At 44.3% G+C, this 258181-nt stretch overlaps 3 protein-coding genes and 1 pseudogene across 13 annotated transcripts; 2 read left to right on the top strand and 2 right to left on the bottom strand.

Annotated features, from left to right (window-relative positions):
• Positions 1-33409: 33409 nt before the first annotated feature.
• On the bottom strand, positions 33410-103437 carry Slc49a4 (solute carrier family 49 member 4). The gene is made up of 9 exons (XM_075965273.1): positions 102795-103437; positions 83909-84002; positions 65381-65646; positions 63414-63543; positions 60312-60420; positions 55924-55991; positions 53988-54115; positions 40674-40856; positions 33410-33783 (listed from the first exon to the last, which is right to left on the bottom strand). The coding sequence occupies exons 1-9, from the start codon at positions 103135-103137 to the stop codon at positions 33668-33670; spliced, it is 1437 nt and encodes a 478-aa protein (XP_075821388.1). The 5' UTR covers positions 103138-103437; the 3' UTR covers positions 33410-33667.
• Positions 73899-73999, top strand: LOC142842784 (U6 spliceosomal RNA; annotated as a pseudogene).
• An 864-nt stretch (positions 103438-104301) lies between the features above and the next one.
• On the top strand, positions 104302-158283 carry Hspbap1 (HSPB1 associated protein 1). 3 transcript variants are annotated; one of them, XM_075965250.1, is made up of 8 exons: positions 104302-104453; positions 123444-123629; positions 136823-137004; positions 148140-148276; positions 151425-151596; positions 153298-153354; positions 157484-157594; positions 157711-158283. In XM_075965250.1, the coding sequence occupies exons 1-8, from the start codon at positions 104390-104392 to the stop codon at positions 158218-158220; spliced, it is 1419 nt and encodes a 472-aa protein (XP_075821365.1). In that variant the 5' UTR covers positions 104302-104389; the 3' UTR covers positions 158221-158283. The 3 variants fall into 3 exon arrangements, with proteins under 3 accessions (XP_075821365.1, XP_075821374.1, XP_075821355.1); XM_075965240.1 differs by having other exon boundaries at positions 104303-104453; positions 153298-153381; positions 157711-158281; XM_075965259.1 differs by lacking the exon at positions 153298-153354.
• A 3113-nt stretch (positions 158284-161396) lies between these two features.
• LOC142845792 (protein mono-ADP-ribosyltransferase PARP14-like) lies at positions 161397-255444 on the bottom strand. 9 transcript variants are annotated; one of them, XM_075965158.1, is made up of 18 exons: positions 255196-255444; positions 249184-249314; positions 248144-248177; positions 243591-243776; positions 242121-242354; positions 239824-240060; positions 233031-235279; positions 174488-174727; positions 173721-173942; positions 169772-169826; positions 169057-169206; positions 168735-168797; positions 168213-168377; positions 166506-166712; positions 165819-166418; positions 164029-164162; positions 162829-163003; positions 161397-162542 (listed from the first exon to the last, which is right to left on the bottom strand). In XM_075965158.1, exons 1-18 carry the CDS (start codon positions 255380-255382, stop codon positions 162253-162255), a joined length of 5559 nt encoding a protein of 1852 aa, XP_075821273.1. In that variant the 5' UTR covers positions 255383-255444; the 3' UTR covers positions 161397-162252. The 9 variants fall into 9 exon arrangements, with proteins under 9 accessions (XP_075821273.1, XP_075821265.1, XP_075821333.1 ...); XM_075965150.1 differs by lacking the exons at positions 233031-235279; positions 239824-240060; positions 242121-242354; ... (2 more) ...; positions 249184-249314; positions 255196-255444 and adding exons at positions 178075-180323; positions 185063-185299; positions 187367-187600; ... (2 more) ...; positions 198059-198189; positions 203888-204140; XM_075965218.1 differs by lacking the exons at positions 233031-235279; positions 239824-240060; positions 242121-242354; ... (2 more) ...; positions 249184-249314; positions 255196-255444 and adding exons at positions 178075-180323; positions 185063-185299; positions 187367-187600; ... (2 more) ...; positions 198059-198189; positions 203719-203845.
• Positions 255445-258181: the final 2737 nt, after the last annotated feature.

The following is a 258181-nucleotide window of genomic DNA, read 5'->3' as shown; positions in this document are numbered from 1 at the left end:
GAACCTGGTAGTGCTAATTAACGAAAATCGAAAAGTGTTCCAGGGCCAGTGTGTCTGCCTCACCAGTGTCACTCACCTGTGACCAGGTGAGGGACAGCTCTGTGGGCAGTGGTCAAGGAGACCTGCCAGATAAAGTGCGCCTCTGTTGATTGGAATGACGTCCCTGGGAGGGTACACCCTCGGGGACTGCAGCACACACAACTGGATTCTCTTATTAGAGCATGCATGTGGAGGCTAATCTCAGGATGCACGGAAGGCACCACGCTGCATGCATGCAGAGGAGCTGGCATGCTTAGCAAAGGCTGTTTAGCGAATACCCCCAGCTCGGAGCAAAGGGCCCTAAAAGTCACCCTCTCATGTGCCCTGATGAGGAGGTGTTCTCTGGCAGGTGTCAGGAGGCTGAAGTATTAAAGGAAAGTGGGCTTTCTCCACCCAGCTGGCTCAGTGAGAGTGAGGAAGAGGCAGGAGTAGGTGCTTCTGGCTTTCTTGGGCGGCCCTTTTATGTTTCACTCTGTGTGTAAGCCCACTTTCTTAAAGCCAGACATATTCATTGCAGAACATTTAGAGGCTATGTGAAACAAAAAAAATTTTTTTTTGCAATGATTATACTAAAAACCAAGACAGGGATCTAAACATTTTAATGTTATGTGAATACAGTTCTTCCTCTCGCTCAGAATCAGCCCCCAAAGCAAAGGGAATAAAAAACAGAAGCCCTGGCACCATTTTCAATAAAACTAGGATGTAGTTCTAATCCCAACTCATAATACAGTCTTCCGTCTGTATTCTTGGGGCACTGGTTCCAAGGCACTGCTCCCTGTGGATGCCAAACCTGCGGATGCTCATGGTCCCTCATGCAAAATGGAATGACATTTGCGTGTAGGTGGGGCACACCCTCCTGAACCTTCTCTGGATTATTTCTGATACCTGACGCGATGTGACTGCATTATGAATCACTGTTCCATATTGCTGAGGGAATAATGATGAGAAGAAAAGTTTGGGTGAGCAGTGCAGTATGGATGTGATCTTTTTCCCCAAACGTCTTTCACCTGTGCTTGGCTAATGGCTATGCTATGTGGATAGGGAAGCTATAGAGGAGGTCCTGTCTGTCTACAGCGACAGAAAGCAGGGGAAGTGAGAACGGGATGGGCTTGACATCCAAAAGATGTCGGAAAAAGATCAGAAATGGGGGGAAGGTGAGAAAGAAACTACAAAGAGGGGGTGCTATGAATCAAATCAGCGTGCAAACGTTAGCTAGATCCTCAGGTTTTTATTTATGTTGCATGGTTAAAAACTTTTTTTAAAAAAAAAATAAGGCAGGTACAGAAAAGCGAGGCAAAGCAATAGTATAGCTTAGTAATGGGGCAAGATCTGTACAACAAGGACTCAGATCAAGAAGCAAACTGATGGCAACTGTCTCCGGACCCCTTTTCTTTCATCCTCCTGCCTCACAAATGAGATAGTTATCAGCCCCAGGAAACAGGTAAAAGCACAGGTAAAGAAACGCAACTGCTGCCCACCGTGCGGCTAGACCAGAGCTCCCCCCGTAATGGTGGCCACGGAGACACCATGTGGGCTCACGTATGCCTTTGTCATGTGGCTACTGCAATTTTTTTTCCCTATTACAATGTTTTGGTCGTAGGAGAGGCGGTATTAAAGGGACAAGTCCCTGAGCTCCTGATGCTGACTGAATATAGGGATGAATGTTAGAAGAGAAAGACATGAAAACCTCTTTTATTCTTCCCACCATTACTGTGGTGTGTGTTCCTTAAAGAAAATTTGAGGTCAGAAATACCCACCTGCTCCTAGCCACAGCATATTGCATTTAAGATGGGCCTTTGCTCTGTGCTGTGCTGTTTGAACCTTGTACTTCCAAGATCGTGAGCCTTTGTTTCGAAGTTAAAAGGAAGGAAGGTAATTTGAGGAGGGGATGGGATGTAGCTCGGCTGATAGAGTGCATGCCTTGTATCTGTGAGGCCCTGGGTTTGACTCCCCAAAAATAAACAGTAATCCACTGGGGCTGAGGGTGCTGCTCGGTTGGCAGAATGCTTGCCAAGTGTGCACAGAGACCTGGGCTCAAAACCAACACAGAATAAACTGGGCCTGGTAGCACACGCATGTAACTCCAACCTCTGAAAGATGGAAACGGAAGAATTCTGATGATACAGTGAATTTGAAGCCAGCCTGAGATAAAAGGGACTCTGTCTCAAAAAAGAAAAGTAATTTTGAAATACAAAAAAATTAATAAAATACCAATATCCTACAGAGGCAATCATCAATATCTTAATATGTATTTTCTACATGTTTCTCTGTGGTTCTATGTGTGTTTGGTGGCATTTTAGATATACTAAGTGTGTGAGTTTTATTCTGATTTTTAACACATAACATTATGTCATAATTTTCTTATATTGTTAGAAATTCTTCTGCAAGCCTCAGGGTCCCTTGCAGCCCCTGTCCTGGCAGTGAGGAGGGAGAGGAGAGAGGGCTTTGCTTGCAGAGTCCCACGAGTGTTAAGTCCCCCATTCTACCACTTCAATTAGAGGAAAATCCATTTTTTACACATTTCATTATACCACAGTATACTTTCAAGTGTTTGCATAACAGTTGAAAAATCTGAAACATTCTATCACATGAATTTCATTTTCATTACCTAAATTTGCTCTCCCCACTATATAAATTTATCATTTACTATATAAATTTATCATAATTTGCATTAGCCACACTTCTTTGTTTCACATTTTCCTTTGGCAAAGATTGCTATTCTAGGTCTCCTTGCGCATTTTTCCTACATGCCCCTAGCATACATTCCCAGAAGTGGAGGAAGGTAGGGAATGAGCTTGTCATGTGGCCTTGTGCGTTAGTCATGGTCAAGGGGGAGACAGTGCTGGTCAGGGTGTAACTGGTGGTCAGCCCTTGAAGAAGATGTTGGTCACAGAAGTAGCTGTGTTGCTCAAGGCTATCAACCAGGACAATCAAGCACATTGAGTCCATTGTCCTCGCACTGGAACCTGGGAAAATGTTGTCGTCTCCTTTAAAAAATATTTATTTTATGTGTGTGGTGTTTGGATTATATATATATATGTATATATATATATATATATCTGTATACCACATATGTGCCTGGTGTCTGTGGAGCTCATAGGAGGACATCAGATCCATTGGAACAGGGTTACATATGGTTCTGAGCCACCATTTGGATGCTGAGAACAGAACCTTGGTCTTCTGCAAGAGGAACAAGTGCTCTTTACTGCTGATCCATCTTCCCAGCCCCAAAATCTGTTGCGAGATATTTGATTGCACTGTCTAAAGATATATCACTGTTATTGGTTTAATAAAAAGCTAAACGGTCAGTATCTAGGTGGGGAATATAGCCAGGACTTCTGGCCAGAGAGAGCTCTGCGAAGAAAAAAGGGAGTTGCCAGCTGGACACAAAGGGAGCAAGATATGCAGGAGGAGTGGTAAAAGCCACGAGCTATATGTCAGCGTGTAGATGAATAGGAATGGGTTAATTTAAATTATAAGAGCTAGTTAGAAACAAGCCTAAGCTATAGGCCGAGCTTTCATAATTAATAGTAAGTCTCCGTGTCATTTTTTTTGTGTGTTTGAGCTGGAGGCAGAAAGAAAAAGCCTGCTACAAAAATCTCTGTGTCTGTCTGTCTGTCTCTGTCTCACACACGCACACATTTACCTGTTTATTGTGTGTATTTGGGGGGTACCTGCCATGTGGGAGCCAGAGAATAACTTTGCAGAGTCAATGCACTCCTTCCACCTTATGGGGGTTCTGGAAACTGAACTCAGATCTCTGGGGTTTTACTTCCTGAGCTGCCTCACTGGTCCCAAAAATGCCTTTTTGAGCCAACTAAACAGCTATTGTCTCTCCAAACTGCAGCTCTCTGAGAGGGGAGATCCAGGTGAAAAGATATGCCTTGTGAACAGTACCAGTCAGCCGGTACCGCTGTGCTCTCTGCCTTGACCATCAGCACGACTGTGTCCAGGAGTGCCTAGAGACCTAGACAGACCTCTGCTTGTGCCTGTGATGGCATAGTCAGAGACAATTAAATCATGGGGACAATGACACAATGTATTAATCATTTGATGGATTTACAATACAATGGCTGTGGTGGTGTGAATAGGTATGGCCCTCATAGACTCACGTGCTTGAATGCTTGGACGTAGGGAGTGGCACTGTTAGGAGGTGTGGCCTTGTTGGAGGAAGTGTGTCACTGTGGAGGTCATACATGCTTGAGCTATGCTCAGTGTTACAGACTCCTTTGGTTGCCTGTTGATCAAGATGTAGAACTCTCAGCTCCTTCTTCAACATCATGTCTGCCTGCACACCGCCATGCCCCACCATGATCATAATGGACTAAACCTCTGAACTGTAAGCCAGTACCAATTATATGCTTTCCAAATGAGTTGCATGGTCATGGTGTCTCTTAGAAAGCCTAAGACAATGGTTATTTGGAAAGGTGAAAGTTTGTTGGAGGCAGTGCGGCACTAAGAATGTGTCTCTGGGTGGTGTATCATAGCCTGGCCTCTTCCTATATGCTCCCCCTTCTGTTCTACTGTGAAGAAGGTCTTCCACAATATACTCTTGTCACAATGTTCTGCCTAGTGCATGAGGCCAAGGGATCATGTACCAAACCTCCTCGAACTGTGAGCCAAACCAAATCACTCCTTGGTTAGGTAGTTGGTATAAGATGTTTAGCCATAGCCATTAACAGGAGCTCTAGCACACTCCCCGTGGTCCCAAGCGATCGGCACTCCTGAGTCCTAGTGTAATTCTGAGGAAATGGAAGAGCAACCAGACCATTGCTTTCTGTCCCTGGGCCTCCTCACAGGACTCTGTCTCTTCTACCCTAGCCTGGTCCTCACATCAGATGCCTCTAGCTTCACAGCTACGTTACCTCCGAAGAGGCTCTGCAGAGCTGCACCGCAGCGGGCCCTCCAGTAAAACCTTTCTCCTTGTTGCAAGCTTCCAAATGAGTTACTGTCAGTTCTCAGAGGATGCACTGACTATGATGACTGGATGGGACTGCCCTCTGAAATTGACTAGAAAAGTCATCTGTGACCAGAGGTACTTCCAAATACCACCAAAGGGATCTGGTTTCTCTAGGCTTCGATTTCTCCCAGTACTGAACATTCTCAAACACAAAAATCCACTTTCCCACTGGGTAACTCCCCCTGAGGAGACTCCAGGGCCGTAGGGTTCCTGGGAGCTGCCTGTGGAGATAGGATCTAAGCCTCATTGGGCAGTCTGCAGCCTTGAACACTGCTTTCTTTGAACAACTTTGGTTCCACTCATATTGTTTTAATAATCTATTAAGTGATAATGGCTGATATTGAAAAGAGATAAACTACTGGGATCTCTCCAGTGAGCTGGAGAGATGGCTCAGTGGTTAAGAGTATTTACTGTGCTTGCAGAGGACCAGAGTTCAGTGTCCAGCCACATGATGCCTGTCAACTGCTTCTTACTCCAGTTCCTGGGGTTCTGCTGTCCTCTTCTGGCCTCTGTGGTCATGGCATGCACATGGTATATATAAACTCACGTAACCCCCCCCCCTCATACACACACACACATAAACAAAAATAAATGAATAAATCTTAAGCCTAGGCACAGTGGCACACACCTTTTAATCCCACTACTTGGGGAAGGCAGAGGTTGGCAGATCTCTGTGAATTCAATATGTTTGTCTATATATCCAGTTTCGGGCCAACCAGGGCTGTAAAGTGAGACCCTGTGGGGGGGAGGGGGCAATCAAACAAGGGACAGGCTAAGGTGGTGAAGACACTTGTTGCCAAGGCTGACCACTTGAGTTCAATCCCTGGGACCCACATGGTAGAAGGAGAGAATTGATGTCCATAGACTGCCCTCTGACCTCTATTATGTGTGCGGTGGCAAAGACAGGAGGATCATTGCAAATATAAGGCCAGCACAGTCAATGTGGTGAGTTCTAGGCAGCCAGGGCTACATAATGAGATTTTGTCCCCCTAAACAACAAATGAAACAACACAAAACCCAAAAACAGTACACGGTGAAAGTAAGTCTTTTAAAACTCATTTTAACCGATAACATGAGAAGGTATAGAGTTATAAGTATTACATAATGTTTTGCTGCACATGTATACAATGCTTAAATCAGGATAAGCAGATCCACCTCCCTACTATGGTCAGTGTTAATTCTCATAACACTGTGACATAATCGAGACCCTCCTGGGAAGTGGATGAGTCTCTAGCATACTTGTGAAGGATTTATCTTGATTGCTCTATAGTGGCAAGACCTGCCTTCTGTGGAGGGCACCATTCTCTGGCGGGGATCCTGGGCTGTGTAAGTGGAGAAATGGAACTGGACAGCCACTGCATTTAGCCCTCCTGCTCCTGGTTAGGGATGAGATGTGACCAGTTGCTTCCAGCTACTGCCTTGACTTCTCAGTCATGTCGGACCATCGGACCCTTTATCTGTGAGTTCAGATCAACCCTTCCTTCGTGGTGCGTTGCTTTTGTCCAAGTGTTTGTCACAGCAATAGAAAAAAGAAAACAAGATACTCCTTAAACATGCCATTTCTTTATGGTATAAACACTCCAAATCTTTTAGCTTTTTAATTGCCATTATATAATATTTTACCCTTATACATGTCTCCCAGTCTTAATTCTTAGGCCCCAGGGTTCTCATCCCTGAGAAAGCTGGGATTATAGAAATACATAAATGCTTAGGTTCATGTACGAAGATGCTTCCCCATTTATGAAGGACAGTGTGCCTATAAACCTAAGGTCGCCTGAACATATAAGTCAAAATGCAGCTAAGATGCCCGACGCATCAAACATCACAGCTTACTTTGGCCTATGTCAAACATGCTTGGAACAGCCACATTAACCTGCATTTGGGGAAAAAAAATCAACTAACACAAAACGTGCTTTCTAATGAAGCCCTGAACATAGCACAGGGCTGTGTGGTGGCTCACTGACGCTGTCTAGTATTTTGAGAGTATGGTGCCATATATTGCCAGAAAGGGAAAACAACAAAATTAAAATTGTGAAGTGTGGTTTTAACTGCTTTCTTATTGCTTCCATACAATCTGAAAAGCAGAAAGTGGATGCCATATATGGGAGACTGTCTGCATTTACGCATGAGCTTATCCAAGTTGCCCTGGGAGTCTGGCCCCAGATCTGCAAACCGCCCCTTTGGGAGCTGAGCTTGATGGACAGTTGTGGCTGCAGGAGGTCATGGCTGAGTCTGACCAGCACGTCTGCGGTAGTGACACGCACAAGGCTTGCCTTTGCGTTTATTAATAGAAAACACTGTAAATGTCTAGTCAGATCTCCAGTGAAGATCTCTCTCCTGCTTCCCGTGTGAACGCTCTATTAGTCAGTTAAGCTACGTGTGTGCACGTAGGATTGCAAGATGAAAATGCCATGATAATTAATGCTGATTACAAAAGCAATTAATTTATGTTTGAAAGCAACTCTGCACTTGGAAATAGCAAGTGAATTGGGTAGAATACTGAGAGTTTAGAAGAATATTAGTCAGATAAATTCAAGAAGAACATTATTATAATCTTCCCAAGCCAATATATGTCGAATAGTTTTCAATGATCTAAGGCCGACTAATACAGATTTGATGAAATCATGAGTCTAATATTTGTCAACTGGCTTGATGGCAGTCTCAGATTCATTACATCAAATAAAATTACTTTTAAAAATTATGTTAATTTTGGCTATTTAATCCCATTTAGGTTATGAGTCTTTCAAAAATAAATGTATTTGGGAATTCATCTTACAAAAATTTAATTTAAAAAATAATGTCCGTTTTTCTACTTCGACACTTCATAAGCAGAAAAAAATACTAATATGTCTAATATTCGTAACTAAATCACCTTTGATCCAGAATATGAAGGGATAGAGAGAGACATGAGAAAAGGAAGTGATATTGCACAATGTAATAATACGCAGAAAGCGAAAGGCTTTTGAGCTGGCGCCATGCTTAGCTAACCTGCAATAAGCCCTGTGGTCAAGCCTCAGCATAGAGGAAATCAGGAGGTGATGGCTCACGTCTGTCATCCCAGTACTCAGGGGGTGGAGGAGGGAGGATCAGAACTTGGAGGTCATCTTTGGCTACAGAGCAAGGTTAAAGACAGCCTTGGCTACGTGAGACTCTACTTTTCACTACTGTTTCCAGAGACATCTGTCTCTGATGATGCAGCTGTACTGAAGTGACCGCTGGAGCCACACACCAACTGAGAGCCCTGAGCCATTACTGTTGCTACACCGTAACGCCCAGATAAAAAGCTGACCCTTGCGGATGTTAATCACACAGATGTAAGGAGAATTTCTTACTTCAGAGGGATTTTTAGGATTCATTCTTACATCCCAGAAAGCTTCATTCTGAGATGGCGCATTTGGCTTCAGCCCCAATTGGAACCGCTGGCTGGTTTTTAACATTTGCCCAGGTGTGTGTTCTGAGCCACACGCTTGTATCCATCTGCGAAGCTGCTTGGAGCTTTTCCCATACCGAGCCATCCTCAGGATCTGTCTGTCTCTTCCATGACAACTGGCCTACTGCTTATTTAAACAACCCCCCAACGGAAGACAGATGTCTTCAAACTTTTATTACGGGTATCGAGGTAAAGGCTGTGACAGCAGAATGAATTCTGAACTAGACAGCTGCTCAGAGTGTATGAACTTTAAGTTTTGGTTGACTTGCCCACTTCATGGTTCTTGTTTTGTTCACCTTCTGTGATGTCACGGCATGTCTTGTAGTTTATTCCTACCTGTTCCTCTTGAAGTAAATTTATTACATTTGTGTGTATATGTTTTCTCTCTCTCTCTCATCTCTAATTCACCAGGTACCTACTTTCATAGTTAACCCCCCCCCCCGAAGGACCTCACCACATCTCTGATCCCAATCAAATCTTGTTTTGGTGCCCTACATTTCTTGGGTCTCCGGTTTTTGTTTGTTTGTTTGTTTGTTTTTTTAAGTACTGATTAGATAGCCAGAGTCTGGCTAAGGCATGACTGACTGGCAAGATTTTATTTACTAAAGGCTTCAAGAGCCAGTCCTGAGGAGGTGAGTAGTGGCGTAGTCTTCCAGAATGTAGTGTGGCGGGTGAACCCACATTCTGGACAGGATTCCCAGAGCTCTGGCATGGAAGCTGCCTAGGTTATTACAGAACTTCCCGATCTCAATCCACAGTTCTCCCCATTCCTGCCTACCTCCCCTGACCCTGAACTGCCAGCGCTCTTGGCCTGGGCAAGGAGTCCCTCTCCCCAGCTTAGTCATCATTTTGTCTGTAGAAAATCTCTTTACTTCCTAGAGCTTCACGTTAATGTCCATCTGGGAACATGGTCCCAAAATGGTAAGGGAAAAATTGTACTTCCTCTTGATCTATGGGAGGACCATGAGACAAGAAGAAGGGGGATGGCCACCATTCTGTTAAGGCCGTCATTGCCTCTGCTCAGTTTCAGCACCGCTACTAATCAGGTCCTCTTCTGTTTCAGTCACTTTTCTACTGCTGTGATAAAACACCACACCCAAGGCAGCTTGTAAAAAGAAAGCATTCGGTTTAGCTTACTGATTCAGAGAGCTGGAGTCCATGAAGGAACAGGCGAGATCTCACATTCCCATCAACAACCACTAGGCAGAAAGCACTGGGAATAGCAAACTTTTGAAACCTCAAAGCCCATTCCCAGTGACACGCCTCCTTCATCAAGGCCATACCTCCTAGTCCTTCCCAAGCAGTTCCATCGACTTGGGACCAGGTCTTCAAATGTACAAGCCTGTGAGGTCCATTCTCATTTAAATCATCAGTTTAAAAAGAAGGAATAAATCTATCCAGGTACGCTGAAGAACTCTCTTCCAAAGCCTAGGCTGAAGAATGGAGAGAAGGTGAGGGTGGGGGAGTGAGGGGTGGGGAGGTGGGGGAGCAGGGGTGGAAGAAGAACCTGCATGCCTCCAGCCCATGTGCCAGTCTTCATTCACCTTCATAAAGATGGCTGACATGGTTCCGATCCCTGCAGTCCCAGGAGCACACTGTTTCAAGGATATCTACCCAACCCCATGGCTCAGAATTCACTCTCTGGTCCCTTCTTCCTCCACTCAAATAGCTACTCAGGAGAATCTTTAACCAGAACAGGTAAAATTGGCTCTGCTTAGGATTCTGATGGAGGAGGGTCATCTGTCTATGTGTTACTTTCATTGGTTAATAAAGAAACTGCCTTGGCCCTTTGATAGGACAGAAAATTAGGTAGGCAGTGTAGATAGAACAGAATGCTGGGAAGAAGGCAATGAGGCAGATGCTATAGCTCTCCTCTCCAAGATGGACGCAGGTTAAGATCCTTCCCTGTAAGCCACCACCTCATGGTGCTACACTCATTAATAGAAATGGGTTAATCAAGATGTGAGAGTTAGCCAGTAAGAGGCTAGAGCTAATGGGCCATGCAGTGTTTAAAAGAATACAATTTGTGTTGTTGTTTCAGGGCATAACCTAGCAAGGCAGAGGGAAGCAGCCTGCAGCAACTTCTACAGGATTCTAACCTTCGAACTCCCCTTCAGAGGACAGAGGAAGCTGGCACTCCTCCTGCCTGGCCCCATTTGGAAGGAAGCAGTCCCTGGGGCAGAGGCAGAGCCACTGCCCAAGCACCTCACCTCCCTGCTCAGAAGTGACTGTCAGCTTCCAGGCAGCATCACGCCAACTCCTGCTCTGTCCTTCACGGAAACGCAGTAGAGTTGAGCAAAGGGTGTCTCTTTATTATTGTTATTTTACCCACACATTTTCTGAAATGACTGAAAAAGATTCAGTTACACTTGCTACGGTTTCTCAGTTGACATGTAGAATTTGAAATCACAGTTTAAACGCAATTTCTGGGGCATTGTAAACACTGACATTTTAAAAGCAAAACTATTCTTTTAAATGTAGCCAACAGAATCTTAAAAGGCACAGCAATAAGGAAACACTGGAAGAATTATCAACAACTGCGAGTTTACAGCGCTCCTTCTACTCTCCCAGCTAATATATCATACTTCTTCTCCCACACAATTTTACATAAAATAATATGTTTTTAAGCTTGAATATCTTGTACAATATTTTCTGCCATAGAATATATATATATGAATTATAATGTAAAATTTAAAAATTTCCCATGGCTGTAAGATTTAAATTAAACATTTATGATTACTGATAACAAACATTGTATGGGCATTTGAGCTTGTTAACTAAAAAGGCAAATTTTAGAGAGTAGGTATTTAAGTTAATGAGGTCAGGAGAGAGAGAGGAGAAATATCATTGAAACGCTCAAACACCTTTAGGTTCGGGATTTAAAAGAGCCCCTGGTAACTGTTGCTAACTGAACAGAAGGATTTGCAGTGCTGTTGGTAAGAGCATTGACATTGAAGTCTGAGTCAGAGGTCTGTTTTTAATAGAGAAGTTGGCAATGAAAATGAGACTAGGGACTGAGTTCAGTGGTAGAGCGCTTGCACCACGCTTGTGAAGACCTGGGTTCAACCCTCAGCACTCCAAAACAAGCAACCTAAAGAATGAGAAGACAAGTTCAAGTAAAAGCATCTATAGTGTTCAACCACTTGGCAGACGTTCATAAAAATGAGGAAACTAGAAAAAAACGTAGACGAGGAAGAGGAAAAAGAGGGAAGAAGAAAGCAAAATCTTTAAGACCTTGGGTTAGGCAAAGACCTAATGTGATAACCAATGTGCAATTCCATATTGACAAATAGATGCAAACAAGGTTACTGCTTTTAAAAGACATACTGTTGGTAAATAAGATAGTCCGGCTGCTATGGGGCACTTACTACATGAGCCTGAGGATCCCGAAATCTTGGTCAACGTGGATGAGCAGACCCTGCTCCACAAGCTGTGCTCTGACCTCCTTATGTGTGCACAAGTGCCTGCACACATCCATGTGCACTTTAAAAGAGATCCTGAAAATAGCAAACAGAGGTAATCCATGAGCTAGAAGAAAATAATGGCAAAGCCAGACTACATAACCATTAATGTCTAAGGGGAGCTGGAGAGACGACTCAGTGGTTAAGAGCACTGGCTGCTCTTCTAGAGGTCTTGAGTTCAATTCCCAGCAACCACACGGTGACTCACAACCATCTATAATGAGATCTGATGCCCTCTTCTGGCAAGAAGGCATCCATGCAGTCAGAACACTGTATACGTAATAAAAAAATCTAAAAAAAATCTAACAACAAGATCTAAATTGAAAACAAGGAACATAATAAGACACAAGGAGAAGATCTGAAGAGACCTATTTTAATTAAAAATCTCTTTACAATGTTTTCATCCTATTCTTTCCCTTACCCCCGCTCCACCTGTTTCTCTCCACCTCCCTAACCATCCAACACTTCATGTTCTCTCTCTCAAAAGAGACACAGCCTCCCCAAATGAAAATCAAAACAAAAGACGGTAACAACAACAAAAACCAGTAATGCAAAAACAAAACAAAAGCTGAAACCAAAAACTTAAACCAAGACGAAAGACGAGCCCTTTCTCTGAGGAGATTGGAGGACAGTGAGTAACCTGCGAAGAGACGGTTATTGCTCATGAAGAAGCAAACCCATACAAGATGCTGCAGCTTCTAGTCAACATGGCTACGAGGCAAAGGGCTGGGCTGAGTGTGGAGAGGATCCCCAATGCTGCAGAAACAAAAACAACTCCTCATGGTGAGCATAGTGAGGATGGAGATGTGACTCTCTCACACCGCTGGTGAAAATGACATTATTATGGGGTCTTAAGGCAAAGGTCTCAGCTCCAGGGCTCCCAAAGGATTAGGTTCTTCCAACTGTCCTAAGATACCAATCCAAAGAGACCCAGCCAAGCCAAATGATACATAGTGGAGAAGACAGAAAAGAAGCTTTTATCTGTACAGCTGTGTGGAAAGACAAGGACACCAGCATCTCCAGCCGTGTCTGCAGGGACTTGGGGCTCAAAGATTAAACAGAATAAGAGGGAGGGCAGAACCAAGAGTGTGCACAGGCAAGCAGCCTTGGTCAAACTGTGGTCTGACTGGTTGTTACCATTAGTCTGGCTTTGTGAGGTGGCTCCTCAGTCATCATTGCTTATAGCAGACAATCTGGTTTCCACCATGAAATAATTCCTCCAGTCTCTGTTGGTATCATTGGATGGTCAATCCCCTTTGGAAGGTAGGCTCAGCATGGGTCGGTCATTGTTTTTGAAGGTTCTGGGCCATTTCTAGCACCGCTTCTAGGGTCTGGAACAGGCTGTTGCAAAAGATGACAGTTGACAATGTTGATTATAACGTCCCTGTAAATCTTTAAATCATCCTGGCTCTTCCCTTGGCATCTTCAACCCTTGAGGGAGAGAGGAGAGCCTAGGCAGATATAGGGCTCATCAGCCTTGTGGAATCCATTTGCTGACACACTTCTTAGGTGACCAACTTGCCTATTGTTCATAGCCAAACAGGAATCCAACACAGGGTAGGGTAATTAAGGGACAAACACAAAGTGAAGGCAAAGATGACAAGTTTTATTATGTTTTTAATTCCCCACTGGGCATTAAAAGCCCAGTGTAAAAGCAAGTGCTTCCAGCAAAGCAACCTGGGACCCCCCATTACAGGAGGAAGCAACCACCCTGGGAGGCACCATAGCAGTTGCTGGACAGACAGCCATTCCACTTGTGGGCCAGATGTAAAGCATGAGACTCAGAGGAGGGCTGGGTAGAGAAGCTCACATCTGAGCAAAACAAAGGAGTGTCCTTTCCCGTAAAGAGATCGCGGCTCTGCAGAAAGGGGTCCATCAGATGGGAAAGGTTGTATACATATTCTCTGGCTGTTTATAAACGTGGATTTCCTTTTTAGATATACATTTCTCTAAAAGGAGATTTTCAGAATGGTCCTTTTGATATATGACAAAGAAATATACTTTGGAGGTAGAATATTTTGGGGTCTCACAGCATCTACCCAAGAGGGGAAAAAAGCATAGTATGTACACAAATGTTCAAAATGGTTTCCTTTGTAAGAGTAAAAAACTATTCATGGGCCAAATATTCATCAGCAGATGACTGGAAACACAAATTGTGGTACATCCATACATTGTAATGACACAGAAGTCAGTAATAAAAAAGAGTGAGCCACCAATACATGCATTATAGATATGAAAACACTTACATTGAGTGAAAGAAATCAGACAAAATTAAATACTAATAGTATATATAATAAGATTCCATTTTTATATGATCCCAGAAAAATGGAGCCTACAGTAATAGAAAGTAAATCATGATTGCCTGGATTGGAAGGTGGAGACAGAGAGAAGGGATGAAAGGAGGGTAGTGGGTACTTCATTATCTCAATGGTGATGATGGTTTCATGAGTATGCATGTATCAAAATTTACTTCGCTCCTTAAATATGCAAATTCATAATCATGTACTGTGGCACAGATCTGTAATTCCAGCACTGGGTAGGTGGAAGCAGGTAAACCAAAAGTTCAAGACCACCTCAGGCACCTAGTACTTAAGATAAGCTTACATGAGACTCTGTCTTAAAAGCAAAACATACTGCAACAGAGTTGTTAAGATATGTGGGCTAGTGTGTAAGAGAATGCTGACAACTACCTCACCTCCTAGTGCAAGTGTTCTCAACCTGTGGGTTGTGACCCCTTTTGGAATTGAAAGACCCTTTAACAGGGGTCGCATATCAGATATCCTACATGTCAGATACTTGCATTACAATTCAAAACAGTCTGTTCTAGTTGAGAATGGTCTGATCCAGTCTGGTCTGGTCTGGTCTTGTCTGGACTAGTCAATACAAGTCTGATCCTGTTTGTTCCAGTCAATACTGGTCTGGTCTGGTCAGCACTGGTCTGGTCTGGTAGAATCCTGTCAAGAGCAGTCTGCTCTGGTCTAGACCGGTCATGTCTGGTTTGTCCAGTCATGTCCAGTTTGGTCTGGTCTGATCTGGATGGGTCTGTACTAGTATATTCTCATCTGGTCCAGTCTGGTCCAGTCTGTTCCAGTTGAGACTGGTCTGGTCCAGTCTGTTCTGGTCTGGTCTGGACTGGATTGTTCTGGTCTGGTCTGATCAGAACTTGTCTTGTCAGGACAAGTCAAAACAAGTCTGGTCCTGTCTGTTTTAGTCTATACTGGTCTCATCGGGTCAAGATTGGTCTGGTCTGGTAGAATCCGGTCAAGAGCAGTTTGCTCTGGTCTACACCGGTTGGGTCAGGTCTGGTCCAGTCTTGTCCAGTCTGGTCTGGACCAGTCTGGACCAGTATATTCTTGTCTGGTCCAGTCTGTTCCGGTTGAGACCAGTCTGGTCCAGTTTAGACCAGTCTGTTCCAGTTGAGACTGGTCTGGTCCAGTTTGGACTGGTAGAGACCTGTCTGGAACTGGTCTGGTCTAGTTGAGACTGGTCTCATCTGGTCTGGACTAGTGGAGACCGATCTGGATCAGTCTGTTCCGGTCGATACTGCGCTAGTCCAGTCAAGACTGGTCTTGTCTGGGTTGGTAGAATCCAGTCAAGAGCAGTCTGCTCTGGTCTAGACCGGTCGAATCTGGTCTTGTCTGGTCATGTCCGGACTGGACTGGTCCCATCTGGTCTGGTCCGGTCTGGTCTTTTCTGGGCAAGTCAAAATAAGTCTGGTCCTGTCTGTTCCAGTCTTTACTGTTCTCATCCAACTAAGAGTGGATGCTGGTGACTGGGGGAGACCTGAGAGTGACAGAAAGAGGAAAGCAAACAGTTTCTGCTGGAGAACCACATTCCCCAGGGGCTTGATGCCCGCCACTCTACTCTGCCATCTCAAAACCCACGTGCCTGAACCTAAAGGACAAAGAGAAGTCTCCACAGAGCAGGAGCTCACTCAGCAATGAACACTGTGGTGGGGATGCACATGCCCTACGAACAGACTCAAGGAGGTTAAGGGAAGCGGAAGCATTTGAAGGTAAAATGAGGAAGACTGCATTAATTATTTTGGGAAAAATTATGCTGGCTGTGAGGATCAATAACAAGGGTGGCAACTATCCAAGGCTGAAGAGTTGGGTGCTAGATGATGTCCCCGCAGGAGTACTTTGTGTGCGTGTTTGGTTTTAGAGGCCTTTGTGCAAGGCTGTGACAGAGTGTGTATTTGTGTTTATATGTGTGTGTGTGTATGTATGTATATGTATGTGCGTGTGTATTTGTGTAAGTATATATGCATGTGTGTGTTACTGAGGATCCAGGCTAGGGCCTTGCAGGTTTGTACTTTTTCACTAGCCACCTTTCAGGCCCCTTACAGCCTTCTGATAGTTCTTGTTGTGGGACAATTGTACATGAAGACCCTCTTTTTGTGATTTTCCCTGCTGTTGGCCAAGATTTGACATCAGTGGTGCCATTTTGATTCCGACAATTCACACACATCTGAGGTCAACAAACCATTTTAATTATAATTTTTGGTGGATGAAGGCTAGTGAGCTCTGAAAACAGAAAGAAGGGACTCTCCCACTTCAGGGCTCACCGGTAGAGGAGGAGTTGGAGCTGGCTCGGCTCCTTCTACTTCTAACCCAAGCTTTTCCCACCAAATTTTGCTGCCTGGATGCTCAGAGAGCTTTGGCTCCACTTCTCCTGCCATTTGGAGTTTGATTAAAAACAAAATTCGCGGGCCATGTTATCACAAGTACTTTCAGTACACATTTATTGCAGATCCACAAGCAGACAGCCATAATGTCAACATGACCATATTTCCTAAGTGAGCAGGAAATCACCATCCTGAAGTGCATTTTCCTGAAGACACAGAGGCCCGTTTGCAAGCTTGGCTCGATGAGCGATGACTAGAACCCCTATTCTGAACTAGGCGTTCAAAACCATTAAACATTTAATTACCACTTTGGCAAAGCAATACACATTACCATCTCCACAGTGTAACAGCACAGGGGTTTTAAATGCACCCTTATTTTTCCGAATCTTCACTATTCACAATGTGTAAAACGAAGCAGCATTTTAGGGAAAACGCTCTGCCAAGGTGCAGTTCCTTAAAAAGTCTGATTGAAAGGAAGAAAAATTGCATGTGAACACTACTTATGAGTGCTTACAGTTGACATTAGCTATAGTTTTCTACAAAAATACTCAAGACATCAACATTCCCTTATAAAAGTATACTTGGCCAGAAAATGAAAAATCTAGCAATCCCCAAATATTATAATATATATATATATTATATATATATACAAAAAAAGATGTTTTTATTAAAATGTCATGCAGTCTTTTCAGGGTAGGAATATTTAAAAATACAGAACATTTCAAAGTTACACGCACTATCATGGGATTCATCACTAACACCCCATACTCTGCCACCACGCAGACCCGCCAGGCACCAGGGCTAGGGTCTCTGGATATGAAGCCTCCTCAGGGCGGGCCCTAAGCACCTTCCTTCCGTTACCCCATTTCTCACACTGACCCAGCAGTTTGCCCAGGCACACAGGGTGTTGCCATTTTAAATCAGGGCTGGGACCAATCTAGAGAGCTGATCCCCAAACCTCTGGAATAGTCTTGACCTTTCTCAGGTCCCCTAGGTAGGGAGTCTAATCCAGCTGCTGCATTCTGTGCACTGTTTCACATGGCAACAGCCTCTGCCAAAGCCCGCTCTCAGAATGGACCCAGGTCCCCAGTGGGAAAGGAGTCAGAGACTCCCAGGTGGCCAGGAGTAGGCAGGGAAGGGATGGACTCAAGTGAGGATTAAGGCCCAAGGGAGGCTCAAAGATGAGAGATATTTAGAGATGAGAACGAAGAAGGCTCCCAGGCCACCAGTGTGGAGGGAAGTGGCAGGAGGATGTCACAGGCTCCGTGGCGGTGGCAGCCTCCACTGCCTCTGTGACTACCACCATCCTTGCCCTATCGGTCCTGCCTGCTTCTGTCCTGACTATGATAAACCACTGAGCTATGAAAGCCTGGTAAAGGATGGCATACGATTAGTCCAAGTGCCCTAAGGTTTGAGGACAGAGGGAGAACAAAGTGCCTGGACTACAGGGGAGTGCTCCCTGGTCTACGGGGGAGTGCTCTCCACTAGGCCGGCTTCTTGTTTGCTTCTGAGGGTTTAACTGAGAGGGTGGGGGAGGTGGGAAAGTGTGACATTAGGAGATGGTAAGTCCACCCCTGGACTACGCAAGATCCCTTTCCATCCAAGAGTTGGCCTGAGAGCTAACTAGTGGAGTGCATGGAACACAACACAGAGAGGGAGGGAGGCCTTCGTCACAGGCCGTTCCTTGGCAGGGGGCCTTTTTGAGAATCACAGACCTTTGGAAAAGACGCAGTTCCTCCTAGGCAATGCACACCACCGTCCAGGTGTGGGTGTCTAATCCCTCCCACTGTAACAGCCGTGGGACCTGGAGCCCCCAGATGGTATTCCCACCTCTGAGAGTCCCACCATGCCTCGGTGCCAGCTACTCACACTTAAGGGTGGAAGATGTGTGAATATGGAGACAGGTCCCCACCTGCAGCCACCCTCTGCCCTGACCAAGCTCCTCTGGCACTGTTTGTTCACCCTCTCTCCCATTCTTTGAAGGTTCACACTTCCAGGAACAGCAGCAGATGCCAGAATGAGGCATAGGATCTCCATCAAGGGAGCCACACACGCCCAAGCAGGATGTGCTTGGAAGCAGGAGGCTGGGACAGATGATTCGGTGAAGGAAAAAAAAAGACAGATTTTGGCTCTGTTTCCAGAGCCTGCTTCTACCAGAGCACATGCCTCCAAATTTCCTCCCCAACTTGGGCTGGGTAGACGCCCTAGCAGACATGTCTACATGACTGGTTTATGGTATATTTCGCTAACTTGTGACGCTGTTGGGAATTGAACCCAGGTCCTATGCATGCTAAGCACATACTCCACCACCAAGCTCCTCCCTAACCCATGGGCCTGATTTCTAGCTCAATGACTTCCCCCTGGGGTTTAGGCTCATGGACCCCCTCACACAGTCTCTGCTTCCTCTTGCTAGAAGGCTCTTCTGGCCTTAATCCAATGCCCGAGTGCACACTGAGATCTCTGGAAGCTTTTTAGAATTCCCTCAAATCCTTCCACCTCTTTTCAAACCATGGAAGCAGATTTCTCTGCCTTTCCCTTCCAAAGCCACCCAGGGGCAGTTTTCACTCTATGAAGGTCACACACATTGATTAGTAACAAGCATGGGTTTTTAATGGCTTAAGAAAATGGGATTTAGAATATATTTCCCCAAGAGAGTAATATCTCCTACAGATACCAAGACAGCCAGCTGAGATGAGCCTCCAAGTTTCCAATAGTCCTTTGCAAGTGGCTGTTGGTTTTGAATTACAGTCTTGTTTTGCTTTTAATAGGTTTATTGAAATGAAAATCTCTGCAAGGGCCAGAACACCCCTTGGCTTGTTTGTGTATGCTCAGTGCCTAACCCAGTGGCCAGCATACAGCAGGACCCCAAAATACGCCAAAGTCCTGGATGCGAATTCCTCCATCCTCATGGTTTTCTTTCTTTACACGATCGGCTCCCTGAGCGTTTAACATCGGTGGTGATGAAATCCATGCTCAGCTTTAGAGTGTTCAGTTCTGTGTTATAAAGTAGAGAAAAAAAATCACAGTCTGCTTTAAGATAAAAGTAGTTTGTGTGAGAAACATTAAAAGTTTGAAATCAACAAGCATTGCAGGACCTGGATAACAAAGAACTCACCGGTGCAGGACTATTGATTAGCATATAAGCAAGAGATCCAGCAGCGGCTTCATTAGTGTAACCTTTCCCCCAATTACACAGAAGGACAGTTCCAGGTGACGGAAGGCAGCCCAGTTTCCTGTGGTTTGTGGGGAGGGTCATCTAAATTAAATCCTAGCAAACACGGCGAACGAGGAAGGATGTCTCTATTCTGAGACAGAAGATGATGTAAAGACCGAGACAATAGCTGATTTCCATTTTCTCCTTGAGAAGGGCAAGTGAAGTTACAAGAGTCGTGTTGGGTTTAGAGCTGGGGTTGGGGTCCTTCAGAGCACGGATTCAGGAGTGGATTGACCAAAGGCAGGAAGATATTCGGGAGAGGGACAGTCTGTTGGAGACTCTGTGTCCCTTTATTCTCAGCACTAACTCAGGAAGAGCAACGCGAATTAGCGAGCTCCCAGAAGTGCTGACCCATGCAGCATACCCAGCCAGCGTCAACTGGATTCACCTAGCTCTGACCAAGACAGGGAGGGGTCTTGCTGTGCCTCTCAAGGCTGCCCCCAGGCACTTCTCCAGTCACAGATGGAGACAGATGTTGGCAGTTTTGTATGTAGACTAACCGAGGGACTTGGCTGGGGACTTGTGGGTGTGTTTTAGGAGGGATGGTGACAGAATTTCCCTAATCAGCTACAAAAAGGATATACTTTGGGGAGGGGGGGTAAGCCTGGAATTGGGGATATCTGTGGTACATAATCCTCTGTGGGAACCAACATCTTTCTATCTATCTATCTATCTATCTATCTATCTATCTATCTATCTATCTATCAATCATCTTTTTCTCTATTTTTAAAACATTCTTTATTTTGGCAAAGGGGAAGGAGACGGGGACTTTGGCAGCCATGCATCATGGGTGGAAGGTTCTTTTCAAGGGATTCTGTGGTCTCAGCCCTTCCTATCTGGAGGTTGACATCCTAACCTCTATGGATTAAAACACTCCCTTTCAGTGTGGGCCTTTGTTAAAACTCAAATTCCCCTTAGACACTCCACAGCCATCAGAGCACCTGCTCTTAGTATGTCTGCAGTTAAGATCTGCGGGAACTTCCAGAGAGTGCCAGTAGCTTCCCAGCCTAAGAGTAGCACTGACGTTGAACATCTATAAGAACCTCAAATGGTTGTGAAGAGTTGGAATGTTACAGATCCAAAGCCGAGTTATCTTGGGCTATCTCAGTCACTATAGTCATTGATTAGCTACCTCATCACTTGACCTAACATCTGTCTATTGAGTAAATCCTTCTGGGATGTACTAACAAAGACCTTACTGACCTAAAGGCTAAGAATGTTATCAGATAGCATCTGAAAGTGATGGCTGGAATTTCCCCATGTTGCTCTATTTATAATCTGTCTATTTAATGCTTCCTCCAGTGTATTTAAGAAGTGTCTTGGGGGCTGGTGAGATGGCTCAACAGTGGGGAGCAGAGGAGCTGAGTTTAGCTCGCAACTGCCTGTGACTCCAGCTCCAGGGGATCCAACACGTTCTTCTGGCCTCCATGAACATCTTTTGTGGGAGGATGCCCAGCCCCTGGCCCACCCACACACAAAATTTTTTAATTAAAATATCTTTGAAGTATCTTGATACATGACTCCCTTAGTTACTAGAAAGTTTTGTAAACTCCTTGTACCTCTTTAGCCATGTCCTTCTTTAGGTTAGGAAAAATTTCCTTCTGTGATTTTGTTAAATATATTTTCTGGGTTTTTGAGTTGGGATTCTTCTTCTTTTATTCCTATTATTCTTAGGTTTGGTGTTTTCATAGTGTCTATATTTTCTGGATGTTTTGTGTTATGAGTTTTTTAGATTTAACATTTTCTTTGACCTGTGAATCTATTCCTTCTATTGTATCTTCAATACCTAGGATTCTCCCCTCCATTGCCTGTATTCTGTTGCTGATGCTTCAATACCTAGGATTCTCCCTCCATCTCCTGTATTCTGTTGCTGATGCTTCAATACCTAGGATTCTCCCTCCATCTCCTGTATTCTGTTGCTGATGCTTGCATCTCTAATTCCTGTTCTTTTACCCAGATTTTCCATTTCCAGATTTCCCTCAGGTTGTGTTTTCTTTATTGCTTCTATTTCCATTTTCAGGTCTTGAACAATTTCATTCACCTGCTTGTTTTTTCTTGACTTTTTGGCATTCTTTAAGGGATTTACTGATTTCCTCTAATCTTTTGTTTGTCTCTTCTTCGATTTTTTTAAGATTTTTTTTCATTTCCTCTTTAAAGACCTCTATCATCTTCATAAAACTGGTTTTAAGGTTGTTTTCTTGTGCTTCAGCTGCAGTAGAATACCCAGCGCTTGCTGTGGTGGGATAGCTGGGCTCTGGTGGTACCATGTTGCCCGGCTGTGGCTGATTGTATTCTTACACTACTTGGTTTAGCCATCTGGGTTTGGGATGAGTTTGTCTTTGCCGGATAGGTGTTTTGTTCCTTGTTTTCTCTGTCCTCTTTGGTCTTCTGGTCTTTGTGGTCTAGATTTCTTATGGCCAGAGTGACCTCTGTTCCAGTAGGGAGTCTCTGTCCAAGTTGGGGGCTGGACTGCTGGCAGCTAGCGTGGCCTTTGGTGCAGTAGGGGGAGCCTCTGCCTGGCTTGGGGGTGGGATATGGTGATGATGGGGTGAATGGGAGCTTTAGTGAGCTGAGGAGGTCTGCCTGTGATGGCTGCACCCTGGTCTCCGGTGCAGCAGGGAGTCTCTCCCTGCTTCACCTGGTTTTTTTTGCCTTGCTGAGGAAGTCAGAAATCTGCTGGAGTTGGGGGGTAGGGGCTCCACAGCAGGACGGGTGGTGAGGTGTGTGGGGGGCAGTGGAATGAGTCTTTGGGAACCAAATCTAGGGAGTAGGGCAGGTCAGCTAGCAGGTGGGTCACTCTTGTTACTATAAAGTTACCAAAAACATTTTCTGAAACTGTCATCATATTTTACAGTTTTTGTGGTAACCCAAATCTGTGCTCCTAGGCCAGTGGTTCTCAACTCGTGGGTTGCGACCTCTTTGGAGGTCACATATCAGATAATTACATTACAATTATTAACAGACAAACCAAATTACAGTTATGAAGTAGCAACAAAAGAATTTTATGGTTGGGGGTCACCACAACATGAGGAACTGTATTAAAGAGTCGCAGTATTAGGAAGGTTGAAAACCATTGTGAGGCCATGGTCACTCATGTATCTCCAGAATCAACTATCTCTTGTTTCTTTTTAGATGAGAGCTGAGGTTTTCATGTCCATAAAATTGACAAATTCAATTATGGTTGATAGCAGACAATATTTGGGCTTTGCTAGGCAGATTATGTATTTGGGAAACGCATTATTTTTTGCAATTGTTAGTGCAGGAGAGTAGATGCTTTTGTTTTTCCTTTTCTGTTCCTATTTTAGAGGTTTTGAGAAAGATTTATTTTTATTTCTTTAAGCCTTGTGTTAGCATATGAACTTGTGTATGAGTGAGTGTCTGCAGAGCCCAGAAGAGGGTGCCAGATGCCCTGCAGGTGGAGGATGGGCAGTTGTGAGCTGCCGGGCATGGGTGCTGCAAACTGAACATGGCTTCTCTGTGAGAAGAAGACAAGGCTCTAATTGATGACCTCTCCAGCCTTCTTTCTTTTCTTTGAAAAAAAAAATCTTAGCCGGGCGGTGGTGGCGCACGCCTTTAATCCCAGCACTCGGGAGGCAGAGACAGGCGGATCTCTGTGAGTTTGAGGCCAGCCTGGTCTACAAGAGCTAGTTCCAGGACACCCTCCAAAGCCACAGAGAAACCCTGTCTCAAAACACAACAACAAAAAAAACTTTTGGAAAGGGTCTGGGGTAGAACCATCTTTCCCATTCTCTACTGTCTTCTAGCTATTTACTGTATGCACAAACTCACTTTGTAGACAGAAGGAATAAAAGACCATGCAGACACGGTAACACACTGGTGTTAGCTTCTGGCATCTCTAACAGCCCACAGACAGGGTCTCAAAGGAGTGTTTGGTTTGTCTGAAAACGCAAAGTGCAAATTGGGGTAAAGAAACAAAGGTATCTCCATCGAGCCCGAACTAGGGCATCTATGTCACATGGCTCCGCCCAAACTCAGGGGTCTGTGTGGAAGAGGGGGCAGCGAGCCAGCAGGAGCCAGAGGTGGTGAATGACTTCAAGGAAGCAGATACAGATGCACATATGAATTCAGAGCGATTGCACAGGCCTCTTCAGGCTCAAGTCAGGCTGGAGAAGGGAGAGGGGCAGGAACTCCCAACTCTAGTCAAGGAGCTATTGGCGTTTGATTGCTGCTGGGACGGAAAGAGTCCGCTTTCTTCAACTGACGTGGCCTGTCAACCACACCCCATGTGGGCCCCACATACTGAGTAGTCAACCAGCACAAACTGGACTTGATGGGGGAGGGGAGGAGTTGGCCAGGAAGTTGATGGGTGGGGAGAGATTAGAGGAGGGGGATTAAATATAATCCAGACTAGGCATTATATGAAAGTCCCCAAGAATTAATAAAAACATTCTTTAAAAAGCTGTTAACCTCCAGTGCTTTTTACTTTCTGTGTGTGTGACTCACAGGTATGAACCAGAGGGTTCGACTCACTCTCCCATTCTAGAGGTTGAGAGAGCAGCAACTCAGAGGGAAGAGACCCACTTGTTAAAAGCCTCAAGCATGATAGGCACAAAAGACCTCTCACCTCTCAGCTCGTGAAGCTCAAGGGTCATCTTCAACTAGACTGGAGCCTGTCTGCGAGGGCATTTCCAGACAGGATTGGATAAGAAGAGAGGGCCCATCCTGAGTCCGGATGGTACCAGTGCGTATTGGCTGGGGTCCCAGTGTGAACGAAAAGTAAAAAGAGGCAGGCTGAGTACCAGCCTTCACCTCCCTCTGTGTCCTGACTGCAGGCGTCACGTGACCTTCCAGGCCCGGTGGGCTGCACCCTCAGACTCCAAGCCCACACTCACCCTTCCTTCAAGTCGCTTGTGCCAAGTGTTTTGTTATAGAATTGAGAAAAGTAAACAACACAGAACTTATCCTCCCCCCCCCCCCAGTCATCTTTTGGAAAAGTTCTGGAAGGCAGAAGCATCTTTTTTTTTCCCTACTTTTACTTTTCCCGGATATACACTGACTACCCCAAATTTGGGTTCATATCTGTCCCTGGCAACTAATGTGCCCACCTTAGAGTGGAAGCAGAGCTCCATTTGCTGACACCAGCCTATGGAGCACACCTCACTGTTGACTTGATTAGGAGATTGCAGCCTTTCAGAGGGGTTATCTCTGCCAAGCTCCTTACAGTGACTTGGTACCTGAACCCTAGAGACACATGTCCAGGGACCAGCCTTCCTGTCTGACCTGGCAGTTTGATTTCTGCAACTGGAAGCTCAGGCCATCTCACAATGAATCAAACCAAAGGACAGGAATCTGGCTTGGTCTGACTCCAGTGAGCAAATGCAATACTTCTTTCTACCTGTCTGCCGGAATGCTATCTCAACATCAAGCAGCAGGGTTTCTCTTATTGTGTTTGATAAATTTAATAAATCCTGCATTCATATATAAAGTCCTTTGGGAAGATAAACAGCACCTGAAGCTTATCTTCCACCGCAGACACCAGAAAGCCACCTCTTCTTACTGTAAGTGAAGACAGCACAGTATTTCATGTGTTCAGGGACACGGTACCGGGGGAGAGGGAGGGCGCTGCTTTGCAAATGAACATGAAAGCACCAGGAGGTTCTTTTGGCTACAGACCGAGGCTGCCTCAGTCATTTCCAACACGGCAATATGCATAGATTGGAATTTCTGAAGCGTAAGAAACCCCTGGGAACATCACTGCCTACCCCTCATTTTCGAGGTGTGCATAAACGAGGAATGGATTGCTCAAGGTCAGATAGCGGCAGTCACGAGGCCCCGGGGCCTGTGCCCTGTGTCCTCTCTAGTCTAGGCCATGAGGAAACAGCAAGGCCAGCTCTCTGCTGCTGGTCACCTAGTGTCACACATTTGCTGCCAAGCAGGGTCAGAAATAGTTTTTAAATGAACAGAAAGGAGTGAGCAGGATGGAAGGGAGAGAAAGTCACCCAAGTTGGGTGAATTCATACGAATGTCATCCCAGGAACTTAGAAAGCTGAGGCAGGGGGATTTCAAGTTCAAGGCCAGCTTGAGCAACTTGATGAGATGTTGTCTCAAGGAAAAGCTTAGTGCCACAGCCCTTGCCTAGCATGTGAAGTTCTCCATTTGGCCTGTAGACACACACACACACACACACACACACACACACACACACACACGGATGAAAGGACCAAGAACACTGAATTCTTGTTTTTCTACGGAGCAGGGGCCGCTTGTGCTTCAGGAGCTGGGTGGCTACGGACGGTAACAAGCCAACAGTAAGGATTATCAGAACTGCGGTGAGCTATTATTTTAAAAGCACAAGACACAACACACTTACTCTTTCAGCATCTTGTTCTTGTGCCTCCACAGAGACAGGGGAGCCAGGAAAGCCCCGTGTGGAAGACCAGTTTGGATTCAGGGTTCATTCTCTCTCTCTTGCAGTGTAGGATCTCAGTTGAGGGAGCAATGAACAGAAACGGTCTTCTCAGTAAGGAAACAGGAGCGTGCACATGAGAACTCACACTGCAATCTCAAGAAAGCTACAGCTGGCTGGTACCGAACCAGCCATGTTGAAAGGTCTGGAGAGAGAGGCCATGAGAAACAGTTCCGCAGATGACTGGATACTATGTCCCCGTAAGTATCTATGTAAATGCACCGACAGGGTCTCACTATGGATCCCTGGATGGTCTTCAACTTGCTCTGTAGACCAGGCTGGCCTCTAACTCACAGAGATCTACCTGCCTCTGCCTCCCAAGTACTGGGATCAAAGGTGTGTGCCCACCACACCCTGTTACAGAAATCTTTAAAAGACTGACCCAGATAACCAAACAGACATTATCAATCTATATCCATGTTGTTTGCAATATTTATGACAGGCATTAGTTTTAAGGATGCTCCCAATCTGATTGGTGTTTTCCGGTAAGTGATTATAACAGATTATTAAATTATTAAAAAATACATTATTCTGGGTCAGGGGTATGAAGGGAACATAACCAAAGCTTAAAGCTATGCATTAGCTTAGGTTGTAAAAGCTGATTGCTTAGAAAATCCAAGGCATAGTCAAGTTGGTTATGGTGTTCTCTTAGAGGCAGATTGAACTTAAAACAGGTTTTTACAGAGTAGGACAGCAGATTGAGTACATTGTCTTAAACAGTCTCAAGGCATATTACTAACCTGGTGGCAAGGTCTGCTAAAAATTTTGAGGGGTCAAGATACGTTTTCAGAAAAACATGCCTTGGGTATTTTATTTGTGTTTTCCTCCAAAACTTCAGAAGTGAGAGAAAATTTATTTTAAAAGATTATTTCCAGCCTGGTCTACGGAGTAAGTTCCGGGACACAGCAAAACCCTGTCTGAGGAAAAAAAATTACTTTTTAGACTCTGATCACTGGTGAAAAGAAGTCAGGCCCCGGAGCCCGGGGGTCTGTTAGAATCCATTCATGCCATCTCCCTCAAGAGGCTCTCTGCTTGCTTACTTGAATAAGATCACCGGTTTCATCCCAGAGTCCTCTGAGGAAAGGGAAAGGCAAGCCAAAGCAGACAGACCTCGATTAAAAATGGTAGTTGTTTCAAAGGAGTATTGCTTTCTAAGATTAAGGCAACCCAAAGGGGGCTGGAAGCCCATACACCTGACCATTTTGTCTAGCCAGCAGAAACCTTTATAAATGAGAGGATTTAGAGGGGCAGCTGGGGAGCACACAGCACTGGGGTTTTCTTGTACGCCCCAGCCTTGCAATGTGCCGAACCCACGTTTGGGGCTACACTGTTTTCATTTTTTACACTTGATCTGGTTAAACGGCTGAGAAATAATCATTCTGTTTTTGCATTAACATACACACACAGACACGCACATACATACACACACATACATGCACACTCACACACAGAGACATACACGCACACACACACATTAAGCCTTGTTTAATGGAAAGACCAATTGATGTGTGCTGTTGTTCTGGAAGTGGCTGAGATGGACAGCTGTTATTTGAGGTCTACCTGGTAGTAAGGCACATCCAAAGGACCAATCAAGCAATGAACTCACCGTTTAAACACACACAATGACCGTGAAGCCCCTTTGTAAACCCCCGAAACTCCCAGTTCATGGAGGTGGTCTAGTTTTTAAGACTCTTGCTGTAAATATTGATTTTTCCCTGGCATTCCTTAGGTTCTTCCTGGGTCAGTGTCCTTCTCAGAAGAGATAACAGTAAATGTTGCTTGTCTGCTCCTTAGAGAGGAGACTGCCCTTTCTCCTGAAAGGCTGTGGAAGGGCGTTGGTCAAGAAGTCACAGGAAGTCAGTGTAGGGAAGTGAGGCGTCTTGGGCACAAAGCCAAGGGCACAGTCATCCACGGTGCTGAAAGCTGGGGTACTTCAGGCAAGCCGAACAAGCTGGAACTCCAGGAATCTGTAGGATTTAGTGGAGCTAGGGCTAGCCTCTCTCACTCCCATCTCGCTCCCAGGGGCAGCAGCCTTTGGGTTCCCCCAGTGTCCTGGCACTTATTCCTGGAGCTGTCTCCTGAGTCTGAGATTCCACTTGAGCCAGGAGAGTACTGAGTGGGGATGAGGTCTCAGGATGGCCAAGATGCCTGTCCTGGCAGAGACCTCTGGTCCATGCTCTTGATGGTACAGCAAAACCCACTATAAACTTCTGTTCCAGAACCTCCCATTTTCCTGTACTATCTTTCCTAACAGACTAGCAAACTGCTGTCATAGATAAGATTTATCTCATCCCCTTCTATATGATTATAATAAATTGTATCTTTTTTGTATGTCTAAGCCTGCTCAAATGTTTTTACAGCTTTGCATTTTGACGTGACAGGGTTTTTGTTGTTTTGGTGCCGAGGACTGTACCCAGGGCCTTGTGTACCCTGGGCAAGCGCTCTACCACTGAGCCGCACCCCTAGCCTCATGCACACAGTTTTTACATGATCATAGTAATCCCTGTACTTAGTATTTGAAGAACAAATATGAAATTAATATGAGTTTTAGCATTAACCGAAAGAAAATCTGATATGTATTTTTATTTGATCTTGATTTTTAAAAAAAAAAAACACCTGGTATTTAGGCAGAATGCAAGATGAGTACTCAATTTTAGTAAAAATAAGAGTTTTTAAAAACCAATTAAAAGATAAGTAGATGGGGATTTCATCTCTTCAACTTCAAGTCCCTTAGCCTGGATCCCTCGTTAGACAGGCTTCATTAAAAACAAGCTGTAAACATTTTCAATAATTAAACATGAATATATGATCCAGGATAAGACCTGGCCCTTAGGCCATCCACATTTAAATATGCAAAATTACATGTGTACTCGATTCCCTCTTGTGAATTCCTTCTTCCAGGGAAGTGCGTCTGTGTAATTATCTTGTTCCTACATCTCTACCATGGATCATATTAAAAACACTTCTTCCCATGAACTGTGAAGTATTAATTGATAAGCCACAGGGAGCTTAGAAGGTAGCACATCCTCACCAATTAATAATGCTGTAGGCTCGCTTATGAAGCCTGAATTATTCATCAGAATCTTTGCATAAAGTCCCTGGCAGGAAGACAGGAGAGACGCAAGCACGCCTGTGACATGGCTTAAACTGTATGAAGAACCAGCTGATGCAGTTGCGACCCACAGAGTGGTAGTCAGTGCACTCTGCGGCCCCTCCTGTCTGGACACGTGAATCTTCGTGAATAACCTAAGCATTTTAAATTAAGCTGTAGTGCTGTGAAGTAGAAGGGAAAATGTGAGTTTGAGACTCAGAAAACACTTGGAAAAACCATAAAAATGTTTGTCACTATGGTGTCCCTTCCATGGAAAATACAGGTCTCCATGTGTGGTCACTACTGTGCCCTCTCCACGGAAAATACAGGTCTACATGTGTGGTCACTACTGTGCCCTCTCCACGGAAAATACAGGTCTACATGTGTGGTCACTACTGTGCCCTCTCCACGGAAAATACAGGTCTCCATGTGTGGTCACTACTGTGCCCTCCACGGAAAATACAGGTCTCCATGTGTGGTCACTACTGTGCCCTCCACGGAAAATACAGGTCTACATGTGTGGTCACTACTGTGCCCTCTCCACGGAAAATACAGGTCTATATGTGTGGTCACTACTGTGCCCTCTCCACGGAAAATACAGGTCCCCATGTGTGGTCACTACAGTGCCCTCTCCACGGAAAATACAGGTCTACATGTGTGGTCACTACGGTGTTCCCTCCACTGAAAATACAGGTCTCCATGTGTGGTCACTACGGTGTTCCCTCCACCGAAAATACAGGTCTACATGTGTGGTCACTACGGTGTTCCCTCCACCGAAAATACAGGTCTCCATGTGTGGTCACTACTGTGCCCTCCATGGAAAATACAGGTCTACATGTGTGGTCACTACGGTGTTCCCTCCACGGAAAATACAGGTCTACATGTGTGGTCACTACGGTGTTCCCTCCACCGAAAATACAGGTCTACATGTGTGGTCACTACGGTGTTCCCTCCACCGAAAATACAGGTCTACATGTGTGGTCACTACGGTGTTCCCTCCACCGAAAATACAGGTCTACATGTGTGGTCACTACGGTGTTCCCTCCACCGAAAATACAGGTCTACATGTGTGGTCACTACTGTGCCCTCCACTTCTGCATCTATGGACTCAACCCACCACAGATCTGAAATATTTGAAAGCAAACCCTGCAACTGAACCGAGCATGTCTAGACTTCTTACTTCCTACCAATACAGCATAGCTATTTACACAGATTGAACTAGACAGTTTGAGTATTCTAGAATATGGTTTCAAATACCTTGGAGGTGTCAGGGGGCAGCATGCAAATACTAACTCCTTTTCTAGAGAGGCCTTGAACATCCAAGGGCACCCTGGCATAGAGCCCTGCAGACGCCGGATGATTCTAGTCTTTTGTCAAGGTAATTTATCTTTCTAGGGTCGTTTCTATAAATTCTGCAGAGAGCTGGGACTGGCGGAGGGCTAAGACTTCTTCCAGTGTGAGACAAGGACGAAGCTCGTGTGTGCTGACTACTAGAAACAACAGGATTTGCAGCCCTCAGGTACATGACGTACTGCCCTTCCCTTCCCGCAACCTCACTGGCTGCCCCGTGAAGTTTTCATCACTCAGGAGAATTGGCCCATGAGAAGAGCAGCTGTTTGAGGGAGGCGGCTGGCCTCACCTCAGGCGTGCTGAAGAGAAGAGCTGTTGACCGGTAGGTACAATGCATCCCCTTGGAATGCCTTCAAGTGATTAGCTATTTTAGGCTCTATTCTTAAAGCGTTATTCTGTACTTCGTGTTAAAAGCAGAATTAACCACGAATTAAAATGTTCCTCATCAGAAGTCTTATTATAGCAGACTGGATATAGCACCAGCCAACACTTCACATTTCTTCCCTCTGCTTTCTCTAACCTCCATCAAAAGGAGGTCGCTATCCTGCATGGCCACGGTGACAAGCTTCCCGTCATCTTCACAGTTGTGTCTTCTCTCACACTTTAAGAAGGATGAGGACAAGTTAGTGGAGCTAAGCCTGGCTGAGTCGATTGCTTCTCTTAGCGGGTTCCTCCGTTCGTTCTCGCTGCTAAGGGAGCAGACCGGTTAATGCAGCCGTGACTGAAGGCAGGAGTGGAATCTGGGGGCTCTGCCTTTCTCCCCTCACAATTTAGGGCCTCAGAAGATACTGGGCAACCCCAGACCCCTCCTCCAAGGCCAAGGTAGTTAGTGCATAGTCTTCCACATGAATTTGCGGCGAGAGGATGCACCTGCAGGTGTGTGATGGTGCACAGGGCCGGAGGTGCAGCTGCAGATATGCGATGGTGCACAGGGCCGGAGGTGCAGCTGCAGGTGTGTGATGGTGCACAGGGCCGGAGGTGCAGCTGCAGGTGTGTGATGGTGCACAGGGCCGGAGGTGCAGCTGCAGGTGTGTGATGGTGCACAGGGCCGGAGGTGCAGCTGCAGGTGTGTGATGGTGCACAGGGCCGGAGGTGCAGCTGCAGGTGTGTGATGGCGCACAGGGCCGGAGGTGCAGCTGCAGGTGTGTGATGGTGCACAGGGCCGGAGGTGCAGCTGCAGGTGTGTGATGGTGCACAGGGCCGGAGGTGCGGCTGCAGGTGTGTGATGGTGCACAGGGCCGGAGGTGCGGCTGCAGGTGTGTGATGGTGCACAGGGCTGGAGGTGCAGCTGCAGGTGTGTGATGGTGCACAGGGCCGGAGGTGCGGCTGCAGGTGTGTGATGGTGCACAGGGCCGGAGGTGCGGCTGCAGGTGTGTGATGGTGCACAGGGCCGGAGGTGCACCTGCAGATGTGCAATGGTGCACAGGGCCGGAGGTGCGGCTGCAGGTGTGTGATGGTGCACAGGGCCGGAGGTGCAGCTGCAGGTGTGTGATGGCGCACAGGGCCGGAGGTGCGGCTGCAGGTGTGTGATGGTGCACAGGGCCGGAGGTGCAGCTGCAGGTGTGTGATGGTGCATAGGGCTGGCAGAAGTGAGTACTGCCCAGCCTTCCACCCGGGCTACTGGGAGCTGCCTTCCACCTGCACGGAGAAGGAGCTGTAAGCAGAGCTGGCTGGCAATGGAGCTGCTATTTCATGTGAGGAAAGGGGAAAGAGGAAGCAGACAGTGGAGGCTGCTGCTGCTCCGGAAGTTTGGGGAAGGCTTGCTTCTGTGTGAGAGGAGCTATGGATCCGTGAGCAGTCAGGTGTCACAGGCCCATCACAGAGATGTGTATGACCTCGTGAAAGACAGGTCCAAGAGCCATCCAGCGAGTATTTTTTTTTTTAAAATCCATTATTTATAGAAAGAAATAGGTATTGGGAAAATGCTGTCCAATCAAATACAATGACTTCATTTAGAATTGAGTATTATTACAAGCTAAATTAAAACACAAGGGTTAAATTCGGAAATCACGCACAGATCTGAAACCTTCAAGGTTTTACACTGTTCTTTCCAAATGGGGGTCATTTAAACACAATCTAACCTGGTAATAACAGTGGTTGCTCGACTTCACACTTGTGCTACCACACAGTGCTGCAGACACACATGCTTTGTGTGGCTCTCATTTCATCTTCAACAAAGTGCTAAATCACAATGGAATTACACTTTTCACACAACAGCTAGTGCAGCACTATCGGGCATTTAGTCACCTTGCTGCAGTGACAGACGCTGTATTCACAGAAACAAGGGCAAGTGGGGGTGAGGCAGTGCCTGTGCCCAGAGACAGCAAAAGGCTTCCAACCTGATTAAAAATAAGGAGAGTCATATAAGAAATGGCTTTATTAGAAAAACATGTAGTGTACATGTGGCCAACTTCTATCACTGCTATACGGAGTGGCTATTCTGTAATTAAAACCTGAAATATAGGGTTCAAACGTCTTTAGAAGTTAGTGGCCTTTCTCCTATTCTTCTGTCACGTGCCTGGGAGGAGTCATCTTCAGGGGACCAATACCCTTGCTTCTTCTCCTAATTCAGCTCCTTAGTCGGTTAGCACTGGAACAACACACACAGGGGTGGCCTACATGGGCAGTGCATCCCATGTGAGATGTCACACCTCTACTCCAGAAGCCAGCGCAGGTGTGCAGACAGCACAGGTGTGCCGCCAGCGCAGGTGTGCCGCCAGCGCAGGTGTGCCGTCAGCACAGGTGTGCCGCCAGCGCAGGTGTGCCGTCAGCACAGGTGTGCCGCCAGCGCAGGTGTGCCGCCAGCGCAGGTGTGCCGCCAGCGCAGGTGTGCCGCCAGCGCAGGTGTGCAGACAGCACAGGTGTGCCGCCAGCGCAGGTGTGCCGTCCACAGAGTTTTCAAATCCCCGCGACACTCAAGTCTGCCATTATTATTACCTAGTAGTCATTAAATTAATGTGAGACTCTGTAACCTAGCGAAACCTCGGAAAGAAGTTTCCTCTCCTTTCCTCCCGTGAGATGTGCAAGGCCGATGTCTCGTCCCTCTGTAGTCCTGCGAGTCTGTGGCATTACACAGAGACAACCACATCAAGGTAGAGTCTGTCATAGGATTCCCTGAAGCACAGAATGAGGAGAAGACTGAGCAGACACGACCCGGGAAGGCACCAGTTGAACCAAGACAACTCTGTAAGTTAAAAAAAAAAAAGGCAAGTTTTAAGTATCTTTGCATCCCTCAAGTCTGCTCTGCATTCCAAAGCGCATTTAACAAAGGCACCCAGAAGCCATTTCACTACACACTGACAGTCTGGAGGCTAAGTGATGTGTGTAATACATTACCTGACTTTCATGTGGAATATTTAATCGATGTTGCTAACAACTTTTCATCAGTTTAATATACCTAGACTTTGGTTGCAAAATCAATTTATTAGTTGAAAGGGGGAAAATTGATCACTTTAAGTGTTAGCTTGTTAATTATTTTTTAAGTGCCCTATAACACAGTCACTCTTGTGTCTGTTTAGAAACACCTGGTGAGTTTAGGTAAAGAGAAAATCACCTCATTTTCTTTATATGTACACATGCACATGTGCGCACACGCACACAGGTGTGCACACATCCAGAGGCCAGGAAGGGTTCAGTGGCCTTCTCTATCACACTCTGCCTTAATCCCTCGAGACAAGGTCTCTCACTGAACCTGGAGCTCATGAGGTTTTGTTTTACCAGCTGCACCTGTGGTCAGCAAACTTCAGCAATCCTCCTGTCTCCACCCCATCAGTGCTGGAGTTATAGAAGCATGTCACCATGCCATGCCAAGCTCTTCACATGGGTGCTGAGAATCAAAGTCAGGTCCTCATGTTTGCACAGCAACCCACGAACTGTCTCCCCACCGTCTCAATTGCCTTTTAAGATAACATTTTTGTATTTTTTGATGGAAATATGTACTTCTCAACAAAAATATTAAACAGTAACTACTGCAAAATGAATTAGAATATATGGAAAATAAGGTAAAACATTCACGTTTGAATCATTTCTACTCCTAGAGAGACCACTGTTTTTAACTTTTCACCCCCCACCCCGCATTACCATGGACAGTCATGGATTATGCCAACCATTAGGAAACCTGCAAAAGTGACTTGACTGCTCCCTTGGTTCAATGGCATCAAGAATCAGCTTTGAAAAATACTCCGGTGAACTAGGAGTAACAGGACATTCCCTAGCATTTGCTGTCACTCAGCGGTGCCTGCCCCAGCTGTCCTTCCCTCTGGCCTCACCAGTCCCCAGGCTTGGGAGAGATCAGCTTGTTGGCATGAAGAACTTGTCAGTGGTGGTTGGTGACAACTTCTCTGGTCTAATATCATCAGTTCCAGTGGAAAAAATGAGTATGGATTTTTCCTTCTTTCCTTTCCTTCCACTTTCCTCAAATCACTAATGCTGTCTCAGTCGCAGGGTCATTCTAGAATCCCCACACCACTGCTTACTTTACCCAGAGACCGAGAGCAACCCTGCAGGACGGCGTTGGGACACTGGCTGGTAAAGCAGGTGACCCAGAGACCGAGAGCAACCCTGCTGGACGGCGTCGGGACACTGGCTGGTAAAGCAGGTGACCCAGAGACCGACAGCAACCCTGCTGGACGGCGTCGGGACACTGGCTGGTAAAGCAAGTGACCCAGAGACCGAGAGCAACCCTGCAGGACGGCATCGGGACACTGGCTGGTAAAGCAGGTGACCCAGAGACCGAGAGCAACCCTGCTGGACGGCGTCGGGACACTGGCTGGTAAAGCAGGTGACCCAGAGACCGAGAGCAACCCTGCTGGACGGCGTCGGGACACTGGCTGGTAAAGCAGGTGACCCAGAGACCGAGAGCAACCCTGCTGGACGGCGTCGGGACACTGGCTGGTAAAGCAGGTGACCAAGAGACCGAGAGCAACCCTGCTGGATGGTGTCGGGACACTGGCTGGTAAAGCAGGTGACCCAGAGACCGAGAGCAACCCTGCTGGACGGCGTCGGGACACTGGCTGGTAAAGCAGGTGACCCAGAGACCGAGAGCAACCCTGCAGGACGGCGTGGGGACACTGGCTGGTAAAGCAGGTGCGGTGCCGACTTTCTATGCTGTGCTCACAAGGCACCTCCCTCCCTCTCAGCTCCTGTGGTCAAAGCCAGACTCGCCATCCCAGTGTAAACAGACATAACTCCACCCTCACTTTCTGCCAAGGCGCTCCTGCACTCTGCCTGGATTTCATGGACTCTAAACGCTGAGAGTAAAGCTCTGGTCCTGACCACCCTGCCTTCACTCTCACAGTCCCTGAAAGGACACTGGGGCATTTTCTGTTTTTCTGTTAAGCACAGCCTGGATCTCTGATGACAATATTACTAGGCAGGATGAAGCAGGGAGAGGAGGGACTGACCACGGAAGCACAGGCTGTGCTAACAGAGAGCACGCTGATGTGGAGACCACACTGTAAGCACCAGATAAAAAGAAGTCGATACATGACAACAGCTTCACAAGGGCATCTTCTAACTCTTAGTGACTTTAACTTATGGGAAGCCAAAGCAACACACGCCATGACTGACTTAACCTTGGCTCTCTGTCAGGCGAGGAGTCTGTTCAATATTGTCAAAGCTGAAGATTTATTTCATTAGAGGGTGAAATCATTCCTTCTGTCTAGGTTCGGATGTTTGTTTCATTACTGTGTCTCTCTGAAAAGTCAAATCCACTTTAAGGGATTTCTATTGGTCCAACAGACAGCAAGTAGCAAGTGTTCTTTAAAGAACTTCCCTTTTCAGAAAGTAAAAGGTCAAAGGCAGGGGAGTACCTGCATTTCCCCACTGAAGACTATTCATGGAAACCACAGCTGGGAGGCAGGACTAGGAGAGACCCCCTTAAACATTTAATCTAATTGCTGAGCCAACAAACCACTGACCTTCTGAGCTTGATGTTGCAGGATATAACTGAATAGTGTCCAATCCACCAAACATTTGCATTCTTTTTTTTTTTTTATATATATTTTTTTGGTTTTTCGAGACAGGGTTTCTCTGTGGTTTTGGAGCCTGTCCTGGAACTAGCTCTTGTAGACCAGGCTGGTCTCGAACTCACAGAGATCCGCCTGCCTCTGCCTCCCGAGTGCTGGGATTAAAGGCGTGCGCCACCACCGCCCGGCAAACATTTGCATTCTTAACTTTTTTTTTTTTTTTTTTTTTAAATCTTTTTGGCTTTTTCCTGCAATCGCTCCAGTTCTCCCACTGGAGAAAACAGAAAACTGAGCTGGAAGGCAGAACTACAAGACACCCCTGTAAGAGCTGCTTGCCAATGTCTACCACTCTGCAGCCTCACTGTCAGCCGATCTTCAGCTCTGCAAGGGCTCTGCACAGCACCTCTGCACCAGCCCCGTGCAGCACACCGACTGTGCACAGCACCTCTGCACTGGCCCCGTGCAGCACACCGACTGTGCACAGCACCTCTGCACCGGCCCCGTGCAGCACACCGACTGTGCACAGCACCTCTGCACCGGCCCCGTGCAGCACCTCTGAACTGTTTGCTCATCCTCTCTCCTTTCAGAAGTTGCTAACCTCTTCTCTCCTCTCTCAGTGTTGCCATGTTTACAGTTTGATCACCTCAGATACCATCACCAGGACCTCCAGAGCCCTCTAAACAAAACTGTCTCCATTCTCCTGATGAGCAGCCAAAATGCTGGATTAACGCCTGCTCCCTCCACCCCACAGGGGTTTTAGCACAGCACCTTCCTTAGGTATGACATCATTCCTCACCAGTCCACATCTGCTGAACCTCCCCTTCGTTCTCCCAGGAACGTGCCCACCTCAGCCAGGTCCCAAAACCTTCCTAGTGACTGCACCTTCAAATTCAGTCAGCCACTTCAAAATCTTTATGCATTTAGACGAAACTTACTGCTGAGCTTAGAACCAAAAACTAATAGAGAACACAAACTTCAGAATATAAGCAGAATGCATTTCAGAGTACATAGAAGATGGTAGCATCCCGACTGATCTTTCTGTGATGTTATCGAATAAGGCATCAATGAACTGTCACAACTCGCTGAGGGTCTCAAAGCAAGCGTCCCTTTATAGAAGGGAACAAGCGACTTCCTTCTTAGAAACTGACCTTGAAAACCCCATGTCAGAAGAATGTTAACCAATTCCTGATATGGTTCCACGTGAAAGATTCTGCGGCCCAGAGCTCGCATAAGCTAGTGGCCTTGACTAGTGGACGCAACCACAGGTGGAACCCATCCTTAGGCAAGGCATTCTGATCTGATGTATTCATGTGGGAGAGAGTTGTATAGCCTTGAAAAATTATTCGGCAGAGTCGCTAGACAGCTCAGTGTGGGCGGGAAAGAACCTTCTCAAGGAAGCGGTGTACTTCCTTGAGAGAAACGCTAAAAACCACAGCTCTTTACAGCTCAAAACCCAGGCTTCAGCCAGGCAAGGGGATGCATATCTGTCATTGTTGGTATTCGGGAGGGTGGCTGGGGCCCTGGAGTCTGAGACAAGTCTGGGCAATACAGTAAGACTGTCTCTCTTAAAAACAAAATGAATCAATGAATGAAATCCAGGCTTTCTTAAAGAAAAAAAAAGACAATAAACTCAGGACTTACAAGAGGACAATTAATAGTTGAACCTTCGCAACTATTTCTCAGATGATTTTTCATCTTCAAGTTGTGGAATTATGCCATTTCCACACTGGCTGTATGAAAGCGCATCAAGCCTATTATATAAACTGTTTAGGGCGCTGGGCTGCAGCACTAGGGGTGACCGAAGGAAACTGTTGCGTTGAATTTGTAGATTTCAGTTAATCCTCAAGTCCTAATGCACAGGGCAGTCTGCTACAGGATTTGCGGGGCAGTGTCGGCTAACTGTATGCGAAGGGATTTCAACGACGGTCAAACTAGTAACCTGTGCTCGTGGGCTTCACATACTGACAGGGCTCACTTCTCTAGGACAGAAGCCTGCTCATTCACACGGTAGCATCAGTGAGTCAACTACCAACAAGAACACACGCCTTTGGGGAGTGCACACTGTGCTCTCTCTCACCTACCCACACATCCACTACCCACATGCCAGCAGTTACTCTAAGTTTTCTGTCTGGAAATCATTTTGGTGGATTAAAATTATTTTTTACAAAGGTTTCATTTGTTCATGGCGGCCAAGAGGTTAGGCAGAAACCTTGCACTAGCTGTTCAAATATGCCAAAGACCATACCATCAGCAAGTGACTAACAAAAGGATGGTGCTCTCCTCCCAGCCACATAAAATCCCTGGTAAGGTAGGGATGAGCAGGTCCCACTAGGGCAGGGGTGAGCAGGTCCCACTAGGGCAGGGGTGAGCAGGTCCCACTAGGGCAGGGGTGAGCAGGTCCCACTGGGGCAGGGGTGAGCAGGTCCCACTAGGGTAGGGGTGAGCAGGTCCCACTGGGGCAGGGGTGAGCAGGTCCCACTGGGGCAGGGGTGAGCAGGTCCCACTGGGGCAGGGGTGAGCAGGTACCACTAGGGTAGGGATGAGCAGAAACAGTGCTCGGTGCTTTTCTGCTCACTGTGAATCTGAGGCATAAGCGTTCCGGCTAAGTCGAGCTAGGTGTTAATCTCTGCGGATCTATCAAAAGCTGCTGTAGGTGCTAGAAGAGCCATGGGCACTAAACACTCAGCAGTCTGCTGCAGTAAGGCAGTGCTGAGGTGTGAGAACATGGACTGAGCCTTCAGGGGCCGCAGTGTGCGTCGGGCCTTTGAGAGGTGGGGTCTAGTCCCTGTCAGGTCATCTCGCCCTGTGACCTCTCTCAGCATGCCCTGAGATCTTACCAGACTGATACAGCATCATGCATGGAACCTCCAGGACAATGAGCAAAATAAACCTTTTCTTAACAAAGTATCGAGACTCCAAAAGTACGGGGTAACTGAGTAAAGGAAGCCGTTTCTGGAGTGTCCCTGTCACCGGGCCTGCCCTGCTGTACACTGATCAATATGTATCTGTTATATACTAGAGACCAAGAGAAGAGACTCACGGGGGAATAACACCAGGCGCCATCAACTGCTGTTTTTAAACACCCGAGGAGAAACTCTATTTCTAGTTGACAAGAAAACCATGTTCTGCTAGGCTGCACAGACCACTTAGTAAACCTGGGCCCGTCAGCTGGAAAATTGTTTCTATCATGCTAGGGGAACAAGCTAGCTCTGATGCTTTGCCATGCAAAGAGGTGACAGCCCCTTAATTTCCACTGTGGCACAACTGAAGTGAATTAAAGCCATAACACAACAGTCGCAAGGCTCTGTGCAGAAAGCAAATGTCATTTCTACAGGTGTTTTTCTGACTGGAAATGGAAGAGAAAAGGCTATGACTACTCGGAGAGCCTCCCCTAGACGGTAAACTAAGCCCAAACCAGACGTAGTATGCCCACACCTTCGTGAGCAACACTACCTGACGGCAGCCATCTAGTTTGCTGGCAGCCACATTATGAGAATCATTTTCATGATTTTCTAGTTGAGAGAAGTTCAAGTTGTTACGATTTGCTCTGTTGCTTTGAAAGTTTTGAATTTTTTTTTTTTTTGGCCGTGGAGGTTAACACGGTTATTATTTCAATTATAGGCTTGTCAGGAAGTTCCCTATCAACAACGTGGCCTCTTGGACTATCCCATTTTAGAGAACAGCACAGCTTCTTGACTTCCTCTCATAGGTCTCCAGGGCTCTGAACCACATACACACCACCCCTGACACTAATTTACACTCTGTGCTCAGAGAGCAGAGTCTAGTGTATTTTATAAGTAGTAGTGCCAGTGATTTACTTCAGTGTGAACGTGAGTGCTGGGATCACCTGGCCACGGGGTGGGCTGGGAAGACAAGGAAACAATGACAACACTCCTGGGCCAGGTTAATTCAAGCATGCTAGGGCTCGGGGTGCCTGTGGGCACACTAAAAAAACCCCCACCTAACTGTAGTTATCGTTTTGTTGGTGGGTGAATGCTTACATAAATATACTTTAGTGAGAATTCGCCACGCAGGTTCCTATCCATCAGTTCCACAAACCTGTCCCATAACACACTTAGACAGCAAATAAAGAGAATCAAATGCTTACCTGTATGGTAAAATGTGAGAAAAAATAAAAGGACTCCCATGAACATATTACTCAAAAATGTGACAACTCCACAAGTAATTCCTTCTGGAACAGGGTAGACAGTTTCCACAAAAAGCTCAAAAAATATAGGAACGCTGCTGTTCAAGAACACTCCCAGGAGGATGCAGGAGGCGTACAATGTCACTGAAAGAAACACAAATATTTTAGCTCACGGAGGGCAGCAGCGACGAGTCAGGACAGATGCGGCTTCTGGATTTTCCCAAGCACCAGCTCTGGGGTTGCGTCGGTGGCTGATGGGAGTCTGACAGGACACCACACAGCTGTCATCTCCTCGCTCGCTCAGGGTGCTGCAGTAAGAGAGGTGTCACTGCTGAATGATTACCTGTTTATTTGCTTTTTCTTTCTGTTGGGCTATTCCAAAGCACAAAAGCAACTTAGCACGAGAGTTAAATGAAAAGCATTCTGGGCCAGCACGATGGCTCAGTGGTTGCACCTCATTATCTTAGGTCAATGCCCAGAACCCACACGGTGGGAGGAGAGGACAGACTCACACAAGCTGTCCTTTGACCTCTACCTGTGTGCTGTGGCACATGCCCCACACAATGGATACATTTAATAAAAAATAATAAAACTTCTGAGGAAAAGCGTTATAAAAACAAAAATATACTTTTCTGAGTCACAGGCAAATGAGGTGAGGGAATGAAATGCAGGAAGGTAATTAACAAATCTTGTTTCATTTCACAATTTTAAAGGGAACTTAAATAGCAGGAATAAATGTAAGACCCATTAAATGTTATTGAAAATCACTCATGCAGAGACTGGCTCACCTCTACTCAGAGTGAGTCACGTGTGTGCACTGGGGACGGGAAGCTACTGGTAGCTTTTATAGTGTATGCTGCTTCCAATGTCCAGTCATTTAACGACTGGTCAGTGGCAATCAGGGCAGAGGGGACCACCGACCCAAGAACACATCAGCTAGGGTTTAAAACAAAGTGTACTGAAACAAATGACAAAAAAATTCCAGCTCGTAGGGCCCAGCCACACAGGATCACACACTGATGGAACTGGATGTTTGAGGAAACACGGTTAGAGATAATCTTTCCACCTTACCATTCTGGCCCATATCTGTAAACCCAGACTCGTGTCTGTAACTCGGCACTCAGGAGGAGGGACAGAGGATTTGAGATCAAAGCCAGTCTGGACTTCACGGAGTCTCAAGACAGTTTGGGCTATGGCGAGACTGAGTTTTAAAACAGAACAAATCAATCCACGACAAGACAAGTCAAAGAATCCCCCTGACAAAAAATAAAAACCCTGTATTTATATTGAAAGAACTATATCCCTACATGAAATTATAACCAGGTAAATTAGAATGATTGAAACAATCATGATCAATTTAAGAGAACAGACATGGCAAATGAAATACACGGAGAAGTACATACTGGAAGGGACTGGGTACAGGGTCTTGAAAAGAGAGATTAGAGTCTATCGATTTTTACCGAGCTTGCTACACAGACACACCTGGGACACACTTGAAGCGTGGCGTTGGAAGAAGTGGGGCCTAGTTAAACACCCTCAAGCAGCTCTCTTGGCCCATGCTCAGGAGTCTCTAGAGAACTGTCACTTGGGAAAGGTCTAAGTTCTACTGTGGTTAAACACTGCTGCAGGGCCCCCAGCTCATCTTCTGCTGGGTGATTTGGAAGTATCTAGCTTAAACAAAATCTTTGTTTTAGCAGCTCCACTTCAGGGATTTTATGCTCTACCTGTGTGGTACACACACACACACACACACACACACACACACACACACACACACACACACGACAGTCACTGAGATGCTGTTTGTGGCACATGCAAAGATTAAAGACAAGTTACATGGGACCGGAAAGAAGATCAGAGATTAAGAACCTGTATTGTCCTTGCAAAGCACCCAAGCTTTGTTATCAGCACTCACACCTGTAATCCCAGCTCTAGGGATCAGACGCCCCCTTATGGACAACATAGGCACCTGCACTCACACATGCACAAATCCACGCCCACAAAATAAATACACATAAATTTTTTTTCAAAAAGTAAGCTGTATGTCATGTTTGGGGGTTGGCTGGTGAGAATTCTATTTAACAGCATTCAAATATAAAAACACTGGACATGGTGACATGTGCCTACAACCCCAGCACTTGGTGAAGCAGGAAGATTAGGAATTCAGGGTCATCCTGACCTACACGCAAGTTTAAGGCCAGCTGTCTCAACAAAACGAGACAAAAAACCCAACAATAAGCCACCGCTGACAAAAAAAGAACAACAAAAACAAACTAAACAATCCCCCAAGTTCTTGAAGCAAAGGTATGCTATATGGCCAATTAAAAACAGGGGAACTTGTATATATGAATATCGCTAGACACACACATGAAAAGCTGCTGAAAAAAAAGAGAGACACACACACACTGCAAATGTCAGAATTCCCCACAGCACAGAAGAAGCTCGTGACAGGGCCGTCTCTAGCACGGGAGACAGAGGCACAGAGTGGAAAGATGTCACTTTACTTTCTTTTTCTACTATTTAAATTTTAGGGGTCCTGTTTGTGCATTTATTTTACCATGCGCATATCTTAGCTACTGACCAAGAGGGAAATTTCATTATGAATGAACACTGACAGTTGAAACGACTCCGCCTCCCAGAGTCTTAGCTCCGTGACTCAGAAACCGTCAGCACCGTCTGTTGCCAGGCACCCAGTCAGGGTCCAGGATCCTTGGCATAAAGAGACCCGCTTCACTATGAGAGACCCCGTAAGATGCAGAACAGACGGGCTACGTTACGTGTGGAATAACTGGATGACACCGGTGAAAACACAGCTGTCTCAGGCTGTGTGTGTATGCACACGGGAATGTGTGCGCATGCGTGTAGACACGCAGTGTGAGTGCCTGAGGAGGCTAGAAGAGGATGCTGGGTCCCCTGGAGCTGGAGTTACAGGTGGTTGAGCGATGCCCCGTGTGGGTGCTGGAAATGGTACCCTGGGGTCTTCTGCAACAGCAGCAGGGGCTCTTACCACTGAGCCATCTCCTCAATCTCAATATCTGTTCCTTTCATTTCTATAAAAATGATGACTAAGAGGGCTTTAAAAACAGATGGATATGCTGAAATCATTTTCTGCTGCAGAAACTCAAGAATCACACAGTCTACACAGGGAAGAGTTAAGTGGCTGTCTTCCCAATCAGAGCGCGGGGAGAAGGCGGTGAGCACACTGATTCCATACATACATTCCTTAGCGTTCTGGGGCAGGCAGAGCATAGGAGCTGACTGCTAAAAGTCTAAATTTGGTTTCTACTTGAATTTTAGTTCAGTCTTGATATATTCAGTGAGTGAGTGTCATCTATTCAAAGTCAAACAGACAGGATAATTTCCTGCTCGTCACACAGGGTTCAAACTATATGATCATTAAATATTTCCATGACTTTTTATAATAGTGAGACAAAAATTATAATAAACTGCCTTTCAATTAAAACATCAGGGTAATTTAGCAGAACAAACACAAATGAAGCACTGACGCGGATTTTTTCAAAAAAGCTAATAAGATTTCATGGGTCTGCAGTTTAAGCTGCAAAAAAAAAAAATCCCATATAATACAAAGTCGAGTTAAAATGGATGAATGTTAGTCACATAAATTGGATCACAGCCTGGAAGTACTCATTCCCATGACAAACCAAATAACTAAACTTTAGAGGGAGAAAAATTACATATGAATACATTTCCATTAAGTAAAATACACAAACTCCAAGGTCAGTGGTTCTCAGCCTTCCTAATGCTATGATCCTTTAATACAGCTCCTCACATTGTGGTGACCCCAACCATAAAATTATTTTCGTTGCTACTTCATGACTATAATTTTGCTACTGTTATGAATCATAATGTTTTTTATTGTTTTTTTTGTTTATTTATTTATTTTTAGTTGTTGAAAAAAAAATTTCCGCCTCCTCCCCGTTTCCCATTTCCCTCCCCCTCCTCCCACACATCGCCCCTCCCCCCACTCCCTTTCTCCTCTCCCCCCCACACTCCATTCCCCCTCCCTCTAGAGAATGAAGAGCAGTCCAGATTCCCTGCCCTGCGGGAAGTCCAAGGTCCTCCCACTTCTATCCAGGACCAGGAAGGTGAGCATCCAAACAGGCTAGGCTTCCACAAAGCCAGTTCATGTATTAGGATCAAAACCTAGTGCCATTGTCCTTGGCTTCTCATCAGCCTTCATTGTCCGCCACGTTCAGAAAGTCCGGTTTCATCCCATGCTTATTCAGTCCCAGTCCCGCTGGCCTTGGTGAGCTCCCAATAGATCAGTTCCACTGTCACAGTGGGTGGGTGCACCCCTCGTGGTCCTGACATCCTTGCTCATGTTCTCCCTCCTTCTGCTCCTCATTTGGATCTTAATGAATCATAACGTAAATATCTGTGTTTTCCAACGGTCTGAGGTGACCCCTGAAAAAGTGCCATTCAGGCCAGGGGTCACAACCTGCAGGAGCAGAACCACTGCCCTGGGTGATCATCAGTTACTAAAGAAACTCCCGAGAAAGGACAAAGGCTGGGTGTAGCTCAGTAGTAGAGAGCTTGCCTGCCATGTGCACAGTCCTGGGTTTGACCCCAGCATGGCATAAGTTATGTGCAGCCATGCACAAGGTAGCCCAGAGTCTGGAGGTGGAGGCTGGAGGATCAGACTCAAGGTCACTCTTGGCTTTCTAGTGAGTTTGATACAAGTCAGGTCTATTTCGGACCCTTTCTACAAAGGACAAAATAAATTCCAAAATCAGTTAGGAACAGTTAAGAACTGCTGCAGTCAGCATCTAATGAGACTCTAGACAGGTGTGGGGCCACACACCATGAATCCCAGCACTTGGGTGGCGGGGGCAGGTGAATCTCTAAGCTCAAAGCCAACCTGGTCTACAGAACGAGTTCCAGGATAGTCTGGTTTATACAGACAAATGCTGTCTTGAAAAACAAAGAAGATATGGTCAGCCACAACTTTGTAACTTTGGACTTGGAAGATTTTATGGCACTCTGTGTTGGCATACGTCTGTTACCAAACTCGATCTTCTTACCAGCTCCCTGGGGCAAGGAAATTACATGTCTTAAACTGAAGTAGCTAAAAACCTGAAAGAAAACAACTAATCCCTCAACTTGTTTCAATACAAGTTAAATTCACAGTAAAGGGTTAGAAATGTAAAAGTCTCGGATGGGAAGTGATGACCTCCCTTGGTATTTATTACTTTGAGAGGATAGGGAACTGACCTGCTGATGGAATCTGCTACCCCGAAAGTTCCCTTCTCTGCCCTGTAAACCCCTGAGCCCCTCCTAGAGAGACAGCTGCCCTTCACTGTTCTGACTGAAGAACAATTCTGCTTCTGTAGAAGACGACCTCCGTTTACTTCCATGTCCCCTCCAGGAATCCCCATCTAATACTGTTGATAATAATACTGTCCAGGCCTACAGGCTGTAGCTTGTTTGCTACCAAGCCACTGTGTCGGATTGAAAGACACCATTCAATAGTACTGATACACATGGCTTGTGTCTCAAATCTGTATTCCATACCAAAGCTGGATGTGACTGCACAGAGACAGACTGACAGAAGCGAAGGCAGAGCATCCAAGGGTTATAAATGAAAAGAACTTTAATCACCTGTCTGCAGAGTGGGTAAAAAATTATTGCTTAAGTATCTTCAAGGGAAAACTTAGCTTGAGCCGTTCTTCAAACCCCTATGTCAGCAGCCTATTGCGTGCAGGCTGTGAGGCTACAACAGTAAACAGGCATTGAGATCACTCCTCTTCTGCTGTCTCCTGGCTTGGCAGCCATTTCTAGCACAGAGAGGATGGCAATTCCATGCCTGATCCTAAGCAGCCATTACCCCCTTGGTCTCTGGCTGTGAGCACACAGTTCCAGGACAGCCAGGGCTACAGAGAAACTCTGTCTCGGGTGGGAGGCAAACAAAAAACAAACAACAATGAAAAAGGAAATAAGATATAAACATGTAAAACAAAGACAATTTATTATGAATTACCTTAAAAGGGCTAGGTTTAGGACACAAATATAGTTTATAGGTAAGATTTCTTATGTTGCACACTGACAGAGCCTTTACTTCAGGAGAAAAGCTGGGAAGGATGGTTGGCAGTTATTAGACCAGACCATTACTAGAACTGCTTCCCTGCTTCCCTATTGAAAGTCAACTTAGAAATGAAAACACCTCCTTCAGAAATAAAGACACAGGTGAAAAGAAACAACAAGCAGTAAATAGAAATAGTCACGTGCTATCTACATACTCCTTCACACACACACACACACACACACACAGACACACACACACACACACACAGACAGACACACACAGATCTGGAGTAGGCTGAACATACAAAACAAAACACATCTACAGGGGCTGGAAGGATAGGTCAGTGCCTGAGAACACATACTGCTCTTGTGAGGGTCTGAATTCAGACCCCAAGACCCATGTAGGGTGGCTAACAACCATCGATGATTCCAGAACCCTCTGGTCTACAGGGACACGTGCACTCACATGCACATACCCTTATACACTTTAAAATAACTCCTGAAACCCAAAACAATATCACATCCAGACAGATAGACAGACACACTTTACAGCCGTTGAGCAATGGACTTACGACCTTCCTGCTCCGGCCTCCCAGGTAGCTGGGCTCCAGGCCTGGTTCTCAGATTCTCCCGTGCTGAGCTGTGACTCTGCTCACATCGTCACATTTTCTTCCTACAAAGTAGCTGCAGCAGCCCTCATAATCTACTGGAAATTTAGCATGTTGTCCGTGAAACGGGCCCAGATGAGGGTGGGAATATTGGGTGCGATGTCATTAGTGGCTGTGATTTCCTTCTGTGCTGCTAATTTGCAGGCCCCCTTGTTTAGCCTCTTTGCTGGCATACTTTAGGCCCATAAAAATGGACTGTTTGCTATGTTTACAGTTCTGTATGGCTGAAAGGCAAAGTAATTATCGTGCAGAAATGAAGCACAACAAATAATCCTCGAACGAGTGGGCCTGGAGACTGGCTGGGAAACGATACCAGTATGCAGGTTTATCAGACACTTTCCAGAGCCACCAATTATTTATGGTTCTGAAGAAGGCAGTGTACTATTAAATCATGAGCGCTGACTGACTGCCTTCCACCCGCCAGAAACACAATTCTGCCAAAGACTTATTTCTCTTGAACATTTCCACGAATAGATATTACATGATCTTCTTCAGTAGATCCTTTGGGCATTTTATTACATTAAGAAATCATTTTTAAAGCATCCTTTGTGGGCGCACGTTCGGGTGTCTGAGGCCAACGGAGGGGGTTAGTCCTCCGTTCCATCTTACTGGAGACAGGCATTGGCCAGGAGCTGGCCCGTGAGCTTCCAGGACGTTTCCTGTCTCTGCCTCTTCATCCCACTGTGGAGCACTGGGTTAGAAACCTGCACAGCTGCACCTGGTTTCTTTATGTGGGTTCTGGGTTTCAAATGTGGGTCTCACACACTGAGCCACCTTCCCAGCTCTTGTGACAGTTATACCCAGAAGTTTCACAAATCCATTCTCTTCTAATTTATATTCTGTTTTCCATTCTTGGGTGTGAGTAACAGCTATGAGTAGAGTCACTTTTAAGCAAGAAAACTGAAGAGTTACTCCTTTTTTATCTTATTTCCTGAAAGCTTCAAATCGCCTACTTTAAAAATGTTTAAGATCATATTCATCACTCTGTGAGGGGCCATGAGCATGATCTTAATTTTTGCATGCTATTAAAATGAGGAGAAGCTGAAGGGGACATAGGTACACTTTTACTTTTTGCAGGCTATTAGAATGGGAATAGTTATCTTAATAAAGGCAAAGGGCAAAGAATGAAGCAGTTTACTCCCTGGCCTACATGTCACATGTCTTTCAACAGCTGGGAATGCTTCCTTTCTTGAGGTGACACTGGAGGTAACCTGTGGTCAGCTATCACTTCAAGAGCGTTCAGTGCGACAGAGTCCTCCAGTCTCACCCTGGACTTGCCGGGCAGCGTCACACTCAGTCTAGTAGCTGAGATGAAATCAGATGAATAATGGCTCCCAAGGCAACTTCTGTCAAATAGTCAAATTGTATTGTTTCAGCAAACTCAACGCAAAAGTGCGAACATTTTTCAAAATGCCATTTTCCGAGCATTCATCTGATCAGTAAAAAATGACTGTGTGCGTTGTATCTAACGGGGCTCGACATCTCATTCTCAGGTCAGGTGAATAATGTGCTCGCAGCGCTCTGTTTATAGCAAAAGCCTCGAGATTTTGAAGCTCACGTTATCTAGTCATGAAGTTATTTATTTGTTCCATTGTAAATACTTCAGTTAATTAATAATGGAAGTTTTAAAGATTAAGTTTTCCTAAGAGGAAAAAAATGCATACTGCCGACAGCCTCCAAAAGGATGTATGTAAGCAAGTGCATATATCAAGCCCTTGTGCCTTCAGAGACAATGCCATGACCCAGTTTCTCTTCTGCAGGGATGGGCGGACTACACAAAGACTAATAGGGGTTGTCATAAGACAGCAGTGAGAGAAAACTTAACTAGCTCTTAGCTTGTTATGTCCAGTTATGCGTATACAGTAGCCACTGTTTAGTGATGAGGATGCTCTGGGAAACAAGCTATCCAGTCGCTACTGGAGCAGCGGATGCATGCACACAAAGACGGCTGAGATGCTGAACTAACAGTCTTAGGGGACAAATGCTACAGATGCTGCCCGTTTTGACCACAGCACTGCTTTGTGGCATGGCTGCTTTGCATACTTCTCACGGAGATTCTCCTGACGTAGAGACCCGGAAGAGAACCACACATTTCCTAACCAAGGATGACAACCAAAAAGAAACACGAATTTGCCAATACTGACTTTAAATATTGATCTCAATGTCTAGATCTGTCCATAATTAGATTTTGTAGTAAATTCCCCTTCATGGATCCTTTTTCACTTGAAAAGAATTAGGTCAGATTTTTACAAAGGCAGAGGGAGTATCTGTGATAGAGTTATTACAATTCCCCATTGTTCCATTACAATGTGCCCTTTTGCTTTCCCTGCAGCTTGGGATGAACGACAGAGTGACAGGGGTTGCTGGGTCCTGCAGGCAGGAAGTTCTGTCTACTGAGGCTCTGGAGGAGGCAACAGTCCCTCCCCATCTCCCTTCCCAGGTGCAAGGCTGGAGACAGAATTTATGAAACACAAATCCATGCTGCAGATTATCCTCCTGGTAAGGAGGGGCAGGATTCACTCAGAGAAGGCCAAGCTACTCAGTATGAAAGGAGAGGCCGTGGCAATGGAGAGCAGAGTCGGCACAAGCTAGTTCCTGACCCGGGGCTAAGACAGGAAAGACATTGGAAACTGACTTGCAATGGAAAACAACAGTAAAATTTAAATAAATATCATGGCATAAGTACAGTGGATTTTTTTTTGGTTGTTAAGATGGGTATATCAAACTCAACCCTTCAATCCGGCCCTGATTTAGTCTAGAAGTCTGCTTCACTTCCTGCCCAGCAGACCTCTTTCCAACCAGAGACTGGAAAATGTGGTCTTGATAAAGCCAATCATATAAGTGGAATATTAAAAAGATACACAGTTTCAAATATACTCTGCCCCTAACTATAAAGGACAGATAAGCTCGCTATACAGATCCAGACAAAAACAGGTGTAAACATTAAAGTCCCTGCTAAAGCTTCCACTCAGAGATGAAGCGGCACTTGAACCCGACAGCTGGACTGTCTTACAATAACCAACAGCTGTCACCAAGCACTCATTAAAGTCTCACAGACACTGACTTCTACATGGGATCGAGAAAAAAAATCTATATGCAATCCCATGGATGAAAGGAGCTATAAACTAAAATGGTCTCACCAGAGTGACGCCCAATTGCCAAACTATACCAGAATGAAGTAAAAAAAAAAAAAAAAACCTGGCCCAATGGGCTGAAGAGATGGCTCAGTACTTAAGAGCACAGGCTGCTCTTCCAGAGGATGTGGGTTTGATTCCCAGCACCAAATGGCAGTCACAACTGCCTGTAACTCTACTTCCAGGGAATCTGATGCCGTCTTCTGGCCTCCATGGGCACTGCATACATGTGGCGCACAGACACACAGCAAGCAAAACAGCCATACACATACAATTAAATAAGTTTAAAAAGAAATCTGACTGGGAATGCTTGCCTAATCGTTTGAAACCCCGCACAGGAACACGGGTATGTAAACAGTCACAGAATTTTAGTCACTGTCCAATTATTATGCTCGACAACTGGGCTTCACAGCTCGGAAGGGCTGAAGGAAGACAGCGGGAGCTAAAACTTCCCCGCATTTTCCCTCTTAGGAAAAAAAAACTTTTTTTAATCTAAAAATTACATTTATTTATTTAATGTATATGTATGTAAAAATTAGATTTTATTTACTTATTTAAAAAAGGTATGTAAGTGTGGGTTCGCATGTATAGAGACAACTCTCTGCTTCTCCATGTGGGTCCTGGAGCTTGAACTCAGGTTGTGAGGATAAGCAGCAAGCATGTTTCCCATGGAGCCATGTGGCAAGCCTATTGCCTCTATTCTTAATGCTCACTTAGTATGGTATCAACTTTTAATGGTGCTTCTAAGGCCAAAACAAATACCTAACAATTACAATACTCACACACTTAGGAGCAAACAATTCAGCGTATACATCCTGACAACTTAGTAGCCACTTAAAGAGTAGTATCCACAGTCAAAAGAAGGGCCACCATTACTACCGTGTGTGCATCTGGTGGGCAACTGGAGGGCTCCAATTTCCAGGCAGGGCAGTGGTGGCACATGCCTTTAATCTTAGAACTTAGGAGGCAGAGTCAGGTGGTTCTCTGTGAATCTGAGGCCAGACTGGTCTACAAAGTGAGTTCCAGGACAGTCAGGACTGTTTTACAGAGAAACTCTGTCTTGAAAAGGAAAGAAAGAAAGGAAGGAAGGAAGGAAGGAAGGAAGGAAGGAAGGAAGGAAGGAAGAAAAGAAAGAGCGAGCGAGCCCCAAGGTCCAAGTTTCCAACCGCACTGAATATTGCCACCATCATTTCCAGTTTCAAATCAGTTCTGTGAACATTTGCTGACTACTGCACCAACTGCTGAAAAACTAACTTCTCAAAGCTACGACATCATAAGAATGCACCTAGTCTAGTGACAGTGGGAATGTCCCTCCCTGCACTGGAGGCTCCAGTGGAGTCCAGCAGATGTCAAGGCCCAGCGAGGCCCCTGTGGATTTCTGGGAAAAGGAACCACTGGTGCTGGGCAAGTGGCCCCCCTGATGCCTTCAGATCTTCTTCACTCCTGCTCATCAAACGCTGGTCTGACATTAATCCCTCAAGGTACTGCACAACAGATAATCCCGTAATTGAGCACCTAAGCCATGGAGGCTAAAAATTACTGGTAAGATGAGTATGAAACCTGCATCTTAAGCAACTTAATAGAATAGAGGAAGAAGCCATCACGATCCCTTGCCTTCCTCAGTAAGTCATCATTAGGAAGCTGGACAAGACCCTGGGGCTGGCAGGAGGATTCCTCTTATTCCTGAAGACTGACGTTTCAGTCTCTGAAATTTATTGATGTGCTACCTTACAGGGCAATGAGGAATAAAGCCGAGAAAGAATTAAGGTTGCTCATAAATGGAGTCTGAAATTTGGAGATTATCCTGGATTGTCGGCGTCGGCCCAACATGAGATGTGGATCCCTGATGGGGAGCAGGAGGGCGCAGACACAGCTGTGAACAAAGTCAAGAAGCTGTAGCATGCTAGGAAGCTTTGGCCTCGGAGGTGGGGAAAGACATTCTTCCTGAGTCCCCATGATGCTCTTAGCCCAGACCCTACTGCAGGTGGCTTTCCATTCTCTGGGGATGTAAGACAGTACTTTGGGCTGCTGCTGAGCCACTACATTTATGCAACTTACTAGAGCAACAACAGAAAAACTCGGAACTTATATTAGTAATAACAACAAAAATAACAGCAACTACAAATATTTCTGGCCAATTACACAAACTAAATAAGCTGGTTTCAGTAGCGTCAAAAAGCTACTGAACAGATGATGTGATAATGTCATACAGAGAATTGTACTGAAGTATAGTTTAGATATAATCATGCCTTGCTTTTATTATACTGTTTAGTAACAATTATAAATAGGATAAAATATGTTTTGCCCTGGTGTGAATTTCACAGGAAAGCATTTTCACACTATATGAGATAATGTAAAGAGGACACTTCCCTATGCAAGATATTCAACTATTCCTTGGATTCTTTCTATCTGGGATGACAATATGATGATGGGACAAGGGCAGGCTCTTCGTTCCTATATCTATGTGTGTGGCATGCACACATGTGTGCAGTACATATGCATGTGGAGCCCTGACGTTGATTTTGGTGGTCTTTCCTTGACACCTTTCCACCTTATTTTCTAGCACAGGGTCTGTCACTGACCCTGAAGCCCCTTTGTTGGGACAGGCTGGACAGTCAATAAGCTACATGGATCCGCCTGTATCTGAGCCCCCAGTTTTCAACAAAAGTAAAAAACTAAATTGTGTGTACAGGCATGGGTGTGTGCACGTGCCCTTGGAGGCTAGGAGTGTTGGATCCTTGGAAGCCGGGTTACAGTGGTTGTGAGCCACATACCATGACTGTCAGGAAGTGAACACAAATCTTCTGTGAGAGCTGAGTCGTGACTCTAGCCCCTTGCTCTCACCATTTTATGTAGGTTATGGAAATCTGATCTCAGGTCCTGGTGCTTACCCATAGGCATTTTACCAGGGGGGCTGCTGTGGGACAATCGCCTGTACCCTGTCACTTATATTTTAAATAAATGCTGATTGGCCAACAGCCAGGCAGCAAATATAGGTGGGACAACCAGGCAGGAAGCAGAGGTGGAGCAATAAGAACAGAAGAATTCTGGGAAGAGAAAAGATTCAGTCTGCAGTCCTTACTCAGACACAGAAAAGGCCAGACTCACAGCAAGCAAGATGTGACTGCCTTGCTGAAAAAGGCACCAAGCCTCGTGGCTAACAAAGACAACAATTATGGGCTAATATACATTATAAGAGTTACTAAGAAGCCTGAGCTAATCACCCAGTCAGTTTGTAGTTAATGTAGACCTCTGTGTGATTTATTTGGGACTAAATGGATGTGGGCCCGGTGGGACAGAAACCTCAGTCAACAGGGAACCATTGCCAACGCCTGCCTCTTTATATACTGAACAAGGTCCTACTGCCAGAGCATGCATATTATTGTGAACCTAAAATATTGGTTCCAAGCTCAAAAATAACCTGCACTCACCTGTCGTCAAAGGCAAGTGGGTGATGCTGTTGAGACAGGTCAGGGTGAACCATGTGGAAGACAGGGTAGCCCCAGAAAACAAGAGGAGGAGAATTAGCTTCAGCATACCCCGGATGAAGTCTGCAAACCTGAAAAGAAACAACAGAACATTAATCCTAGCTAGGCTTTTCAGTATCGCTTAAATTAACAACATTCTTTAAGCAACTATTACTTGAGTTTTCTCTGCATAGTTTTAAAAGCCAGTTATAAAGATATATTTACTTCTTTCCTTGTCTTGAGGATGTTACTTATAATAACTTATTTTCCTCTTACAAATATACAGTTCACAGAATAGACTTTGAACTTTTAAACTGACTTTTATTTGTATACTTTTTAAACACTCTATAATGAGTACACTTTAGCCCAGTTTTAGAACTGACATTGATGTACCACACTCTAAGAATGTACACAAATGCCTCAGGAGATGCTGCAGTCACATGACCTGGCCCTGCTCTGCTCTCCTTTCCTCATTTCCAACTGGATGCTGTTTTCTGTTCTTATCCATGGTAAGGTTGGTTCCCACAGCAAGGTTTAGCTTTAGTACTTGCTTAGAGTTACCCGGATTCTCACACACTCATTACTGTTTACTCTTCCACTTACCCATCCTTTGCAATACTTCAATACTACCCTTTTTTTTTCCTTCTGCATTTATTTGATACGATGTGGGAGCTCCTGTTTACTTTCTGGACTAAGTGACTTTAGGCTGTGAGAGCTGCCGCCACCTAGTGGTGGGAAAAATGTGCTGCTTGGTTAGTGCCAGGGTTGCCCTCTTCACAGGAGAAATTTCTACAACTCCGGAATGATCCGGCAGCCTAATAAAAATGTCCTCAAGAAGATGTGTCCCCAGGGAGATTCCAGGTGCTTGGTCTGAATTCTAAGTTCACTGATTATCATTTATTATAGAAAAACTGTGTATGATTCTTGTCAGGACAATGTGTCTTATAATCAGTCAAGGGAATTCCTAGCCTAAACCTTTCTTTAGCTTTTGGATTTTATTCATCTACGCTTTTCAAACATCAAACAAATAAACAAACAAAACAAATAAAGTGACCTGGAAGTTATAAATTCAATTTATTCCTACATCATCCCAGAAACACTATGTAAAAACTGCAAGGTCTACATATATTATCCTGTGTCAATCATGTTTAAGGTTTTAGACACTGAGGAGATTTGTATATCTTCTTGATCTCCTCAAATATGTAATGAGATTCTTTCCTTCCTGGTGAAGTGATTGAATGCTGGTGTCTGTGATGCAATGGCTTGGAGGGTAAACAGCTCTCCTTCTTTCCACGTCACAGGAAGGAGTGACATTCGTTTTTCTAAGATTTCTGTTTTTAGAATAAATAAGAACCCTCTTTCTTCTTCTAACACATCCTAAAAGCTGTTGTCATAATGGGCTGGAAAAAAGAGAGTTTGAGGACACTGGAGACTCTGCAGACCCTTCCATCCAGGTGGGACACAGGGCAGGGGGTCTGCCGTTCCAGGAGCCCAGAGATGCTCTGGTGTATGGCTTCTTGCTAACTACTGCTTTACTATTGGTTAAAAATTCTATCACTTTTGGGGGTGGGCCTATTTGATGATGTTGCTCTCAACTATAGCAAAGAGAAGGAGCTTAATTACAATGGCAACATCTGTGGTCTTCAGAAACCATTTTGGGAAGGACGACTCCCAAGCAGGCTTCTTGTGGCCGGAATCCCTTCTGCTACATGAACATCCCTGGTAGCCTGAACAAGTGTCTCTTTCTGGCTTTTTCTTCTGCTCTTTTCTAAATTATGTTCACATTGGGACCCACTTCTCTTCTGACTCACCCCCTACCACTTACAAGTTTAATATAAAATATTGGGGAACCTATTTCTCTTCTGCTACACTTACAAGTTTTGATATGAAATATTCTCACCTTGCCATAGCTATCCCAACAACACAGCCTCCAACTATAGACCAAAATCCAATCCAGCCAGCATCTACCTGTTAAAGAAGCAGCAGACACATTAATGCAAATTAGACTAGCATAAATGAAATCCTCTATAATCAATATTAATAGCTAAATGGCAACAAATCTAGGAAAATTATTTAAGAAAATGGATAAAACAAAAGGAGATATGTCTAAATAAATACAAATTTGTCTTCATAATTATAACCTCCATTAATTTTATTGAAATGTTTAAAACAACAAAATAATCCCACTAAATATTTTTGGGCACGTGCTATACACTAGCATTGTCTAGTGCTGTCTAGTACTAAGAACTCCGACTAAGAAATGTTTTACAGTCTCTGACCTCAAGGAGTTTAAATCTAATCATCATATATAAAATTCCTAGAAAATTATTTGTTGCTAAGACATTTGGCCACACCTAAGACCACACCCAGTGATGAGGGATGGAGAGGAGGGAAGGGGAAAGGAGGGGAAAGGTTGGTATCATAGTTTAGATAAGATATGCATACCTAGGCCTCAGGTGACTCTGCTTAGCCCCCAGCTGGTGGCACTACTTGAGAGAGTGCCAGTACTTGGTGGTACTACAGAAGCTTCAGGAGGTAGGGCCTACCTGAAGGAGGGAGGCTACTTGGGGACACTTCGCTAGGGACTGTATCTTGTCCCGAACCCCTCAATGGGAAGGTGGACTGCTCTGTTCCCCCACCATGCTGTTCTGCCTCTCAGCCCCATAGCAATGGGCCAAGGCAACAGAGACTAGAATCTCTAAAACCGTTAGCCACAGTAGTGCCTTCCTCCTGTTAAGCTGCTCTGTCGGTGTCCTGTCACTTCGAAGTCTCACGAACACACGTAGATAGAAAGAGAAAAGCTGAACTCGGAAAATGTTTCTATTCCCGCTACAGACGAGCTCAGTGACCCTGGTCAATTACACCGCTTACCTACAAAACGATGAGTGGAACGGTCTGTGCCCAGGACTTAGCGCAGCAGACACACACAGCCCAGAGTCACTGAGCACTAGTGGCTACTCCCATCTCAGGATGCTTCTCCTGTCTTAGTTCTTCCCCACTTTCCAGTCACTTCTGAAGTGGCCCCTAGAAATCTGTTTTGTACACTTGTATACTTCCAGTCATTCTTCTGCTCAGAAAGAGTTGCTGGCTTTTCTAGAAGCTACACACAAAGTCCAACCACCTGGCACTTAAAAATCACTCAAGTTAATGTCTATCTTTTATTACCTTTTTTATTTTTTTGGAGTCACATTTTTTACTGTGATGAGGACTGACGGCCAAATGTCCCCTCCTTCCACCTGTGCACTCTGGCAGACTACACACCCACTCCCATTTGCTATGTGTGATCATGAAGTTCCATTCGGGGAGGCGAGGACCTGAAGACAGCTCTCTGCTGCTCCGTGCTTGCTCCTCTCTCTCTCTTTCCACCTCCTGCCCTCAGATCTGTACATCTATGTTTGCAATGTCAAGGTCTAGGGACAGAATCTGTACAAAGCAGAAGCAGTGCAAGTCTCTAGAACAGCGTGAAGAAAAGGAGTTGCCATGCTGTGGCCAAGTGTCCAGGGCCATTTACATGCTGTCCTGCACTGCTGTGGACAAGAAATTTCTCCTGCAGTCCTCAGAACGGGGAAAGTGGACTTCCCATAGTAACCTAGCCTACTCTAATTCAGTGAGTCTGATCGTATTTTCTACAAGAAGCACACAAAGGCTCTCTGGACAAGGAAGCGTCCTGACACTTACATGATCTCTAGTTTTCCACAACACTGGCACTGGGGACAAGAAGACTCAGTAATGCAGGGCTATCCTCTCCCTTTGGGCATCAGCTATCTGTCACTCAATGCTCACTTAACACCTAGGACTCTGCACATTACTTCCTCTTTTTGAAAAATCTGTGTAGTGTGCGAGCGCGTGCGCACATGAACACGCACATGATCACATGCCACCAATGCAGGTATGTTCATGTCATGCTGAACTGTAATGGACAACTTGTAAAAAAAAAAAAAAACCAAAAGGACAAGTTGTGTTAGTCCCACCTTGCCTTTTACTTTGAGAAGGCTAAGACGGCCTTCAAGCTTCAGCTGATCCCCTCTCTCTCTTCTCACTGCAGGAGCACCAGGACTGCAGATGCATGCCTCTGCCATTGGTTTCCGTGGGTTCTGATGAGCTAATCTCAGGTCCTCATGCTTGCGTGACAAGCCCTTTACCCACTGAGCCATCCACTCTCTAGCACAGCCCACACATTCTCATCCGCCCTGGGAGAGTGGCACTGTGTGTCTAGCTGTATTGATGCTGGTCTTTTCAAACCAGCGATGGTCTTTTCCCTTTGCTAAAGGGATTCACTTTATTTAATAAAATTCTACCCAATACCTTTCTTTACTAAATCTTATTGTTCTCATTTAATTTTAAACTATGCTTTAATACTTGGTGTGATCATGGACACTATCTCTCAGAGTTTATACATAGACAGATACCTGGAAGGGCTTCTCAGGGTTTGTAACACAAGGCACAGATACACAAAAATCAGCATCATTTAAATAGACTTGCACTTTCTCTTATTGGAACTGAACACACTCTGAATACCTGCCATCCAAAACATGGATCAGGAAACAGGAGTGGTCTCTTTATTTTTTAAAAAAGATTTATTTATGTATTTTATAGATATGAATACTCGATTTGTATGTATGCTTGCATAACAGAAAGGAACACATTGGATTGAAGAGGGCACCAGATCTCATTTATAGATGGTTGCTAGGAATTGAACTCAGGACCTCTGGAAGAGCAGCTAGTGCTCTTAACTGAGGAGCTATCTCTTCAGCTTGAGGAGAGGTCTTTCAATGACAAAGTCATTGGAGATCTGCCCTTATGAAAATTGGATTGGCTTTCTTTATAAAAGTAGAAGGGGTTAGCTGGGCGGTGGTAGTGCATGTCTTTAATCCCAGCACCCGGGAGGAGAGGCAAGTGGATATCTGTGAGTTCAAAGCTAGCCTGGTGTACAGAGTGAGTTCCAGGATGGCCAGAGCTGTTACATAGAGAAACCCTGTCTTTGAAAAAAAAAAGTAGAAGGGGCTGCCTCATCCTCTGCCATGTGAGTGTACAGAGACATGCATACAACACAGCCATTATCCTGTCTATAAAAAAGGCGGCTAATATTGCTGCATACGCAAGTGCCTCAGACAGGTTGCACATTGCCTGTCAAAGGAAGCATACATGAAAAACTAGTTCCATTCCTAGACATACAACCAAAAGAACTGTACAGGAGGAATATAAAGAGCCATGCATGAGAATGGTCACACAACCCTCCTGTGACAGCAAAAAATTGGAAACAATATAAACGTTCATTAAAAGCAGATGGCCAAACTGTTCATTCATAGAGCAATAACAGCATACCAGCATGTTGGATTTTTTTCTGTCTGCCATGCTAAACTTCACTCTGCCTCCTACCATACCTTCTGGAATCAGAAAGAATGAGGTAAAGATACCAAGCATGGTAAAAGGGTTTGGTTTCCTTGTTTTTGTTTTTTTGCATTTACATGTGCACATGCATGAATCTGTGTATGTATGTGCATGCATAAATGCAGATCAGATGACAACTTGTGGGAGTATGTGTGTGTGCACTCTCAAGTACGTGTGTGTACACCTGTGTATGTGTATGCATCCGATGTGTAGATCAGAGGACAACTTGCGGGAGTGTGTGGTGTGTGTGTACATGTGTGTACATGTGTGTATACAAGTGTGTACATTTCTGTATGGTGTATGTGTATGCATGCGCCATGTAGGTCAGAGAACAACTGTGGGAGTGTGTATGTACATTTGTGTGTACAAGTGTGTGCATCTCTGTATGGTGTGTGTGTAATGCATGCGCCATGTAGGTCAGAGGATAGCTGTGGGAATCAGATCTCTCCTTCTGCTGTCTTCTGTTATGTGGGCTCTGATGTGGGTCATCATGTGTAGCCCCAAATGCTTTTACCCATAGCCCTCTTGCCAGCCATGGTCATGTTTATAGAAGGAGATGTCCTAATTGTGAGACAAAAGAAAGTCCTTAGAACAGCAATTTATCAGGTGACAGGTTCATAATTTACCTCACCATGTATGAAACAAGGGTAAATGATGAGGTTAACCAAACTAAGAAGTTTTCCTCTTCTATTTCTCAGTATTAATAGCAGTCCAAGAAATGGGAATTCACAGCTGATATTAAAAATCGAGTTTTCATCTGTCCCATAGGAATCTTATTTGTAGTAATGATTGAGGCAACATTTTACCTACCCTTGAAGCTAAAACCAAAAACATATCACAATTATTTATGCTAAATGAACAAAAATTCCTACAACATATACAGACACAAGTACTCACTTGGCTGACATGCACTGGTGTTAAAATTAAGTCCAGAACTCCAGACCAGCCAGCAAACACACCAAGTGGTATCGCATACGCTAAAGCAATCATCAAAAACCTCAAATTGCTGCAAAAGAAAACATTATTACAAATTTAAAATGTAGAACTTAAACTATTGATGAAACTCTGAAGTCATTTTGAAACAACACAGAACTGAAATAGGAAATATGTGTCCATCTTTAAAGAAAATCAAGGTTCTTTAACCTGCTAATTTTTCATAAGAACCCAGCCCTAAATGGGATGATTTTAGCACAGCCCTGCACTCGCAGCTCAGCAGGTGGAAAGACTAAGTGTACGGTTGGCGGACGACTCCAGGGGAACGCCATTTTCCAGACATAACACGGCAGACACACATATGAACTCATAGTCCGTGTCAGCACACACAAGACCTACACAGGTTCAAACCAGACAAAATCCCAACATGGAGAAGGGGAATGGACACAAAGTCCCATCCCTAATCAAGAAGTCATTTGTAAGAGATGTCGGGAGAGGGAAAATCGGTTTTCTTTCATGGAGTGACAATGGTCAGCACCAATCAATTACACTCCAGGGCAGGCCCTGTACTCAGAAACAGTTGGCCAATCCAAAACGGACTCCGTGATTTTGTTTGTTTATTTACTTTCTTTTGTTTGTGTTTGGCTTTCTTCAGAGAGAAAATATGAACCTGGGTGGAAAAGAAAAGGGGCAAAAATCTGAGGAGAGCCGGAGGAGGGGAGAATGCGATCAATACATAGTCTAAAAATCACAAAACAAAAATCCAAGAAATCACCCCAAAAGTATCCTTTTCATTTATAATTTTTATTTTTTTTACTTATATTTTTTAAATTTCCAGTGTTTGCTGTGTTATGTTTTATGTGATATGTTGTATTTACAGGATGATTGGTTTGAATTTGGGGCAAGCTTGGGTTACAGAGTGAGTTCCAGAATAGCCTGGGTTATACATCCCATCTTAAAAATTCCAGCCAAAACAAAATAAAAGAAAAATCCATACAGCACCTAGGAATAAGCCAGGAAGGTCAGACACACGCACGCACACACACACACACACACACACACACACACACACACACACGGGGTAAGGGTGGGGGAGGGTGTGAAATTTTAAACCTAATTAAGAGAGCAGAGACAATCTAAGTAGACGAGCAGTCCACACTATCAGCCTACATTGATCTGTAAACTCACTGTGATCACAGCTAAAACAATACTTGTATTTTTCTTGGAAACTTAAGAAATATGAAAAATGAAATTCTTTAAAACGCTAAGTCACCCTTAAAAAAATAAAAAAGATTAACAGAGAAGCCCCTGTCCCGAGACAGTAAGATTAACTGCTTGGCTGAGCCAGTGAGAGTGTGGCACTGGCTCATGACAAAGAGGACTATGGGGAAACACAGACCAGGACACAGACACTGCACACAGTGAAACAGCACTGCCCACCAAGTGCCAAGCATGTCTCCAGATGTTGTTCCCAGACGAGGAAAAACACCGTCTATACCGCTGTCAACAGCATTTACTAAGGCGGACTAAAACTCGGATATGAAACGGAAAACCAAACAACTATTTAAAAAAAACAACAAAAACTCATGAGGCAATAGGAAATGTAAACACTTGGACTTGGAGAGGTGGCTCTGTGGTTAAGAACACTGGCTGCTCTTCCAGAGGACCTGGCTTCAATTCCCAGCACTCACATGGCAGCTCACAACTGTCTGTAATTTCAGTTCCAGAGAATCTGATACCTTATATAGATATACCTGCAGGCAAAACACCAATGCACATACATTTTTTAAAAAAAAATCATTTAAAAAAACTTTAAAAAAAGAAAATGTAAACTCTGACTTGTCAGGAAATTATTGCTAGGACCTCCTAAGGTATGATGACATTACACTTATTACAAGAGTTCTAAACAGTCAGGGGCTGATGCAGACGGTTCCAGAATTTGAGGGAAGCTTGAAGCTTGGGTAACATAGTGAGATCCCATCTCAGTTTTTTAAAGGTCTGTGTATTTAACATAAACTACACATACTGCAGCATTTCTGGGTGAAGTTGACTGTCCTTGGGTGAAGGGAGTGGGGCCGAGATAAACAAGGTGGCTGTGCCGGTCTGAGTTCTGGGGAGGGGCGTTTATATTATTTTACTTTGTACATCTTACAATGTTCTAAAACCGAAAGCTTAAAATGTGGTTCCTTTGGCACAGTGCTTGTGTAGCCTGCAGTTCCCAGCCCCACACACTGTAGCACATGTCTGTAACCCAGCACTCACGAAATGGAGACACAACATAGGTGGAGGCAGGAGGATCTGAAGTTCAAAGTCAGTCCTGACTACAGAGTGAATTTGAGGCCATCCTGATCAAAATGACACTCTGTCTCAAAACCAACCAACCAACCAACCAACAAAAACCAGTCAAACAGAATGGAGCACATAAACTGAGCACAGATAACAAAGATAAATTATATTAATTATATTTACAAAGGCAAAGAGGTGAAGAAGCTCACAAAGGCACCTGGGAAACGGGAGGGGGATGAAAATAAAATGAAGGGTAACAGTGTCTATGTGCTGCCAAGAGCAGGTTCGACTCTAAAATGCAAAATCAGCAGCCGTCACCAAACATGACACTGGCGTACAAAGGGGCAAAGGTCACATCAGGTCACACAGGCAAAAGCCTGGTAAAGCAGCAAACTGCATGGTGGGACCCTGGAGCGGAAATGCTGATGGGTTTGATGCCTCCAGATAATGAAATTACAGTTTTCAGAGCCAGCTTTTTAAAATTAAAATGTCTTTAAAAATCAAAAGAAGAAGTAAGGATTTCTGAAGTTCTTTGAAAAACCAGAGGAAATTATCCTGTAGGTTTGAGGTATTGGGCAAGACAGGCCCACAGAATCTCCCTGAGAGCCCAGAAGTATAGAAGGTCACCAGGCTAAATAACAAACCACAGCACAGATATAGACACAGGCATACAGACACAGAGACACACATACAAACGCACACAGGCACACACACACACACACACACACACGCATGCACACACAGTTACACTGACGGCAGCCACAGCCACAGTCTGCTCACCTTAGTAACCTACAAAAGCTGCGCCGATAACTCAGCCGCTGGCTGGCTGCAGCAACGCTGGGAGGAAGAGGAGGCCGGGGTGGAAAATAGGCAAGGGTGGCAGAGAATATTAGACAGGCAAATCCAAACTCTGAAAGAAAAATAAAAGTGAAGTGTTAACCAATGATACAAAAGTCAGTACTTACTTCTTTAATATCTAGCTCTACAAAGACAAGCAAAAACCCCACTCAGCCCAGAGCAGAGGCTGGGTGTGTGGAGACCTAAATTCCACAGGCCACCAATAGGGGGCGTGCTGTGAACAAAGATGCACAGTGGTGCCTGGTACACACCAGTGATCCAAAGGCCCAAACCCTGCAGCTGAGATTCCAAAGCAGGTCTAAGACAACTCTAATAAGCATGGTACTCAGGAAGAAGGGATACAGGAGGACACTAAAGAGGGTAGGATTCTGTCTCATGGAAGACAGGGCTTCTGATGCGCAGGTAAGATAGATTCAATTCACACACTGTGCAGGAAAGTTAAACAGGACAAAGAGGCATCTAAAAGTAAGAAACCAAGAGACTGAAAACGCAAACGGAATGCTCCCTTTTCTCCTCCGTCCCTGCTATGCCAAATCCTGAAATACAGATCTCCTCGTGTAACTTGGGGATGAATTCAGAGTGTGGCCTCAGCCCATGGAGGGGCCTGCTCTGGAAGCTTCCGTAGCCTGGCTTCCCTGGCTCTACGGAGCCTCACTAGATCTGAACTACTCTCTATGTTTCATCTGTCTGGCTGCCCAGACTCTCTCCCTTCACTGGGGTCTGGCTGTCCAGGCTCTCTCCCTTCACCGGGGTCTGGCTGCCCAGGCTCTCTCCCTTCATTGGGGTCTTCCCTGGTTCTCCCCTCATCTTCCCTTGCCCTGTGGGTTTTGCTGGCTCCTCCTCACCTCCGGGTTCTAGGTCAGAGGCTAATCTCTAAGGAGCTCCACTGCGCACTCAGTGGAGACAGGCATGCACTGCTGCCTCGGAGCTTCAGAGCCCGGGCATGGCCACCCAAGTGCCCAGGCAGGGGCAAGCATACAGGAGGAGTCCGATATTTAGCAAGCAAGTTAAGGCAAAATTCAGTATAACCTGGTCCCTTATCTTTCTTTATCAACTTCATTTTCTGCTATTTGCTACTGACACACAAATAGTCTCATGGGACCACTGGGACCATATCAAAATAGGGGGGGCCACACCCTAGATACTCTCATCCCTTCTCTGCCCTTCAGGGTCCCCTGCATGAAACACCCTCACCCATTTGAACATTTGGTGAACAGTTATGATATCTATATAACATGATAACTATATTAATTATTATAATTATTTTATCATAATATATTACACTATCCATATATTCTTACTTTAATTCATTATTATGTTCTTGGTAAAGCTTTCCTTAACACCTCAATTTCTCTCTAAACCCAGGCAAGTTTGGTTCCTCCACCTTGTATGTTCCTAGTTGTACTACAATGGTCTCAACACTGATCCTACCACCTCCCTGTGCTGAGCACTATGCTTAGATACAGCAAAGGTGTATAAAAAACACAAGGAGCAAGAAACACGCGTATGGGGGGGACATAAGAAAAAGCTATAAGGGTGGAGTATAGGGCTGGACTAGAGACAAGGGAATGGATGTGAGAGAACTCTTTAGAAAGGTCGCTGTCTCTGATTAATAAGACTAACATGCGTAGCCAAATCTATAAGACTATGGAATATGTTATAGAGTGCTTTACTGCAAATAGATTAAAAGTATAAAATTAACAAAGAATTTTCTATGTAGCAAGCACATGTTACGTTTAGTGACTTTCTAGGAAGGGTTGTTTCAAGCTGGTATCTCCATATAATACAATAAACGTACAGTCTGTGATATGATCTGGCACACCAGAACTAGAGAGCAGAGACTGGAACGGATACCAAAGAAAACCAGGAAGAAAAAGGCTCCACAGTACCTGCATACAGCACAGTCTCGATGCGGTCTTTGATATGAGCCCGGCTACTCTCCGCACCCAGAAGGGGCGATGTCCCATTGGGAGCTGGAACAACAAGGGGCCCGACAAGGAACGCACATGCTCCACCGAGGTAACTCAGCATTGATGCAATTGCTGTGGCTGTGGCTCGTTCATCTGCAGAGAACCATGTCGTAGAGAGGAACGGGGCTGCATTCATGACAGTTGGACCTGCCAGCCCGTTTAATATCTGTCCTCCGTGGATTAATCTGGAATTAGGAAAGTTATAAGGCAGGACGATATTTGAAACAAGCATTTTCTAAATCAAAAGGATATTGTTAAGCAAACAGCAGTTTAACCACGGTGATTAAAATGTATATGTAAAATAATGGCATTCTGAGAAGGTGAGCCACTCTCAATGGCACGGTGACTCTCTGGGAGGGATGCTAAGTGCACCTAGGTGCATTTACTCACTTCACAAATACTAAACTAAGATCCTGCTATAGCCTTAGCGTGGTGGCTTGAATAGGAATGGCCCCACGGTCTCTTAGATTTGAATGGTTGTTCAACAGGGAGTAGCACTATTAGGAGGTGTGGCCTTGTTGAAGTAGGTGAGGCCTTGTTGGAGGAAGTGCATCACTGGGGATGAGCTCTGGGGTTTCAAATGCTCAAGCCAGGCCCAGTGTCTCTTTCTCTGTCTCTACCTACAAATCCAGATGTAAAACCCTCGGTTCCTCTCCAACACCATGTCTGCCTGCATGCCACCGTGCTTCCCACTATGTTAACAGACTACATCTCTGAACTGTAAGCCAGCCCCAATTAAATGCTTTCCTTTATAAGAGTTGCCATGGTCATGGTGTCTCTTCACAGCAGAACACTGACTAAAACACCTGGTTCACTTACCCATTATTGTTTCAATTTGTTAAAATAGGAGAGCCTAGGCTTGGAAGAAACTTGCCAAGGTGCTAACAAAGCAAGTCAAAAATTAGATTAAAAATGCATTGTTTTTTCCTAGTAGATTACTTGCCATTCATTAACAGTCCTTAGAAATGATTCAGGTGAGCTCAATATTTCATGCCCACTCTATGCCAAGCTTTGAATGCTATCCATATACAAAATAGTCACCAAGACTCTTCTAATGCCAGAGAGAAGATGCTCTAGCCTGGGTGGAGACCCAGCATTTCAATTGGGCTGGTTCACTCACTTGATGCACCTAGAGACCAGCCCTGGGACAGTGGATGCACCTTAGGTGGTGCCTGAGAGACAGACAGGCAGAATCATTCATTCTTTAATGAGACAGGCAGAATCATTTGTTCTTTAACGAGATACTGAACTTTTCCTCCCCAGAATTTGTGCTCCAGAGCATCAGTTTAGAAGGCCGCAGCCATGTAGGTGGTAAGCCTGCCTGCTTTGCTGAATTATTAGAGTGAGGCTCTCTCTCCTTTCCATCTCTTTTCTAAGCACCAGTTGGCTCCCTGTCCACCCTGTGTCTGACCTCTATGCCAGAACAAATGGCAATGCTTTTCCCCTTCTCTTTCCCATCGTCTCCTCCAGGCAGCTGCTGAAGTTTTACAGCCTGCCTGCTCTGGAGATTTACAATAAAATGTTTTCCATTTCAGTCCATACTTGAATTCTTTTACTAAAGAGACTAAGAACCCCAGGGTGGGACCCTGATTCCCCCGCATCACTGTCTGGATCATGTGAGCAACTAGATGTCTGAATCGCCCTGGGCACTGAGACTCCACTCCTTGTACTTGACAAGAGGTAGATTTAGACTCCGTGTGCACTTCCTGGAACCTTCGGCTAATGAGAACTTTTAAAGGTATGTGTGTGTTTTGAGGACTGGACCCAGGGCCTCATGGCCCCACAGTTCCAACGCCCTCCCTTCTGACTTCAGTTGTACGGGTTAGTGAAGGACAGGCTCACTGTCCTCAACTGTTCTCTTGTTCACTTTTCCTAATCAGCTACCTAGCACTCTTACCTCTCGCTGCCAAACCCTCGGCCCCTTCAACACTCCTGCTCTCAACACTTCTGCTCACATCCCAGAGCGATCGGGTGTTTGCGGAAGTTTGGGCAAGAAAGGAAGGCAGGTTGGCGCCTCTGCTGTGGAGGGAGGGGCCAAGCAGGTGACCTCCTACCCGAGCTTTTTAAGTAGTGCATGCATTTTCAATTCTTTCTCTCTTTTTACTTTCTAGTAACTGGTATCTCAAGCCATTTAGAAAAAACATTTCCTGAATGCAGAAAGAAATAATAAACCAGCACAGAGGAGGAGGCAGGGGCCTATGCGGGAGCTAAGAAATGAAATATGCAAGCCAGGCCTGCTCTTCTCCCCATGAATGCTGGGTGGATTATCTGGAGGGAAAATGGCTCTAAATGCCATTAATATTCCTAGGTTCAAAGACGAAAAAAGTTAAGATCTCTTGTGTAAGGGAAATAATTTGCTAGGTAAAGAACTGAATTCAAAATGTTTATGTGATGAATTGGTTCCTCTAAAGTCAGCAGATCCCAAGATACCCACAGCAATTCTATCACGTGGAACCTTTTCCACTGTAGACCTGTTTAAGCACAATTAGCAAGCAACTAAACTGTTTAAAATCCTCAAGTCAGCAGGGTATGGTGGCGCACATCTCTGATCCCAGCGCTTAGGAGGCAAAGGCAGATGGATCTCTGTGAGTCTGAGGCCAGCCTGGTCTATTGAACATGCTCCAGGGCAACCAAGGCTACACAGAAAACCTGTCTCAAAACGAATAAAGAAAATAAACCCAAAATAACAAAATCCTCAAGTCACTCAAATACATACATGGGATCAATAAGTTTTTAGAGATTTCAATTTAGCAATACAAAAAAGCAAAATCAGGGCTGGCAAGATGGCTTCAGGTGCTTACTGCCCAGCTTGACGTCAGAGTTCAATCCTTGGGAACCACAAGTGAAAGAGAGTCAGGGCTCCCACAGGCTGTCCTCTGACCTCTATAACCATGCCATGACACACATGTACTGTCCCCACCACACTCCCCATACTAAGGGGGAAAAGAGGCCATTGTAAAGGTCAATATGCCGTACCGTCACAGCACGCTGGGCAGGGACAGGGCAGAAGATAAGACAAAGTTGTTTCTGGCCAGTAAGCCACGTGACACAGCAGGAATGGTTAGGCGCTGCCCTGGGCTATTCAAAGGGTGTAAAGCTTTCTTCCCAGAAACAGCACAAGGACGGGGTCTGTCCTCTGGGCCGTGCTGGTCTGTCAGCGCAGCTGGATTCCCTCTTTTCCTCCCAGCCTCCTCACCTCTGTCACCAACCTCAACTCCTCTGGCTTCCTTTCTCCCACCAATCTTCTCTTTTCTCCCACCACTGTAAGCCAGTGGAAAACGGATGAGACCTCATTTCTTAAGCATGGGATAAATTTAGGCTTTCCACAGCAAGCAGTGAGGAGAATAAGATGGAGGCCCCTCTGTACCCACAAACCTGGAAAGCAGCGACAAGAATGTGCACTGTCAAGGTTTGCTAGCAAGGCGCTGACCATGAGGGATCTGAATCCTACGACGGCCCTAGGCACCTCTGCCTTCAGTTAGGGCCCTGTACACAGAGAGGACAAGCCCTGGGGGACACGCAGAATGGCACTCACGTAAAGCTGCACTGCTTTTCATATTATTCAATATTAATAGATTTTCAAAAAAAAATGCCAACAGCTCAAGTTCAGTCCCAAGAGTTACACTCTGTGTTTTCTAAGTACCTGATGTTTCGGTTTGCATTTAATGATATTCTGCTATCTCATCCTTTAGCTTTCTGGCATCATGGAACAAACACCTACGATTTCTAAATGATTCCTATGCAGGATATATTTTATCATTTACATTTTTATGGCTAAAAGCGATTTCAGACCAAGAGGTGCACGGAGCCCAGCACATTTCCATCCTGAGTGCAACCCTACTTTACCAGCCCCCAGGGTATGACTTGCACTGCTGATGCCAGACACTGACATTTTTAAAAAAATAACAGATATTTCCTTGGGGTAAGCCAGTGTTCTTTACTTAAATTCTATTTTTAAATATGAAATATTTTAGAGTTCGTAAAAAATTACTTACCTCTTAGACTTAATACGCCAATAATTCAGAAACATTCTCCCAATTGCTAACCTCCCATCAACATAAACTCACTGGATACTGAAAACAGGAGAAGAGCTAGAAATAGCCTGCCTTCTTTGTAGCCCAAGAACGGTTCAGAACTAACTCTAGGAAAAGGGAAGTTAGGTGAGGACAAACAGAAACCCTGGGAAAGTCCCAAGCTTGGACACTTTGTTAGAGCTTCTATTTTTAAATGAAAACTTAACACACTTCCAAATCCTTAAACAACTTGGCCAATTAATGACTAAATTACAAACACCCCAAGTATCCGCAATGCTGAAGGCAGCTGCAGCCGTCACTGAAGAGAACATAAAGCTTGGGCCCTAAAGACTCTACATAGAAACGTCTCTAACACCAAGAGAAAGGGCAGGGAAATGGTAGCGAGAGACTCAGCCTCTGGGCTCTCCTGACTTCCTTAGCTGTACAATCTTTGCTGAACCACTCATTCACCTGTTTCAGTTTCCACAAAAGGCCCAATACAACAATCTTTTAGCAAGATACGGGAGGAAAATGGATTTAGTCCTGGTCTGAGAGAAGCCTGCATCCCCTCACACTGCCTCGCATCCTTTTTCTTCCAACTTTTATTTCATCTTCTTGACTAAAAGTATATGCACTCATAGCAGAAAAAATCAGAAAGAAATGCAGAGAAGAAAAACTTCATCCATAGACTGCACACATCACTTTGGTGGCTGTGACGACTATCTTTTTTTCCCAGTTGTTTTCTGGTCAACAATTAGGCGGGGCAATCACAGATATTATATTGAATATACAAGTTTTATGTAGTAAATTATTTTGACTTTTCGTACCTCAAAAGCATTTTCTCATTTCATTACTTTTATTATCATAATCAATCTTAAGATAGATGTATAAAAACATTTACCTAATGTCATTAAGTTTTTGATAACTTATCTTTTTAATAGTAATACTGTTGGTGGCAGTCATCATAAGTAAATATTAGCCATTATCCAAATTACCTCTCTGGAGCCAGTAAGGCAAAGGAACCACCCGAGGTTCTGCTGAGGAGTCTGCAGTCATTCACATTTCCATCAATGAAAGAGCCTCCTCAACCTGCCTTGCACGCCGACATTACACACTCATGCGCGTGCACACATGGACTCGTGCACACATATATTCATCCTCTCATACTAGTTTTCTACTGTTATTTTAATTAATTACCTCCTCTTTATTTTTACTGCATGCTTTGGAAAATCAGAAGCTTACCTTCGGTCTCAGGAAAATCAAGGTGTGGCAAGGCTGCTTTGGGGGAAGAATCTTTTTTTTTTTCCTTTTCCAGCTTCCAGCAGCTCCCCATTTTAAGACCTCCCTGCACTCCTCTTTGGGCTCTGTTAAAGAGTCTTGCGATTCCACAGGCCCTACCTGAACAAGCCGGGGTTCTCTCCCCGTTCTCAGGTCAGCTGATTAGCAAGCTGCATCACACTTTCTTTTCCTATAACAAATACCTCGTCTAGCCTACATATGAAGAAGGGGGGCACTTGCTTCAGAGTTTTGGGGGCTGACTCCCAAATTTCATCTTTTAGGCCCTGTATTGAACACGGCTGTCTGTGTGGCTGCCCCATCTCATGCAGACAACAGTGACGAAGCCTGCATGGGAGAACAGACAATAGTCAACCCATGAGGCACTGGAGACAGGAAGGCCTGGTCTTGCGCCTTCTACAAGAACATTCTCAGATTACCATCCAAAGGGTCATGGAGGAATAACATGTGCCCCAAACAAACTAAGGACGTGCCATTACACCCTACCTCCTTAAAAACATCGTATTATACAAGGCTACATAAGACCATTTGCATGCACGTATATAATGTACTTAGTACACACACACACACACACACACACACACACTATGCTCCACTACCCTCGTCTACCCCTCCCCCGTCTCACTGGTCCCCTTTGCTCTCTAGACACTTTCACTTCTGGTTCCTGTCATCTGTACACATGTGGCTTTGGGTCTCTATAACAACTGGGATCCACAAATGAGAGAAAACATATGGCATGTGTCTTTCTGGGAATGACTTCATTAGTTTACCATGGTTACATCCATTTTCTGACAAACAACTTTACTCCACTATTTTCTATGTCGGAAAAATCAGACTATGGATGTAAATCTCACTTGTCCATTCTTCTGTTGAAAGACACCCGGAGTGGATCCATAACTCAGCTCTTGTGAATGGTGCTGCAGCAAACACATGTGCCTGCACCTCTGCAAGGCAAACACCGCAGGAGGTATAGCTAGGTCACGTGGAAGTTCTATTTTCAGTGTTCTGAGAAACTTCCACACTGATTCCCAGAGTGGTTGGACTAGTTTTTACTCCCACCAGCAGCGGTGAAGTTCCCTCTGTCTGCATCTAGGGCAGAACTTGCAGTTACTTCTGTTCTGACTGGAGTGAGGCGGAATGCCAATGGAGCTTCAAATCTGCATCTCTGATGGCTCGTTATAGTGAAGGTTTTCCCCACGTTTACTGGCTATTCGTATTTCACTGTTTGAGAACTGTCCGCTCACTTCCTTGGCTCATTAATTGACTGGGTTGTTTGTTGGCATCTGGTGCTATGACTTCTCACACAAATCCTCTATCGCATATACAGTTAGCAGTACATTTCTCTCCACATGATCATTTCTTTTACTGTACAGAAACTCTTTGATTACATGAAATGCTATCTTGAAGCACTTTTGCGCTCTTTCCTCTGTTGGTCCTACTTCCTGTCAATACACAGTCACAATGGCCCTTCAGGATACACCTGGCCCATACCTACCAAAGCACAGGCGTCACGTCATTCAACCATAGTACGCCTTCATGATTAATATAGCAATCACAGGTTCAGATCACATGGATGTAGTCTACCACCTACCTGTAAGTCAAAAGTCCTTCCTTTTACTGCATTTCTTTTCGGTACTGTTGCTCTTTCTCTTGCTATGTTACAATTTTTCCTTGTTTGTGCAGAGGTGGATACCCTGTGCAGTGTTTGTAGCAGGAGGCACTGTGTGGATGTGGGTGTGCATGTGCATGTGTGCACAGACGGGGAGGCCAGAGGCCTGTGTCAGGTATCTTCTCTGACTGCTTCTGAGACACGGTCTCTCACTGAACTCAGTGCTCACTGATTGGCTAGAACGGCTGGCCCCCAGCTCCAGAGATTTGCCTGTCTCCACCCCTCACCCAGAACTGGTGTTGTAGATGCACACAGACCACACCTGGCTTCTTTGTGCAGGTGCTGAGACCTGGACTCAGGTAACTCCACTGACTGAGCCATCTCCTAGTCTGCTAATTTATTTTTGGAGCATAATAGTTAATAATTTGCAAACAGCCGCATCTGTCCATTTATCTCTTTATTATTTTCCTCAGAAAAGCACCCTCTGCAGTTAAGGGATAAACAGTCCCACATACTGTTTTGCTATTAAATATATAACTACTTCATCTGAATTTGTTTTGATACACCATATGAGGTGAGAATACAAAATATTCTCTTCTTCCCAAGAAAGAACAGACAATGAACCATTCACCCATCTGTGCAGGGTAAGACACTGTCTATCTTAATTTACACGTCCCCGCCGCTGCTTGCTATATCTAAGTTTGGGCTAATGACTTTATAGACTTTATATTGGAAGGACTTCAAGGTCATGTCCCAACAAGATGTCGTTTGAGCCAGTGTGTTCTGGGATCTACTTGCTACGAAAGGTTAACCTGCTCCCCTATTGAGAAATTAGCCAGGAACTGGGGAGCTGTACTCCCAAAGGCGCGTCATGGGTGGCACTACCCTCGGGGTTCGGCTGTAGGCCTCGAGAGCTGGCCACCTGTAAACTTAGAGCAAAGCTGTCACCTAAAATAACTAGGAGCCAGGTGGGGAAGCTGTGACATGCCTCTGAGTTCTGTGGTCTGGATCTGGATGGTGTCCCCAGATCCCAGTGACAGGCCTGGATGCCAACCTAGGGTGAAACTTTTGGGAGGTGGAAGCGGTTACTTCCTGCCTTGTAGTGCCTTTGACCTGAGGCACTGTCTTATACCACAGGCCCAAGAACAACTCTGAGGGCCAACTGACCTGGGAGTAAAACCTCTGAAGCCATAAGCCAGAATAAACCACACCTCCATTTAAGTTGGGCTTTTCTTCTCTTTTTGTTTATTTTTAATTTTGATTTTTTTGAGACAGGGTTTCTCTGTGAACCATGGGTGTCCTGCCTCCTGAGTGCTAGGATCAAAGATGAAGACACCCCACTTGACCTTTTTTTTTTTTTTTTTAAATCACTGTGGTAAACCAAACAGACACACTGATTTCAGGATGTCACCTGGGAGTAATACAGTCAGGAACAAGCTAGCTGGTGCACAGGCACTAATGTAAGGTACAAAAGCCTGCTGGACTTTCTTCCCCACTTGGGGCCTGCAACCTTAACTTAATGATTCCTGGAGCACAGATACTAAGACTGAAACAATACAGAGATCAGATTGGTCCCTGCACAAGGATAACATTCAAATTCGTGAAATATTCCATATTTTCGTGGGGGTCATGGGAGAGGGAAGAGGAGAGGGAAGGGAAGGAGGGAAGCAGAGAAAACTGTATAGCATAATAAAAACAAAAAATACATATAAAAACAGTAATAAAAATTGGAAAAAAATATACTCATCAAATTGGGGGAGTAGGAGCTGGAGAGATGGCTCCCTTCTGCATGGGAAGTGGAGAGTGTGTTTGATGACATGCATGGGACCTTCTGCATGGGAAGTGGAGAGTGTGTTTGATGACATGCATGGGACCTTCTGCATGGGAAGTGGAGAGTGTGTTTGATGACATGCATGGGACCTTCTGCATGGGAAGTGGAGAGTGTGTTTGATGACATGCATGGGACCTTCTGCATGGGAAGTGGAGAGTGTGTTTGATGACATGCATGGGACCTTCTGCATGGGAAGTGGAGAGTGTGTTTGATGACATGCGTGAGACCTTCTGCATGGGAAGTGGAGAGTGTGTTTGATGACATGTATGGGACCTTCTGCATGGGAAGTGGAGAGTGTGTTTGATGACATGCATGGGACCTTCTGCATGGGAAGTGGAGAGTGTGTTTGATGACATGCATGGGACCTTCTGCATGGGAAGTGGAGAGTGTGTTTGATGACATGCATGGGACCTTCTGCATGGGAAGTGGAGAGTGTGTTTGATGACATGCATGGGACCTTCTGCATGGGAAGTGGAGAGTGTGTTTGATGACATGCATGGGACCTTCTGCATGGGAAGTGGAGGCTGTGCTTGATGACATGCGTGAGACCTTCTGCATGGGAAGTGGAGGCTGTGCTTGATGACATGCGTGAGACCTTCTGCATGGGAAGTGGAGGCTGTGTTTGATGGCATGCGTGAGACCTTTTGCATGGGAAGTGGAGGCTGTGTCGATGACATGCATGGGACCTTCTGCATGGGAAGTGGAGGCTGTGCTTGATGACATGCGTGAGACCTTCTGCATGGGAAGTAGAGGCTGTGTTTGATGGCATGCATGGGACCTTCTGCATGGGAAGTGGAGGCTGTGTCGATGACACGCATGGGATTATCTGCATGGGAAGCGGAGAGTGTGTCTGATGACTGACGACAGTCTCCTTTCTCTCTTCTGTTGTAGCATCCTCAAGTTTTAACTGAATATCTGGCAGCTGAGCTATGCTTTACCCTCTCCTGCAGATGCCTGACCCCAAGGTAAGCCTGTACCAATGAGAGGGAGAGCAGAAATAATGCATACAGCCTTTAGTCATCTAAATATGCTGTGATACTCTATTCAGGGGCCAGCCCTAGTCACACAGCCAGGGTGATCATCTGAGGGGATGCTGGAACCGCCATTTCTCTTAAGTAGCTCACTACCTTTCAAACTGCATCTGAAACACCTCATAATACTAATATCTGGAAGAAAACTAAAATTTTACCGAAGTATATTTTTAGTCTCTTTGTTAGAGAGACCAGCCTCTACTTTATTAATACAAACAAAGGCTGTTAAGTAAATATGACTGAATTATGAATTTAAGTGACAGAATATGGAAATCAACATTTATTAAGTATGGCTACTATTTCCATTTTCATAAATATTTTTCCCATTTTTCTTTGATTTTTGAGATTATAATATTATTACATCATTTTCTCCTGCCTTTTCCTCTCTTTAAACCCTTGACATTTTTGTTTTAAACACTGTGATGGTTAATTTTCATTGTCAACTTGCACACCAGGGAAAAGGAAATCTCAATTGAAGAATTGCTTCCATCAAGTGACCTGTGGGCATGTCTGTGGGACATTTTCTTGATGGCTAGTTGACGCAGGACGGCTCACCCACCGGTGGTGATGCCATCCCTGGGCAGGTGGTCTAAACTCATAGGAAGGCTGTGAACAAGCCAGCCAAGCAGGAAGCACTGTTCCTCCCTGGTCTCTGCTTCAGTTTCTGCCTCAAACCCACACTCTGGTTTCTCCCAGTGAGGGATTTGAAAGAAGAAAGCCTTTCCTTCCCTATGCTGGCTTTGGTCAGTGTTTATCATGACCAAACTAGGACCAATCTTATTAATTTACAGGCTATCTAAAGCATTTCCAATATACACTCTCTCATTTTGCATTTTATGATTAATTTTGAAGCATAAAATTCAGGTGTTGATGTCAAAATATCAACTTACCCATCACCCTAATCCTAATCACAAGTGGTTGTTGCCCTCTGTGATTTCTGTACTGATTTCATGCTTAGGAAAAAAGTATTTGGAAACAGGATTTACTTTGCTTTCTTTTGTCTCATTTGAAATCCCAAATTTTCAAACTTGTCAGGCATGTGCTTTGATGCATGCTGCAGAGTAAGGACCCTGCTTTATTTCTAATAGCAACAATTTCAAGAACAGATACACTCTACTTGGAGTGACTCAACAAGCCCACTGACTTGGGTTTTTACTGTTATTACCCAAAACAGCTTTTAGCCTATTTGGTTCACAGCTTTTTGCTGTGGATAAAATAAAATTTTATTTGTTTCAATGGTATTATGAGAAAAATATTCAAGACAAACCTTATTTTGAAGGAAAAAATAAAAAGGCATTTTCAACAGCCTTTGAAATACTCTTAAAAATGTATTTTCTTCTTGGGGCAGAATGTGGATCCAGTGTAGAGTGCTTGCCAAGCAGGCAAGCTGGGGATGAATCCCTAGAACTACAGTAGCTAGGTGTGGCGGTGCACTTTGGAGGTTGAGTCCGGAGAATTAAACTCTAGGTCATACTCAGCTACATAGGGAACAGGAGGTCAGCCTGGGCTACACTATCCTTCCCAATCCCCCAGATCCCCCCTCCAAAAAGTCAGAGAAAAACATCTATTTTCCACTATTTATTTTGTGTATTGGGTGTATGTGTGTGCACATGTGCCATGGCGTGTACGTGGAGGTCAGAGGACAACTTGCTGCCATGTGGGTCCCAGGGATAGAACTCGTCATCAATTGTGGCAGCAAGCACCTTTACCTGCTCCGCCATCTTGTTGTCCCTGAAATAGTCTTAGTGACCCAACTCAAGCTATTCTGAACACCTTACCTGCATCTATGCTGTGATCCAACGGGAGGGAGCAGGGAAAGTGGATGGTCAGTTCTGTGCTGGCTTTGTAGAGTTCTGACCTGGGCGATGGGACCTGAGGATGTGCTTGATGATTCTTTTATTAATATATGTGTTTTATAGACTTTGGGGGTTGGTTTTGAGACAGGGTTTCTCTGTGTGACAGCCATAGCTGTTCTGGAACTTGCTTTGTAGACCAGGCTGTCCTCTAACTCACAGAGATCCACCTATCTCTGCCTCCTGAGTACTGGGATTAAAGGTGTGTGCCTCCATGCCTGGCTGTGTTTTATATAGTTACCTATATATGTATATGTTAAACAAGAAAAAATAATATTTCTGTGTGATACTGGGAGCCTGGGAACAATCTCAGATCAACATATCACAATGATAACCAAAGGGGGAAAGGACATATTGCCAAAGCTCTAATTTCACACCTTTCTCCCCGTTCCTACCGCCAGTCTTGAATCCCAGCACCATGCAGAAATACTTAAAATTGGCCCTAGAGCTTTAAGAATCAAATGGGGCAAATACTATGATTATTAAAAGAGTCTAACTCTTTAGATTTATTTTTGTTTTATGAGTGCTTGCTTGTGTGTATGCATGTGTACTGTGTGTGTGCCTGGTGCCCAAGGAGGCCAGGAGAGGGTGTCAGATCCCTAAGAACTGGAGTTACAGAAGGTTCTGAGCAGCTATGTGGGAACTGAATCCAGGTACTCCACAAACAGCAGCAGTACTCTTAATTGCTAAGCCTCTGCTGTCTAAACAGTAATCTGCCTAAAAGGCATTTATGTGATTGTATCACAGAACAGATTAGTGAGATACAATTTACTTAACTGATTGTAATTTGAAGTGAAGGTACTCTACACCTACGCATGTAGTTCTTAAATCTAAATAGAATGAGATTACCTAACAGACATTGTTAAAATTGTTGGCACTGGGGTGGGGACCATGGATCTAGAATACTAGTAAACAGGTAGTTTATGGAATTTATTTTTAAAGACACCGACATAGGGCAACATTAATTTTGCCCATTTTATAGAAAAGAATCTTAATGCTTAAATGTTCATATTGCTCATTTTTCTACCAAATGATTCATATTTCTACACTGGGAAAATTTATTCATAAACCTCCCTCTCATTATTCATAGTCCCCATGAACAAAATAAGGTGCTTGACCAACACAGGTAACTGAATAAAAAATCCTGGACAAAACCACCCCTTACACTGACCCTTGTACAAGACTGATTAATTAGAACCTCAAAGTTCAAAGTCAAATTACCTTCAGCCACCTTTAGGCCCCTTAACAGCCACTTAATTGCCACCCTCCGTATGTGACCACTAGGCAAATTCAAATGTTCCCATCAAGCAAAAGGCTAAGAATGCTGCCGTACTGCACCTGAGACCCAGGGTGAGCATGAAAAGTCTTGATTCACCATTTCTTTGTTCTGTACACAGTTTGTGGTAAGCGCGATCTACAGTCCCAACCTTGGCCATTCACTGGCTCGGGAAAATGTTCACTTATTCTTTTGAGGTAAGAGTTGTTTTTTCACTGACATTTAGTAACTACTTCAGTTTTACTTAATTAGTCAGAAAGGTAACACTTGGTGCCCTGCTTTTTTATTTTGTTTTGTCAGCTTGACACAAGCTAGAGCCATTTGGGAAGAGAAACCTCAATTTTAGATAAAATGCCTCCAATCAGATTGGCTACAAACAAGTATGTGGGACCTTTGCTTGATTAATGACTTACGTGGGAGGTCCCAGCCTATAGGGGTTGGTGCCATGCCTGGGCAGATGCCTGGATGCTATATGAAACCAGGCTGAGCAAACCATGGGGAGCAAGTCAGTAAGTGTTCCCCCTTGGCCTCTGCTTCAGCTCCGGCCGCCAGGACCTGCCTTGAGCACCTGCCCTGACTTCCCTCAGTAATGGACTGGAAGTTGTGAAATGAAACAAGCCCTTTCCTCCCCAGGCTGCTTTTGGGCATTTGTCTGTTACAGCAGCAGAAAGCAACCTAAGACATAGACACATGCGGTAGACTAGTCCCAATAGTAGGAAAGATCATAACACAGAAGTAAACGTTTCTTCTCTCCAGACCTGCAGTTCCTCAGCCCCTTCCCCACAGACAACCAACAGCAATGGCTTCTTAGAGGAACAGCCCTTGCCAAAGCTGCCATATCCACCTTTGCCTTTGTTTTCTAAGTAGAAGCATACTACACGTACTTTTCTAAACCAGACTTCTTTGCTCAGAAGCACATTTTTACAGCAGGCCACATCAGCACCTGCAAAACTGTTACCCTTTCCACAGCTGAAACAGTCCCACAGTCAGCTGCATGGTCCTTTGTGGCTGGGAATGGGGTGAGTGCAATCTTCCGCTTTCACAAGCAAAGCTGCACACGTGCACGTGCGCGCACACACACGTACACACACACACACACACACACGGTGGGCATGCCATTAGGCACAGATTTACAGGTGGGCTAATTTTCTATAAATGTACACAGTAAAGACCGTGAACATTTTAAACCAGATACAGTGCCCAAATGCCCTGCAAATGGGACATCCCAAACACCCCAACACCAGGAATGCCAGATAGGGAGCTAATTATTTTTTAACCTCCGCTTATTTAACCATGACAGAATGATGGCTTCTCTCTTTCGGTTTTGTCATTTGCATTTTCATTTCTATTACTGCTTGTCATATCCACTACCAATCTCCTACTGCGCTGCCCTGTCTTTGTTGACTTAAATAATTCCTTTCAACTGAAGAAATTGCCCATTTGTCTCATTTGTTGTACTTCCTACCTTTTAGCGTCTCTTTTGACTTTGTTTCACAGTGTGGCTAATCATGAAGACATTTTGAAGTTTATGTAGTCAAATCCCTTTCTTCGGTGGCTTTTAGTATTTGTGTCTTAGTTGGCAGGCCTTCCCTCAGCTTCTTTAAAACAACTGTTTTCTAAAGTCTTGTTTTTCATGCTTTGGTCTTTGATCCAACAGGAACTTACTAAAGCAGGAAGGCAAGAGTCTAGGTTTCTCCTCACTGCTTTTTAGATAGTTGTGTGGCTTCCAGAAGCCTTTGAGCAAACAACCGTTTTTTTTTTTTTTGTTTTTTTTTTTCTACCACAGCCATTCTAAAGGTAACTGCCAGCTGCAAAGCATTTCACAATGGAGACTATTTCTAGAAAAACCTATGCTTATCAGAGGCACACTCTTCAACTTTCTGACGTGTTAGTCATTTACTCTTTGCACAGACAAGAACGACCCTGAATGGAAAGAAAACAAACACAACACGTGTTATGGGATGACTGGTCCATCCGTGAACAAGGACAGAAATCACTGGCTGCAACTCTACTCTTAAGAAGCCTAGATTGTTCACGGAGCATGCCACAGAGCACCCCACACTATCGTGTAACCCCATTCACTGCTGCAGAACATTTGTATTTTCTTCTGGTTGCTGCTATATTTGGTATCAGAGCTTAGGAGAAATGTTTTGTAATTCACTATTTGAGCCTCCCTTTTTATCTGTGATGCTAACAAGTGGCAAGATATTTTTTCCTAGGTTTTCACCATAACATTCAGATAAAATATATTATATCCTATAGTCTCAGAAATCAAGAGCCAAGAAGTTGGGGTACAGGGCACTATTCTAACAGTTGGAACTCAAAAACTCCATATGAGATAGGCCCAGAAGACAGATTGCCAAATTCTTGTTTCAGTGATGTTTAAATACATATTGTATTATCTGTCATGCACAATGTCACATAAACTGAAAAGTAGCAATCTAGCACATTTATCAGTGCTAAAATATGGGCTCTAATTATAGTATTTTCATTTTGACAGCTGTATCGTGCACTGAGAATACTGCTTAAAAATACTGCATGAACACAAAGTATCGTATTCCTGGGGGAAACTTTTCTCTACAGATGAACACAAAAGTGAGAATTAAATTTATTTATACCATCTTCTTAAGAAAGTTTCGCTATCTCGGAGTTGTTTCTCCTTCCTGTCCATCCAACCTTTATCCACATTTCTTTTTTTTTTTAATGTGCTTTTTGGTGTTTTGCCTGCACGTATATTTGTTTGAGGGTGTTGGGTCAGCTAGAACCAAAGTTACAGACACTTGTGAGCTACCATGTGAATGCTGGCAACTGAACCAGATCATCTGGAAGAACAGCCAGTGCTCTCAACTGCTGAGCCATCTCTCCAGCCCAGCTATTCCCATTTCTGTATGAATTCTATTCTCTTTTGTTCTACTTTTCTGACCAAATGCACACTCAACTTTTTATTTCAGGAATCATAACTGGGAAGGATGGGAGGGGGGATGTAACAGCATAGGGAGCCCGGAGCAGGATAAAAGTTAAAGGCTGCTTGACATCTTCAGAGTGCATTGATGACATCACACTGAAGCTGTATTTTAACACTGTGGATGCTTAAAACCAAAACAAACAGACCAGTAATGTTTACAAAAGTTAAGATCATGTCAAACAAAATGCCAACCCAACTCAAGAAGGGTGGAAGTGACGGCCTTCCACAGGGCACATGGTCTTTGCTGGCTTCCTTTTACAATACAAAACATTTGTATCTTAAAAGAATATATTTTGAAAACCAAAAACTGAACATTTATTTCTGAACTGTAAAGTTTAAATGAAAGGCACCCTGTCACTGAGACCCACCTCCGCTCCTGTGTCCCCACCTCTGCTAGCCGTCAACAGCCATTCATCTACTCCGGGATGCCTCAGACCCGCCCTCGTCCTCGTCCTCGTCCACCTCTGCTAGCCCTCAACAGCCATCCATCTACTCCGGGATGCCTCACACCCGCCCTCGTCCTCGTCCACCTCTGCTAGCCATCAACAGCCATCCTTCTACTCCGGGATGCCTCAGACCCGCCCTCGTCCTCGTCCACCTCTGCTAGCCATCAACAGCCATCCTTCTACTCCGGGATGCCTCAGACCCGCCCTCGTCCTCGTCCACCTCTGCTAGCCGTCAACAGCCATCTTCTACTCCGGGATGCCTCACACCCGCCCTCGTCCACCTCTGTAAGCCGACAACAGCCATCCTTCTACTCCAGGATGCCTCACACCCGCCCTCGTCCTCGTCCTCGTCCACCTCTGCTAGCCCTCAACAGCCATCCATCTACTCCGGGATGCCTCACACCCGCCCTCGTCCTCGTCCACCTCTGCTAGCCATCAACAGCCATCCTTCTACTCCGGGATGCCTCACACCCGTCCCCGTCCTCGTCCTCGTCCACCTCTGTAAGCCGACAACAGCCATCCTTCTACTCCGGGATGCCTCACACCCGCCCTCGTCCTCGTCCTCGTCCACCTCTGCTAGCCCTCAACAGCCATCCATCTACTCCGGGATGCCTCACACCCGCCCTCGTCCTCGTCCACCTCTGCTAGCCATCAACAGCCATCCTTCTACTCCGGGATGCCTCACACCCGTCCCCGTCCTCGTCCTCGTCCACCTCTGCTAGCCGTCAACAGCCATCCTTCTACTCCGGGATGCCTCACACCCGTCCTCGTCCTCGTCCTCGTCCACCTCTGCTAGCCCTCAACAGCCATCTTCTACTCCGGGATGCCTCACACCCGCCCTCGTCCACCTCTGTAAGCCGACAACAGCCATCCTTCTACTCCAGGATGCCTCACACCCGTCCTCGTCCTCGTCCTCGTCCACCTCTGCTAGCCCTCAACAGCCATCCTTCTACTCCGGGATGCCTCACACCCGCCCTCGTCCACCTCTGCTAGCCGTCAACAGCCATCCTTCTACTCCGGGATGCCTCAGACCCACCCTCGTCCTCGCAACTGCTCCCATGCATGGCATCCTTCCCATCTGCACGACTCCTCGCAGTCAGGAGTTACCCCGGGCCTCTCTCCTGCCCACATTTGTCCTTCCAGTAGCAAGCTGACCAAAATATAAACAGAACTTCACGGCTTTGTCAGGTCAGTGCTAGCACAGCACCCGGCCACCATCCCAGCCGGTTTCCTCATTCTGCCTGTGACCTCCAGCTTCCCTACACCAATACAGCAGCCTGAAACCAGGGCACACCACGGCTTAAAACCTCCAGTGGTTTCCTGGCTCAGAAAAAGCCCTGGACCCTTACAGGATCTCACACAATCTTAAAGAATTCAGTCCACAATCGCACAGCACCTACCGCTGCTTGGACCTCAGGCCCTTTTTAGATCTCCCCACACTTCCTCACAAAGCCACTCCCCTGGTTCTAGCCATCTGAGCCTCCCTGCCTGGTGTGATCTTCCCTCCTCTACCATTTCCACCTCTCTGCATGACTAAAACTTCTTTATCCCGCAGGGTGAGTTTATATCTTCTCTATACCATTACCTCTGTTTTTAAAAATAATTTTAAGGATTTATTTGGCTTTGTAAGTATGAATGTTTTGCCTGCATGCAAATATGTGCACCATGTGCATACCGGTTGGATCCCTTTAACTGGAGTTACAGACACTTGTAAGCTGCTGCCATGTGGGTGCTGGGAACTGAACCCGAGCCCTCTGTAAAAGCAACCAGTGCTCTTAACCTTGAGCCATGTCTCTAGCCTCATTGCTTCTATTTTATGTATACATACACACATGTGTGTGTGACCTGTTAAACTTATTTGTGGAATACTATGTTTTCATTTCCTCATGGTTATTACAGTTCCTAGATAACAAGAAGATTCACCTGTTTGTATTTTTTCATTTCCACAACTAGTCCAGCATCTTCCATGTGACAGAAAACTAAGTTATCCATTACACAGAATAATAAGAATAAATGCTTCCACACCTGTGACCCTCTGAGATCACATTACCAGACACTTATAATCAAGCATAAATTATACACTTGTAAAAAAAGACTAAAATTGCAGAAATGTTGTACAGGACTTACCTTCTCCTAAGGGTTAAGTCAGATACAGGTAAGCACCTTAGACCAGTTCCCAAAACAACAAGAAAGGATGTCAGAAGCACGGTCACCCGCAAACCTAGGGAGGAGGAGAACATCCGGGTAAGTCTGTTTCCTTTATATGAGCTCAACATTAACTGAGATTCTTTTTTACATAATCAACCTAATATTACATTCTAACACAATAACTCTAGTTCCAGGGGAATCAATACCCTCTATGAGAAACAGGTTTAATGGCTGGCCTTAGGCCTGCTTCTCTTCTCTCCCCTCCTCCCTGTGAATGAACATTGCTCAAAAGAAGCTGTGTCTGGCTGTGAAAACTCCTGGAAGGAGTTTCCATGTCTGTAGAGACTGATGGACTGACTGGAACTTCAGTGCTGTGGAGAGACTGAAATTTAGCAGGGTCAAATGCCAATCACCTTATCAGGGGCTAGTTGTTAGCCCTCTGGGACAACTATTCCTCATCACCCTCTGCATCTGAACTAATGCCTCGTCATAACAAATAAAAAATCTCTTAGCATCTAGTGACTTAGCAGACCACAGGCTTCTATGAGCGCTACAGCTAAGAATGCCATCAGTCAGCGTCTAGCTCTAGAGAACAGCTCTCCCACCTTGGTGTACCTGCCTCTCAGGTGAGCCTTTTAAACTTGCCTCGATCCATCACTTTCTTTGTTCTGTGAACTATACAAACTTCATGGAACTGCTTTCACGTTAGAACCTGGAATCGAGAGTAACTTAAATCTGTGTCCCAGGCCATGGTCACTTAGAATGGCTCCAGAATAAACTATCTCTTATTCCTTAAGGTCGAGAGCTGCGGTTCCTATGTCAACATGCCCCTCAAGTCTCTGACTTTCCTTTTCCTTCCACTTCCCAAATCAGTCAGTTGAGAGTGGACTGAGAGGGTAAACCTTCCACAGTGAGGAACAGCCAAATGCCCTCTTGTGTCAGAGACAAAAGACACTGTGGTCATCTACGTTATGTGTGTTTGATGCACCTCTGTCCAAATAGAAATTGCATAGCCAGGTTACCTTCCCTTTGTTCTCATGTTTGTGTGACTCTGAGAGCAAGACCAACATTATTCATTTCTAATACCTTTTCTGTAGGCACCAGGCATGCATGCATACATACATATATATGTGTCCAAAACATTCATGCAATAAGACAAATATATATTAAATAACCATATATTAATACTATATATATTAAATATATATTTATAAAATAGACATATTTACTAAATGGATCCATTAAAAATTAAAATCAGAAGCAAGTAAGATGGCCCAGAGGTAAGCTCCTTGCTGTGCAAGCCTGAGAATCTGAGTTCAATCCCTGGAATTTCTAATATAGGAGAGAATGAACTCCAGAAAACTTGTCTAACTTCCCAACCCCCATCCTCTGTTGTAAGGCAGCTTGTACCTCCTTCCAACAAGATTCCATTCTTGGAAGGTGTCCTGTAGCCATGGCAACTAGAGCAAAACAATCCAATGGAAGCCAAGTCTTTGGTCATGGTAATGGAGCTCCAGTACAACCTGAAGTCAAGAAACCTTGCCTGGATTTAAACTACTGCCTCCCCCAGCTCTGGGTGCAAGTGATCGTGGCAGATGCTAAACTATTTAAGATATGTGTGTGTGTGTATGTATATGTATACATATGTATTTATTTATATATAAAACAAGGTGTCTGAGGTTTAACTGTCAACCTGACAGACTGGAGTCACCTGAGGGACTGTCCAGAATAGACTGTGGGACACTGTCTCGATTGTTAACTGATACAGGAGGATCCAGCATGCTGTGGTCCAGCCTTTTCCTGGGCAGATGGCCCTGGGCTGTATAAGGAAACAAGAGCCAAAGAATGAGCCATAAATAACCTGGCTCCAAAGTTTCTGCTTCAAGTTCCTGTCCTGACTTCTCTAACAATGGATGAACTGCTACCCAGAATTGTAAGCCAAATAAACCCTCTCCTCCCTTAAGACGCCTTTGGTCATGGTATTTGTCACAGCACAGAATGGAAGAGAACACTAGGGAACCAGAAACACACGTGGTAACTCAGTAAGACGCTCACTGTGAATGCATAATGGCACACCCGATGGAACTGCAGCTGCTTCTCTCGGAATGCTCTTCTTTTGTTCGCACTGAACTATGAGCCACCTCACACAGGTGACTCACACACGTCATGGTTCAGGTGGCCCCACATTCTTTCAAATGTCTCCCAAATCCAACATATGAAATTATGCCACAGAGAAAACAGAGCTAAACAATTGATGAAATTGTGGCTTTTTTTCCCCGAAAAAAATACTTAATAGAGGGTAGATGGCTAAATGTTTCATTTTCCAATTTCTTCTCTGCTTGAACAAAACTGAAAGTCAACAAAATGATGATTATGCAGAACAAACATCACGGGGAAAATATTTAAGATCCAGATCTGGCACATAAACGCCACACTGAGAATACTTTGTGGTATGAATGGGGCAAACTTTATAACATTCTTACATAATCTGAGTATGATTAATACAACTTGGCAGAAGGAAAGCCTCAGAGAATCGTGCTTCCTGGTAACAAGCAATGCATGCATACTGCTCATTACCGCTTCTACCAACAGAACTCAGCTTGGAAAAGGCAGTACAGCCTGTAGGAAATAGAGTGTAATTAATGAAACACACACACGGCCATAAATACCCTAAAACTGCACGATGGTGCTCGCTTAAAGTTCCTCTGGGCACCCAGTGAGACACCAAACAGTTTTATATTTTATACTGTACCCAAGGCTTATCTTCCTAAGGATTTTGCTTGTAATTACAGAGGCAGCAAAGAAGTGTGTGGGGGGGGGCACTGACTGAGCCATATGCTCCAAATACACAGCTTTCCATTGCTACTGCCCAAGACTTTTCTACGCAGCGTTGCTTCTAATCAAATATATGATGCTATAATAGCTTATATAAGTGTAAAAATGAAGAGGTTGTGAAAAGGTGATTATTAAAGCATTTTTTTGGATGGATACAACATGGTTGTACAAACAGATAAACTACAAGCAGGCTTTTTTGTTTAACTGTTGCCAAGTGTAGATTAATTTCTGCACCACTTAGACTCTCAGCCTTGAATAGAATGCTTTCTGCCTGTCACACACCTCACAAGGCAGGACTCTCTGATTCCACTTAATCAGAGAGATATCAACTCATTGGGGGAAGAGGGATAATAAAGGACTCTGTGAAATACAGTAAAAAAAATACAGAAAATTTACACATGAATGAATCTTAAGGGATTACAGTATGTGAGGGTAAAAACCACACAATGAAGAGGATGGTTAGAATATACTTGCAAAAGCAAACAGCATTGAAATTAAAAATAAAATTCTATTAAATATGACATCTAGATACTTCAGGAGATTGCCTTTCAGCTGATGAGCTATGGGGACTCATGGATTCTCCACAACAGGTACTAAACATCAGGCTATGACACAAGAGAGTCAGGAAGTTTTCGTGAAAGAGATCTTTTCAAATACCTGCAATAGAAAGTAAATTCACGGGTCTGAAAAAAAAATGGCTCAGCTGGGCGGTGGTGGCGCACGCCTTTAATCCCAGCACTCGGGAGGCAGAGGCAGGCAGATCTCTGTGAGTTCAAGGCCAGCCTGGTCTACAAGAGCTAGTTCCAGGACAGGAACCAAAAGCTACAGAGAAACCCTGTCTCGAAAAAAAAAATGGCCCAAGGATTACATTTACAAAGGACCTAGGTTCACAGTACCCACAATGTGGCTCACAACTATCTGTAGCGCCCTCTTCGGGCCTTTGTGGGCACTGTGTATATATGTATTACACAGACATGGATGCAGACAAAATACCCATGCATATAAACAAATAATCTTTTTATAAGTAAACTTAAAGATTTCTATAATTACATTTATAGAAAAATGCAAGTATTTAATAAAAGAGAAACAAAGAACCCAGGTGAAGTTAATTCAAGAATAGAATGAAGGAAAAAAGCTCCTTTGGTGAGAGCATGTTTGTCCAGAGATGGAGGGAAGACATGATGCTGCTGGCTCTCCTCCCATCACACCAGCAAACCATGTACACCATCAGGGTAATGACATATGCCTGCTTATCCTGCTCACAATGGGGACCAAGAGATCCAAAATCCATAGGTCACCCTTATTCCACTATGTGTCTATCTATATATCCTCGAATGCGATGTCTCTAAAATCTAGCTCTGGAAGCCTACCCACTGTGCCTTCTGGAGGCTCAGCACAAGCAATGGGACCCCAGCTTTCTCAAGCACTTCTCCAAAGGGTCTCTCCACCTTGTCTTTCAATAATGACTCCCCACTTACTAAACATGCCCCCTTTTCTGTCTTTTAAGAGTTTTGGCTCTCCAGTATCCAATTCTTTTATTTCCCTCTTGTGTATTTTAAGAGTCTCTGTTATCAGCCAGGCAGTGATGGTGTGCGCCTCTAATCCCAGCATTTGGGAGGCAGGCTGATCTCTGTGAGTTCAAGGCTAAGCTGGTCTCCAGAGCAAGTTCCAGAACAGTCAAAGCTATCCTGTGTGCTTTCTATATTTTTCCTTAACAAAGTCAAACTTTCTCCCAAGTTCTTAAACATATATGGGGTATATTTATAATTTTTTTTCATTCTGGCTGTCATGGGTATATGCCATATACAGGCTTCAGAACCATTTTTTTTCCTGCCTTCTCTTTTAGGCTGTTTGTTTTTTTTTGTGTGTGTTGTTTTTTGTTTTTCTCCAGACTTTGGATGTTTTCTCAGATAAAACACCTCTCATAGATCTAGAAATTTCTTTCTCTGAGGTTTCCTCCTCTTTGGTACTGTACTCTAAGAATTCTTTTTGTTGACCTCTTTTTCTTTTTAAAAATTTTTCATTTTTATTTCTCTCTGTATGTGTATGCATACATACATCAGGCAGAGAACAATTTGCAGGAGTTATCTTCTTTCACTGTGTGGGTTCCAGGGATTAAACTCAGGCTGTCAAGTATGGCAGTAAGTACCCCTACCTGCTGAGCCATCTCACTAGCCTAAGAACCAAAGCAAGACCAGAACCCACCAGTACAACCACAAATTCCGTAGCTCACATCTGGTGTCAAAGGCCTCAGATACCTTCCAGCTTTGCTGCCTGTAAGATCATCTCTCTCGGGTTGTCTCAATTCCCTGTGTGCAGCTCTTCTTGGCAGGTTATAGCTATCCTGTTGTTCTGAGATGGTCTTATGGAGTCCATGTAGGCTAGGAGCCAATGAGGCAGAGCACAATCTTGAACTCCTACTCCCTCCCCACCCCCCTACAGTGGTTGGGATTACAGGCCAACCACTGATTTAGGTGGTCCTGGGGATCAAACCCAGGAGTCTTACATGATAGATGGGTACCCTACCAACTGAGCTACATTACCAACACTGAATTCATAACTGAGGCTTCAACTTAAGAAAAGGATGCCTTCTCCATCTTTGCACTGCTACATGGAGTAAGATGAAGCCATTATAAGGACCACTGATGTGCTCAGTTGTTCAATGTCTGAGATCCATGCTTGATATGGAATGCCCTTCTGTATGCTGGGAAAATGTTTTATTCCCATTGGTTAATAAAGAAGCTGATTTGGCTAATAGCCAGGCAGAATAAAGCCAGGCGGGAAATCCAAGCAAAGATACAGGGAAAAAGGAGGCGGAGTCAGTCAGGGAGTGGCCAGAGCTGCTAGGGAGCAAGATGTGAGGCAAGAAGCGACGAGCCTCATGGTAAAATAAAGACTAATAGAAATGGGTTTACTTAAGTGGTAAGAGATAGTTAATAATAAGCCTGAGCAGCCTGGCGATGGTGGCGCACGCCTTTAATCCCAGCACTCGGGAGGCGGAGGCAGGCGGATCTCTGTGAGTTCGAGACCAGCCTGGTCTACAGAGCTAGTTCCAGGACAGGTTCCAAAGCCACAGAGAAACCCTGTCTCGAAAAACCAAAATAATAATAATAATAATAAGCCTGAGCTAATAGGCCAAATAGTTTGTAAGCAATATTAAGCCTTAGAGTGGTTATTGAAGAACTAATAGGCGGGAGAAAAACGTCCAGTTACATATATTTTCTGTACTTTTTTGGTGTTTTGTTTTACTGAAAACCCAGTTCCTGATTTTTCTATCAGGCTTTATTAGTTACTTTTCTGCTACTTTGATAAAATACCACGACAGAGGGAACTTACAGAAAAAAGGACTGGTTTGGTTCCAGAGAGTTTGAGGACCAAGTGGCAGGAACAGCACGGAAGCTGGCAGCAGGAGCCGGAAGCTGAGAGATCACATCTCTAACAATAAGCATGAAGCAGAAAGCAGACTGGAAGTGGGACAAAGCCTTAGACTCTCAAAGCTCGTCCCTAGTGATGTACTTCCTCTACGAAGGCTTCCCATAACCTCTCCAACAGCACCACAACCAAGAGACCAAGTGTTCAAAAATACCCGGACCTGTGGGGAGCACTCCCGATTCAAGCCTCCACATTTTACTCCCTGGCACTCAGTCTCATGGTGACATCATAATGCAAAACACATTAGTCCAACTTCGAAAGTGTCCATAGTCTTTCATAGTTTTAACACTTTTTAAAAGTCTCTTCCAGGTAATCTCTTAATTGTAACCCCCTGCAAAAATCAAAATGCGTATCACAATCTTCCAATATTTAACAGCACAGAATATAGGTCACTAGACCAAAAGGGACGATTGAGGGCACAGTCAGGGAATACTAGGCCAAAGCAAAACCAGAACCTACCAGTGCAAACACAAGTTCTGTAGCTCACATCTGGTGTCAAAGGGCTCAGATACCTTCCCGCTTTCTGCCTGCAAGATTCATCTCTCTTGGGTTGTCTCAATTCCCTGTGTGCAGCTCTTCTTGGTAGATGTCCCATGGCTCTGGCACCTGACATCTTGGGGTTTCCACTGAAACCAAGACTTGGTCTTCACAGTTTCACTCAGTGGCCTCTCGGGGCCTTCTCGCAGAGACAGAGCCCACCTTGCCATATGCCCTCGACAGCTCTCTTAAGGCCTCGGAGAAATAATCCACAATCTCTTCATTCTTGCATCCTTCATGCCTCTAAAACCATCACCGTGTGAACTGGATGACACTGTCAAGTTGTACTGTCCGCATGGAATGGACCCTCAGCCCCTGAAATCCCATTAGCTGCAGTTTTTATTTGCAGTTCTTTCTAGGAACATTCTTGAGGCCTTTTCCTTTGACAAGGTGGAAGCTTAGCTGGCCAGGGTCTTGACCTGGGAGCACCCTTCTCTTGGTCCAGTGCAGAGCAGGCATCTCCCCAACACATTAATTTCCTCAACAATTCCAGTCTCTCTTCCAGCACGAGCCTTGGCTGTAACATTATGGTTACTAGTGTTTCTTTTCTCCTGACTGTACATTTGTATTTCTTTTTCCCCTACTTGCTCTTTTTCACTGTAGACCTGCCTAAGGCCTATCATAACAACCACACCGCAGATTCAACATTGTAATCTTGAAATTTCCTCCACCAAATAAATTAGTCCACTATGTGTTAATTTAGTCTCAACTAAGTTCTTAGGATACGGACAGAAGACAGCTAGATTCTCTGTCAAATCTTCACAGACATGGACTCTTGCCTAAATGCTTTGTCAAATCTTCACAGACATGGACTCTTGCCTAATTGCTTTGTCAAAAAGTCCTTGCTTTTCTCAGGAACCTCTTGAGCTGGGCCTCTGTAGCCTGCCCATTTCAACCACTGTGCTGGCTAGTTTTTTGTCAGGAGGAGGCAACCTCAACTGAGACAATGCCTTCATAAGATCTAGCTGCAGGCAAGCCTGTAGGGCATTTCTTTCTTTCTTTCTTTCTTTCTTTCTTTCTTTCTTTCTTTCTTTCTTTCTTTCTTTCTTCTTTATGTCTTTCACATCACACCTCCTGATCCCACTCATCTCCCACCCCACCCCAAAATAAAATAAAATAAAAGAGAAAAAGAGGGGAAAAAAGGAAAAAAAAAGAAGTAAGGGAAAATCTCATTTTTATATGCAATCTCTATTTTTATATGCAAGTGTTTATCTAAAGGAATCATTGGTCTGGTTCGAGGCCCCTGGTCTCTGTAGCACCATTGATTTTGGACCCTCACTGGGACTCTTCTTGAACATTCTATTGCTGCCCTGTGTCATGGAGATCCTGCAGTCCTGGATCTAGAGTGCTATGCCTATGTCATGGGACCCCCAAACAAGATCACCACAAAGCCAGTATCTGACACAAACACACTGATGTGGGATTCCCCTTTGTATGCTGTGAATATGTTTTATTACCATTGGTTAATAAAGAAGCTACTTCAGCCTATGGCAGGGCAGAATAGAACCAGGTGAGGGAAAACCAAACAAAGATATAGGGAAAGAGTAGGCCAAGTCAAGGAGACTCATATAACTGCCAAAGGATAAGCCGTTGCCAGAACCTTTCTGGTAAGCCAAAGCCTTGTGGCAATACACAGATTAATAAAAATGGGTTAACTTAGGATGTAAGAGTTAGTTAATAAGAAGTTGTATAGTTTCTGTGTGATTATTCAGGTCTGGCAGCTGGGAAATGATCAAGCAGTCTCTGTTTACAACACATTGAGGCTTATTCAAGCTAGTTTGGACCATAATCTAACATACAGATACAGCGGGTGGAAAAAAACAGCCCAAAGCTCTCAGGGTAAGAGGTTTTTAAAGGGAAAAATTGCAAGCAGGGTGGTACAAGCCTTGGCACTTCAGGATTGGGTAAAAGTATACGACTTTTGCATTCGGTGGTTGGGGTATAGGGGAATTTCAAAACAGTGACTCCCAGCAGACAGGAATTTTAAAACAGTGGTTAATCAGATGCCTACAAGGATGTTTGAAGCAAGCAGATACTGTTTGGATGGACACCCTGGTGGGTCACTCTGACCAGGGCTGGCAGTTTCTTGGGAATATTTATGACTTTGTTGGGCTGCATTTACCCCCCTAGTCAGGTCCTGTCTAAAATGGAGTTCTTTCTCAAAATGGAGTTTGTTCTGCTCCTTCAACAGGACACACATCCCTGCTCCAGTAGATCATAGATGGGGTGTTGGAGAGGGACAACACATTATTCTGGTGAAAGTTTCACCCCAGCCCCTGGCATCCATATTCCCAAAGAGTCTGGAATGTTCTGGTGGAAGTTCCACCCCAAGCCCCCTCCCCCAACTCTCTTCAAACCCTGCCACATCTTAGAAAGCCCACCAAATGACAACCCCTCCTCGAGATGTTCAACACCACACTCCCACAGGGTATTTAAACTGCCCCCCTCTGGAAAACAAATGGTTTCCTAGTCTCTCTTATCCATCCCCCCCCCTTCTTTCTCTGTCTCTGTCTCTCTCTTTCTCTCTCTCTCTGTGTGTATGTGTGTGTGTATGTATGTAAAATCATCTGGTAGCATTTTAACCATTAAACCTGGGCTTTTTCTAATCCAGTTTGATTTAGTCTGATTTGGATTGCTACATTGGCAGAGAGGCTTATTGAGGAGCAGAAACTTTGTACACATAACCCTGGTTCTGAAACTGGGTAGTTGCAGGGTTGGTCAGTGTTGCAAGGGAGGAGGCCACTTGTTGGTTCCCGATGCTCGGCATCTCAGACCCGAAATTAACTGCATAGAAACTGTATCATTTAAATCACTGCTTGGGCCATTAGCTCTAGCTTCTTATTGGCTAACTCTTACATATTAATTTAACCCACTATTATTAATCTGTGTATGGCCATATGGCTGTGGCTTACCTGCTAAAGTTCTGGCATCTGTCTCCAGTGGAGCTACAAGCATCTCTCTGACTCTGCCTCCTTTCTCCCAGCATTCAGTTTAGTTTCCCCCACCTATCTAAGGACCTATGCCCTGTTAGAGGTCCAAAGCAGTCCTTTATTAACCGATGGTATTCACAGTATACAGAGGGGAATCCCACACCAGGTCAGCCAGCCACAGCTCCCCTGTCTTCACCAGGGTGTGCTCTCCAACAATGCCCTGGCTAGTTAACCCCCCCCCCCCCAGTGATAAACAAGGGGCGGGGCTAGTTCTCTGGCTCTCACATCCTCTAATCAGGTTTCCTGTACCTATACTTTCAGGGCCAGTTCTATTGTGTTGCCCAGGTGAGTGAGGTGGAGGGGCCACTCTCCCTAGTGCTGCCGCTGATGGAGGGCAGGAACAGCTCTCCCACTCTAATGACCTCAGGGCCAGCTCTCCCGCCTGCTTCAGGCATTGATGAGAAGGACACCTCTGCTCTGTGGTGGTGGTGGTGCTGAGACAAAGGTGAACCTACTCAAGGTCAGAGACTTTGAGCTTGATTTTTGCTTTTTCAAAGTTGTTGACAATAGGTGTGGCTACAAAACCAGATATCCTGACTTAAGGTGTGGTTACCTGGTGTTTTGGACAGTAAGATGACCCGTAGAAGAGGATCTGTTCCACCCTGACCAAAGGTCAGAGTATTCAAGCGCACACCGGTGCTCCTTCTTTTAAAATTGGTTTGACATAGGGAGTGGCTGCCTACAGGATACTTGGTTTAGGGTGTGCTTACTGCACATTCCTGCCCAAACATCAAATACTTTACTCAGGAAATAATAGTTTGATATCTTAAGTACTGAAGCAAGTAACTGTTCTGGTTATCCTTTGTGTCATGTTAAAGCAGTCTTTTACCCTCCCCCCTTTTGTACTGGGGTATAAAAGTGTGTGAAAAATGCGGGCAAATTCAGCATCGCCATTTACTGAGTTGCCCCCCCCCCCCAGTACTATCCTGTCTCTGTATTTCTTTCCTATCTCTCTTTCTCCTACCTAACGTTTCTAAATCCTCAAGCACCTACCCTGCAACACAGGAACCCATTGTGGCAGAAGTCATCCCAAAAGGGTGGCTCATGACAGATATGGTGCTTAAAACACCACCCGTGTCATCACAAGACAGATGAGTCGTGGGGCAGCTCTCCCATGCTTACAATATGGGGGCTGGGCTCACCCACACCTCTGTCTACAAGATCAGCTCTACTATGCTGCCCAGGTGAGGTGCAGGGCCTGCCTGCTCTCCCAAGTGTTGCTGTTGGTGGGGGCATAGGAGCAGTTCTCCCATCTGACAAAGGTGTTGTGTGTGTGTGGGGGGGGCATCTCATCTCTCTATCACCGTAGGGCATCTTTTACATTAGTGATTAATGTAAGGGGGACCAGCCCATTGTGGATGGGACCACTTCCGGGCTGGTCATCTTGGGTTCTATTAGAAAGCAGGTTGAGCAAGCCATGATTAGCAAGTCAGTAAGCAGCACTCCTCCATGACCTCTGCATCAGCTCCTGCCTCCAGGTTCCTGCCCTGCTTGAGTTCCTGCCTTGGCTTCCCCCAGTGTAAGCCAAATAAGCCTTTTCCTTCCCAAGGTGCTTTGATCATGGTGTTTCATCTTAGCAATAGAAACTCTAACTAAGACAACCATCTACTCTCTTGGTTATATTCTGTCTTTATTTCTACAAAATTACATACATGACATAATCTGAATTACAAGTACCAGGCTTTCCAATCATGACCTCTCTTTTCCACACATTCCCACTAACATCTGTGACAAGAAAATTTTCTTTTGTTTTGTTTTTCAAGGCACAGTTTCTCTGTGTAATAGCTCTAGCTGTCCCGGAACTCATTTTGTAGACCAATCTGTCAAAAATATTTATCTTATAAAAAGCAATTGGTAGATCTACTACTTTTTCTTGATTCATTTTTCTCTTTTTGCTTTTTTCTTGACTTATATTCCACGGTCCCTTTTTTGTTTTTGTTTTTTGAGACAGTTTCTCTGTGTAACAGCACTGGTGGTCCTAAAACTAACTTTGCAGCCCAGTCTGACCTTGAATTCAGATATCTGCCTGCCTCTGCATCCCAAGTGCTGGGATCAAAGGCTGTGTACCACCACTGCCCAGCCCATGGTCCCTTTTTATATCACTCTAAACATAACCCTTCATTCTTGGCATAAACTTTTTTTTGTTCCTATTCACCTAGCAAAACACCCCATGTACACACATAAGCACATGTGTGTACACACACCCTTCTGCTCTTGCTTGAGCATGTCCAACAGGGCGAAGGAAAACTACTCTGACTCATCTCACTTCAGATTAATAACCAATCATTTAAAGTGGAGCTTCATGTTGAAACAACCCATCAACTTCTAATCAATGTGTTCTGCGGTTCCTTAGAAAGTGTTTCGTAAAGTGTGATGGCTCGAGTAAAAATGACCCCAGAGGTCAATAGGGAGTGGCATGAGCAGGAGGTATGTTCTTGTTAAAGTAGGTGTGGCCTTGCTGGAGGATTATATTACAAGGGGTGGTCTTTGAGGTCTCAGAAGCTCAAACCTAACAGCTCACTGTCTTCTTTCCTCCAGCCTGCCAATCCAGATGTAGAAGTCTCAGCTCCTTCACCAGCACCATGTCTGCCTCTGCCTGCATGCCACCATGCTTCTCATGATGATAATGGACTAAACCTCTAAACTGCAAGCCAGCCCCAGTTAAAAATTTTCCTTGATAAGTGCCATGGCCATAGTGTCTCTTCACATCAATAGAAATCCTAACTAAGACAATAAGCTATTATCTCTCTCCAGTAACTGTTCCCTTATCCTCATTGATCAGGTGATAATTTTCTTTCTGATTTTCTGCTACATAAGAACAAATAATCCCCACAAGCTACCACCACCTATCCCCTGCATCTACTTGATATATACATCCTTCTTATTACTACCAGTAAAGATTAGTAGTCCGTGCTCCTAAGGCCAACTAGTCTACCTGTGTTGTGAAGAATACATCCCATCGTGTTTATATGACAGCATAGTTACATCAATTTCCATCCAGCATCTACTTCCCCCTTCCTCATGTACCCATAACACCACGGTATTACTGAAATATGCTGTAAATTCTTTACTTAACAAAACAAATTCTTAGTGCTACATTCCCTCTGGCTGATGTTCAAAATCTCTTTTGCTCTTTATATTATGACTTCTTGAAAGACATGTCCCATACTCACTGTCTCCAATACTTCCTTCCCATTTTATTCCTACCTCACCCTACTACCCCAATGAGGCCATTCTTTCAAATGACACAGAAGGTCTTCATGTTGATAAATCCAAGGTTTTATTCTGTCCTCACTTGTGGGTTCATTATTCTTCCCTTAACTTTATAATGATGAACTATCTCAGGTTCAATCCAACTGAACTTCAATCCCCACCTTTCTCCACAGGTATCTAACCTAACTCCAATACTTTAAATTCCATTACAATTAACAGTTCCTACATGTATCATGAAGGCTCTTCACTGAACTCTATTTATATATTCAACTGATAGTGAAATCTATCTTCACGAATATCTAACGGGCATTTCTAATCCCCAGTCTTCATGCCATTTCCCTTAAACTACTCCTTTCATAATCTCTCTGTCTCTGTCTCTCTCTCTCTGTCTCTCTCTCTGTCTCTCTCTCTCTGTCTGTCTGTCTGTCTGTCTCTCTCTCTCTCTCTGTGTGTGTGTGTGTGTGTGTATGTGTGTGTGTAAAAGTCTCACTATAAGAGCCCTGGATGACCTGGAATTCACTGTGTAGATCAGGCTAGCCCCAAACTCACAGTAATCAGCCTGCCTCAGCCTGCCAAGTGTAGGGAATAAAGGTGTGTGCCACTCACTACTCCTCGCCTCTCTTCCATAAACATGAATATCCCAATAGATCAGAATTCTATTCTCCCTGTTATTAGAATGTTAAGAAATGCATTAGCTTTCTCTTTTCCTTCCCATCAAGAATACTGGTGAGTCTACTTTCAACATACATGCCCAGTCTAATCTCTTCTCAAATCCTCCACTGCTACCACCGGGGCTGGAAGCCAGCATTGGCTCGGGCTCCCACCTGACCTTTCCTACTAGCCTAAGAGGTCTTCCTGCTTCTGCGTCATCTTTAATCTTCTGTTCAAAGCCTCATGGCCAAGTTCACACCTAAGAGCCAATGTCTTTCCAGTGGCTGAGGAGGCCCAGCCTGGGCCAGACTCTTACTCTCTGATCTCATCTCTGCCTACAGTCTCCCTCCTGGGCTCCTCTAGCCCCAAAGGCTTTACAGCTCCTCCTGAGATGTGATAAGTCAGTATCTTTGCCATTTTCTGTCTTCGGACATCTTGTCCAGCACTGACAGGCCAGGCTTCTCTCGTCCTTTAGGCACCTATACAAAAACACCTCCACATGAGGCCAGTGCGACAGTTGACACCAACTAGAAGACCTTGGATGACACCATATTGCATGTCCTTCCTCCTTTACTGCTTTTTTTTTTCTCCAAAGCTTTGCCTCTTTACTTCTTGGTCCTCTCACTAGGTAAGACTCTGGGAGCCCCTAGTCCCAGCTCACTTAGCATATTGCTATTTCCACAATCACCCTTTTGGCTTGCTATCCAGGGTGCAGCAGCTTGGCACCCCTATTATCTCACTAACAATTCTGTTTTCTTGCTGGTGAGTGGAAAGGGGTGGAAAAGGTACAACGCTCGTTTCAGGAAGATAAGGGGGCTTCTGTGCCAAGCAGACAGAACTGCAAACCAGTGAGCAAGCCACTGAAAGGCAGAACTTGCTGTGTGTGGGTGCAGTTGGGACACCAACATTATGAAAGTATAGTAACTGCTCCTACTGAAAAAGAGAACTGGTGTGAAAGAGAGAATTTGGGGGATGGTTATCTGTGTGTACAGTGTATGCTGGGGGTTCACACTCTAGGTCTCACTCTCCAGACCAAGGGAGAGATCTTAAATTCATTTTTGTATTGCTCTAACCAATGGAAAATATCAAATTAAATTTACTATATACAGTTATTGGAACTATGAAATAATCCCCAAAGCACCTTATTTTCGGAAGGGAATAGCAATTTCTAATGTGGACAGCCATGGATGACAGACATACTCATGGTATATAGAGTAAAAACTAACATTCTGTAACATAAAAACAAGATTAACTGAACTCAGAGAATAACATTAAAATATTATTGGAAACAAAAAGTTTAAAGAAACTACAAAACAGTATTTTGTTTGGTTAAGCAAAAAATTATTACTTTGGACTGCCTGGACTGAGTTCCTACACTAAAAACCAACACACCAGACCAAAATAAAACAGAGTTGACATAGCTGAAACACCTTGACCAAAAACAACTTGGAGAGGAAAGGGTTTATTTCAGTTTATAACTCTCAAGTCAAATGCCATCACTCTGTCACTGGGGGAAAGGTGGGAACTCAATAGGACAGGAACTTGGAGAGAGAAACTGAAGCAGAGGCCATTGGAGGAATACTATTCTGGCTTGCTTCTCATGGCTTTCTTATAGCACTCAGGACCACTAGCTCAAGCCAGCACTGTCCACAGTGAACTGGGACTTCCCACATCAACCATCAAAGAAGAAAATGCATCACAGGGGCTGGAGAAATGGCTCAGCAGTTAAGAACATACATTGTTCTTGCAGAGGACCCAAGTTTGATTCCTAGCACCCACATCAGACAGCTCACAAGTACCTATAACTCCTCAGGTATGTGCACACACACACACACACACACACACACACACACACACGATAGATAGATGGATGGATAGATAGATAGATAGACAGACAGACAGACAGACAGAGAATGTACTACAGGCTTGCGTGCAGACCAATCCTCTGGAGACATTTTCTCTGGAAGGATTCGCTTTCCAGATGACCCCGGGCTGTATTAAATTGGCATAAAAACTAGCCAGCCTAAGAGTCATTCATGCTAAAACTAAATTAAAACTTAAATAGGAAGTGGATAAATCCCCAAACAGAACAGTTTTTTCTGAATAGGAGATTTCTAGGAAGTTAGTATCTTAACGATTTCTCCTCTGCTTTAACATAAACGTGGCCCGGAGCAATCTGGTGTCAACAACCACATTTCCTCCCTTCTGTGTTCTTGTTTGCACTCATGAAACCCAGTGGGTGTGCACATCCTACTGTGTAGAATGGAGGAGGTCTCAATCAGTGACCACAAGTCAAAAATTAGTGTTTTCTTTAGTTGTGTGTGCGTGTGTGTGGTATTTGGTGTTTGCAGGTGCACTCGGCGGCAGACAAGTGCATTGGGTACCTTCCTCTATCACTTTCCACTTTGCTGTGTGTGTGTGTGGCATGTGCACACCGGTGTTTGCAGGTGCAGCGGTGGCAGACAATGAATTGGGTGCCTTCCTCTATCACTTTCCACCTTATTGCTAAAGACAGTCTTTCACTGAATCTGAAGCTCGCTGGAGCTTGGAGACCTCCTGTCTTGGCGGCCATGCTCAGATTTTTACATGGGTGCTTGGGGATTTGATCTTACGTCCACTTACATTCACAGCAAGTACTCCTACCCACTGAACCATCTCCTCAATTCCTTATTTGTTGCTTTCTGATGACTCTTAGCATGGCCAACTTTTAAAGGAATGACTAAAGAATTTCCAGACTGGAAGAAACTAAACTGAATCTTAATATGAAAAATGAAAAACAATAGTAAAAAAAAGTTGATGAGTCCAAATAAAAGCTATAATTCAGCTTAAAGACAAATGGAAAGCTCCCAAACAAAGGTCAACCCATCTCAGTGAGTGTATTGTGGGAATCGTTCTGGAATAAGCACCCCAACACCAATGAGGATGGAAGAAAGATGTCACCAGTGGACAGAAGCCAGGCAGCTCCTGAAACCCAGATCCAGTTTGTATTCTCATTTTGTACTAAAACAAAACAAAACCAACCAACCAAACAACAACAACAACAAAACAAAGGTGGAGTGGCCAAGCAAGTTAGACTTTTGTTTGTTTGATTGCTTTTCAAAGCAAGGTTTCTCTGTACAGTTCTGGCTGTCTTGGAACTCACACTGTATAGACCAGGCTGGCCTTGAATTCAGAGATCCACCTGCCCCTGCCTCCTAAGTGATGGAATTAAAGGCACACCATCCAGCACTCGACAGATTATTAGGTAAGTGATCAGGAAGTCAGCAGGTTGTTAAGGAACAACCCATTGTTTCAGCTACTTCTCTAGGTCATTCTGTCGCACAAAGCAAGTGAAGTCCTGTTGGGCAAATAGACAATATCATCAGTGCTTTAAGTAAGTCACTGAATAAATCAGTAATTAATAATTGGTCATTTCTACCTTGTTCTATTTCAAGTGCTTTTTGGAATTCTCTGCCCACATGCCTGCTCTTCCTAGAAGTCCTAAGCCAGTTAAGTCCCTTCCGCCCCACCATGACACACCTCTTTATTGCTTGCAGATTCTTCCCCTCCCAGTGACGTCGTAGCTCTTCCTTTTAGAACTACACACATTCAATCTCCCACCCGCTGACTTGATCTTCACATAGTCTTTATTCTGTCTCAGTGGCTTTGGAGCTTCATCCTCAATTTCATGATTTTTGCACCATTATCATTCTTGTCACACGATTCTTAGTCATTCCAGTTTGCCAAATGATCTTCTTAAAAAAAAAAAAAAACCTCAATGCACAGGACTAAATGCTAGTGTGGAACACATCGAAGTACTTTTCCTTTGGACTCTTCTGTGCTTCGACCTGCCCCCCCCCCCGTAACACATATTGATCACGAACATATTCAGGCATCGATTTTGCTGTCTCCTCCGTGTGGACTCCCGTGAGGGAGTCATCAGAATGGGAGCAAGCACAGCGGGATGTTGTTCTCCCACTGACAACAGTTTGAGCGCTCTGTCGCACCAGACAAGCACAGCCCCACACCAACCTATGCTCCACTTTTACTTCGCCCAGAACGTTTGTGTCCACTCAGATTCCTCTGTTAAAACCCCACTCCCAATAATGTGATTGGACTAAGCGGTGGGGCTTTGAGGACCTAACAGGTTGTGAGGGCAGGGTCTGTACGAATAGGATTAATTCCCTTATCAAAGAGACCCCAGAGAGATCCCCGGCCATTTCCCCTGAGAGATTAGAAAGAAAAGAGCATTGTATGGACGATCCTCACCAGACAAGCAATCTGCCTAGCTCTAGTCTTGGACTTCCCAGTTTCCATAAGGTTATAAATAGGTTTTTGTTGTTGTTGTTTTCTAAGTTTATGGCCATTTGTTAACAGAACTGTATGTTAAGACAATGGTATTTGAAAACTAACCCAAGAACTTATTGCATCAAAATTCATAGAAGGTTGAACAGAAATCTACAAAAAGCAGTTTCTGACCATTATCCGACTACATACCTAAGAAGTCTCAATCTTGCTCCTGGGGGTTTACTTATACTCAGGAGGGATAATTCAACATCTTGATTCTTCCCTCACTGCCCTTCTCCCCACCTCACAGAATCACACTACTGGCAGAGTGAGGCGCCTGGAGTCCTGAACTGAAAGGGAGCCTTCCTGCATCTGCGATCTTTATCTGAGAGTAATAAATTACAACCGAACAGTCACCTGGACGAACGCGCTCATTTTAACCTGGGGAGCTACCTTCCAGAAATCCAAGCCTCAGACCTGAGTTTCCCAACAATGCTTCCGGAGCTGGAGTCACCACGCCAGCTCACTGCTTCCTTACACCTGGGCATCACCAGTCTCTTTTCTGATCGGTCACTCTCAGCACCCCGAACCCCTTTGAAATCAAAGCATGAGTCACTTCTGTCAGGTGTCAAAAACATTCACAGCAAGTGCACTGAGTCGCTCTGAGGGCCACATTATGCAAAGACTTCAACATCTGGTGATTGTCTAAATCTCTAGTGTTGTATAAAGGGCGTTAACAAAAACCGTCAATACTTGGAAAGCATCCTCCTTATTTGTCGCTTTGGGGACAGAGGGTTCCCGAGTTACGGATGCGATGCCAGCGACACTGGGTCACCTCACACAACCCCTAGACCAAGTCGGGAGGCACAGGCAGGCCGGGATCTTGGCAGGCGCCGGTTCCCGGAGAGGGGACACGCCCGCAGGCGTCCCGGACCCCTTACCTCTCTTATCCAGCAGCCACATGAAAGCGAAGCAGGGCAGGAAGCCAATGGGCCCCCACAGTACCAGCAGTGCGATGTCCCAGCTGGAGAAGCCATAGGCCTGGCGCGCCGAGTTCTGGATGGGGCCCCAGGTGTTCCAGACCAGGCCCTGTGCGAACGCCAGCAGCGAGAAGAGCAGCAGCACCAGCCAGCGGCGCCCGTACACTCGCCCGGGGCCCGGGCCAGCCGCTGGCAGGACTGCCGCCGCCTCCCGGCCCCTGCGAGCAGCCCCCGGAGCAGGCCCGAGCCCCGGCCCCAGCAGCGGCTGCCTCTCCTCCTCCTCACTGCTCCAGCCTGAGCCCATGGCGACACCGCCCGCCGACCCTGCCAGACGCGTCCCGGTGGCCGCAGACTAGCCAGCCGGGCGCTGACTGCGCGGGTGGAGCCGGAGCCGGAGCCTCTCTGGTCCTCGGCCTCCCGGCCGCGTCTGCTGCGCCTGCGCCGCCCGAGCCCGAGGGGAGGAGGCGAGGCAGGGTCCACCCTGCTAGCTGGGAGCGCAGGAACGACCTGGGGGAGAAGAAGGGATCGCCTGATGCGACCCTAAGAAAGGAAAGAGTGGAGGGGAGCGGCCGACAGGGAGGCTGGAGCGGGGGAGGCTGAGCCAGTCACTCGCGGGTTGCTGGAGGAAGTGCCCAAGTTTACATCACGTGCCCAATAAACAACTCGCTGACCTCGGGTCACTTATCCCAATGTTTGCTTCTATATTAGGCTTAATTTTGTTTTTATTGGGGTTCTTTCTGCAGAAATGATAGAGGGCAGGCTATTGAGGTATAGGAAGGTCTTGGTATTGTGTCATGCAGACCTTTGGATTTTGTCTCGTGTGTCTTTTAAGTATCCAATGAGATTATAAACTAGCCAATTTTCATTCTTACCTGAGTCTTTCTACCCATTTTGTTTGTCACGCAAAAGGGTAAACAATACGGATTATGTTAAGGTTGGGAGACAGTGATCTAGATCTACTTCGCGTTATGGTGTTAACCAGACTAAATAAACAGCAGAAGATGGAGGGAGGGGTGTTTGTGCATCCTTTGATCAAATACACATTTGTTGGTTCTGTTACACAAATCCACAACACTGACAGCCGTCCGTGTCCTTGAAAACTACAGCCAAACGACTGGCAAATCTGGTTCGGGAAATGAGTCACAGGGAACGCCTTCAAGAGACACAGCCTGAGGTTCATCTTTCCAGGCAGTCACGAAAACCAGCTGGGGTGGCCAACCGAGAGGAGCAGGCAAACCTGCTCCGTGTACCCCTCAATCGTGAGTCCCAGTGAGTGAAGGAAAACCAGGGCGGAAAAGTAGGATCCGCCTAGAGAGAGAGGATCGAAGCAGAAACAAAACCAAGGGCTGGAGAAGGAGGCACCACTGCCCAGGCCACGTGCTCGGCGGCTTTCAGTCTCCTCAGAGCAAAACAAACGGGCGTGGACACGCCCAGTGTGGTCACGTGACCCCTGGAGTGCCGGTTCCGGCGGAGGCGGAGAATCCTTCCTGTGTGGAGCAGATCCCGGCAGCAGGCACGTCTGACCCGGTCCTAGCTCCATCCTTGGCGCGGTATCCATGGCAACAGACTGCGAGGGGCGCGCACCTGGTACCCAGGCCGCTATAACTGTGGCGGAGGAAGGTAGGTGCGGGTCAGGGACTCCGGAATGCCTAGGCGACAAGTCTATCCCAAGTCTCCCCCGCTGTGCGTTAGGCCGAGAAGAAAGTGACTTGTTTAGTGAATGTGACTTCTTACATCTGCCATTCGGTTGTCCGATCGTCTATGGGGCTTGGTGTTTCTTTGGGGAGGGAAACGGGGACGAGGATAGCTGTGGAGGTCACAGGACAACTTGTGGGGGTAAGAAGTTGATCTGAGTACTCCAGGCTAGGTTGGCCTTTGGGGGCGCTTTGAGGTGATTCTCCTGTCTCTGTCTCTCCTCATCTCCAGGATAAAATGTTGGGATTACAGACGTGTGTGCAACCATAACTTCTTATGTAGGGTTCTGTGGAGTTCGCCAGACTTGTGCACTGGTGTTGTTACTTGCCAAACCGTTTCTCCAGCCCCAAATCAGTCTTTTGTTTGTTTGTTTACCTTAACCACTAGTTTATCTTCCTCATGTGTGTCCTGTATTTTATGTTTCTCCTAGAATTCTGGACACCATCAGCAAAAGTGACACTTCCTTATTGAAAATTCTTTGTTGTACTTGGAACCTAGAATAAAATCTAAGCTCCAAACCATGCCTACAAAAAATAATAAAATAAAATCTTTGGTTTGCGGTCTGTTGATGTCTCTAAGCATCATCTCTTCTGTTTATTCATTCTTTAATTAAATTAAAATTTTTAATTAGCCATAAAATGTAATGGGCTTTCTTATGGCATTTTTGTACATACTTGACTTTAGTTGATTCCCCCTTCCATCATACTTATTTCACCTATCTCCCAGATTCTTTTCCATCGTAGTTTGCAGCCATGCATCCCCTGTATCCCCCTGTCTTCTCACATCGTACCTGTTTTGCTGGCCTCCACACTTCTCTCCTCAGATGCCCTCCCTTGTGTACCCCTTCTAGTTCTCTGGCTTCTGTTCACACTCCTCTTATTATTAGAAGTTAAGATCTGCATCTAATATCAAGTTTCAAACATTTTCATAATTGTTTTTCTTTGTGTCTGAATAGAATCATACACACACACACACACACACACACACACACACACACACAGAGTCATCAGTTCATGGGCATCTAGCCTGATTCCAATTATTTGCTGTTGTGAATAGAACAGCATTGAACATAGATGTGCAACCAACCCTGTAGTAGGATAGAGTTCTTTGTGTCCAGGAGTGGTCCAGAAGGATCATCCGGTAGTTCTGTGTTGGAATTTTGAGAAGCCTCCACGTAGATTTTCTTTCTTTTCTTTTCTTTTCTTATTTTTTTTTTTTTGGTTTTTCGAGACAGGGTTTCTCTGTGGCTTTGGAACCTGTCCTGGAACTAGCTCTGTAGACCAGGCTGGTCTCGAACTCACAGAGACCCGCCTGCCTCTGCCTCCCGAGTGCTGGGATTAAAGGCGTGCGCCACCATCGCCCGGCTTCTCCACGTAGATTTTCAAATGGCTGTCCCAGTGGACACTCTTACCAGCAGTGAATGAGGTTCCTCTTCCCCACAGTCTCAGCAATGTTTGTCCTTGGTTTTCTTTTTTTTTTTTGGTTTTTCGAGACAGGGTTTCTCTGTGGCTTTGGAGCCTGTCCTGGAACTAGCTCTTGTAGACCAGGCTGGTCTCGAACTCACAGAGATCCGCCTGCCTCTGCCTCCCGAGTGCTGGGATTAAAGGCGTGCGCCACCACCGCCCGGCTTGTCCTTGGTTTTCTTGATACTAGCCATTCTGACTGGGGAGAGATGGAATCTCAGAGTGATTATAATTTCCATTCCTCTGATGGCTAAGGTTATTGAATACTTTATACAATATTAATGGGCCATTTTTGTTTATTTTGAGAATTGTCTGTTCTTCAATTCATTGGCCAATTTTTGTGGTGGTGATGTTGTTGTTGGTGGTAGTAGGGTGTGTGTGTATGTATACTTCTGTAGGTCATATCTATTCTAGATATTAACCTCTGGACTAAAGTATAGCCAGAAAATATTTTCACCCTTTCTGTAGGTTGCCTGTTCACTATGCTGTAGCAGACTTTCTCATTGGAACTGCCAGCCCACAAATAATGACACAGAGACATATCAATTATGACATTTGACCATTGACTTAGGCTTGTCCCACTAGCTCTTAGAACGTAACTGGCTTTTATTACTCTACTTTTTCCCATGTGGCTTGGTTATCTCTACTCTGTACCATATGTCTGACCTCTTCAGTGTTTACCTAGCATCTCGTTGCAGTAATCCTTGCGCCTAGATTCCTCCTCCTCTTTCTCTCATTCCTGGAAATTCTAGCTATTGGCAATTCAACTCTTTATTTATTACATCAAATATAGCAATACATCTTCACACGGTGGAAAAATATACCACAACATTCCTCCCTTTTTGTCTAAGTAAAAAGGAAAGGTTTTAATTCTGACATAGTAAAACTATATACAATCAACATATATATATAGTACACTCTAACAAAATTAATCTCAAATTTGTATCAAAATTTGTATACAATATATAAATGTGTAATCCAATGAAAAACATTTAGAACTAGTAGTTGCTTTTTAAATGTAGATTCAATAATCTAACTTTTTATCTTATATCTTTATCCTCCCTTTTTTCTTTTAGGGTAGATTCAATAATCGACCCTTTTATCCTTATCCATGTCCAAACCTCATTCTTCAGCTTTTCCATCATCTTTATGAACTAGTCAATGTCCTTTCGATAAAGTCTTTCTCTCTAACAAGCCAGAGCTAGGCTCCATTGTTCAGAAACCTGGAAATCTAACTGGCACATTACAACTTCCACTTGCCCTTGGAGGGGGAGGGTGGAAGGAAAAACATGAGGCCTAGGATATCCAACAGACTTTTTTGTGAAGCAGGATATTCCGAAGGGCTTTCCCTCCTTGTCTTGACAGTGTTTGGCAGTCACTTTCTTTTGTGTCTGCAGTCAAGGCAAGAGCACTTTCTTGCCTAGTGCCTTACTTTTGCCACAAAGAAGGTGAACTCTCTGTGGAGTTTCTTCGATACCCATTATCTTCTCTGAAATAGATTGGTGCTGCCAGGAGCAGACATGTCTCATTATATGTATATAAAAAAGAGCCTATGTTATTAGAACATTTTAAAATCTCAATTAACAACTTCGAAATTGTTCTGAGCTTGGCAACCTTGAAATTGTTCTGATCAGTTTGTAGTTCAAAGACAATCTTTAGGTGGTGTTTCTCAGCTTGGTGGTGTTACAATACTGGAGGAATCTTTGTGGGACCTCATCCTCCTTTTGGAAACTTAAAAGATCACTGTTAGGCATGCTCATGGTTCACTGCAGAAAACTGAAAAAGACTCAAACCTGAAATCATGTACAGGAAGATAGATGAAACCTTTTTCTAGAATTAGTTCTCTATATGACCATTAATATCATGACAAAAAGTTTAGAATACATATACATATATATGTGTATGTATTAATCTTATAAAATTTATAGACTAAGAAAAACTGTTAAAGAGACAATATAAGACCAAAGGATTATTATGAGATTAATAGCAATAAAATAGTCCTTAAATTTTTGTTTTTTTTTCTGTCCCATATCAGGTGGCTCTTCTGACATGAGACAGAGATTTTGGATTTCACTTTAATAAACATGCTTGGGTTTAGAGAAGAAGAGAGCCACACTCCCAACTCCAAAGCCAACTTTAGTCTTTAACTAGATTGGGACTACAAAAAGACTATTTGCATTATATGTCTGTAGAGAACAGCAGAAGCAAACATTTGGGAGGATTTATGAAATTTTATCCTGTTAGAAATATGATATACCAATAGGCCAATTTACTCTTGAGACATTTTTTTCTGGATGATTTCTTTTTCTTCAGATGACTTTTTTGTCCAGTGGTCTTCAGATTCCTTATTTATTCTTCTGAAAAGACAGACACAAAACCATTTCCCAATCCTAATTTTGAGGAGTTTCTCTTTTGGCAAGTTATATCTGATCAAATTAAAAGCAGTTCTTAATTTTTTAATATATAAATTTATTTTAATTTATTTCATGTGCATTGGTGTAAAGATGTCAAATCCACTGGACCTGTAGCTACAGACAGCTGTAAGCTGCCATTTGCATGCTAGGGATTGAACCCATGTCCTCTGGAAGAGAAACCAGTGCTCTTAACCACTGAATCATCTCTCTAGCCCCATAAAGTATTTTATATTTGTTTTCTCTTCAGTTATTTATTTTTTTATCTATTTATTATCCAGACAAGGTTTCTCTGTGTAGCTTTCTAGCCTGTCCTGGAACTCCCTCTGTGGACCAGAGATCTGCCTAACTGCCTCCCAAGTGCTGGGATTAAAAATGTGTGCCACTACCTCCCAAGGCTACATGTGTTAGTTTTATAGGTTAGTTTTGATTAAACGGCCATGCTGTTTGATGAGCTATCACTTTTTCTAATTAAGAGGTGTCTCTTGTTCGAATCGAATCTTTATCAATTTTGATGGTATCCATAGCTTTTCTTCTCCTGTGGAAACAAAGCAAAACCCTTTTCCCAATGTAACACATTCCTGGTTTCCATTCTGAGGTCTGTACATCTTTAAAGTATATCGGCTGATTTAATTCTGTAGTTTTTTCTATTATCCAGTGTCTCTCCGCTGTGTTCCTTTCTCATGAGCATTTAGAAAATGCAAAGTTAATAAAGCTTTATGCATTCTATTTCTATTCATCCCTTTCTGTTTATTTAACATATCCTTTAGAGTTTGATTTGATTTTTTTTATAACTGCCTTTCTTGTAGGATTGTGTGGTATAATATGCTTTATATTATTATAAGCAAAAAACTTTCACTTTCTTAGCAACATATGCTAGAGCATTGTCTGTCTTTATTTGTACAGGTATACCCATCATGGCCATAACTTCTAGCAAATGTGTGACTATCAAATCAGCCTTTTCTGAACTCAAAGCAATTGCCCATTGAAAACCTGAATAGGTACCAATGATGTGGTGTACATATTTTAGTTTTCTAAGTCCTTCTAAGTGGAACACATCCATGTACCAGATTTCATTTCTTTGAGTGCCCTTTGGGTTACTTCCTGCAGGTAGTAATGTTCAGTTGTATAAAGAACAGGTAGGACATTTCCTTATAATTTCCTTGATTTGTTGCCACACGATGGAAAAGGCTTTTTTTTTTTTAAAGCTTTGCTATTGTCATGATGTTTTTTTTTTAATGAAATTCTGCAACCTTCAGCACGTTTTTGATCAATAATTGATCATCCTTTGCCATGTTGAGGTCAGACTGTACATAAACCCTGCCACAATGAAAAAAAAAAAAACAACCAAAAATCAAAAGGAGCCAGTGAGATGGTTAAGTGGGTAAGGTGCTTGCCATGCATGCCTGACAGCCCAAGTTTGACCCACAGAGACTTGATACCACAGAGTTGTCCCCTGACCTCCACACGTGAGCTGTGGCCTAGGCATGCCCACATGCATACTAATAATTTTTAAATTTATAATTAAAACAAGTGCTGTGCCGAGTCTAGAGGTAAGAGGAGAAGAAGCAGGACGTGGTCCAGGGGTTAAACGATGCTGGTGTGAGAGATGTTGAGGAAAGAGGGATAATGAGGGTTACTTTACACCCAGTTACCTGGACTGTAAAAAAATAATGGTAAGCGCAGGACAGTGGTGGGCACGCCTTTAATCCCAGCACTTGGGAGGCAGAGGCAGGTGGATCTCTGTGAGTTCAAGGCCAACTTGGGCTACAAAGGAAGTTCCAGGACAGCCAAGACTGTTAAGCAAAGAAAGCCTGTCTTGAAAAACAAAACAAAACAAAAATAATGATAAGTTTTGAACAGGTTTAATTATGGGTATAATATGATCAGATTTAAATTTAGAAAGATTTCTCTGCCTGGAAGAGACGGGATGAATTAGAGGGAGAAAGATAGGAGGACAAGGTACTTCATCCCTCAGGGTGTCAGTTTCCTCTTTTATGGAATGTACAATTATTATGAAAATTAAAGATACTACTTGTAGCTAACCTACCTAGCCTGTAGTGTCTGGCAGGGATTAGATATCTAAAAATAATAGCCAATTTTATTGCTAACAGCAAGTGTACTGACTGGTTTTGTGTCAACGTGACACAAGCTAGGGCCATTAGAGAAGAAGGAGCCCCAGTTGAGGAAATGCTTCCATGAGATCCAGCTGTAAAGGCATTTTCTCAATTAGTGACCAATGGGGGAGGGTTCAGCCCATGGTGGGTAGTGACATCCCTGGGCTGGTGGTCCTGGGTGTGATAAGAAAGCAGACTGAGCAAGCCGCAAGCCATGGGAAAGCAAGCCAGTAAGCAGCACTCCACCATGGCCTCTGCATCAGCTCCTGTCTCCAGGTTCCAACCTTGCTTGAGTTCCTGTTCTGACTTTCTTCAGTGATTGACTATGATCTGGAAGTAATTCACATAAACCCTTGCATCTCCAACTTGCTCTTTGGTCATGGTGTTCTAAGTTAACTACTTGTTTATGGGATGGTCTGTGGTCTCTTCACTGAAATAGGTGGGGGCTCCTTGTTAGAAGACACCCTCACTTTTAAAGTTTAGTCTGTTACAGTTAGCTGCGTGAGAAGTGAGAATCTAAGAAAGGACAATGATGTCACACATATGTCCCTCAAGGGCTTGGGAAGGAAGGGCTGGTGTCACTCTGCTTGGCTAACTCAGAGCCAGTTCCAGGCACCTTTAATTGTCTTCCTCAGCCCTTCAGACCTGGCCTTGTTAACCTTTATTTTTTTATTTTTTATTTTATTTATTTATTTTTTTTGGTTTTTCGAGACAGGGTTTCTCTGTGGTTTTGGAGCCTGTCCTGGAACTAGCTCTTGTAGACCAGGCTGGTCTCGAACTCACAGAGATCCACCTGCCTCTGCCTCCCGAGTGCTGGGATTAAAGGCGTGTGCCACCACCGCCCGGCTCCTTGTTAACCTTTAATGTTTCATTTAACTCAAGCCTTTGTTCTCACAGTATGTGAGCAACTTTCAGTTTTCATGGATGTGGTGGGAGGATGCAAAAGAAAAGGAGATGTCTGTGGCATCCAGAGAAAAAGCAGAGTGAAAATATAAATGTTGAAGTGATGAGGGGGGGAAGTCATGAGTTTCAGGCTTCTCAGAAAAACAGCAAAACTCCACAGAAATGAGGATGTGGAGAAGGTTCTGGGGCACTGAGAGTAAAGCTTGGAATGGTTGCGGAATGTCTGTGGAGGCCCAAAAATGTGAGCCTATTTCCACCTTGTCTGAAGGTCAGAGAGTTTTAGCTTGTTCAAAGTTGTTGACAAGTGCAGCTAACACCCTGACCCAGGGTGTGGTTGCTTTGTGTTTTGGGTGTTAAGACAGGTAAAGACCTAGACAGGTAAAGCTACTCCACCCTGACCAAAGGGCAGAGAATTCTGCTCCTTATTTGAAATAAGTTATTTGACCTAGGGAGAATCTGCCTTCAAGATACTTGGTCTAGGGTAGGCTCACTGCTTAAATAACAGAATGCTTTTCTCGTGAATTAATGGCTTGATGGCTCAAAGTATTGAAGCAGGTAACTGATCTAGTTGTCCTTTGTATCAGTTAAAGCATCTTTTGTCTTCTCCCTGCTGTATTGGGGTATATTGTATGGAAGATTAAACGCGGGTCATTTCAGTAATCACTGGGACTCCCTCCCGATACTATCCTATGTTTCTGTTTTATTTTTGTTCGAGTCTCCAAGCTCTTTACCAACTTTTCTAATCCTCAACCCCTATCCTGGCAAGTGGTATCCTCATTGAAGCTGGTCGCCCGCAGAGGTCGGGGTAGTTAGAGAGCAGCTGACCAGGTGAAGTGGCCTGGTGCGGGTAGTGGCCCGATGCGGGGAGTGGGCCCGGTGCAGGGAGTGGCCTGTGCAGGGAGTGGCCCAGTGCGGGATGTGGCCCGGTGCCGGGGAGTGGGCCCGGTGCGGGGAGTGGGCCCGGTGCGGGGAGTGGGCCCGGTGCAGGGAGTGGCCTGTGCAGGGAGTGGCCCGGTGCGGGGAGTGGGCCCGGTGCGGGGAGTGGCCCTGTGCCAGTGAGGTGAGCCTGACACTGGAGCTGATCCTGTTTTGAGACTGTTTCTGGTTATGCTTAATGGAGCGCTGTTGAAAAGGTTTGTAAATTTGACCGCTTTCCGCACTCCTGTAGGGGGAATCACATAGCAGAGTAGCTTTGTGGCAGCTTGTTTCAATTAGTGTTGTCTTTCATCTTTCTTCAGGCTAAATAACACAGTAGTGGGTGTCAGGGTGGCTCCCCCACTTAGCTGTTAACAATGGTGTTGCTGGAAGCTTGGGTGTGAATGTCTCTTTGCAGTCTTACTATTGACTATCTTTAATTTTTAAAAAATGGCAAAGCAAAATAAACAGTTTACTTTAGTTGTAGAAAATCTACTTAAAAGCATCTGGAGTCAGATCACAATATTTTTGTACACATTTTAAAGATACTAAGCATTTGTCTTTGAGATCCTATTCTTTCAGTGTGTCAGCCTGATTTAAAATGCAGTTACTTTTCCTTGTTTTAAGTTTAAAACCAGTATTATTTTTAAATTTGTAAGTTTTATTTTTAAGCCAATTTTTTAGGTTTGTGTGTGTGTGTGTGTGTGTGTGTGTGTGATGTACGTGTGTATGCATGTGCTTGTTCACATTCATGTGGGTGTGAAAGCACACTTGCGTAATGGGGTCTGGAGATGCTTCCGGGCTCTTCCTCCAGGGACCTCTCATCTTTCCTTTTGAGACAGGTTGAACACAGAACTTTTTGTTAGATCAGCCAGCCTGCTATGGGGTTCCCTGTCCCTGCTGCTCTGTGCTGGGATGCTTTATGTGGCTGCTGGGGATCTGAACTCTGGTCCTCACACTTCCCTGCCGAGCACTTTACCTGCTGAACAATCTCCCTAGCCTGTTAGAAGCCAACATTTGAGAAGGCAGCAAAGTTTCTGGTCAGCTGGGCGAGTTACGAGTGTAATGTCAAAAGAATCTGAAGGAAAAAAAAAAAAAGAATCTGAAGGGCCACTGGGCAATGATATGGTTAAGTCATAACCGCCTCAACCTTAAAGTGTGGTCTTTCTTCAGTAGCAAAAGACCACCTTGAATCCTTGAAATCCCCAAGATTTATGCCTATTGATATTCCTGTTTTTGTTGTTCAAGACCCAGTTTCTCAGTAGAGCCCTGGCTGGTCTGGAACTCCATTGTGTAGGCCAGGCTGCCTGCGTCTGCCTCTTGAGTATGAGATTAAAGGTGTGCACCACCACACCTGGCCCCTACTGATCATTTCACTTCTGCCTCTCGAGTATGAGATTAAAGGTGTGCACCACCACACCTGGCCCCTACTGATCATTTTACTTCTGCCTTTCGAGTATGAGATTAAAGGTGTACACCACCACACCTGGCCCCTACTGATCATTTTACTCAAGCATTATGTTAGCTTTTTCTTTTTTGAGATATGATTTCTCTGGTTACAGCCAGCCCTGGCTGTGCTCGAACTTGCTTTGTAGACTAGGTTGGCCTTGAACTCACAGAGATCCACCTGCCTCTGCCTCCCCAGTGCTGGGATTAAAGGCCTGCACCACCACCGCCCACTTTATTTGTTAGCTTTTTAGGTGAACTTTCTTAGTTTTTACTGACATTTTAAAGTAATGCCTACAAAATGAGAGCATATCTTTGAATAAGTTTCCTCGTCTCTCTCTACTACTATCCAGTGTCTAGTTCGCTTCATTTTTAGCCAGGGTCTCATTGCGTAGCCCAGGCCTTTAGAGAGCTCATAGTCATCCCATCTCAGCTCCCAGTGCTGGAATTTGTCTTCTGGTTAGATGGGATTCTGTCGGGTTTTTAGATCTGGGCCAAATGATCATTGCTGTTTGTCCTAATAGCTACCATTCTAATGGCTTAAATTTCACACATGTGTGTCATGGTTGTCAGATTGGAGAGACTGCCATACATGTCTGTATTTCAGAAATCTCCCCATGCTGGGGTTTTATTGTTATTTTAAATCCTGTTGTTACTCTGGGGGTTTTGTATTGTAACTTTTATGACACCTCTGCACATTTTTTATTATTTATTTTTCTTTTATATTTTCTGATGTGAGAGACAAATTATTTTTATTTCAGGATCTTTGTTATAGTCTATCAGTGCTTTTTGGAGAATTTCTGAAAATGTGATAAATGTTCTTTAGTCTCATCTTATTCTAAATTTTAGATACAAATCCAAGTCCGATACTAATTACTAAAGCAGATAACTAGGAAATTCAGAGAAATTAGATTTCAAAATATTTTCATGCTTTGTGTGGTTTATCATTATTACTATTATTATTACTGAAAAGGGCAGTTCACTCTTCTATGATGTGTCAGCTGTCCCCAAGGAATTATAGTAACCAGACTGTAACAAATAAATTAAATGTACTGGCTTTTCCTCTCTTCTTTGTTGTTGCTTTATGGAGTACGCAATGTTTGATGGGAGAATAAGTGATTATGCAACATCTGGATCAGTGGTGGTTCTTCCAAGCAGTTTCTAAACCTTCTCGTTAGAAATCCGTGCTTGCAAGTCTGGGCCTAAGTACATTTATCCTCCAAAGCTTGTTGAGGTTGCTTCAGAATCTTTACAGCTCTTTGCACATATTCCTGGCGTGTAACGGCTGGGTTTATCCCTAGGCTATTTAATTAATAGGATGTAGCCTTACATCCTTCTTTAAAGGAAATCTTGAAACTTAAGCTTGCTAATTTAATGATCCAGTTCATTGTTGATTAAACTACCAGAAGCCAAATGAGTTTTATCTCATAACCAGCTGACTGTTATTCCACTGTGAGCCTGAAATTCTGTGATAGGCACTACTTTCCTATTATGGTAAACCATCTGATTGCTTTTTTAAAACACGTTCAATAGCACTTCTGTTTCACTGGGCAGATGTTTGTCATGTATGCCCGTCACCAGGCCAGCTGCTTTCTCAGCAAACTTTGGCTTGGGTGCTCTTCCGTTAAGTAGACTCGGGGTGTCTGGCTTGTTAGATCGTAACAGTAAAGGCATTAAAAAAAACTCCAGCATGTAGAGAAAAATAATTTCTGTAAAGCTGTTTTGTCCAAGCAGCACTCATGTGTTAGTAATGTCTGGCTCTGTATTTGTAGAAGGGGAGCCGGGTGTGCTGCCACCCATGAGTAAGCACTGTTTGGTGAGGGTGCATTCAAAGCTCTGCATTCTGTTGGCTCTGGCTTGAGAGAAAAGGGAGTAAGTGAGGCCATTCCTACCCCGGAAGTACCAATACATCTGATTGTCTTTGCCCTTTAAAGTTCTGGGAGCGAAGTGTTCAAAGGTTGAATGTTTTACCGCATTAGAACTGAGACATGCTACGGTGAGTCAGACCAGCTGTGATTTATCCAGTCTAAGCCACAAAGCATTACAAAGGGGGAGAAAGGCTGTCCCCTGAAAGTGTCCTTGCCTGAGACAGCAAGGTGTTTCCCAGTTAAGAACCATTAATAACAATCGAGTTTTGACTGGGAAGGTTTATTTTCATACAAAAACCATTAGAGGGGGCTGGAGAAATGGCTCAGTGGTTAAGAGCACGGATTGCTCTTCCAGAGGACCCAGGTTCAATTCCCAGCACCTGCATGGCAGCTCACAACTGTCTATAACTCCAGTTCTAGGGGATCTGACACCTTCATACCAACACACATAAAATAAAGTTAAATTATTGAAAAAGAAAGCAATTAGAGTGTAGGAGTAAGCTGGCGCTGGTGAGGTGGGACGAAGGTGAACATTCTGCGTCCTTTTGGCAAATTTTACAGTTTCCTTTTGTTTCTCAGCTGAGTCTGCTTTTCTGTTGTCCAGGAAAGAAGGGAGAATATGCCCAAAATGCTGACTCAGGAACTTGCATATCTATTGATACATAAATACAAATGCACATTTGTAAATTCACTCACACATGCGCATGTGCACACACGTGTATAAATCTTTGTCCGCTCCTGTCTGCAAAGGAGTCTAAGAGAATTTTTAGCTCTTGCTTCTCCTGCAGAGTTCTGTTGATAAGGAAGAAAGGGGGTGGCGATGCAGCTCAGTGCTGGAGAGCTTACCTGAGCCCAAGATGACCTGCCTCCAATCCCAGTACTGAAGAGGAAAATTAAAACTTCAGGGTGCTGGGTAAGGCAGACGGCTAGTAGTCTCTACTGCAGAAGTAACATGCCCCCCGTGTTTTCCCAAACATTCCTGTCTCCCCAAAATATGCACGAGTTGATGCCTGTGGATTGATCTTGAGATTTCCTAGACCTGTATCTTTTCAGGTCATCTCTGTGCTGGCTTTTTTTTTTTTTTTTGGTTAGTCTGACACAAGCTAGGGTCATCAGAAAAGAGGGAGCCTCAATTGAGAGAATGCTCTGCCAGTCTGACCTGTAGGCAAATCTGTAGGGCATTCTTAGTTAATGACTGATGTGTGGGAAGTTCTAGCCCACTGTGGGCTGTGCTACCCCTGGGCAGGTGGTCCTTGGTTGTATAAGAAAGTAGACTGAGCAAGCCAGTAAGTAGCACTCCCCCATGGCCTCTGCGTCATTTCCTTCTTCCAGGTTCTGTCTTGAGTTCTAGGCCTGGCTTTCCTCAAGGATGAGCTAGGTAAGCAAAATAAACCCTTTTCTCCCCAAGTTGCTTTTGGACATGGTGTTTATTACGGTGATAGAAACCAAACCAGGACTCTGACACACATTCTCCCTCCTCCCTCCTCTGTGCCTCCCTCTTTCTCCCTCTCTGGAAGTAGGATTGTGCAGTGTGAAGAACATTACACTTTCAAATCAGACCTGATTAGTTTGTCATTGGTGAGTTTATTTGACATCTGGGTTTCCATTTTATCCTTTGATTATGGAAATAAAATATCTTCTCTGTGCTTCACATACTTCTTAGAGGAGCAGATGGACACTGTAAATACATGATATTATGATGATGTTCAAACTCATATTCTTCATCTTCACACCAAAGCAAATGGCTGCATATGGCTTCTCTTTGTAGCCCGTCACCTGTCTAGAAGCCCCAGTCTGCCTTCTGGCTGCACCTTCCCCCACTCCACGTCTCCGGTTGAAATGGTCTTCGATACTGTTAGTATTTCTGCAGCCTACCACCCCTGCCTTCCTCACCGACACCGTTTGCACATTTCTCATGTGACTTTTAAGAACTGCGTGTCACTTCATTAACCACTTTCATCCTCATACTTTCCACCCAGCTCTCATTTTCATTTTTACTATGTGTGATATGCCATATAGTTGCTGTGTTATAATTTAGTTAAGTATTTGGGGAACATTAAGTATCCACAGTTTTAGCTGCTGTGCTGTGGTATTAATTTGTGTGTATTGTACACTATATATAACACATATGCATATATATGAAGCTTATGATTATTTTGTTGAGTAATTTCTATACTATGAGTTAAGTTATTGAGATAATAGGTGGTTGAGACCTTGGCTTCATTTTACTAATTATTTTCCAAAGCATGGTTCTTATGTATGTGAATAAGTATAGAGTATAAATATATTGTTTTTTATTGTTGTTTGAAAAAGGTCTCACTATGCAGTCTTGGCTGGCCTGGAACTTATAGAGATCCTCCTGCATCTGCCTCCTTGGTGCTGGGATCTTCTTTTTCCCAATGTTGAGCACTAAGCCCAGGGTCTACCTCATACTCAGGAAGCAGTCTACCCCGATAGACACCCCAACTCTGTTTTGTCTTCTAATATTGTGGGGGTTGAAAGCGTGCTACTTTGGCATATTGATTGTTTTAGGTTAAAGGCGTTTGCTTTCCTTTTCGTTTCTCTTCCTAAAACCAGAAGTCAGAATCCATTGGAGAGGTATCTCCTGTTCCAAGGGAGAGGAAGGAAAAAGGAAGTCATTCTTAGAGCCAGAACTGGCAATCAACACTGAGAAATCTGGATAAGCAGACTTGTTAAGTCCCAGTTATCTTCTTCACTGACTGCCCCAGCCCAGACTCCTTTGTCTAGTCGTGAATCCACAGCTCACTTCTCTGTCCAGCCTCTGTGTAAGCATCATGCGCTAAGTCCTTCTGTGGATCTTCATTTTTCCTATGCAGGCGCCTAGTCACATGTAAAAGTTACTAAATACATCTGTAATCTTTTCTTGTGTTATCTTATGTCATTTCTAACCAGACCTTGGGGCGGGAAAGAAATTTCAGTCTATAACAGCCTAACAAAACTTTCAAAGTACATTGTTGTTATTAGTGGTGGTGGTGTGTGCGTGCAGTGTATGCATGTATGATGTATATATATATATACACACACACACACAAATATGTGAACACATCTTGCTCCATCTCTCTCTGCCTTGTCCCTTTAAGACAAGTGAGACAACTCACTGAGTCTGGGCCTAGGCTACCACACACATGTATACATGGCCATACCTAGCTTTTTTATGGGTGCTGACATCAGAGCTCAGGTCCTCATGCTAATGGCAGCAAACACTCTTACTCACTGAGCCATTTCTCTAGCATTTTAAAAATATGCGTTTTAGCAGGCCTTTAATTCCCCGCAGTTGGAAGACAGAAGCAGGTGTCTCTCTGAGTTTGAGGCCAGCCTGGGCGACAGTGAGTTCCATCCAGGACAGGACAGGCTCCAAAGCTACACAGAGAATCCCTGTCTCAAAAACAAAATCCTTTTTTGGAAATGTGACTCAGCCATGTTCGCACACAAGGAATCAGGCTCTCTGGGATGTGAGGCATTGCAGCGGGCACCTGGTGTGAACACTGATAGGCCGGTGTGAATTAAGACCTTTGTCGCAGCAGATGCATGAGGGCCCTCTTGTTGTAGTCAAAGAAAATCTTAAACAAACAAGGAGCTGTTGTTCCTTGTTCTTGGGAGCCTGATTCCAGAGGCCTATGAGCTGGGCTTTTGACTGTAGAGACTTGTAGATCTAGGCTCTGAGGTCCTCCGTCAGACCTTGTTGGTCTCCACCTCCAATGCCAGAGATTCCTGACTCTAGACCTTGAGAGCTAGGGTCTTATAGCTCTTGCCTTTCAGCCCTCCATGTTCAAGTTAGGTACCTATTGCTGTAGGCTCTGGGTGTCTGTGGCTCAACACTGAGCGGTCTTAACATTTCTAGGCTTCAGGCAAATGCTTTCTCAGCCTATAACCCAGGGCAGCTCACTGGAACACTTCAGTCTCCTTTCAGCTGCTCTGTGAGCTGAAGGCTTATGACACTGGGAGGCTGGAGAACTTGGAACCTCAAGAGCCACTCTCTAGCTACCTTCTAGCTGCTGCTGCAACTGCAAGCCTAGAGCTAAAGCCAGTGCTCCATCTGTCCTTAGTGTCATCTGCTCTTGTCACTGGCACCAAAAGACCATTTAGAAGAGGTTTTATTGAGACCTAGTGTTGCGCCTTGAAAGGAGCAGTCAGGATACCGGAGGGACATTTCTCAGACTGACACAAGACTGAAACCAGCCTGCTTCTATAGCCAGGACTGGGGAGCAACTGACTTGTGCACAGCTTCTAGTCCACCCATCCCAAGTCATACATATGCACCACAGCTTGAGTTTCTAGAAAGAAAAGAGACCCACGCCTGTTAAAGATTGTCCAAGCTGGGACTGGGTGGATGGCTCGGTGGATAAAGGGCTTCCTGGGCAGGCTGGAAAACTGGAGTGCACATCTTCAGAGCCCACTAAAAAACTGGGCAGGAATGACCGCTGCCTGTAATCTCAGTACTCAGGGTAGAGCCACGAGGTCCTCAGGGCAAGCTCCTGGCTAGATTAGCAGATGGGTGAGCCGTAGATGCCATAGACAGAGCCCTATCTTTATCAATTAAGTGGACAGTATCGATAAAGACACCCAACATTAAGCTTCCGTGTGTATGCATACATTTGCACCTGTCCACCACATCCATGTAAATACACATACATGCGTGCATGCATGCACACTACACACAAATATATACACACCAAAAATAAAAGTAGATTCTACATAAAATGACTGAAGTTATGGAGAGTTAACATGTTGCAGACCAGAACCAAATCATCTTGGGCCATTTTTTAGTCCTTTTGGAAATCACTTATTACTTATTCCCTCCTGAACTAATTTTCTTTTGACTGTTAAAACCTTTACAATGTTTTCTTAGCAAACCACTAACCTACACCAACCCCAAAGCTAAGACTATTGTTAGATAGTATATAAAACTTATAGCAAAATTTGCCTTGCTTTGCCGTACCCTGCCTACCTGTGATTCCCACTCTTGTATTTGGTTGAGGCCTTGATGTATGACTTTGTTCTGTAACTAGTAAAATGTCATGTAACCACTTCTATGGTGGAACATGGTGTTTGGGGCAGCCTGAATGTGTTTCTGGGCCATGGTCATATTTGGCTCTAGATTGAACTCTCTTACTCCCTCTGAGTAGAGAGCTGTGTTTTTGTGTGGACCACACCATCCATAGAAGTCACATACACATTAATGACAAATTTATTGAGGAGTCACTGGGAAAGCTGCCCCCACTCCCGTCCTGAGTGAGACTTGCTGCAGGCTAGGTGGGGCCATCTAGAGTTCACCAAGGCTTGTCATGGCTGAAGTGAAGTCTCCCAGACCCAGAGCAGGTTTGTCTGTAGCTGAAGTAGTTGTGACTCCAGTGGCTTTGGTGGCTAAAGTGTTTCTTGGAACTGGAATGGAGTGTTCTTGAAGTTACTGAGATGTACTGGAGTGGCAGATATCAGTAAAGAGTAGATTGACTGTTGCCTGTTGATCATTTAAAACATTGAATGTTGCTTATGATAGAAACCTAACTCAAAATTAATTTTCTCAGTAGTATTTCCACACCCATCAACTATCCTTAGGGGGGAGGGGACCCGCTGATCTGTGTCTGTATGTAAAGTTACCAACACAAAGAAATGAAACCAACCAGCTGAAAGTAAAGACAGACGCTTTCCTCCTGGTCCCAGCTCTTCAGCCTTTCCTCCAACCCCTACCCTGATCTCATCCCTTGAAGAAGTCAAAGTTCTTAGGTGTTAGCTACTGAGAGCTGGGAGCCTATGCATCTCGGTCACCAAGGGTACCTAAACTGATTTCATTGCTTGCTGAGGTCAGCGTTCTTAGGTTAGCTGTTGAGAGCCTGGGCTGTTCACCTCTATCACCAACGGCACCCACCCTGATCTCATCCCTTGCGGAGGTCAGGGTTCTTAGGTGTTAGCTATTGAGGGCAGGGAGCCTATGTACCTCTATCACCAAGGGCTTAAAGACAGATTCTACAGTGTGGGCCTTCCTGAGAAGGAACAAGACTTAAAAATTGTCTTAAAAATGAGCCTTACAGAAGGATCTCTGTGACCTCAAGGCTAGAGATGGTCAGACAGGACTATGTAGAGAGACCCTGTCTCAAAAAAAAAAAGAAAAGAGTCTGGCCGGTGGTGCATGCCTTTAATCCTAGCACTCAGGAGGCAGAGGCAGGTGGATCTCTGTGAGTTTGAGGCCAGCCTGGTCTACAAGAGCTAGTTCCAGGACAGGCTTCAAAGCTACAGAGAAATCCTGTCTTAAAAAGAAAAGAAAAGAAAAGCCCTAAATTGGGTCAGACCTCCTCTTTCTTTATTAACTTAGGAGGTTGGGTGGCAGAGGAATTGGGACTCTTGATGGGAGATTTTGAGACTCCTAAGTGTGTGTCTGAGACTCAGTGTGAAGCTGTCCAGGCGGTCCATGTTAGGATATCTTTAAAGAGAACCTCCCCTGCTGGAACAGTAGCTCCTTGGTGGAGCGGTTGTCCACCATGTAAATGGCCCTGGGAAGGAAGGAGGACGGGGAGATGAAAGGAGAGAGGAAGGTGGAGTGGAGAGGGAGGAGTGAGCAGTTGTCTACCGTGTTATCTAGCCTTCTCTGGAAAGGAAGGAGAAGGACGGAGATGAAAGGAGAGAGGAAAGGGGGTGGGAAGGGAGGATACATAGAGTAAATGAGAGAATAGCAGACTGTCCTTCCAAAATTTAAAATAATTTCGAGACGGTTTTACATAGTCCAGGCTGGCTTCAAACATTCTATGTAACCGAGGGTGGCCTTGAACTTCTGATTTTCCTGTTTCTCTCCCTGGAGTGCTAGGATTATAATCACATGCACTACAATGATTTGGGGGCTATAGGAAGAAATGCTAAGTACCAATTGAGCTGTTTCTCCAGCCCAGGTTCTGTAAAATTTGAGTTCTCAGTACATCCTAGTTTGGTATCTCTTAACTGTTTACATGTGTAGTGAATATATATAATTCAGTACATAACTCAGGCTGTCCTGAGACTTAACTATGTAGCCCAGGCTGGCCTCATACTCTTGGTCCCCTTTCCTCAGCTTCTCAATGCTGGGGTTTTAGTAATGCTGTATCTTTTATTGTAGAAACTGCAATGAAAAGCAATCTCTGCTTTCCCGATTGACTGCTATACCATAGTCATTTTGTTTGTTTTGCTGTTAAACATGTCATATAGCAAGTACAGTCATTGATGATTCCAGAAAATCTGGCTGTTATAGAGTAATTCTCATCAGCATTTTTTTAACCTAACCTTCTGTTTAAGAAGTGTTATATTCCAAAAATTTTATTGTTTTTAAATTAGATAGGAAACCTTTTAAAAACTAAAACTTTACTATTAACATTGAAATTTATATTTACCAACAGTTAAAATTTAATATAAAAAATCACTTAAAAAAGAATTACATTAGCCAGGTATGGTGCCTCACACCTGCAATCCGAGTGTTTAAAAGGCCAAAGCAGAGGATCTTCATGAATTCTAGGCCAGCCTGAGCTACATTGTGAATTCCAGGCCAACCTGGACTGTAGTTTGAGGCCCTGTCTCAAAAACAAAACAAACAAACAAACAAACAAACAAACAATAAAAAGCAAGAATTCTGGCCTCTGAGGCCAAATATTTACCTAATCAATGATGAATAGAGTGCAGGTGCCGTGCGGTTGCAGGGGAAGATTTGCTAGGACAGAAGCAACATTAGCCATTCTCTCCTCACACCCTAGGAAATAACTACAGTTATCTGTCTATTGTTGTCTAATGCCCTATTCTTCTCTCTCCCTAGGTGAATGTGTCAAACCTTTCACGCCAGAAAAAGCAAAAGAAATTATAATGTCTCTACAGCAGCCTGCAATCTTCTGTAACATGGTTTTTGATTGGCCAGCACAACACTGGACTGCAAAACACCTTTCCGAGGTCCTGCAGGGCAAGCAGATACGGTTTCGAATGGGCCTGAGAAGTACAGATACAGGTAATCAGCAGTCACCATGGCAACCCCACCTCAGTAGCACTCCTACCTTCTCAGCAGTGCTCACCCCATTGCTAGGCAGTCCTTTATGTCTAATCTCAAATCCTCCTGGACCACTCTCTCTACAGATAGGAAACTGTTACAAGAAAGCTTGGGAACCCACAGAAAATGCAAATCTGTTTATTCATATATTCCATATATTGCTAGACATTACTGTGACTGATTGAGCATGGTAGACAGTATGTTATTATACTATTGTGCCCATTCCACTAAAAATAGCAATACTATAACAATATAGAATTCCAGTGTAATACTGCAGTAATATCCAAGAATACCATATCATAGTCCATTCCTCTTGTGATTCATCTGGAACACATCCTACATGTATGAGTTAGGCTGTTTTTATCACTTAGTTGTTGTATGGAGGCCACTTGATCATTTCCTGGCTGCCCAGACTCCCTAAATAATCACACAGAAACTATATTATTGGCAAGACTGTTTGGCCAATAGCTTAAGTGTATTTCTGGCTAACTCGTATCTTAAATTAACCCATCTCCATTAATCTGTGTATCACCATAAGGCTGTGGCTTACCAGGTAAAGTTCTGGCATCTGTCTCCGGCGGGACTACATGGCTTCTTCTGACCCCGCCTTCTTTCTCCCAGCATTCAGTTTAGTTTTCTCCACCTAGTTCTATTCTGCCCTTCGCAGGCCCAAAACAGCTTATTTATTCGTTAACCAATAAAAGCAGCACATATACAGAAGGACCTCCCACGCCACTTAGTCTTGGTTATAATTTTATCTTTTCTTTTTAGTCTACTTGTCCTTTATTGTACTGCAGAAACATGCAGTGTATTTAAAGCTGTTCATTCTATGTGTTTGTGTACAAGCAAGGCAATTCCAAACTATACCTCTGCTCCCACCTTTAAAAAGAAAAAAACAAGCCAGGTGGTAGTGGCTTGTGCCTATAATCCCTAAACTTGGCAGGCAGAGACAGGCAGATCCCTGAGAGTTTGAGGCCATCCTGGTCTACAGAGCAAATTCCAGGATGTCAAGGGCTTCTCAGAGAAACCCTTTCTCAAAACAAACAAACAAACAGAAAAGCAAGGCCTCACCGTGGTGCCGGCCCGTCTTCACCTGCCGGTGAGGTCATCCTGAATAGCTGGGGCTGTGGGCATATGCTGCACCACACCGTTTTGTTTTGATTTTTCTTGTTTTGCTTTCCTTACTTTTAACAGATGATTGTGCTGTTGCCTTTTTTTTCCAGAACACTTTGAAAATTTTTACATTTTTGCCTTGTTGTCAGATAAAGTGATTAGTGTGATCTATAAAGTGTCATTATTTTAAAGGACGGAAATGGTCTGTTTCTAATCTTCATGTATCCATAGCTATGGTCTGTTTTTAACTTGCATTTCAGAGTGAGTAACTGACCCTGTAGAAACTCAGTGTACATTGCAGGGAAGCAGTCTTTGAAGACCTATTAATAGCCCAAGAGGAGCAAGAACACTTCCCAGTTTCCCTCCTAGCAGCTCCAAGCTCCTTTCTCCTTGACCTTGTAAGATATATCCTGCAATTTGCTTTTGGTGTCTAGAGTCGTTTTGGACTCCTGAGACAGCCACAACAGAGTTACTGTAGTTTGGTGTCTCATTCTAACCACAGACTTGGTTGTTCAGTTATTTTTAAATGAGATGCTAGACCGGTAAATAACTTCAGATCAGATTACATGTTTTCCTTTCGATGTTGTGGAACAAATCTGCCATTTGCCGAAGTGTCTGTTACTAACCTGAAGAGAAATGCAAAGTGTGGTGTTTTTCACATCCTGCTTAGACTCCAGACACCACTCTACTGCTGGTAGCTAGCGCTCATTCACTGAACGCACTTTACTTGAATTCTCTGCCTTAATCTACTCACCTCCTTCCTAGGCTGCTAGGACGGTTGCTGCCCATGAGCCATGGTAATTTGACATTTTCAAATTAATACTTAAGTCTAAAAGGAGTTTTTAAAAGCCTCTCTGCAGTTGTGAGGAACCACTCTGAGTTTTTAGTAAAGGTAGATTAGTCTTCTTTTAACAATTGAAATAAAATTCTCATAGCATAAACTGTAGCTTTTAGCCATTCAGAAGTATCTAATCAAATGGTGGTTAGCATTTTCACAGGCTGTATAGCCCGCTGTCGAAGTCAGAACGTTTTCATTATTCCATCCTGAAAGTCAGTGCTTTTAAAGCAATCAACCCCAGCCCCAGCAGCCTACTTCCAGCTGTCTAAGGGTACCCATTCACGAGGTCATAACAACAGCACGGAGGAGCTGCTCCCTGTGTCTGGTTTCTTTCTCAGCCTGTTGTCAGGGCTCATCCAGATGGTCATGGACATCAATCTCTCTAATCTGAAATGCTCCAGAGTCTGAATTTTTAAACACCAGCACAACGCCACAGCAACATTCCATACCTGATCTCAAGGCAAAATGCATAACCTTTACCCTAAAATTGTATAATAATACCAATATAAAAACTGTATAATAATACTTTGGCTAAGGAAAATACGAAGTAGAAATGAATTTCATAGCATCCTTGGGTTCCGTCCACAAGATAGGTCATTCTGTATATGTAAATATTCCAAAATCGCGAAAAAGAAATAAAAAGCAAACCACTTCTGATCCAAGGCATTTCAGATAAGGGCTACTCAGCAAATGCGTATCAGCAGCTCACTTATCTTTATTAGCAAATGATGTTCTGGAGGTATCAATATATGATCTTGTTTACTCATCAGTGGATGGGGATGCAAGGGCTTGTTTGCTGTTATAATACTCCCATGTACATTTGGCTGCAGATTTTGGATTAGAGCTATGTTTTCATTCCTCGTGAATATATAGAGCTAGCAGTAAGATCACCGAGTCATGTGTTACGCTTCTTAACCTTTCGTGGAACTGTTTCCCAGGTGCTCATACCCCCCTACACCCTACCAGCAAAGGTTCCAGTTTCCCACCTCCTGGCTTCCCCTCCCTTCTCAGTTGCACCCATGCTGGTGTGTGTGAAGACTACTCCATCGTGGTTCTGATTGGCCTTGTTCTAATGTGAGGTGTCTTTCTGTGGTTGCATTAGCCAATAGCATTGTGTGTTCACATCTTTCTGCTTGTTTGCTAGTGGAGGCTTTAGTTGTTGAATTGAAAGAGTTCTTTATATTCTCTAGAGATTAGGCCCATATGAGACATATAACATGAAAAGGTTTTCTCCCACTCAGTAGATTATCCTGCTACTTTGCTCCTTTTAAAAATTATTTCTTTAGGATGATGTAATGGATCAAGAATAAAGCATTGCCTGTTCCTTGAGTTCTACCCCTGGGAATGTAATGATGGAAAGAAAAAAGTTGCCCCCTGACCTACACGCACATGCACACTAGCGTGTGTGCGCGTGTGCGTATGTGTGTACACACACACACACACACACACACAAATAAATAAAATGTATTTTTTTAAAAAAATATGTCTCTTGAGTATATATGTTCCTATGGACAACATAGGATTATGGCATAAAAGAATTTGTTCAGGGGCTGGAGAGATGGCTCAGTCAGTGGTTAAGAGCACTGGCTGCTCTTCTAAAGAACCTGAGTTCAATTCCCAGCAACACATGGTGGCTCACAACCATCTGTAATGAGATCTGGTGCCCTCTTCTGGCCTGCAGGCATACATGCAGGCAGAATAATGTATCCAGAGGATCTGATCTTTTCTGGTCCCCATGGGTATCAGGCACACATGTGGTACACAGACACACATGAAAGCAAAACACCCATACACATAAAATAAATAAAGTTTATTTTAATAAATACAGGTACACACATCTAGGATTTGCAGACAGAGGTGGAGGCAGGAGGATCATGAGTTCAAGGCTGGCCTGTGCTATACATTTGCTGGGCATGGTAGTACACGCCTTTAATCCCAACACTCTGGACGCAGACACAGATGGATTTCTGTGAGTTCAAGGCCAGCCTGGTCTACAGAATGAGCTCCAGGACAGCCTGAGCTACACAGGGAGACTCTGTCTCAAAAAACAAACAAGCAAGACAAAAACAAACAATAAAATATCTTTAAATTTCTGTGGACTTTCTACTTTTTCCAATTTTTCACACAGACACCATACTTTCAAAATTATTTCTACTTTAAGTAATATTTGTTGAATACTAACTATTAGATACTATTCTAAACACATTGTGCATAAGAATCATACCCAGGTCCTCTGGAAGAGCAGCCAGTGCTCTTAACCCCCAAGCCATCTCTCCAGCCTGACCTGTTTGTATTTAATAGATTGTATTTAAAAATTAAGATCGTATTGATTTTTACAGGCTCCTTTTTTTTCTCTAAACATATTCAGAGGAACAACTTATAACATTAAATGAGACTTTTAAATGACTCCTTAATAGGAATAGTCCATTATATGACAATATCATGATTTAAGACTTTCCTATTTACTATGTTTAGACTGATTACCTCCCCCCCCCCAAAAAAAAAGGTCGGAGATGCAGCTAGATACTTTCCTGTCACGTGTTAGGCCCTAGGTTCAGTCTGTATTGAACAGAGGGAAGTGCTTTCGAATAGCTTGTAGACTTTAAATGTGTACATTTGTCAAGTGTCTGATTATTCTTCTAGGATGGGTTCCTAGAAGGAGGTCACTGGGTGCAAGGGTGCGTAGATTATCAGCAGCAGCGCTGCTATCTGTGAAGCTCCTTGTACCAGGAGCTGAGTCACTGGGGGCTTGTGACTTGCGTGCTCAATATCTGGCAGCCACCTGCTGCCTATCTCGGTGGCCACCCTCTAGTTGGCATCACCCTTCAGGGTCACTCCCAGAATTGTAGTTGCCTTGTACCTGGACATAGTTACTCCACTCATCCCCTGCCCTCACTTCCCAGGCCATTCCTCAGACTGTAACAGAGACAGTTTATTAAAAAAAAAAAATAGCTGAGCTTGGTGGTGTACACCTTTGAGTGGCAGAAGCAGGTGGATCTCTGAGTTTAAAGCCAGCCTGTTCAACATACTGAGTTCCAGGCCAGGGCTACACAGTGAGACTCTGTCAATAATAAGAATAATACACAGTGAGACTCTGTCTATAATAATAACAATAACAACAGTATAAACAAATGAGGTGAATGAATGAATAACAAGTCTGATGTAATACATGTATTTAAAACCTTTTGCTGACCTCCCAGTTCAGCCTTAAGACTGAGGTGTGTGTTGTGGTGCTGCAGGTCCAGCTTCATCTCCTGAGCTCAGGTCGTCATGTCTTCTCAGTCTGTTTCAGGGATTGCTCCTTCCTACATCTGGGCCTTTGTATCTCTCCCTCCCTCCCTCCCTCCCTCCCTCCCTCCCTCCCTCCCTCCCTCCCTCTCCCTCTCCCTCTCTCCCTCCCCCTCCCCCTCCCTCCCTCCCTCTCCCTCTCCCTCTCTCCCTCCCCCTCCCCCTCCCTCCCTCCCTCCCTCCCTCCCTCTCCCTCTCTCCCTCCCCCTCCCCCTTCCTCCCTCCCTCCCTCCCTCCCTCCCTCCCTCCCTCCCTCCCTCTCTCTCCCTCTCCCTCTCCCTCTCTCCCTCCCGCTCCCTCCCTTCCTCCCTCCCTCCCTCCCTCCCTCCCTCCCTCCCTCCCTCCCTCCCTCTCTCTCTTTCCACCCCTTTGTAGCTCTTTTCCCAGCTGGCCTTCCTTGGCTTTACTAGCTAATTCTTCTTCCTTGAAAGATAAATGTTACTTTTTCTTCCCTCCACCCCCATCAGGTGTGACTATCAAATTATCCGAACACTTTGTTAAGGTTTTCCTAATGACACTTGGAATGGCTATAATCATGTTGTTGGTTGCACAAGTAATTACCTGATGAAAATCTCTTCTTTCTGCTGTTTGGGAAGGTCCTTACCTCCTCCAGGTTCAGAGTCTGTTAGGCTTCCTGGTGTTTGGGGAGTGACTGGGTGAAAGTCTTGATGCACAGGCGGTAGATCTGCAGAGAACTGGCTTCCGTGCCTGTGCCTCTCAAAACGACACAGACTGGTAGAGGAAAGGGCGGTATCTCATCATAATTAGCATGTTTGCTGGCAGTGTTGGTCATAAGCTCGTATTTATTACTAATTCCTGATTTTTCCTGGTAATTGTCCTTTGACTGTTTCTGTCGGAGCCTCAGGGGTTTTTGTTGTATTTATCTTTTGAAGACAGTTCTTTATCTTAGGGCTGTTTCCCCATTTGTCCTTTGCATTTGTTTTGCTGCACGTGTATTTTTTTTTTTACAGTCAAACCAGCTAGTGCTCCACTAACATTTATTCCTTTTGTTTCATTTTAGAAATGTCTTCTCTTAAAATAGACCAGTACTTTGCTGTAGCAGTTAATGATGGTGTTCACTGCGGTTTTCCAGATAACGACGTCGGGCAATAGAGCTCTAGCGTCGCTTACTGGACAATCCTTTTTTTCAAGGGTGCTGGCGTGGGCAGCGTCGTTTTTAGTGTGGTGCTGCGTGTTCTTGTTTAGTGTGGTGCTGTGTGTTCTTGTGTCTCCCAGCATCAGTTCTGAGGCCACATCTCAAGCTGTCACTCGGGGCTAGTAAAACAGTTTGAAAATGCTATTTTAACGCCGATACATATTTTAATACTTGAAAATACATCACAGACAACCTCATTACTCCCTTGTTTGGTTTTTGTTTTTGTTTTTTGAGATGGTGTCTCACTCTGTAGCTTACTGTATAGTCTTAAACTTTCGGTAATCCTCCTGTCTCAGCCTCCATAGGGATTACAGGCATACATCATCATACCAGATGTATTTATATTTTTAACTGGCATGAATTGTATATGTTTTATGTAGCATATGATAACTCTGCATATGTATACATTATATACTGAAGAAATACTGATCATTTCTTTATAGTTGAAGAATATATTTAAAGTCATTTCATTTAGTTCTTTTGCGGTTTAATTCCCATGACCACCCTTTCCCTGTCTGTCCCTCCTCCCTGCTCTCCCCACCTTCTGGTAACCACTAGTCTAGTCTGATCTTCCATTATTCTTCTCTTCAATGTCTTTGAATTTTATTCATCCAAATGGACTTCATAGTTACCTAGAACGCTCGCTTTAAAGAAACTTTCTGATGTGAAACAGGCCAATAAATTTCTGTGAGTTTAGGGCTGCCTGTTCCATATCGTGAATTCCAGGCTAGCCAGGGCCGCAGAGAGTGACCCTGTTTCAAAAGACAAAAAAGGGGGGGTGGTCAGGCAGTGGTGGCACACACCTTTAATCCTAGCACTCAGGAGGCCAAGGCAGGAGGACTCTGAGTTTCAGTCCATCTTGGATAGCCAGGGCTGAACACACGCACCCCAAATACAAAAATAAGTAAGGAAACCTATCTGGGGTGGGTATGTGTCTGTTTGTCTGTGTGGTGCCTGCACATGACTGTGCTTCTACATGATCCCAAATGCTCTCCCGCTGAAATTTTTAATGAAAATTCATTAAGCCCTAAAAATTAATTTTGGGAAGAAGTTTACATTGTTGTAAAATTGTATCTTTTTACACAAAATCATGTTATCCTTGCCAAGTCTGTCAGCAAAAAAGGTTTGTAGTTATCATTCACTATAGCTAGTGTGAAGAAAATATTTTTATCTAGTATATATATTCAATAAGTATATAATGGGGGAGTTGAGACAGAGTCTGTCTGCATAGCCTCATTATGGCTTATGTGTTTTTTATTAGAATGTGGATAAAAGCTGTTTATTTCTCTATGTTGATTTTGTATTCACTGCTTTTTGGTGTTGGTAGGTGTTAGTTCCTATAGAAAGACAGGCACATAATGTTATAAATAATTATATTTTTTGTTTCTTTTGTATTGAGTATATTTCTTTTATCTGTCTTAGGTCTTGTTTAGAATCTTTTTCTGGGATGCTTGAAACATTAGTATTGGTAACTGGCTTTTAAGGCCAAAAAAAGTAATTGGTATTAATTTAATTTTAACTAATCCACAGAAACCATAAAAGTGTTGCGTGTTAATGGAGTGCTATGTTTAGTTGCTAATGTTGAAGTTAGGTGAGTGTATTTATCGCTCTGAATGCCTGTCAGTTTTTTGTGGCGAAATATTTCAGAATCCTTTCTGTCAGCTCTTTGAAATGTTTAATGCATTATGATTATCTATAGTTACAGCATATTTTTAAAAACATTTTGTAAAGCCAGGAATGGTAGCACATGCCTTTGCTCCCAGCACTTGGGAGGCAGAGATAGCCTGGTCTCTGGGTTTGAGGCCAGCCTGGCTTACGTAGTAAGACTCCAAAAAGAAAACCATAATGCCTTTTCGAGTTTTAGGACACAGATAGTGAATAGCATGTAGGTCTTTAAACCCATTTTTAATCACATTCATTTGTTGAGACGAGTGCTCCCTGTCTGCACCGAACTCCAGCCAGCATCGGTTACCAACCATTTCAGGGATAGTGCCCAGCATCGGTGAGTCGGAAAGGGACTACAGCCCACGTTCAGTGCAGGCACCTCCACTCGCTCTTTCTAGTTTGTAAAGTGAGGAAATTCCAAAACGGAAAAATTGTTGCTTTCCTGCTGAGCAAATATATATATTTAAAACCCTTTGTTTTAGGCGTAAAAGCAAGCTCGCTTTGTGTTTTGCTGTGAAATCTTGGACTGGGGCAACTGCTTCTTACTTAATACTTGGCAGTAAGTGGTTGGAGGTGGAGCTGTCTTGACTGCTTCTGCATTAAATAAAAGAACAGAATGATAAAGTTAGAAAGGAATAATCCCACCGCATAAAGCAAACAAAGCAAGTGTGCCACCAGAGGGAACTGCCACCGATGAAATCAGAGCAGCACTCTGCGGCTGCCGCTGGTCCAGAGTGAAAAGAGTCTGTGTTGAACTCATCATGTAAGTGAAAAGATCTGTCATTTCATTCATTCTGTTCATTTAAATTTTCCCCTGGCAGTAACAATTCTTACATTTTCAGGTTTTCATTTTGAACATGCAGAATTTGCTGTGACAGGAAATGAAGGCCTCTAGTGAGGGTAGAGTTTGAAGATTACAGTGCAGGTTTCCTGGGGGTAAATGCCATCACTGCAATGTCCTGCTCATTCCACCCCTGGGCCAAGTCGCTCAGTTAAGGGCCTTAGCATTCAGTCAGTCATTGTATTGAATTCTGTGAAGGGAAAGCTTGTGTGCTTTCCGTGGAGTTTGCTGTGAGGATTAGAAATGGCTCCCGTTCTCAGAACCACAGAAACTGTCTTGCTACATACTATTTTGTCAGAATTAGTTCTATTTACTCTTGATTTTATGATAAATTCTTGAGGGTGCCAGTGCTATTAAGAGGTTGTATATATCAGTGGTTTACTGCTTGTGCCAGGCACTGTTCCTAAATGCTCCACAGAAGCTCTCAAAACTGAAGTGGTTTTCAAGTATATAGATCTTGTCTTTTAGATCCCTGTGGCCTACTGAAGTTTTCCCACTTCACAGAATTGACAAGCAGGTTAGTCATCATCGTCCTGCTTCTGTCCTGGTTCCGTGGTTTGGTAGCTTCCAGAAAAGTAAGGAAAGGGCTAAAGATGATTGGATAATCCTAATGAGTGAGGAAGAGGGAAAGGATAGAAGCTCTTGAAAGAAGAGCTTGAATATCCATCCCTCTGTTGACTCCTTCAAATTTGAAAAGGTTCCACCAGGTCAACACTGGCCTGAATAAAAACTAGGAGTAGTGCCTGGTGTTTACTGAGCATGCGCTATGTCAGGCTCTATGCTAACCACCCCCATCCTGGGAGGGTGTCGTGCTTTGCAGAGGAGCTCATAATTAGATTTCTTAAGTGTTCATTTCCCCATGCTCATTTAAAACACTGCAACTTGCAGGAGATCTCCTTCCATTTACCTAGTCTTGACTCCTTGGCGGCAGATTCCTAAGAAGCCAGCGTACAGATCGTGGATTTCCCTCAGAATGCCACTGGTCACAGTCAGCTGTGGTTCTTTCCCTTTTTGAGTGTCTGTGGCACAGTGTTCTGTATTTAATTACATGAATCTGCAAGTTCTCTTTCAGCCTAGTTAAAGCTTCATGTTTGTCTGGAGTGGGTTTTGTTTTAGTTTTTGAGATTAGGTGTATTGTTACTCTTACCCTGCTGCAATCAAGTATGGACACAACTCAAGGGAGTAGAACTTGATTTTGGCTTCTGGTTTAAAGGGGTACAGTGTGTTTGGGTGTGGTGACATGTTGTAGGAGCTGCCGGCCTCTTCCCACAGCCCGGCTCCCAGCCGCCTGGCTAGCTTATGCTCCGAAATAACAACACACAAATTGTATTCATTTAAACACTGCTTGGCCCATTATATCTAGCCTCTTCTTGGCTAACTCTCGCACCTGGACTAGCCCATTTCTAATTATGTGTGTAGCACCCCATGGTGCGCTTACTGGGAAGATTCTAGCCTATGCCCATCCTGGGTCGGAGCTTCATCGTGTCTGCCTGGGAGAAGGGAGCATGGTGTATGAGCTCACTTCCTCTTCCTCCCAACATTCTGTTCTGTTTACTCCACCCACCTATGTTCTAACCTATCAGGGCCAAGCAGTTTCTTTATTAATTAACCAATGACCTTCCTCCATCAGTGACACACATCTTTAATCTGTCTCAGCACTTAGGAGACAGAGGCAGGAGGATCTCTGTGGGTTCCAGGACAGCCTGCTCTACATAATGTGTTCCAGGACAGTTAGGGCTATGTAGAGACGCGCTTTAAAAAAAGCAGAATGGATAAATCCATCGTGGTGGGAAAAACACGGCAGCTGGATTGGCTTAGTCTGTGGTGGTAGGTGCTTGCCACATGGCTTGTTATTTATCAGTGGATCGTAAAGCAGACAGACTGGAACTGGTTGGGCTATGTAATCTCCTAGTCTTGCCCTTTTAGTCCCACATCTGTCTCTAAAACCCATGTCCAAAAGGTTTCTATTCTGTGAAGAGACATCATGACCATGGCAACTCCTACAAAGGAAAGCATTTAATTGGGGTGGCTTACAGTTCAGAGGTTTAGTCCATTATCATCATGTCAGGAACATGGCAGCATGCAGGCAGATATGGTGCTGGAGAAGGAGCTGAGAGTTCTACATCTAGATTGGCAGGCAGCAGGAAGAGAGAGACACTGGACCTAGCCTGAACTTCTGAAACCTCAGAACCCACCCCAGGTGATACACCTCCTCCAACAACTCCACACCTACTCCAACAAGGCCACACCTCCTAATTGTGCCACTCCCTGTGGGCCTATGGGGGCCATTTTTAATCAAACCACCACAGCAACCTCCTAAAATGGTATCTGTTGCTCTCATAAGCAGTTCATCCACTGGGGACAAAGGATTCAAAGACTTTTGCTGTAGGGGACAGTTCACATTCAAGCCATGGCATAGGGTTTTGCTACTTAGCCTAGGCTGGCCTTGACTCAATGTCCTCACACCTCAGCCTCTTCAGTGCCAGCATCACAAACCTGTTTGGTTTTATCAAATTGTATCTAAGCTCAAGACCGTTATCTTTTTCTTTTGTGTCCCTACAAACCTAAGCACCATGCTAATCAAAGTAAACACTTCTGAAGCAACTGAGTTAATAAATGAATGAGCAGATATTAAATTGATACATTAAATCGAGCCAATGATTCTACCCCAATGATTCAGGCTGTCTCCAGCTGAACCTTAGTTAAGTCAGTGAGGACCCCAGTGATGCAGGCTCTCCAGCGATACTTACCTTATTTAAAACGGTGATACTTAGTGTATGAAACAGAAGCACAGCTGAGTCTGAAGGCTGAGGCAGGTGGACCTCTGTAAGTTTGAGGCTCATCTGGTCTGCATAGTGGCTGCAGCAGGCAGCGGGTCCTGAGACCATGGTGGGCCATGAAGGCAGCCAGTCCCAGGAAGGAGCCCCAAGTGGCCCGTGGGCCATGAGGGGCAGGGAGCTGTGTGGTGGGTAAGAGACCAAGAAGGCAGGCACATCATGCAGAGGAAGTGGGCATTTATTTAGTGGGTTATGCAGGGGTAAGGGAAAGGGGGAGATGGAGGGAGGGGAGAGGAGCCACAGCATCAGCTACCTCTCTGGGAGAGAGACAGAAGGGAAGATGGAGTCAGACTGGAAGTGGGAGGAAGATCTGCATGCCTCAGTGGTGGATGGGGGAGAGAGTGGGTGGGGCTTGTGTCTTAAAGGGACAGGACCGACCATTACACTCAGGCCAACCAGGACTTCATAAAAAGACCCTGTCTCAAACAAACAGCCCTAAACACACACTCCACCAAGTGTCCAAGTGGTGACACCCACACAGGTCACTGCAGTAGTTACTTCCTCATTGCTCTGACCAAATCCCCAGCAGGAAGCCATGTAAGGGAGGAAGGATTTCTAGTGGGTGCCATCCATTGCTGCAGTACTGAGGTGATCTTGGCACTCCCCAGACCTTATTCTCTTACTTTCCATTCCCACTGGCTCCCCACACCATTCATGTTTAGAGCGAGGCTTCTTTCCTAGGTTCAACACCCCGGACACACACACATTCACAGCATGCCCAGACATGTGTCTTCTAAGAGATATAAACCCAGTCAGGTTGACAGAGTGGATGAGCCATCACAGTTGTGCAGGCCCTGGAGAACACACACACTCGTGAGCCAGAGGCAGGTAATGTGTGAGCATTACTAGGAGTGGACGCAGATGCCCGGGTGGAGAGTTGGATCACACTGTAGTAAGGTGGCCCTATGCCCGTCCTCCCTCCTTCTCATTCCATTGCCCCCCTTCTTGTTGTCTCTTCTTTCTCTTTCTTCTCCTTTCTCCCTGCCCCTGTTTTCACTATGTATTCCCAAACCCAAGATCTTCCTACGTCAGCCTCATACTGTGCTGGGACTATAAGTCTGGCTTGGAGGGTAGTCATTAATCTCTCCCCGACCCACCCCTGCCATACAGGGTTTCTCTGTGTCTCCCTGGCTGTCCTGGAACTCATTCCATAGACGAGACTGACCTTGAACACACAGAGCTCTACCTGCCTCCGCCTCCCAAGTGCTGAGATTAAAGATGTGCACTGCCACCACATCACGTGCGCTGCGTCATTAATCTTAAGAACAAAACCATTCTTTTCATTTTTTTGTAAATGATGTAAATTGTTAAATAAAAAAGTATAAAATGCAACAATATTTTGGTCAATATTTACCTTTTAAAGTGATAGACGCTGTGCTTGTTAAACATTTCAAGTTGTTTTTCCTTATTTTGCAGTTCCTCAGTTTGAAACTGCATGTAGTTATGTGGATGCTACACTTGAGGAGTTTCTGGCCTGGAACTGTGACCATTCTAGTGTCTCTGGACCATTTAAAGATTATGACCATTCCAAATTCTGGGCTTATGCTGACTATAAATATTTTGTCAATCTGTTTGAAGACAAGACAGATGTTTTCCAGGTGAGTTACACTTTTGGTTTTTGCTTTGTTTTATTTCTTGTTTTTTTTTTTTTTTAAGCTTTGGAGTCTGTCCTGGAACTCGCTCTATAGCCCAGGCTGGCCTCAAACTCACAGATATCTGCCTGCCTCTGCTTCCCGAATGCTGGGATTAAAGACATGTGCCACTACCACCTGGCTGAGTTATATACTCTTTTTAGTCTTGGTAAGAATTTTCTCCTGAGAGTAATTTTAAATTAGAATTTCTCTGGTCCCTTCTTCCTTAACTACCTTTTTCTCATATAAGTAATCATGTGAGACCTGACCGTTTGGCCCACGCTGACAGATGAGAGGCACTTCCTCCACACCTTTCCACCTTCAAACAATGCCTATGACATTTAGATTTTACTAGAAGCATAGACTGTGTGTAAAACTTTATTTTCCCCTAGCCTGCACAGAAATCCTTGTTCTGGCCTTTCTGTGCTGCCCCGGGATGGGTCCATACAGCATTGTTCTTGGTTCCTGACGTAGCTTAAAGGGAAACTTACACAATGTCTGGAGCCCTTGATGTCCTGCAGATGAAGGAGGAGGATGTCCTCAAATTCCCCGAACCCACCGAGTGGGTTGGAGCAACCACTGAGTGGTCCTGAGCTCCTCTGCAGACACCCGAGCAAAGGGAAAAAAGAGGGAAGGAAAATAAAGTTCCTACAAGCTGTAAAGAAAGAAAGAAAGAAAGAAAGAAAGAAAGAAAGAAAGAAAAGAAAAGAAAAGAAAAGAAAAGAAAAGAAAAGAAAAGAAAAGAAAAGAAAAGAAATCCTTCTTGTGCAGTGAAGAGGAGAGATGGAAGCTGCTCTCCATGTAGACGCCTTGGCCAGGCTGCCTCTGCCTTCAGTCTCTACTCAGGCTGTGGTGTCCTCAGGTAGCTTATGGCCTGAGGCAGAGTTCTGGGCTCCTATGATGACAGACCCCCTGTTGAAGTGTAGGGATACTTGTGGAAGCAAGAATATGGACATTCTTTGCGTGTGTTGACACAACTGACAGCAGGGTCTGTAGACTGCCTTGTCCTCTTTCTTCTTCAGTGTTTGTTTTGTGGGGTGATCTTGCAAATTCCTTGTTCTGGTTTCTGTTTCACGTTAGGTGTGGGGCAATAGGGAGTGGTCCCAGGGAGCTTGTTTATATGACTGCCTTACCCTAACAGGCCTAGCTGCAGAGTCCAGCACCAGTACTAGTCTTCTGTGGAGGGAAGTGTTTCCCTTTTAGTCAGACTATTCCCTGCCACAGCCCTTCGCTCCGCTCCCCACCCCTGTCCTTGCCTGCCCCACCCATGACCACCCCCGCTCTGGAGCCCTCTCCTGTGTGTGATGTCCGTGCCTGCACCCCTATGACCACACCTGCTGTACACCCCTCTCCTGTGTGTGATGTCTGCTCCCCTATGACCACCCCCGCTCTGGAGCCTCTCCTGTGTGTGATGTCTGCTCCCCTATGACTACCCCCGCTCTGGAGCCTCTCCTGTTTGTGATGTCTGCTCCCCTATGACTATCCCCGCTCTGGAGCCTCTCCTGTGTGTGATGTCTGCTCCCCTATGACCACCCTGCTCTGGAGCCCTCTCCTGTGTGTGATATCTGCTCCCCTATGACCACCCCTGCTGTACACCCCTCTCCTGTGTGTGATGTCTGCTCCCCTATGACCACCCCGCTCTGGAGCCTCTCCTGTGTGTGATATCTGCTCCCCTATAACCACCCCGCTCTGGAGCCTCTCCTGTGTGTGATGTCTGCTCCCCTATGACCACCCCGCTCTGGAGCCCTCTCCTGTGTGTGATGCTCTCACATTTTCCATGGTCAACTTTTTCTTTTTCTTACTGAGTCTAGGTATTCACATAGTTACTCTAACTACAGATATTTGGTCATTTTCCTTTACTAACCTTTTAAAAAGTTAGTTAAAAGGGTGTTTTTTATAAAAGAGGGGAAGATACACCTTTCCCCCACCCTCATTATTTCTTGAGCTCCCCACTTTCCTCCTTCCCCTCTCCTTTGTTTTCCTTCCCCCCCCCCCCTCTCTCTCTCTCTTTTTTTTTTTTTGGTTTTTCGAGGCAGGGTTTCTATGTGGTTTTGGAGCCTGTCCTGGAACTAACTCTTGTAGACCAGGCTGGTCTCGAACTCACAGAGATCCGCCTGCCTCTGCCTCCCAAGTGCTGGGATTAAAGGCGTGTGCCACCACCGCCTGGCCATCCTTTCTCTCTTGAGAAGCTCTCACTGTGTAGCCCAGGCTGGCCTTAACCTCCCCATCCTCGTCTCCACCTCCTCAGTGCGGGAATCTGGCTGGGCACCCTCGTGTGTAGCCCCTCTATATTCTCACAGCCATGAAATAAATGGGTCGATTTTGATAATACTCAGTAAACGCTTCCAAATCTCAGCACCGTCCACAATCATCTTCTGAGGTAGGTGGGGTTTCTTATAATTTTGGATCACATTGTGGATCTTTAACCCTGGAACTCATAGATTTCATAATTAACTTTTAGAGTACTTTGGTCTTCCCATTCCCCTCGGCCACTCGCAGATTGTACTTCCGCCTTCTCCCAGCACATCTCAGAAACTCTTGTGCAATAATGGTATTCACCAAGCGCTCACATGCCCTTGGCCCTAAATGCCTGACATTTAGGATCCTCACGGTGACACTTGATTTCATGATCATCTGTTTTAAGGAAGACAAGGCACAAAGAGGTTGTGTGAACCTTTTCTCAGTAGGGGTCTGTTCAAGTTAGGTGAAGTACATCCAGCCATGCTGAGTCAAGCTCCTGCTACCTTGGCTGCCTCTCACCAAACTTGGTCAGGTGTCTGTCCCTTCCCAGGCATAGCCACCACTGGGCATGTGTATGGCTTGGCCATTATGGATGGTAATAAGCTGGAGTTCTTAGTAAGCCCTTGTAAATCTGGTGATCTTAGCCCAGTGAGTTCATGTCAGTTCACGTTGTAGAAGTTAGTTCTCTTGTAGACAGTCAAGACTGTTAATATTATATTGTCCTTATCTGACAGTTTTCTGGGTACCAACTCTTTATTTGTTATACCCAGACTTCTTGCCTCCCAAAGAGACCACCAGGGACCTGGGATTTGGATGCAAAGGCAAGGTTTATTGTATGAGCCTAGGCGCGGAACTCGTGTAGCACACTCAAGGCAGTGAGGGCGGGAGGAGCTCCCTTCCAGAGATTACAGGACTTTTTGTAGACCATTTTGCAGGACCACCAGTTTTCACCTAATTTGCATACCCAGATCTAATTGGGGACAGCAAATTCAAAAAGCATAATATCATTATACAAATGAAGTATGGACATGAGTATATTCTTGGTTGGCCCGTTCTTATCTATCCTTGAGGTACGTAGATGAAGCATGCTATGGACATATTTTAATTGGCTAGTTCTTGGCTGTCCTTGAGGCAATGCTCTCCCAGTTGTTACCGGGTCCTGCTCCTGAGATGGCCCTTGTCACTTAGGAAGTGCTTTCCAAAATCGTCTAGCCTAAACAGCGAGCTTCAGGCGGAAAGCGATTAGGTCACTCCGACACTCTCACGGGTTTTTCATCTCTCTCACATATGTCACAGGTACATAAATTCTTGTTTTACTTTTAGAAATGCAATTAGCTTCGTTACTTAATCATGCTTGTTATTGTTTCAAGCCTTTTTGTATTGACATGAGATAATTGGTAAGGAGATCAAGTGTGTAGCTTAAGCTACATCCAGTCGGGGCTTCAGTGACTTTGTATCAAGAAACCAAAGAGTAAAGCAATACAATAGATAGCACAATAAGCCATTACATGTTAATAACCAATGATATCCTAAGAGAATATGCTTTGAAATGTAATGTGATTAGAAGAGTGGGTGACTTTCCATTTTCTGCAAGTCATCTTCCTGCCTGGCTGCAGGGCGCAGTTGGAGTCTCCTATCTGCTGCAGTATAGCTGTTGCAATTTGTTGGTCTGTTAAGAGATGAAGAAAATCTTGTCTCAGCATATATGGCTGAGAGAGGGGGAAGTATTTGACGATCTTTTCAGACAGTTGGGAATCTTTAAAATATCACACCAAACTTGATGAGGGCTATTTTCTTTTTTGTTTTGATGTTGTTTTGTGTTTTTGTCTTTTAAGGCAGGATTTCTCTGTGTAGTCCTAGCTGTTCTGAAATTGGCTCTGTAGACCAGATTGGCCCTGAATTCACAGAGATCCGCCTACCTCTGCCTCTCGAGTGCTGGGATTAAAGGCGTGCACCACCACTGTCCAGCAGGCTTTTTTTAAAAAAAAAAATTCATTAGTTGTAGTATAGACTATGAAATCACGATGAAAGAACTCTTTGTGTTCCTATAATAAAATCCCCTTGCGTAATGTCATTCATTGGCTATTAGGAAATGTTGGGTTACTGAATTATGTAGCTCTTCCAAATGCTGGTGTGCTCCACAGTGTGCTTGATGTGTTTCATTATTTAAGATGACGTTTGTCGGCACCACACCTTTTTTATGGACAAAGATTTTGGTGCTCAGGAGTTTCTAAAGTCATATAGCTGAAGTGCAGTTTTATCCAACCCAATAATATTTGCTAACCTATCTTGTGATTTGTTCTTTAATTTCTTGCTTAGTTTATAAGTGTAACCTTTTACTGAGCCATGTGGCTAACATAGATAAGAATAATGGGTTAATATAAGTTATAAGAGCTAATACGAAGCCTGAGCTAATGGGCCAATCAGTTTATAACTTAAAAAAAAATAAGTGTAACCTTTGATTTATAATATTTGTTGGCTTTTCTAACCATCTTTTTGTCGTTGATTTCTGACTTGATTTCACTGTGGTCAGAAAATATATCTGGAATTTCAATCCTTTCAAATATATATAAATTTGTTTCATAACTCAAAGTATGGCGATGAATGTTACTTGCAAACTTGGATATGATGCATTCTTTTATTAGCCGGGGTACCCTGTGAGTCTCCTTTAAGTCAGGCTGGGGTTTAAGGGTCACATCCTTACTGATTTCTGTACATTCATTTTATCTACTATGTAGAGAGGGACACCATTAGTTTTTTTATGTTGGTCAGGTTTTACTTTTTACACTTGACTTTATTAGTGACCTTTTATTGTGATGAAATGAATTCATCTGCTTTGGCGTAGTTTTTTTTCTGATTCAGTTTACCCTGTGTTTGTCTTTGATTGATATTAGCACGAGAAAGGAATGCTTCATACGGAATTGAATTTCCATAAAGTCCTAGAACTTACAAACCAATTTATGTGACAGAGTAGGTCGGTGGTTGTCAGAGAATGAGATTTGGAGGGAAACGTGAATCATGAGGGGCACTGGGGAAGTTTGGACATGGTCAGAATGTTTGTCATCTTGATTATCTTGATGGAGTCTCAAGAATGCAGATAGATCAAGTTCATCAGTCAGATGCTTTAAATATATGGTGTTTGCTGTATATCGATCATACCTCTAAAAAGAATATAATACTTGGGGATGGAGAAAGGGTTCAGCAGTTAAAAGCACTGGCTGCTTATCCAGAGGAGCCAAGCTTGATTCCCAGCTCACACATGGCATTTAACAACCACCTGTAATTGTAGTTCCAGTGGAATCTGATGCCCTCCCTCTTCCTGCCTCGGTGGGTATCAGGCATACACTGTGGTTCACAGACACACATACAGGTAAAACATGCGTACACATAAAATAAAGATAAGACTCAATAATGCAATACTACTAGTATATTTTAACTCTACTACCTGACACTATCAGTTTTATTCACTGTTGCCTATACACAACCAGTGCAAGTATCAACACAGTGAAATAGGCAAGTAGCAATTTAGTAACATTGTGAAGATAGTTTTGACCTCCCAGATCCTCAGAGGGGCCGGAGGAGGGAGTCGCTTGAGTCCAGCATTGCTCTATAATCATTCTGTTCTTCTGACACTCTCTCTTCTAGTTCTAAAATAAATTCTTGTGAATTGGAGACTCTTCAAGTCATGTTTACTATTAAATACCAAAGCATTTTTGTTGTGTTCATAAACATTGAATAACTTGAAAATATGTCAGGGTAGCATTTAAGTCCCTTCCCAGCACCCTAGCCCAACCACTTGGTCTACATGAGCCACCAACTGGTCTCCCCATTGACTGCTGGGCAGTCCATGTTCTCGCCCACCTTCTGACCTTTGCTCAGACCCTCTAAGTTTTGCCTAAGAAGTTCTACTTGGGGCTGGCTCAGATTCAGCATTGGGTGTGAGACCTCAGCCACTTCAGCACACATCCCCAGCCAGCATTCCTTTATGTCCTGTTCGGACCAGTATTTCATAAAATTGTGTCTTGATCCTTTAACGGCACAGGCTATGTTCTTTACTCTTCTCCTCAGAACTGCTGACATAGTACTGAATATGTAATAGGTATTTGAATAATTACATAGTCCCTTAATCTTTACTACCCTTTAAAGAATATTTGTACTTAAACCCCTGGCTTTATCCTTGTCATATGTTCTGCGGCTTCTAGTTAACCAAATGTTACATCTGTCAATTTTGATAAACATTTCTACCTCTCATCCACTTTCTTCTCGGTTTTTAAGTTTTAACTTGCAACCTATGTTTACAGTTTCTATATACTTTATCTTTTCTTCCATAAAGGAGATTAATTCTCTGTTAGATGTACAATATTTATATATTGACAAATAAACTGATAACTGTACTGGTATAATTGGAAAATACTTGGCAGTCTTGCAGATGGCCTGAAATTATTATTTTGATACTCACCTGACTTTTGAGAGTGACAAAATGAGCCTCTCTGGCTTCTAGTTCCCCGCCCATGCCATTCAATCAACACAGCACGTCTGAGCACTGTGTCTCTACTGCCCTGGGAAGATAGGGAAGTTGTGAGAAACATTACCTTTATCTCTTGTAGTTGTTGATAAGCATTCTTCAAGTTGAGACTGTGAAGAATCAGCATATAATAAAAGGGATTGTGTCCCCCAAGAATGTTTTCCTGGTAGATTCTATTTCACATTGTGATTGAGGTCAGCTCCGGAGAATCAGGAGCCTCATTGAGTTGCCAGGACATAGAATCTGCAAAAGCAATAACTGGAAGATTAGTTCAGCCTGTTGGACTTTGTGACCCAGCTGTGAGGATGTGTTGGAATGGAAGCAGGTGTTCTGGAAATGATTAAAGGCGTCTCAGACAGGGTGCTTCCTGGTGAGACAGATTGGCACCTCAGAATTCATGTGATTAAAAAACAGAAAATAGAATTTAGGTATTTACCCAGTAGATAGAGACTTAATGCCCTCTTCTGTTTCTGTACCTGCCGGTCTTTTTCCTGAGGAAAAAAGAGATTTTAAGTTCTGTATATTAATGATAGTTAACAATCTTGTGATTTTTCAGAGTTCCAGTTTTATCGCTCGTGACCAACTTTTTTTTTATTCAGATGTAAGTTCATTGTGGAATTATGTAATTGGTTTTTTGTACTGTGACCTGTGAATGGAAAATAACTAGAGTGGGACAGTGACACTAAGGGGTGGCAGAAGGAACAAGTCTTATCAGTTTTTCTTTAGTGTCTTTGTTAAAACTGTAAAAATATGGATGACTTCATTATATGTACAGCAGTTTTAAAATGAAGCAATGGTTATTGAACTCATTCATTGGGACAGGTTTAAGAGCTGTGGGCATGGTGGCTTTTAATCCCAGCAGAGCCTGGCAAACAGGTGGATCTGAGTTTTAGGCCAGCCTGATCTAAAGGGTGAGTACCAGGACAACCAGGGCTACGCGCACACACACACACACACACACACACACACACACACACACACACAGCTGTCTTTAAAAACAAAAAGCAAAACACTTAAAAAAAATAATCTGGAAACAGATCTGGGAGCTCCTAGGAGTAGCCCAGCAGTTTCAAAAGTGCTGTGTCACCACCATAGGTATTGGAGAAGTCACCTTAGTGAGAGACTGAGCCATCATGGCCCTTGTCCTGGCTAGTTTTTATGTCAACTTGACACAACCTCGGGTCATCTGAGAAGAGGAAACCTCAGTTGAGAAAATGTCTCCGTAAGATTGGGCTCTGGGGTGCATTTTCTTGGTTAACGTTGGGAGGGCCCTGGCGTTGTGGGTGGGGCTGCCATTGGGCTGGTGACCCTGGGGTTTACAAAAGCTGGCTGAGAAGCAAGCCCTGAGGAGCACCTGTGCTTCCTTGGCCTCTGTTTCAGTTCCCTCCTTGACTTCCTTGGTGCTGGACCTGGTCCTGGTGTATTGTCAGCTGAAATAAACCCTTTCCTCCCCAGGTTGCTTTGGTCATGTTCTGTCGCAGCAGTGGAAGCCCTAAGACAGTGCTCTAAAGCCTGGCCAGAGAGATGGGACCAGAGTGTGGTCTGCCCCAATTCAGTGCACCTCCTAATTTATTATCTTGTCACTTAAATATAAGGAATAGTTGAGGAATACAGTACACTGTCAAGAATATTGAGGCGTACTTTCTTATTTTTTACTGTAGTTTAAAGTCTCTGTTGTTTAATGTATTGAGGACCCTTTTGTTTGTTTGTTTGCTTTCGCCTTTTGAGACAGGGTTTCTGTACATCTGTCCTGAAATCCACTCTATAGACCATGCTGGCCTTGAACTCACAGAGATCTGCCTGCCTCTGCCTCCCTATGGGGGACCTTTATAAAAAATGTCTTTACAGTCTCTCTCTCTCTCTCTCTCTCTCTCTCTCTCTCTCTCTCTCTCTCTCTCTCCCTCCCTCCCTCCCTCCCTCCCTCCCTCCCCCCCAACACACACACTCTTTCCCCAACATCTCTAATGTGTACCATACTCCTATTAAATCCAATTCCTTCCCACATTCATGATTTTTTGTTTTGGGAGAAGTTGTGTTTTCTGAGCCCCGCTGAATTTAAACAGAATCATCTGTGTGAATGTGGGTTTGGAGCTATCCATCAGAGTCTGGTGGGCTCCTTAGCAGGAAAAAACATGATAAAAATAAGGCCTGCCTGTCCCTCACAGTCCTCACAGTTCTGAAACAAAGTGAGCGTTGATAGTCCTAAATAGGATATTTATACTACCACATCTAAGGCTCAGGCGTCATCATGGGGTAGGGACCATTTTAATTAAGAAAGGGAAGGCAGAAAGATCACAGTGAGCTAAGGTGCCTGCTGCCAAGTCTGATGACCTGCGTTTGATCCCCAGAACCCACATAGTGGAGGGAGAGAACTGATTCCCACAAATTGTTCTCTGTCCTTCACACGTGTGCCATGACACACACCATAAAATTTTAAAAAGATGAAGGAATTTTCAGTGTAGATTCTCATTGTTGGTATATGTATCTAGAAGAATCCAGTTGCCAAATATTGCTACTTTGGCCTGGATGTAGAAGCAGGAGGATTGCTTACCCCGGAGAAGAAGAGAGACAGCTTTGAGGAGTAACAGAAGGATGACGGACCTTTGCTGTGCCTATGATAAGCAGGGCCATCCACAGAGACAGAAGATTGGTGTCTGCCTTCTTCTCTGTTATAAACCAAGATCGTTTTCATTTTGTAATGGCCAAGCTGTTTGTAATTTGTTCTAGCTTATATTAACTTTAAGCCAAACTTTAAAGCTATACTTGACTTTTCATTCTTTCAAAACCCATCAGGTGAACATAGCAAAACATTCTACTTAATTTTTTCCTAAGTAACCCCATTCCTTTAAAAAGAAAAAAAGTTGATATTATATCCCATCATTTTCCCCTTCCCTTTCCTCTCTGCAACCCCACCCTCATACCCTTCTTTTCTCTTCAAATTCATAGCCTCTTTTTCTTTAATTGTGCTACGTATGTATGTATGTGTCTTCAACAATAGGGATTTCCCTTCTGCCTCTGGGGGCACAACCAGAGCAGTAGCAACAGCTTCTAATGTTTGGGGAGCTCCTAGACATCCCTGACCAACCTACTGTTTACATCACTTAAAATAAATGTTTTTTTTCTAGTCTTCCTCAAAACCATCCATTGAACATTTTTTTTTTTTAAAAATCTTTTCTCTTTGAATAAAGTTGTTAATGTTTCCCCTCAAATTAGGAGAATTTAGACTGTAGATAGTGTGGTGTTTTGCTTTGTTTTGTTTTGTTTTTTTGAGGTGTTAGCATTCATGTGGGTATTCTGCCAATTAAAGTATTTTTGTTTTATTCTTTTAAAAAAATCAAAGAAAAAAATGAATGATGAAAGAATACACCTACATTCGCATGCGTGTGTCCTTGGCTGTTTTCCTTTTCTGGCTTATGAGTGGTCAAGACCTGCCTCTGCACCTTTCTCGGAGGGCCCTGGTGTGGAGCAGTGTGCTATCTTTATCATACTTATGGAGTCATGGCTTGGGGCAGGTAGCAGAATCACTCCCTATGAATGACTGTTCCAAAAGCCATTCTGTGGCCCTCCTACTCGAGACTGGTGTAGTAGGTATGAACTAAGGCTCTAGTGTGGGTTGCTTTCAATGACTGAGCTCACCCATAAGGCTTCTTTCATGTGGCCATGGAAGTGGAAAAGGGTAATAAAGTGCCTATGCCCACAGATACTGTCTCTGCTTAAAGGCCTGTGGCCTTCTGAGTTGACCTCCATGACATTCCCACTGCCTGCAGCACTTTGACCCCAGGTAGCTACAGAATTATGTCTGTCATTTATTGTCTGTCTCTAACAGGTGTAGGAGCCCCGCCTGGTGGGCCTGATGTAGTGACTGTTTGGCCACAAGCTTCCAAAAACAGTTCCTGACATGTTATAAATAGTAAATATTTGTTGAATGATTGCTTCTGCTGAAGTCACTCAGATATTATTGGTTGAGATGTTTCTCATACTACCCTGAAAACCTAGCCCCTTCCATCTCTAGCATTTTCTGTAAAAAAATATAAGCGCTAAGAACAGTTTTTTAAAAAGTAAACATTGAACCACCGTATAGGACGGTCAGTTCTTTTTTTTTAAAAATATTTATTTATTAATTTATTATGTATACAATATTCTGTCCGTGTGCATGTCTGCAGGCCGGAAGAGGGCACCAGACCTCATCCCAGATGGCTGTGAGCCACCATGTGGTTGCTGGGAACTGAACTCAGGACCTTTGGAAGAGCAGGCAACGCTCCCAACCACTGAGCCATCTCTCCAGCCCCCGGACGGTCAGTTCTTGATGAAATGAACTATACTTTTTTTCAAACAGGAGGTGATATGGTCTGACTTTGGGTTTCCTGGAAGAAATGGACAGGAAAGTACATTGTGGATCGGCTCCCTGGGAGCCCATACTCCCTGTCATCTGGACTCCTATGGCTGCAACTTAGTATTCCAGGTACAAGGAAGGTAATGTGTGCATGTGAGGGTGTCCAGTCTTATACGTCTGCACACACAAGACTGAAGAAGAAAAGGAGGAGGTGGGGTGAGATGGTAACCCATCCCCATCCTCCATCCTGTGACCAAGGCCCTCCTCCCTTCACCACTGTGCTGTTTCCTTCCCTGTGAAGTGAGGGCACATGAAATGACTTCCGTGTGTCTCAGCCATGATCGGATTCTCCCAGAGGTCCCATCTTGCTAGGCACCTTTCTGCTAAGCTTTATTACCTGGGAGTGTTCACATTCCACTCCCTCCACCTCTCAAATGAGTTAGAACAGAGCAGTGTGTTGAAAGAAAGAGACTTCACTGTGGCCTTAGAGATGCTGGCAGATCCTGGGAAGCCTAGGTCACATGGTTTTTATGGCCCACTTTGACTTTGGTTTGTGAGTCTGTGTCTGCCTACTCAGCCAGGGCAGTGTGGTATTTAGATGAACTTTTGTCTCCACCTGACTAAGCGGCAGAACCGAGTGGCCAGCACCTGATAAGCCTGGGTTTGAAACCTGGAGGATGTACTAAGGTGCTGTAAGTGCGGCCCTATTTCCCCTAATATTTGGGCCCCAAACTTCCCTTCTGGGTCTTTGTGACATTTGCAGGGCATCTCATAGAAAAAGCCAGAAATGGCCACAAATAAATTCCCAGCATCACTGGACACAAATGATGAATGGATCGGAGAGAAATAGTCTGTGTTTGGAGGGGTGGATACTTGTCAGCTGGGAAGCTATGGGGGGCTGAGCAGTTCCCTTATGATCCATCATGTCCTTGCTAAAGGCTCACCTCTGGGTGCACTGTTGTATACGGGGAGTCAGCAGGGAGTCCTGTATCAGTTTCTCTGCCCTTTTGCAGGTAAGAGTTTGGGAGCTGAAATGGGATGTGATAGAACATCACTTTAAATTGCTGATTCTGTGTGCTCTGAATTGGGAAGGAAGACAAAAAAAAAATCCAGGTTTTTCTTTGATAAAAAATACAGCTTCACTGTAACTGTCTAACAGCAGCAGATTTTCCATTTTAATTTTACTCTGATGACATTAAATGGTTTAGTAAACATCTATTTGGTGTCCATCAACTTCTCTGTTTTAGAATAAGTACAGAAGAGGCCAGGACTCTGCCCTGAGTGTTCCCATTTGCGGTGCCTCCCGGCCCACAGAGAGTGGTAGAGGGAGTGTGTTTGCTCTTGAAGGAGGCTTCAGAGCATTGGAGCTGAAAGGTGGAAGAGGCAGGGCTTCTGTGGGAAGGATCAGCTGATGTGTGCAGTGGCCTTTGAAACAGGGTCCGTGTCTATATCACTCAGATGGAAGGGACACCGGGTACCCTGAAAGTTGGGACTGTGCAGAGGACCCTGTGTAAATTGTGAACTAGGAACCGTAGGACTGGGCAGAAAAGTCAGGGGGAACATAAAGGTCACAGCCAGACACCCCAATTTTCCACCCCTTCCATGTACAGAACCGTGGGAGGCTTTTGAGCAGGGAAAGGCATGGTGATGCAGTTCTCCACTAGAAGGACTTGCACGATTTAAGGTGTGGAGCCAAGCAAAGCAGATGGAAAGCTTGGTTGTGATGACTGTTCCCTGGGAGATGCTACTGTAGTATAGGAGACGGAACCACAAGGTGAGAAGCCAAGAGATGTGTGTTCTGGACACTGAGCAGTCATGGATCTCTCTACCACTACTTTGGAAATGAAGTTGACAGTCTCTTCAGAGCCCATTCAAAATTAGCTTCTGAGCATACCAAGTAATCAAAGATGGCTTCCATACTAGCAACAGGTGCTGTGGAGTTGAACAGTCCTAGCTGGAGAAGCCATCAGTCAGGCATCTGATCTTCAACAGTTCTCCCCGGTAGCTGTGTGATGGTAGGCTGCCCTAGAATTCCAGAAGTCAAGCCCTTGACTATTGCTGTGAACCCTGCAGAGTTCCAAAGTGAAATAAGACTTTAGTATATATTTGGTATTAGACATGGCAGCCAGCACCTCCTTGTTTAGAAAGGGCTGATGGTACCGGGGAGACACACAGGAGGGCCTTCTGTCTTTTCCTCAGATAGAATTTTAAGAAAAAGATTTATTACCCCCATTCCTAAAAAGCTCCAGGTTATAAAACAATTGTCTCTTTTTAAAAGATTCTCAATTACACTACTTTTGGGTTATGTGGCATTTTTATGAGTTTCTCATTTTTCATTGATCACCATAACATGTCTAACTTTCAGACAGGAGAAGTCCAGAAGCTATTTGCTGTGGAGAGCTTTGGGGGCGTTATTCAGGATAATATTAGCGTACAGACATTTGCAGGGATGGGGAGATGGCTCAGCTGGTAAGCTGCTGCTGCAAGAACATGATGCTCTAAGTTCAGTACCCAGCACTGCGTAAAAGGCCAGGCGTGGTACACGTCTGTAACCCAGGAGCTGAGTGAGGCAGAGACAGGAGGACCCGGGGGCTGATTGGCCACACAGGCTCTCCAGTCTGAGCTCTGGGTTCAGAGGGAAATCCTGTCTCAAAAGTAAGGTGGCCTTTGTGATGACACAGGCTGTTAATCTCAGCACTCTCAGGTAGAGACAGGAGGATCTTTATGAGTTTGAGGTCAGCATGGTCTATAGCAAGTCCAGGACAGCCAATGAGGTTACATAATGCGAACATGTCTCAAAAGGCCAGGATAAAAAGTTGAGGCAATGCATGATGAGAAAGACATCATTGTCAGCCTCTTGCCTCCACATGCATGCACATGCATCCGTATGTCACGTGCAAACACACATCACACACATATGTACACAAAAAATAAAGTTAATAAAAAGAATACAGAAAGGATAAAGATTATTCTGGTTAGCATCAGGGTCAGGAGTGAAAGCAGTGGTAAGTAATCAAGCTTTGATATAAGATGCAAACAAGGAGAGAGAACCTATCCCTGCCACGAGAGGGCTGCCTCAGCCCGGCACGAGAAACCCACTGGAAAGCTGCCTTCCACCAGACATCTGCAGGGGAACAGCTGTGAGAGGACAGGTGACCACTGTGGTGGCGCCTGTGTTTCTATAGGAACTGAATTTAAATCAGTAAGATCAAACATTGGGCTGCTACCTTCCTACGTGTTTTGTCTCAAGTTGAGAGAGTTTTAACTGATATCTTATTTTCTCCTTAGGAAAAGATGGCATCTCTTTCCTCCTGAAGATACGCCTTCCCTTTATCCAACCAGAATTCCTTATGAAGAGTCTAGTGTGTTCAGTAAAATCAATGTTGTCAACCCTGACTTAAAGCGCTTTCCTCGGTTCCAGAAAGCTCGGAGACATACGGTCACGCTGAGCCCAGGACAGGTAACGGGGCTTTAAACATGGATGACCTTATCAGTGAACACCATAGCCTGGTGACTGTACTTCTTCCCCATCTATGGGCTTGAGACCCACAGCTCTGTCCTGGAGAGATGGGAAGAAGGAGCGCAGCTCCTCCTGCTGGTAAAGAGGAGAATGGGCCTTGAGGAATACAGCCAGTGAATCCATTCTTATTACCCAGGTGAAGAGATCACGCCAGGGTGTGGGTACTAGGATGTTTATTCCCAGTTAATACCTGTTCTGGTGACAGTGAGCACCAGCTGCAGTGCACCCAGGCCCTCAGAGGTGGACTGAGCATGATCTTTGCTTTCCAGCAAGAATGGCCGACTGCTTCTGAATCACTTCTGAAAAGACTCTTATTTCCCATTGCCACCTTGTGGGGAAAATTCCCTCTACGACACTGGCTCCTTCTGCCCCAGTTTCTTACCATCTGGAAGGTTTTCTTGGTCTCACAGAGAATCCATTCCCCCCATCACCCTTATCCAGTCTTCCCCCCATTGCTCCCTCCTTGCTAGCTCTTCTCCTGCCCTCTTCACACATGTCTTACCTGTTCACACATGTCTTACCAGTTCACACATGTCCAACCAGTTCACACATGTACTGCCAGATGGACCTGGTCCATTTGCTTCCATCTCTGGACAGGACACTGCCCTTCATGCCTCCCCCTCCAGCCCCCGACTATTACTACTTTACATTGTACCCATGGATTTTCCTATTCTGGGCATTACACATGCATCCATACATGCGGAATGTGTTTTCAAGGCAGAACAATTCCTGATTATGTAGATGTGCCACTAGCTGCTGTGAACGGGGGCTGCTGCCGTGAGCATTGTGCAAGGTTCATGGGTGTTTATGGCAGGTGGTCCGGGTGACTGTGCCACGAGCTGCTGTGAACAGGGGCTGCTGCCGCGAGCATTGTGCAAGGTTCATGGGTGTTTATGGCAGGTGGTCCGGGTGACTGTGCCACGAGCTGCTGTGAACAGGGGCTGCTGCCGTGAGCATTGTGCAAGGTTCATGGGTGTTTATGGCAGGTGGTCCGGGTGACTGTGCCACTAGCTGCTGTGAACGGGGGCTGCTGCCATGAGCATTGTGCAAGGTTCATGGGTGTTTATGGCAGGTGGTCCGGGTGACTGTGCCACTAGCTGCTGTGAACAGGGGCTGCTGCCGTGAGCATTGTGCAAGGTTCATGGGTGTTTATGGCAGGTGGTCCGGGTGACTGTGACTGACCTTCTGAGGTGTTGCTGGTATTCTCCGCAGCGGCCATTTTACATTCTGCCCATGATCTGAGGGTCTGCTTGCTGTGCTCCTCCTCCAGCAGCCTCCCTCCCCCCTCACCATTGTAACTCAGGGAGCTTTTCTAGCAGGTAAAGGAAGCCACAGTGCATGTTGCCGTCCGTCAGAATGTGCACAGCTTCTGCAGTGGGGAAGAGGAAGAGCTGGGATTCCAAAGCCTTTACTAAAGTTTAGATGTCAACAGAGAAGTCACAGGACTAAGAACAGCCAGCCACCAGCATCCTGTGTAGGCCTCTGAGCTCACCAGTCAGAGGAGGAGCACAGGAGACAGCTGGGTTTCTTCTTCCCCTTCACTCTGTTCCCTTGGATTCATTGTCTCTTATCCTTTATCAGTCTCAGGTAGAGTGAGAAATACCCTGTTCTCATGTTAACTACTATTTATTTGGTTTTCAGGTTCTGTTTGTTCCCAGACACTGGTGGCATTATGTGGAATCCATTGATCCTGTCACCGTCAGTATAAACTCCTGGATTGAGCTGGTACTTTTTTTTTTTTTTTGATTTTTCGAGACAGGGTTTCTCCGTAGCTTTTGGTTCCTGTCCTGGAACTAGCTCTTGTAGACCAGGCTGGCCGCGAACTCACAGAGATCCGCCTGCCTCTGCCTCCCGAGTGCAGGGATTAAAGGCGTGCGCCCGGCGAGCTGGTACTTTTTCTTGTTGTCCTTTAAAAGTAAAAACAAGAAAGAAAAGAGAGAGAGAGAAAGAAAGAAAGAAAGAAAGAAAGAAAGAAAGAAAGAAAGAAAGAAAGAAAGAAAATCCCCAGAATAAGAAAAGCCTGTGTGACCAGGATGATTTTGTTTGTATGTTCTCTCATTTTCTTGAATTGGTTGTGTTGTGTTTGTGTGAGATGGGATATCTCCACAATAGCCTCAAACTCACGGTCCTCCTGCCTCAGTCTCACTAATGCTGGGATGTCACACATGCTACTGTGCCCAGCTACTCCCGGAGAGGACACACAGTGGCCTTGACATTGATGGCTCCCTTGAGTGGTATCAGGACAGTCCTGATAGACCTGGTGGGGTCTGCATGTATGTCTAACACTGCTGGTTCCACCCCACACTATCGCAGAGGGATATGTCTGTTTCTTGGTTCAGGGTCCTCAGTTCTAACCTTGACTTAAACATTGTCTCAAGTAGAACCATGCAGCACTGTATTCTTTGCAGTCATTTCTGCCAGGAGCCTTTCACAGTAACAGCTTCCTCCTGGTTTCCTGTTGTATTTGACAGCACAATAGCCATCAGGCTCCAGTCTGGCATTTACCCGACACTCCAGTTGTGTCTGCGCTGCCTTTAACTGCAGTCTTTGATTGCATCTTTAGAAATCCGGTTGCACATCTGCCCTCCTTAACCTGAAGCCTGACATTTCTCTGCTCTCTTTGGCAGCTGCATCTTCCCCTTGGTAAGGTGTTTCCCTCGGTTACGGGAAGGGCTTTGGAGTAGGTGTATCCTGAGAATTACTGGAACAGGAAGCAAGCTGTACTTAAGAGCTGAGGGAAGAGAGGACACATAGCCCCTGGGGCTTGGGTGAGGAGTGTGCAGGGAGATAGCAGCCTCACAGTCAGAAAGTGCTTGGAGCTGCAGCTGGAGCAAATGTAAGATGGAGTCCACTGCAGGAATCACCTGCCATTCCCCGTGTCCCCAGCAGATGGCTCACGCCACACATGTTCACTTTCCACACTTAGAAAACTGATTGTAACTGAGCCCAGCTCGGCAGCCTAGTGGTGAAGCTTAAATCAATTAGCGCTGCTAACTCCTTCTGATATTCCTATCCTGAGTCTTTAAACAGGAGTTGGCAGGCTCTAGTTCAGTGCAGGTGGTACAGTATCTACCCTTCTCGGTTTCATTGTTGAAATGCAGATTCTTCCTTACACGCTCTGCAGTAAAGTGTGTTCTCAGATATTTCTAGTAGTGCCTTTATTCAATTTTTGCATCAGTATTTTATTTCAACTTAGCTTAGAATTTTTTTTTAATTTTAAAGATTTCCCCTCATTCTTTGATTTTTTTCCTTTGAAATGTCTTTGTATTATATCTTTACATATAAGAGAGTGTATATGCAACATATTTGTAAGACTAAAGATAATATAGTATCAAGGGCTGGAGCAGTGGCTTAGCAGTCAGCAGCATGTAGGACTCTTTCAGAGAAGCAGAGTTCAGTTCCTAGCACCCATATCAAGTGACCGATAACTATTTATTAACTTCAACTCCAGAGGATCCAACACCCTCTTCTGGCCCCTACAGATACTGCACAAATACACGCATGTGCGCGTGTGCGCGCGTGCGCGCGCGCGCGCACACACACACACACACACACCCCTATACCTAAATAAGACAAAAATAAATCTGTTTTTAAAAGATAATATAGCATCAGTGAATCCACTCACTACCTAATAACTCCAAACTAGAACACTGATAACTGTATTTGTATCTTGTCCCTTCCCAGCCCTCCTTCAGGCTAGTCATCTGTTTTCATGTTCTTGCTTAAAAAGAAAATTCAGTTGTGTTGGCTATGTACATCCATCCACATAGCTACCGGTACCCTGTCTGGAGAGCTCTGGCAAACCATGGACATTGTTCCATGGACATTTCCTGGGATGGTCCAAATGCAGGCCTGCTTACTGACAAAGACTCCTTCTCAGCCTTTTGTTCTTGATACTGACAACTGAGTGACTGAGGAGCCCTCCCATCTGCTATGTAATCTTCCCCTAACATCAGCACTGACTGTGATGCCAACCGCATCTAAGGATTTCCCCACAGTGTCATCTAGACTTCTGTTGACTGAACACGTGGGCATCAAAGCCTAGCCAGCTTGACCCAAAAATTATCCACCCCCAAAACATCCCATGTTACTTCTCTGTTTACCCTATTAGTTCCCAGCCCACTTCCCAGGGTCCTGCACCATTTCCCCTGCCCATCAGCCATTGTAGACTGAGCTCCTCACCTCCTCACCACACTTGTGGGGATCTGTTGTTTGTTATAGCCACGCCAGCGTGAAGTGAGGTCTCACTGAGGGGATTTCCTTTATAAATTCAGGACCGTGTTTCTCAGGCTTGACTGTTGTTAGTACAACTTTTCTCATCTTCCTGTGGCCTGTGGTCTCTTGCATCAAGGTACTGCTGAGTAGTTGTTCCTGGCTGTTCTGCTGGTGGATAATTGAATGGTTTGCAGTTTTTTGCATTCATGAACAGAATCTTTCTTGTACATATTTCTGACATACATGTGCAAGACTTTCTCCAGGGATGGTGTACAGACATGGAGTGGTGGCTGGTCTGTGGGTCCACAGGACTCAAGGTGATCAGACGATGCCAGCGTGTTTCCAAGTGTCCCTCACAATGCGCACTCCTGTCGTTAGTGAGGCTGTGTCTGTGAGTCTGTTTCCTCAGCACAGGCAAATCAGACCATCTTCTGAGAGTGTCAGTGTGATTTTCCTGACGGTCAGCTGTTTTCAGGCATCTCTCAGTCAGATATTCCTCTTTTTAAAATGTCTATCTTCATGTCTGTTCCCATTTATAAAATTATTAATATGTGCACAATCCTTGTGGGTTCTATATCCTGAGCTCTTTTTAGTTATGTATATTAAAGGCATCTGGTTTAAGTGATTTTTCTTGCTCTGTTTTTTAAGGAATAGAAGTTGGTTTTAATTCTATTCATCAGTAATGCTGCATGATATACCTCTTGTTTATTAAGAAGCTGTGCTTAGATGTTTACCTACTTTTTGTTTGTTTTATTTTCTGAAACAGTCTCCCTATAACCCAAACTGGCCTCAGATGGGCCTGCAGTCTCTTAGCATGTCCTGGAGATTTCAGACTCCAGACTCCAAGGGAACCCCCATCTTAACCTGTAGGCTTGCATCACCATGCCCAACCTCTCCCTACCCCATCCCCACATTGGGGAATCTGGTCCCGGCCCCCCGTGGGGCAGGTATGTGTTCTACTCCTGTGTGACAACCTCTCCACAGCCTAGCCGCCCGTTCCCCATGTTTCACATGATTTGCTTTTTTTTTTTTTTTTTTTTTTTTTTGATTTTTCAAGACAGGGTTTCTCTGTAGTTTTTTTTTTTTTTTTTTTTTTTTTTTTTTTGGTTCCTGCCCTGGAACTAGCTCTTGTAGACCAGGCTGGCCTCGGACTCACAGAGATCTGCCTGCCTCTGCCTCCCGAGTGCTGGGAGTTAAAGGCGTGCGCCACCACCGCCCGGCTCATGTTTGCTTTTAAAGTCCATAAAAGTCATTACTTGATGTGCTTAATACTTTTAAACAATTGGACATACCAAGGAGTGGGAAAGATTAGGAAAACATTATCTAAGGTCATTTGTACACAAGGCCTGTGTCTTCTAAAAAAAAAAAAATCATTCCTAATTTTGGTGCACTGTCTGCCCTAGACTCTCGTAGATGGCAGACGATAATGAACACACGAGGGTTCTGGTGCTCCCAGCAGCACACTGGTTCCTTCTGTGACAAAGTTGGCATCAGTGGGGGAACAGAACATACAACTAAAAGAGACTCTGAAATCGTGAGGTACAAAGATGAATAACAAAATGGTGGTTTTCTCATTTTAATTTTGTAATTTTAATGTTTTATCTCATCTTAGGAAGAGGACCACCTAGCGCGGGTGGAAGAGGCAATCACCCGCATGCTCGTGTGTGCCCTGAAGACTGCAGAGGATCCGCACCACCCTAGAGCCTGGCTGAACCCCACTGAGGTAGGATGGTCAGGTTTCCATCCTGGCTCTTGGATTTTGATGGTGAAATCAGTCAGGACAGAGTGTTGGTTTCCACTTCAGCTCAATGCGGTCTGAAGGGCTATTTTTCTTCTTAGGTTGAAGAAACATCTCATGAAGTGAATTGCTGCTACTTAAATGATGCTGTTTGTGCTTTTTTTGCTCACTGTGGAAAAGCTAAAGAAGTAGAAATGCAGGCACTGAGAGCAAACGGGGAGAACTGGAGGAAGGAAGAGCCAACGGGGCAGGATCACATGGAAGTGGAACAGGCACACAGCCGGAGCTTTACAGCAGCACGGACTGAGAAACAGGAGGTCACGTGTCCGTTTGGCCCAGATCTGGTCCCTGTGACACCCGTATCACCTGTGGAGAAAGGAGGCGCATTGGAAAATGACAGCAAAGAATGTATCGACAGAGATGGAGAACACGCTGCAGAACTGTCCTGTGCCAGGAGAGGGGCAAGCGCAGTGGCGGGGCAGGTCGCCTCAAGGTGCCCTGTGGCACCATCTCGGACATCCGTGTCCACAGATGACTTGCTGGACTGCCTAGTGAATCCGCAAGTGACTAGATTAGTGGCCCAGCTTTTGATACAAGGAAAAAGTTTGTGATTCTAATAGATTATTTGATTATTTTTTAATAAAATTTTAAAATTTACTTTTAGAACTAGTATGATACGCTTATTTGTTTGCTTTTCACGTAGTGTTTTTTCCTTATTCCTTGAGGCGTCATATGTGTATACAGTATGTTTGGACTGTCTCTTCATTGCCCACCTCCAGCCTCTTCCCAGTCCCCTTCATCCCCCTCCAAACTTTATATGGTTGTATTCATTCTCTTTTCTTGTTTTTCAACACCTTGAGTCCAATTACTGCCACCTATATGCACATGGTGTAAGGCCGTCCACTGGGCCCTGACTAGCCTTCCAGGGGCAAAAAGGGATGCTTAAAAGAAACCCCACACTAGCTCAGAATTGAGAATAATAGATGGTTATTTATTTAGGGGTATACTCACAAATCAGTATCCTCTGCTGGAACGGAGAACAGCAACCGAATCCTGCAGCCAGAAAGAGGTCAGACGCGTGCTTTTCTTTGGCATATATAGTATAAGAAGCCACACCCCAGTGGACGGGTAACTTACAGGCTACTGGCTGTAGGAATTCCTATAGCACAGGGGCTATACACCTAAAGAAAATTGACTTACCTTCGCATAGGAACCAACAACTGTCAATAGCTCCTTGGCTAGGGGTGTGGGTTCATGTGCCCGTCTAAGAATAGTAAGTGGCGGCTGGGTGGTGTTGGCGCACGCCTTTAATCCCAGCACTCGGGAGGCAGAGGCAGGCAAATTTCTGAGTTTGACACTAACCTTATCTACCAGAGTTAGCTCGAGGACAGGTACCAAAGCTACAGAGAGACAACTTGTCTCGAAGAACTAGACATTGTTCTGCCTCATTCCTCCCTGACCCCTGGCTAGTAGAAAGTTTTCCAGCCCTCTTCCTGTTTCTTTCTTTATGGGGGTGGGGATGTTTTGTTTTGAGACAGGGTCGTACTGTGTAGCTCTAGCTCTATGTAGGTCAGGCTGGCTTTGAACTCACAGAGGTCCCCCTGCCTCTCCCAGCTCCTTCCCTGTTTCTCCAGGCTTTGTGTTAACACCATTTCCTATACCAAGAAACCTCTCTGATGAGGACTCAGGGCTGATCTCGATAGGACTTGGAAGGCAATTTGATGCTCTGTTCATTCAACAAAATAATAGTGGTAGATTCACTTACAGGGCCTCTGAGCTCCCCAGCCAGGCTTCCTGACCAAGTTGACAGCTTGTATTTCAAACACAATTTTGCTGTATACCTCAGGCTGGCCTTGAATTCAAGAACCTCTGGCCCTCCCTCCCCGGGTGCTGGGATTACAGGTTTGCACTAACAAGGTTGGTTTTAAATAGTATGAGCTTAAAATAACAGACGGGATAGCAGGTGGTGAGGTTGTGCATGGTTGTAAATGGGCCTTTCCTAATAAAATTTTGCTGTGGTCACCTTTTTCCAGCATGGTGCTCTAGTCAGATGGGCTCACATTTGGAGACCTCTCATCAGTCCCGTGCCTTTTCCTCCTCCATCTGGGATCTTCTCACAGATTTACCAAAAGCTAGAGTTCCCCCAGATGTTACAGGGTGAGACTCTATAAATTATTGGCATTTTTGTCTCCTAGATATCACTGCATACATTCCGACGGGATGCTTTAAACGACTAGACGGTAGTGTCTAGAATGAGAAAGGAGGTTGAAAGGGGGATCTGTCTCATGTCTACACAGGTGTACTGACCCATGTGCAAATACACTCACGTGCAGGCTGTTTGTTTTCTCTCTTAGCCCTCAGAGGTCTCCTCTTCCCCCAGCACAACATAACTCCATGAGGATAGAGTTGTATGCAGTTACTGCTTCATTCACGGAATTTGGGCCAGTGCTCAGCATGGAAGGAGCACAGCACACTCCTAGCTCTTTGAGTAGGCAGACAAGAGAGTGGGGTAGGCAATGCTCCACCAGTGGCTTTGGCACGGAGCTTGCCATGGCCAGAGCTGTTTCTGTTCTTAGATTTGATTCATCACAGAAACAGATCTCTTTCTTCAGGTACTTTTTGGTTTGCTCTGCATGGCTCAGCTGTGAGTCACTGAAGCCGTCTGGAGGGCTGAGGTCTGTATGGAACAGAGGAGAAAATTAGAGATGACCCGAGACTCACTCCAGGGTCCAGTATCCTGTGGGCATCCTGTGCAGGCAGACCTGGTGTGTCCTGGTACTCTCAGCAGCTGCATTGTTATAAACACCAATGGAGTCAGGGCTGGGTTACAGCTTTCTTCTGATTGTAAAGGATATGAACACATTTTAGTTTGCAGCACGGGCATTATTTGATGAGACTCCTCAGCAAATGTTGTTTCTAGGTAAGTTTCTCACGAGGCAGTCTAGGTTCTCTGGAGGCATGGACTGATGCAGAATGGACTCAGTGGAGGCCGGGCAAAGAGAAGCTTGGATGCTCTACAGTAGGGAAGTCTTTCATTCTCTGGAAGGAATGGTGTAATACAAAGTCCTGGGAAGAATTCAGACAGTATCGGTGGAAGCGGGAGATGGGAGGGGGTTCCCTGATGTTCTGGAGAGACTGTGACACCCTGGCTGATTGCCAAGAGGCAGCAGAGGGTGAGCACAGAGAAAGCCAGCATGACCTGGCCCCTACCCCATCCTGCTCTAGATGACCACAGCTGAGTAAATAGTAAATAGCACCTGGTAAAGAAGTCCTTGGACTCTCTCTGCAGAGGCCATCGGAGCTCACGCACTCCCGTAGTGTCCAGCTGAGTTGTATCTGAGTCAGCAGAGCTAACAAACCCACCTTGTTTTCAGTAGGTATGGTGGCCACGGGCCATTGTGCTTTCAAGGAAGGCATCATGAAAAGGTGGCCCTAGTTGTCAGGGCTGTTGAAATCCTCTAGGTACTCACTGAAAGCAGATTTTGTCCTCCATGGAGGGCACCACACACTGAGCCTTCAGCACGTTCCTCGGGTGTCCAAGGAGCATAGACTGTGTGGTCCTACAGAAATCTATCCAGACCTGTGTAGGGCTCCAGGCTGGCTGCTCACTGGATACAGGCTTTCTGAACCTTAACCTGCATGGTGCTCCTCCCGTAGTTCCCAACTGAGCATTAGTACCTTAAGGACCCTCGGTGCTGTCCTGCTAATTGTGGTCACTGTAAGACATTGACCTACACCCACCCTCCCCATGTTTGCCCAGTAGGAGAAAAATGATTCCACCAAGAGACATTTTTCAAGTAATTTTACTAGAAGTGAGGAAAGGCTGAAGGTGACTGTAACATTTGTTGGTTGGGTCTTTATTCCACAGTGTAACATCTGGCTATTCAGCCTTGCCCTGAGTTAACTAAACCGCTGGAGGACAAAAGCAGATGAAATCGACCTCTTGTTTTTATTCCATTTCCTAGAAATCTGTTGGTACTGAGTTCAGATGCAGGTGCAGAGGAAGCCACCCCCTCCTAAGCCACAGTCTGTGCCAGCCCACTTAGAACAGCAGCAGAGGTTCTATGGCCTCTGTGTTGTTGTGGTAGCAATGGTGACCCTTGCTCCACTTGAAGTACTCTGAACATATTTGCTTAAGCCCTGAAAAACTCTTCCCAAAACACTATTCATGGGAACAAGGTCATGTTTGTGACCGCATCTCTCACTCTACCTGGCAAAGCCTAGGCACTCAATAAACGGCACTGGGTCTGAAATTGAGAAAATTAGAAGAACAACTTTAGCCAGGTCTGGTGGCTGTGCAGCCTACATGGCACAGGGCTGGTAGTGAAGGAAGAGGGTCTCTGCTCTGCATCTGTTCAGTTGGCAGCCTTACTGGCTCAGTGACACTGTGTGTCCCCTCGGCCTCTCTGACACGATTCCACTGGTGGTAGCCGGAACTGTGTGGCTTGTTACTGTCACATTTGAGACAGCATGGCTTCAGCTGTTACCTGATTTAAATTCTCAATTTGATTGGCTCTCAACTGGATTCATTTCCACCATGGAGAAGCAGCAGAGGAAACATCCACGGCAAGGAGAGAGCAAGTATAAGGAGGAAGACAGTTAAAATTTGTTTTGCAGCAGATGCGTGAAGGTGCCCTGAAGTGTCACCGCCTAAAGGTGATGAGATACTCTGGGTATGCTTGATTGTCATAAAACACTACAAATATGCATGGATTTCTATCATCATTTGTGACAGTGTCGTACAAGTCAGTAGGATTTTGAGGGTCCCTTGGAGGAGGCACAATCAGTAACGAGTTTCCAGTTGTGTAGTTCCCAGTGAGAACCCGCACGTAATACATATACTTCTTCCCATTGGCATCTGGTCTGGAATACGTATCATTAGCTGAATAGGAAGCATCGACAGCAAAATAGGTTCCCTTCCCATAGCATGTGGCTGCAAAGAGAAAGACATATCAAAGGAGTTCAATATAGCATATAAATCAACATGTTAGCCCACTATGTCAACTAATGTAAAAGGAATGATCGGCTAGAATATTTTAAATATTTTCTTTATCATCATCATTGTTATTATCAATTTTTCTCCTCAGAGGACATATAGCTGTTTACTGCTAAAACTTACTCTACTTTGGCCACCTCAATGTGAGGAACACAGTGAACAGAGCCCAGGGTGGTTCTAAGTCAGCAGCCCCTTTGGGGAAACTGACTGCATCCTTCCTCACCGTTCTTCCCAGCGTAGCTGCGGTTAAATCCGTGGCTGTTGAGGTGTAGAATAGAGCTAGCCTCCGTCCCATGGAAGAGTTGATTCTCATTTCTTTCATGGCCATTCTTTTCATCCATAATTTTTTTGTTTGCCTGGTACCTCTTCCAGAGAGCTGGATTCTGGATCCTTTCGATCTATAAATTAATAAAGTATTGAGTTATTCTGGAGATGCCAAGAGCCTTTGCCAAGTTACTGTCTTTGTCTTTCTTTTTTGTTTTCTGTTTTTTCTCCTTCCTTTCTTTCTTCCTTCCTTCCTTTCTTCTTCTTCTTTTTATTTTAATGGTTTCTCAAGACCGCATTTCTCTGTAGCTTTGGGGCCTGGAACCATGTTGTCCTTGAACTCACAGAGATCCACCTGCCTTTGCTTCCCAAGTGCTGGGATTAAAGATCTTTTCACCTTTACCAAGTGTCGGGATTAAAGGCGTGCACCACCATTCTTCGGTGTGGCTTTCATAAGCATAAATTCTACTTGCACAAATTCAGTGCAAAGTGTCAGTGTCCTATGTTCAGAAATATTTTTAGAACTGGTAAGACAGCTCAGTAAGAATATGGCAACCTGAGTTCAATCCCTAAAGTTGGAAGGAGAACACTGACTCCACAAAGTTACAGTCTGACTTCTACATGTGTGAACACCCCCTTCCCCCTACCCCTCCTACACACACACACACACACACACACACACACACACACACACACACACACACACAGGCCTGTCTTACTGGCCTGGAGTTAATACACCAAGTTAGGTTGGCCAGATAAGTGCTACAGTTTCAGGCTATTGTAAGCTACTTGATGTGGGTCTGGAAACCAAACTTGGAACTTGGGGTCCTCTGACAGTGCAAAACAAAATCTTTTAATTAATTAATTAATTTATTATGAATTCTGCCTGCATGTGTTCCTGCAGGCCAGAAGAGGGCACCAGATCTCAATAGCGATGGATGTGAGCCATTATGTGGTTGCTGGGAACTGAACTAAGGATGTGTGGAAGAGCAGCCAGTGCTCCAAACCCAAGAGCCATCTCTCCATCCCACAATACAAAATCTTGACCCATGGGCCACCTCTGCAGACCCATATATGAGTGGGTTTATTCAGGAACATGGGTTATATCACTTATATAACTATGTAACTTTTCCATTAGAAAACTCAGCACCCAACTTACCTTCTCTATGACGAAGTTTTGGCAGGTCCGGTGGAACTGGTTTGCCACCATGATATACTCAGGATCATTGGTTTGCAGACTGACCACAAGCAATTTCTTCTGCCTCATGTCACTCCAATTTGAAGGGATTTCAGCTGTAAAATAGACATTTGAGGGCTCCTGTGTTCATTTCCGGTATGCTTTGACAAACCTTTCTCCCTGTTGTATTATAGTCTCACAATTCTATGTATTCAAGACATTTCTTATCTTTCTAAAAGGATGCTGTTAAAAGTGTGGACCATGGACCATTGGTATCAGGATGAGATGGAAAACTTGTTTAAAGAGGCGGGTGATTTAAGGTGAGATAGCGCAGTGGTAAATCTCTGGCCTGACACATATGAGACTTGTTTCCCAGCACCCTCTCCAGAAGAAGACAAAAGCCATCCATGTCCTGAGTTAGGGTTTCCGAGGGATGGAGCCTCTCTGTCTACTCCTGTTTCCGTCTTGCTAAGGTGTGAGAACTGACGACATGTTGTAACTCACCTTCATTTAGTGCACAGCCTCTACTCTGATGTGATTTAACAAATTCATTACTAACTTGTTCTGAACAATCTCTGTCATTTGCACATGAATGAGTTTGTACCACTGGAGGGTAGTCTACATGTATTTTCTCATTTGCCTCACTCCATCCTTAAGAGGTAGGTGGGTGGGTGGTAGGGTTTATCTGTGGCAGGCTGTAGAACACCACATATGATATGTCATTCCTTAGAATGGGAATTGCGTAGAGTCTGGGGGTTCATTCATACTGGTCCCACAGAAGATGAATATAGTCTGTGGGAAGCCATAGGGGACTCATGTGGTTTGAAGGCAGGAATGACAGCCTACACAAGACAGCCACTCCCTTTCTGGGGGTCAGATCTACCAGAAACCTGTACGCCATTTTCTGCACTGGTATCCAGGAACCTTTGGAACAGGAAATAGAAGAATATGGGAATAGAATTGGGGTCTTCCCTTGGTCATCATCATGGACACAGAGGCCAACTCTAACAAGTCTGTCCTCTCCTTGACTTTTGTGTTCTTGAGAACCCTGGGCCACTTTCCTTCTGAAACTACTCTTTTTCTACCTCTGCCTCAGGCAGCGTTATTTGACCAGAATAACTAATCCAGTATAAATGATCCAGATGGAAAATGCAAGGTTAACTGTTGTTACAGTTAGGATGGTTCTTTTTGGGCTGTATTTTCCTGGCTATAATGTACGCTGTGGAAACTTAAGAGACCAAGATCTTTAAATTATTCTACTAAGGTTATCTGAATTTTATCTACTTTAAAATTTAATACAGTAGAGCATGGGTGGATCATGCCTTTAATACAGCACTAGGGAAGCAGAAGCAGGCAAATTTCTGAATTAGAGCCTAGCCTGGTCTAACTTCCAGGTCAGCCATGGCTACATAGTGAAACATTTCTGAGAGAGAGAGAGAGAGAGAGAGAGAGAGAGAGAGAGAGAGAGAATGAGTGAGTGAGTTCCATATCAGCAATGGCTGAATAATAAAACACTATCAAAAACAAAACAAGCTCTGTGGCGGTGACTCATGCGTTTAATCCAGCGCTCTGGAGACAGAGGCAGATCTCTATGAGTCCCAGGCCAGCCTGCTTTACAAGAGCTAGTTCCAGGACAGCTAGGGCTCTTATGCAGAGAAAATCTATTTTGAAAAACAAAAAGCAAACAACAACAACAAAACCCCACTGTGTTTTTACATAATGTTAAACTCAGAGTTGGAGCAATGACTTACACCCACGAGCATGTAACTTACCTTCATCTTTTAAGATGCGCTGAACTGTGACACTCTGTCCTTGAGGGCCTGTGGCCGTGTTTGTCCTCAAGTTCACTGTGAAGTCCTGATTATTAATTTTGACAACAGTGCTCTTGTGCTTTGCCTGCCGTGCGTTCTCCAACTGCATGTTAGGTATTTTGTCAAAACAGTGTGTGACGTTGTTGACAATATATCGCCATTCCACGAATGTGAGGACATAGTCTGCCTGGCTTTCCTTCTCTTTAGCCAATCGGATGCTCTTGATCAGGTTTTCAATCTCATCTCTAGCTCCCATCACATCTCTGCTGATTCCTGTAACATTAATCAAAGGTGTCTTCTGGTCCAGCTCAATGACGACGTTCAGCCTCTCCTGCAGCTCATTCAGCTTCTTGTACTCCTTCTCACCAAAGTCTCTGACACACTCATCATCACTCTGATAGGAATGCTGCTCCTGGGTGATCAGATTCTGTATCCAGGAGATTGTGCGTTCCACACTGTCTTCATCTATGCCACATACCTGGAAAACGGTCCACTCTACTTTCTTTTCCAAATACAGGGTGTTCTGTTTGTGGGGAGTGTGCTTTGAAAAGCCTAAAAAGGCTAAAGAGAAAATGAAAATTAATTTTTGTTTTATTCCCTTCAGCATCAAGGTGAGAAAAATGTATTTGATAAAAGTGAACAACTCACAGGTGATCTTAGACAGTAGAGACGGCTGGGGAGGAGCCGGGGAGCCTTCTCTGTCTTTCATGTTGTCATAAAAAACACTCAGGATATGAGGCTGGAAGATAACAACTTTGACTTTCTTCACAGCCCGCACTGATGTTTTCTGGATAAATTCTTCAATGGCATCCATTATAGCTTTAGCAATGGCATCTGGGTCCTGTTGAGCATTTCCTTTAAAAACACACACACAAAAGACAAGGTTAAGATCCACCTGCAGAAGGCTGCTACATAAACTAGCAATTCCAGATGTCACAGGAAAGAAAAATGCCTGGTCCAACTTTAATCTCTAACATGATGTCATCAAATAGTTTAGACATCCTAGACACAGTGGGGAGAAGTTTCTATTCCATGCTGTCCAAAGGACAAGACCCTGAAGCCTGTTCTGATTTGCGACATTCCCATCTGTCCTTTTCAGCTGGTCCTGGCTCCCAGGGTCACTCTCCTCCCATTACAGAGTTCAGTTGACTTCCCTACTTGATATACTACAGTTTTCAAAAGATTGTAAAAGGAGGAAAGAAAAAAAGGTAAAACAACTTCAAACAACATGGTTCTTACAGAGACAATCTGAGCCTCTGATAGATTTTATGCATGTGTTGAGATTCTGCCAGCTACCTCTGGGGACCTGATTCAAACTAAGGTAATTCTAAGGCACCCAGAACCGTAAGCTACTTGTTCTAGTCTATAATTCTAGGCATATCAGTTACCCTGAGCCTCCAGGATGTCTTTTCCCCCCATACTCTGTACCATTTTGGCTCCCCAGCAGAATTCAAATCACCACTGAGTAGATCCACTCCTGTCTTCACCATGTTTCTCAAGCCCTGGAACCCACTGTAAGGTAAGACTGTGGAATAGCCCAAAGTAAATGGCAGCTACCGAAGTCACATGACAGGCAGTGTAAAATTCTCCTGGGCAAACTGGTTTGATAGATTGAGAACCCATCTGGATTATCCCTGTTAATGGTGCCCACCACTGTAGTGATGAGTCAAGCAGGCCTGCTTTTGATCCCGCCCGGCTCCCACAGGGCTAGCTTAGCCCCGGAAATAACAACGCACAAACTGTATTCATTTAAACACTGACTGGCCCATTAGCTCTAGCCTCTTACTGGCTAATTCTCACATCTTGGTTAACCCATTTCTCTTAATGTGTGTAGCACCACAAGGTGGTGGCTTTCCAGGAAAGATTCAGCATGTCTGTCTTGGGTTGGAGAATCATGGCGACTGACCAACCTGCTTTCTTTCTCCCAGCATTTTGTTCTGTTTACTCTTCCTACCTAATTTTCTGTCCTATCAAAGGGCCAAGGCAGTCTCTTTATTAACCAATGAAATCAACACAAAACAGAAGGCTCCCCACATCACACCACTGGGGCAGGATATCACAGCACATGCCTTTGACTAACCTTGAAGACAACAATTGTGGGGACACAGGTCACTCCTCCTGCCTCCGTCCTTCCCATTGGGGCTACAGGTGCACATAAATGCACCCTGTTCATTTTCCTCCTCCTTAAAGATCCCAGGGGCTTTGCTCATTCCCTAGTGGACAGGGTGTCTTGGAGTGAGGAAACTGTCTACTCCTAGGAAAGGTGTCCCTGTCATCACCCAGACCCAGTGAGGACCAAATCCATGGGAAAGTCGAAACTTTGGGATGGAACCTTGACAGCCTGTGGCTACGGACCTGTGCCAATGGCTGGTAGGCAAATGGATGAGTAGTTCCGTTGTTCACATTCTTCCAAAACACAGGAAACTGATCTCTTCACGTCATTCCCACCAACAACATGAATAATATTCTTGCATCTCAGTGATCCACCTTCAGTAACTATGTACTCACTGTTCTGCTGAGCTGTGAAACATGAACAGATTCAGAGTCAGATGCTGACCTGCGCTTGGAGAAAGCAAGATGTCTGATTTCATGAGGAAACATTTTATGAATTAAAAGTTCATGAAATACTACATGTCGTGAAATTTGGGGATAAATTTCTCTTAACTGTGAGATATCTTTCTACTTTTAACTTTTGTATGGAATTCTTTCATAAAATATATGATCTTAAGATAAATACAGGGGTCTCAAAACAAAACAAAACAAAAAAGATTAATACATTGTCCTCCCAGCCCAAGGCCCTTCCTTGGTTTCCTCACTGCCTCCCACAGTCAATCTTCCCCTTCCAATCCGGTTCCAAGAAGCAGCATCGTTCCTTACCCAAGACAGAACATTCGTTCTCCACACTTGGTCCTGCACCTTCCAAAATTGCTTTGGAGACTCCTACATGAGAAAATCAAGACCGTGACCTGACCAGAAAGATGCCTTTGTGTCTCAACACACCCCATCATAGAGCAGTAAGGACAGAGGAGACATTTTCAAAAATGTTGCCAGTTGTAAGAAAGCCCATTGAATTAGGTTTATAGATATTAGTTAACAGAAACAAGCCAAAGTCAACAAACCATTTTGTCTGTAGAAACACTTCTTCATAGGATCTACCACACTGATTACTGCATGAGACAGAATCTATCTCACTAAGTACCTGATTTGAGATTAAATGTGTTTGATGTTGAATTTACAATCACATCTGCCACTTCTTTGGTGATGTCCCCGGTGGCCACTTGGAAGATGATCGGGCCAATATTCATTTCATGCACTCCTAACGTAGGGCTGGAGAGACTCCCATAAAAACCTGTCCAGAGGAAAGAAAAGATGGAATCAGGCACCAAGTCATCAGAAGCAAGAATAGCTGAGGTCGCAGGCTGCTCTATCACTGTACTGGCTGTCCTTTACTGCGGCCCTGGGTCTGGGCTGGGACAGAAGGATGACTTGCATTTAGGAGTTTGGAGCCATCCTGGGCAACATGGCAAAACCTTGCTTCAAAACAAAGCTCCAGTGAACCCCAAACAAGATGAACTCAGAAACAGAAATCCACGTGTGACACAGAAGTGTTGGCTTGTATTATCTCTTAAGGTGTCTCTTGGAAAAACCAAGTCACATGATCCATTGGAGGTCGTAGTCTCATCAGTAATTTAAAAATCCCACTCTACAGCTTATATGACCTGGCCCACCTTTCCCTTTTGCCCAAGTCAGGCCACTTTCTTTTATACTCACATGCATGGAATATCCTTTAATTTTCATTTAATATGTTCCACAGTTTGACTTATCAGAGAAATGATCACCATCATCCTTTCTCTGTCATTGAACAGTTACTTGGTAACAAGAAATCACTGGTCAACTTAAACACTTTACTGTACCTTGGGTGTCACTTGGATTTCCATGACTCCTTTTGTCAAATTCATCTGAAAATGCCTGGAAACACAAACACAGTTTTAACCAGTATACTCCCTATGCGATCAGTGAGTTTGCATTCTGGGGGGGCTTCTGATTCTGTATGCACACATGTAGTGTATACTATACATGTGTATAGTAAAGCCTTTGTGCCTGACTTTGAGTGACATGTTTCAGCAAAGCCTTGTTGGGTTTGTGTTGGTTGGTAGAGGCTGAGAAATTGGGTTGAGACTGTTTTAACCTTGAAGAAATGCTGTCTCTCTGGAATCTCTGCACTTGGTACTCCCTGAGAGCTTGTAGCTGCACTGATCTTCGTTTGAAGACAGTTGTGGAAACCTGAGGTTCTTACTTTTGATTATGGCATTCCGTAATATGTGGGCTGTCTTCCCTGTCTCAAAAAACTAGCTCTTGTAAACCATGCTGGCTTCGAACTCAAAGAAATCCATCTGCCTATGCCTCCCAGGTGTTGGGTTTAAAAGTGTGTGTCACCAATGCCTGACAGTGTTTTGAGACTATTTAAACCTTGAAGAAATGTCTGTCTGGAGACTCTGCACTTGGAGCTCCATGTTAGCTTGCAGCTGTACTGAACTTGGTGAAGATACTCCTGAAAACCTGGGGTTCTAACTTTTGATTGTGGCATTCCATTATATGTGGGTGTCTACTCTCAAGGGCAGCAAAAGCAAGATGAATTCCATAGCTGGAACATTTCCTAGCCCCTATTAACCTTATATATGTTTGCATAAAGTAACTAGAGTGAGCTAGTGTGAGCTGGGTGTCAGTCTCTTCTAAGAAGGCTGAACCCCTCTGTTCCTTCAGGAAATGGAGGCTTAGCATCTTGTTGAGTTTTTCTCTCTACTGCGGCACCAATGGCCGGCATCAAAAACTACACATACACATGTTTAGAAAATAATAATCCCTCAAACAGTAGTATTTAATTTACTTATATATTTTTAAAGTTAAAAAATAGATTTATTGATGGGAGGTGGTGGCACACAGCTTTAAACCCATCAATTGGGAGGCTGAGTCAGGTAGATCTCTATATTTGAGGCCAGTGTATTAGTTCCAGGACAGTCATGGCTATCCAGAGGAACACTTTCTCAAAAAACAAAATGAAAGACAAAATATACATACACTTTTTACAAATGTGTCCTGTAAAATACAGATGCAAGCAAAGTTGTAAATCCTATTACTAGAGTGATGTTTATAATAAAAACCTGACAGTTAAAATCCAGTGGAGGGATAATTCTACACTTTCACATGCCCATGTGTTAAAACAGTAGCCATTAAAAATTATACTTTAAAAGAATATTTAATGGAATGTAGAGATGCTTATTTTATCCTTTCAAGTGGAAAGGATATTAAATTGCGTATTTACATGATCTCATCTAGAATCATACAGCAGAGGATACTGGGACAAGGCTTACTGAACAATCTCTGCATTTTGTGCTGCTCAGTGTGTCTGCATGGAAACGCATTCCCTTCTTAACCAAACAGCCCAGAGAAGCTGCACCTAGAAGCCATGTTCAGACCTTCAGCTCCTGCTCTTCAGTCTCTGTCTCGGTATCCGCTCACAAGCAGCTCTTTCTGTAATTGTAATTCATGATGTGGGAAGTCCTTCTGTATACGTGTTGCTTTTATTTGCTAATGAATAAAGCTTTTTGGCCAATGACTTAGCAGAGTAAATTCAGGCAGGAAATCCAAACATATATATATAGAGAGAGAGAGAGCAGGCAGAGTCAAGGAGATGCCATGTAGCTGCCCAAGTAAGAGGTGGCAAACCATGATCTTCGTGGTAAAATATAAATAATAGAAATGGGTTAATTTAAGATGTAAGAGTTAGTTAATAAGAAGCCTAAGCTGTTGGCCAAACAGTGTTGTAATTAATATAGTTTCTGTGTGATTATTCGAGTCTGGGAGGCTGGGACACAAAACAGCAGTCTCCTTCTACAAATTCAAGCTTATGTCTCATTAAATTTTGAGAGTTTGTCATGTTTGGAGGAAAAATAATAGTATTTATATGTGTTAAAGGTGTCAGGGAGACTAATCCTTTTTATAGATCTGCAGAGTATTCTATGTATTAAAGAAAATGAGGTGCGTGGCGCACGCCTTTAATCGCAGCACTCCGGAGGCAAAGGCAGCAGGATCTATGAGTTTGAGGTCAGCCTGGTCTACAGAGTGAGTTCCAGGATAGCCAGGGATATACAGAAAAACCCTGTCTCAAGACAGAAAGAGAGAGAGAGAGAGAGAGAGAGAGAGAGAGAGAGAGAGAAAGAGAGAGAAAGAGAGAGAGAGCGAGCAAGAGAGCACCACATTTCACAAATAAAGATTGGGGGACTCAAGTCTACGAGACATGATACATCCCTATTCAGGCAGATGTTGAAGACATTCATATCACCCAAAAATCTCAGCACCTTCACCTCCTGTTCATGTTTGTACAGAAATCTAAACTTCCAAAGTAGTTATGACTTCTAGAAGGGAGAGCATGTGCTACAGAAATGCCCACATCACCTTACACCATGATGTCACAGGGAATTATTTAAAACTCTTAACAGCTGGTAAAGTGCATACATACAATCTCATTATTCTGGAGGCTGATGCAGGAGGATTGCCATAAGTGTGAACAGTCTGGACTACTTAACAAGACCCTTTTTTTAAAAAAAAAAGCCTAAATATGGGCTAGTGGTGGCAAACGCCTTTAATCCCAGCACTTGGGAGGCAGAGGCAGGCAGATCTCTGAGTTCAAGGCCTGCCTGGTCTACAAGACCTAGTTCCAGGTAGCTAGGACTGTTACAGAAAGAAACCCTGTATTGAGAAAAAAAAAACCAACCAAACAAATATAACTAAGAAAACGAACCTCATTTTCTCATTGTGCTTGCACAGTCCAAGCTGAAGGAGTCAGGAGCTTTGGTTGCCCGATTAGAATGTAGGATCTCTGTGATTGCGTCCATGAATTTATAGGAAGTATCTAGATCTTGATAACAATGACACAGTACCCAAAAATTCCAACAGCCCGATCCACAGGCGTCTGTGGGCTGTCACCTTTACAATGACATTGTGGAAACTGTTCTAACACTAAGGTCATGTATCTACTGGATTATAAAGACATGGAGAACAGAAATCAGGCCTTAGAGTCAGACCACATTGCCATAGCTGATGTAACACACTGTGACCGAGGATGATTCTAGTATTTCTGGTCCAAGTGTCCTAAGTCACATGGGGACGTGTTCAAGCCAAATCCTTCACTCACGATTAATTACATTTCCAGAATGGTGGCTGGAATCACCTGCATCCCCTCCTGCAATTTTCAGATTGATAATGGCATAACTGTACCCTGATATTTTATATTAACATTTCTGTGTCCAAAGGACAGGCAACCCTATAGACTGATAAAAACAATGGGTATTACAGTGTGTGAGCCTTAATTATCTGATTCTAATCCAGACATAAGAATGGAGAGATGGAGAGACATTCATGAGACAGCTGTAACCTCACACATTAACTCTATCATTGACCACATGAAGGAATGACTGCATTTCAAGGTGTGTTTAGTGGTTAGGTTATGTTTAAAATGAATTGGTGAACTGTTTAGAGATAGAATCATGAGTCAGCATTATATGTGAAAAAAATTAGACACCCAGCCACAGAGCAATAGCACTTGAGGCTGAATAATAGATAGAACTTCATTAAGTTGGTTTATGGACTTTTGTGGGTATCTGAAACTTTCCAGAAAAAGAATTGTTTTTTTTTCTATATCTATTTTTTTTTTGAAATTTGTCATAGTACATATAACCAGTCAGCACACTTCCTGCACTGAAAACACATGAAACAAACCTCCTATTAGACAAAGAAGATACAGAAGAAAACAGGTCTCATATTGCAGTAGGCAAAGAGATCAGAAGCAAGCCAAATCTGTACCTGAACGTTTTCGATGTCTTTTGGGTGCAGCAGAAACTGAACTTCCTGTAAAGTTTTCAGTTGATTTTTGCTACTAAATTTGAGCACTTCTGAAATTATTAATTTAGCAAATTCGGGTTTAGGAAACCCCAGATTTCCTGTTCCTATTGCTGGAAATCCAATTGATTGCAGAGACAGTGCCTCGGCGGTTCCTAGACAGTCTCTGATGATGTTTTTCATGATCTGAAAAGCATAAAGCACTTCCTTAAATGTCTTCTTTAGAAATGGGGGACCCTAAAAAGTAAGCACTCAGCAGCTTGTCCTGGGAACACTGTCCACTCTATTGTGCTTTCAACAAAAGTCAGCAGCAGTGTGAGGGGGGAATTGTGGAGAAGAAATGAGAAAGAGAACGTGGACACCCTTACAAGAGCACAGACTCACTCCACCATAAGCAAAGAGGGGAATCCACAGCTGTCCCAGTCTATCACTGTCTCCCAGCTTCAAGCCCTCACCTTACCTTTCCTCAATAAATGTAGTATATTCCCCCAACCCTTCCCTGACCATCAGTAATTGCTGAGCACAATAACTAACTTACATGTATAACTATGACCTATATGAACTATGACCTACAAGAAGTCATCTACAACTGAAAAGAACTGGCCATGGTATGGACCTGCCAACTCATGATGCTGTCCCAGAGAAGAAGCAGACAGGGACTAGCTGTGGTGTGCTGTAGGAGAATCCAGAGAGCTACCCCATGTCCTGGAGAATGTAAAGCTGGGTCCTACCTTCAGTGACCATGCACTGTTGTTGACTTTCCACTGTGGAACGACCACATGAAATACGTGGTGGCAGTTCAGATGACAGCCACTGGTTTGTAGAATTGTGCCTTCCTTGACAGAGACCCCTTGTCCTGCTTTATTCAGTTCCTTCTGGAGTTCTGGCCCAGCCTTTTCCAGTAAGGCCTTAGACAATGGTCCTTTGTTGAGTGCAAGATCCGAGGGAATGGAGGTGACAACGACATCAGTCTTAAAGACAAAACCAAATATTCCTTTCAAATTCTTAGTAAAGGCATTCATCAACCATGACTACATTTGAGCCACTGGGCTTGGCAAAGGAAGACAACAGTTTCTTGTACATTTTTTGACTAATGTTTAGAGAAACAAAACTCATAAAAGTCATGGTGGAAACAATTCAAGTGTCCATTGGCTGGGGAAAAACAAATGTATCTTCATCTAATAGGATATTATGCAGCCACTAAGAGGGATGAAGTACTGATACACGCTGCAGTGTCGGCAAACCCTGCAAGAATTCTCATCAGTGAAAGAAACTGGTCACAGAAGAGACAAATATATTATTTCATTTATTTGAAACCTCAAGAACAGGTGAATCTATAGAGCCAGGTGTGGTGGCACAGGCTTTAATTCCAGCACTCAGGAGGCAGAGGCAGGTGGATCTCTGTGAGTTCAAAGCCAGCCTGGTCTACATTGCAAGTTCCAGGACAATTAGAGCCATGTACTAAGACCCGGTTTCAAAAAGAAATTATACAAACAAACAACAACAGAGCAGATTAGAAGTTCTCTAGAGGGGCTGGAGAGATGGCTCAGTGGTTAAGAGCATTGCCTGCTCTTCCAAAGGTCCTGAGTTCAATTCCCAGCAACCACATGGTGGCTCACAACCATCTGTAATGAGGCTTGGTGCCCTCTTCTGGACTGCAGAAAGAATACTGTATATATAATAAACAAATAAATAAATATTTAAAAAAAAAAGAAGTTCTCTAGAGCTAGGAGGGTGGGGTGATGGGTGGATAAATGAGAAATAACTACAAGGGAGCTGTAGTATGTAGTATGGTGGGATTAGAGTGTACTACAGTTAGATTGCAGGAATGGTTGATTGTGGTTACACACACACACACACACACACAGACACACGCACATTAATAAACTCATGTTCACACTGCAAGAATTATCCCTACATGAGCCCCAACTCAGAGAAGTTCCATGTTTATTTTTAGTGAATATACAGAAAACCAGTGATGTGCCCACTTGACTGTGAACTGTGAGTTATGTAACACCGTTTAAAGAAAAAAGCCATCAATAATCAACTGTTAAAATGATGTTCAGCTTTGCTCAGCTTAGCCTGTGGGAACATGATGCAGCAGCATGTCCAGGTGAAAAGGTCCAATTGTGGGGCTGGGGCAATGGCTCAGTGGGTAAGAGCACTGACTGTTCTTCCAGAGGACCCAGATTCAATTCCCAGAACCCACATAGCAGCTCACAACCTTCTGTAACTCCAGTTCCTGGGGCTCTGACTCTCTCATATAGACCTACATGCAGGAAAAACCACAATGCACACGAACTAAATATAAATATTTTTTTTTAAAGTTTCAGTTGTATCACTGCTGGTCACAACACACCAAGAATTGTTCTTGTGGATTCTAGAGATACTTTCTCGTGAAAACAATTCAAAGCAAGACAGGGGTACAGCATCTAGTTCATGTCATCGATTATCATAGCCAGCACATCCATCCACCTGTTTGCCATTTAAAGGTAATGGGGACAGGTGACACCCAGTGGCGATAATTTAGGACGTATATCTTTGTCTTTAAACAAAGCTTTCAAAAATTGGTTAAAATTTCATTGTAGAGGTTGGAAAGCTGACTCAGCAGTTAAGAGCATTTGCTCTTCTTCTAGAGGACCCAGGTTCAGTTCCCAGCATCCGCTCATGTGGCTCACAACCACCTGGATTGGAGTTCATCTCCAAAGGATCTGACACTGCCTTCTGGCCTCTGGGCATCTGCACACATATGACATTCACTCACCTGGTCACAAACACATACACATAAATTTAAAAAAATAACAGAAATAAATCTTTTTTTGTGGCTGGAGAGACAGCCGTGGATGCTGGAAACCGAACTTTTATATTTTTGGTTATGAGCCTAGCCTTTAACAGCTGAGCTATCTCTCCAGCCCCAGAAATAAGTCTTTAACAAATTTTCTCTATATTATGATGCTTGTTTTCTTTGTGTTGTCTTAATAGTTTCTCTCTCTCTCTCTCTCTCTCTCTCTCTCTCTCTCTCTCTCTCTCTAAATAAAAAACAAGGTCTTATATAGTTCAGGCTTGCCTCAAATTCACATTGTAACCAAAAATAACCTTGAGTTTGAATTTCTGGTCCTCCTCCCTCCATCTCCCTCGTGCTGTTTTTACAGACTTGTGGCTCCACACCGTGTTTATGCAGTGCTAAGGGACTGAACCCAGGACTTCATGCCTGCGAGGCAAAGCTCTTTCAACTGAGCCTCAGCCAAGCGTTTGTCTTAAAAGCAGAACAGCAACAACAAAATGCTCAGAGCTGTCTGAATGACAGAAAGGGCAGATTCCCAACTCTCAGCCCCAACCCTCCTGAAGCAAACAGAAGGGTGAGGCAGACATTCACAGGAGGACACAGCTACAACCATGCAGAGCGACATGCAGCTACAGGTCAGGAAGAAGGTACCAGCCTGCCAGGCTTCAAATAGCTAAGGTTCCAATGAGTAGAGCCTGTGTTTAAAGGGTATCAAATACTTTTCAGGAAGAAGGGAGGAAAACAGGGCTCACTATGTAGCCCTGGATGGGCTGGAATTCTATGTAGAACAAGCTTGCCTCGAACTCACAGAGATCTGCCTGCCATGTCTTACAAGTGTTGTAATTAAAGGCAGAGAGGGTAAGAGCACTGGCTGCTCATGCCTATATCCCCAGTGTGTGTGTGTGTGTGTGTGTGTGTGTGTGTGTGTGTGTGTGCGTTTAGGGCTGAGACAGGGAAATTGCTGTCTATCCAAAAAACATTAGTCTCCTTAAACAAATCCACAAAACAAGAATTGTCCTAACATGACTCCCAACATCTGAACCTTCCTCCCGTCCACCTGCCCACACCTTCCTCACAAAGGACCCACAGATGGGATCCGGGAACTGAGCTCTCCTCGTCCACTCCAGCACCCAAGGTCACCCTGACTCGTGTCATTGGTTAAATTCCTATCCTCTGCATTCCCCATGCTCTCCCACACCTGTAACTGACAGAAGCCAGCACTAGATGGAGCAGACCGACAGATGGGAAATGATGAAGATGAGGAGAGCCGTGCAGTGTCCCCTACTATGGACCACAGTTACCGGGATGGAGTGACCCATCCCAGAGCCCTTCAGATCCTTACAGACACACCATCTCTACTCCTGAGTGATTTGAGAAGAAGTCCAGGGAAGAGGGAAAATGTTTGAAGGCCCAAGTAGGAGAGCAGGGAATTTTCCTCAGTCCTTTTTCTCTACCCTGTCTTCCTTTGACCCTCAATAAGGCTGGCCGAGGCCAGTGACATCACAGCACATTGTTGGTGACAGGGACACTCACCTTGGCATTCTGCACACCTTCTTCCACCAGCCGGATTTTCAAGCCTTCTGGGGACACCAGCACATAGTCCTGTGTCTGCAGTTTCTGTGGCGTTTTCCCAGGTGGCACTAATTCTAATGCTTGTAAACCGGAAGGGGAAGCTGTGTGGGAGGGAGTGGCTTTATATGTAGTGTCTACAGCTTCAGCAAAGGCCCCTGCAACCTTTGCAGATATGTCCACCAGATAAATCTTTTTCAAGATGCGCCTGTCTGGCTGGCGTTGGAAGTTGTCTTTGATGGCAGAAACAATGGTGGCCACACACTGGTCTAAGGGAAAGCCAAAGATTCCAGAGCTGATAGCTGGAATGGCTAAGGATTGACACTTGACCTCCTCAGCTAAGGTGAGACTTCGTTCCACAGCTCTCTTCAACAGGCTCACGCACTCCTGGGCCTTATTTCCGTCCCACCGAGGCCCTACTGCGTGGATGACATAATGGCAAGGGAGCTTGCCTGGTTTTGAGATAACGGCATTGCCAGTTTTGACCACGCCACCCTTTCTCACTATTTTGTCACATTCTGCTTGAAGTTCAGGGCCAGCTGCATTTGAAAGAGCGAGGGCCAGACCATCAATGTGTTTCAGATTCTCATTTGCCGCATTCACGACCACATCGGCAGGGAACCGAGCCAGGTCTCCCTGCTGTACAATCAGCGTGACTCCAGGGGCTATGTCCTTCTGTAAGAGGCACTTCTGCTCCTTAAGGCTGCCTTTGTCCTTCTCTGCATCCTTCTGGAGCTCAATGATGCATCCATACAGGCGTTTGATCTCACTTTTGTAATAGGATGCTTTGTCCTGGAAGAATTGCCTAGCACCAGGCTTATCAATCTGGAACCTTTTAATGCAGACTGAATCCCGGATTTGCTTGACCATGTTCATGCACTCTAGAACTTTACTCTTGAAGCCAGTTAGTAAAATGCCTTTTGGTTCGTCTTCCAGCTTAAAACGTGCCTGCACATAGGCCTTTTTTATCTTTGGCCAGAACAGATTCTTATCTGCCCTTAAATACTCGATAATCAACAGTGGTTCTATTTCTACCAGTCTTTCAATTTTCATGATGTTTTCCAAGAACTCAAAAAGTTGTCCATGGATTTCATTTACTTCTTTCACACAGCCTGCAATGATGACCTCCGCTGGGGTTCCTGAAGTTAATTCATTCTTTATCATAATGCTTGCAGTGGAGAGGTGTCTTTTTTGCAGAGAGTGAATTTTCTTTTTCCATGCATTGCCTCTAAAAACTTCCTTGTCTTCAACATCAATGATTTTATAACTCAAGGTATCAAGTATGCCTTTCTCTGCTTCTGCCAGTGCTCTGAAAGAACAGGCTATCAAGACAAGAGCTGTACCATTCAGTTCATATGTGGCAAGAATTTTCTGTGCTTCAAAAAGAGTCTTGGAGAATTCCTGACTGTCTACTTGCTGCAGAAACATGAAGACTTCAGAAGGAATCTGGACATCTTTCTGAGGCATGGAATACATCTTTTCCTGGATGTCACACTTTACTTTATACACATCTGCACGGAATCCCTTAAAGCACAGGTGCTGAGTAGCAGCATCGTAATGAATCTCCATCTCTGGGTTCTCTTTGCTTAGATCCTCCAGGAAACCACTGTGCTGCAAAAGAAAATGTTTCCCCGGAGAAATGGCCACGTTCTCCTTCAGACTCTGCTCCTCCTTTCGGACCTTTTCCGTGGTGCTGTCTATTAACTCCTTGATTTTCTGGCCAATGTCTTGGACATCTTCTGATTTTCCGGCTAAGGTGAGACTCTCCTTATCAAACTCAATCAGAACCCTGTCATCTCCTACCTCATGCTGTATGATGTCCCACACTGGCGGATACACTTCAAACACCTTAACTTCGTACTTAGCCTTGATGCCAGACAGCACCTCGGAGGCGTCTCTCTGCCAGGTCTTGATGCTTGGTCTGTGACTGACTAAGGAGGCAGCAGGTCTGACGGTCACTGTGCCGTTGATGTCAGACCATGTTAGCTCGCAGTGACAGCGTCTCATTTTGTCATTTATCTCCTCAATCAGATGATTATGTTTTTGAAAGAACTTCCACAAAGGAAGGCCCAGTGACTCTTGGAAAGATGCTGGAAGCTTGACCAGTGGCTTCTCCTCGCCATACAAGGCTGTGCCCAGAGAAGGATAATAGGGGAAGACAGACAGTGGCATCCTGTTGAAACTGTGCTTCTTGGCCAGAATGGTGCCTAACACTTAAAAAACAAAATAAAAAAAAATAACAGTAATCTCAATATTATGCATTTCCAAAGAACACAAAACAAAACAAACTTTTCAGGAGGGCAAAAGTCTCTGCTGTTTGTAGAACTCAAAGGTGCCATTCTCCCATGTGCTCAGCTGTAGACTGATGCTAACCACAACAAGACAGACTCCATTTAGGGCTATGATGACTTTATACCCAAATTACTCTACACTGAAATCATGCTGAATCTATCATTTTTCTGATGTCACTGATGTATGTGGCACAATAAAAAACAGACACTAATTTGGACACAGGCATGAGGATGGTGTTTGTACCAACACAAGGAATGATTTAAGGGCTGGAGAGATGGCACATCAGCTAAGAGCACTAGGCTGCTCTTCTGAAAGACCCGGGTTCAATTCCCAGCACCCACAAAGCAGCTCACAACTGTCTGTAACTCCTGTTCCCTCACATGGATATACATGCAGACAAGACACCAACGCGTATAAAATAAAAAATAAAGAAAGAGGGCTGGAGATATGGCTCAGTGGTTAAGAGCACTGACTGCTCTTCCAGAGGACCTGGGTTCAGTTCCCAGCACCCACATGGTAGCTCACAACTGTCTGAAGATCCAGTTGCAGGGGATCTGACACCTTCACACATAAAAATAAAGTTAAATAAACCATAAAAATATTTAAAAAAAAATAAAGAAAGAATTAAAAAATCATTTTAATCCTCTGGGTGGATCATTCTGCATTCTATCCCTTTCTGTATAGTCCCAGAATTTAACTTCCATAGCTAACTTCATTTCTCAGGAGAAGATAATTGTGACAGCACTCTGTGTAACTTTCCCAAGGGCTTTACATGAATTTCCTGTGTTTACTCTTGACAGTGGCCTTCTCAGGTAGAGATTCTATTACACCCATAGATGGAGGTGAGAAAGCCGAGGCTGGGGCAAGTCAGGGTTCTATAAATCCAGGGAAGTATCTGAGCTAATTGCCAGTGGGAGCCAACACAGACCCTGTTAAATAAACAGAAAGGGGTGGAAATGCCCCCCACAATAGATTACATAATGCCTTATTAACCTTGAATTTTCTTAATGCTAATGAGAAAGGAACAACAGCGGCAGAAAGGCATTGGATAATGGAAAAGTCTGCTAAACTAAATCAACCGGTTTATTTCAAGGATGTGCTGACCTCTCAATGGAAGCCAGGAGGTGTGCTACGTTGGGGAAGGGGTTTTGCTCTTGTTTCCACAGGAGAAGAAAAATTGTGGATACCATCAAAATTAATAAAGGTTCAATTTGAAGAGGAGAAACCTCTTGGAAAGGAGAAATAACAGCATCCACAATGATGATATTCATACAGGTGGAAAGAAAAACATAGAATGGGGGCAGGGTTCTGTTCTTATCTCCACAGGAAAACACTCATCTTTAAAAAATTCAAGGGACCCTGGATGTTTGAATACTGACTGATGGAAAAATAACTATCCAATAGGGACTATCAAGAAAACTGAGCAGGTTCTATGAATATGGGGCTCTGGGATGTACTAAACCATATTTCTAACTTTATAGAGCTGGTTTTGGAGTTGACTTTCGGCTCAGTCCCTCTCTGATTCCAAGCCTGTTGTTAAGAGAAAAACCCAGAGTTTCTGTCCTCTACCAAGAGCCATGATATGAGACAAAAAGAAATATGAATTTAGAAAACATCTTTGCTTTTTCTTCATATCTATCATACTCTTCATTGAATATATCTATCATACCTTTCATTAAATATATGTATGTCTGTATATGTCTATATAATTAATGTTTAAGTTTTCCACAGTGAGCAATGAGTTTTTTCTGCATTGATTTTTGAAGTTTCCAGGAAGAAGATGGGGCCCCCATAACAACAACTCCACTGGGTTGATATGACGTCATGATACTGATAGCGCTACTACAAGTCCTGTTTCGGGTATCCAGCTGAACATATGATTCCAACTTGGTCAGCTGAAATGGTGCACATCTTGTACAACATTCTGGCCAGACCTCAACAAAATGCTCAGAGACTGTTTACAATTTTAAAAGACATTGATCTTAAAATTTAACTATCATTTTTCTTTCACAGGATCCTTCAGAAAGAATATCACCCCCATGACAGCTGAAAGTAATTCTAGAGGAAGATGTCCCCTCTCCCAACAAAGATTGTCCTCGGATTTAGGGACAATATTTAGGGTTTGCTTATAATTAATATACAGTTGAGGGTTGGGAGAGGCATTTTATAAGCTCAGGGATCTTTTTGAAAAAAAAAGAGGGAAAATTGGATAGATAATAATGATGGTATTTGTGAGTTATTATTTATACATAATTACATTGGTATAAATTTTTTGTATATGGATACAAAGTTAAATTATATTGAATATTGTATGCATGCATGCTTCTATCTCTGTTTAAAACATTTTTATGTCTTGATGTATATTGTATTAATATATGTATACCATATTGCAGTGTACATTTCTACCTCTGACTAAGATACTTATTTATTATTTATGTATTGCTATTCATTGTTTACATTTGGAGGTAATTGTTCTCATTTATTGCACAGTTGTTTATTCTCTTAGGCTTTAAGTTAGATAGGTATTAAGAATTGTAGATCAATAGTCATCTATGTTTGTCATATTTATAGTTAGACTAATCAGGTTCTTTAGATACATAGAGATTATATTTTGTATAAACAGTCTTCAACCTCTTCGAAGAGCTGTAGAAAATGGCATTTAATTTAATCTTAGAGTTCTGTGGTAGTGAGACACAATTACTCCTGGCAACACCGACCCAAGAGATTGTTGAGCACCAAAGACACTCCACTTGGAGCTTGTCTTCTTGACAAAACTGGCCTCTGGGCAAGGAACTGCCCATACCTCAATTACTGACAAAATACACAGTATCCAGAAATGCATAAACAGAACTGTCAAAGACAGGGTAAGACGGTTTTAAAAAATCTCTTGCCTGTTAAAATCCGGAAATGGATAATCAGAACTGTCAAATCTTGCCAAGACAGGGTAAGATGGTTTTGTAAAATCTCTTTCCTGTTAAAAATAATCTGCCAGTTATTCTAGGCCTTAGTCAAAGTTGGTTGCTTCAACGCTGAAAACATGAGTTTGGGTGATTGCCCAGGTAGCCAGTTGTCTCTGTGATTTGTTACATGTTTTGAAAGTTGTTTGATTGCACTTCCTAATTACTCAGGTAACATTATTTCTATTCCCAGATCTTCTACGGGGTTGAAGACTAGGTAAATGTAGCAACTTTCCTCTTATGACTTGCCAAGTTATTTATTATGCAAGACTTGGGCTAGGTAGGATAGGATATTTGTTATTATTGTATATAATTTTGTAGTAGGTTTAGAATGCTCTTACTTAAACAAAAGGGGGAGGTGCTGTGGGAGGACCTTCAGCTCCTTCAGCCAACAGTCACTGAAGTACGAGCCCACTGGGCTGCAGGAGCGCCTTCCGCTCCTTCAGCCAATAGCTCCTGAAATACCAGCCCATTGGGAGTGGTCTATTTATCTTTAAAAAAGAGCAGCAAGCCTCAGTCAGCTCTCTTGGTTCCAGTGCTTAATTCCTGCTCCTGCTCCAGCGACTAGGCTCCTTTCCTGACGGTTGGTGCTTTGTGAGTTTTAACCCCAAAATAAATGCCCCTTTAAATACTAACTGGAGTGGGATTGTTTTGCGCATTAAGATCCCATGGTCTTGCTCCTATACCAAATCAAAATCATCCTCACAGTCATTGGAGAGTCCAGCCCCAGAGGTCACAATTTAGTAAGGCCTTCCCCATTATATCTCCCGGTCACCATGTGTACCAGGACAGCCACCACAACCCACCCTGACTGAATGCTCACGTTCTCTCTCTTTCTCCAGGACTCTGCTCACTTTGTTTTAGCTGTTGGCACGTGTAAGTAGTATCAGCATGGAAATTAGAGTCAGTCCAGCAACAACCTGGATTTAAATGGCTCCCATGGCAGAAGGATGCTAAAACATGATACCCTGGTGAAGGACTCAGTCCTAGGGCAGGTATCAGGCCTGAAGGAAGGAATGTGACCTTCAGAGGCCCAACCTCCCAGAGGGCTCCAGAGAGGCTGGACAGCCTGAGTGACCTCCAGCTCAGACTCAGCACCCCCTAGGCCAAGCACTGCTGAGGGACTGTTTCCTTTCCTCCTACAGCATCCTCTGAGGTAACTCCAACACTACCTCTACAGATGAGAAAACAAAGGGTTTGAGGGCTCATAAAGGTCACCATGCCAGTGACCTCCAGTCAGGATTGTAACTCAAGTCTGTCGGACTCAAGAACCACTGATGATGTCATCAACAGGACTTCCATCTCCTCCTCAGGTTATGAGAAATCTCCATTATCCTATCTCAGCACAGGCACATCACAGGGGGAACAGGAACGCTTTCTAGAACTTCTGAATGCTTCTGGTCCATCTCTCCCTAAACTTGTTGATTAGAGAATCAATGCAGGGACATAAAACACAGATCTATGGCTGTGAGTACGGCCTGTCAACGTTCCTAGAATGGCGACCTTCAGTCACAGGCCGGACTCCTCAGAGACTCTCCCTGTCTCTCATGAGCTTGTTCTGCTTCTCCAGAACCTGCCTTGCTGCCCTCGTTCTGCACCAAATCCAGATGAATGAGAGACTGGTGCCATTTCTGACCGATTAAGGAATGACTGAAATGGCCAACCATCCAGGTCTTCCAGTGTGGCAGGCCAAGACACATTACCTTTGCAGTCTGAAAACTCAACCAGCGCCGAGCTCTCTTCTGGGAAGCACTCAACCTGGGTGACTCTTCCGCCCCCATTGAAAGGGTTTTCAAAGTAGAGCTGTAGCTGGTATTCATCTACCCCAGGAGGCAGGTTTTCCACCCTAACTACATTTGTTGTTTCCAGAAGTCTCGGGGCAAGCTGCAGCTGTTGGTTCGAATGGTGACTGATACAATCAATAATAAATTTTTTGGTATCTACAAAACAGAAAGAAAACGAGAAAATTTCAGTGGCATCTCTATATGGTATGGGGGGCTTGGCCACCACCCAGAATGGGACTAGTCAGCTACTGTATTTTCTCCTACTGAGCTGTCCTTTGGCCATGGCCAACCCTCCTGAATGCACTCCTCACAATGCCACCCCTCTCCCCATTTTCTCAAGTCCATTTATTCCCACTGTGGCAGCAGGTAGGAGCCCACATCCACAGCCAGGCTCCTGACTCCAAACACACATCCAAGCAGCACTTTCTGCTTTATTTTCATGTTGCCATGCACAAGTAGTCATGAATCAGGTGGTGGTGCACACCTTTAACCCCAGCATTTGGGAGGCAGAGACAAGCAGATCTCTGTGAGTTTGAGGCCAGCGTGGTCTACAGAGCTAGGTTCAGGATAGCCAGGGCTACACAAAGAAACCCTGTCTCAAAAAAACCAAAACCAAAACGAAAACAAACAAACAAAGCCAACAACAAAAAGTCAACTAGCTATGTTTTCAAGGTTCTCTTTTGTCCTTGTATACACAACTGCCCATGTCTGCAGTGCCCTTGTCTGAAATGCTCTTCTCCGAATGGGACCAGTGGTTTTATGGTGTGGCTAAGGATAAAATTGAACCATGCTACCAAAATACGGCCATGTCTACAGCCCTCCCTCCTCTGTTTTTTCAGTTGGTCCTATTTACTTTCAGGACTCAGCCTAACTATCTCTTTTAAATCAACAGGGGGATGGTGGGCCTGTCACGTGCCAATCATTTTGCTGGGATCTGAGAAATGAATACAAGTCCTTGTTTGTGTATCACTGGGCAGGTTTGGATCTTAAGCACAGTTGAATTGCCTTTTGGACTCCAATAAGGAACAGATGAAATGGAGACTCAGACTCGGTATATGGTCTATATATGGTCTCTAATTTGAACACTAAAGCAGGGGTTGCCAGATGTTTAAGAGGAGGGAGCAGTGCCAGTATGAACAAGCGTGGTGTCCTGTGGAGATGGTCAGGTGACACTGCTGGAGGACACACTCAGGTGGGGACAACTATGCACGGTCCTGTCTCCCACCCCTCTCAGGTTACTACAGCTGGGAGACAGCCTCTCTTTCATCTCCATTATTCATTGACATACACGCTTCCCTCCTCCTCCAAGACTGAGTTCTTCTAGAGAGGGAGCTATGATTTTAGTCATCTTTGTGCCTCAGCCCATAGACCAGTACCTGGCGCACAACAGTGGCCATAGTTTAGACCAAAACTGTCCCTGAGGCCCATGTGTTAAAGTCTTAGTCCTCACCCAGGTGCTATGGGAAGTAGTGGATCCTTTAACAAGTGAGGCCTGTGGGAAATGTCCCAGTCATTCATGGAGGAGATAGGGATAAGTCGAGCCTGGACCCTCCCCCCCTTTCTCTCTCTTTATCTCTGTCGGCCTGTCTCTCTGTGTGTCTCTATCTGTCTGTCTGTCTCTGTCTCTCTCTTGTCTTTCTCTGTCTCACTCTCTCTCTCTCCTCGATGCTGCCACTATGCATACCATTTCAACGTAAGCCCCTGGGCAGCAGGGCTAACTGACCATGAACTGAAGCCGCCCAAACTGTGAACTGGCATAAATCGCTCTTTTTGGAGGCTGATGACCTCTTGTCTTTATTACAGTAACATAAGCTAACAAGAATGCACTCAAGATTGCACTAAGGGTACGTCTGTTGGCATCATTGCCTTACAGAACTGTGGCATGGTAACAGGCCAGTCTTAACTCCTCCTGGGGAAGTAGAGGAAGAGTTCAAACTCTTCCAGTTAGAATCGCCTGGGACTTTCTATTTATCCCCCCACCCCACCCCATCCCACCCCACCCACTCAAACAATCATGTAATTAAGGGCAGTCTCTGAAACAGACCCAAATTGAATCTCAAGCTGAATTTGTTCATCTTTCCAAAATCTGAGGGGAGAGGCCCCTGTATTGGCTTAGAGGCCTTGTTTACTCACTACGACAAAGTGTCACACACTCAGAGATGTCCCAAACCCTGTGGTGTGTTGGGCAGAAGCCTGGGGATGCAAGGCCTCCCTGAGGCTCACCTATAGGCTTCTGAAAGGTAACCACGGCAACACCAAAATCTCGGATCACTTCCACCTTAAAGTCGGCACTGGGGAGGCCGCTTATATTCTCCACCAGGAAGGTCAGCACTATGTCAGTCACTTTCTCAGGCAGGTTTTCAAATGCCACCATGGAGGGAACAGTTTCACATTCTTTCAGGACATCTTCTGTTCTGTTGCTGGGAGAATGTGCTGTATCCAAATCATCTGAGGAAACTGGAAATTACAATGAAAGGTGTAAGGTATCAAATCATGGTTTAATTAAGTACGTTATCCCGAGACAACCCTAGCCCTTATCCATATCTTGGCTAACTCTGCTAAAAGGACATTACAGTAGAACTTTTGAATTAGTGAATTAAAAACTAAAATGTAGCCTGTGTGGTGGTGCATGTCTTTAATCCCAGCATCCAGAGGCTGGGACAGGCAGATCTCTGTAAGATCCAGGCCAGCCTGGCCTACAGAGTGTGCTCAAAAACAAAACCAAAAATGTAGTAGTTGGGGGTTTTGTTGTTGTTCTTAGTGGATTAAAAACCAAAAGTAGCCCTTGTTGTTTTATTTTGCTGTTGTTGTTATCACTAATTCAATTTTATTATATTTTCTGTTCTGTCTTTCTGAGGAAGGTGTTGTAGGGTGCTGCAGGCTGCGTTCCTGCCGCCCCAGCTCCTGGCTGCCTGGCTAGCTTATGCCCCGAAATAACAACAAACAAACTATTCATTTTAACACTGTCTGGCCCATTAGCTCTAGCTTCTTACTGGCTAATTCTTACATCTTGATTATCTGTTTCTATTAATGTGTGTTACACCTCAAGGTGCGTTTACCAGAAAAGATTCAGCATGTCTGACCTGGCAGCTGGCTGCATCACGTCTGGCTCTGAGACGTGCCACCTGAGCTCACGTCCTCTTTCTCCCAGCATTCTGTTCTGTCTACTCCACCCACCTAAGGGATGGCCTATCAAATGGGCCAAAGGCAGTTTGTTTATTGACCGTTGATCTTCCTCCATCATTTCCCCTTTTTCTGTTTAAACAAAAAGGCTTTCACTTTAACATAGTAAAATAACACATAACAAAACAATTATCAAGCAATATTTACAGTTACAATATCTATATCTACTTTATCCTTATCATAACTAAGGAAAACTATAACTATCTATCTATTCTTCAACTCCATCAAAGACTCCAGAAGGATATAATATTACCTAAGTAAATGAGAACTAAGCAACTTACAAAACTCTAGAAATCACAGAGACATCTCACTGCCTGGACGGTCACCCAAAGTTCCTCTATACTGTTGAGGTATCCATCTTCGGCCTACAGGCCCATAGTTTCCAGAGACATTTCCATGAAGCAGGAAATTTCAAAGTCAGATCAGTCACTATCTGCTGTGTCCTGCAGAATGTCTTGCAGACTCTATCATGAATCAGGAACCCCGAAAGATCATCTCACCTTTAGGCAAGTTCAGCAGTCCTCTTTCTGTGGGTTCTTCGTGTCCATTATGCAACAGTCCAGGCAAGAGCAGTTTCTTGCCCAAATGGCTATCAAACTCCATAAGGTGCCTCTTCATTGCCCATCTTCTTCTTGAAGTAGATTGGTGCTGCCAGGAGCAGACGTGTCTCATTGTCATGAAAAGCCCTAAATTATTAAAGCATTAAATAGCATATTCCATAGTCTTTGAAAGATATGAAGAATGTCTATCTAAAATATATCTATGTACATCTAGAAAAATCTAACTAACATGACTACAAGCTTGATTATTATTAATGATTATCCATTAACAACCTATATTTCCTAATTATACATTACATTTTAAAAATGAACTATACAATCACAATACCTTAAATCAAGAGTAGAAATACATATACATATAACAAAATTGACCTTAAAATCCATACCAATGCAAATTATTCATACCTATATCATTTCCCCCTTTAAATGTAAAAGAACATTTATAAACAATATTTGGGAATATGGGCGCAGTAATTTCTCTCCAAACTGATTCCTGATGAATTGGGGCACTATTAATCAGATATTTCAGGGTATAACCTGTGTGCTAGGTTTATCTCAGTTGTCAATTGAATGAAGTAATTTTTTGAGGGTGTTCACAGCAACCTTTCAGGAGGGCGTGGTCTATTATACCATATTGGGATAGAGGCAATCCAAAGAGTCTCATCCTCTGTGAAAACAAAAGAAACTCCTTTCCAAAGCATCATGTCCTTAGATCCAAATTTTAAAGTCAAGGTATTTTGAAAATATCTATCTTGGATTAGTTCAGCAGCATTTATAAACAAATACCTATTAGCAGCTCTTGCTCCTTCCTCAGCATTCAAACAATTCAAACAGAGTATAATAGCATAGAGTATCAAGATTCTCTGTGTATTTTCCATCTGTGTGCGGCTTTATTTTAACCTCTATTTTGTTTATTTTTACTTTTTTTTTTTTTGCTTTTTGAGACAGGCTCTCTGTATATCTTTGACCTGGAATAACTCTGTAGACCAGGCTATCCTTGAACTCTCAGAGATCCCTCCGTCTCTGCCTCCCAGGCATTGGGATTAAAGGCGTGTGCTACCACACCTTGGAGTCACAGAGGTCAATCTCCCTCTACCTCCCAAGTGTTGGTATTAAAGGTTTGCACTACCACACCCAACTACTCTCTTTCTTCCTTTTTTTTGGTTTTTACTTTAAGAACTTTAACTTTTAGCCTGCATATATTTTTAACACACTGTAAATCATTTAAAGGTTTTCTTTGTCTTTGAATCTCTCTTTACTGTATATCTCTCTTTTTCTGACCACACAAGCCTTTAAAATTTACCAAGCAATATAGGTAGGATTAAAGCCGTGGCTTTGAAGGCTGGATCCAGCCCATTCCTTAGCTTTCCACCCTCATGGCAGAGGTACCGATTGTAGCCACGTTTATTACCACAACTCTGTGGCGTTTCAAGGTCCCTGCCAACAAGTAAGCTGCAGCATTATGTCCACAGACAACACTCAAGTCCTCTCTCTATAGTCGGCCCTCCTGCCTCAAACAGTCAGAGTTTGCTCTGGCAGGACAGCCCAGAAAGCTGGCATTTTTAAACGGCACAGTTTTTCCTGCTACGGCTGAAAACCGAAAAGCATGTGTTCAGCTTTTCATCAACACCATTTAAGTGTTTCGTGGCAGGACCTCTTAAAAGAGCTGCAGGATTTTGCAGCTAAAGCTGACTCAGGAAGCCTCTCTTAGATGAGAGCAGTTGCTTGCCTCTGGCAAGCAGAGCAGACCCAAGAAATTGCTGCTACCAAGAAAACATGCTTTACTCTATTCTTTCCCAAGCTTTCTCAGGCTTTTTGTGGACTCAGTTGCCCCACGTTAGGCGGCATTCTGTTGTGGGAGCTGCAGGCTGCGTTCCTGCCGCCCCAGCTCCTGGCTGCCTGGCTAGCTTATGCCCCGAAATAACAACACACAAACTGTATTCATTTAAACACTGCTTGGCCCATTAGCTCTAGCTTCTTACTGGCTAATTCTTACATCTTGATTATCTATTTCTATTAATGTGTGTTGCACCTCAAGGTGCATTTACCAGAAAAGATTCAGCATGTTTGACCTGGCAGCTGGCTGCATCATGTCTGGCTCTGAGAGGAGCTGCCCTGCTTCTGAGCTCACGTCCTCTTCCTCCCAGCATTCTGTTCTGTCTACTCCACCCACCTAAGGGATGGCCTATCAAATGGGCCAAAGGCAGTTTGTTTATTGACCAATGACCTTCCTCCATCCGGAAGGGGCATCCTCCCTCATATGTGTCTCTCGAGGACTTGACTATGATTACAAAACCAAGCTTCTACAGTCAGGGTAGAGTCTTCATCTCTGTGCTGCAGGGTAGAGTCTTCATCTCTGTGCTGCGGCACACGGCAGACAGCTGAGGCTCATCAGGTGTCCACTGCATTAGAGAACTACTGTTGGCCTCCCTGGAGGAGCAAAGGTATAGGAAGCTGTGTACATACTGGTGCTAACAAAGTAAGAGTTTGAAGATTACACTGTAGCAGCATCAGTGAGGAATGACTGGCTGGGTTAGACAGCTTGCTGTGTCAGTGTGAGGGCTGGAGCTTGAATCTCCAGCCCCTTGTAAATAGCTGGGCATGGCTACATGTGCCCAGTGTGGAGAGCAGAAATGGCTGGATCCACAGACCTCCCTGGACAGCAAGCCTAGACAAGGGCAAACGTAGGTTCAGTGAGTGATGGGGGAGAGTCTTCTGTTTTGTGTTAATTTCATTGGTTAAATAAAGAGACTGCCTTGGCCCTTTAATAGCACATAAAATTAGGTAGGCAGAGTAAACAGAACAGAATGCTGGGAGAAAGAAGCTGAGTCAAGGAGTCGCCACAATTCTCCCACTCCAGGCAGACGCAGGTTAAGATCATTCCTGGTAAGCCAGCTCGTGGGCTATACAGATTATTAGAAATGGGGTAGGTCAATATGTAAGAGCTAGCCAATAAGAGGCTGGAACTAATGGGCCAGGCAGTGTTTAAAAGAATACAGTTTCCATGTAATTATTTCGGGTAAAGCTAGCTAGGTGGCGGGACGAAGCACAGCCCGCTGCGCCAATCACAACAGAGTGGCGCCCGAAGTGATGGACTAAATCCACTTAAAAACCTGAGAAGGCTATAGGATAGGATCATTTCAGGTTCCCTATCCTCAGCTGCCCAGAAAACTAACTGGGGACCTCGCCTTGGGCACCTGGGAGCCACTCTAGGTCCAAGTCTCTTGCCAACCCTAAGATGGCTCCCTTGAGATATGTGCTTCCCTGCTCCCCATCCAACCTTCTTTTATCCCAATCATCCCGTTTCCCCAAGTTCTCCCCCATCCTACCCTTCTCACTTTTCTCTCCCCCTCTCCCCTTATCCCCCTCCCACCCCACCCCCAAGATCCCGATTTTTTGCCCGGCAATCTTGTCTACTTCCCATACCCAGGAGGATAGCTATATGTTTTTCTTTGGGTTCACCTTCTTATCTAGCTTCTTTAGGATAACAAATTATAGACTCACTGACCTTTATTTATGGCTAGAACCCATTTATGAGTGAGTACATCCCTTGTTCATCTTTTTGGGTCTGGGTTACCTCACTCAGGATAGTATTTTCTATTTCCATCCATTTGCATGCAAAATTCGAGAAGTCATTGTTTTTTTTACCGCTGAGTAGTACTCTAATGTGTATATATTCCACACTTTCTTCATCCATTCTTCCATTGAAGGGCATCTAGGTTGTTTCCAGGTTCTGGCTATTACAAATAGTGCTGCTATGAACATAGTTGAGCAAATGCCCTTGTCATATGATCGGGTATCTCTTGGGTATATTCCCAAGAGTGGCATTGCTGGGTCCAGGGGTAGGTTGATCCCGAATTTCCTGAGAAACCGCCACACTGCTTTCCAAAGTGAATATCTTGCATATCACCATAGAACTGTCATCTGGCGATGGATGGAGATAGAGACAGAGACCCACACTGGAGCACTGGACTGAGCTCCCAAGGTCCCAATGAGGAGCGGAAGGAGGGAGAACATGAGCAAAGAAGTCAGGACCACAAGAGGTGCACCCACCCACGGAGACAGTGGGGTTGATCTATTGGGAACTCACCAAGGCCAGCTGGACTGGGACTGAAAAAGCATGGGATAAAACCGGACTCTCTGAATATGGCAGACAATGAGGGCTGCTGAGAAGCCAAGGACAATGGCACTTGGTTTTGATCCTACTTCATGTTTTGGCTTTGTGGGAGCCTAGCCAGTTTGGATGTTCACCTTCCTAGACCAGGATGGAGGGGGGAGGACTTTGGACTTTCCACAGGGCAGGGAACCCTGACTGCTCTTCAGACTGGAGAGGGAGAGGGAGAGGAGTGGGGGGAGGGGAGAGGAGTGGGGGGAGGGGGAGAGGAGTGGGAGGCTGGGAGGAGGCGGAAATTTTTTTTCAATTAAAAAAAAACTGAGACAAAAAAAACCTGAGAAGGCTTAAAAATAAGGGAGAGAGAGTTTAACACAGATTTTTGCTGTTTGTTGGTGGCGTGCTGTAGAGAGATTTCCTGATTTGGCAACAGCAGCAGAAAAAACGCTGTGTCATTTTAAAGCACGGCTTCCTGGGGCTGTGCTGCCAGCGTGAACTCTGGCTTTAAAGCATTTCAATGGATTTTATGGGACTGGATGTTTGTGTTCCCGCTTGGGATCGGAAGGAGAGTGGTCTAAGACCATGCTGATGGCTCGGTGCTCCCCGCCTGCACCTGGGCAGACTGCAGAATCAGGCTTATGCAGGCAGAAGAGCATGGCGGATTCCTGCCGCCACACAGAGACGTGTTTTCAGACTGCGCAGTGCTCTGCCTGTCAGATTTGGCTGTAACTTGGATGAAAAGAATTTCTGTGCTGCACGCTCAGTCTCAGAATTAAAGTGCTGAGTGCCGCTCCTACCTGGCGGCCCCAGAGCTAGCACAAAATGGTACGTCTCCATTTTGAAATTTTCCTGACTCAGCAGCAGGAAAAAACTGGCTGTTTTAAAATGCCAGCTTTCTGGGCTGTGCCGCCATTGTGATCTCTGTCTGGCTCCTGCGGGAGACAGACCTTTTGAATGGAGCATTTGGAGTAAGTGCTACGATTTGTTTGATGGCAACTAGACTCACTGTGTGCCTAAAAGGAAGTCATTGTGTGCTGTGCCTCAGAGGCACAAACAGCTCCACCACACTATTATTGGTGCAATGTGCAAGGATCAGAGGCACAAACGGCTCTGCCATGTTGGACTGAGCGGGGCAAGCAGGCAGCACCTGTTTTTGACCTAGGAATTGTCACAGCTTAGATTCTTAAGCGCTCAGTGATTTAAAGGCGCAAAACAAAGTGCTCCTGGATAGTAAAAAAAAAATTACATATTCACAATAAAACAGATTCAGACACTGTTGGATGAATGTACGTAGGCTTGGGAGAGAGAAGAAAAAGAATATAAAGAATAAAGTTAATGTCTTAAAAAAGGGTAAAGTCTTTAAAGAGACAGAGTACAGATAGTTATAGATTAAAAGAAATAAAGAAAAATAAGCCACGTAAAAATGGAAAATTCAGAGAGTCTGGATTATGTACATTGTGTTTTCTTTAAAATTTTTGACGGTGAAGGAGCTAAGTACAGAGAGGCATTTCATTACATGGGCTGCCAAGCTAAACCAGAATGGATATAAGGGTATTACGATTTCAAAATTTGGGTCTAAGGATATGATGTTTTAGAGAGGGTCTTCTTTTGTTTTCACAGAGGACCAGGCCCTGTGGATTGATTCTATCCTGATGTGGTATGATAGACCACGACCTCCCGAAAAGTTGCTGTGAACACCCTCAAAAAATTACTTCATTCAACTGCCAACTGAGATAAACCTGGCACACAGGTTACACCCTAAATGATCTGATTAACAGAGTCCCCATTGAGCAGGAAGCAGTTTGGAGAGAAATAACTGCGGCCCATATTCCCAAATACTGTTTATAAATGTTCTTTTACAGTTAAAGGGGGAAATGATATAGGTATGAATAATTTGCATTGGTATGGATTTTAAGGTCAATTTTGTTATATGTATATGTATTTCTTGATCTTGATTAAGGTATTGTGATTGTGTAGTTCATTTAAAATGTAATGTATAATAGGAAATATAGGTTGCTAATCGATAATTATCAATAATAGTAAAGCTTGTAGTCATGTTAGTTAGATTTTCTAGATATATAGAGATATATCTCAGATAGGCATTCTTCATATCTCTCAAAGGCTGCAGAATATGGCATTTAAAATATTTTAATAACTGAGGACTTTTCATGACAATGAGACATGTCTGCTCCTGGCGGCACCAATCTACTTCGAGAGGAAGATGGGCATCGAAGAGAATTATTATGGAGTTTGATAGCCATTTGGGCAAGAAACTGCTCTTGCCTGGACTGTTGCATAAAATGGACACAGAGAACCCGCAGAGAGAGGACTTCTAAACTTGCCTAAAGGTGAGACGGTCTTTTGGGGTTCATGACTCATGAAAGAGTCTGCGAGACATTCTGCAGGACACAGCAGATAGTGACTGAACTGTCTTTGAAATTTCCTGCTTCATGGAAATGTCTGCTGGATACTATGGGCCTGAAGGCTGAAGATGGATGCCCCAACGGTACAGAGGAACTTTGGGTCCAGGCAGCGAGATGTCGCTATCATTTCTAGAGCTTTGGATTTCTTGTTTGCTTAGGTAATATTATATCCTTCTGGAGTTTTTGATGGAGTTGAAGAATGATTAGTTATAGTTATAGTTTTCCTTAGTTATGATAAAAAAAATAAATATAAATATTGTGGCTGTAATTCTTGCTTGATAACTGTTTTGTTATATGTAATCTTACTATGTTAAAGTTAAAGCCTTTCTTTTTTGTTTAAACAGAAAAAGGGGAAATGATGGGAGAGAGTCTTCTGTTTTGTGTTAATTTCATTGGTTAAATAAAGAGACTGCCTTGGCCCTTTAATAGCACATAAAATTAGGTAGGCAGAGTAAACAGAACAGAATGCTGGGAGAAAGAAGCTGAGTCAAGGAGTCGCCACAATTCTCCCACTCCAGGCAGACGCAGGTTAAGATCATTCCTGGTAAGCCAGCTCGTGGGCTAAACAGATTATTAGAAATGGGTTAGGTCAATATGTAAGAGCTAGCCAATAAGAGGCTGGAACTAATGGGCCAGGCAGTGTTTAAAAGAATACAGTTTCCGTGTAATTATTTCGGGTAAAGCTAGCCAGGTGACGGGAGGCAGCCCAGCCCGCTGCTCCCATCACAACAAGTGAGAAACCCTGTCTCCAGGCCGGAAGACAGAGTTATGCAGGGAAAGAATTCCTCTCCCCTAGATTCGGTGTCTGCATCTCTTGGTTGTTCTTGCTCACCTTTTTCAGTATGGTTCTTCATTTTGTGCCCTTTACACGGATATTATTAGCTGCTCCTTCATTTAAGTCTTGAACAGGACCCACCCACCAGCAAAGCAGGAGACCTGACCCCAGCTCCAGTGCTGGCTGTTTCCTGTGCAATTGAGGAAGGAAGAGCTGGTGCCATCCAGAGAGACACACAGCAAGCATCCACTACAAATCCTGTCCTTAGCAGGGCGGTGGTGGCGCACACCTTTAATCCTAGCACTCAGGAGGCAGAGGCAGGTGAATCACTGTGAGTTTGAGGCCAGCCTGGTCTATAAGAGCTAGTTCCAGGACAGGCTCCAAAAACTACAGAGAAACCCTATCTTGAAAAACCAAAAAGAAAAAAAAAAGAAAAAGAAAAGAAAAAAAGAAAAAAGATCCTCTCTTTGCCACTACAAGTTCTATCCTTGCTATTACTAGCCACCAAAACACAAGTGTCTATCACCACCTCCCACATCTTCCTCTCCTCTCTTCATCTCCTAAAGCAAAATAAAAAACAAAACAAAACAAAAAGCTGGTCCTGTTCCTCTAAAGCTAACCAGAAGAGCAATGGGCTACCTCAGGGAATGCTTTAAACACGTCTGGCTCAAACTTGAAAGAAGATGCCCCTGCAGCTGGCTCCAAGGTGAGCGGAACCTGTCTGATATGAATCTAGACATCTAGATGAAGCTCTCCCAAGATACTTGTTTAATAAACACAAAACTGCCTGGTCAACACCAGGGCTGCCTTAGCTGAGACTTACCATTTTCTGTAGCTTCTTTTTTTGTCTCGGATTCCTAAAAGGCAAACAGCAAGACAGCATTAATTCAAGAATCATTTCTTTTTGTCTGTTTGGGTTTTGTTTGGTTGGTTTTTGTTTCTTTGCTTATTTGTTTGTTTGGTTGGTTTTATTTGTTTCTTCGAGACAGAGTTTCTCTGTGTAACTGTCTGACTGTCACGGAACTCTGTAGACCAGTCTGGCCTCGAACTCACAAAGATCTACCTGCCTCTGCCTCCCGAGAGCCAGGATTAAAGGCATGTACCACCACCACCTGGAGACTATGAATCATTTCATATATAAATAAAACACCTCTTGGGCCATGCTGGAGATGTAAGTTAACTGAAATGATAATGACACATTTGGATAATGGATTGAAAGCTACATGTCACAGTTGTCTTCTTGCTGGTCACAATAATCACTGATGAAATGAGACACACACAGGAGACTCCCATGAGGCAGCTTAGCCAGCAGTTTGCCTGATTTGGCACTTAGTTAATGTTTCCTGTATGAACATGGGTGCACGTGCTTCAGAGAGGTCCCTGACAATCTTCTTCACAGCTGAGGGAACAGCACACACGGGGTACACTGCTGGCCTCAAGATGATGGAAACAGAACAGCAGACTTCTAGTTATAAAGACACCAAGACCAATGGATACAACTTTGACACCCCAAATATATTACTATTGAGCTCCCCAGTCTTGACTCTTCCAAAAATGACAAAAATGACAGCTTCTCCATTGTTTACAGTCCTTGCTCCCTCCAGAGTCCCAAGCTACCATTCTCAGGCTAGTGTGACTTAGGCCCTCATCAACCATTTTTCTTTTTGAGACATAGTCTCACTGTAGCCGTGGCTGGTCTAGATTCACTATGTAGATCAGGCTAGCCTTGAACTCATAAAGATCCTCCTACCGCTCCCTCCTGAGTGCTGGGATTAAAGGTGGGTGCCACCTCACCCAGCTCATCTCCACCATATTCATCATAGAGATTTCCACACACCTTGTAATAACGTCCCATGTTCTTACCTTTTCTGGAACTGCCTCCTTAGAGACTGAGGCTTTCTCTGGGTCTTCCGGCAACCGGACAGTTAACTTGAATGTCCCTTTTCCTGGCCACACTAACTCATGATTCTCTTTCTTCAGAACATTCTGCCGAACTGAAGCATTAAAAAAATAAAAAGATTTTAAGCCAAATTTCAAGCAATATTTCCTTACATAACTAGTCCATGATTTCTACAAATTTATTGTTATGAGTCAGCAGCTCAGCCCATCTCCCTAAGCAGCAAGCCCTTGTAAAAGAAGGAGAACTCAGCACAGGGATGTGAATGTCACTGTGTGTGCATTATTCATGTTGTAGACATGTGGGCATATGGAGGAGTGCACACCCCTGGTCATGTGGAAGCCACAGCAAGACACTGGGCATTTCCCTGCATTGCTCTCTGAGTTCTGGCCCGGAGACGGGGTTTCTCACTGAAGTTTTCTCATTGCCTAAGCTTGCTGTGATCTGCCCATTTCTGCCCTCTACACTGGGCACATGGAGCCATGCCTAGCTGTTTACGAGGGGACTGGAGTTTCAAATTCTGGCCCTCACACTGACACAGCAAGCTGTCTAACCCAGTGAGCCATTCCCCTGCCTCTAAACTTCCTGGGGTGGTGCGGTTTATTTGTTGATGGAGCTTTCTTGAGACAAGGCTACTATGCAGCCCTGGTTGCCTAGAACTTGCTCTGTAGACCAGGCTGGACTCACACTCACAGAGACCTGCCTGCCTCTGTCTCTCAAGTGCTGGGGTCAAAGCATGTGCTGCCATGCCTAGATTACTTCTTATTATTCATTGCTTTATCTTAGTTATTGAGTATTCCCAAAGGGCCTTGAGATTACAACCATGGTTGCCAGCTCATGGTCCTGGAAGTTTTAAGAAATGAGTTCTAGAAGAAGCCAGATTTCCCTAGAGGAAGGGGTGATCCTGGGACCCCAGCCCTTTTCTCCTTTCTGTATCACTACATAGCCAAGAGTTCTCGAGAGGGTGTACTGCCTTGTGCCATTGGCCCGAAAAGAGCAGGTCAATTGATTGTAGACCAAAAACTCCAAAATTGTAAAGCCCAGATAAACCCTTCCTTTATTAAAGGTGATTATCTTGGATATGTTATCACACAAGGGAACTCTGGTGAATCCCATTAGCATCCTGCTACACAAATCTTACTTACACAGCCTCAGCCTTCTTATTGGCTACTGAAGTCGTTGGAATTGTTTTGAGCCAGCCAGTGAATTCCATTGAAGAAACATAGAGTGTAGTAGTACAGAACCTGTACTGGACTGGGTGGGTTCTGAGGTTTTAATATTTATAATCACAGGGACAACTGTGTACATGGGGTGAGACCCATGCTGTAGACAGATGACCCAGTTGGTCATCAGAATGACCAGAAGTCCAGCCATTATACTGCAATGATAAACAACCCATATTTGGCCGGAAAAGGAACAGGAAAAAAAAAAAACTAGAATGAGCCGCGGTGGTGGCACACACCTTTAATTTCAGCACTTGGGAGGCAGAGCCAGACAGATCTTTGTGAGTCTGAGGTCAGCCTGGTGTACAAGAGCTAGTTCCAGGACAGGCAGGCCACTTTTATACAGAGAAACCCTGTCTCAAAACGAAGCAAATCAGTCAAACAAACAAACAAACAAAAACAGAATACAACAGATTTTGCAAAAACAGAATTAGAGCACCAGACAGCTAAACTTAGTGAAACTCTACAGAATCCAAAGACTTGCCATTTGATTTCCAGTTCACCCACAGTCTAGCTGAGTGGCTATAAAGAACTAAACACTTCTGGAACAGAGGTTCCCCACTGAAAGTATTTTCTAGGAACGCTGTCAACCACATGAAGAGCTATGAAAGTGTCAACTGTGATATCAGAAGCTGCAGCCAGAGAGAAGAGGAAAATCAGTGTCGCTCAGATCATGGAGAAGCAGAAAGGAACAGGGAGGGACACGGACATCATAGAGAACAGGAAAAGTAAGGAAGGGGTGTGACTATCATAGAGAATGGGAAAGGAACAGGAGAAGCCATTATAGAGAACAGGAAAGGAACAGTGGGGCGTGGCCATGATGGCCAGGAAAGGGATAGGAAGGAGCATGGCCATCATAGAGACCCTTCAGGAACAGTAAGGGGCATAGCCAGCATGGAGAATAGAAGAGTAACAGGAAGGCCCCTACCAGCATAGAGAACAAAAACGAAGGAGAACAGGAAATGAAAGGAAAGGGCAAGGCCAGTATAGAGAACCAAAAGGAACAGGAAGGGTGTGTCCAGCTAGAGGATGGTGCAAACAGGTCAAGAAGAAAGATACCAGAGACTTGGTGTTCACAGCTACTGCAAGACATCAGGGTCCCCTTGTTCTCTGATGGACAGCTAGTCTGATGAGCTCAGAGCCTGTCACAAAGGGAAACATGATGGCTCTCCCACCTCAACCATGAAGTCGGTAGGTCTAGTGACTTCACTTAGATGTCCACCCAGATACAGACGTTAGAATCCATCTGAGAAGGAACATGGGACTCTAATTCTACTCTATGAGTAGTCAGAAGTTTCCACAGAAGCTGTACCGGCTGATGAGGGGACTGAGGACTGTTTGACCTCAGGATGACCTCTGTGTGAACAGTCTGAAGCCTGTTACAGAATGTCCTGCACCTCTGTATTATAGTCCTCCTCTTTCCTGGACTTTGGTGAAGTCCATCCAAGGCATCCACGCATGGCTGTCTCTTCTTAGATGTGTGCAATGTGTATAGGCACAAGTATTGCCAGAGAGCCACGGTGGCAATAACAGTGTGTGCTTCCCATCCAGAAAGTGAATCTGGGAGGAGGAGGCAAAATTCTGAAGTCTAGTCTCTACCCTGTGCCCACCTCAAGTCAGCTATGTTCAGTTTTACTTAAGAAGGTGGGTTCTAGGGTCGCAGAGATGACTCCATGGTTAAGAACACTGGCTGCTCTTCTAGAAGACCCTGATTCTGTTACCAGCTCCCACATAATGGCCTATGACATCTGTATGTCCAGTTCCAGGGATTTGATGCCCTCTTGTGGTCTCTGCAAGCACTGCATGCATGTGGTATACAGACATATAAAGAGCAAACACCCATACACATACAATACAAATAAATCTTTTCTGTATGTTGGTATGGTTTTCAGAGACAAGGTTTCTCTGTGTAACAGTCCTTGCTATCCTGGCATTTGCTTTGTAGACCAGGCTGTCTTTAAACTCACAGAGATCCGCCTGCCTCTGCTTTCCCTGTGCTGGAATTAAAGGCGTGCCCCACCACTGCCCAGCCACAATTTTTTTTTAAAGAAGGTGAGTTCCCTTATTACAAGAATACCTAGGCCCTCACTTAATAAACAGGGGCCCATTTAAGACTAGAATGTATGATAAAGTGTGTCCACCTGAAATGGGGCTACAGGGATTTGAGTTTGGGTCTGAGAGTATAGCTCAGTGTCCTAAGGGGGAAAAAAAAACACCTACTTACTCAACAGTACACAAACCCCTTTGACTTACAAAGGTGAGACCTCCCTGTTGGTACCGGTACACACTACTGCACTGGTAGGCTCAGTAGTACTGCCCAGCTGGTGTAGGTTTACATGAATTCATGCCTGCTCAGGGTGCTTCTGGGACAGAGGGTGGGGCCTCTACAGGAAAGGAAAGCTGCTGCACTAGGGAAATTCCAGCTGCCTTGCTGAGGAGGAAGTTTCCTCAAATAGGAAACCGAAAGTGAATAGAAGTTCTAGTCACCCCAAAGACTGGCCTGTAACAACGTTCCATTTTAGTGTTCTGAGTCATCTGTGTTGGGAATGAATGAGAGGAATCAGCTGAGCCACCTGGGAGAAGAGGGGGCTGTGGACTGGGAGTCCCTGAGGGAGAAAGCTGAGCTGGGGTGAGAGCCCAGCCTTCACCTCAGCTGCCCAGGGCCTGCTGGGAAGGCTACAGCTGGGACTGCACCCTCACAACCATACTTCCCCCTGCTGTGTATGTCACTAAACTACCAGTATCCTATAGATCTCCATTTTGTTGGTTTGAGGCTCTCAATGAACAACAGAGATTTTTCAGACCTCAGCACGTTCCAGTCACCTCAGAGGGCTGGTGGCAAATGCTTCCCCACTCACCCACATTCTCTGTACTAAAGTGTCTAGAATAGAGCTGGGGCTGGATCTAGTTCCCCCACCCTCCCTGTGACCAGGATGCAGTAGTCTGTACCCCTAACCTGAGACTAGCATTTGGAGACAGCTCAAGAGAAGAATGCACTCCATAAGGGTTGTGTCCACTGGAGTAGTAACAGCTGGGATCAACCTGGGAACCCTCTAATCCTCTGAGGTGGTTCTCAACCTGTGGGTCGTGACCCCTTTGAGAGTCAAAGGTCCTTTCTCAGAGGTAGCCTAAGACCATCAGAAACAGATATTTACATTACACTTCATAGCAGTAGTGAATTACAGCTGTGAAGTAGCAATGAAAATAAGCTTATGATGGGGTCACCACAGTTTGTATTATAGGGTTGTAGCAGTAGGAAGGTCAAGAACCACACTGCTCTAAGGAAAAGAGAAAATGAGAAAACAGGATCTGCTGTCAGCTCTCTGTGGAGCCCACCCTGGTGAAATCCAACCCAGGACTATCCTGGCTAGTGCCAAGACAGGCTCCAAAGCTACAGAGAAACCCTGTCTCAAAAAAACTAAAAAAAAAAAAATAATAATAAAGAGTAAGTAATAGTAAAAATAAAGAGTAAGTAAGTAAGGTTCTTGCTTTGCAGAGGGATTCAGCGCCCTGCAGGTCTCTCCTGCCTCCTGACCTGGCTTTCTGAAAATGTGTGTCAATACCTTCTATACCTGTCTCTTTCTTTCATTTTTTCTTCTTGGCTCCTTGTTGGGCTGTTATCTAGTCTACAGCCTGGCTTCCTTGGCCTCCTTGCCCCTCGTTCGCTCCAAAGGTCTCTCCAAATCCAACGACAAGAGGGAGGAATTGTCTGAATTCTGAGGGTGACCCTGGTCTACAAAATCTCAGGTGGGGCCTGATGGTAGTGGCACACTCCTTTAATCCCACCACTCTGGAGGCAGAGGCGCGCAGATTCCTCTGAGTTCAAGGCCAGTCTGGTTTACAAGAGCAAGTTCCAGGACAGTCTCAAAAGCTACAGAGAAACTGCCTCCTAAAACAAAAACAAACAAACAAACAAAAATATCTCAGGAGGGAACTAATGGTGGCCTTCCTGGAGCCACAGGTCTGGGCAGTCACCACCCTGAGCGAGCAAGGCTGGGCTTCCCTTGCAGATTGCAGACAGAAGTGGGGAGCATTGAACTGCTCAATGGTTCTGGAGCCTTCCTGCCATGAGGGAACCCTCCACTGGAACCCCCACCCCAGCTCAAAGCCCACAACCACTCCAGGCCACCCTGGGGCAGAAGGACAAAGAAGGACTTTGTCCAGGCTGTGGCACTAGAGCCCTGGGACTTTTCCCTCCTCAAGCTCACCTCCCAAAGACATTGTCCCCCACCCCCAACCAGTAGAACTCAGTAGCGCTAGCTGACCCAAGACTCTGCAAGATTCTTAATTCTTTAACTGCACCACTTGAATAATAAAAACATTTTTAAAAAGGAAGGAAAGGAAGAAAGAAGGAAAGAAAGAAAAAAGGAAGAAAAAGCAAAGCACGGGAAGGTTCACAGCACCAGGAAGCTCCTGGAAGAGCAAGGGAACTGCCACTCCTGGATGCGCTGGCCACTCCCGATTCTGACCCCAGGATCTCCGGCTCCAGTCGCGCTGCTCAGAGTTCTGGGCCCGGCACCGATGGCCTGAACCCCGCGCCTGGCGACCCTTTTCGACCTTTTAGCCTCTCACCGTCCTCCGGGGAAAAGAGCACCAGGAAGCTTGCCGGGTTCCCGGGCTGTGGGACGACCTCGCACTCCCCTCCGCCCGACTTCTTTCGGCTCTGGAAGTACATTTGCAACTTGTTGATTAAGGTCTTCGGGGGGTCGGGGCCCCAAGACCCCTCGACCATCAGCGGGAAGGGCCCGGACTCTGCCATCCTGGCAGGCCTGCGAAACCGCTACTGCTGGGTCGCCTAAAGCTGCGCAGAGTTTACTCTGAGTTAACTTCTCTTTCGGTTTCATTTCCTGGAAATTCCTCAGCGTCCTTACTTTCTATTTTCACCTAGCTGACCCCGAATTGGAATAAAGCATCACTCCCAAACTCCCACACACACCCAAGGACCCTGGGGCACTCCCAGTCCCCTCTTTATTTTCCAGCCCCCACAGAGGTGAGTCAATCCCCCTGAGCTGGCAGTCCCCAGGACTCTGGTCTCCAGTGCACCTTCACACTGGCTCCCTAGCTGGGCTCAGCCTGCACTTCACCCCAGCCACAGCTGAGCTTTGCTCCATCCCTAGGATAACTTCAGTATACCTGAAATCCACATTGTTTGAGAGAAGAAAAGGGGCTCACAAATGGTACTTCCTGCTTTCTTGGGGACCACCCGTCAGAATTTAACCTGCCTTTTTCCTGCTTCTGAATTCTGTTTTCTCTTCCGTGAAAACTGTGTCTACAAACTCCCAGTTTTGAGGAATGTGAGCTAAGCACCGATCATGTGTGCAACTAAGGGACACAGATGTGGGGACGCAGGAGAGAAGACAGTAAACGGGTGTTGCTGGAGCAGGAGAGCAGGGGCTCCCAGCCTAATTAAGGGAAGGACAGAAGAGCTTATGGGCAGGTGACTTGGCACCTGAAGCCTAAAGGCTATTGAGAAAGGACCTTAGAGGATTGGGGGAGGGGAGACTCTGGGTGGTGACTCACAAGCGCAGAATCACTAGGGCTGCTGCATGGTGCTGGAGTGGACTCAGGAGAAAGAAGGCTGCCGACCTGCACACTCCAGAGAGGCCTGGAGGAAAAGTGGGCTCTAAGCTGCCACTGAAGGCAGCATTTGCTGACGGATATGAAAAGTTCAGCCTGGAGTGGGGCAAGAGACTGGATCCTAGCACAGGAGTGAAGAGGGCTGACTGGGACAGGGGTGAGAAGAGCTGGGAACTGTGTTTCCTCAACATGCTGTGAGCGGATGTGTGAAACAGTTGGAGGCTTTGCCACTCCAGGGTTAGGGTGGGTTGGCCCTCTGTGGGCCCGGAAGCCCAGTCTGATGAAAACAGAGAGGGCAGGGCGTCTGGGGAGGCTGAAGTCTGACAGAAGGAGGAAGTAGAAGCTGCAAACCTAGCCAGACCTTCCCAGAAGGTGGCTGAACAGGAAGATGGGGAGTCAGGCTGTGGTGGGGGTGGGAGTTTGGGCTCAAAAAGTCTTTATGTTTGTTTCTTGGATTTAAATATTTTTTTCCTCCTCGTTTTTTTTTTTGAAAAATATCAAACCCACAGAAAAGCTACAAGAACAGAAATGAAGACCTGTAGACCTTTCATCAGAAGCACTTGTTTTCAATAATCTGATGTGTTTACTTATTTTAAATACATTTTTATTTTTTTATTTTATTTTGGTTTTTCGAGATAGGGTTTCTCTGTAGCTTTGGAGCCTGTCCTGGAACTATCTCTTGTAGACCAGGCTGGCCCTCAAACTCATTGAGATCTGTCTGCCTCTGCCTCCCAAGTCCTGGGATTAAAGGCGAATTTTATTTTTCTTTACAGCTGTAATTTCTCCTGTACATATGCTTCACATGTTCTCTCTCCATTAGCTGAAACTTAAAAATTATTTTACGTATATGAGTGATTTTCCTGGATGTATGACTGTGTTGCATGAGAATGATGGAGACCTAAGAATCCAAGCTGCCCCAGATATCATCACAAACCCAGCTGGGCTAGACAGTCACTTAAGAGACCACCCCCAACAAGGTAGATTTACCCAGGAAATTATGTCTGAGTCTCTTTAGCAAACTTCTGAACTTTTTATCCCTCTCACTCTTAGAGAGGTAATTTTATCTGGATCTATTTGGAATATTTGTATACCCTGACTTTTAGGGAGATAATTTTATCTGGCTCTATTTGGAATATCTGTATACCCTGGAGATTGTGATAACCCCAAAGATGCCAGAAACTTTCTTCATAAGGCCATGACCTCAGGATCTTCTTGGTGTATCTGCCCCTGAGCAAACTCAAACAGGGTAATTAACACAATGTAAACCTAAAGATGGCTGACAAGCTCCAACTAATTGTGAAGTTTCGTAACAGATCAGAGGCCTTCTCTTACATTATATTCAGAGTTTGATGAGTGAATTTGTTATGATTTTATGTTGTGATTTTAATATGTTAAGTGACTCTGGCAGGTCCCACTGAGGGTATGGGACCACGACGGGTAAGGGACAGAGACATATGCCATGCAGCGAGAGCTTGGATATGGAGAGTTTATTTTGTGGGTTGGGAGGGTAAGGGGGGGCATATGGAGCTGGAAGAGAGAGAAAGAGAGAAGGAGAAAAGGGGAGAGAAAGGGGAGGAAGAGGATGGCATGAGCTGCCTCTTCAGAAGGAAGGCAGGAGAGAGAGAGAGAGAGAGAGAGAGAGAGAGAGAGAGAGAGAGAGAGAGAAATGGAAGATAACCAGAGGGGACCAGCTTGCCTTGGAGGGAAAGGGAAGATTGGGAGTGGGTGGAGCTTTGCTCTTAAAGCATTTTCTTATACTCTGAAAATTTTTTTTCCCTCAGACCTTTATAACATGCAGATACACACCTTAATAACTTGCATTTCTATACCTTAAAAAACCTTGTTTGAGCTTCACATCTTTATTGATATAAATTTAATTGAGCTTCGCATCTTAAAACACCTTTTATTTAACATGGTAAGAAGTTATACTGAAATCTGTTTTGTGAGGTTGTCCCTTTCCAACTGACAAAAGCTCTTAGCCATCAAACTACACCAGAGATCTTGAGAAGGACAAAACTTTATCTGAGTTACTGATGTAAAAATGACAGAGATACAATGCAGAGAGCTCATTAGGGCTGCTTAAAACTTTTTTAACAGTAAGTCCATGTATATATACATGCAGTAATTTAAGTTACACGTAAAGTTAAATGAGAAGTGAGCTAGAGAAAGATGGTCTTTTTTTAAATCACTAACTGATACTTTGCAACAAGGAGGAAGGGGAGAGAGAGAGAGAGAGAGAGAGAGAGAGAGAGAGAGAGAGAGAGAGAGAGAATGAAAGTAGGGAATTAAAGTTGCAGATTTTAGCAGGTGGGAGAGAACAGATGTGGTGCAGAGGTGGTCTCTGCATGTAATGGACGCCTCAGAGGGCCCTGCGAAAGTGTACCATCACACAACCACACCACATGCAACAGAGTCAACATAAGAGTAATTTTTCAAAGCATAGCTAATAGCTTAAAGATAGCTGGTGAGTCATGTGGGGGTAGCCTGCTGCTGGCCCTGATTGGTTTTGGGCGGAGCCTGACGTGTCTGTGGCTCCTCCCTGTCTTAACCTCAAACAAAATGGCAGTGGTTGCCCCTAACAAAGATCGAGCAAAGCAAGAATGTGGTGCAAAGCAAGAATGGCGGGGATTTTGAAGAGACAGAAATAACAAGAGAGATATATAGGACGCTTAAAACATACATTTAAACAGACTCAAATCAGTACAGCCACACGTCATTCACACATTCTTTCATACATGAAGTGCACAGGAAACTTTTTAGCGCTGGTCAGCTGCAGTTTTGTGAGAAGAGGTACAGACCCCCCTCAACCCCCCCCCCACGGGACGGCTGGGAGAGCCTGAGGGGTTAGAATAGGTGGTAGAAGCTCCAGGTGCTGGCACGCAGGAGGGCGGGTTGTGGTGGTGCTGACCGAGGTGCCTCAACTGTAGTCTCAGTGGCATAGTGCTAAGTCAGGCCTAGAGTGAGCTGCTGGCACCATGAAACTGCCCTGCCTCTGAGGAGACATCGGGGACCAGATGTGCAGTGGTGATGGTGCCTAGGCTGAAAAGTCACCCGGGTGGGACGAACTGAGCAGTGGCAGGGTGACCAGGACTGAAAATAGGTTTGCTGGCTCCCGCAGAACCTGCAGTGGCAGTGGAGGCAGAGGCAGGGCTCTGCAAATGGATAAGACAGACAGAAGAAAGACAGATTCTGCCACAGACAGGCTTAGCCACTGTGGGAGGCAGCCAGGCAGAGGGAAGTGGCCAGTTTCTAAGGGGTACTTGGGCCATTTCTTAGTGCAAAGGCAGATAAGCCTAGGAGTCTGTAAGTAAGGCCTTATGAAGCTTAGAGGTTGTAGTGTCTCTAAAAGATATCCAGGGGGAGGTGGGACTGATAGCACTGGAAGGTTTATTTTCCATAGCTCAGGATGGGAGCGAGAGAAAGGAGACACAATGGCTACCTTGTCTACAAGCGTCTTGAGACAGAGCGAGGGTTCCAGTGATGGAATGTTCAGGCCATCTGACAGGTGCCAGGAAGCCTGGGTCACATGGTTTTTATGGCCCACTTTGACTTTGGTTTGTGAGTCTGTGTCTGCCTACTCAGCCAGGGCAGTGTGGTATTTAGATGAACTTTTGTCTCCACCTGACTAAGCGGCAGAACTGAGTGGCCAGCACCTGATAAGCCTGGGATTGACAACCTGGAGGATATACTTAGGTGTCGTAAGTGCAGCCTTATTTCCCCTAATATGTGGGCCCTAAACTTCCCTTCTGGCCCTCTATGAAGGGCTACTCAGAAAACACCAGAAATGGCTACAAACAAATTCCCAGCATCACTGGACACAAATGATGAATGGATCGGAGAGAAATAGTCTGTGTTTGGAGGGGTGGATACTTGTCAGCTGGGAAGCTATGCAGGGGCTCAGCAGTTCCCTTTTGATCCATCATGTCCTTGCTAAAGGCTCACCTCTGGGTGCACTGTTGTATACGGGGAGTCAGCAGGGAGTCCTGTATCAATTTCTCTGCCCTTTTGCAGGTAAGAGTTTGGGAGCTGAAATGGGATGTGATAGAACATCACTTTAAATTGCTGCTTCTGTGTGCTCTGAATTGGGAAGGAAGACAGAAAAATCCAGCTTTTTTCTTTGATGAAAAATACAGCTTCACTGTAACTGTCTAACAGCAGCAGATTTTCCATTTTCATTTTACTCTGATGAAATTAAATAGGTTTAGTAAACATATTGTGTGTCTGTTGTAGAAACTCCTTCAGCCAGTTGCTTTTAACATACCAGCCCACTTGAGTGGGACTTCTTTTACTATAAATGCTGATGTAAACCACGTGCTTGCTCTCTCTTCCAGCTGTTGGATTCAGTTCCTGTTCTCGGTTTGTGCAGAGCACTGCAATCTGGGAATCTACCCCTAAAAAACTAACCCTATATTATACTCAATTCTGAGCCAGTGTGGGATTTCTTTTTAGCATTCATATTCATTTGGCACCCACATGGATCCCAACTCCATGCCTGCAGCGTGGACCAGGCTAAAAGGCACAAAAGGTCCATAGCCCAGAAGGTCTCCTCCCACTCCACCTGCCTGATGTTTTTTTTTTTTAATTTATTTTATTTTATTTACTTATTTTTTTTTTTACAAAACCCCACCATAGTGGAGTTAAGCATATCTTGACTTAGAAATTTCTCATACACACCTGCTTCTGCTTCTCCTCCACCCTCCACACTTTCCCTGCTGCATGTAAGTTTTTGTGGTGCTTCTGTTGCTCGGGTTTGTTTACCCTGCTTCGGAGTTCTGGGCTCCTTGATCAAAAAACACCTCTCTCCATGTACGGAATAGATTTAATTGCTCTTAAGCAGAGAGCAAAGCATATTTGTCAGTATTTAACCAGGCACCAATGTGCAGAACCAAAGCAGCATGGGACTGTTCATGCCACCACCAATTGCATCTCACTGCCACATTGCTGCAACTGCGACACCTGCTGGCCAATAAAGATTATTACAATACAATAACTTAGCAAAATCTCACACCAAGATAACTATTTGATTCACAAATAAATCAGTAAACTTGAAAGTTATATAATTGCAGATAATATTGCCAACCAGGAGTTTAATAATCTCCTTGCTTATACTATGCATATTAATCTGAAAGGCTTATATGGTTTTTCTGATACATCCATTTATTGGATATTGGAACTTGTCCCTACCAGTGAGATATGAACTCGGAACCCGGACCCTGAAGGAGAGGAATGAGAGGGACAAGAGACATGAGAAATGGACAGCAAGTCTATATTCTGATCAAGCTGCAAATTTTATTTTTTCTCAGGAGCATTATACAGCAAAAGGGGAGGAGTGGGTAGGTTGCTATGCCATTGTTCTAACTGGAATGTCATGTCTGGAGACATCCCTAGCTGATAGGAAGTGATAAGGAAATTCTGAGGGTCTGTAAATGTTTACTCACAGGGAGAATGCTAATTACTTCTGGTGCCTGGGGTCTGCAAGTCTGCAGGCATACTTAACTCACAGGGAGAGATACGAAGATACTGGGTTATTTCCTGGGCCCCGAACTTGTCCTACAGGGGTGAATATCTCACTTAATTTGTGAACTAAGATGACTGGACTATGACCAAATACGGGTCTTTGCTCCCAGAAGGGACTTAGTTTTCTTTTTTCAAATTATATCCTTAAGAAAATTGTTTGATAACAGAGTGAAGAATGAGCCACTTTTGGAAATGATGCAGTCTTTACAGAGAAATAATGAACAGCAAACTGACTGGACCAATAACACAAAAAATCAAAAGTTAGCTGAAAAAAATTAATACTCCTGAAAAGGATAACATTAATCTGCCAGACAAAATTCAATCCATGTCAATGGATATTGAGAAATTATCTGAATGAATTAACACTGTTGAATTTGACAACCAAAATCTGTTAAAAGGCTATGATAGGTTAGCAGGTAGAGTATCCCTTAAAGAAGGCAATTTACACGCTAACCAAATAATGTACAAGGATGAGCTGTTATCTTTACAGGAAAAACTTCAGACCTTGGAATCACATGTGCAGAATGAGAACCAGAGGCTGGGTGCCTCAATGAAATCACTAGAAATATATACAGGACAATAGATTCAGGTTTTACAAATGATAGTTCTAAAAATATTTGAAGTGCTTGAGGAAATTATTGGGACTGATGAACAGGGAATGAATGTTCAAGGACAGGCTATAACATCGTCAGTACCTGTAAGAGTCAGAGATGACTTAGCCAGGGTTTTAGCTTCCTACTCTGTAAACAATTCTGAAAAACATCAAGCTCTAAATGCCCCAAATGATCCAAAGAATGTAGTTGAATATCTATAGGTATGAATGATCTAAAAGTAATTAAGCAAGCAGTAGTGTCTTATGGCTTACATTCAACATTTGTTAGGGAGATGGTAAAGACAAGGGCTTCTAGCCATGTGATTGGCTTCAATTAGTTTCAGCAGTCTTGGAAGACTTGGCCACAAGTACTGTGAAAATGCTATTGGCAAGAAGAGTAAAACATTTTAGAACAACAGGGAAAGTCAAAAGGATTGAGGCTTCCCAAGATCAAATTCTTGGCAAGGGCTTTTATGCTAACCCACAGGATCAAGCTCTTTACCATGAACAAATCTTGTCCTTATGCCACACAGAAGCCTTAAATACTTGGGACAGGATTCAAGAACTAGGAAAGCTAATTGAATCATATACCAGGGTTAAACAGGGCCAGAGAGAACCCTGTAGTGACATTTTACAAAGATTAACTAAGGCTGTACAAGTAGAAATAACAGACCCAGAAGCTAGATGAGTACTTAATGAATCTCAGTTTTTTTAAAAATATCAACTTAGAATGCAAAATGATACTTGGGCCTTTAGAGGTTAGATCAGCAGCAATAGATGACTGGATCCTGCATACAATGAATGTTGAGACATTTGACTATAATACTGAATATTGGGTAGGAGAAGCAATTTCCAAAGGTAGGAGGAGACATCAAAATGCCAAATGTTTTAATTTTGGTAGAATAGGACATCTAAGAAGGAATTGGAGACAAGGAATTCCTAGGAATAATGTCTCCTCTGGAAATGGCAAAAATAAATGGTATTAACCTTCTGGATTATATAGGAGGTGTGGCTAAGAAAGGCATTAGAACAATGAATGCAGATCAACAAAAGACAGACAAGGCAAACTGATACAATTGGGAAACTCCTTGAGGGGAATCTCGCAGACCCCCAAGGAAAACGTGGTCCAGTCATTACCAGTCACTGTAAAGAACATGTATCACCAGGAAAATTAAAAATTCATGGCCTGCTGTCATAAACCATATTGTCCTGGATGGTGTAGTAAACATGGGGGATGAGTAAAAAATTCCAATAAGAAATAGGAAGCATATATTGTGAGAGACTTCTATAAATGATCAAAGAACACAGGTAAGAATGTGTGTAAAAGACATTGTAATTGAGGAATTACTAGGCATGGATGTGGACATGAGTATCATTACTCCAGAATCTTGGCATCCAAATTGGCCTTTTCAAGAGGCAGATATTCAATTTCTAGGAATTAGAACCCTATCTGAAGTGAAACAAAGCACAAGATGGTTAAATGCATAGGGCTAGAAGGACAGAGAAGAAGCCTGAGGCCCTAAGTGGCTAATATCACAGTCAATACATGGAGTCATGACCTGATACATCAATGGAATACCCAGATTAGCTTTATTGTAGTCTGAGAAACTCATGTTTCTGGGAAGGATATTATAAGGTACTATATACAAAGGTCACTGCCATTCAGGCTGTATAAGAACACAAAGCAACTGGCGAATCTTTAGAGGTACCAACAGCCCTACCTTTAAAATGGTTAACTGAGAAACCAATATGGGTTAATCAATGGCCTTCAATAAAAGAGAAACTGAAGGCTTTAGAACATCTGGTATAGGAGCAACTTGTTGCTCATCATATTGAAGAATCAACCAGCCCTTGGAACTGTCCTGTATTTGCTGTTAAAAAAGAAATCTGGAAAATGGAGAATGGTGACAGAGCTGTCAACAAGGTAATTCAAGCCCTCTAAAATCTGGAATTCTTCTCCTTCTCTATTACTATAGGATGGCCACTTATAGTTATCTATTTAAAAGATTGTTTCTTCACTATACCTCTACAAAAAAAAGTACAGAAAAAAATTTGCCTTCACAGTGCATACTTAAGAATAATTTTTAGCAAACCAGGAGATACCAGCAGACTGTCCTCCCACAGGGTAGGCTCAATAGCCCATCCTGTGCCAATATTTTGTCAGCCAGCCATTGGAAATACTATGTAAACAATTTCCTAAACCTATTATTTACCATTACATGGATGACATTTTTCTAGCTGATTCAAATGTAGATACTTTAGAAAGAATGTTTGAAGAAGTAAAGAAAGTTTTTCCTAAATGGGGATTACAAATTGTTCCTGAAAAAATACAATGAGGAGATTTTGTCAATTATCTAGGTTATAAAATAGGCTTACAGACAATTAGAACACAAAAGGCACAAATTAGGAGACACCAATTGCAGACTCTTAATGACATTCAAAAATTGTTAGGAGACATCTCCAGTCTATGACTAGATGTTGGGATGATACCTTATCCAATAAGTCATTTAAACAAAACCTTAGATGGTGACAAGAACTTAAAAAGTCTCAGGGAATTAACAGCTGAAGCTGAAAAGGAATTGATTATTGTTGAAGAGAAATTACAGGAGGCACATGTAGATAGGGTGAATTCAAATCTTAATTGCACTTTATTCATAATGCCTACCAGAATTTTCATTCTCTGGAAGGAATGGTGTTATACAAAGTCCTGGGAAGAATTTAGACAGTATCGGTAGAAGCTGGTGATAGGAGGGGATTCCCTGATGTTATGGAGAGATTGTGAGGCCCTGGCTGATTGCCAAGAAGCAGCAGCGGGTGAGCACAGAGAAAGCCGCCCTATCCTGCTCTAGAGGACCACAGCTGAGTGAGAAATAACAACTGGTAAAGAAGTCCTTGGACTCTCTCTGCAGAGGCCGTCGGAGCTCACGCACTCCCGTAGTACCGAGCTGAGTTGTATCTGAGTCAGCAGGGCTAACAAACCCACTTTGTTGTCAGTAGGTATGGTGGCCAGGCCATTGTGCTTTCAAGTCTCCATGAAAAGTTTTGAAGAATTTGGTTTGATTTTGTTTTTAATGAAATTACCTAATCAGTTATTGATGATATTTGTGAATGTAGTTAGTACAATTGTATAGTTTGGATGTCTTTTAAGACTTTTTCTTTTATTTAATATGTGTGTTTGCCTGCATGTGTGTATGTGTTCCACATATGTGCAGTTCCCTCAGAGGTCAGAAAGAGGGGCCATTGGCTTCCTGGAACTATAGTTACAAGTGGCCATGAACTGCCATATGGGTGCTGGGAACTAAACCCATGTCCTCTGCAAGAGCAAATGTTCTTAACCACTGTCGACAGAGGTTTCTGTCCCACTAGGTCCCATATCTGTTTAGTCCCAAATAAACACACAGAGGCCTCCATTAATTATAAACTGACTGGCCTATTAGCTCAGGCTAATTATTAACTCTTATAACTTATATTAACCCGTAATACTTGACTATGTTAGCCAAGTGGCTTTTTCTGCGAGGCAGGCACATTTTGATTCATCTGTGTTTGGCTTACTCTGTGTCTGGGAGACAATTGCAGACTGAATCTTTTCTCTTCCCAGAACTCTCCTGTTCTCATTGCCCTGCCTCTACTTCCTGCCTGTTTGCCCTGCCTCTACTTCCTACCTGGCTACTGACCAATCAGCATTGTATTAAACCAGTAAAAGAAACAAATCTTTAGAGGGTAAAACCATTGTCCACAGCACTGAGCCCTCTGTCCGGCCCCTGAGTTGACGTTTTAATTCTGTTTTTGCACTAAAGGATACAAAAGTGAAGTTCCTTGGCACCAAATCCAGGTGAGGTTATGGTTAGGGCTGTTGAAATACTCCAGGTGCCCACTGAAAGCAGATTCTGTACTACATGGAGGGTACCACCAATTAAGCCTTCAGCTCGTTCCTCGGTTTCCAAGGAGCATAGACTGTGTGGTCCTACAGCAAGCTATCCAGACCTGTCTAGGGCTCCAGGCTGGCTGCTCACTGGATAAAGCTTTCTGAACCTTAACCTGCATAGTGCCCCTCCCATAGTTCCCAACTGAGCATTAGTACCTTAAGGACCCTCGGTGCTGTCCTGCTAATTGTGGTCACTGTAAGTCATTGACCTACACCCACCTTCCCCATGTTTGCCCAGTAGGAGAAAAATGATTCTACCGAGAGACATTTTTCAAGTAATTTTACTAGAAGTGAGGAAAGGCTGAAGGTGATTGTGACATTTGCTGGTTGGGTCTTTATTCCACAGTGTATATCTGGCTATTCAGCCTTGCCCTGAGTTAACTAAACCGCTGGAGGACAAAAGCAGATGAAATCGACCTCTTGTTTTTATTCCATTTCCTTAGACCACTGCTGGCACCGAGTTTAGATGCCAGTGCAGAGGAAGCCAGCCCCTCCTAAGCCACAGTCTGTGCCCGCCAACTTAGAAACAGCAGCAGAGGTTCCAAGGCCTCTGTGTTGTTGTGGCAGCAATGGTGATCCTTGCTCCACTTGAGGTCCCCTGGTGATCCCTATGGTGGGAAGTGGCACCTTAATCCTCCCAACACCCAGGATGTACGACCCAAGAATGTCACACAGCACTAGCTCCTTGGCCTACAGAACTCCTAAAAGAAGTAGAGTGGATACCAAATTCAGAAGGAAAAAAACCAGGGAAATCTGAGGTCACTTCACAGACATGAGATACTTGCAACTGTGATGGCCACTGTGTGATGGACATTGTTTGATAAACACCATGTGGTGGTCACTGCATGAAGGTCACGTGTAATGACCATGTGATGGACACTGAGTAACGGCCACTCATTGATAGTCACTGTGTGATGGCCATTGATGATGGACATTGTGTGATGGACACCATGTGATGGTCACTGTGTGATGGCCACTCATTGATGGCCAAAACAGCACTTGCTTCTCTCAAGGCCAGGTCCTGTGGTGGGAATAGAGAAGTACTGGACACCAACACCAAGACTCAGTAAGCTGGCTCTCAGGGTTCCTGCTCCGGTGAGCTCAGACAAGGATGTTTCTTGTACTCTGAACGTGTTCCCTTAAGTCCTGAAATATGGAAAAACTCTTCCCAAAGCACTGTTCGTGGGAACAAGGTCATGTTTGTGACCGCATCTCTCACTCTACCTGGCAAAGTCTAGGCACTCAATAAATAGCACTGAGTCTGAAATTGACAGGAGAAAATTAGAAGAACAACCTTATCCAGGTCTGGTGACACAGGCCTCCGACAGGTAGCCAAAGCAGGAAGAGAGTGAGTTCAAGGCCTGCCAAGGCTATGGAAGCATATCAGAGGCAGTCTGTGCAACTAAGCAAAATCCTTCCTCAACATAAGAAGTAAGAGGACTGGGGTGTGTGTAGGTCAATGGTAGAGCCTTTCCTGGCTTATGTGAGGCCCTGGGTTCAGTCCCCAGTACCACAAGAAAGAATTACCATCCAGTAGACACTGAGTTAGCAGCCTGACCAGTTGGCTTACACACAAAGCTGTGAAGTCATCACAAGATGACTTGCCATGGAAAAGATGCTAGCAGATCTCCTCAGCATTCTCTCATTCTCACAGGGAGGAAGGATTTCCCCTGGAGGTACAGCAGGCTTTATCCATTAATTTCAGTAGGTACCCAGATCATTAGGTTTGACATTGCCAGGGCCTTTAGCAATTCGGACCATGGCTTCTGGGCTGTGCCCCTCCTTGTGGCTCAGTTCACACAGACCACGAACCATGTGCCAACACCCAGTGTGTACATAGCCCTGTCTGGAGCTGTCCAGCCCTCATGGCACAGGGCTGGAAGTGAAGAAAGAGGTTCTCTGCTCTGGATCTGATCAGCTGGGCGGCTAGAAGCCCTATTTGTTCAGTGACACTGTGTGTCCCCACGGCACGGTTTCACTCTGTCACAGTTCCAATGGTGGCAGCTGTAATTGCGGGGCTTCCTGAAAGTCTGTGAGGGTGTTACTGTCACATTTGAGACAGCATGGCTTCAGCTGTTACCTGATTTAAATTCTCAATTAGATTGGCTCTCAAGTAGATTCATTTCCACCATGGAGGAGCAGCTCAGGAAACATCCACGGCAAAGAAAGATCTGGTGCTCTTAGAGACAGCATAAGGAGGAAGACAGTTAAAATTTGTCTTGCAGCAGATGCATGAAAGTGCCCTGAAATGTCACCGCCTAAAGGTGATGAGATACTCTGGGTATGCTTGGTTGTCATAAAACACTACAAATAAACTTGGGTTTTTATCATCATCTGTGACAGTGTCGTACAAATCAGTAGGATTTTGAGGGTCCCTTGGAGGAGGCACAATCAGTGACGAGTTTCCAGTTGTGTAGTTCCCAGTGAGAACCCGCACGTAATACATATACTTCTTCCCATTGGCATCTGGTCTGGAATACGTATCATGAGCTGAATAGGAAGCCTTGACAGCAAAATAGGTTCCTTTCCCATAGTACATGGCTGCAAAGAGAAAGATATATCAAAGGATTTCAATGTAGCATATAAATCAACATGCTAGCCCACTATGTCAACTGATGTAAAAGGAATGCTTGGCTTGAATATTTAAAACATTTTCTTTATCATCATCATTGTTATATCAATTTTTCTCCTCAGAGGACATATAGCTGTTTACTGCTAAAACTGACTCTACTCTGGCCACCTCAATTTGAGGAACACAGTGAACGGAGCCCAGGGTGGTTCTAAGTCAGCAGCCCCTTTGGGGAAACTGACTGACTGCATCCTTCCTCACCGTTCTTCCCAGCATAGCTGCGGTTAAATCCGTGGCTGTTGAGGTGTAGAATAGAGCTAGCCTCCGTCCCATGGAAGAGTTGTTTCTCATTTCTTCCATGGCCATTCTTTTCATCCATGATTTTTTTGTTTGACTGGTACCTCCTCCAGAGAGCTGGATTCTGGATCCTTTCGATCTATAAATTAATAAAGTATTAAGTTATTCTGAAGATGCCAATAGCCCTTGCCAAGTGATACCAAATTACAATTTTTGTCTTTCTTTTTTCTTTTCTTCTTCCTCTTTTGGTTTTTTTTTCCGACCTATTCGACAAGAACTATAAGTCTTTGAAGAAAGAAATTGAAGAAGACACCAGAAAATTGAAGGACCTCCCTTGCTCTTGGATTGGGAGGATCAACATAGTAAAAATGGCAATTCTACCAAAAGCAATCTATAGATTCAATGCAATCCCCATCAAAATCCCATCAAAATTTTTCAGAGATCTGGAGAAGACAATAATCAACTTTATATGGAGGAACAAAAAACCCAGGATAGCCAGAACAATCTTATACAATAAAGGATTGTCTGGAGGCATTACCATCCCTGACTTCAAACTCTATTATAGAGCTACAGTATTGAAAACAGCCTGGTATTGGCATAAAAACAGAGAAGTCGACCAATGGAATTGAATAGAAGACCCTGACTTTAACCCACAAACCTATGAGCACCTGATTTTTTATAAAGGAGCTAAAAGTATACAATGGAAAAAAGACAGCATTTTCAACAAATTGTGCTGGCAAAACTGGATGTCACTCTTTTGGTTTTTTGAAACAGGATTTCTCTGTACCTTTAGGGCCTGTCCTGGAACTAGCTCTTGTAGACCAAGCTGACCTCCAACTCACAGAGATCCACCTGCCTCTGACTCCTGTCCTGAGTGCTGGAATTAAAGGCGTCCACTACCACTGCCCAGCATCTTTGTCTCTCATAAGTAAAAATAGTACTCACACAAATTCAGTGCCAAGTGACAGCTTCCCATGTTCAGAAATATTTTTAGGACCGTTAACACAACTTAGTAAGTATATGGTGACCTGAGTTCAATCCCTAAAGTTGGAAGGAGAACAAGAGAGAGAGAGAGAGAGAGAGAGAGAGAGAGAGAGAGAGAGAGAGAGAGAGAGAGAGAGAGAGAGAGAGAGATACAGACAAGGCTGTCTTCCTGGCCTGGAGTTAACACATTATGTTGGGTTGGCTAGCTAGGTGCTACAGTTTCAGAATGTTGTAAGCTACCTGATGTGGGTTTGGAAAGCAAACTTGGAACTTGGGGTCCTCTGAGAGAGCAATACAAAATCTTGACCCACAGGCCACCTCTACAGACCCATATATGAGTGGATTTATTCAGGAACATTGATTATACCAATTGTATAACTATGTATCTTTTCCATTAGAAAACTCAACAGCCAACTTACGTTCTCTATGACAAACTTTTGGCAGGTCTGGTGGAACTTGCTTGCCACCATGATATACTCAGGATCACTGGTTTGCAGACTGACCACAAACAATTTCTTCTGCCCCATGTCACTCCAATTTGAAGGGATTTCAGCTGCAAAATAGACATTTGAGGGCTCCTGTGTTCATTTCCAGTATGCTTTGACAAACCTTCCTTCCTGTTGTATTATAGTCTCACAATTCTATGTATTCAAGACATTTCTTATCTTCCTAAAAGGATGCTGTTAAAAGCATGGAGCATGAGCCATTGGTATCAGGATGAGATGGAAAACTTGTTTAAAGAGGCAGGTGATTTAAGGTGAGATAGCGCAGTGGTAGATCTCTTGTGTGACACATATGAGACTTGTTTCCCAGCACCCTCTCCAGAAGAAGACAAAAGCCATCCATGTACTGAGTTAGGGTTTCCGAGGGATGGAGCCTCTCTGCCTACTCCTGTTTCTGTCTTGCTAAGGTGAGAGAACTGACGACATGTTGTAACTCACCTTCATTTAGTGCACAGCCTCTACTCTGATGTGATTTAACAAATTCATTACTATCTTGTTCTGAACAATCTCTGTCATTTGCACATGCATGAGTTTGTACCACTGGAGGGTAGTCTACATGTATTTTCTCATTTGCCTCACTCCATCCTTAAGAGGTAGGTGGGTGGGTGGTAGGGTTTATCTGTGGCAGGCTGTAGAACACCACATATGATATGTCATTCCTTAGAATGGGAATTGCGTAGAGTCTGGGGGTTCATTCATACTGGTCCCACAGAAGATGAATATAGTCTGTGGGAAGCCATAGGGGACTCATGTGGTTTGAAGGCAGGAATGACAGCCTACACAAGCCAGCCACTCCCTTTCTGGGGATCAGATCTACCAGAAACCTGTACGCCATTTTATGCACTGGTATCCAGGAATCTTTGGAACAGGAAATTGGGGTCTTCCCTTGGTCATCATCATGGACACAGAGGCCAACTCTAACAAGTCTGTCCTCTCCTTGACTTTTGTGTTCTTGAGAACCCTGGGCCACTTTCCTTCTGAAACTACTCTTTTTCTACCTCTGCCTCAGGCAGCGTTATTTGACCAGAATAACTAATCCAATATAAATGATCCAGATGGAAAATGCAAGGTTAACTGTTGTTACAGTTAGGATGGTTCTTTTTGGGCTGTATTTTCCTGACTATAATGTACGCTGTGGAAACTTAAGAGACCAAGATCTTTAAATTATTCTACTAAGGTTATCTGAATTTTATCTACTTTAAAATTTAATACAGTAGAGCATGGGTGGATCATGCCTTTAATACAGCACTAGGGAAGCAGAAGCAGGCAAATTTCTGAATTAGAGCCTAGCCTGGTCTAACTTCCAGGTCAGCCATGGCTACATAGTGAAACATTTCTGAGAGAGAGAGAAAGAGAGAGAGAGTGAAAGAGAGAGAGAGAGAGAGAGAGAGAGAGAGAGAGAGAGAGAGAGAGAGAATGAGTGAGTTCCAGATCAGCAATGGCTGAATAATAAAACACTATCAAAAACAAAACAAGCTCTGTGGCGGTGACTCATGCGTTTAATCCAGCGCTCTGGAGACAGAGGCAGATCTCTGTGAGTCCCAGGCCAGCCTGCTTTACAAGAGCTAGTTCCAGGACAGCTAGGGCTCTTATGCAGAGAAAATCTATTTTGAAAAACAAAAAGCAAACAACAACAACAAAACCCCACTGTGTTTTTACATAATGTTAAACTCAGATTTGGAGCAATGACTTACACCCACGAGCATGTAACTTACTTTCATCTTTTAAGATGCGCCGAACTGTGACACTCTGTCCTTGAGGGCCTGTGGCCGTGTTTGTCCTCAAGTTCACTGTGAAGTCCTGATTATTAATTTTGACAACAGTGCTCTTGTGCTTTGCCTGCCGTGCGTTCTCCAACTGCATGTTAGGTATTTTGTCAAAACAGTGTGTGACGTTGTTGACAATATATCGCCATTCCACGAATGTGAGGACATAGTCTGCCTGGCTTTCCTTCTCTTTAGCCAATCGGATGCTCTTGATCAGGTTTTCAATCTCATCTCTAGCTCCCATCACATCTCTGCTGATTCCTGTAACATTAATCAAAGGTGTCTTCTGGTCCAGCTCAATGACGATGTTCAGCCTCTCCTGCAGCTCATTCAGCTTCTTGTACTCCTTCTCACCAAAGTCTCTGACACACTCATCATCACTCTGATAGGAATGCTGCTCCTGGGTGATCAGATTCTGTATCCAGGAGATTGTGCGTTCCACACTGTCTTCATCTATGCCACATACCTGGAAAACGGTCCACTCTACTTTCTTTTCCAAAAACAGGGTGTTCTGTTTGTGGGGAGTGTGCTTTGAAAAGCCAAAAAAGGCTAAAGAGAAAATGAAAATTAATTTTTGTTTTATTCCCTTCAGCATCAAGGTGAGGAAAATGTATTTGATAAAAGTGAAGAACTCACAGGTGATCTTAGACAGTAGAGACGGCTGGGGAGGAGCCGGGGAGCCTTCTCTGTCTTTCATGTTGTCATAAAAAACACTCAGGATATGAGGCTGGAAGATAACAACTTTGACTTTCTTCACAGCCCGCACTGATGTTTTCTGGATAAATTCTTCAATGGCATCCATTATAGCTTTAGCAATGGCATCTGGGTCCTGTTGAGCATTTCCTTTAAAAACACACACACAAAAGACAAGGTTAAGATCCACCTGCAAAAGGCTGCTACATAAACTAGCAATTCAAGATGTCACAGGAAAGAAAAATGCCTGGTCCAACTTTAATCTCTAACATGATGTCATCAAATAGTTTAGACATCCTAGACACAGTGGGGAGAAGTTTCTATTCCATGCTGTCCAAAGGACAAGACCCTGAAGCCTGTTCTGATTTGCGACATTCACATATGTCCTTTTCAGCTGGTCCTGGCTCCCAGGGTCACTCTCCTCCCATTACAGAGTTCAGTTGACTTCCCCACTTGATATACTACAGTTTTCAAAAGATTGTAAAAGGAGGAAAGAAAAAAAGGTAAAACAACTTCAAACAACATGGTTCTTACAGAAACAATCTGAGCCTCTGATAGATTTTATGCATGTGTTGAGATTCTGCCAGCTACCTCTGGGGACCTGATTCAAACTAAGGTAATTCTAAGGCACCCAGAACCGTAAGCTACTTGTTCTAGTCTATAATTCTAGGCATATCAGTTACCCTGAGCCTCCAGGATGTCTTTTCCCCCCATACTCTGTACCATTTTGGCTCCCCAGCAGAATTCAAATCACCACTGAGTAGATCCACTCCTGTCTTCACCATGTTTCTCAAGCCCTGGAACCCACTGTAAGGTAAGACTGTGGAATAACCCAAAGTGAATGGCAGCTGCCAAAGTCACATGACAGGCAATGTAAAATTCTCCTGGGCAAACTGGTTTGATAGATTGAGAGCCCATCTGGATTATCCCTGTTAATGGTGCCCACCACTGTAGTGATGAGTCAAGCAGGCCTGCTTTTGATCCCGCCCGGCTCCCACAGGGCTAGCTTAGCCCCGGAAATAACAACGCACAAACTGTATTCATTTAAACACTGACTGGCCCATTAGCTCTAGCCTCTTACTGGCTAATTCTCACATCTTGGTTAACCCATTCCTCTTAATGTGTGTAGCACCACAAGGTGGTGGCTTTCCAGGAAAGATTCAGCATGTCTGTCTTGGGTTGGAGAATCATGGCGACTGACCAACCTGCTTTCTTTCTCCCAGCATTTTGTTCTGTTTACTCTGCCTACCTAATTTTCTGTCCTATCTAAGGGCCAAGGCAGTCTCTTTATTAACCAATGAAATCAACACAAAACAGAAGGCTCCCCACATCACACCACTGGGGCAGGATATCACAGCACATGCCTTTGACTAACCTTGAAGACAACAATTGTGGGGACACAGGTCACTCCTCCTGCCTCCGTCCTTCCCATTGGGGCCACAGGTGCACATAAATGCACCCTGTTCATTTTCCTCCTCCTTAAAGATCCCAGGGGCTTTGCTCATTCCCTAGTGGACAGGGTGCCTTGAAGTGAGGAAACTGTCTACTCCTAGGAAAGGTGTCCCTGTCATCACCCAGACCCAGTGAGGACCAAATCCATGGGAAAGTCGAAACTTTGGGATGGAACCTTGACAGCCTGTGGCTACGGACCTGTGCCAATGGCTGGTAGGCAAATGGATGAGTAGTTCCGCTGTTCACATTCTTCCAAAACACAGGAAACTGATCTCTTTACGTCATTCCCACCAACAACGTGAATAATACTCTTGCATCTCAGTGATCCACCTTCAGTAACTATGTACTCACTGTTCTGCTGAGCTGTGAAACAGGAACAGATTCAGAGTCAGATGCTGACCTGCGCTTGGAGAAAGCAAGATGTCTGATTTCATGAGAAAACGTTTTATGAATTAAAAGTTCATGAAATACTACATGTCGTGAAATTTGGGGATAAATTTCTCTTAACTGTGAGATATCTTTCTACTTTTAACTTTTGTATGGAATTCTTTCATAAAATATATGATCTTAAGATAAATACAGGGGTCTCAAAACAAAACAAAACAAAACAAAAAAGATTAATACATTGTCCTCCCAGCCCAAGGCCCTTCCTTGGTTTCCTCACTGCCTCCCACAGTCAATCTTCCCCTTCCAATCCTGTTCCAAGAAGCAGCATCGTTCCTTAACCAAGACAGAACATTCGTTCTCCACACTTGGTCCTGCACCTTCCAAAATTGCTTTGGAGACTCCTACATGAGAAAATCAAGATGGTGACCTGACCAGAAAGATGCCTTTGTGTCTCAACAAACCCCATCATAGAGCAGTAAGGACAGAAAAGAAAATTTCAAAAATGTTGCCAGTTGTAAAAAAGCCCATTGAATTAGGTTTATAGATATTAGTTAACAGAAACAAGCCAAAGTCAACAAAGCATTTTGTCTGTAGAAACACTTCTTCATAGGATCTACCACACTGATTACTGCATGAGACAGAATCTATCTCACTAAGTACCTGATTTGAGATTAAATGTGTTTGATGTTGAATTTACAATCACATCTGCCACCTCTTTGGTGATGTCCCCGGTGGCCACTTGGAAGATGATCGGGCCAATATTCATTTCATGCACTCCTAACGTAGGGCTGGAGAGACTCCCATAAAAACCTGTCCAGAGGAAAGAAAAGATGGAATCAGGCACCAAGTCATCAGAAGCAAGAATAGCTGAGGTCGCAGGCTGCTCTATCACTGTACTGGCTGTCCTTTACTGCGGCCCTGGGTCTGGGCTGGGACAGAAGGATGACTTGAATTTAGGAGTTTGGAGCCATCCTGGGCAACATGGCAAAACCTTGCTTCAAAACAAAGCTCCAGTGAACCCCAAACAAGATGAACTCAGAAACAGAAATCCACGTGTGACACAGAAGTGTTGGCTTGTATTGTCTCTTAAGGTGTCTCTTGGAAAAACCATGTCACATGATCCATTGGAGGTGGTAGTCTCATCAGTAATTTAAAAATCCCACTCTACAGCTTATATGACCTGGCCCACCTTTCCCTTTTGCCCAAGTCAGGCCACTTTCTTTTATACTCACATGCATGGAATATCCTTTAATTTTCATTTAATATGTTTCACAGTTTGACTTATCAGAGAAATGATCACCATCATCCTTTCTCTGTCATTGAACAGTTACTTGGTAACAAGAAATCACTGGTCAACTTAAACACTTTACTGTACCTTGGGTGTCACTTGGATTTCCATGACTCCTTTTGTCAAATTCATCTGAAAATGCCTGGAAACACAAACACAGTTTTAACCAGTATACTCCCTATGCGATCAGTGAGTTTGCATTCTGGGGGGCTTCTGATTCTGTATGCACACATGTAGTGTATACTATACATGTGTATAGTAAAGCCGTTGTGCCTGACTTTGAGTGACATGTTTCAGCAAAGCCTTGTTGGGTTTGTGTTGGTTGGTAGAGGCTGAGAAATTGGGTTGAGACTGTTTTAACCTTGAAGAAATGCTGTCTCTCTGGAATCTCTGCACTTGGTACTCCCTGAGAGCTTGTAGCTGCACTGATCTTCGTTTGAAGACAGTTGTGGAAACCTGAGGTTCTTACTTTTGATTATGGCATTCCATAATATGTGGGCTGTCTTCCCTGTCTCAAAAAACTAGCTCTTGTAAACCATGCTGGCTTCGAACTCAAAGAAATCCATCTGCCTATGCTTCCCAGGTGTTGGGTTTAAAAGTGTGTGTCACCAATGCCTGACAGTGTTTTGAGACTATTTAAACCTTGAAGAAATGTCTGTCTGGAGACTCTGCACTTGGAGCTCCATGTTAGCTTGCAGCTGTACTGAACTTGGTCTGAAGATACTCCTGAAAACCTGGGGTTCTAACTTTTGATTGTGGCATTCCATTATATGTGGGTGTCTACTCTCAAGGGCAGCAAAAGCAAGATGAATTCCATAGCTGGAACATTTCCTAGCCCCTATTAACCTTATATATGTTTGCATAAAGTAACTAGAGTGAGCTAGTGTGAGCCGGGTGTCAGTCTCTTCTAAGAAGGCTGAACCCCTCTGTTCCTTCAGGAAATGGAGGCTTAGCATCTTGTTGAGTTTTTCTCTCTACTGCGGCACCAATGGCCGGCATCAAAAACTACACATACACATGTTTAGAAAATAAAAATCCCTCAAACAGTAGTATTTAATTTACTTATATATTTTTAAAGTTAAAAAATAGATTTATTGATGGGAGGTGGTGGCACACAGCTTTAAACCCATCAATTGGGAGGCTGAGTCAGGTAGATCTCTATATTTGAGGCCAGTGTATTAGTTCCAGGACAGTCATGGCTATCCAGAGGAACACTTTCTCAAAAAACAAAATGAAAGACAAAATATACATACACTTTTTACAAATGTGTCCTGTAAAATACAGATGCAAGCAAAGTTGTAAATCCTATTACTAGAGTGATGTTTATAATAAAAACCTGACAGTTAAAATCCAGTGGAGGGATAATTCTACACTTTCACATGCCCATGTGTTAAAACAGTAGCCATTAAAAATTATACTTTAAAAGAATATTTAATGGAATGTAGAGATGCTTATTTTATCCTTTCAAGTGGAAGGGATATTAAATTGCACATTTACATGATCTCATCTAGAATCATACAGCAGAGGATACTGGGACAAGGCTGACTGAACAATCTCTGCATTTTGTGCTGCTCAGTGTGTCTGCATGGAAACGCATTCCCTTCTTAACCAAACAGCCCAGAGAAGCTGCACCTAGAAGCCATGTTCAGACCTTCGGCTCCTGCTCTTCAGTCTCTGTCCCGGTATCCGCTCACAAGCAGCTCTTTCTGTAATTGTAATTCATGATGTGGGAAGTCCTTCTGTATACATGTTGCTTTTATTTGCTAATGAATAAAGCTTTTTGGCCAATGACTTAGCAGAGTAAATTCAGGCAGGAAATCCAAACATATATATATAGATAGAGAGCAGGCAGAATCAAGGAGATGCCATGTAGCTGCCCAAGTAAGAGGTGGCAAACCATGATCTTCGTGGTAAAATATAAATAATAGAAATGGGTTAATTTAAGATGTAAGAGTTAGTTAATAAGAAGCCTAAGCTGTTGGCCAAACAGTGTTGTAATTAATATAGTTTCTGTGTGATTATTCGAGTCTGGGAGGCTGGGACACAAAACAGCAGTCTCCTTCTACAAATTCAAGCTTATGTCTCATTAAATTTTGAGAGTTTGTCATGTTTGGAGGGAAAATAATAGTATTTATATGTGTTAAAGGTGTCAGGGAGACTAATCCTTTTTATAGATCTGCAGAGTATTCTATGTATTAAAGGAAATGAGGTGCGTGGTGCACGCCTTTTATCGCAGCACTCCGGAGGCAAAGGCAGCAGGATCTATGAGTTTGAGGTCAGCCTGGTCTACAGAGTGAGTTCCATGATAGCCAGGGATATACAGAAAAACCCTGTCTCAAGACAGAAAAAGAGAGAGAGTGAGAAAGAGAGAGAGAGAGAGAGAGAGAGAGAGAGAGAGAGAGAGCAAGAGAGCACCACATTTCACAAATAAAGATTGGGGGACTCAAGTCTACGAGACATGATACATCCCTATTCAGGCAGATGTTGAAGACATTCATATCACCCAAAAATCTCAGCACCTCCACCTCCTGTTCATGTTTGTACAGAAATCTAAACTTCCAAAGTAGTTATGACTTCTAGAAGGGAGAGCATGTGCTAAAGAAATGCCCACATCACCTTACACCATGATGTCACAGGGAATTATTTAAAATTCTTAACAGCTGGTAAAGTGCATACATACAATCTCAGTATTCTGGAGGCTGATGCAGGAGGATTGCCATAAGTGTGAACAGTCTGGACTACTTAACAAGACCCTTTTTTTTTAAAAAAAAAAGCCTAAATATGGGCTAGTGGTGGCAAACGCCTTTAATCCCAGCACTTGGGAGGCAGAGGCAGGCAGATCTCTGAGTTCAAGGCCTGCCTGGTCTACAAGACCTAGTTCCAGGTAGCTAGGACTATTACACAAAGAAACCCTGTATTGAAAAAAAAAACAACCAAACATAACTAAGAAAACGAACCTCATTTTCTCATTGTGCTTGCACAGTCCAAGCTGAAGGAGTCAGGAGCTTTGGTTGCCCGATTAGAATATAGGATCTCTGTGATTGCTTCCATGAATTTATAGGAAGTATCTAGATCTTGATAACAATGACACAGTACCCAAAAATTCCAACAGCCCAATCCGCGGGCATCTGTGTGCTGTCCCCTTTACTGTGACATTGTGGAAACTGTGCTAACACTAAGGTCATGTGCTCTACTGGATTACAAAGACATGGAGAACAGAAATCAGGCCTTAGAGTCAGACCACATTGTCATAGCTGATGTGACACACTGTGACCGAGGATGATTCTAGTATTTCTGGTCCAAGTGTCCTAAGTCACATGGGGACGTGTTCAAGCCAAATCCTTCACTCACGATTAATTACATTTCCAGAATGGTGGCTGGAATCACCTGCATCCCCTCCTGCAATTTTCAGATTGATAATGGCATAACTGTACCCTGATATTATGTATTAACATTTCTGTGTCCAAAGGACAGGCAACCCTATAGACAGATAAAAACAATGGGTATTACAGTGTGTGAGCCTTAATTATCTGATTCTGATCCAGACATAAGGATGGAGAGATGGAGAGATATTCATGAGACAGCTGTAACCTCACACATTAACTCTATCATTGACCACATGAAGGAATGACTGCATTTCAAGGTGTGTTTAGTGGTTAGGTTATGTTTAAAATGAATTGGTGAACTGTTTAGAGATAGAATCATGAGTCAGCATTATATTTGAAAAAATTAGACTCCCAGCCACAGAGCAGTAGCACTTGAGGCTGAATAATAGATAGAACTTCATTAAGTTGGTTTATGGACTTTTGTGGGTATTTGAAACTTTACAGAAAAAGAATTGTTTTTTTTTCTATATCTATTTTTTTTGAAATTTGTCATAGTACATATAACCAGTCAGCACACTTCCTGCACTGAAAACACATGAAACAAACCTCCTATTAGACCAAGAAGATACAGAAGAACACAGGTCTCATATTGCAGTTGGCAAAGAGATCAGAAGCAAGCCAAATCTGTACCTGAACGTTTTCGATGTCTTTTGGGTGCAGCAGAAACTGAACTTCCTGTAAAGTTTTCAGTTGATTTTTGCTACTAAATTTGAGCACTTCTGAAATTATTAATTTAGCAAATTCGGGTTTAGGAAACCCCAGATTTCCTGTTCCTATTGCTGGAAATCCAATTGATTGCAGAGACAGTACCTCGGCGGTTCCTAGACAGTCTCTGATGATGTTTTTCATGATCTGAAAAGCACAAAGCACTTCCTTAAATGTCTTCCTTAGAAATGGGGGACCCTAAAAAGTAAGCACTCAGCAGCTTTTCCTGGGAACACTGTCCACTCTATTGTGCTTTCAACAAAAGTCAGCAGCAGTGTGAGGGGGGAATTGTGGAGAAGAAATGAGAAAGAGAACGTGGACACCCTTACAAGAGCACAGACTCACTCCACCATAAGCAAAGAGGGGAAGCCACAGCTGTCCCAGTTTATAACTGTCTCCCAGCTTCAAGCCCTCACCTTACTTTTCCTCAATAAATGTAGTATATTCCCCAAACCCTTCCCTGACCATCAGTAATTGCTGAGCACAATAACTAACTTACATGTATAACTATGACCTATATGAACTATGACCTACAAGAAGTCATCTACAACTGAAAAGAACTGGCCATGGTATGGACCTGCCAACTCATGATGCTGTCCCAGAGAAGAAGCAGACAGGGACTAGCTGTGGTGTGCTGTAGGGGAATCCAGAGAGCTACCCCATGTCCTGGAGAATGTAAAGCTGGGTCCTACCTTCAGTGACCATGCACTGTTGTTGACTTTCCACTGTGGAACGACCACATGAAATACGTGGTGGCAGTTCAGATGACAGCCACTGGTTTGTAGAATTGTGCCTTCCTTGACAGAGACCCCTTGTCCTGCTTCATTCAGTTCCTTCTGGAGTTCTGGCCCAGCCTTTTCCAGTAAGGCCTTAGAAAGGGGTCCTCTATTGAGTGCAAGATCCGAGGGAATGGAGTTGACAACGACATCAGTCTTAAAGACAAAACCAAATATTCCTTTCAAATTCTTAGTAAAGGCATTCATCAACCATGACTACATTTGAGCCACTGGGCTTGGCAAAGGAAGACAACAGTTTCTTGTACATTTTTTGACTAATGTTTAGAGAAACAAAACTCATAAAAGTCATGGTGGAAACAGTTCAAGTGTCCATTGGCTGGGGAAAAACAAATGTATCTTCATCTAATAGGATATTATGCAGCCACTAAGAGGGATGAAGTACTGATACACGCTGCAGTGTCGGCAAACCCTGCAAGAATTCTCATCAGTGAAAGAAACTGGTCACAGAAGACACAAATATATTATTTCATTTATTTGAAACCTCAAGAACAGGTGAATCTATAGAGCCAGGTGTGGTGGCACAGGCTTTAATTCCAGCACTCAGGAGGCAGAGGCAAGTGGATCTCTGTGAGTTCAAAGCCAGCCTGGTCTACATTGCAAGTTCCAGGACAATTAGAGCCATGTACTAAGACCCAGTTTCAAAAAGAAAATTATACAAACAAACAACAACAGAGCAGATTAGAAGTTCTCTAGAGCTAGGAGGGTGGGGTGATGGGTGGATAAATGAGAAATAACTACAAGGGAGCTGTAGTATGTAGTATGGTGGGATTAGAGTGTATTACAGTTAGAGTACAGGAATGGTTGATTGTGGTTACACACACACACACACAGACACACACACACACACACACGCACACACACACATACATAAACTCATGTTCACACTGCAAGAATTATCCCTACATGAGCCCCAACTCAGAGAAGTTCCATGTTTATTTTTAGTGAATATACAGAAAACCACGGATGTGCCCACTTGACTGTGAACTGTGAGTTATGTAACACCGTTTAAAGAAAAAAGCCATCAATATTCAACTGTTAAAATGATGTTTAGCTTTGCTCAGCTTAGCCTGTGGGAACATGATGCAGCAGCATGTCCAGGTGAAAAGGTCCAACTGTGGGGCTGGGGCAATGGCTCAGTGGGTAAGAGCACTGACTGTTCTTCCAGAGGACCCAGATTCAATTCCCAGAACCCACATAGCAGCTCACAACCTTCTGTAACTCCAGTTCCTGGGGCTCTGACTCTCTCATATAGACCTACGTGCAGGAAAAACCACAATGCACACGAACTAAATATAAATACTTTTTTTAAAGTTTCAGTTGTATCACTGCTGGTCACAACACACCAAGAACTGTTCTTGTGGATTCTAGAGATACTTTCTCGTGAAAACAATTCAAAGCAAGACAGGGGTACAGCATCTAGTTCATGTCATCGATTATCATAGCCAGCACATCCATCAACCTGTTCATCATTTAAAGGTAATGGGGACAGGTGACACCCAGTGGCGATAATTTAGGACGTATATCTTTGTCTTTAAATAAAGCTTTCAAAAATTGGTTAAAATTTCATTGTAGAGGTTGAAAAGCTGGCTCAGCAGTTAAGAGCATTTGCTCTTCTTCTAGAGGACCCAGGTTCAGTTCCCAGCATCCACTCATGTGGCTCACAAACACCTGGATTGGAGTTCATCTCCAAAGGATCTGACACTGCCTTTTGGCCTCTGGGCATTTGCACACATATGACATTCACTCACCTGGTCACAAACACATACACATAAATTTAAAAAAATATCAGAAATAAATCTTTTTTTGTGGCTGGAGAGACAGCCGTGGATGCTGGAAACAGGACTTTTATATTTTTGGTTATGAGCCTAGCCTTTAACTGCTGAGCTATCTCTCCAGCCCCAAAAATAAGTCTTTAACAAATATTCTCTATATTATAATGCTTGTTTTCTTTATGTTGTCTTAATAGTTTTTTTTCTCTCTCTCTCTCTCTAAATAAAAAACAAGGTCTTATATAGTTCAGGATTGCCTCAAATTCACGTTGTAACCAAAAATAACCTTGAGTTTGAATTTCTGGTCCTCCTCCCTCCATCTCCCTAGTGCTGCTTTTACAGACTTGTGGCTCCACACCGTGTTTATGCAGTGCTAAGGGACTGAACCCAGGACTTCATGCCTGCGAGGCAAAGCTCTTTCAACTGAGCCTCAGCCAAGCGTTTGTCTTAAAAGCAGAACAGCAACAACAAAATGCTCAGAGCTGTCTGAATGACAGAAAGGGCAGATTCCCAACTCTCAGCCCCAACCCTCCTGAAGCAAACAGAAGGGTGAGGCAGACATTCGCAGGAGGACACAGCTACAACCATGCAGAGCGACATGCAGCTACTGGTCAGGAAGAAGGTACCAGCCTGCCAGGCTTCAAATAGCTAAGGTTCCAATGAGTAGAGCCTGTGTTTAAAGGGTATCAAATACTTTTCAGGAAGAAGGGAGGAAAACAGGTCTCACTATGTAGCCCTGGATGGGCTGGAATTCTATGTAGAACAAGCTTGCCTCGAACTCAGAGATCTGCCTGCCATGTCTTACAAGTGTTGTAATTAAAGGCAGAGAGGGTAAGAGCAGTGGCTGCTCATGCCTATATCCCCAGTGTGTGTGTGTGTGTGTGTGTGTGTGTGTGTGTGTGTGTGTGCGCGTTTAGGGCTGAGACAGGGGGATTGCTGTCTATCCAAAAAACATTAGTCTTCTGAAACAAATCCACAAAACAAGAATTGTCCTAACATGACTCCCAACATCTGAACCTTCCTCCTGTCCACCTGCCCACACCTTCCTCACAAAGGACCCACAGATGGGATCCGGGAACTGATCTCCCTCGTCCACTCCAGCACCCAAGGTCACCCTTTCTCGTGTCACTGGTTAAACTCCTATCCTCTGCATTCCCCATGCTCTCCCACACCTGTAACTGACAGAAGCCAGCACTAGATGGAGCAGACCGACAGATGGGAAATGATGAAGATGAGGAGAGCCGTGCAGTGTCCCCTACTATGGACCACAGTTACCGGGATGGAGTGACCTATCCCAGAGCCCTTCAGATCCTTACAGACACAGCAGTCTCTACTCCTAAGTGATTTGGGAAGAAGTCCAGGGAAGAGGGAAAATGTCTGAAGGCCCGAGTAGGAGAGCAGGGAATTTTCCTCAGTCCTTTTTCTCTACCCTGTCTTCCTTTGACCCTCAATAAGGCTGGCAGAGGCCAGTGACATCACAGCACATTGTTGGTGACAGGGACACTCACCTTGGCATTCTCCACACCTTCTTCCACCAGCCGGATTTTCAAGCCTTCTGGGGACACCAGCACATAGTCCTGTGCCTGTGGTTTCTGTGGCGTTTCCCCAGGTGACACTAATTCTAATGTTTGTAAACCGGAAGGGGAAGCTGTGTGGGAGAGGGAGGCTTTATATGTAGTTTCTGTAGCTTCAGCAAAGGCCCCTGCAACCTTTGCAGATATGTCCACCAAATAAATCTTTTTCAAGGTGCGCCTGTCTGGCTTGCGTTGGAAGTTGTCTTTGATGGCTGAAACAATGGTGGCCACACACTGGTCTAAGGGAAAGCCAAAGATTCCAGAGCTGATAGCTGGCATGGCTAAGGATTGACACTTGACCTCCTCAGCTAAGGTGAGACTTCGTTCCACAGCTCTCTTCAACAGGCTCACGCACTCCTGGGCCTTATTTCCGTCCCACCGAGGCCCTACTGCGTGGATGACATGATGGCAAGGGAGTTTGCCTGGTTTTGAGATAACGGCATTGCCAGTTTTGACCACGCCACCATTTCTCACTATTTTGTCACATTCTGCTTGAAGTTCAGGGCCAGCTGCATTTGAAAGAGCGAGGGCCAGACCATCAATGTGTTTCAGATTCTCGTTTGCTGCATTCACGACCACATCGGCAGGACACCGAGCCAGGTCTCCCTGCTGTACAATCAGCGTGACTCCAGGGGCTATGTCCTTCTGTAAGAGGCACTTCTGCTCTTTAAGGCTGCCTTTGTCCTTCTCTGCTCCCTCCTGGAGCTCAATGATGCATCCATACAGGCGTTTGATCTCGCTTTTGTAATAGGATGCTTTGTCCTGGAAGAACTGCCTAGCACCAGGCTTATCAATCTGGAACCTTTTAATGCAGACTGAATCCCGGATTTGCCTGACCATGTTCATGCACTCTAGAACTTTACTCTTGAAGCCAGTTAGTAAAATGCCTTTTGGTTCGTCTTCCAGCTTAAAACGTGCCTGCACATAGGCCTTTTTTATCTTTGGCCAGAACAGATTCTTATCTGCCCTTAAATACTCGATAATCAACAGTGGTTCTATTTCTACCAGTCTTTCAATTTTCATGATGTTTTCCAAGAACTCAAAAAGTTGTCCATGGATTTCATTTACTTCTTTCACACAGCCTGCAATGATGACTTCCGCCGGAGTTCCTGAAGTTAATTCATTCTTTATCATAATGCTTGCAGTGGAGAGGTGTCTTTTTTGCAGAGAGTGAATTTTCTTTTTCCATGCATTGCCTCTAAAAACTTCCTTGTCTTCAACATCAATGATTTTATAACTCAAGGTATCAAGTATGCCTTTCTCTGCTTCTGCCAGTGCTCTGAAAGAACAGGCTATCAAGAGAAGAGCTGTACCATTCAGTTCATATGTGGCAAGAATTTTCTGTGCTTCAAAAAGAGTCTTGGAGAATTCCTGACTGTCTACTTGCTGCAGAAACCTGAAGACTTCAGAAGGAATCTGGACATCTTTCTGAGGCATGGAATACATCTTTTCCTGGATGTCACACTTTACTTTATACACATCTGCACGGAATCCCTTAAAGCACAGGTGCTGAGTAGCAGCATCATAATGAATCTCCATCTCTGGGTTCTCTTTGCTTAGATCCTCCAGGAAACCACTGTGCTGCAAAAGAAAATGTTTCCCCGGAGAAATGGCCACGTTCTCCTTCAGACTCTGCTCCTCCTTTCGGACCTTTTCCGTGGTGCTGTCTATTAACTCCTTGATTTTCTGGCCGATGTCTTGGACATCTTCTGATTTTCCGGCTAAGGTGAGACTCTCCTTATCAAACTCAATCAGAACCCTGTCATCTCCTACCTCATGCTGTATGATGTTCCACACTGGCGGATACACTTCGAACACCTTAACTTCGTACTTAGCCTTGATGCCAGACAGCACCTCGGAGGCGTCTCTCTGCCAGGTCTTGATGCTTGGTCTGTGACTGACTAAGGAGGCAGCAGGTCTGACGGTCACTGTGCCGTTGATGTCAGACCATGTTAGCTCGCAGTGACAGCGTCTCATTTGGTCATTTATCTCCTCAATCAGATGATTATGTTTTTGAAAGAACTTCCACAAAGGAAGGCCCAGTGACTCTTGGAAAGATGCTGGAAGCTTGACCAGCGGCTTCTCTTCGCCATACAAGGCTGTGCCCAGAGAAGGATAATAGGGGAAGACAGACAGTGGCATCCTGTTGAAACTGTGCTTCTTGGCCAGAATGGTGCCTAACACTTTAAAAACAAAATAAAAAAAATAACAGTAATCTCAATACTATGCATTTCCAAAGAACACAAAACAAAACAAACTTTTCAGGAGGGCAAAAGTTTCTGCTGTTTGTAGAACTCAAAGGTGCCCTTCTCCCATGTGCTCAGCTGTAGACTGATGCTAACCACAACAAGACAGACTCCATTTAGGGCTATGATGACTTTATACCCAAATTGCTCTACACTGAAATCATGCTGAATCTATCATTTTTCTGATGTCACTGATGTATGTGGCACAATAAAAAACAGACACTAATTTGGACACAGGCATGAGGATGGTGTTTGTACCAACACAAGGAATGATTTAAGGGCTGGAGAGATGGCACATCAGCTAAGAGCACTAGGCTGCTCTTCTGAAAGACCCGGGTTCAATTCCCAGCACCCACAAAGCAGCTCACAACTGTCTGTAACTCCTGTTCCCTCACATGGATATACATGCAGACAAGACACCAACGCATATAAAATAAAAAATAAAGAAAGAATTAAAAAATCATTTTAATCCTCTGGGTGGATCATTCTGCATTCTATCCCTTTCTGTATAGTCCCAGAATTTAACTTCCATAGCTAACTTCATTTCTCAGGAGAAGATAATTGTGACAGCACTCTGTGTAACTTTCCCAAGGGCTTTACATGAATTTCCTGTGTTTACTCTTGACAGTGGCCTTCTCAGGTAGAGATTCTATTACACCCATAGATGGAGGTGAGAAAGCCGAGGCTGGGGCAAGTCAGGGTTCTATAAACCCAGGGAAGTATCTGAGCTAATTGCCAGTGGGAGCCAACATAGACCCTGTTAAATAAACAGAAAGGGGTGGAAAATGCCCCCCACAATAGATTACATAATGCCTTATTAACCTTGAATTTTCTTAACGCTAATGAGAAAGGAACAACAGCGGCAGAAAGGCATTGGATAATGGAAAAGTCTGCTAAACTAAATCAACTGGTCTATTTCAAGGATGTGCTGACCTCTCAATGGAAGCCAGGAGATGTGCTATGTTGGGGAAGGGGTTTTGCTCTTGTTTCCACAGGAGAAGAAAAATTGTGGATACCATCAAAATTAATAAAGGTTCAATTTGAAGAGGAGAAACCTCTTGGAAAAGAGAAATAACAGCATCCACAATGATGATATTCATACAGGTGGAAAGAAAAACATAGAATGGGGGCAGGGTTCTGTTCTTATCTCCACAGGAAAACACTCATCTTTAAAAAATTCAAGGGACCCTGGATGTTTGAATACTGACTGATGGAAAAATAACTATCCAATAGGGACTATCAAGAAAACTGAGCAGGTTCTATGAATATGGGGCTCTGGGATGTACTAAATCATATTTCTAACTTTATAGAGCTGGTTTTGGAGTTGACTTTCGGCTCAGTCCCTCTCTGATTCCAAGCCTGTTGTTAAGAGAAAAACCCAGAGTTTCTGTCCTCTGCCAAGAGCCATGATATGAGACAAAAAGAAATATGAATTTAGATACATCTTTGCTTTTTCTTCATATCTATCATACTCTTCATTGAATATACCTATCATACCTTTCATTAAATATATGTATGTCTGTATATGTCTATATAATTAATGTTTAAGTTTTCCACAGTGAGCAATGAGTTTTTTCTGCACTGATTTTTGAAGTTTCCAGGAAGAAGATGGGGCCCCCATAACAACAACTCCACTGGGTTGATATGACGTCATGATACTGATAGCGCTACTACAAGTCCTGTTTCGGGTATCCAGCTGAACATATGATTCCAACTTGGTCAGCTGAAATGGTGCACATCTTGTACAACATTCTGGCCAGACCTCAACAAAATGCTCAGAGACTGTTTACAATTTTAAAAGACATTGATCTTAAAATTTAACTATCATTTTTCTTTCACAGGATCCTTCAGAAAGAATATCACCCCCATGACAGCTGAAAGTAATTCTAGAGGAAGATGTCCCCTCTCCCAACAAAGATTGTCCTCGGATTTAGGGACAATATTTAGGGTTTGCTTATAATTAATATACAGTTGAGGGTTGGGAGAGGAATTTTATAATCTCAGGGATCTTTTTGAAAAAAAAGTGGGAAAATTGGATAGATAATAATGATGGTATTTGTGAGTTATTATTTATACATAATTACATTGGTATAAATTTTTTGTATATGGATACAAAGTTAAATTATATTGAATATTGTATGCATGCTTGCTTCTATCTCTGTTTAAAACATTTTTATGTCTTGATGTATATTGTATTAATATATGTATACCATATTGCAGTGTACATTTCTACCTCTGACTAAGATACTTATTTATTATTTATGTATTGCTATTCATTGTTTACATTTGGAGGTAATTGTTCTCATTTATTGCACAGTTGTTTATTCTCTTAGGCTTTAAGTTAGATAGGTATTAAGAATTGTAGATCAATAGTCATCTATGTTTGTCATATTTATAGTTAGACTAATCAGGTTCTTTAGATACATAGAGATTATATTTTGTATAAACAGTCTTCAACCTCTTCGAAGAGCTGTAGAAAATGGCATTTAATTTAATCTTAGAGTTCTGTGGTAGTGAGACACAATTACTCCTGGCAACACCGACCCAAGAGATTGTTGAGCACCAAAGACACTCCACTTGGAGCTTGTCTTCTTGACAAAACTGGCCTCTGGGCAAGGAACTGCCCATACCTCAATTACTGACAAAATACACAGTATCCAGAAATGGATAAACAGAACTGTCAAAGACAGGGTAAGACGGTTTTAAAAAATCTCTTGCCTGTTAAAATCCGGAAATGGATAAGCAGAACTGTCAAATCTTGCCAAGACAGGGTAAGATGGTTTTGTAAAATCTCTTTCCTGTTAAAAATAATCTGCCAGTTATTCTAGGCCTTAGTCAAAGTTGGTTGCTTCAACGCTGAAAACATGAGTTTGGGTGATTGCCCAGGTAGCCAGTTGTCTCTGTGATTTGTTACATGTTTTGGAAGTTGTTTGATTGCACTTCCTAATTACTCAGGTAACATTATTTCTCTTCCCGGATCTTCTACGGGGTTGAAGACTAGGTAAATGTAGCAACTTTCCTCTCATGACTTGCCAAGTTATTTATTATGCAAGACTTGGGCTAGGTAGGATAGGATATTTGTTATTATTGTATATAATTTTGTAGTAGGTTTAGAATGCTCTTACTTAAACAAAAGGGGGAGGTGCTGTGGGAGGACCTTCAGCTCCTTCAGCCAACAGTCACTGAAGTACGAGCCCACTGTGCTGCAGGAGCGCCTTCTGCTCCTTCAGCCAATAGCTCCTGAAATACCAGCCCATTGGGCGTGGTCTATTTATCTTTTAAAAAGAGCAGCAAGCCTCAGTCAGCTCTCTTGGTTCCAGTGCTTAATTCCTGCACCTGCTCCAGCGACTAGGCTCCTTTCCTGACGGTTGGTGCTTTGTGAGTTTAACCCCAAAATAAATGCTCCTTTAAATACTAACTGGAGTGGGATTGTTTTGCGCATTAAGATCCCATGGTCTTGCTCCTATACCAAATCAAAATCATCCTCACAGTCATTGGAGAGTCCAGCCCCAGAGGTCACAATTTAGTAAGGCCTTCCCCATTATATCTCCTGGTCACCATGTGTACCAGGACAGCCACCACAACCCACCCTGACTGAATGCTCACGTTCTCTCTCTTTCTCCAGGACTCTGCTCACTTTGTTTTAGCTGTTGGTCAAGTGTAAGTAGTATCAGCATGGAAATTAGAGTCAGTCCTGCAACAACCTGGATTTAAATGGCTCCCATGGCAGAAGGATGCTAAAACATGATACCCTGGTGAAGGACTCAGTCCTAGCGCAGGTATCAGGCCTGAGGGAAGGAATGTGACCTTCAGAGGCCCAGCCTCACACAGGGCTCCAGAGAGGCTGGACAGCCTGAGTGACCTCCAGCTCAGACTCAGCACCCCCTAGGCCAAACACTGCTGAGGGACTGTTTCCTTTCCTCCTACAGCATCCTCTGAGGTAACTCCAACTCTACAGATGAGAAAACAGAAGGTTTGAGGGCTCATAAAGGTCACCATGCCAGTGACCTCCAGTCAGGATTGTAACTCAAGTCTGTCGGACTCAAGAACCACTGATGATGTCATCAACAGGACTTCCATCTCTTCCCCAGGTTATGAGAAATCTCCATGATCCTATCTCAGCACAGGCACATCACAGGGGGAACAGGAACGCTTTCTAGAACTTCTGAATGCTTCTGGTCCATCTCTCCCTAAACTTGTTGATTAGAGAATCAATGCAGGGACATAAAACACAGATCTATGGCTGTGAGTACGGCCTGTCAACGTTCCTAGAATGGCGACCTTCAGTCACAGGCCGGACTCCTCAGAGACTCTCCCTGTCTCTCATGAGCTTGTTCTGCTTCTCCAGAACCTGCCTTGCTGCCCTCGTTCTGCACCAAATCCAGATGAATGAGAGACTGGTGCCATTTCTGACCAATTAAGGAATGACTGAAATGGCCAGCCATCCAGGTCTTCCCGGGTGGCAGGCCAAGACACGTTACCTTTGCAGTCTGAAAACTCAACCAGCGCCGAGCTCTCTTCTGGGAAGCACTCAACCTGGGTGACTCTTCCGCCCCCGTTGAAAGGGTTTTCAAAGTAGAGCTGTAGCTGGTATTCATCTACCCCAGGAGGCAGGTTTTCCACCCTAACTACATTTGTTGTTTCCAGAAGTCTCGGGGCAAGCTGCAGCTGTCGGTTCGAATGGTGACCCATACAATCACTAATAAATTTTTTGGTATCTACAAAACAGAAAGAAAACGAGAACATTTCAGTGGCATCTCTATATGGTATGGGGGGGCTTGGCCACAACCCAGAACAGGACTAGTCAGCTACTGTATTTTCTTCTACTGAGCTGTCCTTTGGCCATGGCCAACCCTCCTGAATGCACTCCTCACAATGCCACCCCTCCCCCTATTTTCTCAAGTCCATTTATTCCCACTGTGGCAGCAGGTAGGAGCCCACATCCACAGCCAGGCTCCTGACTCCAAACACACATCAAAGCAGCACTTTCTGCTTTATTTTCATGTTGCCATGCACAAGTAGTCATGAATCAGGTGGTGGTGCCGCACGCCTTTAACCCTAGCACTCGGGAGGCAGAGACAAGCAGATCTCTGTGAGTTTGAGGCCAGCGTGGTCTACAGAGCTAGGTTCAGGACAGCCAGGGCTACACAAAGAAACCCTGTCTCAAAAAAACCAAAACCTAAACGAAAACAAACAAAGCCAACAACAAAAAGTCAACTAGCTATGTTTTCAAGGTTCTCTTTTGTCCTTGTATACACAACTGCCCATGTCTGCAGTGCCCTTGTCTGAAATGCTCTTCTCCGAATGGGATCGGTGGTTTTATGGTGTGGCTAAAGATAAAACTGAACCATGCTACCAAAATACGGCCATGTCTACAGCCCTCCCTCCTCTGTTTTTTCAGTTGGTCCTATTTACTTTCAGGACTCAGCCTAACTATCTCTTTTAAATCAACAGGGGGATGGTGGGCCTGTCATGTGCCAATCATTTTGCTGGGATCTGAGAAATGAATACAAGTCCTTGTTTGTGTATCACTAGGCAGGTTTGGAACTTAAGCACAGTTGAATTGCCTTTTGGACTCCAATAAGGAACAGATGAAATGGAGACTCAGACTTGGTATATGGTCTATATATGGTCTCTAATTTGAACACTAAAGCAGGGGTTGCCAAATGTTTAAGAGGAGGGAACAGTGCCAGTATGAACAAGTGTGGTGTCCTGTGGAGATGGTCAGGTGACACTGCTGGAGGACACACTCAGGTGGGGACAACTATGCACGGTCCTGTCTCCACCCCTCTCAGGTTACTACACCTGGGAGACAGACTCTTTCGTCTCCATCATTCATTGACACACATGCCTCCCTCCTCCTCCCAGACTGAGTTCTTCTAGAGAGGGAGCTATGATTTTAGTCATCTTTGTGCCTCAGCCCATAGACCAGTACCTGGCCCACAACAGTGGCCATAGTTTAGACCAAAACTGTCCCTGAGGCCCATGTGTTAAAGTCTTAGTCCTCACCCAGGTGCTATGGGAAGTAGTGGATCCTTTAACAAGTGAGGCCTGTGGGAAATGTCCCAGTCATTCATGGAGGAGACAGGGATAAGTCGAGCCTGGAGCCTCCCCCCCTTTCTCTCTCTTTATCTCTGTCGGTCTGTCTCTCTGTGTGTCTCTATCTGTCTGTCTGTCTCTGTCTCTCTCTTGTCTTTCTCTGTCTCACTCTCTCTCCTCGATGCTGGCACTATGCATACCGTTTCAATGTAAGCCCCAGGGCAGCAGGACTAACTGACCATGAACTGAAGCCGCCCAAACTGTGAACTGGCATAAATCGCTCTTTTTGGAGGCTGATGACCTCTTGTCTTTATTACAGTAATATAAGCTAACAAGTATGCACTCAAGATTGCACTAAGGGTACGTCTGTTGGCATCATTGCCTTACAGAACTGTGGCATGGTAACAGGCCAGTCTTAACTCCTCCTGGGGAAGTAGAGGAAGAGTTCAAACTCTTCCAGTTAGAATCGCCTGGGACTTTCTATTTATCCCCCCACCCCACCCCATCCCACCCCACCCACTCAAACAATCATGTAATTAAGGGCAGTCTATGAAATAGACCCAAATTGGATTTCAAAATGAATTTGTTCATCTTTCCAAAATCTGAGGGGAAAGGCCCCTGTATTGGCTTAGAGGCCTTGTTTACTCACTACGACAAAGTGTCACACACTCAGAGATGTCCCAAACCCTGTGGTGTGTTGGGCAGAAGCCTGGGAATGCAGGGCCTCCCTGAGGCTCACCTATAGGCTTCTGAAAGGTAACCACGGCAACGCCAAAATCTCGGATCACTTCCACCTTAAAGTCGGCACTGGGGAGGCCGCTTATATTCTCCACCAGGAAGGTCAGCACTATGTCAGTCATTTTCTCTGGCAGGTTTTCAAATGCCACCATGGAGGGAACAGTTTCACATTCTTTCAGGACATCTTCTGTTCTGTTGCTGGGAGAATGTGCTGTATCCAAATCATCTGAGGAAACTGGAAATTACAATGAAAGGTGTAAGGTATCAAATCATGGTTTAATTAAGTACGTTATCCCGAGACAACCCTAGCCCTTATCCATATCTTGGCTAACTCTGCTAAAAGGACATCACAGTAGAACTTTTGAATTAGTGAATTAAAAACTAAAATGTAGCCTGTGTGGTGGTGCATGTCTTTAATCCCAGCATCCAGAGGCTGGGACAGGCAGATCTCTGTAAGCTCCAGGCCAGCCTGGCCTACAGAGTGTGCTCAAAAACAAAACCAAAAATGTAGTAGTTGGGGGTTTTGTTGTTGTTCTTAGTGGATTAAAAACCAAAAGTAGCCCTTGTTGTTTTATTTTGCTGTTGTTGTTATCACTAATTCAATTTTATTATATTTTCTGTTCTGTCTTTCTGAGGAAGGTGTTGTAGGGTGCTGCGGGCTGCGTTCCTGCCGCCCCAGCTCCTGGCTGCCTGGCTAGCTTATGCCCCGAAATAACAACAAACAAACTGTATTCATTTTAACACTGTCTGGCCCATTAGCTCTAGCTTCTTACTGGCTAATTCTTACATCTTGATTATCTATTTCTATTAATGTGTGTTGCACCTCAAGGTGCGTTTACCAGAAAAGATTCAGCATGTCTGACCTGGCAGCTGGCTGCATCACGTCTGGCTCTGAGAGGAGCTGCCCTGCACCTGAGCTCACGTCCTCTTTCTCCCAGCATTCTGTTCTGTCTACTCCACCCACCTAAGGGATGGTCTATCAAATGGGCCAAAGGCAGTTTGTTTATTGACCGATGACCTTCCTCCATCATTTCCCCTTTTTCTGTTTAAACAAAAAGGCTTTCACTTTAACATAGTAAAATCACACATAACAAAACAATTATCAAGCAATATTTACAGTTACAATATCTATATCTACTTTATCCTTTATCATAACTAAGGAAAGCTATAACTATCTATCTGTTCTTCAACTCCATCAAAGACTCCAGAAGGATATAATATTACCTAAGTAAATGAGAAGTAAGCAACTTACAAAACTCTAGAAATCACAGAGACATCTCACTGCCTGGACAGTCACCCAAAGTTCCTCTATACTGTTGAGGTATCCATCTTCAGCCTACACACCCATAGTTTCCAGAGACATTTCCATGAAGCAGGAAATTTCAAAGTCAGATCAGTCACTATCTGCTGTGTCCTGCAGAATGTCTCACAGACTCTATCATGAATCAGGAACCCCTAAAGATCATCTCACCTTTAGGCAAGTTCAGCAGTCCTCTTTCTGTGGGTTCTTCATGTCCATTATGCAACAGTCCAGGCAAGAGCAGTTTCTTGCCCAAATGGCTATCAAACTCCATAAGGTGCCTCTTCATTGCCCATCTTCTTCTTGAAGTAGATTGGTGCTGCCAGGAGCAGACGTGTCTCATTGTCATGAAAAGCCCTAAATTATTAAAGCATTAAATAGCATATTCCATAGTCTTTGAAAGATATGAAGAATGTCTATCTAAAATATATCTATGTACATCTAGAAAAATCTAACTAACATGACTACAAGCTTGATTATTATTAATGATTATCCATTAACAACCTATATTTCCTAATTATACATTACATTTTAAAAATGAACTATACAATCACAATACCTTAAATCAAGAGCAGAAATACATATACATATAACAAAATTGACCTTAAAATCCATACCAATGCAAATTATTCATACCTATATCATTTCCCCCTTTAAATGTAAAAGAACATTTATAAACAATATTTGGGAATATGGGCGCAGTTATTTCTCTCCAAACTGATTCCTGATGAATTGGGGCACTATTAATCAGATATTTCAGGGTATAACCTGTGTGCTAGGTTTATCTCAGTTGTCAATTGAATGAAGTAATTTTTTGAGGGTGTTCACAGCAACCTTTCAGGAGGGCGTGGTCTATTATACCATATTGGGATAGAGGCAATCCAAAGAGTCTCATCCTCTGTGAAAACAAAAGAAACTCCTTTCCAAAGCATCATGTCCTTAGATCCAAATTTTAAAGTCAAGGTATTTTGAAAATATCTATCTTGGATTAGTTCAGCAGCATTTATAAACAAATACCTATTAGCAGCTCTTGCTCCTTCCTCAGCATTCAAACAATTCAAACAGAGTATAATAGCATAGAGTATCAAGATTCTCTGTGTATTTTCCATCTGTGTGTGGCTTTATTTTAACCTCTAATTTGTTTAATTTTACTTTTTTTTTTTTTTTGCTTTTTGAGACAGGCTCTCTGTATATCTTTGACCTGGAATAACTCTGTAGACCAGGCTATCCTTGAACTCTCAGAGATCCGTCTGTCTCTGCCTCCCAGGCATTGGGATTAAAGGCGTGTGCTACCACACCTTGGAGTCACAGAGGTCAATCTCCCTCCACCTCCCAAGTGTTGGTATTAAAGGTGTGCACTACCACACCCAACTCCTCTCTTTCTTCCTTTTTTTTTTTTTTGGTTTTTACTTTAAGAACTTTAACTTTTAGCCTGCATATATTTTTAACACACTGTAAATCATTTAAAGGTTTTCTTTGTCTTTGAATCTCTCTTTACTGTATATCTCTCTTTTTCTGACCACACAAGCCTTTAAAATTTACCAAGCAATATAGGTAGGATTAAAGCCGTGGCTTTGAAGGCTGGATCCAGCCCATTCCTTAGCTTTCCACCCTCATGGCAGAGGTACCGATTGTAGCCACGTTTATTACCACAACTCTGTGGCGTTTCAAGGTCCCTGCCAACAAGTAAGCTGCAGCATTATGTCCACAGACAACACTCAAGTCCTCTCTCTATAGTCGGCCCTCCTGCCTCAAACAGTCAGAGTTTGCTCTGGCAGGACAGCCCAGAAAGCTGGCATTTTTAAATGGCACAGTTTTTCCTGCTACGGCTGAAAACCGAAAAGCATGTGTTCAGCTTTTCATCAACACCATTTAAGTGTTTCGTGGCAGGACCTCTTAAAAGAGCTGCAGGATTTTGCAGCTAAAGCTGACTCAGGAAGCCTCTCTTAGATGAGAGCAGTTGCTTGCCTCTGGCAAGCAGAGCAGACCCGAGAAATTGCTGCTACCAAGAAAACATGCTTTACTCTATCCTTTACTATGCTTTACTCCTGCCTGCACCTGGGCAGACTGCAGAATCAGGCTTAGGCAGGCAGAAGAGCATGGCGGATTCAAGCCGCCACACAGAGACGTGTTTTTAGACTGCGCAGTTCTCTGCCTGTCAGATTTGGCTGTAACTTGGATGAAAAGAATTTCTGTGCTGCATGCTCAGTCTCAGAATTAAAGTGCTGAGTGCCGCTCCTACCTGGCAGCCCCAGAGCTAGCACAAAATGGTACGTCTCCATTTTGAAATTTTCCTGACTCAGCAGCAGGAAAAAACCTGGCTGTTTTAAAATGCCAGCTTTCTGGGCTGTGCCGCCATTGTGATCTCTGTCTGGCTCCTGCGGGAGACAGACCTTTTGAATGGAGTATTTGGAGTAAGTGCTACGATTTGTTTGATGGCAACTAGACTCACTGTGTGCCTAAAAGGAAGTCATTGTGTGCTGTGGCTCAGAGGCACAAACAGCTCCACCACGCTATTGGTGCAATGTGCAAGGATCAGAGGCACAAACGGCTCTGCCATGTTGGACTGAGCGGGGCAAGCAGGCAGTACCTGTTTTTGACCTAGTAATTGTCACAGCTTAGATTCTTAAGCGCTCAGTGATTTAAAGGCGCAAAACAAAGTGCTCCTGGATAGTAAAAAAAAAATTGCATATTCACAATAAAACAGATTCAGACACTGTTGGATGAATGTACGTAGGCTTGGGAGAGAGAAGAAAAAGAATATAAAGAATAAAGTTAATGTCTTAAAAAAGGGTAAAGTCTTTAAAGAGACAGAGTACAGATAGTTATAGATTAAAAGAAATAAAGAAAAATAAGCCACGTAAAAATGGAAAATTCAGAGAGTCTGGATTATGTACATTGTGTTTTCTTTAAAATTTTTGACGGTGAAGGAGCTAAGTACAGAGAGGCATTTCATTACATGGGCTGCCAAGCTAAACCAGAATGGATATAAGGGTATTACGATTTCAAAATTTGGGTCTAAGGATATGATGCTTTAGAGAGGGTCTTCTTTTGTTTTCACAGAGGACCAGGCCCTGTGGATTGATTCTATCCCGATGTGATATGATAGACCACGACCTCCCGAAAAGTTTCTGTGAACACCCTCAAAAAATTACTTCATTCAACTGCCAACTGAGATTAACCTGGCACACAGGTTTATGCCCCAACGGTACAGAGGAACTTTGGGTCCAGGCAGCGAGATGTCTCTGTCATTTCTAGAGCTTTGGATTTCTTGTTTGCTTAGGTAATATTATATCCTTCTGGAGTTTTTGATGGAGTTGAAGAATGATTAGTTATAGTTATAGTTTTCCTTAGTTATGATAAAAGATAAAATAAATATAATATTGTGGCTGTAATTCTTGCTTGATAACTGTTTTGTTATATGTAATCTTACTATGTTAAAGTTAAAGTCTTTCTTTTTTGTTTAAACAGAAAAAGGGGAAATGATGGGGGAGAGTCTTCTGTTTTGTGTTAATTTCATTGGTTAAATAAAGAGACTGCCCTGGCCCTTTAATAGGACATAAATTATGTAGGCGGAGTAAACAGAACAGAATGCTGGGAGAAAGAAGCTGAGTCAAGGAGTCGCCACAATTTTCCCACTCCAGGCAGACGCAGGTTAAGATCATTCCTGGTAAGCCAGCTCGTGGGCTAAACAGATTATTAGAAATGGGTTAGGTCAATATGTAAGAGCTAGCCAATAAGAGGCTGGAACTAATGGGCCAGGCAGTGTTTAAAAGAATACAGTTTCCATGTAATTATTTCGGGTAAAGCTAGCCAGGTGACGGGAGGCAGCCCAGCCCGCTGCTCCTATCACAACAAGTGAGAGACCCTGTCTCCAGGCCGGAAGGCAGAGTTATGCAGGGAAAGAATTCCTCTCCCCTAGATTCGGTGTCTGCATCTCTTGGTTGTTCTTGCTCACCTTTTTCAGTATGGTTCTTCATTTGGTGCCCTTTACACGGATATTATTAGCTGCTCCTTCATTTAAGTCTTGAGCAGGACCCACCCACCAGCAAAGCAGGAGACCTGAACCCAGCTCCAGTGCTGGCTGTTTCCTGTGCAATTGAGGAAGGAAGAGCTGGTGCCATCCAGAGAGACACACAGCAAACATCCACTACAAATCCTGTCCTTAGCAGGGCAGTGGTGGCGCACACCTTTAATCCTAGCACTCAGGAGGCAGAGGCAGGTGAATCACTGTGAGTTTGAGGCCAGCCTGGTCTACAAGAGCTAGTTCCAGGACAGGCTCCAAAAACTACAGAGAAACCCTGTCTTGAAAAACCAAAAAGAAAAAAAAAAGAAAAAGAAAAGAAAAAAAGAAAAAAGATCCTCTCTTTGCCACTACAAGTTCTATCCTTGCTATTACTAGCCACCAAAACACAAGTGTCTATCACCACCTCCCACATCTTCCTCTCCTCTCTTCATCTCCCAAAGCAAAATAAAAAACAAAACAAAACAAAAAGCTGGTCCTGTTCCTCTAAAGCTAACCAGAAGAACAATGGGCTGCCTCAGGGAATGCTTTAAACACGTCTGGCTCAAACTTGAAAGAAGATGCCCCTGCAGATGGCCCCAAGGTGAGCGGAACCTGTCTGATATGAATCTAGACATCTAGATGAAGCTCTCCCAAGATACTTGTTTAATAAACACAAAACTGCCTGGTCAACACCAGGGCTGCCTTAGCTGAGACTTACCATTTTCTGTTGCTTCTTTTTTTGTCTCGGATTCCTAAAAGGCAAACAGCAAGACAGCATTAATTCAAGAATCATTTCTTTTTGTCTGTTTGGGTTTTGTTTGGTTGGTTTTTGTTTCTTTGCTTATTTGTTGGTTTGGTTGGTTTTATTTGTTTCTTCGAGACAGAGTTTCTCTGTGTAACTGTCTGACTGTCACGGAACTCTGTAGACCAGTCTGGCCTCGAACTCACAAAGATCTACCTGCCTCTGCCTCCCGAGAGCCAGGATTAAAGGCATGTACCACCACCACCTGGAGACTATGAATCATTTCATATATAAATAAAACACCTCTTGGGCCAGGCTGGAGATGTAAGTTAACTGAAATGATAATGACACATTTGGATAATGGATTGAAAGCTACATGTCACAGTTGTCTTCTTGCTGGTCACAATAATCACTGATGAAATGAGACACACACAGGAGACTCCCATGAGGCAGCTTAGCCAGCAGTTTGCCTGATTTGGCACTTAGTTAATGTTTCCTGTATGAACATGGGTGCACGTGCTTCAGAGAGGTCCCTGACAATCTTCTTCACAGCTGAGGGAACAGCACACACGGGGTACACTGCTGGCCTCAAGATGATGGAAACAGAACAGCAGGCTTCTGGTTATAAAGACACCAAGACCAATGGATACAACTTTGACATCCCAAATATATTACTATTGAGACTCCCAGTCTTGACTCTTCCAAAAATGACAAAAATGACAGCTTCTCCATTGTTTACAGTCCTTGCTCCCTCCAGAGTCCCAAGCTGCCATTCTCAGGCTACTGTGACTTAGGCCCTCATCTACCATTTTTCTTTTTGAGACATAGTCTCACTGTAGCCTTGGCTGGTCTGGATTCACTATGTAGATCAGGCTAGCCTTGAACTCATAAAGATCCTCCTACCACTCCCTCCTGAGTGCTGGGATTAAAGGTGGGTGCCACCTCACCCAGCTCATCTACACCATATTCATCATAGAGATTTCCGCACACCTTGTAATAACGTCCCATGTCCTTACCTTTTCTGGAACTGCCTCCTTAGAGACTGAGGCTTTCTCTGGGTCTTCGGGCAACCGGACAGTTAACTTGAATATCCCTTTTCCTGGCCACACTAACTCATGATTCTCTTTCTTCAGAACATTCTGCCGAACTGAAGCATTAAAAAAATAAAAAGATTTTAAGCCAAATTTCAAGCAATATTTCCTTACATAACTAGTCCATGATTTCTACAAATTTATTGTTATGAGCCAGCAGCTCAGCCCATCTCCCTAAGCAGCAAGCCCTTGTAAAAGAAGGAGAACTCAGCACAGGGATGTGAATGTCACTGTGTGTGCATTATTCATGTTGTAGACATGTGGGCATATGGAGGAGTGCACACCCCTGGTCACGTGGAGGCCACAGCAAGACACTGGGCATTTCCCTGCATGGCTCTCTGAGTTCTGGCCCGGAGATGGGGTTTCTCACTGAAGTTTTCTCATTGCCTAAGCTTGCTGTGATCTGCCCATTTCTGCCCTCTACACTGGGCACATGGAGCCATGCCTAGCTGTTTACGAGGGGACTGGAGTTTCAAATTCTGGCCCTCACACTGACACAGCAAGCTGTCTAACCCAGTGAGCCATTCCCCTGCCTCTAAACTTCCTGGGGTGGTGCGGTTTATTTGTTGATGGAGCTTTCTTGAGACAAGGCTACTATGCAGCCCTGGTTGCCTAGAACTTGCTCTGTAGACCAGGCTGGACTCACACTCACAGAGACTTGCCTGCCTCTGTCTCTCAAGTGCTGGGGTCAAAGCATGTGCTGCCATGCCTAGATTACTTCTTATTATTCATTGCTTTATCTTAGTTATTGAGTATTCCCAAAGGGCCTTGAGATTACAACCATGGTTGCCAGCTCATGGTCCTGGAAGTTTTAAGAAATGAGTTCTAGAAGAAGCCAGATTTCCCTAGAGGAAGGGGTGATCCTGGGACCCCAGCCCTTTTCTCCTTTCTGTATCACTACATAGCCAAGAGTTCCCGAGAGGGTGTACTGCCTTGTGCCATTGGCCCGAAAAGAGCAGGTCAATTGATTGTAGACCAAAAACTCCAAAATTGTAAAGCCTAGATAAACTCTTCCTCTATTAAAGGTGATTATCTTGGATATGTTATCACACAAGGGAACTCTGGTGAATGCTGTTAGCATCCTGCTACACAAATCTTACTTACACAGCCTCAGCCTTCTTATTGGTTACTGTGGTCGTTGGAATTGTTTTGAGCCAGTCAGTGAATTCCATTGAAGAAATATAGAGTGTAGTAGTACAGAACCTGTACTGGACTGGGTGGGTTCTGAAGGTGTGAATATTTATAATCACAGGGACAACTGTGTACATGGGGTGAGACCCATGCTGTAGACAGATGACCCAGTTGGTCATCAGAATGACCAGAAGTCTAGCCATTATACTGCAATGATAAACAACCCATATTTGGTCGGAGAGGGAACAGAAAAAAAAAAAACTAGAACGAGCCGCGGTGGTGGCACACACCTTTAATTTCAGCACTTGGGAGGCAGAGCCAGGCAGATCTTTGTGAGTTTGAGGTCAGCCTGGTGTACAAGAGGTAGTTCCAGGATAGGCAGGCCACTTTTATACAGAGAAACCCTGTCTCAAAACGAAGCAAATCACTCAAACAAACAAACAAACAAAAATAGACTACAACAGATTTTGAAAAACAGAATTAGAGCACCAGACAGCTAAACTTAGTGAAACTCTACAGAATCCAAAGACTTGCCATTTGATTTCCAGTTCACCCACAGTCTAGCTGAGTGGCTATAAAGAACTAAACACTTCTGGAACAGAGGTTTCCCACTGAAAGTATTTTCTAGGAACGCTGTCAACCACATGAAGAGCTATGAAAGTGTCAACTGTGATATCAGAAGCTGCAGCTAGAGAGAAGAGGAAAATCAGTGTCGCTCAGATCATGGAGAAGCAGAAAGGAACAGGGAGGGACACGGCCATCATAGAGAACAGGAAAAGTAAGGAAGGGGTGTGACTATCATAGAGAATGGGAAAGGAACAGGAGAAGCCATTATAGAGAACAGGAAAGGAACAGTGGGGCGTGGCCATCATAGAGATCAGGAAAGGGATAGGAAGGAGCATGGCCATCATAGAGACCCTTCAGGAACAGTAAGGGGCATAGCCAGCACGGAGAACAGAAGAGTAACAGGAAGGCCCCTACCAGCATAGAGAACAAAAACGAAGGAGAACAGGAAATGAAAGGAAAGGGCAAGGCCAGTATAGAGAACCAAAAGGAACAGGAAGGGTGTGTCCAGCTAGAGGATGGTGCAAACAGGTCAAGAAGAAAGATACCAGAGACTTGGTGTTCACAGCTACTGCAAGACATCAGGGTCCCCTTGTTCTCTGATGGACAGCTAGTCTGATGAGCTCAGAGCCTGTCACAAAGGGAAACATGATGGCTCTCCCACCTCAACCATGAAGTCGGTAGGTCTAGTGACTTCACTTAGATGTCCACCCAGATACAGACATTAGAATCCATCTGAGAAGGAACATGGGACTCTAATTCTACTCTATGAGTAGTCAGAAGTTTCCACAGAAGCTGTACCGGCTGATGAGGGGACTGAGGACTGTTTGACCTCAGGATGACCTCTGTGTGAACAGTCTGAAGCCTGTTACAGAATGTCCTGCACCTCTGTATTATAGTCCTCCTCTTTCCTGGACTTTGGTGAAGTCCACCCAAGGCATCCACGCATGGCCGTCTCTTCTTAGATGTGTGCAATGTGTACAGGCACAAGTATTGCCAGAGAGCCAAGGTGGCAATAACAGTGTGTGCTTCCCATCCAGAAAGTGAATCTGGGAGGAGGAGGCAAAATTCTGATGTCTAGTCTCTCCCCTGTGCCCACCTCAAGTCAGCTATGTTCAGTTTTACTTAAGAAGGTGGGTTCTAGGGTCACAGAGATGACTCCATGGTTAAGAACACTGGCTGCTCTTCTAGAAGACCCCGATTCTGTTACCAGCTCCCACATAATGGCCTATGACATCTGTATGTCCAGTTCCAGGGATTTGATGCCCTCTTGTGGTCTCTGCAAGCACTGCATGCATGTGGTATACAGACATATAAAGAGCAAACACCCATACACATACAATACAAATAAATCTTTTCTGTATGTTGGTATGGTTTTCAGAGACAAGGTTTCTCTGTGTAACAGTCCTTGCTGTCCTGGCATTTGCTTTGTAGACCAGGCTGTCTTTAAACTCACAGAGATCCGCCTGCCTCTGCTTTCCCTGTGCTGGAATTAAAGGCATGCCCCACCACTGCCCAGCCACAATTTTTTTTTTTAAAGAAGGTGAGTTCCCTTATTACAAGAATACCTAAGCCCTCACTTAATAAACAGGGGCCCATTTAAGACTAGAATGTATGATAAAGTGTGTCCACCTGAAATGGGGCTACAGGGATTTGAGTTTGGGTCTGAGAGTATAGCTCAGTGTCCTAAGGGGGGAAAAAAAACACCTACATACTCAACAGTACACAAACCCAGTTGACCTACAAAGGTGAGACCTCCCTGTTGGTACCGGTATACACTACTGCACTGGTAAGCTCAGTAGTACTGCCCAGCTGGTGTAGGTTTATATGAATAGAGTCAGGCCTGCTCAGGGTGTTTCTGGGACAGAGGGTGGGGCCTCTACAGGAAAGGAAAGCTGCTGCACTAGGGAAATTCCAGCTGCCTTGCTGAGGAGGAAGTTTCCTCAAAAAGGAAACCAAAAGTGAATAGAAGTGTAGGTTTACGTGAATTCATGCCTGCTCAGGGTGTTTCTGTGAAGGAGGGTGGGGCCTCTACAGGAAAAGAAAACTGCTGCCCTAGGACTGCAGGGTAAATCTGCTGGGAAATTCCAGCTGCCTTGCTGCTGAGGAGGAAGTGGGGCCTCAAATAGGAAACCGAAAGTGAATAGAAGTTCTAGTCACCCCAAAGACTGGCCTGTAACAATGTTCCATTTTAGTGTTCTGAGTCATCTGTGCTGGGAATGAATGAGAGGAATCAGCTGAGCCACCTGGGAGAAGAGGGGCTGTGGACTGGGAGTCCCTGAGGGAGAAAGCTGAGCTGGGGTGAGAGCCCAGCCTTCACCTCAGCTGCCCAGGGCCTGCTGGGAAGGCTACAGCTGGGACTGCACCCCCACAACCATACTTCCCCATGCTGTGTATGTCACTAAACTACCAGTATCCTATAGATCTCCATTTTGTTGGTTTGAGGCTCTCAATGAACAACAGAGATTTTTCAGACCTCAGCACGTCCCAGTCACCTCAGAGGGCTGGTGGCAAATGCTTCCCCACTCACCCACATTCTCTGTACTAAAGTGTCTAGAATAGAGCTGGGGCTGGATCTAGTTCCCCCGCCCTCGCTGTGACAAGGATGCGGTAGTCTGTACCCCTAACCTGCGACCGGCATTTGGAGATGGCTCAAGAGAAGAACGCACTCCATAAGGGTTGTGTCTACTGGAGTAGTAACAGCTGGCATCAAACTGGGAACCCTCTAATCCTCTGAGGTGGTTCTCAACCTGTGGGTCGTGACCCCTTTGAGAGTCAAAGGTCCTTTCTCAGAGGTAGCCTAAGACCATCAGAAACAGATATTTACATTACACTTCATAGCAGTAGTGAATTACAGCTGTGAAGTAGCAATGAAAATAAGCTTATGATGGGGTCACCACAGTTTGTATTATAGGGTTGTAGCAGTAGGAAGGTCAAGAACCACACTGCTCTAGGAAAAGAGAAAATGAGAAAACAGGATCTGCTGTCAGCTCTCTGTGGAGCCCACCCTGGTGAAATCCAACCCAGGACTATCCTGGCTAGTGCCAGGACAGGCTCCAAAGCTACAGAGAAACCCTGTCTCAAAAAAACTAAAAAAAAAATAAATAAATAAAGAGTAAGTAATAGTAAAAATAAAGAGTAAGTAAGTAAGGTTCTTGCTTTGCAGAGGGATTCAGCGCCCTGCAGGTCTCTCCTGCCTCCTGACCTGGCTTTCTGAAAATGTGTGTCAATACCTTCTATACCTGTCTCTTTCTTTCATTTTTTCTTCTTGGCTCCTTGTTGGGCTGTTATCTAGTCTACAGCCTGGCTTCCTTGGCCTCCTTGCCCCTCGTTCGCTCCAAAGGTCTCTCCAAATCCAAGGACAAGAGGGAGGAATTGTCTGAATTCTGAGGGTGACCCTGGTCTACAAAATCTCAGGTGGGGCCTGATGGTAGTGGCACACTCCTTTAATCCCACCACTCTGGAGGCAGAGGCGCGCAGATTCCTCTGAGTTCAAGGCCAGTCTGGTTTACAAGAGCAAGTTCCAGGACAGTCTCAAAAGCTACAGAGAAACTGCCTCCTAAAACAAAAACAAACAAACAAACAAAAATATCTGAGGAGGGAACTAATGGTGGCCTTCCTGGAGCCACAGGTCTGGGCAGTCACCACCCTGAGCAAGCAAGGCTGGGCTTCCCTTGCAGATTGCAGACAGAAGTGGGGAGCATTGAACTGCTCAATGGTTCTGGAGCCTTCCTGCCATGAGGGAACCCTCCACTGGAACCCCCACCCCAGCTCAAAGCCCACAACCACTCCAGGCCACCCTGGGGCAGAAGGACAAAGAAGGACTTTGTCCAGGCTGTGGCACTAGAGCCCTGGGACTTTTCCCTCCTCAAGCTCACCTCCCAAAGACATTGTCCCCCACCCCCAACCAGTAGAACTCAGTAGCGCTAGCTGACCCAAGACTCTGCAAGATTCTTAATTCTTTAACTGCACCACTTGAATAATAAAAACATTTTTAAAAAGGAAGGAAAGGAAGAAAGAAGGAAAGAAAGAAGGAAGGAAGAAAAAGCAAAGCACGGGAAGGTTCACAGCACCAGGAAGCTCCTGGAAGAGCAAGGGAACTGCCACTCCTGGATGCGCTGGCCACTCCCGATTCTGACCCCAGGATCTCAGGCTCCCGTCGCGCTGCTCAGAGTTCTGGGCCCCGCACCAATGGCCTGAACCCCAAGCTGGGCGACCCTTTTCGACCTTTTAGCCTCTCACCGTCCTCCGTGGAAAAGAGCACCAGGAAGCTTGCCGGGTTCCCGGGCTGTGGGACGACCTCGCACTCCCCTCCGCCCGACTTCTTTCGGCTCTGGAAGTACATTTGCAACTTGTTGATTAAGGTCTTCGGGGGGTCGGGGCCCCAAGACCCCTCGACCATCAGCGGGAAGGGCCCGGACTCTGCCATCCTGGCAGGCCTGCGAAACCGCTACTGCTGGGTCGCCTAAAGCTGCGCAGAGTTTACTCTGAGTTAACTTCTCTTTCGGTTTCATTTCCTGGAAATTCCTCAGCGTCCTTACTTTCTATTTTCACCTAGCTGACCCCGAATTGGAATAAAGCATCACTCCCAAACTCCCACACACACCCAAGGACCCTGGGGCACTCCCAGTCCCCTCTTTATTTTCCAGCCCCCACAGAGGTGAGTCAATCCCCCTGAGCTGGCAGTCCCCAGGACTCTGGTCTCCAGTGCACCTTCACACTGGCTCCCTAGCTGGGCTCAGCCTGCACTTCACCCCAGCCACAGCTGAGCTTTGCTCCATCCCTAGGATAACTTCAGTATACCTGAAATCCACATTGTATGAGAGAAGAAAAGGGGCTCACAAATGGTACTCCCTGCTTTCTTGGGGACCACCCGTCAGAATTTAACCTGCCTTTTTCCTGCTTCTGAATTCTGTTTTCTCTTCCGTGAAAACTGTGTCTACAAACTCCCAGTTTTGAGGAATGTGAGCTAAGCACCGATCATGTGTGCAACTAAGGGACACAGATGTGGGGACGCAGGAGAGAAGACAGTAAACGGGTGTTGCTGGAGCAGGAGAGCAGGAGCTCCCAGCCTAATTAAGGGAAGGACAGAAGAGCTTATGGGCAGGTGACTTGGCACCTGAAGCCTAAAGGCTATTGAGAAAGGACCTTAGAGGATTGGTGAGGGGAGACTCTGGGTGGTGACTCACAAGCGCAGAATCACTAGGGCTGCTGCATGGTGCTGGAGTGGACTCAGGAGAAAGAAGGCTGCCGACCTGCACACTCCAGAGAGGCCTGGAGGAAACGTGGGCTCTAAGCTGCCACTGAAGGCAGCATTTGCTGACGGATATGAAAAGTTCAGCCTGGAGTGGGGCAAGAGACTGGATCCTAGCGCAGGAGTGAAGAGGGCTGACTGGGACAGGGGTGAGAAGAGCTGGGAACTGTGTTTCCTCAACATGCTGTGAGCGGATGTGTGAAACAGTTGGAGGCTTTGCCACTCCAGGGTTTGGGTGGGTTGGCCCTCTGTGGGCCCGGAAGCCCAGTCTGATGAAAACAGAGAGGGCAGGGCATCTGGGGAGGCTGAAGTCTGACAGAATGAGGAAGTAGAAACTGCAAACCTAGCCAGACCTTCCCAGAAGGTGGCTGAACAGGAAGATGGGGAGTCAGGCTGTGGTGGGGGTGGGAGTTTGGGCTCAAAAAGTCTTTATGTTTGTTTCTTGGATTTAAATATTTTTTTCCTCCTCGTTTTTTTTTTATTTTGAAAAATATCAAACCTACAGAAAAGCTACAAGAACAGAAATGAAGACCTGTAGACCTTTCATCAGAAGCACTTGTTTTCAATAATCTGATGTGTTTACTTATTTTAAATACATTTTTATTTTTTTATTTTATTTTGGTTTTTCGAGATAGGGTTTCTCTGTAGCTTTGGAGCCTGTCCTGGAACTATCTCTTGTAGACCAGGCTGCCCTCAAACTCATTGAGATCTGTCTGCCTCTGCCTCCCAAGTCCTGGGATTAAAGGCGAATTTTATTTTTTCTTTACAGCTGAAATTTCTCCTGTACATATGCTTCACATGTTTTCTCTCCATTAGCTGAAACTTAAAAATTATTTTACGTATATGAGTGATTTTCCTGGATGTATGACTGTGTTGCATGAGAATGATGGAGACCTAAGAATCCAAGCTGCCCCAGATATAATCACAAACCCAGCTGGGCTAGACAGTCACTTAATAGACCACCCCCAACAAGGTAGATTTACCCAGGGAATTATGTCTGAGTCTCTTTAGCAAACTTCTGAACTTTTTATCCCTCTCACTCTTAGAGAGGTAATTGTATCTGGATCTATTTGGAATATTTGTATACCCTGACTTTTAGGGAGATAATTTTATCTGGCTCTATTTGGAATATCTGTATACCCTGGAGATTGTGATAACCCCAAAGATGCCAGAAACTTTCTTCATAAGGCCATGACCTCAGGATCTTGTTGGTGTATCTGCCCCTGAGCAAACTCCAACAGGGTAATTAACACAATGTAAACCTAAAGATGGCTGACAAGCTCCAACTAATTGTGAAGTTTGGTAACAGATCAGAGGCCTCCTCTTACATTATATTCAGAGTTTGATGAGTGAATTTGTTATGATTTTAATATGTTAAGTGACTCTGGCAGGTCCCACTGAGGGTATGGGACCACGACGGGTAAGGGACAGAGACATATGCCATGCAGCGAGAGCTTGGATATGGAGAGTTTATTTTGTGGGTTGGGAGGGTAAGGGGGGGCATATGGAGCGGGAAGAGAGAGAAAGACAGAAGGAGGAAAGGGGAGAGAAAGGGGAGGAGGAGGATGGCAAGAGCTGCCTCTTCAGAAGGAAGGCAGGAGAGAGAGAGAGAGAGAGAGAGAGAGAGAGAGAGAGAGAGAGAGAGAGAGAGAGAGAAATGGAAGATAACCAGAGGGGACCAGCTTGCCTTGGAGGGAAAGGGAAGATTGGGAGTGGGTGGAGCTTTGCTCTTAAAGCATTTTCTTATACTCTGAAACTTTTTTTTCCCTCAGACCTTTATAACATGCAGATACACACCTTAATAACTTGCATTTCTATACCTTAAAAAACCTTGTTTGAGCTTCGCATCTTAAAACACCTTTTATTTAACATGGTAAGAAGTTATACTGAAATCTGTTTTGTGAGGTTGTCCCTTTCCAACTGACAAAAGCTCTTAGCCATCAAACTACACCAGAGATCTTGAGAAGGACAAAA

The sequence above is a fragment of the Microtus pennsylvanicus genome, chromosome 1, assembly GCF_037038515.1.
Source record: "Microtus pennsylvanicus isolate mMicPen1 chromosome 1, mMicPen1.hap1, whole genome shotgun sequence".
Lineage (NCBI taxonomy): Eukaryota > Metazoa > Chordata > Mammalia > Rodentia > Cricetidae > Microtus > Microtus pennsylvanicus.
Note: the sequence above shows the minus strand (reverse complement) of the source record. Positions and strands in the feature narration are given on the sequence as shown.

Bases quoted from the DNA above. Each gene is read 5' to 3' on its own strand.
- Slc49a4 (XM_075965273.1), bottom strand. From the start codon at position 103,137: ATGGGCTCAGGCTGGAGCAGTGAGGAGGAGGAGAGGCAGCCGCTGCTG. The intron at 84,003-102,794 runs GTAAGGGGTCCG...CCTCCTCCCTAG, and splicing joins GTGGCTGCTGGATAAGAGAG to GTTTGCGGGTGACCGTGCTT. The intron at 60,421-63,413 runs GTGAGCAGACTG...TTTCTTTTGCAG, and splicing joins AGCTTTTGTAGGTTACTAAG to CAATTTGAGGTTTTTGATGA.
- Hspbap1 (XM_075965240.1), top strand. From the start codon at position 104,390: ATGGCAACAGACTGCGAGGGGCGCGCACCTGGTACCCAGGCCGCTATA. The intron at 148,277-151,424 runs GTAATGTGTGCA...TTTTCTCCTTAG, and splicing joins GTATTCCAGGTACAAGGAAG to GAAAAGATGGCATCTCTTTC. The intron at 153,382-157,483 runs GTACTTTTTTTT...ATCTCATCTTAG, and splicing joins TAAACTCCTGGATTGAGCTG to GAAGAGGACCACCTAGCGCG.
- LOC142845792 (XM_075965158.1), bottom strand. From the start codon at position 255,382: ATGGCAGAGTCCGGGCCCTTCCCGCTGATGGTCGAGGGGTCTTGGGGC. The intron at 168,378-168,734 runs GTAAGGAACGAT...CATGTTTCACAG, and splicing joins GAACGAATGTTCTGTCTTGG to CTCAGCAGAACAGTGAGTAC. The intron at 164,163-165,818 runs GTAAGTTACATG...TCTATTTTACAG, and splicing joins GCGCATCTTAAAAGATGAAG to CTGAAATCCCTTCAAATTGG.